Raw genomic sequence first — 288358 nt, 5'->3', positions numbered from 1 at the left:
AGTTATCTATATTGACAAGAACTGCTTTTAAAAAATCTGAGTTGACCTATGGTCCTTAATGAGTCAGTACAGCAAAGTATATATGTTCTACATGCAAGTGTAATGAAGGGGTGAGAACGGGGTCTTTACAACATTAGAGGGCAATTTCCATGTATAGTCACATGACATAAGGAAATAAATGTTTGACGTTATGTGCAGCCTCAGGAACAACTAAGTAACCCCAGACAAAGTGCTGTCTGTTTGTCTATAGCATTTCAGAGATAATGATCATTTTAAACTATTGCTAGCCATGTTTTTCATTTTCCATAGTTTAATTTTCATGAACAACTTTTCATGAATGATAAGGATTGAGAAACCTTGATTTTTATTCTTTATCACATTCACTATTGACTAGCTGATAGTATCACCTTAAAAATGTTTTATCATCTATTTACGCTTGTAACTGTCCTTTCATATTAAATATGATTTCAGGCTTGTGAGAATTTAAACTACCTTCCTGTAAAAAATTAGTTGTAATGAAAGTCAATTGTTCTGGAAGTGATATAAAATTAGAACAAAATGTCCTTTAATTATTTTACAAGAGAAGCTAAAGCTAAAGTCTCAATTGGAAATCTCTACCAGGGAATTGAAGACACATGGAGTAGGGTATCTGATTTTTCAACCAACTTTCCTCCTTCTGTAATAGAGGCTGTCTTTTGTGGGGACATCTTTCTGTATTTTGTGTGGTCCTAATGATGCTGTTTTTACCTGGGGAAGTGGAAGCAACATATAAGGATGGATAGACTCCCTACTCCTTGCAGTCTTTTTTTTTTTTTTTTTTTTTTTTTTTTTGCTGTGCCTAAAATCATGTGTGCCTGATTGTTAGTCCACTCCTGAAACGAATCCCTTAGTGTCATAGTATCTCTTCTCCTGAAGTGGGGTTTAGCTTCATCCTGATACAAAAAAAAAAAGTCTGTGAAACTAAAAGCAATTAACATAAATAATGCATAATTGTTCTAATAGAGTTTCAAAACTGAATGTAAAGTCAAACATCATGTAGTAGAAAATGAGATTTCAAAATAAATTAGTTTCCATCTGAATGTTTTGTCTAAAATACATCTACAGGAACAAACACAGAATGGTGTGAATGTCTGAGTAACAAATAAATTTAATAACTTAAATGACATAAGTATAGATAAGTTTTAAGAAAGCTTAATGTAAAGTTCTTTTTAGTTCCCAGTGCCTTTGCAATTACTATTATTATTCTCCATCTCAAGAAGATGAAAGTAATTTAAGTAATGTAAAATATATAATAAAATAATATAAAAATCATAACAAGTACAAATTAGACAAAATTAATTTCTGAAACTTATAATAAACTCACCTGGGGCTAGTGAGATGGCTCAATGGGTAAACACACTTGTGACCAAAGCTGATGATGAGTCCGATCTTTGGGACTTCTAAGGTAGAATGAGAGAATCGACTCAAAGACACTGTCCTCTGAACTCTACACACACATACACACAGTAAGCAAGTAAGTGTAATAAAAACTTAAACAATCAATTAAATACCCAAACTGATTAAACACATATACAGGTGCCAAACACATCCTGTTTATAAAAAGTGAGTTTTTTTTTTTAAAAAAAAAGAAGCAGAAAAATTCTAAAATAATAAGATAGTTAAAACCCAGACACAAAATATTCCAGAAGAAATTATAGGAAGGAAGAGCAGAAAAAAAGAAAGACCAATAATCAGGAGAAGCTAGACAAATTAAGTGATAGAAAAATCTAATGGCAGAATGAAATCAAGAGAAATGGCAAATATTAACAGCAAAATATTGACTCGTAAATGAGAACTAAATTAGAATGAGAATTTTATGAATGAAAATTTATTTCCAAGATGAATATATGAGGTTTATGTACAAAATGAGATGATTTACCCAATGTTTAAATGAGTAACGGGAAAAGTTCTAGAATAGTAGCTAGCATTAATCAGATGCAAATCATGAAATATTTAACAAGGCTTTCCTGTCAATACATCAAATAGGGAAACTACTAAGTAAATGTAATAAACTACCTCTATAAATTTGAACATTTTTTAAAATTTTCACGTTTACTGGATTTATTTTCATGCAATGTATTTTTATGTATTTTCTCCTATCCAAACTCCTACCAGATTCTTCCCATCTTGCTATGTATGCAACTTTATGTTCTTCCTTTTTCCTCTCTCAAATTAAAAAGAAAAGAATCAAAACAAGGAAAAACCAAAGAGATAAAGAGAGAGAACAACACACACACACAAAAGACATGGAGTCAGTCTATTTTGTCTTGGTGAACTACTCCTAGAGTGTAGTTGATATACTCGATGTTATTCTATTGTAGAAAACTGATTATCCCTCTGCTAGCAGGAGTGAATTGCAGAAAGCTTCTAAGTTAGGGGTAGGACTTTGAGTTTTTTTCCTCTTTTCTTCTCCATGCTTGGTTTTTTCTTTTCTATCTTCAACTTGGGAAGAACTTGTGCATCTGTCACAGTCTCTGTGAGTTCATATGGACAGTAGCCCCATGGTTTCCTTGGAGCCATCGAGCCCCTCTGATTAATTCTGGCTCTGCCTTCTGCAAAAGCACTTGAGCTCTGATGGAAAGGATTTAGTAAAAACACCTCCTTTAGTGATGGGTGTTTCAAAGTTTCTTACTCTCTGTACATTGTCCTCTCCTAAAAGAGGAATCTTATCTGGTGAGGGTTTAGTCCTGTACTGATGGGTATAGGTGTAACAGTATGTCATTATGAGTCATTTTATTGCTCTGTTACTTCAACAGAATAAGAGTAATAGATTTTCTTAGGGCCTATGGCATATCTTGTCTCAGGTTCTGGCCCACTTTTGCAGTGCAGGGATGGGGTTTTTCTGATAGAACAAGCTTTAAATCCAATCAAAAGTGGTTGATTACTATATAACATCTGTGCTGCTGTTGAACCAGTATATTTTACAGGAAGGTTGCATGAAAAACAGTGGTTGAAACTGGGAAGAGGGCTTGTGAGTGGAGTCAGGGAGTAAAAGTGCTTGTGGTGTAAGCTTTACAACCTGAATTCATACATTTTAACCCATAGTGGAAGGAGATAATGACTCCAGAAAAGATTGCTAGTGTAGATTGTAGGATACATAGATATGTGATATTGATTACTTTTCTCCTCTGGCAGTGTACAAAGTATTTACCAGTACCTCCTGCTTTAGTAAAGTTAGTATAGGAGAAGCTTCTAGTTATGAATTAGCTCAATTTTTGCACATTTAATGGTGTAAGTGGTATTTTCAGCAATAGGAACTTACCATCAGGTTTGGAAAGCAAGCTATATTTGAGGAATCCATGGTATCCCTTCAGCCAATGACTCAACAAGGTGTAACTCATTTCTGGTACTGGGTTTTACTTAGTATTTTATCTTGTGGAGGCAGTATTCCAATATTATTTGGTGACTTAATTTAAATTCCTTTCATATATGTATACATTTTAAGATTTTTTTTACAGTAGTAGGTTTCCATATGGTTTTTCAAAATGTTGTCAGCATTAGATAACTATCCTCCTTTAACCTTCCCTCCCAACTCACATCCCATTTAATCCTTTGGTTTAGTTTCCCCTTTATCTTTTTATAAAACTCTACTCTAGTTCTCCTCCCTTGGAAGATACCAACCTCTCTCCTGGTCGCTTACTAGCTACTTAAACTCTGTGGCTATTTAAATTGAAACACAAGCTAACATCTACATATCAAATGAAAACATGTCATTGCATGTTTCTTTTTCCTAACCTCAGATCCATTGTTTTTAGCTGTATCCAATTACCTGAGCATTTCATTTTTCTTAATAGTTTAACAATAAGTATACACTATTTTCAATTATCCATTCATCAGTTGATGGATATCTAAGCTGTATCCAATTTCTGTCTATTATGAATAGAGTAGCAGTTCACATGGGTAAGCATGTCTCTGTAGTAATCTACCATTCTTTGAACATATGACTAAGAGTAGTACACCAACTATATCCTGTTGTAGATCTATTTTCAGTATTTTGAGAAACTAGCACACTGATTTCCAAGTGTTTTTTTTTTCCAGTTTGCACACCCCTACCAATGAATAAGTCTTTGCCTTTTTCAGCAGCCTCACCAGCATCTGCTGTCAAATGCCGTCACAATCTTAGCAAATCTAACTTGGGTAAGATGAAATCTCAAAGAGGTTTTAATTTAAATATCCCTGGTGACTAAGGATGTTGAACAATTGAACAATTTTAAGTGTTTTTCAGCCATTGGAGTTTCATCTTTAGTGAATTCTCTATTTAGTTCTATGTTGTGGAATATTAGTTGAAAATGTGTTACATTAATTTTTGCTGTGGAACATGGGTTTAATGATGCCAAGATGAGTTGCATTCACTTGTGTTGCACTTGTTTAACTATTTGAAGCTGTGTTTCCTGTCTAAACCACCTAAATAGCCTAATAAAGGGCTGAGCAACCAATAGCCAGGCAAGAGATGAATAGGTGGGGCTGTCAGGCAGAGACTAACTAGAAGACGAAGAAAAAAGATCGAGGAGCAAGAAAAAAAAGAGGCCATCAGGGGCCAGCCACTCAGCTACACAGCCAGACATGGAATAAAAAGGAAAGAAAAGATATATAGACATAGATAAAGGTAAAAGCCCAGAAGCAATCTGTAGATGGGATATATATTTTAGTATTATTTTTATTCATTTTACATACCAACCACACAGTTCCCCAACTCTTGCCTCCTCCCCCTCCCCACTTCCACCTAATCCTTCCTCATCTACTCCCATGGGAAGTCAACAGAGCCTGGCACATTCAATTCAGGCAGAACTAAGACTCCCACTGCACCCCCAAACCCTGCATGAAGGATAATTTAAGAAATGCTGTCTAGAAGTAAGCCAAACTAAGGCTAGTCTAAATCTCCTTTTCAATTTTTATTTTTTGGGGGGAGCAAGAACAAAAAGTTTTGTTTTGTTTTAAACTACAATTCTATACTTTTTTTTTAATTTGGTGATTTGTTTTCTTGATGTTCAGTTTACTCAGTATTTTGCACAGGCTGTATGATTACCCTCTGTCACATAGATGATTGGTAAAGAATCCCTTCCTGTAGGCTGCTGCTTTGAATGAATGATGGTGTCCTTTTCTCTACAGAAGCCTTTCAACTTCATGAAGTAACATTTAATATTCCTGAAGTCAAATTTATCAACTTATTATATGCCTGTGCTATTAGTGAGCTGTTCTGAAAGCCCTTTCTGGTGCAAATGAGTTCAAGTGTATTCCTACTTTCCCTTCTATCAGGTTGAGGATGTCTGGTTTTAGGTTAAGATCATTGATCCATTTGGAGGTTAGTTTTGTGCTGGTTGATAATTGGGAATATATTTTCATTCTTTGGTTATAAGTCTTTCACTTGCTTGGTTAAAGTTATTCCAAGACATTTTTTTTTTGAGACTATTGTGAGATAGTTTCCCTACTTTCATTCCTAAACTGTTTTTTACTTGTATATAAAAAAGCTACTGATTTTTTTTATTTTTGTATTCAACTACTTTGCTAAAAATATTTATCAGCTGTGGAAGTTATCTGGTTGAGTCTTTAGGGTCATTTACATGTAATGTCATCAGAAAATAAAGATACTTTAGACTTCTTCCTTTCCTATTACCACATCCTTGATCAACTTCAGTTGTCTTATTGCTCTAGCTAAGACTTCAAGTTATGAATAGGTATAGAGAGAGTGGACAACCTAATCTTCTTCCTGGTTTTAGTAAATAGCTTTGAGTTTCTTTCCATGTACTTTCTTCTTGGCTATGGACTTGATTATTATGTTGAGATATGCTCTTGAGGACTTCTATCATAAAGAGATGTTGGACTTTTCAAAGGACTTTTCTGCCTCTAATGAGATCATTATGTAGTTTTGTCTTAGCCTGTTTCTGTGGTGGAGTGTGTCTATTGACTTACTTGTGTTGAACCATCCCTGCATCTCTGGGATGAACCCAACTTGACCATGATGAAAAAAATCATTTTATGCCTTCTTGGATTCTTTTTACAAGTATTTTATTGAAATATCTCGTCTTTATAAGGAATATTAATCTATAATTTCTTTTTTGAGTAATTGTATGGTTTATGTATCAGTGTAATAATGGCTTCATAAAAAGAATTTGAAATACCCATTCAGTCTTTATATTTTTAAGAGTAGTTTGTGAAGTATTGCACAAAGTTATTCTTTGAAAGTCTGTTATAATTCTGCACTGAAAACATCTGGTCTTAGACTTTACAAAATTTTTGATTGGGAGATTTTTAACCACTGCTTTTATTTCACTAAGAATTATGGATTTGTTTATATTATTTATTTCAGCTTGATTTAACTTTGTCAATGAAGAAATTCTTTCATTTCTTTTAGGCTTTCCAGTTTAGTGGATTACAGACTTTTAAAGTACATCCTTACAATACTCTGAATTTCCTTAAAATATGCTGAACTGTGTTCCTTTTCATGTCTAATTTGATTCATTTGGATTCTGCCTCTCCATCTTGTAGTTAACCTGGTTAAAATGCCTGTCAGTATTATTGATTCTCTCAAAAATAAAAAGACTTCTTTTTATCAGTTATTTGCATTTTTTCTATTTCATTAATTTCTTTTTTTCCTTTTTTTAAATTTAAATTTGAAACAAGGTTGTTTTACCTGTCAATCCCAGTTACCCCACCCTCCCATCCTCCCCATCACCCCCCCGCCCTGCACCAAACCACATCTCATCCCCTTTCACTCCCCAGGGAGGGTGAGGCCTTCCATGGATAATCTTCAAAGTCTGTCATATCATTTGGGGCAGGGCTTAGGCCCTCCCTCATGTGTCTAGGCTGAAAAAGTATCCCTCTATGTGGCATTGGCTCCCAAATTCCATTCATATACTATGGATAAATACTGATCCATTACTAGAGGCCCCATAGACTGCCCAGTCCTCCTAACTAACACCCACATTCAGGGGGGTCTGGTCCAGTCCTATGCTGGTATTCCTGCTATCAGACTGGAGTCCATGAGTTTCCCCTTGTTCAGGTCAGCTTTATCTGTGGGTTTCTCCAGCCTGCCCTTGACCCCTTTGCTCATCACTCCTCCCTCTCTGTAACTAGATTCTAGGAGTTTGACTCAGTGTTTAGCTGTGGGTGTCTGCTTTTGCTTTCATCAGCTACTGATGAAGGCTCTAGAAAGGCATATAAGGTGGTCGTTATATATGGAGATGCTAAAAGTAGCATCTCCACTATTGCTTAGATTGTCAGTTGGGTTCATCATTGTAGATCTCTGGGTATTTCCTTAGTGCTATATTTCTTCTCAAATCTATAATGGCTCCCTCCATTGTGGTATCTCTTTTCTGCTTCATTAATTTCAACCTTGAGTTCAATTAGTTCTTCTTGTCTACTCTTTGTGGATATTATTTCTTTTCATTTTTATAGAACTTTCAAGTGTGTTATACAATTTTAAGTTAATAAAATGTTGTTTCTCTTGTTTTTATTCTTTGTTGTATGCTCAGTTGGTGCTGTGAACTTGCCTCTTAACACTGGTTTTTTGTGTCCCAAAGACTTTGGCATTTTAAGTTTTCATTTTTATTCAATTCTAAATTTATTTTTATTATTTCATTCTTCATTTCTTTATTGACCCAATTTTCATTCAGTAGTGGGCTTCTATGGGTTTGTATGCTTTCTGCTGTTTCTATTGTTGATATCCAGCTTTAACCTGTGTGGTTACAGGTTAAATAATGGGTATTATTTAAGTTTTCCTATATCTGTTAAGACTTTCCCTAATTGTGCCATAATATGTGATATATCTTGGAGAAGGTTCCATGAATTACTGAGAAGAAAGTGTATTTTTTAGTTTATAAAATTTTATTAGGTCCAAATTGACTTATGAGTTATTTGACTCAGCATTTATATATTTACATTTGTGTGAATGATCTGCCTATTGCTGAGAGCCAGGTATTAAAGTCACCCACTATCACTATGGTAGCATCAATATGTGATTTTTGCTATAGTAGTTTTTCTTTGATAAAATTGGTGCCTTCATAATTCTTGCACAAATTTTTAGAATTGCAATATCCTCTTGTCCTGGGACTCGCTCTCTCTGACCTTGAAATCATAGAAATCTACCTGCCTCACCTCCTAAGTGCTGGGATTAAAGGAACTTAGAATATGTTTTTACCATCATTTTACCCTAATGTGATGTTTATCATTGATGCAGCAGAAATGTGAATCTTGTTTCCCTATCGAATCTGTCTGTCTCTTTGTGTCTTTTTGTTGGAGAACTGTGACACTATCATTGATGGTTATTATTGAACAACATGTATTCATTAATCCCTGTTATTTTGTTGTATTGGTGTGGTTTTTCACCCTCTTTTGATTTAAGTACTCTGGGATTATTTATTACTTGTGTCCTTTGGATATAGTTAACCACTTTATATTCAAGTTTTCTGTCTAGTGTCTTCTATATAGCTGAACTTGGCAACAAAACTCAAAAAACAAATATCAAGAAAAAAGGGAACTCAATAAAAAAACATGGGCTACACGTTTGAACAAAAAATGCTTGAAAGAAGAAATATAAATTACTGATAATAATTTGTAAAAGTATGCTAAGCGCCCTTAGCCATCAGAGAAAAGTACATTTATTTATTATTTTAAGACATGGTGGAGTTGTTTTGCCCAAGCTACTAGTAGAACATAGAAAAAAAATATGGGTTAATTTAAAATGTAAGAGCTAGTTAGTAACAAACCTAAACTATCTGCCAAGCATTTATAATTAATAATAAGTCTCTATGTGGATATTTGGGAGCTGGCTGGTGGGACAGAAAATTCTGTCTACAATAATTTCTCTCTTAATACACATTTTATTTCATTATACAGATGTACTGTTAATGGAAATAATTATGTATTTTATGCTTATTTTATTTAATTTTATATTACAATTACCTTTACTTTAAAATTAAATGTTAATTACATCATTTTTCTCTCTTCCTTTTCCTCCCTCAAATCCCCCCCAGACACCCTCCCCTTGCTCACTCTTTAATCCATGATTCTGTTTCTTTAGTAACTGTTATTACATGTATACATATATAAATGTATGTATATATGCAACATTTATATATAATATATGCACATCTAACATATGTGTATTTATACTTATTTTAATGCTAAATATTATTAATGCATAGCATTATTTAGTGTAAAGATAAATATTATAAACATTATAAAGCACAAGGAGAAAGTATTGGGTATGTTCTACCATACAGACTTAGGTAAACTTTCTTTTTGGAGACAAGATTTCTCTGTGTAGCAGCTTTGGCTGTCCTGGAACTCATTTTGTAGACCAAATTGGCCTGGAACTCACAGAGATCTGCCTGTTTCTGCCTCCCAATTACTGGGATTAAAGGTGTGTGCCACCACCATCTGGCACCCAAAAACTTTTAAACAAAACTCTAGGTGTGCAAACAATAAAACCAACAATTGATGAATGGGACCACATGAAGCTAAGACACTTCTGTACACTAAAAGAAGCCTCCATGTAGGGAAGAGACAGTTTAAAGAATGGAAGAAAAGATTTGGCAGCCATATATCTCATATATACGCTAAGTATATAAATGCAACCTTCTCAGTCTGTCTAGTGTTACATGTATGTACATAAGTTCAGCCAGGGCCACTTGATGTCGATAATAAGGAGATTCATCCCTTGTGAGGACTATTTCACATCATCATTAGGATTGTGGCTGAAAGTATTCCTCTTTGGAAGAAATGAATATTTGTCTTTCTCATCTATGATTTTCATAAACAGTATGAATTTCAATTTTGAGATAGAAAATTGTGACTTGTCAGGTGGACCCTGTAAATATACAAGAGCAGCTTTTGTAGTTAATGAAACAATTTATTTAGACAGATCATCATATTTATCTAGCCAGTTTTAAATAAATATAGACATGTGTGCATCACATAACATACCCTATTTAACCAATTAAACAGGTTTATTTTTTAAAGACTCAAAAACTTCACAAGACATTCTATTTTTCTTAGCATAAAAATTTCTCTTCCTTCTTAACTAAGCTAACAAACTTTGATATAAAATCCAAAACACTTAAAAGAAAGCTATTAAAAAGTCAAATGTTCAGTGTGTTTTACTAAAGTCAAATGTAAAGGAAAAGCATTATAGCAACTTGTGGGGGCATCTTAGTGAAATGAAATGTAAACATTCCTAGAAGAGCAAGTATAATTTCTCATTTGTCATCCAACATAGAGTTGCACCCTCACATTAGCAGGAGCCACATGACAGAGTATGGCTGGCAAGCTCATTTGTAAAGAATAGCTTTTCTAGCTAACTCAAACATTCCCTTAATAATTAGGGAAGAGGAAGGAAGCAAGCACAATAGGGATCCATTAATGAGAGAAGGAAGAAAGGGAGGAGGAGAAGAAGGAGGCAGGGAGACTGAAGGGAGGAAGGGAGAAAATGAGGAAGGGAGAGAGAGAGGGAGGGAGGAAGGAAGGAAAAGAGGGAAAGAGGGAAGGAGGGAATTGGAAACATGCTAAAGCAGATGTGGATCTATGCCCTCTGTCACCTGCTTAGTGACATACCACCATATGTTAGCCACTCTACTTAAGATGTTTGGTGCAAAGAATTCATTAGAGACAATGTTGACATTACAATTGTGGAAAATGGAAGCCAATTGAATACTGAGTTTTCATTCTCATTAATCCATTAAAATGTCCAGCTGCTACAGGATAAACTCAGCATAGTTATGGGAGAAATAGGTTTGTATTTTTTTTCTTATAGCTTAAGGAGGGAAATACCTATTCATAATATGATTTATACAATTTAATATGAAAGGTATGTTCATTCTGAATAGAATAAATTTTAATAGGTGACTGAACTTAAAATTAATTAGAGAATATACACATGAATATGTACACATTTGTAGGTATCCATTTACATTTGTGCCCATGATGACTAAGACCCTTTTACCTTACCTGTGCCATATTAATTATAATCTGGGAATAGAAGTTGAACCTTTCTGAACACTAATACTTGTAACTGCTGTGGGTGGAGTTACCATGGGGGACATTTCCACCTTTGTTTCTGAAAGAAAGGATTAATGATGCTTATCATCTGTACATCTATACTAAGTATTAATGCTGGTGGTTTTCACAGGCTGACTTTTACTAGGATTGTAGCCTTGTAGCCTAATGGCCTGATATATGAAGAAAACTAAATTCTAAAAATGCAAATCTGGAAACTAAATGCTTTTGCAATTTTGTGACCATCAGTCTTCTCTCAAAATAGTGTAGGTTTTATCAAGCATTTTTATTAAAAAACAAAACAATCACTATATGTCAAAAGACAATAACATCTCTTACAACAAAAGGGGGGCTTAAAATAGTGTTCTCTGGTGCAGAAAACCTTTCTGCATACTTGTGTTGGATTCTTCAATCTCCAAAGGAGGTCGTTCATATAAATTCAGTAAAGACAGTAATGTGTGAATCTGATAGTACCCTGACCCTATCCACCTTAGAAAGCAACTCTAACATCTCAAATAGTAAAACCTAGACCAAAAGTAACCTCTCCTGCTGCCAAACAGATAGATAGCCTATATCTGAACTCAATTTACAAAGCAGGGACATCACTGTATGTTAGCCACTTTAATAGATACAAGTTTATTTTCAGCATAGACATCCACCTGCAGCAGAAAGTAAAGCAATTCAAGACTAAGGGGGGAAAGTGCTGACAGGCCAATAAGACAAAGAGAAGGTGTCAATTAACCTACAGTGACAGACTATTGAAAAAAAAGAATAGTGAATCTATTTATTCATCTTCAAATATGGTTTCTCTGAGACTTTTTCCCTTCCTTCAAAAATTTCTAGATGTGGTAGACATATTCACACTGCATGTTGCAGAAAGCTGTCAGTAGCTCTGATATCATCACCCCAAGGTCTAATCCTATTATACTAGATAAAAAAAAATACAAGGATGCACACGAGACCAGACCTTCTTAAGAAATACATAAAGTATTTTAGGTGCTTGCCCCCTAAGTGTTGCTAGAACACTAACAGGCAGCAATCTATGAATCCAGAGATGGCAGTAAACAGGATTGCTTCCAGTTTATGAGCTGTTAAGCCTGTTTCGTAAAGCAGTTCATGGTGACTGACAGTTAAAACATTGGGTCACTCACTAGTTCCTGTATTATGTGCCGAGTAGCACAAGGCTATGAAAAATGATGGTACAGGGAGGAAAATCTAACAACAAATGGTCTTCTTTTGCAGCCACCTATAGGAGGGATGTACAAAAGGTGGAGAAATAGTTCAAAGCTATAAACATCTCCAAAACAGAAGACTCAGACTATAGCAGGCAAAAGAAATAGCTATATATAAAATAATTTCTAATGTCAACCCAACATTGTCAGTATTACAGTATAACCTAGGGCTGTGCAGATGGAGGTAGGATTAAAGACACCTTTATTCTAAATGGTTCACACTTAGAATCATGACAGTCTACACCAATCAACTAACTGGATAGTTGTGATGATCCATTCCAAATGTTGATAGGTTTGTACAAACTACATACTTTTTATAACCACAAGTATCTATGTGAAATGCATTACACCATGTGCAAATTGTTGACTTATCATATAGGACACAGCCTCTTTTTTCTCACACTCAAGGTTACTAAAAATAAAATAGAAGTGGATTGCTATAAAGGAAATGCATTTCAAGGTGGCAGAATCAGAGAATTGATTCACAGAGATAAAAGCTCAATTTGAATAGCTGTAAAACATCAGGTCTAGGCAGAGACAGACTGTAGTGTCCCAATGCAAATGCAGAATCCATAGCCCTAACAGATAGTGAAGCAGTAAAGGAGAGCAAGCAGTATCATACTTGACTGTGAGGAGAAAAGTACCTCCTGCAGAAACTAACATATGTATTTAGAAATCACTGAGCCTGAACTCATGATCTGCTCACAATACAAGTCCACTGAACAGAAAAATCATCCTGAAGTTGCAAAAAAGTGGTAATAAGCCACAATCAGAAAGGCCTCCATGTTTTAATATAATAACTTTTCATTTGTAGCTACTCTCTAAAATGTATAGAATAAAGGCTTTTTAAAACCTACTGGTATTGGAAAAGAATGTAATACTGACATGATAAAAACATCTGTGGTAGTTTGAAAGAAGATGGTCTCCAAAGGGAGTGGCACTTTTAGGAGGTGTGCCTTTTTTGAAGTGGGTGTGGCCTTGTTGGAAAAGTATGTCACTGTGGGAGTGGCCTTTGAGGTCCCTTCTTCTCAAGCTTCACTCATTGTGACACTCAGAGTACTTCATGTTGCCTGAAAGATGAAGGACTCTAGCTCCTTCTCCAGCTCCATGTCTGTCTACATGCCGCTATGTCCCATCATGATAACAGTGGACTGAACTTCTGAAAAAGCCACCCTAATCAAATGTTTTCTTTATAAGAGTTGCCATGGTCATGGTGTCTCTTCAAAGCAACAGATACCCTAATGAAACTCTAACAAAGACAACACCCATCCATGGAATTGAATAGAAAGAAGAAGTAGAATCACATATACTTGATATATACATCTCAAAGGCAATACAAAAGTTTGACTTATCTCCAAATGGCACTGAAATAAATATATGTTTCTAAATCTCAATCCAAACTGTACTACATCCATGCTTTAACTCAGTATAAGACCACAGAGTTTCTTAAAGAAATCATAAGAGTGTGTGTCTTACGTTGAGTGATGAATTTTCTGATACAAAACAATGACCTGTGAAAATAACAAGCAAATTAAACAAAATGAAAATTAAGAATATGTAGACTTAGGAATTCAGCTCAATAACATAGTACTCACCTATATGAGACTTCAGGTTCAACACACAGCACTGCACAAAGGGGAAAAAAACATGAGCTGGGTATTGGTGGTGTATACCTTTGATCCCAGCACTCAGGAGGCAGAGACAGGCAGATCTCTGTGAGTTCGAGGACAGCCTTGTCTACAGAGTGACTGCCAAGCTGCGAAGCAATACAGAGAAATCTTGCCTGGAAAAACAAAAATTAAAAAAAAAAAAAACAAAGAAAGAAAGAAAAAAAAAAAACATTAAACAAGGAAAAGGGAATTAACAAAGGAAAAGGTAGACTTTCCACAGATCCCCAGACACATCTAATAGTCCCCAGATACATCTTATAGAGTAATAGCAAAGACTATAGCCAAGAATCCAGGAGGTTCCCTTACCATTCAGCCCACACTGTTTCTCAGGTAATAAGACTTGGAGTACTGGGGTCCGATGAGCACTCCCTAGCTTACTCAGAGGAAGAATTTAGAGGGACCAGCAAGCCAAGACCACCAAGTGCCTTAGGTACAGAACACTGGTTACCCCTGGCTCCAATAAAAGCATGTCTGTGACAAAGTACTAACCAGTATCAGGTTTGGGGAAGGAAGGGTTTATTTAACTTAGAGATGGGAACAGTTCAAAACTTTGAGGGAAGCATAGTAATAGCAGGCTTCCAGAGCAGGAAGCTGAAAGATCACATCTTTAATCCCAAACACCAAGCATGAATTGGAAGTGGGATAGGGCTGTAAACTCTCAAAGCCTGCCCCCTTCCTCCAGTAAGACTGAACCATCTCTCCACACCCGGTTAACCAATGTCCATTGTTCAAATAAGTGACACCAAAAATCCCATGCTTCAGACACAAGGCAGTGTCTCAGGTACGTTTACTGGGAAGAAAGGCCAACAGTGAAAACAGAGGGTAGCAAACGAACATACTGTGTTTAGAATGCAGTGTGGAATAGCTCAAGCCTCTGAAAAGAAGTGACTGTTTTGTTAAACCACATATGATAGCAGCAAACTCAACCACAGTTTGAGTGAACTAAGGGTAGAAGCTATTAGAAGACAGAAGAAATGCAAAAAACTGACCTCACAAAGTAACCCTGAAAAGTAACCTGTACATACCCAAATGTTCATTCTCAATGATGTCACTGGTAAAATTAGTAGCAAAATCAACTGGTGATTGCTGGACAATAGCATATCAGTATAGTATCAGAAAAGCAACACCCAGCTAGGTGGTTAAATATTTTCTCAGAGTAAATTGTGCCTATGAAATGACATCAGAGATTTCATGATATAAAAGAATAGACTGGCCAGGATTCTAAACAAATAAACAACATTGGCTCAATGGTTGGCTCAGATATAGTGTCAATAGCAGCTACTATATATGACTTTAAAATGTCCTACTATCAGGAAAAAAATAGGACACACACCCAAAACATGTGGGAAATAGTTCATACTGAGTGAACAGAGTGGACAAATGGAAGTGCAAGGTAATCTTGAATTTGTGTTTAACAAATGAAGACCTGACTATTAACAAATATGTTAAAAGAACTAAGGGACACAAGTCTACATAGTTTATGTATGAGGACAACTCAGCCAACAAAGAACACCTGTGAAAAACAGAAATTCTTTTGAGTAGGGAAAGAAGTAGAAATTTTAGAAGTGAAACAGTCTCATTGAATGGAAAATTACATAAATTACATAAGGACACACAAAATATAAATGTGCTTAATGATATGTCAATAAATACTATGGGATCAGAAGGAAAGGGGGAAAAACTTAAAAATTGAGGCTGGGAAGAATTAGCTGAGTTATTGGCATGAGCTGGATTAACTGCCCTGCTAGTACCAAGAAGTACGGTGTGAATGCACAATGGAAGTTCAGCTGGAAACAAAATTCAACCCTAAAATTTGAAAGTAAACTGATAGAATTGGGAAATACTTTACTGAGTAAGATAACTCAAAAAACTCAAAATCATAAAGGCATTTTCCCTTTTGTTGAAAATAGATTAGAGCATGTGCTTTGGAGATTCTTTTTTTTTTTTTTTTTTTTTTTTTTTTTTTTGTTCTTTCATACATTACATCCTGACCACAGAGTTCCTCCCTTTGGTCCTTCCGGCTCCCTACCTCCCCCAGATCACTCCTCCTCAAGCCTTACAGGGCTACTTTTTTTTCACATAATTTATCCTGATTACTTTCCCCTCCCTCTATTCCTCCAAGTTCTTCCCCATCTCCCTCCTATCTGGATCCACTCCCTTTCTGTCTCTCACTAAAAAGCAAACAATTTTCTAAGGGATATAATATAATATAATATAATATAATATAATATAATATAATACAATACAATAAAATAATAGCAAACTTAAACATACTAAGGTAAAACAAAATTGTCACAAGACAAACAAAAGGAAAGGAGACAAACATTACATTTTCTCTCTTATATGTGGGTTCTAGCTCCAAGTATTTAGTAGAATACTTGAAGATAGCAGGAGAAAAAAAAAGTGAGCATGGGTGGGAGCTCTGAAGAAAGGAATGGCAAGACACTGGTGCCATGATGGGAAAAATGAATATGAAGGGGCAGACAAAGAATATTTAACTGGGAAGGAGATGGAAGGCAAGACAGAGGAAGAGAGAGAGGAAAAATAAGTAATAGTAGAATATTTTATATTGAATATATTCAAATATTTTAATATTATTGAATTATGTATATGTGCAAACATTCTAATATTATTTAATAGAGGAATGTATGCAAACATATATGTGTATGTATTTGCAAATATATATTATATATGAATATATATTCATATATATATATGTATATATATATATATATATATATATATATTGTTAGTTCTTAGTTAGAATGACTCTACATCACTTGGAAATATACTGTTTTCCCGTTTTCCCCTAAGAGCCATAGACTAACAAAAACCCAAGTGCCAGGCATAAAAAAAACTTCCCTAGAGCTGTTAGTTAGGAGATTCCAAGAGACTCCTGAAACAATATAGGGTGCTGCCATTGCCCTTAGCTGACTCCCAGAATATGGAGGTAAGTTCCTGGATCTGTAGATACCACCCATCTCAGACATGGTACTTGGATGAATCAAGCTGGAAATGACTTGGAAGTCTTCTCTTTGAAGGCTGTCTTCATAGGTATCATGCAAGCTGCCAGAAGAGAAAAGCAATGGATACAGTTATAAATTTTATTAACCACAACAATGACCCAGCATGGCACGACATCTGAAAGAATGCTGTAGTAGCACTTGTATTTCTGGGGAAAATAACACCCACCTAATTATACATAAGTCCTGCTCAATGGGTGGGAAATCATGTCTGGAACTCTAAATCTAGCCAACCATGTGTGCTTGGTGAGGTCACAGACCCTAGAGGAGAACTTAATACTGTTCCTTTTCTAAACCAGTATAATCTTGAACTGTTTCCTATATACTTATACCCACAGATCAGTGTAGCTCTCATTCTTTATCTAATGTTCTTTTTGTGGCAGACAAAAATCATTACAGAAAGCCACAACTGGTCCAAATCATAGATCAACTCTCTTGTGGTGCCTATCCCCAAAATAATACATCAATAGACAATGCCTATACCTAAGGCAAACTGCAGAGTATGGAACCAGAAAGACTGTTAGAGCCAGACGACCAGAATGTTAGAACTGTTAAATAGTGTCTTTTATATATTACAGGGAAGATGTACTTATGAAACCTCACAAATATGGTTTCCCAAGCAAGACCTGCACAATGACAATCCAGCTGATATGTAATTGTGAAAGGGGGGATTCTAACAAGTCCCACACTAGATAAAAAGCCACAGAAAATAAGTAGCCCCTGAAAGAAGGAGAATTGTTCTTCTCCAGGAACTCCAGGAATAAGTCCCATGTCTAACCCCATGCTGTAATCCTTTAACACATAAACACAAAAGCAGCTGGGTATATATATACATATATATATGTATATATACATGTGTGTATATGTATATATATATATACATACATGTGTGTATATGTGTGTGTATGTGTGTGTAAAACAATAACTAAAGAAGCACTAATGAAATTGAATTTGAGTGGGAAGAATTGAAGGGTCAGGGAGAGGTGGAAATTATGATGTAAAGACTATATTCACTTGTGGAATTCTCAAAAAAAATAAGTTAAAATGAAAAAGCTAAGTGTCAGATGGAATACTAGTAACACCAGCTCTACATAGGTGGCAACAGGAGAATCCCTGGAGTTCCCAGCCAGTCTAGAAAGATCTGTTGAGCTCTATGTTCAGAGAGACACCATGTCTCAAAAACTGAGGAGAGCACACGAGGAGGATACTGACCTGATCTTCTGGTTTGCATTCATGTATACATATGTATGCACACATATATATACATGTACATATACATGCACACCACACATATAGTAAATAAATGAATAACAAAATAATTAAGTCTGGAGATAATTATATATCAAAAACTGGACAAACACATGGCGAGACAAGAAAATATATGTCAACATTTCTTATGAACAAAAACATAGCATTATAATTATAAACCATGCTCATGTGAGAATCATTCCATCAATGAGATGAGTTTAAAATTTGAAAATCAACTCATGCAGTACATCATATCAATATAAGACAAATCATTATGATTGTCTTAATCAGTATGGGACAAACACTAAACACTAAAAAACCAATTCCTCCAAGATGAAGGCTCCAAGCAAATTAGCCTTAAAATATAGGTCAGAGTTGGACACTTGTATGGCAAGGAAAAGACTCTAAGTTTAATCTTACATGATAGAAACCACAGTGACAGCATGAATACAAATAAAATGGGAAAGAATTTAGTACAATAATTATCCAAGTGTCTACACCACAGTCTATAAAAGTGTTTCAATTAATTAAAGATTAAATTAATCAAGAGTCATTGTATGTTCTTCTAACAAAATCCTTAGTATGAGTATAGAAATAAAATATTACCCAATTATATCTACAGTTTCAATGTGACAAACCAATTTCTGTGCTTCCAAATAAATTCATAAATATATTAGGTGCTCAAAATAACTGAAATTACTTCCAGAAATGTCTCAAAATTGAATGAAATATATTTCTTGATTTCAAACTTGGAAAAAATATCCCATTGTTAAGACAGAATAATAAAGTTATAAAAACAAAGTAAAAGAGTGTAATGCAGTGTATGGGAGAACAATGGGCCCAAATGGGGAAACATTTACAATATATTGAATTCAAAAATAGTACCACGATATGCCAGTATCTCTCCACAATGTGATGGTGCAATAAGATATAAAATATAATCTGACCCTTGTCCCATTTAATACACAAAAGCAAAACATATCATATTTGTGAAAAGAACACCACAACCATACTATAGTTAATAGAAATAAAAAATCTTTATAAAGTTTATAACATTTGCTTGTTTCTTTTTCTGTTTCTGACCAGGAATTCATTCACTGAAAATGAATGGCTTAAGCCATTTTCTATCCTTACATCCTGACTTGGAGGAAATGTACTCATGAGCTTCCAGGCCTTCAAAGATTAGTTTTAGATGACACCAAAAGTATAAACAATCTCAATATTAAAATAATAACTTTAAATCAATCAAATATAAGTTTTGTTTGTTGTTTGCACAGACACTGTTAATAAAATGAAAACAGGGGTTGTAGAGATGGCTCAGTGGTTAAAGGATTGTGCCAGCAAGCCTGATGACCTGAGTTCAATTCCCAGAACCCACATGGTAGAAGGAAAGAAGAAACTCCACAAAAGTTATCTTCTAACTGATGTATGAATGACATGGAATGTGCATAGGCCCATGTACCCATAAACACACATACATATCACACACACACACACACACACACACACACACACACACACACACACACACCATGCATCAGAAAAAGGAAAAGAAAAGAACTCCAAGAATTCAAAAGTAAAAAGTGCAAATGACATGTGTCTGTTTTCTTTCAAAACAGACACTGATCTACATTTATCCAAGGAAGATTTACAAAGAGCCAATAAACTCCTATAAAAGGGTTTAAGAACCTTAGCCATCTAAAAAAATGCAAATCAATAACATAATGTTACCCAACGCTAAGAGGAATTAACTACTGATGTATCTTCAAGAATGGAGCAACCTAGAACACATTGTGTTAAGTGAAAGTCACTTGCAAAAGATAACATATTATATAGTTTATTATATTATATGATGTGTTCTGTAATGTTCATGACAGATAACTCTAAAGAAACAAAAAATTAAGCCATTTTACCACAGACCTAGACAGTTAAAAAACAAATTCCAGGTGACTTCTAAAATGTATGGTGTGTTTTTCTGGTACAATAATAAAGTTTTTGAAATGGATTACATGGGTGTTTTCAAAGGTGTAATTGTTTTTAGAGCACAATTTATAGGGAATTATGTCCAAATAAAATTTTATAACATCAAAACTATTTGAACAGATATCCTCCACTCTTGCCTTGACAAATGTGCTTTAAAAATGACTAGTACTTTTAAAAATCTACAAGCAATGTTTTCTTTTACCACTGCAGAAATCATGAAAGATGATCAAACAAACACAATGATGGACCTCCAACTTGCGTACCCTATAAATAGATCTGCACAAGAAAACACACAACTTGTAAATAGTTGTATGTATTTTATAACTATGTTTATTTCTTCTTTGTTTTCCCTTGACCTTAGATTTTAATTTCTACTCTTTTATGCTACATAGAATTGATCATACTTTTAATGTGTTTTTCCAATTGGAATGATGTAAATGTTTATAACACAAGTACAAGCATTAATGTCCCACTAAAAACTTGACCAAGGTCTAGAAAATATCGTTCAATACATATGTATCATGTAACATATTGGAGTCCTGCACTTCCAAAGAAACAAATATTTTATTGAGAAAATGAACAAAGTACTTAAACAGTTACTTTATTACAGACCCTTCTCAAATGGCCTTACATACAATTGATACGGCTTCATCAATCAGTAAAATTCAAATTAAATTCACAATAAAATGGCATTACACAGCCATGAAAGCAGTGGTTCTCTTTTCTGTCCTAGTAGTTTGTAGTCATTGTTCTGCCCTAGGGATGATGTGTAGAACAAGAACCACTGAGTGCTGGTGTGTGGTGTGCCATCTGGCACAGCTTCTTTGGGAATACCATGAAAATCCAAATGTAAGTGTGACTGTGCACTCTGCAACTGCAGGAAAATAGTGATTACTCTTGTTCCTCAGCCTAGGGAAACTTGTAGGCATTCCTGAGGGAAGTCAGTGCTGAATTTTCACTATTTCATTGATGATCTGAGACAAATCATCTGTCCATCATAGGAAAGTAGGTGAATAAGGAGACAGAGTTAGAAGTTGTTGATAAGGCACTGTAGCAAATTAGCATGTAAATACACACAAAATCATTCAAAATAAAAATAAGTAAATGAATTTCAGAAGCATCACAAACATATGATGTAATATACATTTTAAAACAGCCTTCATGTGATCATGTGTATTGCTTGAGGAGCTACCTGTCACACAACTTGATATGACATACACATCAGCTTAAGTATCAAGCCAGTAATTACCAACAGTGAGAAATTAAGATGGGCATTAGTTAGAGTCACAGGGTTTCACAGATGTTTTTCAAGGAAAAAACACCTAGAAAAAAAGAAAAAAAAAGTCAAAAGCAGTTTAGATCTGAATTATTCAAAAGTATTTATTTTATTTACCTTTGTGAACATCTGAAACATAATGATATTCAAACTAATTTTCAGTGTTAAAAATGAAGTGTACCCCAGGGGAGGAGAAAGGGGATGAGATTGGAGGGGATTGATAGGGGAGGGCATGGGAGGATGAGAGGGAGAGGGAACTGTGACTGGTGTGTAAAATAAGATAGTTTCTAATTTAAATAAATGTAACATATACCATATCTCCTCCTAATGTAGGACACATAATTGAGAAGAAAAACATACATGCTGGGTGTGTACTGAATTTTATTTAGTAAAAGTGAATTGAACCATTTCTTAATTTTCTGTTCAACTTCACTGTCATTCCAGAGACAGATGGTAAGATTTCATTAATATCTAAATATGCCATATAAAATTAGGTAGCTAAACAAATAAAACTGAACAAAAGCGGGCTTAATTTAAAAGGAAAAGTGAATTTGGGCATTATAAGGAAAGAATTATTTTGGCTAGACAGCACATTTAAAAAGAGCATTTTTAGCTACTTTTAAAGTTTTAGAAACAGCATTCCATTTAGGAAAGCAAAAGTCTAAGCTTTGGAGGAACAAAATTCTCCCTCATATTAAGTTCAGTCGTACTTTACCTCATATTTCTGATGAGAATCATTGTATAATTTAATAATGTTTTAAGCAATTTTTTGAAATTTACAGACCTTTCTATATTTGTTCTATAGATTTTTCTACTCGGATCAATACAATTATAAACTATTTTATCTTTTCCTTATGATATTTGTCTCATTCTTTGCCTACCAGTTGGGCAAATTAAATGACCTTTAAAAGTGAACCTAGCATTTATTTCCCTTCAAGTACCCATGGCATGCTCCAGGTTTCTAATGTCTACATTCACCTTATTGTAGTTCATACGATAAAAGCTTACCCAAGATGGTGTGTATTTTAGTTAGATATATACTTTATGGAGAAAATGACAAAGACAAATATTTTTCCCTCTTCATCAAGAAATTTGAATTTGGACTTGCAATGATCTTGGATCTTAGATTGGTCACTTCCCTTCTCCAGTCACCAGCACTGTGCCAACCATGCAGTAGGTGTACAAGGATTGTTGTCCATTCACCTCGTCATCCTTTTCCATCATTCTGTATACCTTAGTCCCCTTTCCACGGTTCTATCACAGGAAAGGGTTGTATGGGTGAATACAGAGACACTTTTATAACATTAATAATAAAATGTTAAATTTATGAATCAAATTTTTCCTTTTTTTACCTTGTCACTTTGGGCCACTTTGTACATCCACATGGTGCAGAATAATGAATGAAGCTCAGGCCCCAAAACCAAGCAATATTAGTGGAGTACACATCTGGAGAATTCCCCAAAGCACCTACTTCATTGCATAATTAGACTTATATCAAAAGGGAAAGATGATTGTTTATATACCCAGAAACCGCATGAAACCATTTCTGCTTGGAATTTCCCGGCTGTTAGTGAAGTAAGGATTTAATTTGATTGAGTTTTCTGGAATTAAGCCACAGCCATTTGCCATTTCAAATTCATGCAGAGATTGGTCCTTCCTATCTTTGCACATTTCTGGAGGGGTACATCCAGGTCCCTGTGACAGAAGTTGCTGAGGTGGCAGAAACCACGGGAGTTTCTGCAAAGTCATCAAGCACAAGCCATAGGAGTATGCTCTCCACAAGACATCAGGAGACACGACTTGAGCAATCAGTGCACACTTTCATATAGGCAGGAGCATGAACTGTTGTAAAACTTTGTCAGGCAAGTACTCTTGGGTCTCACGGCATTGTGCCGATCACAGCAAGATTCTGAATCAGCAACAATGTGAAAAAAAAGAGAACTCCCCTCCGCCTTAATTTGGGTTCTGGTGTCAAAACCTGAATGGTCCTTTAGGATTAGGACAGCGATTTCAGTGGCATATGTCTAAGCTAATTCTGAGCTTTCAAATACCACTTAAAGTTATGGGGCAATATCTGTAGAATCCTAACCTCTCAAGGACGTGTGCATAGGAAAGCAGATGGCTGGCAACAGACTGTTTAATCCCAAATCAAATATCAGAATCAGCACTTCAGGATGACTGCTTATATAGACACTTTTGTCAAATAATGTGGCCAAGAGCTATACTTCCAACACAGTAAGCCCCATAAAGGCTTTACAGTGTGTTGATTGATCAATGGCAAATTCTTTAAGCTGACATAGCAAATAATTACTGCTGATACCATAATAGTATCCATCCTTGACTAGCATGAGTCTATACTATGCGATCACGGAGCTTTAAGCTTTCGAATCTATACTCCTACTGTTAATTTTCACCCCTTCATATAGATTATAGGAAGTTTGATGATGAAGCTTGAAGATGGGAAGCATCTTAATTTAGCATAATTGAGGGAGGCTAGTATAGAGAGCAGCGAAGATGTTTCTATTCACTGATTGTTTCTATTCAAAGGATTGTGTGATTTAGCTCTTCTGAGTGGGAAAAATGAACAGCCATCCATGGCTTTTGTTGTGGTGTTTGGGATTTGCTGGGGACTTTTATTTTATTTATTTATTTATTTATTTATTTATTTATTTTACTTTAAGGCCACCTAAGCCTGCTTTCCACCACAAGGGAAATCTCTGAAATGTAAACAAGGAGTGATGAAAGCATAGAATAACTTTCATTAAAAAAATAAAAAGGTTGTTCACTGTATAATGAAAAAAAATATTGGATTTCATAGCCAAAGAAGTTTCATAAACAGTGTCTACAGAGTGCTGAAGGAGATTTATATTCCTACTGGGCTGCTGGAACTTGAAGAAGCTTGTGTGAATGTAACTGTCTAGGAAGGTAATACATGCACGGAATACTACATTATCCAAAGATTAAGCACAGAATTATCTGCACATGTATGAAATATACTATGATACTAATGATACTAAAGTTCCAAATGTACTTTTTGAAATGTTACAAATGATCTGTATCCTTCACATAGTAGTTTCTGTATTACTGTATGATCATTTTTAAGTTAAAGCATTTTCCACCCCCTCTCGGGCTAAGACATGCTCCAAGACACATAGACTTTGTAGAAGCTTAGTAGTTGAGATGGAAGAAGAAAGATATAGAGGCAAGAATGTGGAAGATTGCAATAGTTGAAGCAGAAATAAAAGAAAGTAGATTGAGGTCTTGGTGGTAGGAACCAAAAAAGAAGAAACTAGCTTTTCAAGCATTATAAAAGAAAGAAATGGCAGGACACAGAAAGGTCCTAGGCATAAGGTAGAAAGAGAGATAATCAAAGATGGACTCAAGGTTGTAACCCAGGGTGATAGGAGTCTTGTCATGCTGCTAGCAATAATGGAGACAAGAAGGAGAAAAATGAGAAGCTTGGCCTATTACTATGGTATTTTTAACTGTAGAGACACAGTGAGATAGACTTTTATATGTGAAGCAAAATGTAAAATCAAGTAGGACTCTATACAACCTAAAATGATTAAGCACTCTTCATTCAAGGGTGCACAAACTCTCTCAAAGAGGTTTTTATTTTTAGTAGATGCTTGTATAGCTAATTGTTTTGGTAAAGCTGCAGAAATATGTGTTGTTTTTTGGGGTTTTTTTCACTTTCAATATCATCCATTGATACTTATTTTTCACAGTAACAAAAAATACATATGTATACAATACTTATTAAATGCATAGATGCTTATAGTTTATATGTGCAAATATAATATAAAAATGTGTATGTGATCCACAAATGCCATTCATCCTAACCTTAAAAGCAAGAATAGGCTTGGGAGAAAAATCTGAAATTTTAACACTGTTAAGGATTTCTGATTCAATTTTCCAGGAGAATACAGATGAGAACCACAAATAAAAAGTCTTTATTTGCTTGAAGAGCCTCTGAGGTTTATCAGTGCCATTGAAATGCTGTCCTCAACTCAAGTACTTCTCATGTGTCAGAGAAGTGGCAGCTTTAACAAAGCCTGCATTAGCGTTTTCTATTTCTATTCTCAGTAACATTCTTCAGTGAGTAAACATGAGTATTCAATAATACAGAAACGGGAGACAATGGAAACTGTTCCCATCTCACAATGTAATGATAAATAAATCATTTTTAAAGAAAAAACATGTATTGTTGAACACTGAAAGGCTAGCCTAGACATCATAAAGAGATGATTTAAGTACCTTTGTTTATTTTCTAGGACAATTCAGAAAAAAAGAATGTTGGCACACATACATTTTATAAGCTGCAGATATTTTGTGTAAATAATGTAATAATCAAATACATATGACTATCATATTCAAACTGTTGCTACTGAAGCAATTTTTAATAATATCTAGAACAGTGAACCCTAAATAACAAAAGCAAATTAAAGTGGAATTATATACTTAAAAAATAATTTTTCAAGAATTTTGATGATTCCAATAAGGACAGGTGAAAATGGTATCTTTTAAAAAAAATCAGAATTGGAGTCTGTGGATTATTAAATTAAAATAAAAGAATGCATGCAATTGAGGTGGGAGCCAGCTGAGGATAGAAATGAGGAAACTTTAGGGGAGGACCTGGAGTGACTATGATCAAATACATTGTATGAAATTCTCAAATAATAAATAATGTATTCATTACAAATAAAGATAAAATACATTAACAAAATTGTGTCTGTCACACCTTTATAACCAAATTTGCCTGCGTGATTTGTAATTTAGCAAAATGCTTCAGAAGATCCACTTTGCATTACAACTTCTCTGAGGGTCTAATGAGTCTTTCACAGGGGTCCCATGTACCAGATATCCTGAGTATCAGATATTTACATTATAATTCATAACAAAATTACAGTTATAAAGTGGGAACAAAATAATTTTGTGCTTGGGGATCACCACAACATGAGGAACTGTATTAAAGGGTCACATCACTAGGAAGGTTGAGAACCAATGCTCTAGAACAGTGATTAGAAGTATGATTTCACAAGCACACAGGGTTCTCCATTCTTGCTGCACAGTATTAGGAGGGTGGATACGAGTGAAACCTAAGCCACACTGATTTCTCTCTTTGCACCTATGAAAAGAAGGGGTTTTGTTTTCTTTATTTTTAAGGAGGAGAGATAATGAGGCTGTAAGGAGTAAGGTTCCTCTATCCCCCTCACACCCGCTGCTGGTCTTGTCCCACCGCTGGTCTTGTCCGGCCGCCACGCCAGCCCCAAATAATGCACAGAGACTCTGTATTTGATATAATGCTGTTGGCCAGGTGCTAGTTTCTTATCAGCAAGGTCTGTCTTAATTATTAACCCATTTCTATTAATCTAAGTACTTCCATGTGGTCATATCTTACCAGAGAGAGAGGCCGCCGGTGTTCTGCTCTCTCCGTCTTCCATCTTGACTCCTCCCTACTACTTCCTCGAATCCTCCTTGTCTCCTAGTCCTGCCTGTCTTGCTTTCCTATTGAACAACAGTGCTTTATTCATTAACCAGTATGAGAAACATATTTACAGAATGATATCTCTCATCGTCTCCTCCTTACAGTCTAAGTAAAAAGAAGGGTTTTAACCTTAACATAGTAAAATATATCACACAACAGTTATCAAATAAGAATCACAGTTAACAATATTTAGTCCATTAACATTTAGTTAGATTTAAGAAAATATTTCATTATCTATCCTATCTTTGTGAGTCTAATGTCTTTTATGTAATTTATCTTTAATCCTAACTAAGGAAAATTATAACCATAACTATCTGTCTTCAACTCCTTCAAAGACCACAGGATAGTAATTAAACTCTAGAAATGACAGAGACAACTCACTGCCTGATCAGTCACCCAAAGTTCTTCTGTAATTTTTCATCTTTCGCCCATAGGCCATAGTGTGTCTGGCAGACTCCTCAGCAAAGCAGGAAACTTTAAGCTGTCTTCTTGTATTGGCAGTTTGATAGTCATTTTTCTCTGTGTCCTACAAACTGTCTGGCAGACGCTTCCATGAAGCAGGAACTCTGTAGCAATGTCCATCTTGAATCAGCAGCCACTTTTCTGTGGGTCCTGCATGTCCAGTTTATACAGCATAAAGTCAAACAGTCCAGACAAGAGCAGTTATCTTGTCCAAATGGCTAGTCTTGCCATATTGGAAGTAAACTCCATAACAAGTTTCTTCAATGTCCATCTTCCTTTCTGAAGCAGGTGGTGTTGCCAGGAGCAATTGTGCCTCATTGTCAAGAAAACCCCTAAACCATTTTAAATGGCATATTCTGTAGATCTTTGAAAGGTTTAAAGAATGCCCATCCATCTCAAATACATCTTGAAAACCTAACTAACAGACCTAGATCAAATGATCACCAGCCTATAATTCACATCACCAGACGAACTAGGATACAAGGTGTATTCTAAGAGATTCATATAAAGTCCCTCACAGAACTAGGAAGGGACAAGTCCCCCAGAGCTCAGGGGAAGTGGGGGGAGGACAGCGAATGGAGAGAGAAGTAGGAGAAAATGAGGGGGAGGAGAGGAAGGTATGTGCGACCAGGAGGATTGAGCCTGGTTAGGAATGGAAGATAGGAAAGAGAGAGAGACAGAGACAGAGACAGAGAGAGAGAACATAAAAGAGGGAGCCAATATTGGTTTGAAGATATAATTGAACACAAAGAAAGGTCGAGAGAACGACAAGACTGCTTCCAACTAACAATCTCAGCTTCCGTGGAAAGGCTATCATAAATGCCCTTCCCGGAGAGTGAGATCAACAACTAACTTCTCCATGGAGCCCTCAACTAATGCCTGTTGAAAATAGGAGCAAACACCCATACATAAACACTGAGTCGAACTAGAACCCAGAAGCAGATGGACAGGACAAGACCATGCAGCAGAAGCACATAGAGACAGCTTACCTGAACAAGGAGGAGCTAAGGGCCACTAGACTGATAGCTGGGAAGCCAGCATGGGACTGACTCAGGCCCCCCTGAATATAGGTCTCAGCCAGAAGGACTGAGCAGTCTAAGAGACCTCAGACAGTGGAGCCAGGATGTATCCCTGGTACACAAAAGGACTTTGCAAACATATCCCCCATGGAGGGATAACTGCCTTAATCTAGAGACATGAGAGAAGCCCTAATCCCTACTTCACATGACCTGTCAGATCTACATGACCCCAACTGGATGGCATTGCCCTACATATGGAATTGGGGTGGGCGGATGGGAGGGGAGGGTGGTTAGAGTGCATGTGAGAGGGCAGAGAGGGTAAAAGGGAGGGAAGGAGGGAGGGAGGGATGGAGTTAGGAAGGGAAGGAGGGAGAGAGAGGGAACTAGGATTGACATGTAAAATAATAAATTAAATTAAAAAAAATGCTTTGACTCCAAAATTTAAGTTGAAGGACAAGTTACTGGGGAAAAGGATTTCAATTTTTGTTTCCAGAAAATGAAAATATGTGGATTCCTTCCAGACTAATGTGGTTTGATCACGCCAGTGTGCCTGAAACAGAGTACAAGCTGATCCTACATTCAAAACAGCTACAAAACAGCCCTACAGACTACAGCCAGGATATCTGAATCTTCTTGGAATCCCCCAAGACAGCGCCCCTTACCAGCAGAAGTTGTTTGGAAAGAACAATGCCCAAATTCCCAAATGTTGTGTATAAATGTTTGTTTTCATTTAATTGGAAAAAAAACCAATAGCTTGGCTATTAATTAACCAAGCAGAGTCTGCCAGAAGTATTATTAAAGAATGCATATGAAATATGTAATAAAATGATGGCATTTCAAAATAAAATTTTACTTCGATGCTAAAAAAAAAAAAAAAAAAAAAGAAAACCTAACTAACTTAACTCTAAGTTTTAACTATCATAGGTAACTATCTATAATCTGTGTTAAATTATACATTACATTTTAAATGAGCTATATAAGCATAATACCTAAACAAGAGGAGAAATATACATATCACAAAATTGACCTTAAATTGTATCAATAAATGAAAATCCATTCCAAAACAAAGTATTCATATCTATATCATAATTCCCTTTTTACCTTTAAAAAGAATTGGTTATGATCATTAACCATTTATAACCAACCCCATTAAATGAAAACAAACATTTATAAATAATGTTTGGGAATTTGGGCATTGTTTTTTCCAAACTGCTTCCTGCTGGTAGGGGGCACTGTCATGGGGATCTGGCTATAGTCTGCAACTGTTTTGAATGTTGGATCACCTGGTACTCTGTTTCAGGGGGTCTGGCTTGATCAAAGCACATTAGTCTGGAAGGAATCCACAGCTTTTCATTTTCTGTGGAAACAAAATTAGAAATCCTTTATCCCAGTAACTTCTCCTTGAACTTAAATTTTGGAGTCAAAGCATTTTTAAAATATATAAATTGGATTGATCCAGCAGCATTTGTTTTATCAGTTGTTATTATTTCCTCAGCAGTCAAACAATACAAAGACAAAGAATACCATACAGTATCCAGATTCTCTCCATCGTGGCTTTTTTTATTATTCTTTTTATTTTACTTTTTCATTTTTTGAGACAGGGTTTCTCTGTGTAATTCTTATCTGTCCTGGAATTCACTCTGCATGCCAAATTTATTTTAAAATCATAGAGATCTGCTTGCCTCTGTATCCTGAGTGCTAGGATCAAAGGCATGTGCCACCATATCCGGCTCCTCGTTGTATTTTTAAAGCCATTTTATTCCTTTTCTCTCTCAAGCCTACATATATTTTAGAACACACTGTAAACCTTTAGTTATTTTTTTTTATGTGAATCTGTCTTTACTATAAATCTTTATCTTTTTCTGGCCACGAGTCTTTTATCTAGTAAACAACAACATTGCTAAAATGAAAGTCATAGTTGTTTCTGCTGTGGTTTATCAAAGATGGTGGCGGCTATTTTCCTGCCAGCAATGAGAGCTGTGGTCACTGCCTTGGTCTACGCTGCACCCAGCAACATGTTCCCATCTTGGAGATGTGGTCACTGCCATTGCCATCTCTCATACACACCAATTAATTGTTAGCAGAGTTTCTTAAAAGCAGTGCGGGTTTTTTGCCACTTATGCTGAGTCAGGAAACTTCCCTTAAAAGAGCCACACAAATACCTGCTTGTCTTTTGCAAATCAGAGTCCAACCAAGAAAAATGCTGCTACCAAGAAATGTTGCTTGTTTCTGTTTTTTTTTTGTTTGTTTGTTTGTTTGTTTGTAAAACCCTTTTTTAAGCTTTTGTTAAATTTTAAGTGGAAGTTCTTACTAGCCATGTGGGCGCCATATGTAAGGAGTAGGGTTTTCCGGCCACTGGTCTTGTCCCGCTGCCGCACCAGCCCCAAATAACACACAGAGACTCTGTATTTGATATAATGCTGTTGGCCAGTTACTTGTTTCCTATCAGCTAGCTCTGTCTTAATTATTAACCCATTTCTATTAATCTAAGTACTTCCACGTGGTCTTATCTTACCGGATAGAGAGGCCGCCGGCGTTCTGCTCTCTCTGTCTTCCATCTTGACTCCTCCCTACTACTTCCTCAAATTCTCCTTGTCTTTTAGTCCTGCCTGTCTTGTTTTCCTATTGGTCAACAGTGCTTTATTCGTTAACCACTATGAGAATATTTTTACAGAATGACATCTCCCATCATGAGACTATCTTAATAAATGCAAAAGTTGATTCCAGTGCATGTCTTGTCGTCTCACTTATAAAAATTAAATATTGTGTCATAATTATTACTATAATAATTTTAGAAAATATCTTCCTATAGTCAGCACTGTGTCCTCTGACCTGGTACCAAAATAGTTTCTCATGTCTGGTTAGGAATGGGAGTTATGATCTACTTCTCTGAAGGCAAGAATTTACTATACAAATTGTTTGAAATTCCTTTGCATAAGAAATTTGGCTATGGTACATCATTGGCAAGTTTGCTCAAACATTTATTGCATAAATATGGGTTCAACTAGTCGATATTTATTTTGTTCTTTCGGTTATAGGATATTGTGATAGTATCAATTGTCAACTTGATAGAACTTGGGATAAGCTGATATAGCCTATGGGCAGATCTATGAGGTCATTTCCTAGAACTAACCAAGAGGGAAGGACCATCCCCTAAAGTGGGTGTCACCTTTTAGCAATATCCCAGATATAAGTTGTACAGTGGAAAGCTTTTGATTTTTGTGTGTTCACTTTTGTTTTGTTCCTTCCTAATGAGTGCATCTACTCTGTTGCAGTCACTGCTGTTACCATGTAGTACTACTGTTGGAATCCAGCTTGCTTGGACTTCTAACATGGAATGAAGACTAGTACCTTTTCAGTAGTCTTCTAGTCCTTAAGCACTAGACTGGGGCTGCTGAGTCATTGAGTACTATAGTCTGTACTTATAGACTAACCCTGAAAAATATATCCATATAGATTCAGTGTAGAAAGTTGACCAGTTTTGGCCTTTGGGAGTGCTTTCAGGTGGTTTCTGTATTACCTGTGTGGATTGGGGCAGGGGTTAATTTTATTTAAGAGCTTAACATTTTGTTGCTTATGTTTTAATCACCTCCATGCTTTTTTTTTCAATACATTTTTTTTCTAGATTTAGCTTGCATAGATCACATTCCAGGCTCAGAATTGGTGATTGTATAAGATACCACAACTCCATACTAGGTATAATCTTATATATGCACATGTTATCAGCTAAAGTCCCTCTCAGATAGAGCAAGGGACTGATTATGTATTCCTGGAAGGTGGGACTCAGCTGTTTGCCACAGAGCTAGATGAAGGAGATTGGGAGCAACTAACATGTTATGAATTACAAGTGACTAACACGAATCCTAATTTATCATCAGAGACTTTCCTTAGAAGTTGCAATACTTTAACAGATTCTATACTTCAGTTATGTCAACAGAATCTACCAATGCAACGGTTATCTAGATGGGATTCCATGATTCATGGAACTTTCTACTCCCCAGTCCACCCATGATAAACCTCAATGTTTCTAGAGACTTTTGTCAGTCTTGGGTTTGTTTTTTATTTGTTTCCTTGTAATTTTCTAAATAGACAATTAAATCAGTTTCAAATAACAACAGAATAATGTCATCTGTTTCTTGTCTTATTGAATATTAATAATTAAAGAAGAAGAGGTTATAAATTTAAAGGAATTAGAATATCATGGTAAGACTTGTAGGGAAGTGTAGTAGTAGATATTATATAACTATATTACTGGTGTATTACACTCTCAAAATATAATTAATTTTGTTGGAGAATGGAAAAAAATGCCTTAAACAAGGAATCTATTTTTTTCTCACATGACTAAGTTATGTGCTAAATCTTGCTAATCCAATAATGCAATAAGTTGAATGGTGTCTTGAAAAATAAAGATTTCTAGGCCAATGCTGAATGGGAATAGTACAGCTTTTTATTTGTTTGTTTAGTGGTGGAGGAAATCACACTATATCTCACTAATGAGTATGATATGAGAAGTGAGTTTTTGATAGAAGTTTTTATTGAGTTCAAGAAATTCTTTTCTTACTTTGATGGGAGTTTTAATATAAATAGGAATTGCATTTTGCAAATCTGTTTTCTCAATCAATTAGCATGATTATATAGCCCCCCAACTAGGTTATTGATGTGGATTCCAAATTTATTGGATAGGTCTCCAAAAGTGAAATGAATTCAACATGGTACATGACTTTTGGCATACAATGTTATATTGGCTTTACTCAAATGTAATGAAAATTGTGTGTCTCTCTGTATGAGATATTTTTGTGCAGTTTTTCTTACTTCCAATATCTTTATCCAACTTTGGTATTAGAGTAATACTAAATTTCTCATACTTTTATTTTCTACAGAAGAGTATAAATAATTGAAATAGTTTATTTTAAAAATACATGCTAGAAATCCTATTGATATTTTATGGACATAGTGCTTCTCTTTCAGTAAAACTATTATGAAATGCTGATTTAATTTCTTTACTGTGCATTTGCTGATTTACAATATATATTAAAACTTGTATGTTGCTGGGAACTTTGTTCCTTATGGTCCATTTAATACATATATCAGTACAAGAAAAATAAAATTACTACACCCATTTTGTTATTAGCTTTTTATACACTTAGAATCCATAATAGTGACACTACTTTCATTGTATTCTTGGTAATTATGTGTACTTTGTTTTTGTCTCAATTAGCTATAGGCTTAGTTTTTAAAGACATGTTTTTAAAACCAAAACATTTTTGTTTCATGAACTGCTATTTTCCTGTTTTCAGTATCATTGATTGTTGTTATAGTTTTTATTATTTCTTTTGTCTGCTTGATTTAGGCTTCGATTATTCTACTTACCCTAGTTACATAAGGAAGAAATGTAACTTACTAATTTTAGAGGCTTTTTCTTTCCTAGGAAATAATTTGATATCACAGATTTTCTATAAACACAACATCTAAATCTGTAGTTTAACATTTTGTTCAAAATAACTACTTTCTCTTGTGGACTCTGTATTTCTTAGAATTTTACATTATACTATCATTTTGGAGGTATTTTCGTTTATGTTTGTATCCCTGAGTTTTAGTATAACTCCTTCAAGTTTTGAGAAATAATTTTGTATCCTTTCTATTCTTCCAATATTATCTAAATGTATGTATTCTATGACCTTGAATATAGTCTGTCATATTAACTTTTTAACTGAATTTCATAAGGATATACAACTTTATAACATCAGATAGGGTCTTTTAAACAGTTTAGTTCAAATCAACTGATTCTAATTTTCAGATCCTAATTTTTACCACAATCAATTTAATACTAAAGGACATCTCAACAATAGATTTATGTGTTTTCCTTTAGTTTATTAATTTTTGCTTCATCTATTATGATGATTTCCTCTAAGATAGATATGTATGAAAAGTTGCTAGTCTTTCTTTCAAAACTAACGCCTTTATTATCATGCACCTCCCCCATTTTCTATTAAGAGTGTTTTTGTTTAAAATCAATTGTTAAGAAGTTTTGTTTAAAATTAGCAACTTCTTTTTAATGTTGCTTGGTGACATGATAGTACATCTTCTCTATCCTTTTACTAACATTTTAAAGTCTTTAGGCTACTCCTAGACACCACAGGATTAGTTTTGTTTTATCCTTCATTTAGACACTCTCTTTTTGTCTCTCATTAGGAAAGAGTAGGCTTCTAAGAAATAACAATCAAACATGACAAAATAAAATATAAGGTGAAGCAAAAACTTTCATATCAAAGTACTACATGGCAGCCCAACAGGAAGAAACGAGTCCCAAGAGTAGGCACAAGAGCCAGAGACCCGCTAGTTCTCATAAACGGTTAGATTGTAGTTCAACAGAGACTGAAGAAAATAGGAGCCAGTGAGATCACTTAACACGTAGCTGGCTGCTGCACAAGCCTAACTTGATGACTAGAGTTTGATCACAAGATACCATTGATTAAAAATTCTGGATGTGGGAGTAAACATCTGTAATCCCAGGACTCATATGGTGACCGGACAACCACACAGAAGCTTACCGGCCTGCTGGCTCCAATAGGTAGACAGAAAAGAGCCAACTCACAGAAGGCACCCTCTCATCTGAGCTCCACAAACATGCCTAAATTTACACACACACACACACATACCACCACCACCATCAACAACAACAATAATAATAAATAGCAATAAGAAGTAATCAATAAACTTTTTGAAAAGAAAATAAGTAAAATGAAATATATTAGGACATTTATTTATTCATTTCTTCCACCTTTCTTTGCATGGATCTGAGTCTCTGATCAATATCATTTCAGTCTTCTTCAAAAACTTTCATCTTTCTTGCATGACAGTAGGGCTTGTGGTGAATTTTACTGAGTTTTTGTTGTTGTTTTTGAAAAATCTTCTATTTTCTTTGAAAGACTGATTTGGCTGGTTATAAAATTTCAGGGTCCATGGGTTTTCTATTTCAGAAAATATTTTAGTTTACTTTCTTATTGTATCATGGGTTTCTAATGAGTTCTCACTCAAATTATTGTATTTTTCCCTTATAAATAAGATGTTTTTTTATTGTTGTTTATTGTAAAGCTTTCTGTTTATACTTGGCTTCCTCTAGCTGTAAGAGTACATGCTTATGTATGTTTGAGGACTATTTATTCCTTGGTGATCTCAGCTTTCTGAATCTATACTTGAATACTTAACATTAATTTTGCAAAATTCTTGGCCATATCCCCCAAAATGTCTTCTGCTTTGTTCCTTTCTCTTCTTAGGGATATTAAAAATTTATGCATTTTAAAGACTGTCTTGTTACCCTTGAATATTCTATTTATTCTTTATTCATTTTTCTTTTTTGTACTGAAGTCTGACATTTTTCTGTTAGCTTACTTTTAATTTTAAAAGGTAGTAAAATGAAATGACAACTTTATTAATTGAAAAGAAAATTCAAAGCAGGTAAGCTGTAAATCTCAGCACTTGCCAAGGAATGGACAATAGAAAAGGAGGGGTAAACAAAAAAAAAAGCCATGGTTTTGAGTCATGCCAGCATACAAGTGAGCCATATTGGAGAGGTAGGTGTTAGAGAAATAGTAAGGAAATGCAAAGTCCAAGAGAAGGTATGATGAGAGGAGAGATAAAAAGAAGAAAACATTTTACTTTTCTGACAAATTCAGACTTTAAAAACTGCATGGCTGTGCCCTCACCCCATTCCCATCCCCCCATGACTAAGCTACTTCACTAAGAGATAGAAAGACTAGAAAGGAAAAGTACAATGTTTCATTAAAGAGGTAGTTGTTTGGCCTATCTCCTCCCCACAGCTAAGGTGAGTCTACTTTCTTAGGGGTAGTTTTGCCTTCTTGAGGGATGGTTACTTGATCAGGTCATTGACCCTGCCCAACTAGAACGTTAGGTCACTTCCTGACCAGAGATTTTATCCTCTTTACCAGAAGGAAACAGTTTCCCTTTAATGGGCCCTCACTACTGTCTTATCAACATCTCCTCATTTGTTAGACAAGCAAATACAATCACATGGATGCACTGGAAAAGTACTATAACAGGAAAAAACTTGAGGTAGAAAACTTAAAATATTTTCCTGAGGAATTCAATTAAATACAGGAGAGCTGAAGAATTTGTACTTAGGTTATAGAGATAACATCTCAGGAAATCTCTGAGAGGAATGATACTCAAATTCGAGTACAGCCTGACTGAGTTCAGTGAGAAAAGTGGAAGCAGACCTGATGAGCTAGACTGGTGGCCACACTTTACAATGCTGCAATCTCTGAGGGAGAGCAGAGTATTGCAGGACTTCAAGTAGTGGCGTGATACAGTCTCTTTATGGCAGGCTATGCTTACTGTGACATGAAAACCTTACAGTGAAGCAAACCAGAACTAAAGCCAGCAATTAGGAAACCATGGCATTAATCTTGACAGATGATGATGGTGGCTTAATCCAAATTCATGACAGACTATGAACCAAATAAATGGATCAACACAAGAACCATCTTTGCATATACTAATAAGACTTTCTACTATGTTGCCTATGAGCAAGATGTTTAATATGGCTTTAAGACTTGTATATTAATCAGCATCACAAGTTGTAATAACGGTTTCTGAAATAGTATATCTGTAGGAAGCTGTATTTTGGTGATATGAGGAAGAGAAATATAGTGAGTCACATTTGAGTATATTACCATAATTAATATATTCAATGTACCTGTTGACTATACTAATATTCATGTGTAAAAGAAAAAGGCAATTGGAATAGATAATTGTTATAGCTGACATCTTTAAACAACCTCTCTAACTGGAGAATATAGAGTAAGGAGAAAAATAAACCTTGATTCTAAGGAGAGCTGAGCCAGTTTAAGGTCAAGTGGTTTGAGGGTGAAAAAGTTGTGTCGTGTCGTTTTGTTTCCTTGATCTAAGTAATTCCTAGCTTAAAACCCATATATAACACTGTGTATAAGAATAAAGTCTCCATAGCAATTTGGAGGAAATATTATGTATTTTGATATTTCTTTAACTAGGAGAGTTAAGTAAGCAAAACCAACTGACTAATATTGGTCAAACTATAAGCATTGATCTGATGTCTTTGGAATCCCCCCCAAAAATGATAAGATACTTTTTGTTGTTTTTGTTTATAAAACCACAATCTTATCAAAATAAGAGTTTGCACCTGTGTGATATTGGTGACTGCCTTTCTCCTCTGGTAACATGTAGAGCTCCTTCCATCACCAAGAATGCTAGTCAGTAGGGTGAAGCTTCTAGCTGGACACCAGCTCTATTTCTCTGTATTCAACGACATAGTAAGAGTTGTCTTCAGCAAGAGGGACTTACTATCAAGTTGTGGAGAATAATCAATAGCCTTGGCAATAAATAGTATGTGATGTTTGGGTGATATAACTCAAATCAATTGTCACTGGATGTAACAACCATATTCTAGGACAGGTTCCATGCCTAGGAATGTATGCCCAACCCAAAACAAACTCCATGTTTGTTGGTGGTGGTTGTGATGGTGGTGGTAGTTGTGTGTATGTTTCATTTTATTTTGTTTTTGAATTGTTTTACCCTACTGGTCTTTTGTTTGTTTTCATGTTTATGTTTTTATTTTTGTCCATGTTTATTTTTTACTAAGAGGGTGAATGAACATTAAGGGTGAGTAGGAGAGGAGGATCTGGGAAGAGTTGAGGGAATAGAAAACATGATTAAAATATATTGTATAAAACCTTTAAATAATATGAAAACAGTAACAGATGTAAAAATAAAATGAAAGGTTACTTCAAAAAAAGGGGAAAGCATAGATGAAGGACAGGAGAGATTAGAAATCTATGGAGCTGATTAAGGTTATTTCAGCCAATGTCAAATCAAATAATTCAGTCTAGAATAAAGCATTCACATCTGAGTTCAATTATTGTCATTTTCAATTATCAGCTATGTAACAAGATACATAACACAAATTTCTGATGTTTTCAGGCTCATAAGGATAGTGCATATAAATGTGACCTTCTGTTGTAAGAGATTCCCTCTGAAAGAGATGCTGAGGTAGGTGCAAACTTGCCTTTGCAGATGCAAAATTAAGTGGAAAGTGATGATAGCTTCATTGCCAACTTATATAGAGACACAAACAAGTGACGAAAAACATGTCCATGAGAGCTTACCAACAAATCTATACAAAATCAGAAGCAATGATTTTTTTTTTAATGGATGCCTTTTACATACAGGTTTTAAACAAAGCATACACTGAATATGTACTTGAAAAAATGAGATAGTGATGTTCAGAGTTGTTTGTGAATGTGCTCACAGTGGAAGGAACAAGAAGTGTGTTCAGATTCATTGGTGGCTTCATAAGAATGGAAGTTCTCATTCTCTTGAATTGCTTAGATGTGACTCATCCTTCACTTTGCTGATATGCTGCTCATAGAAGCATTTGACAGTCCTGTGAAGTGTAGATGCTTAATATAATATCAGGAAAAAAATGTTTCAATGGGCAGCATATAAAAGGAGAGGTGCCTTTACCATTTTGTTGAGTAAATTAGTTTCTATTGTGTCCTTAAGTGTGCAATGGTTATTAACATATAAATCAGGTTGTACAGTGTAGTATAAAATTTTAAGAACTATAAACCTCTATGTTCATCCATAGTACAAGAAATGTTTGCTCCATTAATCACCCCAAGCTGGCCATACAATGCCCTCGAGTGTTTGTGTGTCTGCCAGGCCAGTGTTGATGATGCAGCTCATTCAGGAGGCCTCTTCTACCACATAATTTAGGTCACTGCAAATTGACCACATAGAAATATTTTAATGCATGGGTGTAAGCCTATGTTTATTTTCTTTAATGTAAGACAACTCATAAACTATTATGTGTTTGTTACCTCCAACTGTATACATGGGATTTAACATGTCTGAATTGTCTGAGATTGTAAGGATGTCCAGGATTTCAAAGCTCCTTTTACATACATCCCTCTAGAACTATAATTCTCTAAAGGACATGGAATCCACTGTTCTGCTTCTCTTTCCTATCTGTATAGGAAGAGATGAAAATGTTTCATCTGTGTATTAGATAAAAGAATCAAAGTGCCTCCTTTGGGTGAGCTGGCAGAGGTCTTATGAAGATTTTGGTGTCACTATCTATGATGTATCCATACTCCTTCATGATAGCTATCAGTGGGTCCTAGTAAAGGAAAAGTGGAGACTAGTCACAAACCACATATGTACATTTAAGGCACAATTGTGGAAAATGCTAGTTGTTGTTATTGTTGTTGTTGCTGCTGCTGCTGTTATTATTATTTACCTTGCAGAAGGAAGTAAGGCCAGCTACATTTAATAGCATAAATGAGACGAATTCATTTCTTCAAATTTGTTTGAATAGCTTTAGACATTGAAGTAGAATGATAACAAGAGACTAAAGAATGCTTTCTTAGAGCCTGATATATAAACGACATGTTAAAGACAAAATTCCTCCTACCCCATCAATTTATATGTGAAAGTCCTAGCTCCTGGGGATTCACAATGTGACTAAATTTGGAGACAACAGTAAGACGCTTTGGATGAGACTTTTAATACATGTTCTTATAAGGGGAAATCTGGTCACACAGGACACCACAGTGTATGAATGCATAGGAAAGACCTGTGATGACACAATGAGAATGAAGCCAACAACAAACAACACCTGAAAATAACTTGATATTGGACTTCCAGAGTCCACAACCATGAGCAGATGTTTTCCAGTGGTAGTCACTATTTACAACAGCCATATCAAACTAACACAACACTATTGTCCCTCAAAGGTATATAGTTAAAATATAAAATTTTGGAAACAAGTCAAATCACCATCTTAATTAATATCTTCAAGAACATTCTGATATCAATAAAAGTCTGAAAATGTTTGATATCAAGATGGCTTAATCAAATATACAAATCAAGGTGGGGAAAGGTTAGTGGGGTTTTTTCTTTTTCCTTAAAAAAAATTAAATGCATGTAATTCTAAGCAAAATGTGAAAATTAAGGACATGAAAAAATTAACTCTTTCTCTTCTATGTCACCTATCACTTGTGAGAGAATCATACTATTTTCTAATGACCCCTAGTCCTGCTTTTTATCTTACTTGGGGATACCTCCCAAGTGGTAGACAGAATTGGTCATCAAAAGACATTGGGTTTTTTCCCAACACTTGTTAACACCTAAAAAGCTCACCATGGCTTGCTCCTTAAAATAATCATATCTTTAGCCCAAAACATTCTAAAAGAAAAAACTTAAAATCAGGCAACATATACTAAAGATTTACAGATTTTAAATAATTTCAGTTCTTTGAAAAATCTTAGATCCAAATTTTGACCCATTACACATAGGTAGATTCCAATAATATTATAGTAGAAGTCTCTCAATGTGCTCAGTGAATAAAGCTGACTAAGCTTAACAAGATTTCTGAATACTGATTAAATGTAAAGTGTTTCCACCATGTTTCAAAAACAACAACAAAAAAATCCTGTGTTTGTATATGAAATAACTGTAAAAGAGGAGAAATGAGGTTAAACATTACACAAAGACATCAGGAAACATCAAAGAGTCTTTCCTTCTTTGGCTACTTTTTCCCAAGAGGAAACAGTTTTACTCTTCTGAGCTTATGACAATTGTTGTTTGAGTTGTCTTTCTGGTACTTCACCCTGCACTCCAACTTTATTATCAAAAGTAATGACTAACATAGTTCTCACCTAGTCATTTCTGTTCTGAAGACTTTCATTGCCCCTGTGTGCTGAGCATTTCGTAAGGCTCTTCAGCATTCATCTATCTCACTGTATAGATGGGACAAACCTTAAAAATAGTTTTGGTTCAATTCTTTGAGATTGTGCTATGGTTTCTGTGATCCACTGTCATTAATAAAAAAAGTTTCCTGGTTCCTTAAAACAAAGTCAGAATTTCCTTTTTTTTTAATTTATTTATTTTTATATAACCAAGTCCATTTAAATGAAAACAAACATTTATAGACAATATTTGGGAATTTGGGCATCGTTCTTTCCAAACTACTTCCTGCTGGTAAGGGGAGCTGTCATGGAGGATTCTAAAAAGATGCAGAAATCCTGGCTGTAGTCTGTAAGGCTGCTTTGTCCAGCTGTTTTGAATGTAGGATCACCTGGTACTCTGTTTCAGGTGGTCTGGCTTGATCAAACCACATTAGTCTGGAAGGAATCCACAGCTTTTAATTTTCTGTGGAAACAAAAATAGAAATCCTGTTCCCCAGTAACTTGTCCTTGAACTTAAATTATGGAGTCAAAGCATTTTTTTTTATTTAATTTATGATTTTACATGTTGATCCCAGTTCCCTCTCCCTCCTTCCCTTTTACTCTCTCTGCCCTCTCACATGCACCCTAACCACCCTCCCCTCCCCTCCCCCCACCCCAATTCCACATGTAGGGGAATGCCCATCCAGTTGGGTTCATGTAGATCTGACAGGTCATGTGAAGTAGGGATTAGGGCTTCTCTCCTATCTCTAGGTTAAGGCAGTTATCCCTCCATGGGGGATATGTTTGCAAAATACTTTTGTGCACCAGGGATACATCCTGGCTCCACTGTCTGAGGTCCCTTAGACTGCTCAATCTTTCTGGCTGAGACCCATATTCAGGGGCGCCTGAGTCAGTCCCATGCTGGCTTCCCAACTATCAGTCTTGTGGCTCGTTAGCTCCTCCTTGTTCAGGTAAACTATCTCTATGTGTTTCTGCAGCCTGGTCTTGTCCTCTCCATTTGCATCTGGGTTCTACTTTGAATCAGTGTTTATGTATGGGTGTTTGCTCCTGTTTCCAACAGGCATTAGTTGAGGGCTCCATGGATAAGTTAATTGTTGATCTCACTCTCCGGGAAGGGCATTTATGGTAGCCTTTCCACGGATGCTCAAATTGTTAGTTGGCGGCAGTCTTGTAGTTCTCTAGACCTTTCTTTATGTTCAACTTTATCTTCAAACCAATATTGGCTCCCTCTTTTATATGTTCTCTCTCTCTCTCTCTCTCTCTCTCTCTCTCTCTCTCTCTCTCTCTCTCTCTCTCCCTCTCTCTCTCTCTCTCCTGTCTTCTATTCCTAACCGGGCTCAATCTTCCTGGTCGCACATGGTTTCCTTTCCTCCCCCTTGTTTTCTCCTACTTCTCTCTCCATTCACTGCACCCCCACTTCCCCTGAGCTCTGGGGGACTTGCCCCTTCCCAGTTCTGTGAGGGACTTTATATGAATCTCTTAGAATACATCTTGTATCCTAGTTCCTCTGGTGGTGTGAATTATAGGCTGGTGATCCTTTGCTCTAGGTCTAAAATCCATATATGAGTGAGTACATACTATGTTCCTCTTTTTGTGACTGGATTACCTCATTCAGGATGGTTTCTTCAAGTGCCATCCACTTGCCTGCAAATTTCAAGATACCATTATTTTTTTCTGCAAAGTAGTATTCCATTGTGTAGATGTGCCACATCTTCACTATCCATTTTTTAATTGAGGGACATCTAGGTTGCTTCCAGGTTCTTGCTATTACAAATAGTGCTGCTATGAACATAGTTGAACAGATGTCTTTGTTGCATGGATGTGGGTCATTTGGGTATATGCTTAAGAGGAGGATTGCCGGGTCCTGTGGTAAACTAATTCCCATTTTTCTGAGGAACCGCCATACTGATCTCCAAAATGGCTGTATGAGCCATTTCCACCAGCAATGTAGGAGTGTTCCCATTTCTCCACATCCTATCCAACATGAGTCATCATTGTTGTTTCTAATTTTAGCCATTCTGGCAGGAGTAAGATGGTATCTCAAAGTTGTTTTGATTTGCAGTTCCCTGATAGCTAAGGATGTGGAGCACTTTCTTAAGTGTCTTTCAGCTTTTTGATTTCCTCTATTGAGATTTCTTTCTTCAGTTCTGTACCCCATTTTTAATAGGGTTATTTGGTGTTTTGTTGACTATCTTCTTGAGTTCTTTGTATATTTCGGAGATCAGCCCTTTGTCGGATATAGGATTGGTGAAAATCTTTTCCCAGTCTGTGGGCTGCCGTTTGGTCTTGTCCACCGTGTCCTTTGCCTTACAGAAGCTTCTAAGTTTGAAGAGGTCCTTTTCTTCTACTTTCTTTAAAGAATTTACCTGTACAGCATCATCCTATGTACTTGTGTATTTCTTGCATGGCATCATGCTTTAGTGATAGTATGAGATACAGAGTACAAATACTATGAACTCAAAGGCAGCTCATATTTGTCATCATGGACAAACAGCCTAACTTTTCTGTACCTGATTTCAAGCCTTAAAGTAGGAAGAGGAGTATGTAACTCTCATTTATTTTATTTGTGTATTTTACTGAGTTTTCTTTTTCAAAAAATACTTATTTATGATTATATGTTTGGGTGTTTTGCCTGCCTGTATATATATGTACCACTTGTAAACCTGTTATCTGAGGAGGTCAGAGAGGGAACCGGGCACTGTAGAAATGGAGTTGCAAATAGTTGTGAGGCACCATGTAAGTGTTGAGAATGGAAGCATGGTACCCTAGAAGAGGACCCAATGCTCTTATACTGAGACATTGCTCAACTCTTCAAATACAGACTTTAAGAATTATGGACTATGTGTCCTTTCTCTGCTGCTCATTCTTTTTATAAACTGTCTCATAATTTTTAGTTTAAGATCTTTTGATATTATTGTTTTTCCAGTATTTTCTTCAAATTTTGTACCTATGATGACTGTCTTTTTTCATTAAAATATGTTAATATCCATATTTACAAATAGAAAAAATAACAAATTCTAAAAAGACAGCACAAAATGTTCACCTGAAATCAACACAGCTTCCATTTCATGGCAGCTATATTACATGGTAGAGAGAAGCTAATTTGCTCATTCTAAAATGTTATGATCAAGTTGTTGTTCCAAACAACTAAAATAGAATAGGAAAGATCTCTCATTGTGCAGCCAACTAGAGAGACAGTTATTGAAGCATATATTACTCACTTGGTAGTAGTTTACTGTAACCTGATAATTAGTATTTTGAATTTTTCTTGTTCACTTTCTTTATGGTCAGTTTTGAATAAACCCATCTCTCAAAGCACATAAATAATAATGATGAAAGAATTGTAGGAGCTGGTTCATATCTAGCCTCTTTTATTCTAATCATGCTTTATTCATCGTACAATAAGGCAGGTTTTCTTATTTTCCTCTGAAAGAACAGTGACCATGAGAGCAGTAGTAACACTACCTTATTAAATCACTCTCACATATTTCTCTGTTGATGGTCTTCCTTACAAGCTACTAAATACAAAGTTATCAACAAGCTTTGTTCACTCACCAGGATATAAATGTATAACAATTTAAGAACTTTGCATCCTCTTTGCCAAACATGTGAAACTCTACTGTAGTGTAGTTTTCCTGTACTTTCTATATGCATCTGATGGTGTGACTCGATAGTCTTGATTTCTGTTGAAACTTTGTCTTTAGTATAGTAATTTAATATTTTGTTGATTTTTAAAATTAACTTTAAACTTGAAGGCTCTCCTTTAAATAATATTAATTGTTCCTTAAAAATGTGAGAAACATGGGAGAAAAAATAATTCATCCATTGGCCATGTATCAGAAAGGCTATTTTCATGGACATAAGTTGAAATGATGGTGAAAGTGTCCTGTGGTCAGAAGTGTTCAGCAGGGAGGGCATGGTTTTAGGATTTGTGGCCACTTGAAGTTTTTTCTATGAAAGCAGTATTTCTGGAAATATATATATTCTCAACTGGATTCTCTAAGCTGTAGCAGAATGAAATAGTTTTTAAAAATAGTTCCATCTTAATAGAACTAGCTTGGTGGCTTAAGGTATCAAAACAAGAAGTGAAATATAGAGTCCTTTGGCATTAGAGCAGTCACAAGCCTGTTTCATTGATTTTTATCACTTCATCATGCACAGCAAATCTATGTCAACACGAGAGGCAAATCTCAGAGGAAAAACGTACATGTCAAGGCCAGGAAGCAGAGGATCTACTTTTGAAACTGTCTATTGTGACTAGAGAGAGGAGGATTATTGTTTTTTCAGCACAGCACTCACAACAGACCACATCCAGAGACACACTCAAGATCATTCAGTTCAATTGAAGATCTGACTTTAGTTAATAAGAATGCAATTTTTAAAGAAAAGTAAATATAATACTGTTGCAGAATTGCTAATTGTGCATTCTAAATAAAGAATTAATTTTTCTATCATTGCACCAAGTTTATTGGTACAGTGAACACATCATTAGAAACTGAATGGGTTTTACAACCAATAAGCATGAGATCATAATTTGGGAGGCTGAGATTCTGAGGTCCAGTTTCTTTGTCTAAATTGTGTTTAAAAAAATCAATGACACAATCGTCTTGAATTACAGGCCCATTCTTCAGTACTATGATCACTTCTCTTTTTTTAATTTTTTTTTATTTTACATGTCGATCCCAGTTCCCTCTACCTCCCTTCCTTCCTCTTACCCTCTCTGCCCCCTCACATGCACCCTGACCACCCTCCCCACTTCTTAAATCACCACACCTAAAGTGGCACTATTTCCAAGCAAGGTAACATTGTGAGGTACTGAGGGCTTCAGCATATAAGTTTGGGAGAGCATACCTGAACACTTAACTCTCATGATTACTGATCATTTCCATTGTCCCTAAACAGTATGGATGATGTGGAAATTGTCCATCTTGTTATGTACCAGAAAGTAAGAATGTGAAAACATGGTCCTTATACTCAAGGAGCTTGTAATTGTGAAAGGGAAATACTCAGTAGATATGTAAAGAACTGTCTGATAATATAAGGGAAGGCATAGCATGGCCAAATAAATGCTTCCACACAGCAAATGTAAGAACACTCTCTGAAATTATTATAGCCATTATAGAAATGAATATGAATGTTCCTCAAAATAATGAAAAAGCATGCTGTAACTATAATACCCCTGAAACATAGAGAAAGAATCTAAGTCAGCATAATACAGAGTACCTACAGATCTGCATTTATTGCACATGATACACTATCGGGAATAGGATTCAGGAGAAGTGGGAGAGGGCACAAAAGAGAGAAATGTTGAAAATACTGGATAAAGCACATCCTAATGCAGCCTCTACTTTGTACAGTGGATATATCCTAATATATTTTTAATTTAGGAGCAGTTCAAAACTCTCAATGTGCCTGATGACATTTAAAAAAACAATATATGAGGCATTAAAATAATCCTAGAAGTCTTTACCAGAATGGTATAATTGAACACAAAGCAAATTTTACAGTGAGTGGAATTTAATGTGTAAAACTGAGGAAAGGTTAGATGCACACTTATACATAGGCACATCCAGATAATGACCGGGTCTAAAACTGAGGGAAAGTGACAGAACTCACTCTAGGAGATTTTTTAACTGCCATCTGTCAAGTATGCCATGTAAACAAGAGGAATACACAAAATTTTTTAAATATGTGCATAGCATTCTAGGGTGCAATTTTAAGGAAATTAAAACACTGTTGTAAATGATGAGTAAATAAAATCATAGAAATAAGTCACATAATTGAAACCCAGTAGAGGTTAAACCAAAGAATGGGTCCTCCACTCACTCGACACAAGTGAATTCCCCACATCTCTTCAGCAAGATTTCAGTTTGCCAGTGTGCCTCCTCCCTGACATTTCATCAATTATGAAGCAATTGAAGGCAGAGAAAGCCACAGAAGTGGACGCACTGCTATACCTGATTAGGGTGTGTTGGATCACTATGAAACAGAATGACACTAATTTGAAAGTCTGGGCCTCAAAGAACCAGTGAGATTTCCCATGTCTACCCAACACCTGCAGTCACAAGGTGAAAGATGAGTTTGTGTTTCTGAAACATTTTCTATTTTCTGAAGATGGTTGTGAGCAGATGCAAACTTGATTCGAAAAAAAAGGTCATTGTTATTCTTGGACTGCATATGCAAAACATTTTTAAAAATGTTTTGGAACAGAAGAAAAGAGTCCCCTCTATGAGATTCAGGAGAGACTGAAGTAAAACTCTGCATCCAGTTTGGGGATCTCATTATGAGAAAAAGGAGAGACATACTGCAGGAAGTTCAGAGGAAATCAACAGGAATAATTAAGGAACCACAGCATTTACTCTAGAGAAAATATTAAAAGAATAAATAATGCACATTCACTTGGCTAACCAAGGGAACATGAGAATTGTCTATGAGTGCCTAATGTGTGTAAACACTTGAAACTGAGTCAATATAAAGACTAGGGGAAGAAGGTAAAATTAAAAATTAGACAACTAAACCAAAAAAAATATTCTGGCAGATTAAAAAACAAAATAAACAAAGGAATAATGAAGCTTTAACTCATAGGTTGCCTTCTTTTTTCTAAAAGAAAAAATAATAAAAATTGGCATGTAATCAGTAAGAAATATAATATGAGAAAATTACTTCATACTTATCTAGAAAGTAAAAAACAATATAACATGTTCATCTATAATATTTAAAGATTTAAAGATCTATAATATTTATAGATTTTGGAAAATTTCATCTAATGTCCTTTTCTAGAAAAAGAGATTTTGTTCATAGATGAGGAAAACAAGCAGCACATCTGTATGTTTTCCTCATTGTCTTCAACTTCTCTAGTCGATCACTAGATCTCTAGTCGATCACTTCTGGGAGCCTGCAAAGCTGAGCAATAATCTCTGCTGGTACTGCTCACCAAGCCACAGAACAGTTTCTTGTGATTTGATGTTCCCTGCAAGTGTCTCTCAAGCAGAGAGACAGCCACCCAAGGAACTCTGTTTCCACCAGAAGCAGGATACCTTCGCTCAGCATCTCTAGCACCCAAGCACGAAGCAGGCGCAGGTCTCAGGAAGCAAGCCAAGTGAAAGTCTTGTGAGCCTCACTTTTCCCAGTAACAAAAGGAAGGATTCAGCTCCATATCGACTGACGTCCTGAAAATGACAAGTTGCTATTATGGTTTTATGTATTCTAATATAATTGTATCTTTTCATTTTCTTAATCATGACTTCCATTTCTTCACTAATAGAAGTATAAAGTTTCATTCAAAATTATTTTATGAAAAGCACCATTTCTGGCACTTAAAAAAAATCACAGTACAAGCCAGTTACATTGACATCACACTTCAAATAAGCTAGAATGTCTGGAAATTGGTCATGCATCCTAAGAATGAAATCCCCTATGAGAAATTTCCAGAGGATCCATTCCTTCTCATGACTTGAGGTCAAGATGTCTCGATTCACCTCAGCAGGTCAGTTTTATGAATACAAATACAAATGCCTTCAAACGACCAATGCAGAAGTTCACAGCATTTATTAATCACTATTGGATTGAAGAATTTATGTAAATGGATTTTCTGCCCCAACTGCCAACATACAAATAACCACAAGGAGACTTCTTAATGATTATGAAAGCTCAGCCTTAGCTTACACGTGTTTCTAACCTGTTCTATTAACAACCATTTCTATTAATCTATTTGTTGCCATGTGGCTTGTGCTGTTATCTCTCATCCTGCATGTCTTGCTTATTCTGTATCACTTAGCTTCTCCTCTTGTTCCCGAGAATCCTCTCTGCCCTGGAAATCCTTCTTAGCTATTGGCCATTCAGCTTTTTATTGAACCAACCCAAGTGACACATCTTCAGAGTATACAAAAAGATTATACCACAACAAACATAATTGAAGAAAAACTATCTCTCAGTTCCTCACCATTTTGTAAGGAATCTTGGCTTCATGATCTACATTTACTTTTGGTAAAATGTGAAAGACACTCTTGCTGTTACCATAAGATGGCATGTTATTATTTTGAAATAAGATCTTTACATCTAATAAAGTATTGTTTCAATGCTATCTGAATTTAACATTTTGTTCAGACACCTTAAATTTCAGTTCACTACATAAAACCAATGGATATACTTTCTAAACTTTTATATTTCAACCAATAAAAATAATTGCTTATTCTCCTACTGACACTAATGAAAAGCTAATTCTATTTAACAATTACCTATCACATTATGTATCCTTATAACTCAGTCTTTTATTGCCCTGTGTATCTCTTTCCATTTAAATTTTAAGAAAGCACTGAGGCGATCTGGTGAGCAGTAAATTGATCACAAGTCTATAACCAATGAATTTGAAGACATATGGTGCCACTTGGAGCTGGATAACGAATGTTCTTTTGGTCTAACACAGTTCATGAAATGAAGTGTAAAATAGGACACAAGTGGCTTGGGTACAGTCATTTAGCACCTGTTCCAGTCATGTTAATTCAGGTTGGACATCATATGAAGGCAGGAACATAATATGATGCAGAAATACTTTCAAATATAATTGCCAGTTTAATAGCTTGGCAAGAAATGAATGTTTAACCTCTGAGGCACAAAACTGTTTTTGCTTGAAAAGAAAGATTCACTATCATCCTGAAACCATGACAACATATCATGAAATAAAGATGACATTTACCATAACAGACAATGATATTTACTATCCTATCATTCATTCATTCATTCACTCATTCAAGTCTCAACTGAAATAGTCCCTCCTTGCAAGTACATTTTAAGGGATGTAGATTAAAAGTAGAGTTAATGTCAAATTAGAATGTGTGCCCAGAATAAATAATGGAGAAACTTAAAATAAGATTTAACATAAGATTAGAAATACACACAAAAGTGGAATAGAGACCAAGGACTCTGGAAATAGACTCAGGATGATTTAGCTTCAGTTCATGCTGAGCCATGTAGCTTTTGAAAGAGGCAATGCCCTACCCAAGTTCATGTTTTGAATCCTTGGTCCCCAGCTGGTGGTACTGTTTTGGACATATGGCTAACTTTAGGATGTGGGCATAGCTGAAAAAGTAGGTCACTGGACATTTTCCCCTGGACTTCCTTTCTTTCTTTCTTTCTTTTTTTTTTTTTTTCATTTTAAGATTAACTATTTAAGATTTAAAAAGTAAAAGAACATTTTATCTGTGTCTATGTGAATGGAAAACTGTATGCCTTTATGTATGCATACTTGTGTGTAGGTGCCAGCCGAGGCCAGAAGAGGGCACTGGGTCCCCTGGATCTGGAGTTAAGGTGATTATAAGCCACCCAACATGAGTCAGAGGAAGAGCAGCAAGCACTCTCCACCTAAAGTACAGAGTCATCTCTCTAGTGCCTTTTTCTTCCTCTGGTCTCTGCTGCCATGCTGCCTTGAGGAAGTTCTTACCACACACTCCTACCACCATATTGATTTCCCCAGGCCCTGAAGCTAGATTACTATAAACTGAATCCTTTAAACAGTGAGCCCAAGAAAGCCTTTCACCCTTTGATTGCTTCTATACAGTATATCATTAGTGATGGAAAAAGTCATTCGACAAACACATAAACAACAACAACAAAAGTAGTAGGAATGAAAATTGAACACATGATGCATCTTGATTAAGGATTTTAGGGGATCATGTATTTCAGCCAACATCTTTTTTATTGTATGATGGCAAATGTCATTCTGTAAACATGTTTATCTTATTGGCTATTGAATAGAGCACTGTTGGACTAGGAGATGGGGAGGATGCTGGGAAACCTAGCAAGGGGTCACAATGTGATCTCAGGAGGAGAGGATGTGTGAGTCTGACATTCTCAGTAAGATAAGACCATATATATATATATATATATATATATATATATATATATATATATATATTCAACAATGAAGTGTAAAATCCAATTAACATCTCCACAGAATAGAATGTCTATTCTAACTGTATAGAAGTTCATTGAGATGTATTAACTTTGGATCTAGCTAAATTTGGTGTGTGATTTTTTTCTTTATTTGCATGTTGTTTATACAATGAAATTTATTTTTAAATAAGTGAATTGTACTACATTGTCTCTATGATGTCTTCCATCTAAGAGATAGGTTTTGGATTATTCATCAGACATCATTAGCAAAACTGCACAATAGATTTACAACATCCCTATAGAAATGTCACTATTTAGTAAACTGCAGCGTGTCTTGAGCTATACATAACATTTGCTAATCTCCATTAACAGTAATGCTGTTTATTTCCAAGACAGTAAAGTGACAGACATCCTGAGGAGAGCAAACAGTCTCCCCTCTGGAATGCATTTTGGGAAATTACATTCAAAAATTTTATTGATTTATTTAGTCCTTCAGAAGCCATTTTACTGCATGCCTGTTGTATACTAAGAAATATGCTGGTTGTTGAAAAATAAGATAGCTACAAAAATGTGAATATGTTTTATATTTTTAATACAAAAGGGGTCATGAACTTTCCATATTTGGATTCTTCCTTGGTATTTTCAAAGCCTGTTCTTCACCCACAAATGTATAACTTTGTCAAAATTCCAATGGCACCATGGTGAGATTTAGCCTATGTAACATATCTGGCTTCCACATGGATGCCTTCAACCTTTGAAAATCATTTTGTCTGTGGTGTTTTTAGGGTAGTATTTGCAGTATTTAGACACCCAAAGACTTACATAGGAAAAAAAATGGAAGAGTATAAAACAGAATCCATGTGCCCACTGCTTTGGAACTAAGAACTCAGCAGTAATATTTTTTAAAGTACTGCATCTTTTTTAAAGAACAACTATAATTTATTTGTGCATTCATACCTATGAAAAAATATGTCAAGCTTTATCATTCATTATTTTAACTGTATTAAAATGGATATCAATATTACTGTAATCAAAATTAGTATAAAGAGTTTTAGTGATATCTATTGTAAAAAAAATAGTATAAAATGAAAGTGGACAAAATAACATACTTTATGGAATATTTAATATAAATTATATGTAGATATAAAATATCTAAATAAATATCTAACCATTGTTATTATTCATTATTGATTCACCCATGTCCATGGCTCTGCATTAGTCAGAATACTGCCACAGTTGGCTCAGTTCCTTCTCTCTATCACCCCTGTTTCCTCCAGCCATTCTTATTAAGGTATAGCGTATGAAAAGAGTACAGTAGAAGTTCATGTAAGTGTCTTTCATCAAAAAGGGACTTTAAACACTTAAAGATATTTGGAATATCTTACTCTTCCAAAATATTATGTTCAGTCTCTTCGGAAATCAATGATTCTTCTACCAACTAGTTTGAAATTTCCTAGAAAATAAAGCATCTTTATTTATGTCCTATTTTCTGTAATACACAATGATCAAATACACATTTTCTTATTATAATATGAAGCAATTAAGTATTTAAGTATTTTAAAGCAAAATATTGAAAGTATATTAAAGGTATGAGGATCATACCTGAGGATCATCGTCATGAATATAACATAGCAACTGTGTAACATGAAACAAAAATGGCAATTGTCTTGTGTTCCTGCCTTTAAACTTCAAAAAACACTAATAACCCGGTGAGTTCACACTGAGTTCTTTATTTCTTACATTCTTCCAATCCATTTGCATAATGGTTCTACTTTTTACATTTAAAGCGTAATGGACAAATAATTATTATCTCAAATTAAAAGATTGGAAAAGTTAAGAAATTGGTGCTATAATTCAAGAAATTTATCCATTTCTTTTAGATTTTCCAATTTGGTAGAGTACATATTTTTAAGGTATGTCCTTATGATTATCTGGATTTTCTCAGTGTCTGTTGCCATCTCTCCATTTTTATTTCTAACCTTATCAATTTGTGTATTATCTCTATGTCTTTAACTGCATAAGCTAAGGATTTATCAATCTTGCTGATTTTTCAAAAATCTTACTCTTAGTTCCATTGATTCTTTATATTGTTGTTTTGTTTTTGCTGCTGTTGTTGTTTCTGTGTTATTGATTTCAGCCCTGAGTTTGATTGTTTCTATTGCTGAAAACAACACCTACTTATCTCACTGAACATGGAGAAGTTGAGTTGGTACCTGCCTAGGGGTTTACCCCTACTGATTAGTGTTCATGGTACATTGTATGCTACCAAAGGAGAAACATAAATGCCAACCTAACTACAAATCCTGCAGGCTACAATGATGACCTACCTTCAAGATAAGCTTGTACAATGGTGGCACAAAAGTTGTGAGAATAACCACTCATCTGATTGGAGTTAAAACATAACCCATGAGGTGGAACACATCACCACCATTGTCCAGTGGCTAAGAACCTGCGACTAGATAGGCCATGGACTCAAGGGAAAACCAAATTCTACTGTTCTGCTCAATGAGCATAACAATAACATACTCTAACAACATTCCCTTAAATTCACATATCAATTTCTTACTCAGCCATCATCAGAGAAACTCCCTCCTGCAGGAGAAGGGAAGAAGTACAAAAACCTACAGCCAGACAATATGCAGAGAGTAGGAGACCTTGGAACACTAAATCAAAAATGAAATGTTTCCATCAAACTCCTCCCCGCAGGCTCAGAGAGCTCTGTAAATTATAAGATTATAAGAGCAAGTGGGACGGAAGACACAAATAAAACAAGGCCTTCGAGATGCAACATATGGAATCATAAAGACTGTGGCAGCATGTGGCAGACTGAACAGTTCTGGGCCAGCTGGAGTCCCAGAACAGAGAGATGAAGCAGACATAAGCCCCCATTCCTAACCCAGAAACTATTTACAATTGATAATTGTTCACAAAGGAAAACTGAGTTTCCTCCAGTGTAATCTCATAGAGTACACAAACTACACTTCAGGGAAGGCCCCAGGCCCAGCAATAGATGGCCAAGATGAAAAATTTCTTTTGTTTACCTGACAAACCCTTTGCTTGTACAGTATAGTTTCTGATTGTGTCTTTATGGGTTTTCTGTGTGTGATGTGTCTCTGCATCTGTATGTGTTTCTTGTGTTTGTTTTTACTCTGTTTGTTGTTTTGTTCTCATTTAATTTCATTATTGATACTATATTTTTAGATACCCATTTGAGAGGTAGGGAGGTGTGTGTGTGGGAGGGGTGTGTGTTTGAGTGAGTAGGGAAGTAGAGAGGATCTGGGAGGAGTCAAGGGAGAAAACTCCATAATCATAATATTTTGTATGAAAACAATTTGTCTTAAATTAAAGACATATTTTAAAAACTTGGACCTGACCTATTACTATGTACAAGAAACAACATGAAGCATCTTTACAAACCTCAGCACATCATCACCTCAGATCTCAGTGCCTTCCACTGAGGTAGGACATGCTTCCCAAGAAGACTAACATTAAAAAGAAGACAACACTGTGAAGTGCCACTGAATTTCATGTTGATTTGAAGGATTTCCTTCTTTATTTTGCACTGATCAGACAGGCCAAAGCACCACAGTGTGAGGGAGAACCTGACAATCCCTGACATGGAGAATTGAATTGTGACAGTTTTCCATAATCTTGGAAAGGTGCATATGAAAAAGGAACATATTTGTGGGATAGAACAGATCTAAATGGAAGAACAGTCTGTGGAGACTGCAAACAGACTTTCACTTCATGTAGCATGGCAAGGGTGCAGAACTAGTTTTCTTAAAAGTTCATTTCTGTGCTAACATGGAGTCCTACTGGAGAAGGAAGAAAGCAATACTCTAAAAGCCTGAACAGTAGTCAACCTGACAATTGGAATATAATAGCACACAGTTTAATATCATCCTTCAACTCTTTCTGTCAATGAGATAGCTGTACACCTTTTACAAAGTAGGAGAGCAAGGAAATTGGTTGGCACTCGTCCTCCAAATAAATAAATGCTTTCTATTTTTCCAATATTATCTATTGGAAAAATTCTTTAAATGATTAATATTTTAGTACACTCCAGACTAATTTTCTCTTTAATATCTATATGTCAGAGGTCCCTTAGACTGTCCAGGCCCATGTTCAGAGGGTCTGAGTCGGTCCTATGCTGGCTTCCCAGCTATCAGTCTAGGGGTCCATGAGCTCCCACTTGTTCAGGTCAGCTCTCTCTGTGGGTTTCTGTAGCCTGGTCTTATTCCCATTTTCTTATTACTCTTCCCTGGTGCACATTCCCCATGGAAGGATATTCCCCTAATCTAGAGGATAGAGGGTCTAGTCCCTACTCCAAATGACTTGACGGATTTTGTTGATCACTCCTGGAAGGCCTCACCCTCCCTGAGGAGCAGGGGGCAGGGGAGAATGGGAAAGTGGTCAGGGGGCATGGGAGGGAAGAGGAAGGGAGAGGGAACTGGGATCAATATGTAAAATAAAAAATATATAAACATAAAAAATATGTATATGTCTTGTCTGACCCTAAACATGAAGTATGATACTATTTTATATGTAAAAGTTAGTATTTCTATTAACACACATTTCAAAAGAATGACAAGAATTCAGCTGTTGGAGAAACTCACATATCCTTTCCTTTTCTTATAAGGAACACAGTATATGAAAATACAAAAGGACACATGTATTGTTGCTTTAGTTACCAAACATTCCCTGTCAAAGGTCTCCCCCCGTCCCGCCTGGCTGTTGTTTCCAGCATTCTCTGTCTCTCCATTATCTTTTGCTTGCTAGAGTAGCTTAGTACACAATAAAGGCCAGCTTGAGACTGCCATGAAAACTCGCATCCATATGAAGCATTTTTCCCTACTTTTGCTAAGCTTCTTACACACACACACACACACACACACACACACAAAAGAAAGAACTCACTCTCCCTCTGTCTCCACGCCCCCACACCTCATCTTTTTAAATGATGGTTCTAATTTTACTGACTTTCTTGCTAGGGTACAGCACTATAGTTCACTCACCATAGGAAAGTGAACCCCAAAGAGCCAGCTCACGACGATGACAAGCCATTCCCACTTCTTACATTAACATTTCATCTCGGAGGCCTCTTTTCTCTCTCTGACAGTTGCAAGGCTTCTCCTCTTTGTCTCTGCTGCAATTACTGTATGAAGGTGCTCCATTGATTACAGCAAAGAGAGCTTGAAAATGCCATCTAGAAGCTGGCACACAGATTTTAAATTTTTGTTAAAGTTGATGCCCCTGTGAGACTACTACTACCCTCAGCAGCAGTTTGTTCTTTCATGGATTTCCCTGCTGAGACGCTTCAAGTGGAATCAATATGCTACCTTCTCCCTTTGGTGAGCAGCGAAAGAGGGGTGATTTGGTGACACTCAATTTGTTACAATGCATGTTCCATTCCCTTTCCATCCTTTTCCATGGTTTTCTCTCCTCTACTCTGAGCACACTTGGTCTATCATAGCAGAACAAGGTCTCACATGCTAAAAGAGTTAGCCTTCTCAACAAGAGAAATTCCCTGCAATTGGAAATTCAAGCAAGGCTGTCCCCTTACAAAATTCCCTTCTCAAAGCAATAGTTTTTACTCAATAAAGTGACAAAGAGGTTTTAAAAAAGCATTTGGTGAGTGCCCTTCTTTAATTCAAATGCAAAGAAGGCAGAGGCAAGTGGATCTCTGTGAGTTAAAGGGGAGCATGTTCTACATAATGAGCTCTCAGCCAGCTCAATGAATTTAACAGGGCAGGCAAACAAATATTACTGGGAGGAAACATGTCAAAAATATTTAAAGTATTAAATATTAATACTATCAAAACTAATAATTTTATACTTTAGAATTCAATTATGGAAGATAATCATAAACATATTTTAGGTTTTATATACAAGGATAATCACTAAATCAAGAATTATTTTGAATGTTCAAAAGTAGTAGACAGAATAAATAACTATATCATATCATATAAAGAAATACTCTACTGTCCTAAGTATCACATTGTAGAATAATATGAATCCATGTAAAAAATTTTATAGTATATTGTTAGATGGCAAAAAAGCAAGCCATAAAACTATATAGGTATTCCTGGTCTTTTTCTTTTTAACATAGTAGAAAATAAAATCAAAAAGGAATGAGTCACTATTTTATCCTGGTTAGTGTTCACTATTGAGATATGGGTTAGTTTCCATTCCTGTAGTTTTTAGAGTCTAATAAACACAGAATCAAAACTGTCCCTTTCAATAATGCTGGTTTCAAACTTCTGTGACGTCCTTTTGTATTTTTCTCCAATTTCTGTGCCTTATTTTGAGATCCTCTAGTCCTTTTTTTTTTTTTTTAATCCTCAAATATACTAAATACAGTGTTCCACCCTAACCCATTGTAGGACTGAATCCTCCATACCTTCCTGCTCAACCTACCATGTCCACAAGAAATCCTGTTTTGGTCATCCAAACTGAACCCATCACCCTACCCCACAGTATTCCTTGTCTTGTCTTTACATTCTTCTCATTATCTAAAACTAGCTAGTATATATGTGTTTCTTTTCATCTCTTTCCTCTATCTACAGCATGTGGTCATTGGGAACTTGTCTGCCCTGTGTGTCTTGAATATCTCTGTAGGTAAGAATGGAAAACAATGTCAGACTGAACAAACCCATTGCACTATAATTTGAATGGAACACTGAAAGCATGGGATGTAGACTAGATCCAGAACTTCTTGCATCTTATCTAGAATATTCATTTTCAGTTGTCTTTAATTTTCTACACTCAAAATTTAATCTTAATTTTTGAGAACTCAATGTACACATGTCTACAGGATGCAGGACAAAAACTATGATGATTGCATGTGACAAGAAATCTACTCTATTGTAAAATTAGTATAGTAAGAGTAAAGTGTTGACATAAAGTAAGTTAAATAAGAAAGGCATTTTATAAGAGGTAACTCTGTTTTGTAATAGAGTATGAGGATATTTGATTGCAGTTTTCTGGAAGGGAAGTATGGGAAAGGACCCTCTTTACATGGAATAACATCATCCACTGCAATGAAGAAAGCACTCTACTCCAGTAAGATGGCACTTAATGTTTCTGTAAGAAGGACATAGGATTTGGATATAAAATGTCCCCGAAGTTTCTTGTTTTGAAGACTTGTTCTCCAATCAGGGGCACCCCTGAGGTATGATTGAATCATGAATATTATTGTCTCGCTGATGGATTAAGCCATCGGCAAATTCATAGTAGAATGATCTGAAAGGAGTCAGATCCCAGTTGGAGATAGTATGTCATTAGGCATGTGCCTTTGAAAGATAGGGTCCCTCTTCATGCCCTACTTTATGTTTCCTAACTGCAATACCATAAGCAGTTTCTTCCACCATTCCCTCCTGATAAAAAGTTTCTACTTTGTCACAGGCCTAAAAAGCAAACTAGCATGGATTGACATCTCTAAACTCTGAACAAAAATTGGCTTTTCTTTCTCAGGTTGATTTTCTCAGAAATTTTATGACAGCACTGTTGTGGAATATTAGCTTAAGTTGTGTTACATTTGTTTATTCTGTGGAATATTTGTTTAATGATGCAAAGATGTGTTGCATTCTTTTATGTTACATTTGTTTAACTTTGTAAAGCTGTGTTATTTTACGTGACTAAAACACCTGATTGGTCTAATAAAGAGCTGAACAGCCAATAGCTAGGTAGGAGAAAGAAATAATAGGTAGGGCTAGTGGGCAGAGAAAATAAATGGGAAGAAAAATTGAGGGAGGAGAGCAAAGAGTGTGAAAAAAGAGAAGGACAGAAAGACATCAAGGACCAGCCACCCAGCTATACAGCCAACCATGGAGTAAGAAGGAAAGAAAATCATGTAGAATAAATGATGGTAAAAAAGCCCAGAGGCAAAATTCAGTTAAAGAGAAATGGGAAATTTAAGTTAGAAAAGTTGGCTAGAAACAAACCAAGGTAAGGTCAGACAGCCACAAGTAAGAATAAGTCTATGTGCATTTATTTGGGAACAGGGTGGTGGCCTCCCAAAGAGAAAAGAAAAATTACACAGCACAATAACCACAAAAGGATGCTGACTAACAATGCATTTTTATTTAATATATTACATAAATTGAATAACAATAAACCTCAATTCTCAATTTTTTTCAATTCTCAATTAGTTCTATCACTAATAAGATAGAATTACAACCACAAAGTAAGATTTAACCACAAACAACTCTAACTTGGTATGGTATCATTCAGAAACAGAGAAAATAAATATAATGTATTGCCAGAGTCTGTCAGATGAAACAGAAGCCATCATTCTTCAGGGGCTTTGCATGTCTTTAGTGTTATTTCACAAATTTAGAATTTCTCCTGGGAAAAAAATTCTTCTTAAGGATGCATAAGTTGAAATTAATATAACATACACGACACCTACTTGTATCAAACTATGCATAAAAATGATGTTAATCAGAAGCCCTATTTTTTATATCTATAATGTGTTTTTCACTTATTTGTACACCCCCTTACTCAACAATGGTAATATCAGGTAGTTTAAAGAGAAATAAATAAGAAAAATTGTAACAAGATACCAATTAAATACAAGAACCTCTTTTCCTCATGTTGTTTATTTCAATAAAAGTGCAGACATTTTCTTGATGTGGTAAAATTTGGGGAGTTTGAATCTTCTGAGGAAGATAGTTTTTATGTTCATATCAAAGAGCCTTGGTTTTTCATGAAAATGCCACAATTACAACTCTAAAAAAATAACTCAATTTATTTTTGCTTTTTTCTTTGGAAAATGCAAAAGTTAAGGAACTCCTAGCTCAAAATATATGTATGAATTTAAAATATAACATAACAGAGCAAAGGACGTACAAAGTAAGATCAAGTTAGAGGGTTTGGTCCTTACAAGAATCTCTGAGGGAAAAGGATCAAGCAATATTATTGTCAATTTTTATCTAATGTTGTGGAATGTTTACTTTGGAAAAAAATTAAAGTAGATTAAAGAGTAATCAAATATTCAAACAATCCTAAATCCTATGTGCAGCAGCATAGCACTTAACTACAGGGATATCAAAGATACCAAGCAACCAAGAAGGATCTAACATAGATAGCACCGCTCTCATTGACAGTCAAGGTGCAAGGTGTATTCTGCATGAAGAAGGCACAGCACCAGGACTTTGCCCCTAGCTGTTTCATTAACCTAACCAGAGAAGAATCAAAACTTCTTTCATTTACTAACCTCTTTTGAACCTTCAAACATGGAAGTCAGGCCTACTGATCCCATGGTCTCAGCACAGCAAAGACCCATCTCTGCAGGTCATACAAACAATATTTAAGACAGTGCCTAGGTACTGTCAAAAATCTGTATGATAGGCATATTCACACCTTGTTTTACTTAGTCTTAATAATAATAGCTCTATTGGACAAGTAGCATCCATTCTATTTTTTCCAAAAGTAAGCGAGGAAAGATGTTAAATTGCTTGCTCGAGATTGATGAGTATTGGCCTCCAAGTGCAGTCCAATGGTCAAGGATGTGTTAGCATATGCGAGGGCCTGGGCTTGACTCCTAGCAGAGTAAACAATCAGAAAGATAACTTAATAGCTACTAAGGATCAGAACAGGGATATGAACCTAGGTAGTTCTTCTGAAGCCCAAGTTAAGACCCATCACAACACCTGTGCATAGAAAACACGTTGGAGCCAGGCAGTAGTGTGTGCATGCCTCTAATCCTAACACTTGTCAGACAGAGGCAAGCAGATCTTTGTGAGGTCAAGGCCAGCCTGAACTACAGAATGTGTTCCAGAATAGGCTCCAAAGCTACATGGAGAAACACAGTCTTTAAAAAAAATGAAAACATGCTGGAAATCCATCTCTGGAAGATGTTTTCTTATGCTTTAAGTCCTTAGCTAAAATCTGATTTGAATAACTGGGTGTGGGTAAAGGAATCAATATATATGCACTGATTTTTAAAATCAGTCCATTTGGTAATTTTAGAATACAAGTAATTACCACCTAATGCTAACATCACTTATGTCTAATTCCTTCCTTTTGTATATAGAATATCTGAAAATGTAAAATCTGAACATTAAAACAATGAATGATATAATAAAATAAAAACATATATAAACTACAAATCTATTGTTGAGAGCCATCTTTGATGTTATGTTTCCAACATCACATATATGTTCTATAATTATATATGTTTTGACTCTAATTTGCTTCCAAATGAGGCTGAATATTTATCCTTTGCAGCACTTAATTACTTAATTATTTCCTTAGCTTGTCTAATGAATACACAATTTATATTTTATGGTACATTCATTTCCTATCATACCAATTTTCCTTGTCTTATGGCCAAATGCTTTCTTAAAGATCAAATGACATGTTATGTTAAGCAAAATTCTTTTCTACAGCAAGGGCTCAATAAATAGCTGCCATTGTCTTGTTATTTTAATTGTTATAGCACTGTACTTTAGCTTACCAGGATCCACAGCACTAAGATTTACTCTTCATACGGTCCCATAACATTCAGATAAACATGCACCATCAATTGATTTGAGCCCAAATCACATACCAGGATGAGGATGCTAGCTAGCTATTTTAGCTTGATAACACTGTTCTTCTCCTATTGGTTAGAGTAACTAAAGCTTGCTCATAGTAAGAAAGAGAAATATGATGTCTGAGGAGATAGTTAGTTCAGTCAGGGAAGCGCTGGGCATAAAAATGTGCACCTGAATTCATTCTCCAGAACACACATAAAAATCTAGGTCTAAATAAAAGAATTTTAATCCAGACATACCAACATATAGTAACACCTGTAATTCCTGTTTCTGAGTAGAGACAGGGGGATCCTTGTTGCTTGATAGCTTACCAGCTTAACCTAATCATTGAACCCCAGGCAGCTTTACAAATAACAAGGTAGGCTAGAGAGATAACTTACTGTGTAAGATTACATACTGTGCAAACATGAGGACCTGAGTTAGAATCCCCAAAGCCATGTAAAAAAGCTGTGCATATTTGCACATGTCCATAATTTCAGCATGGCAGAGCAAGAATAGTAGATCCAGGAAGCTCTGTATTCAGCCACCCTAGCCACAACAGTTTCTAGTTCTGTGAGAGACCTTGTTTCCATGCAGTAAGACAGAAAGCAGTGGACCAAGATTCATGATGCCATTTTCTGGCCTCCACATGCATGTGCATGGGTATACATGTGTGTACACAACACAAACACACACACAGAGAAAGAGAGAGAGAGAGAGGGAGGGGGGTAGAGAACCAAGGTTGAAGGCACCTGAGGAATGATGAATGATACTGGAAATTGACCCTGTGCTTTGAAATGCACACACACACACACACACACACACACACACACACACACACACAAACACATGCCTGTGTACACATGAACAGTCATTCACAGAAACATGTAAATATACTTGTGCATACACACAGGGATAGAAGTGAGAATGAGGAGGGAGAGAGGAGAGAGGAATGAGAAACCTGTAACTTTTATAAAATGTTGTTCAAGTTACCTCTTCAATGCAAAATACTTTGTAAGTTCCATCAGGAAGGTGTTAAATTATATGCAACAGGTCAAGGATAAATTAGTGATTCGTTCAGATAAAACTTCAGTCCCCTGGATTATTTGACATTTCAAATTAATTTTACTTCTAAAACAATGGTCAACTTTAGTATATTAATGTTTTTCAGATTGTTGCTTTACACAAAATTCTTAATAGCAGCTGAAGTGAGAACCCTGTAAAGGAGACTGGAAGACAACTGGGCTCCATTTGGTGTGTCTAAGGAATAGAATAGTGAGTGACATCAGGATAATCTAGATAAATAAGAATAAAATCAAGTGAGCTGTAAAGGGAGAAATCACAAGCCACCATGTCAACTGGCAACAGTACCCCTGTAAATATTGTGAGAATGTGATTTTACCCTCTGCAGAAGAGAAATATTGTTATCATTATGCTAATCTTAAATTATAATAAAATGATCAGAAGAAGAGTGGGGATCATATACACAATATCCTTTTAGACCTCTACTAAGGAATGTGGAATGCTGCCTTGAGATAAGAAGAAGCAGGAAATTCAATCTAAATTTTTAAGTTGTCAATGTAATTGCAGTGCTGTCTCCTTTAGATTCCTAGAGGGTAGAAATAGGATCGATCTAGGTAGTAAGTGACTCACATTATAATGAGAGTATTTTGTTATCCATATTTTTCCAAGAGAAAAGAAATTGGGTTTTAAATTTGCAAATAAGAACTTTTCTACAGATAACCCAACACAAATTCAAAACAAATTGCCCAACCCTTACACAGGATTTTAGAAATTGAAAGAGATACAACTAGTTATTTCTTTGGTTGTCTTTGAGATGAATGAAAAGGCACAGCTTGAACATTTTGTCAGGCCTCAAGAGTCTTGGTAAATATTCTGTAAGCTGTGAACATTTAGTATTATCCCCAGCCACAATCATGCCAGATGTTATGCATCCAACTTTCATTCCCTGGCACATAGTAAAAATAAAAGGAAACGCATCCTTCTCTTTATGAAAATAAGGGCAAAGAAGGTAACTGCTCTGACAGACTATCATTTCAAAGATGGCAGGCTGAATAGTTTTCCAGAGGAGAAAAGTGCATTAAAATGGCAAATAATGGCAGTGTGAATTGATCATATTCTGATTTCCTCACACTCAGCTAAACTGGAATTCCACTTCATTCAAAATTTCAGGGGAAAACTGAGAGATGTAACCTCTGCCGTAGTTAGTGGCAACTTTCTCTGAGATTGGAAATGTATTCACTGTTAAAATATTGAGTCACTAAGCCTTTCAACTGCATTCCAAAAGTCTGCCAGGGACATTTCAATCAAGGTTGTGTGAATGGGACAGCCAGACCATTTCGGCTAAAAACCTTCTTAGAGAATTATGTTGGTAAGCATGGTGCCCTCCAAATGACCTCACATGTGATTAAGGCATGGGGAAACCTACTCATAGTTTATTCTTTTCCCGAAAACAACAGCAGAAGGAAGAAGAAAGAAAGAGGGGGGGCAGAAAGGAAGGAAGGAAGGAAGGAAGGAAGGAAGGAAGGAAGGAAGGAAGGAAGGAAGGAAGGATGAATCTTGAGTTCCCAGAAAAAAATGATAAATTACTCCACCTCCCATTGGAGTGCTTCCCTTTCGTTTCTGATATGAGTAATGCCTATTGACCCCCGTGGTGTTATCCTTCTTGCTGTTCATGCAGTGTTTTCTTTAATCTCTCAGATCAAAGATTGGTCAATAAAAATCATCTCTGCTTTGGAGGGAGCAAACAAACTATACTCTGTTCTATGGGAATTGTAGGTTTTCACAGCATTCTAGGTAAAAGTTTCCCCATGTCTTGTTATTAAATTGCCAATGAAAAAATAGAAAAACAAAACAAGTGTTTTCTATTTGGTGAACCTATTTAAAACATACTGAGCTTTCCAAGTTGAATATATATTCCTTTTCCTGTGCTGTTTTTGTTGTGTATTTTCCCCCTTCTTCCTAAAATTTTAAATGAATTTTGAATCAGTGAAAGATCTCTTACCAATGACCCTGAACACTGAAGTCCAATTTTTCTGCAGAAAAAAAATTACATGGAGGTGTCATTTTGAAAAAAGAACATCAATATAAATGACAGCCTCAATATGAACTGCCCTTTGCAATAAAGGAAACATGCCTCAATCCCAAACGAAAAGGACAACTTCTTGGTGAATGTGTAGACCAGTTGTTTTCTCTATTAAAGTTTGGTCCACTTTGCTAAACAGTAGCAAGTTTCACTATGAGATGGAATAACATCTACCCTTTGATAGGAAACAATTAGTTGTAACTAGATCCAGTTCCCTGATTTAATCCATAAAGCCTAAGAGCCACTCCTGGATAGTCATGTTTCTTCTGGGTTATAGCTAAGTTGGAATGTAATGATTTACTAGGACACTGTATGCCAATACGGAACTCATAATTTTTTCACATTTTTATTTAAGTTTCTTATAATAAAAACATTAACTTTTTCTACTGTTTCTTTAAAACATCTCTATATATTAAAAAATAAAAAAGAATTTACTCTTAGCGGAAGGAATTCTATGTGTATGGAGACTGGGAGATAATTCTTCAAGAAACACCACTCTGTTTTAAACAGCATATAGGAACTGGTCTAGTGAAGTAGGAACCCCAAAGCAACAGCTCCAAGGATATCTATGCTCGAAATCAGGAAAGGCAGAAGAGTTCTACTTCCTGTTCCCTGTTATCTCTTACTCTTGACAGGAAGCCACATCTGAGGCCCTGAGCAGAGACACCTGGACACTGTGTTTGGACACAAGCTCATTCCCTTTCCCTCTCCTCGTCCCAATGTCTGCCGTAGTCTGTTCAAAGTCCTCCAGACTAGTACCCCAATGCTGTGCAACCTGGACACTGCTCTGCTAGGCAGGAGCTCTACACCCTCTCCCTCTTGACACTATCATAAAGTTCTTTGTAAAACTCAGCTACTATGACCATTGAATTTTATTTTGAGACAAAATTTGAAAATCTACTAGTTCACAGCCACAATGGTGGATGTTAGGGCCCTGTGGTCCCTCACTTAACTCACCAAAAGCCAATAAAAGATTCATTGAACTCACACCCCAAAATGTCCTATATCAATTAGAAAAAAAATGATAAATTTTGGTGTTATGGCAGGAAAATACCAGTTATTTGTGATAGCTATCCTAAATACTTCTGACATTATACAGAATATCTCAGAAAAAAAAAAGAAATAATTGAAGCAATGAAATTCTAAGTCTATTAAATAGATACTTATAGGGATCAATTCTAAAATCGCAATATAATTTCTTTTTTTTAATTATTCTTATTTTACATACCAATCCTAGTTCCCTCTCCCTCCAGCCCTCCCATTTTCCCCACCATCTACCCATACCACCTCCCATCCACTCCTCAGGGAGAGTGAGGCCTCCCATGAGGATCATCAAAGTCTGTCACATCATTTAGGGCAGGACCTAAGCCCTCCCCCATATATCTAGACTGAATAATGGATAAAGAAAATATGGTACATTTACACAATGGAAGAAAAAAAACATATGACATCTTGAGAGACACTAGAAGAAACCATCCTGAGTGAGGTAACCCAGACACTGAAAGGTAAACATGGTATATATTCACTCATAAGTGGATATTAGACATAGAGCAAAGGAAAACCAGCCTACAATCCACAATTCAGAGAAGGTAGGAAACAAGGAGGACCAGAAGAAAAAGATGCATTGTCCCCAAGAGAAGGGGAAAGGGACAAGATCTCCTGAGCAAATTGAGAACACAGTGGAAGTGGGGAAAGAGGGAGGAGAAAAGGGAGGGAGGAAGAGACCCTAGAAGAGAACATGAGGGATCAGGAAGGCCAAGCTGGAGGAGGAATAGAGAAAGAGAGCAAGGAAAGAGATGCGTTAGTAGAGGGAGCCATCATGGACTCAATGAGAAAGAAATCTGGCACTAGGAAAATCTTCAGGGATCCACAAGGATGGCATAATGAAATTTCTATCCAGCTTTATATTCTTGTGTATTTAACTTTACATGAAAAGAGACATTACTTCTGATTTTCACTTCATAAACTCACTTTCAATAACATTTTAGTCTTAACCGGATAACTTTTACCTACCATTTTATAGAGCTATTATAAAGCCAAATGACAGCCTGGCAAGAAGCTTAGTGAGTTGATTGCTTGTCATACAAGCATGGAGACCTGAGTCTTCTACCTGGTGAGCATGAGCAGTGCACATCTGTTATCCCAGGGCTGAAGACACAAAATAGAACAGCCCATGGATGCTAACACCCTGGCCACTACAGCTCACCAGCAATATCCAGTGTCAGGGCAGACACACACACACACACACACACACACACACACACACACACACACACCACAAAGGTGACAAGTGATTGAGGAAAATGCCAGAGGTCAACCTCCACTTTCCACATGAACACAAGAATGTGTGCCTACACTTCCGAACACATAAATAATATACATGTACACACATTGTTTTTGAAAATGAAAATACACATTTAAAGTACCCAGAGGGATAAGACTCACTAACATCATTACTTACCTGCAATATGAGAAAATAATTTATTAAACTTTTTTATGAACCAGAAGCTATGATTTTTAACAGAAATGTAGTCAAGAGCAATGGCTTTGAACTTTGGGTGACTTGGGATAAAAATCTGAGGTTCATGACTTATCCTTACATACTTCTTATATTTGCTTAGTTTTGGTTTCTTTTTCTACAAATTTGGAACTTCAAAATATGTTTCCTTGGGAAATTTGATGAAATTAGTAGTATATGTGAAATTCCTGTAGCATTCTAGCCTTAAAGGAAGCTCACTAAATAATTTGCATTTAATAATCACTTACTATTGTCAGGCCCTTTGTGACTGCTTTTTCCATAGCTACTCTTTTGAATGTCAAACTAATCTATGAGGTAGACTTAAAACAGTCATATTTACCAAGAACCAGGAGAGAGCTTGAGTGGTCCAATCTAATAAGTATCAGAGGAAGGTTTTGAACACAGAATGTCAAGGGCTTAACCTCTTGAACATCATACAATACTGCCTCTTTAGTTAACAATGACATTCAGCTTATCATCTATTTGTGCTAATGTGTATAGTCTTGTTGAATAGAAAGTACTTGAGGTTTGCACTCTCTTAGCTAAGGGTCAAAGACTGGTTAGGCTTTCATTGTTGATAGGCACATGGGCAGGCCACTGAGTATCCTTTATTTTTTTTTCCTTTGCTGAAATATGAGCAACTATCTATAAATGATACAGAAAAAAAGCCACGTGAAGATAGAATTTTAGTAGGACATGCTGTACTGTGAGAAAGAAAATGTATTGTACTTTGGCCCAGTATTTCAGATTGTGAACACACATGATTTTCAGGCTGACTCCCAAACACAGAACCCTCCAGACACTTCTAAGGAGTTCAAAAGGCACTGAACTCCTTATCAAGTATCCAGAGCTCAGAGCTCATTATTGGTGCTAATTCTTCGTCCTATCACCAAGAATGAAATTTATGAAGAATCCAAAGTTAAAAAGCTCTTAATTCTATGGTCTCTATCTCTGGCTAAAGCTAAGCTACTTGATGAACATAATTGGTCCCATCAAATGCTAAAGATATTTGGAGATGTCTATTAATACCTATGTAACCTCATCTTTGGAATGATAGATAAACATACAGGTAAGGTTTTGCAAAATGCAGTTAAACAATTCCTCTACAAAATGTCAATATGTTGGATGGATGGCAATGTTGAAGACTGTTATAATTCACTAATTTGACTTGATTGCAGAGATACAAATTAATTACCACAAGAAATTGCTGTGAATGACAGCAACTCACAATGCATATTGCAGGTACTTCCTGAGAAGACACTGACAGAGAGAGAGAGAGAGAGAGAGAGAGAGAGAGAGAGAGAGAGAGAGAGAGAGAGAGAGAACCAGAGAGAGAGATACAGTACCATTGTTAAAGATTTCTATAAGGCCAAATAACTGGACCTCAAGACCAATGCTATAGACTAGAGCCAAATTATCTTGGTCTATTTTCAGTCCCTTTGAAAGCCACACATTGCTCCTGCCTGTGTCTGACCTAACATCTGTGTGACTATCAATACCTTACAATGTATTTTTAACAGGCCACTAGCTTTCATCAAACCAAAAGCTAAGAAGAATGCCATCAGACAGCCTTTGAAAGGTATAGGGGGTTTCCCCTGCCTTGTGCTGACCTGCCTATCTGTGGCCTCCAACAGTGTATTTGGGAATTACTTGGACTTATGACTTCCTTTATTCTGTTAGTAATAAAAATCATATGTAATCACTTCTACAGTGAAACATGATATTTGGGAAAACATGAATCTGTGTTTCAGAGTCATGAATGTTCATATTTGGCTCTAGGAAAAAAGATAAACTCTCTTATTCCCTTGTGAGGTGAAAACTGTGCTTCTGGGTCAACACAGTTTCCTCACCCAGCCAATGACATTTTCAAAACACTTGTGAACATTTATTGAATCCCTATGGCAACTCCTCTAGAAAAAATCATATTCATATATAATCAAATATAATCATATACAACAGTTCAGAGAATATTTTAACAAACTTTGGGACTTTTTAGCACTTTTTTATAGTTTCATTTAAATGTATGAACAAGAATCTATGAGTTATACATTAAAAATATTATTTTCTGATTATAAAGCTGACACATAATTTACTACAGGGAAAATTGGTTCATACAGAAAATGAAAAGAAGGCAAAAACAAATCTGGGTTGAACCCCAATTAGAATTTGGTGTAATTTTTTAAAACAATGTCTGCTTTACATTTTAAAAACTTACTGAAGTCATTCTATTTATTAAATATAGCTAACTAGTCATTCAAAATCTGAAAAAGAAAGAAACCTAAGGTTTGGGCACCACTGGAAAGTCTTTTCAAACTGAAGCAAGAAACTCTTGGTTCAGTTTATTTAATGTAAATTTAAACATATAAAACTTGAATATTCAAGGGATCAATTGATTATAAGATGGAATAAATGAATCATTTTATTATTTTATTTGAATTCTCTTTCAACTCTGCTCTTGATAAACAGGCAAAGAGCCTTTACACAGGGGAGTGCTGTACTAACTAAAAATTCTTTATCATGAGCTGAATAGAATAAGTGCCACAACTATTTTATTCTCCATAACCATTTCAGCATGTTCCTTTCCTAGTGCAACATTTGGGGAGATGGTCGTGGGGCATGCAGCAATCCTTTGCGAACTTTATGAGTACACAGATAACTTGGGTCTTGTTCCAATGCAAGTTCTGATTCGGAACATAGAGATGAAACTGAAATTTCAATCTCTTTCAAAATCCGCAGGCTATCAGGATGATACTGGTTCCAGGGTCTGGGACTGTCTACTTCCCACACAAGTCCATGCCACAGAGAGATGCTGGCTATTTTAATTATCTTTCTGTCGCTGTGATAGAAACGCCACAGCCAAGGTAACGTATAGAAGAGTTTATTTTGTCTTGCAGTTCTAGCAGTTTAGAGGTTCTGATGGCAGATTGAAGGCACACCAACAGAAACAGAAAACTGAGGGCTCACATCTTGAACAATAAGCAGGAATAAGAATAAATCTGGAATAGTGTGAGGCATTAAAACCTCAAAGTCCACTCTCAGTAATGTGCATTCTTCAACAATGCCACTTTTCCTAATCCTCCCCAAACAACATTGCCAACTGCAGGCCGATGCCTAAGGCTACCAAGAGCACTGCAGTTAAACCACCACACTGGGCTTTTGTTGGGTGTAGCCCCTAGGACCCTGTGTCAGGGACCACATTTTTGAAAATGTTTTATAGAAAGACATCAAGACTGATGTGAAAAGTATATACAAGTCTCCTATTGATCATGTGTTTCCATTTTCATTTTTTTTTTTTTTTTTTTGTATCATTGACATGGATTGAATCTGACATTACTGTTCCTCAATCCCCATGTACATACATTTAAATACCTGGTTCCCAGGCATGGCATTGTTTGGGGAAATTGTGAGGCCTTGCTGGTAGGAGTGCCATCGCACGAGCAGGAACAGGAGGGCGGCAGTATGATCCTAATTCTACATCTATCCAGAGCAATGGAGCTCTGCAACAGCACGTTGTCCAACAAAACAGCTTGACCATGCCTCCTTTACCATAATGAAGGGAAATTCCCTGAAACTCAGTGCCAGGAATAATTTTTCCCCTTAAGTTGCTTCTATAAGATATTTTGTTACATTGACAAGAAAATGAATTGGCCCAGAAAATTGATAACAGGGGATAAGGAGTGCTACTGCAATAATCCTGACCCTGTGGTTCATGGCCCTTTGCTTTATACAATGGATGTGGAAGAATTTGGGGCTGTAGGCTGAAGAAGCCTTAGAGTGCTGTTACCACATTTTAATGGGCTGGTCTGTCAGGAACTCAGAAGGCCAAACGCTAATGGGCATGTGCACAATAAACACTGAACTCTTGAGATTTCTAAGGGGAAGAAAGACTCTATAAAAAAATTTGTCTAGAAGCTATTCATGTCACATTTCAGAGAAGAATTTGGCTATTTTTTCCCCTGGGTCTTGAAAGTTGTAGTGGGGATGGATTCAAAGGTGATGGACTAATTTATCTGGTGGAGAAAATTTCAAGACAGCCTTGCAGACAGACTATGTTATGGTTATTAGTGGTTGCTGTGTTAAATCCAGGTTGACAGTGGAACTTTAGAACAAAAAGCAGAGCAAAAGGAAGTGAAGAACATGCAATTTAGCGAGGACATGACGGGGCTGTGCTAGATAGCTTTATGTCAAGCTGCAATGAACTAAAGTCATCTGAGAGGAAGAAACCTCAGTTGAGAAAAATTATTCCAAAACATCTGGCTGTGGGTACACCTGTAGGGCATTTTCTTAATTAGTGATTGATGAGGGAGGGTCCAGCACATTGTAGGTAGGGACCAATCCTAGGATGGTGGTTCTGGGTCCTATAAGAAAATAGGCTGAGAAAGCCACAAGGAGCAAGCCAATAAGCATTACTCCTCCATGGTCTTCTGCATCAGCTCCTGCCTCCGGGTTCCTGCCCTGCTTGAGTTCCTGTCCTGGCTTCATTTGAAGGTGAACTGTGTTGTGGTATTGCAACCCAAATAAACCCTTTCCTCCCCTCGCTGCTTTGGTCATGGTCTTTCATCACAGCAGTAATAACCCTGATGAATACAAGGGCAGAGGGCAGACAAGGAAGAAGGCACGGGTAAAGAACATGTAATTATTAAATAGTAGCTCTATTAAAGCAAAACCACATACTTGTCACAGAAACAACAACAAAAAAGGAGCCTTGATGACTAGACCTCACCCACCTCAGGCTACAGGGTACAAATCTGATCTTTTCATTTAAAAACAAAGTGTCTCTGGGCAAGGGTTTCTTCAGGTTCAGCTGCTCAAACATTCAGAGGAGTTGCAGCAATGGTCCAAGCATGTGTGGCTACATCTTGAGCTATCAGCAGAATGTTCTATCATCTAATATGGCACAAATTTGCAGTCATTCATAAGAATGCATAAGCTTATAACAGGTGGAAATTAATGAAACCTATCAATTTGTAGCAGAGTTAAGAATCTGCTACCGAGTCTGAAGAGTTCTAGAAGCCCAGGGCTTCCTGCCATATGGGTGAAGCCGAAACTGCAGTGGAGACTCCCAGATGCTGGTAATGCCAGGCTTGTGAATGTCTGTTGTGGGAAGCTACAGGAATTGAGTGGAACTGTCACAAGAGAGAGTCCATGTGTATTGAGACTGGCAAGACTATATGCGTTGAGTTTCTCAAGCGTCTTGGAGCTCACATCATTCCACTACATGCTGCAGGTGCTGGAGAAAGTACATAGTTTAATACTGGCCCTGATCAGTTTCAGTCGCTTTGGATTCTGTCTGATTTCTCCTCGACATTCACCTTTTCCTCCATTTTCAAACTGGAAAATTCACTCTGCCACTTAGGAGAAGAACTTTATAACATCATTTCAGATTGTTCAGAGGATCACAGCAAACAGTATGCTAAGACTCTGGGATTTTCACCAATGTTGGGACTGTTAAGATTATGGGGACTCTCGAAGTTGGACTGAAGAAATTCTACTTTATGAAATGTCTGTGAAAAATGGAGTCAATGCAGCAAGTGTTAGAGTCTGAATATGAAATGTCTTCCACAGACTAGTGTGTAAACACCTGTTCTATGGCTCTTGGCCATTTTTGAGGCTGTGGGGAGCAACTGACAAAGACAAGTAGAGCACCAAACTTGGTCTCTCAAGGCTGTAGCCTGTTTTATTTCCCATCGCATTCTTTAATTCCTGGTCCTCAGCCATGATGTGTACAAGCTTCAACCAAATCATCTACCACTGCAATGGTGCTCTCTACCTAGAATTGAATTCCCTTCAAACTGTGCACTTAAATACTTCCTTTCTCTGTTAAGTTGATTTTGCCATGTATTTGGACAATACAAAGAGAAGTAACAATGATGTTTTAATGAGAAGGTTGGTAGGGAGTTAGGAGAAGCAGCAACAAGGACAAATAACTCTTTATTGCTTAAACCAGAAATCGAAAATAGAACGCAACATAATCAGAGTTGTTTCAATGTTGACTATTACATAATTTGTAAATGAGGAGCTGCCAGATAAATTATAATGACTCCCAAGCTATATGAAAAGCTAACTTTTGACTGCTCTTTGATTTAATGCAAAGTTGTCAAATGATATTAGGAATCTATAACTGTGCTTCAAACAGGTGTGGAGACATTTCCTGGGAGAGTCCCTGCCTGGGGCCAGGCACAGATGGTTGTCAGTGATCCTGGTCAGTGTTAAAAACTCCTGCTGCATAAAAACCAAAGCAGAAGACAATTTACACAACATAGCACAAACAACAGCAAGCAGGAAGGAAATTTAGTTCCAGATATTTACTGACTAAAAATAGAAATTAAAACAAAAAACAAGAAAACAAAAACAAAAAACTCCCTAGCAGCCTAGATGAAGCTCCCCTGAGGGGGATGATTCCTTCTAAACATCACCAATTGGTTTCAGAGCTAGCTCTGCTCTCTAAGCCGAGATAATTACATATTGTCCTCCCTAGCATCAGAGGGGTTGGGTAAAATGCCCCCTTGAAGTCCCCATTATGCTAATTTAGAAGCTGGCTATTGACTCCTTTCAGTACTACCACAGAAGTGGTAATGCCTTGAGTGTCACTTGATACCAACAGGTGTAATCATTCTTGTACCCTTAGCCCAAGCCCCCAAAAGTTCTATGAGGTAGCTTCCAGTAGGTATTAAGACATTCTAGACCAGTGATTCTCAACCTTCATAATGCTGTGACCCTTTAATACCTCATGTTTGGGTAACCTTCCCAACCATAAAATTACTTTGTTGCTACGTCATAACTGTAATTTTGCTACTGTTATGAATCATAATATATCAGATATGTGACAACCAAAGGGGCCATAACCCACAGATTGAGAATCACTGCTCTAGAGCATATAAGAACCACTGTTATTGTATTGATTGGTAAACCGACACCAATTTTTATACTTATAAATGTTATGCAAGGTACACAGACTCAGAGACCTTAAATACCTCTATGGGTTGTTTTGCCTTAATAGTTCTCAACAAATCAAACTCTAATTTTGAACTGATCTCTAATCTCTAAAATGTCATCCAATACGTTTTATTTTGATAATACATGTTCTAAGGTTGGATAAACTATCCTGTATGTAGACAGTGACTATTAAAGAGTTACAATCCCTGATCCTAAACTCAATTTTTAATCATTGTTCAGCTTATTTGAAATGTGTGTCATGAAGTATGAAGGAGAGACTGGATGATTTTACCAAGCTATGAGGTACGGAAATAAAGCAAAGCAAGAAGAGCTAATAGGAATTCTAAAGGTCTTCATTCTTGCAAAGGAAAGATTCTTGGACATTAGAGATACTGAGTAGTTCTGGGTGCCTTGGACCAAGGAGTCAACTTCAGGTCAAAATCTGAAACACTTAATGCTACTATGGACCCTTTTACAGTCCCCTCAACTTTCCTGCCTATGATTTAACAGCTTCTGATTTTTCTTTGTGAATCAGTAGGTGAATTTTCTTGTTTCTTTCTCCAACTGATGATGTGATTACACATTGAGAGAAACCATTTGTTCATCTCTCATGAATCCACCACATTTTGAAATGTAATTCATTACACATAGCTAGATCTGGGTATAGTTATAGGGTATATTTTAAATGAATTTGTGCTTTATTTCTTTCATTACTGATCCTTTGAAAGACATTGAACACTGAGTAAATATTTTTAAGTAGAGTTCATATTAATTGTAGAAATTGTATATTTACCCATTAATACTTTTCAGCAAACTCTAGACTCTGTGGCACTAATTTCTCATTGTCATACTACTTTAAGCTAAACAAGTGAATTGGTCCCATGGTATGTATGGTGAGAGAAGAACAAAGATTCCAGACTAGTAAAATTAATATCCTAGATAAGCAGAATGAAAGCTAAATACATACTCAGGTACTTAAAATATTCTGTTACCTGTTCAACCACAAAAAGCAGCACCCTCCATTATTAACAGGGTTCACCATTAGCTCAACAATTATATTAATGGAAGCATGATTTAAGGTACATGAATGTCTAATGACTTATTTGTACTGATATATATATATATATATATATATATATATATATATATATATATCTCATATGTGAGGGCCAGCATATGCCATCAGTAAATGAAACCTACAACTTTTATTTTATATTTTATATTTTCCTGAAAGAAATAGAAGCAACTTAAGAGATGATATCAAGGTTTATTTTTTAAACAAAGCACTCAGATACTAAAAACCTGAATACTTCATAAAGAAAATAGGTTGTTCACTCCTAAAATTGCCTCTAATGTTAGCTGAATATTAATAAAATCCATAAACCATTAGTACATTATAGCTGCTTTGTTCTGAATTACATAGACCTTTTATGTTTATTCCTCAGTGAAAATGCATAAAAAAATGAAATCTACTCTAATTGTACTCTCTGAAGATAGCCGGTAAAATCATTTCTAGCAGCTATAAATCAATTGTAGTATTAAAATGACCTGCCAGGTGCATCTTCTGGGTATCAGACTAATTAAGGGAATGTATTAATTGCAACTATTCATCAACACCACCAACGTTGTTAGGTAACCCTTACGATGAATCTTCTTACTGTATTATCTAGTAATAAAACTGCAGTTTTGTAAAATGTAAAGAAAAAGGGAGAGGAAAGCTGGAAGAATGGCTTCTGCTTTTAATTCACAAAGCTCTTGCACAGAGGCAAGGCATCTTAGGGAAAATTCTAGAATTCTTCAACTCACCCTCATATTGATTCTAGTATATTGTTTTGTAAAATAGTTATAATATTTCCTAATAAATTCTAGACTTTCTAATATCTGGTTGTTTCATAGTTTTATGTTAACAATATATGTTAACAATATATGTATGTGTGTGTATGTGTGTGTATTTATATATATACATATATGTATGTATATATACATATGTATATATGTATATATGTATGTATGTATATATATGTATGTATATATATATATATATATATGTCCACAATACTCTGAGTATAAATGTATAAATGTATATATACATATATATGTCTTGTGTGTAAAACGCTGCACTGATTCTCTCTCTCTCTCTCTGTGTGTGTGTGTGTGTGTGTGTGTGTGTGTGTGTGTGTCCTTCCACAGATGAAAGTCAATTAAGCTGTAATGGTAATTAGTATCAAAAGAAAGTCGGAAATGTAGGTTTTGATCTTTAGTAAGGTGAGTAGGCTTTTGAAATTAATTTCAAATGATGGTCATATCATTGTTACATTTTCCATTCATCAATGGATAAATGAAATATAAAACTTGGAAATTGTTACAAAACATCAACTGTTTTCTACTTTCTTAGGGGGCAGTAGGAGGTTCATTCAGCCTAATTATTCATTCACTTCTTAATTCACTTTTGCCTTTTGGTAACATTGTTTTTAAGTTTGGCTCCCTTTAATGTTCTAAATAAGATGAATCATATGATGATATATTCTAAACCCAAGAAAATACTTTTTCCAGTCTTTGTATAAATCCTTGGGAGATTCCAAATGAACCCTGAATTTTTCTGTCCAACTCCTAGAGAGGTGGCTCCCTTCAGACAAGACTCTGACAAAACTTCCCTCCAGAAATGTACCCAATATTTGCATTATTCCAAGTGCATAAGATTGTGTTTCGATGGGATTTTTAAGGCAACCCTGGGAACCCCTAAGGCACCTGCCTTCCCTATACAGTGGATAGAGAGAATTAAGTCACTGGAATAATGGGAGTTGATAGTGGCAAAAGGCAATGGTCTGAACGACACTAAGAAAGAGGGACAGCCATTCACACACCATTGCCCAACAAGAATTGCATGTTTTCATTTGGTCCTGACTAGTCAGCCTGCAGCTAAACTTTTGTCTTCTCTTGAATGGTTAAGGTTTTGAAAGAATAGAAATTGTGTCATCTTTAACAGTCATTTTAAGTCTAAACAATTTTATTTTGTCCATAAAATAAGCACATGGAATATAAGAAATTAATAGTCTGTGTTTGGAAGTTTGGTTTGTGTAAGTAAACTCTTCACTGCAGGCATGGAAATGCAGAATTAGAATCCCACACTATCAACAGGAACTAAGAATTCATATCTGTTTTTCATTTCACCAGGAGCTAAGACAGAGATACAGGCATGAATGAAGGCTGGCCCTCACCATCTCACAGCCATTGGTCCACAAGCTCTGGCTAGAGTCTGCCATCCAGGCAATCCCTGCAACTGAAAGCATCTTCCTCTCAGCTGTAGTGCTTTCCCCAGGCAGCTCTGGGTACTTAAGCAGATGGGGTCATCTTTTAAAAGGCAGTTAACCACCTGAAGTTTGAAGAGTGGACAGGACACTGATTTGAGTTTGTTAAACAAAATATTTAAGCCTGTTGATGTCTCTAGTGGTATATAAACCTCTAGAGAAGAAACTAAATCTCCGGCCCAGAATCCTGGAATATTTCATTTGGATTGAAATCTCAAAGCTGACTCAAGAGCATGGATTACACGGTCCAACCTTAATAGTGAAGATCACCAATCAGTCAGTGTGCCATGCACCAAGTTCGGGACTTTGAAAATATATCCCATTTTGTTTCACCCTCATGACCACCTTAGATGAGGGAACTGATGATACTTCATAGAGAGAACTTCCACAAAATTCCAAAACTCTCAAGGAAACAAATTGGAATTGAAATCTGTTTGGTGACCAGTGTCCTTTACTACTTAGCCCTGAGTTCCAGATATCTCCCCAATGTCAGAAACTGACTTAGTATACCAGGAACAAATACACTCAGCTCAAGATTTTCTGTGTCTACTGTAGTGGTTTTGTTCTCTGTGCTCTGCCCACCATGAGATGGTTTCCATGTGTTCTGAATTTCCTTTATCTACGAATGCAGTATTGATATCAACAATTTAAAATGTTTATGCCTCTCCAAGGCACAACAAGGAAAACAGACATTCTTATTAAACAAAATTTAAAATCCTTTGCACATACCATGTGCTCAAACATTACTCAAAACAATGAATACAAACTTTCAGATCTTTGGTTACTAGCCTGGGTTTTATTTCTTGTTATTTTAAAAATAATGCATTTTCTTTCTATGAAAAAGAGGATTGGGAAGAAGATATTAACAACTACCATATGTTTGTTCTAAGAAAATCTTCACATAAGTTAGTGAGGCATCTTTCTCTTTTACAAAGTTCCTGTTAGGCTAATATTGCTTAATTAAAAATCAGGCTAGAATATATGAAGCCATCCCTATGGCCTCTATATACCATGGATACTTCAGTACAACAACCCTAACTGAGGTGACTGAAGAGAAGGCACTTCTTGAAGATACAACAATTGACCAATGTTTCCACATTCATATTAAAGAAACAATTGAGTGCATTGTTTAGCGATCCTCACAAACGTATCCTCAATTCACTTATTGGCACTAACTTTGGAGGATAGACCAGGGAACAACATAAGATCATTTCAAGGTGGGAAGTATATTTGAATGTGGCCTTTTTTATACAAGGTAGATTTTTAAATTTTCCTTTGCTTGATAAGCTAAAAATGAATTTAAAAAGAAATTTCATCTTCATTATCCATCGCATTTTTATAGACAATATTCCTCTGGACAGTATGTGAAAATGAAACACGCTCAGTTCCGAAAACACTTATAAACTATTCAGTTTTACAGTCTGCTCTATTTCTTGACATCTTAGAATTCTCTATGCTGGGAATAATTAAGTCACTCAAGCTGACATTTTGCATGGCTCTTCATCTCTCTGTGTACACATAAAAGACACAATTATCGCTGACAACATTGAGGCTTATAAATATATTTACCATGTCTCTTCTTTTACCTCTGACACAGTACCCATCATCCATTATTGTTTCCAAATCCATCTACAGGCAGGCCTATCATTCTTTTAGGTGATGTAAAAGGGTTTTGTTTTGATTTTTACAGATATATCTGTCTCTCCATATTTTACCTCATCCTATAGGTAAAGGAATTTCATTGCTAAGTACATTGATCCTTCAATTCAGTGAGAAGACTCTTGGGCCATAATCCTCTGAAATTCAGACCAATCCCAAAGGGAAGTGGCGTTTTTAAACCATGCTTTTCAGAGAAAGCTTTCCTGGGCTTATCAGGAAAAGTGAGCCTCTTGCTCCCTGCCACGACTATTGCACACGGCTCTATTTTACAATATGTTGTCATCCAAAGAGCATTAGTTCATTGTGTAATGCCTCATTAATTGTGAGCTCCCTGAGTGCAGGAAGGATGGTTTGTAAATCTTGTCAACCCAGCAGCTTCTACCTTGCTTGGCATAAAGTGGCACTAATTAAATGTTTGTTGAGTAAATGACCAATATCATGCATGACACTCCTTCATCCCTAGTCCTATCCAGGGAGTCCTATTCAAAGTCTCCACCAATTTAAACACTTTGGCTCTGGGTTAGGACCTTGCACTCCTTTTTTTTGTATGGAGTCTGACCCTTTAAAAGTGCTGCCCAATCCTAGTCTCATCTCTGTTTGAAGGGTCTCTAATCAAACTAATTTCATATATCACATCCAGTTCTAGTTGTGGATAATGATGATTGTGAGGATGAAAAAAGATCAGCAGAGGCTACATTACTAATATGTATGTTAACGTTTATTTATTTACTTACTTAGTGTTGTATTTTCCTGTTTGAGGACAACTTGCAGGAGTTGGTTCTCTCCTTCCACTGTATGGCTCCCACGGGTGGAACTGAGTTTTCTGGCCTTTGCAGAAAATGCCTCTCCCTGCTAAGCCATCCCACTAGGTATACAGCAATAATTTATTGGCACCTGCTATCACTTGGTCTTTACAGATGAAATAAGTGATGCTTGGCACAACAATAATCTTCATTGCTTCTACTCCCTAAATGCAAGCTTAATAAACGTCAACTATTTTTATCGCTGCCCAGAAAGCAGTGCTGTGTGGAAGTAGGTGCAGAGTATAGGGACTTCGGAGCCTGGTAGATCCCTTTTCAGCTTCTACCTTGGACATTCATAACATGCAGGACTTTACTTATGGAGTCTGGGTTTCAATTTTCTAATGTATAAATCAAATATGGAGTCTAAAAAGACAAATTTCCTTTCCACTCACCCCAGATATTATTTTCTACAGTCATCAATATGTACCTTTGATAAGGGGATGATTGTAACAGTGTGTCTGCCCTCTAGGATTTCTGTGCTCAGTACATTTTGTGTTTCTTCTGCACCAGATTCCTAAGTAGATTAAATCTCATATAAACACCACAACACTATAGCTTCTACTTAGTTTGCTTCTGAGCAATCACTCTATCAAGACTTTTTTAAGTTAATGAATGAATTGTTGGAAGTCAAAGTGTTGGGATTTATTATTTAATTGGAGTTACTACTAATACTTAAGAAATAAGCTTAGCTGGGGCTGGAGAGATGGTTCAGTAGTTAAGAATACTGGCTGCTTTTGAAAAGGACCTTGTTCAGTTCTCATCCTTAAATGGCAGTTCAGAACCATCTGTAACCACTGTTTCAGGATATTTAATGCCAACTTCTGCCTCTTCAGGCACCAAGCATGTGTCTGATGCACACACCATAAAATAAATTTTTTAATTGAATAAACTAAGAATAATAGAAGTGTGCTACACTGGATGAGAGACTTACCTGGCAAGCAAAACACATTCAGAAATCAAAGCACAGCCTCCATTTCCTGAGGGATGGTGTATGTGGCTTTACCAGGCTCGGGGCATTTAAAATAGTAGTTTTCTAATGGAACATTTTAGTATATACCTAGATGGTTGTTCTTCCTCTCATGGGTAGATTTGACAACTTCAATTTCTTAATGTAGCTGTTAAAAACCCTCATTCATCACACTCCTACCTCTATGTTTAGTTAAAGCCCTCCACAGCCTTAAAATGGGAACCAAATGTCTCCTGTCAAGAAGGAGTCTTAGCACATAGTAATATAACCAAATGTTACAATTTATCTTTTGACTGCCCTGGAATTTTCTTGTCAGGGTGCTTTTTCTAACTGGTTGGGTGACATTCCTTGGGTTTTGCCTCTGACAGTCCTAGAAATTATTGATCAGCTGTGGCCCTGCTGTGAGTGTCTGAATGACATTCAGTGACACCTCCTGGTAGGAAGGGACCAGGGGGACTCAAGTTGTCTCGAAATCCTCATCACACTGGGTTCCTTCAAGTACATTAATGTCTCAAAAGGAAATTTGTGCAACAGAAACACGATTGAAGGGGCTGGCTAGAAAAAAGAGGTATTTAAGAGTTATACTGAGAAGCTGTTTTGTGTTTACAGGCACCCTAGCCATCACCGCTAGTTTCCACAACACCCCCTCCTGCATCCCTTTAACTCTGCAGTCTTCTCAAAGGGCTAGTGAGCCATAAGCAACAACACAACAGGGAGTACTTATGTCAACCCCTGCACACATTTATGCCCACTGAAAAATGAGGTGTGGCAAAGTAGACCTCACTATTTCCAAGGTCTACATAATTCATCTTCACACTACCTAGAACTGTTCTCCTATTACAGCCCTGATTGGAGCTACAACAATAAATGAAAATATGCTGAAAGATGTGAGTTTAAAGTCATAATGGAAATTGCAGGCACATAAAATAACAGCAAGATGCGTAGATGGTCATTTGCCTTGGGGTTCAGATGTTCTGCCCAGAGGAGCCCAGCACTCAAGTCCTCCTCCTGTTATCCATAGAGCTTAAAGAAGAAACCAAGAAAACCTATCTTTTGCCTCTTTTTCATTTCTCTCTCTCTCTCTCTCTCTCTCTCTCTCTCTCTCTCTCTCTCTCTCTCTCTCTCATTTTAAAGACAAATCATGCTGTGGAGTCCAGGCTGACCTGGAACTCTAATCTTCTGCCTCAGTCTCCAGCACTGGGATGACAGGTGTGTACCACTACACACAACCCAAGCTAGAGAGCCCTTGCTATTTAGCTTCCTTGTGACACTATGGTACCTCTTTAACAGGGACACACAACATGCCTGTGGCACTGTCTACCATGATTAAAAGTCAGTGCTTCTTGAGGATTTGCCCCTGTCAGCATGGTGCAAAGAGTTGAATATCTCTCCTGTGACATCTACAACATCGAACTACATGGAGAGATTAGATTTGTTGAATTGCCTTCTGGTTTCAAATGGGTGGAAGTTAAGGTGAGGTCTGACCACCTGTGGAACACATCAGAAAAGGGATTTCTGGGGTATTCTTGAGCTCTGTTCTGAGATACATAAATGAAGACAGTGGGGTGTTATGGGAGTGGTGATTTTGTGGCCAATGTGTGGCAAATCTTGTGGATCTCAGAAAAAAAAAATTCTTGTCAGAACTTTATTTTTTTTTTAAGTTTTTTCCTTTTTTTTTAATTTAAATTTGAAACAAGCTTGTTTTACATGTCAATCCCAGTTCCCTCACCCTCCCCTCCTTCCCAGTCCCTGCCCAACCCCCATCCCATCCCCTTTCTGCTCCTCAGGGAAAGTGAGGCATTCCATTGGGAATCTTCAAAGTTGTCATATCATTTGAAGCAAGATCTAGGCCCTCACCCATATGACTAGGCTGAGAGAATATCCCTCTATGTAGAATAGGCTCCCAAAGTCCAATCATAGACTAGAGATAAATACTGATCCATTACCAGAGTCCCCATAGACTTCCCAGTCCTCCTAACATCCACATTCAGGGGGGTCTGGGTCAGTCCTATGCTGGTTTCCCAGCTATCATGAGCTTCTCCTTGTTCAGGTCAGCTGCTTCTGTGGGTTTCTCCAGCCTGGTCTTGACCCCTTTGCTCATCACTCCTCCCACTATGTAATTGGATTCCAGGAGTTTGGCTAGTGTTTAGCTTTGGGTGTCTGTTTCTGTTTCCATTAGTTACTGGATGAAGGCTCTAGGATGGCATGTAAGGTAATAATCAATCTCATGATCTGGGAAGGGTATTTAAGGTAGCCTCTCCACTATTGCTTAGATTGTTAGTTAGGGTCATCCTTGTAGATCTCTGGACATTTCCCTAGTGCTATATTTCTCTTTAAACCTATAATGCCTCCTTCTATTTTGGTATCTCTTTTCTTGCTCTCCTCTATTCTTCCCCTGGCTCTACCTTCCTGCTCCCTCACGTCCTCCTCTCCCCTCCTCTTCTCTCCGTTTTTTTTTTTTTTTTTCCAAACTCCCTCTTCCATCCCCCAGGCTCCCAATTTGCTTGGGAGATCTTCTCTCTTTCCCCTTCTCCAGGAAACCATGTATGTCATTGTGAAAAGACCCAACCTAAGAATAATAGATATAGAACTTTATTTTAATGTAACTCTATACATTAGAAATATATTCAGATTGGTTAATTGAATGCAATTATGTTCAACTTATCCTACACAATTTTGACCAAAATCTTGATATGTGGTTTACAATAAAAAACCAACATACAATCTGATTTATTTCTATTACAAATGTATAAAAGATCTTTCCTCAAATGATGTTAAAGTCAAGTCATGCTTTTTTCCCTCACGTTAACTTTCCCCCATTCATTTTAATTGCAGAACCAAATAGAAAGTCAAGTCAAACTGGGACTATACCAAATAATATTGAGAATCATCAGCTCAAGATCATCACCAGACTTTCCACAGGGTAGACTTTAGAGTTTGTAATCTATAGGGAATTTGAAAAATTCTCTTTAAAATGATACCAGTCCAGCTCAAACTATACACTATATTTTTTTTATTCTTGAACTTGTATGTCTTTGGGAACAATGAAATATTATTTTTAAATTTTATCTTTGTTTATAAGAGAGAGAGGTAGCTGAGACCATGTCAGCTTAAGTCACTGTGCAAATCTGTACTCCTAAATTCTGGCCAGTGTTCACCAGCAATACAATTGCTGCTTGAAAGTGTGGAGAAAAGCAAATGTTGTCCTCCATGGGAGAAATGTGATGGACAGTGGGTGAGACTGAGTTATCCTCATCTCCAAAGGCATTCACAGACTACAGTGCTTTGCTCTGCTTTGTTTGTTTGCTTTCCTAGCCAAGGACATCTAAGACTCTTAGTGACTTTTAGCACCAGTGGGTGAATTTTTAAAGCATTGAAGGGGTTGGGGTGTGGTTTGGTGGTTTAATAAAAACAGTGGCAAGGCCCTGGGTTCAAGCACAGGCACTGTAGAAATAAAACAAAAATAGCAAAGCGAAAGCCTTGATCCTTTTCCAACCTTAAACTAAACAAAAAGAAATTCCTCATTCTCTTTGTGTTCTTGTGCTTTTGACAGCCTTACCTTTGTCCTCTATCTCCTCCTTATCCTTTTCACCTTTCTCCTTCTTGCTTCCCTCTCTTGATCCAGGAGACAAAACCCAGCCCTCTCCTCTCTATACCTTAAAGTAATTTGGGACAGATGCCAAAGGCCCTGGAATCCTTGGTAATCCTCCTGAGATCCAGCCACTGAACACTGGTTAGGCTCCTATACAGCCAGCCGTCTTCTTGGGCAGCTACCTTAGAAATTGAAAACCTGTTAGAGTATCAGTGGGATAACGTGAGCCCTGGAACAAAAATCATACAAATAGAAAAGAAAATGTCCTTTCAGTGCTAAGTTAAGGTTGAAAAGGAGTCGGGCTCTAGGCGATCTCTATTGATGGGTCTCAAAGTGGCTGGTGCTTAGAAGACTGCTTATTTTGCCTGCATTGCTGGTGCCATTAGGCCTCTGCCCCAAAGGCCAAACAGCTTCCTCCACTACACACAGCTTCTTGTGTGAAAGTGAATAGCAAACCTGAGATAATGCATATTTGAGAGTTATTCTGGAAGCAAGTAGCCCTTGCACAAAACAGCCAGCCCGGCAAGGGTGCTTACTTACTGTGTGTGAGAGAGACTGCGCATGGGCATACCTGCTCCCCCTGCTCTGCTCTCTCTCCTCTCCTGACACAAATGTCCTTGGAAGAAAGGGAAGTGGTATGATCTTGCCCTTGTGCCTGTGTGACCTGACTCTCGCCGTTTCCTGATTGACTTTCTTTCCCAGTTCTTCCCCTGTTTTCAGTCTCCACCTTTCCCAAACTGCACCAAAGCAAACTGTTAGACAACAACAATTTAAAAAAAAATCTACAAATACGATGTGCCAAGTAAGTATTTCTACTGAGAAAGTTTACAATAATGTCTCATGTGTTGAGATCGCCTTGGAAATTATTCCAGTGGCTCAGTATTTTCACTGCTACCAGTGCATACAATATTTTAAGCAGAAATTGGTGGCTATTCTGTGCCAGCCTCCCAGTATCAAGAGTTTCAAACATGTGAACTGCTGTGCATCCTCAGAATTAAAGCCATACCACGACTGTCTCTCCTTGTGTCTTTGGTACATCTTTATCTTCTTTATTCATCAGAGTCTTACCCTTCACACCCTTTAATGGTCCTTCAGTTTCATGTCCACCCTCCCTACATTTCCATCCTTCTGAACTAAAATGCCCTCCTCTTTGTCTGAAGATCTCTTTCCTCCTAACTGGCACACCATCTTTCTGTTTCCATTTCCACCTTATTCTTCACCCAGACTCATCCTCTGGTCCCAGTACAACCAAGCTCTGCAAGACTGGGACACAGATCAGGAGCAGGAAGTTTAACAATGGCAGAGCTGTGACAAGTTAATTCAACTCCTGCTGTTAAATTAACCAGCGTTCCAGCCGAGTTAACGCGTCACCCAGTTTCAAAAGGTTAAGCTCCAAGCTTAATCTTATTCATCATTATGAACTCTTCAAATTGGCTGAAATATTTAAAATTCAGTGAAATGAAAGGACTGCAGGAAACATTTAAGAGCCAACTACCCAGTCTTCAAAAAATGGAGAAATAATCTACAAAGATTAGAAAAAGAAGGCTTCTGAATGGGTGAATGGAGCCACCCGAGAACCAGGTTATAGTGAACAATGAAGGACGCTGAGGACAAGGGCATCTTATCTGCCCACTATCGTGGAGAGATTTAATGGAGCATCCTGAAAACGTGGGTCCTATCTCATCATAAAGCAACAGACCAAACTTGAATGCTAATGACATGGACACGGACAGTAATATCCACTGCTCTTCCTTCATTTGGAACAATGACGGGAGGTTGGTCACCGGGGGGCTTCTCACTGACAAGGAGGGACATCAAAGTCTCTGGTGTTTCTGTACTTGGGCTTTGTGACCATAGAGGGCACACATGAGTCTTGAGAGAAATACCTGTGATTCAGCAAATATCACTAGAGGCAGTGAGCCTAATATTTCTTATTCTTCCATTTTATTTTATATGTTTCTGAAACAGGCTTTGTCACAACATCACTGGATGGCCTTGAACTACTGAGCCTCGTGCACTGCGTCAGCCTCCCATGACCTAAGATAACAGGTGTGAACCACTAAGTAGGATTTTATGTAGTAAGGATTTTATGTAGTACTGGGGATTTAACCCAGGGCTGTGTGCATGCTAAGAAAACATTTTATCATCTTAGCCACATCTGCAGTCCAGCCCAGCATTTCTTACTAAGCATGCTGTTTAGTACATAGTAGACTTCATGTAGGATGATTCTGCTATTGTCTCTCTAACAAAATTTCTTTGAGATTTGGAGTACAGGAAGAGACACTCTTCATGGAAATTCTGTCTCAGTCTCTCATCCCAACCTGGAGCACATTGGCCCATTTAAAACACTATCAGAATGTGCATGAGCTCTGACTTCCACACCTGCATTGGTCTTCTTATGAACGTAGTTTCATATCTGAGTCTCCTTGTTCCTCTGCTGGCAAATTCACATGTATTTTTCTAAACTCCATCTGCCACCATCCTTTCAGAAGCATGCTACAGTCAGGGCATCTTTAATCATATTTCAGATTCATTTTTGGAAATAAGTTGTTTTATGATATTGCTTTGTCAATTGTATATTTTGTATATTTTACTATGGGATAGGTATCTGTTGTAGGGCAAAGACTAAGCCTATTTTTATTATATACTCTGCATGCCTAGAAAAATATTGCTGTAATGTTGTACATGACTAGCAGTCCTAATAAATAAAAACAGGTCCATGAGCATCGGTATGCCTTCTATATTAATTCTGTGCCAGATTTACCAACCTCTCTCCCTCTCTCCTTCCCTCCCTGCTTCTCTCCTTCCATCCCTCCCTCATTCTGTTCCCCAATCTCTCTCTTTTCTCTTCTCTTAGCTTTTCCTCTGTGTCTTTGTCTTAGCCTCTCTCTGATCTCTCTCTCTCTGTCTTTCTCTGTATGAATTCATATATCATAGATACATAAGAAAACCCTTTCCAATTTATATACTATCACCTATTATTTGCCTTTCCTAAATATATTGGCAGAGATTCACAACCTGTAGATAAAAACCAATGGAGAGAATCTTGTCTTTACTCCAGCAGGTATGCCTTTCATGTCTACATAGTGAACAAAATGCTGAAATGACTCGCATTTTTAAAACTGATAGTCACAATACACCCTCCTATCCTGACTTCATTTACACAAAATGAAGTGGCTAGTTTCTCATGGAGAGGAACTTGGAGCCTGGCAGTTAACTCTTCATATACCCACATTGGCACACACCATGCTAAACTGGGACCAAGCTCTAAGAAGCTCAAACTTGACATAGTTGTAGTAGATATGTGTGGGTGTACTGGTAATGGTTCCCAGTGAGCCCAGCCTAGAGCCATCTCAGTACAGATGCCAAGCACATGAGAACAGAATCAGAATGATGTCCCCAACACATAGTTTCTGGCCACATCCCATTCCACTCCCCAGAGGAGGTCCAGAAATTAAGTGTCCAAGACAAGCTATCAATACAATCTGGTCAAAAATCATATGCCACAGTGCTGTGTGCATAAAAACAAACATATCAGTACTAGATCAGAAATATTAGAGTTTGACTACAAGGATAGACTTCTTAATGTCAAGTAAGTTTTATATTTATGGACCTATCTTAGTCACAATGTGTTGGTTTTAAACGCACTGTGGACTCTGCTGTTGTTTAACTTGGGATGTTTACATCCAGGACTGCCAGTGGCATGGGACTTCAGTTCGTTCTTTGTCTGATTTTGCCAGATTCACATATCAACATTGTACTCGTTTCATATGAAAACCTGGGCAGTGTTATGACTTTACTCTTCTTTTGTGATTTTTGGTGTACTAGGATTATCTTGTTTGAGGGAGGTCTAACCCTATGAGCTGGATGCTTTTCCCTGGGAGATTCACTGATTGTTTTATAGAATTCTTTTTATTTTAAAACTTTCAAATGCTATTGAAATAAAATTTGATAAATTATATCTCTATGGGAAGTTAACCACTAGGAATAATGTCTTCATTTTACACTGTGTCTTTTTAGTGGGACCGCCTGGAAAATCTCGTATTTCTGCCACTTGATGATACTTTACTCTTGATCCTGCTGTTGATTTGTTTTGAAGATAACAGTTTTTTTTTTAGTTCTATTGAGATGCTTTGTTGTTTTTCACTTAGTAAACCCTGACTCTCCTCATTCCCCCCTCCCCTCCAGTAAACCCTGACTCTCCTCATTCCCCCCTCCCCTCCAGTAAACCCTGACTCTCCTCTTTCCCCCCTCCCCTCCTTTTGAAGTTTTAAATTGATATGTCCCTTTATTTATTTGGTTTTTTTTTTTTTGAGAAAAATGTTTTTTCTTCAGTTTCATCTTTATTTAACACAATTGTTTCATTCTTCTCACTGTATTTCTGGCATCCCAAAGACTCTCATGTAATGCTTCCATTAGCTTCACTTTTGGATAATTTCCCAGTTTGATCCAAGAAGACTTCAACAATGAGTTTAGCAGATCTCCAGTTAACAAAGATGATTCATAAAAGTATGTAATTAGCTGCCTATTTTTGTGCATGGTTATTTTATTTAATCACAGATTTGTTCATATTTGTCTGCTTTATAAAACTTACTGAGGTTTGTGGAGTTTTGTTTTATTTATTTACTTGGGTTATGTAGTCATATTTGGTGTACAATTAAGGTTTACATGCACCTAAAAAGATAGTATTTTCTTAATTTTATGGTTCCTGACTTTGAAAATACTAAAAAAATTAAGTAGAATAATTTGTGCTATAAATTCTATACATTTATATTCATTTTATATGAAACTGGCTATATATTTCATATGGAAGGATTCACTCATGGCTAAGTGTGCTATTGGTCTGTAGTGACTGTAGTATTTGGCACCTAGTATATAACAGTATCTTCTGAGACTGAAAGATACCATACTGTAAGGAAGCTCCTCGAACAGAAAGATAAACAATTCAAAATAGTTTCAGGAAGTACCCGAAACTGACCAGATTTACTAGGCCCAACCCACCAAGAGTAAACAAGTGAAGCTGCTGACAGTCCCTCTCAGACATGCCAAACTTCAAAGAAGGATCTTATATCCAGCCAAAATGAAAAAGAAGACTCTGAGACCTGAGCAGCTGCCTGGAAGAAGCAGAAGTCACCTGAGCTAACTGAAAGGTCTGGACCAGCTGAGGCACCAGGAGGGACAGTCTCCAAACTGTTGAGCTGCCTGCAGACTGTATAGTGTACTACAGGTTCTGAGCTTTCCTAAACCATCATATATTGCATTCTAGAATGGGCCTTGGTGATGCAGCTGTCTTTGAGTCATTTATGCCCCTATAAGTACCCCACACCCATATTCCTGTAAGTAACCCCATTAAAACTCATTGGTTCAACAAGTTAGACTTTGGTCTGTTGTAGGCTACCTATCTGCCTATCTGCGATGAGTAGACTTTTCCTTTTCTACAGGAAAAGTTTTGCCATGCAACTCCTATATATTCAGAGCAGTTGCAATGTAAATTATTATCTCCAAGTTTAATTTAAAAAAAAAGAACAAACTTCTTTCAGTTCTTGTCTAATGCTTTAAATCTTGACAATAATCATCTTGATAGGATGATCTATTCTTTTTAATGTCTTCTAGTCTGGGGAACTAATATAAAGCATAATATCATAGTACCTGAAAATAATTTTCTACTAATATTTTTGACATATAATTCTTAGTTCATTTTTACTTAAGTTTCTACTATTTGGTTTTTCCATTGAAATAGCAGTTCAAAAGGAGAATGGCTGCTAGTCTCAGATGAGATTAGTATACATAGCAGTTTCTACTTCAGCAAGAATATGTAGTGAAGGCAGACCTTGACCTGGTTTTATGTTGGTATAAAAAATTCTGATGCCAATGTAGTTTCTTTTCCTCTTAACTGACTTTAAAAAAAAAGGTCTCAAAACCTGGAGATCATTTTCTTTATCTTTAATGTCTAATAATTTTACCACAATTGCAGTTTTAACAGTGCACAGACATTTCTTCATATATATATATATATATATTGGAATCTTCTCATGTTTATTTGCTGTTTTGAGACATGGTCTTATGAGCCTCAGGCTGGCCATGATATGACTGTATAGTTGAGGATGACATTGAACTTCTGATACATCTCCACTTCCCAAATGCTTGGATTATAGGGGTGCACCACCACGTTTAAGTGATGTGGGTACTGAACCCAGATCTTCATGCATTTTAAGCAAGCTCTCACCCAATTAAACTGAATATTCATCACTCACATCTTTGGAATATTTTGGTAGTTATTTTAAATCTTAATTCTGCTCCAAACCATTATTTTATTTATTCATAAATCCAAATAGTCCCAGCCTTGTCCTTTATTGTATTGGCTTGTTCACATTCACCTTTTTACTCATCAGATACACTTACTCACCTGAGAGCATCATGAAATTAGTGTTACTATCTGATGGTCCCTTTTTCTCAGTTCCCCCACATTAGTTTTGCCAACTTATTGGCACTTATTGTTTCACTTTTTGTTGTACATACCTTCTTTTAAAACTACGATTGTCTGTTATAATATTCTCAGTTGATGAAATTCATAGTTGAGTATTTTCTTGCTTGCATTAGTTTTCTATAAGCTACACAGAATTTGTTTTTGGTTCATTTTCTTGTGTTTCTTTTGGTTTTGTCTTTATAGATATCTCTCTAAGTAATATTGGTTTCTTCTGTGCAGAACTTATCCTAGCTGTAATAACTCAAGTTTACCTCAGTTTCTGGCCTTTATGTTTTCTCAGCACTTTATTTGATGGCCCTCGTTGTCTATTTTACTCAATGCCTTACCTCAGTAAAATAAAACTCCTCCAAAGTTAAATAAAGCCTGAGTGGTATAGTTTGAGTGATATCCACAATAGCCCGCCATGCCCCCCAATACACAAACATTAATCCTTTGTTCATTAAATCGTTAATGGTTTTCTACTTTCATGGAACTTCCTGATCTAGTTGCTTACTCTGAATGTCTTATAATGGAGTGTGAATAGTAGTTTTCTCTCCTCACCACTTCTATCCATGAAAATGAGTCATGCCTTCTACTCTCCTCTTATTGCATGGTCTTTGGAGGCCACGTGGAAAGAATTGAGTTTATTATTATCTTAGAAGAAAATGACATGCCAACTAAAACTATATGAACAGAACTAAACTATATGTCATTGAAATCATTTATTAGAAGACTTTATGTTGGAATATTAATGGCTTTGCATTTTGAATTACAACTAGTAAAAGACCTAATATTTTAGGTTGCTTTGGAAGAAGCTTAAACATCCAGCAAGAATGCAAGCATTTTTCTCTATCAAGCGATGGAAAATTGTAACTAAAAGTTCATCTAGCTTAGAAATAATACAAGTATTTAAGTTTAGTAAAATAGATTGAGTCAAAATGGTACATAATATAGCTCTTATATATTAGCATTTAGTTTCTACTGATGCAATTTCTCCAAGAGTGTGATGTCAGATTATAATTTCTTTGTGTAGAAATGTAAATAGTCTGTCAACCAGTGAACATATATATATATATATATATATATATATATATACATATATATATGTATATGTATAATGTATATATATATATATATATATACACATACATATTAGACAAGGCATCTACATACTGAATATGTAACATCTAAAATATAATTTTAAACAAAAGATATACCTTTTTTTTTTTCCTTTTCTTACTTTGGAAAGCAGAGGATAAGCTCTGGTGCACTGTTGATGCATCACACACTAAGTAGTGTCACTGAAGACTTACCACAGAGTGCCCACGCTGGGACCTCTCCTTTAGCATCTGTTAGCAACACTCATCTCTTTAATTTTCAAGATTCTGTATCTACAATTGCATTTTCCTTTCAATCTTGTTTCATTCTTATTTTCTCACCCCCTAATTTTTGCTATGTTAATATATTTTTTTCATATGATTTCCCATGCAAGTCACTGTGGTGGTCAAAAATCTCTTAAATACAAATACATGGCAGGCATTTAAAAAAATATTGTAAAGTAGAAATAGCCAGACCAAGCCTTTTGTACCCTGGCTGCTGCAACCTCTCCACATTGGAAACAGTGAACTCCAGCTCATATATATTATAATTACATTTAAATAACTGATCCTTATAATTAAAATTACTGGCAAGGAATTTATTGAAACAACAGACTCTGTAAAAAATATAGCTATGAAACCACACTGTGTGGAATATTTCTTTAATTACCATTTCCTGTGGGGGGGAAAATCAGTCATATACTTGAAAATGGGGCAAAGATAGTGGTTGTGGCTCTCAGTCTTGATATTATGAGGACACTAATGACTCTTAGCATCATTAAAAAGTTTGTTATCCACATTGTGTACAAAGCTGTCATTTATTCCAATCAGAACAATGCCCTGTAAACAAGCACCACTGTTTGTTGTTGTTGTTTATTCATTTTTTTGTTTGTGTTTTATCTTTGGTAAAACATTAGAGATCCACATTATAAAAGTACATTAAAATGGAAATGACCTTTTTAAGCAAGTTCCACATGGTGTTAAACTAACAAAGCAACAAATTATCAAGGACATGGGTGCATCAGACCCTAGAGGGGATTTTTAATTTATATCGTGATTTTTAAATATCATCTTGAAATAGCCAAAAAGCTCAACATTTCTCTTGTCCTCACTGCCCAGGCCATCACAGGTTCCTGGAAAGGAGGGTAATGGTACACAGAGAAACAGGATTCTTGGGTTCACTTCAAGAATGGACAGTATTTTTCGCAATGCTGATTATATGTGTTTAACTAGTTCCTGGAGATGTTACTGAAGCAGAACTTGATCAAACACTATCTGAGACCCCTTTGTCTGAGTCCTTCCTTCTGCACTTCCCTACCATCTGGCCCTAGAGGACTGTCTTCTAAGTCTTTATCTCCTGCCTGCAGTTTTCTGAGACTACAGGATCATATCAAGGCTTATGTTTGTGCAAGGAACTGCAGACCTTCTGGACACCAAAATTCACCCCAGAACTATAGTCAAAGGCTTTGTGGCTGAATGCTTCCCTGGTTACAGAAGATGGTGGGTTCAGGCTCCTAGTTCTCCCTTACTTGGAGTGGTTCCTAGGGTTACTCTCATGGATTGTACTGTTTCTATTGTACTGTTACCTTACCCCTAAAATGTTCCCTCCAATTCCAGTCATTTATCTCAATATTTTTCTCACCACCAACTTGTTCCCTCCTGTTCCCGAACTTTACCACCCCCAGTCCACTGGTAAAATCAATTCTATTTTCCCTTTCCAGAGAGATAGTGCACCCCCTTTAAGCCCTCCTTGATACTTAGCCTGTCTGGATCTGTAGATCAAGCATGATTGTTTTCTGGTTTGCAGCTTATACCTATAAGTACCCACTTATAGGTGAGTACATACCATTTTTGTTTTTCTGGATTGGACTTACCTCACCCAGGATGATATTTTTCAAGTTCCTGGTCTTAGAGTAGCAACTTATGGAAGCAGATGCAGAGTATCATAGCCAAACATTAGGGAGAAGTTTGGAGTCCTGTGAAGGAGGGTTCAGGGGAACCAGAGGGGTAAAGACATCACAGGAGCACAGGGCCCACAGAACCAATTCCCTGAGATTCATGGGGACTTGGAGAAATCAGGGATTTGCAGAGACCAAGGAAACTGTATAGGTCTGACCTAGGTCCTCCGCTATATGTTATGATTGAGTAGCTTATTGTTCTTCTGAGATTCCTAACACTGGGAGTAGGAGTAGTTGCTGACTCTTTTGCCTAACTACAGGACCCTTTTCCTCATACTGGGTTGCCTCATTGAGCCTGAATGTGCCAATTCATTTTTTAGCACTTGCTTAACTATCCCAATTTAGACAAAATCATGTGGATACCATAGGTATAACAGCCTGTTTTATAGCCATGGAATCAAAATGCTTGACTGTTATTATAGAAGTAATAAATAAAGACCTGATCATTAATAAGAAGCTTCTGTTCCTTTGGGGTTAATGGCATATTTTCCCAAAGGATAAAGCTAGACTTCTTAAGGACTGTTTCATTCTTTAAAGAGAGGAGTTTTTTCCCTAACAAAGTGACTCCTCATTGGTAACTAAATGCCAAGGCTTAGAAATGCTTCCAGTTACTGCAAGACAATTCTGTTGATGGTTAGGACACAGTTTGTTTCAGTTTTCTGAGAAGTAGTATAGGAGATACTAATAAGAAAGATGACCAACAATTCCTTCCTTAAGCCTGTCTTCTCAGTGAAGTGCCCCTACAGACACTAGCTTAAATATGGGTGGTTCTGGAATATTGGGATATACTGGAAATGTGCCTAGATCAGTTTCTAGTCCAAGGCCTTGGAAGACTGCATCTTTAGCTCTTTGTCTCTCAGATCACTTTCAGCTCTTAAGTCCTACTCTAACACCAGAATCCTAACATATAGGCAATATGTTCAAGATTCTAAGAAGGATCAAGCCAGCCAGCCACCTCTGCTTAAGCAAAGGATGTATTTGTAAAGTGATCTAGACTTCCCATCCATCCCATCTACCAGCTGAATCCTATCAAATTGTATCACTCTACATTATATAGAGAATTATAGTCAAGCCAAGCCCATACAAGATCCTGGGATATAGTAAATTACCTATGGCTTCAAGCTTCTGAGTTTTGGAATGATTTCTTTGGTAGCAAATAACCATGGTGGAGTTTGGCAAATGTTTATAATAGCAAAGATTCTAATCACTGCCACATTGCTACAGCATTGACAGGCAGAGCTGACAGAGACAAGGGTGAGTCCAAAAATGAATCCAGGAGACTCTGAGGCATTAAGGACATGAGGAACTATTAGAAGCAAATCGAATTATATAAAGAGACCAGCTAACAAAGCTATTGTCCATAGTGCTAAAGGAATAGAGAGCAACTGTGTGGTTTCTGAAATCTTAGGAAGAAGATTTCCAGGTATAAGCTCATCTATCTGCTGGTGACAAGAAAGAAAGGAAAAAGGAAATTAAGGAAGAAAGGAAAGAAGAAAGAAGAAAGGAAGAAAGGAAGAAAGAAAGAAAGAAAGCTAAAAAGACCAAATAAAGGGGAAAATTCTTCTGTTTTGAAGCATAATATAGAGAAAATAGGAAGAGCTCAGGACAGTCTTTCTTAACCAACAAAAACCACTACCTGTAAGAAATAGCCTCAGAGAAAAGATCAAATTCACGTCCTGCTCCATAACACATGAGTTGGAGGGAAAGATGAAGTAGAGGGTGAAAGTGTAAAACCCTTTTCACAACCTCAGAGAGACCAAAGTCAGTGCTTCATGGGTGCTTTCATCTGGACAAAATGACTAAGGACAAAAAGCTTTCTTAGACAAACTCTGTACTCTCTTTAAAAGTATTGGGCTTCTGAAATTTTAGTGCATTATTCTGGGTTCACAGAGTACCCAGGGTGAAGAAGAGTCATTTTGAAGATAGTGCTGGCTGCCTATAGGAGTAGATTATAAACTAATACACGTAAAGTCTACAGAGCTTTTAAAAGAACTAAACAACCAGGACTGAAAACGCTAATACTATGAGATGAGACAGATGCGTGTGTCTTTTGTGTATTACAAAAAAGAAAAAAAATAAGTTTGAGAAAATTGATTGAATCCAAAAATGGACTGGTTATTATAAAAAAAAAATGAAAGGTATGTTCAATATCAAAAACCAAGAGTTCAAAAGGAAAATCAAATAGGCATAGGGAATCACTTCCAGGCAATGATGCTGGACTCTCAATTGTTTAAGTGGTAGCCTATTTGACCTGGTTAGTTTTAACTGCCAACTTGACACAGTCTAGACACAGGAGAAGAAAGCCTCAATTGAGGAACTACTTAGATCATATTGGCCTATGAGCCTGTCTGTGGGGTGCCTTCTTGATTGCTTATTGATATGGAGCAGCCCAGCCCATTCTGGATGGCACCATTCCCTAGGCAGGTAGGGTAAACTACAGAAAGCAAGTTGAGCAAGAGAATATGTATGAGCCAGTTAGTCAATATCCTCTATGATTTCTGCTGTACTTCTTTGGCTGTTCAGTGAGTTTTTTGGTTGGAGGCTGTGTTGTTTGGACTAGGAAGCAGCAGGTCTGCCTTCAAGCTTTTATCTTGGATTCCTGCCTTGACTTCCTCCAATGAGAAACTTTGAATCATAAATTTCAACAAACCCATCCTTTGGTCAGAGTATTTAACATAGCAACAGAAAGAAACTAGAACAATGTGCTTGACTAGATTTCAGAAATTGTTTAGAGTCATCCAACACCTCAGGCTCTTCCAGTCTTTCCACCTCCTCTTCCATAGATCCCTGAGCCCAGAGGGATGGATTTGATAAAGACATCCCATTTAGGACTGAGTGTTCCATAGTCTCTCTGCATTTTGTCTGGTTGTTTGTCTTTGTATTAATTCCATCTGCTACAAGAAGACTCTCTGATGAGGGTGGAGCAATACAGTAGGATTGACAACACCATGAACTCACAGAGACAGGGACAACATGCACAAGACCAGCACAAGTACAAACGAGACAAAATGCAGGCACTGAGAAGTGGACACAAAGTCCTACCACAAACCAAGACCACATTTATAACTGATAGTTATTAGAAAAGGGAAAAATAGCTTCCACCAATGGAATGCCATGCCCAGGAATAATTAACCAATACAAAAGGAAGTCCACGGTGTTTTCATGAGCTTGTTTCATTCTGTTTTATTTTATACTGGCATGTTTTCTTTTATTGAAGTTGTTTGCTTTTTAATTTTTGATTTTGGAGTGTTTTATTTCAGAGAGCAACAGAAAGGAGAATGAGAACAGTAAGTTGGATGGGTATGAACATGGGGAGGATCTTGGAGGAGTTGAAGGGGGAAACATGATCAAAATATATTAAATGAAGTCTATGAGCTCCCCCTTGGACTCCAGTCTTACAGCTGGGAAACCAGCATAGGACCCATAGGACCGAACCAGACTCCCTGAATGTGTGTGTTAGCTAGGAGTGGGCAGTGTATGGAGCCTCTGGTAATGGATGAGTATTTATCCCTAGTGTACAAATGGACTTTGGGAGCCCATCCCACATAGATGGGGACTCCCTCAGCCTAGACACATGGGGGAAGGTCTTGGCCCTGCTCCAAATGGTATGACAGACTCTGAAGACTCCCCATGGAAGTCTGATCCCTGGGGAGCAGAAAGGGGGTGGGATGGGGGTTGGTGGGGAGAAACAGGGGAGAATGGGAGGGTGTTGGAACTGGGATTAACATGTAAAACAAGCTTTTTCAAATTGTAATAAAAAATCATTGCAAAAAAATATATTAAATAGAAAATAAACTAAAAGTAATTTTAAAATTTAAAAAGAAATTGTCACACCTTTCCTTTTTCTTTCTTTTTAAAAATCTGCACACTAATGGTATTTTAAATCTTCTTTGCCATTGTATATTGTAGGCAGGAACAGAGAAGGGTAACTCAGTCTCTAATCATAGGTTAAGTAAAACAACAAACATACATGAGGGAGCATAAATCACACCAAGACACACTGTAATTTGAGTGGCAACCCTGCTAGCGGGTAAGAGTCTGTGAAATTTAGTCATAATCACTAAGCTAGGGCAAGCTTCACTTGTTTCTTATGAGAACACATAAGACCACAAGGCAGACTATTATTGACTTTTCAGCCACCAAAGCCTGAATTCCTAAATCCCAACACTGTATGACACCTAAGGTACTATACTCTTATGACCAACAGTGTTTATGGTGATAGTCAAAGAGAAGAAACTGAGGAATAATGGTCCCTTGAGAGTCCATGGACTCTGTTCCTCCCATGTCCCCATTTCTAGATCAAATCCCAGAGGTGAGTTGAGAGAGATTTAAAGTTCAGATTAACTATGATGGGCTACATATGGCTGCATACTCTTGAAACTCCTTTCATTGAGTGGACCTGTCCATTTTCTCTTTATATCTATATTGCCTTAGCTGAAACAAATCAATTGGAGGGACATTAAGGCTGTTTTTGACTTGCTAAATTTTTGCAATTCAATAAAGAATGGCTACAAAAATCCTACAATAGGTATTGTCTCTACTCATGCAACATTAGACAATTTGCTTTTAAGACTGGGCACACTGCAACAATATTCATTTTATACTTCTATGCAACATATGAACATTTTAACTGCTATAATAATAAATAAATATTTGAAAATAATAAATTCTAATGTAATACTATTAAAAAAAACTGTCCAAGTATGTATGCAGTAGATCAGAACGGCATTAGAACCAACCAGGAAATATATAAACTTCCAAACATACAATATCAAAAATTCAGAACAATTACGTTCTTAGCAATTGTAGAACAATAAAAGTTGCAAATATCACCAAAAATGCTTTATTTGGGTGCATTCATGTAAAAACTCCACATACTGGGTAAAAGAATATAGAACATCCAAGTAAGCTTTTTCAAAAATGAAAAAGTAGAGCTGGAGAGATTTTTTTCAGTGGTTCAGAACATATATTGTTCTTACAGAGGGTATGAATTCAGTTGCTACCATTCATGTAGGATAGCTCATAACCATCTGAGATGGCAACTCCAGGGGGACCTGAACCCAAATGCACAGACACATACATAACTAAATGTAAAAATAAATCCTTTAAACAGGTCTCACACCTGCCACTAAAGCAATCTCCTGTTTTGAACTTATAAATTTAAAAACCAAAAGAAAAAAAGAAAAAGAAAAAGGCAATCAAAAATAGAGAGAGAGAGAAAAAAAAAAGGCCCAGCTTCTGGCGCCCTGCTCAGAGCCTCCTGAGGGCTGGGGACTGCATGCAGGGGAGCCCTTCCCTGCAGACCAGCATATCCAGAGTCAGACTACATCCTAATCCCACCTCCACCCACAGGAGGTGGTAACATTGGGCCTGTTTCCAGCCTGCCTTCTGGGCCATGCTCAGAGCCTCCTGAGGCCTGACACCTGCCCACAAAAGGGGGAGCCCATCCCAGCAACTGGCCTACCCAGAGTCTGCCAGCATCTGAGTCCCTCCTCCACCTACAGAAGGAGCCTAGCTCCTGGTGTCATGTTTGGAGCCTCCTGAGGCCTGGGGAACTGTCTACAACATAACCTGTCCCAGCAGACCAGCCCACCCAGAGTCTTCCTGTGCCCTAGTCCTGTCACTACCCACTAGAAGAGGAGGGACATCTGAGTATTGGACCTGCTTGCACCCACCAGAAGAGAACCTTGGTCCTGTACCCACCAGGAGAGGAAGAGACCCCACTGGTATGCACTAGAAGAAAGGAAGGATAGATTATAGTATAGGAACACACGCAACAACAGAAAGATCAATATGACTATGATGCCTCCAGAGTCTAGGAACTCCACACCAGCAAGACCCAAACATCCCAACACAGAATGAAGCAGAAGAGAATGACCCTGAAAACAACTTCATGAAGATGATAGAGAGCCTAAAGGAAGAAGTGAGAAAAATGTTTTAAAGAAATAAGACAAACCAAAAATTGCAAGAAACAATTCAAACAGTGCAAGGTTTCAAAGCTGAAATAGAGACATTAAAAAAAAAAAAAAAACCCACACAGTCTGAAAGTATGCTGGAAATAGAAAACATGAATAATCAATAACCAACAGAATACAAGAAAAGGAAGAAAGATAACCATAGGCATTGAAGATACATTAGAAGAAATAGATTCATTGACCAAAGAAAATCTTAAGTATGGCAAATCCCTAACACAATAGGTCCAGGAAATGTGGGACACCTTGAAAAGGTCAAACCTAAGAATAATAGGTACAGAAGAAGGTGAAGAAACTCAACTCACAGGTACAGAAAATATATTCAACAAAATCATAGGAGAAAACTTTCCCAACCTAAACAAAGACATGCCAATGAAAGTACAGGAAGCTTACAGAACACCAAATAGAGTGGACCACAAAAAAAGTCCCCTTGCCACATAATAATCAAAACACCAAACATACAGAATAAAGACAGCGTATTAAGAGCAGCAAAGGAAAAAGGCCAAGTAACATATAAAGGCAAATCTATCAGAATTGTATCTGACTTGTCCATGGATACTCTGAAGGCCAAAAGGTCCTGGATAGATATTCTACCAACACTAAGAGACCATGGATGCCAGCCCAGACTACTATACCCAGAAAAGCTTTCAATCACTATAGATAAAAAAAAACAAAAAACAAAAAAACAAGATATTCCATGACAAAACTAGATTTAAACAATACTTACCTACTAATCCAGAAATTTCTGGAGGGAAAACTCAAACCCAAGGAAGTCAACTACACCCACAAAATCATAGGCAAAAGATAATCCCACTTTAACAACAGCCAAAAGAAAAATGGGAGGAAATCCACACATAATATCACCAACAACAACAAATCCAAAACAAACAAAAATTAATAATCAATAATCGTTAATATCCCTCAATATTAATGGTCTTAACTGGTCTATAAAAAGACACAGGCTAACAGAATGGATATGAAGGCAGAATCCATCCTGCTGCACATACCTCAACTACAAACACAGATGTTACCTCAGAGTTACAGTTTGGGAAAAGATTTTCCAATCAAACAGATCCAAGAAACAAGTTGATGTAGCAATTCTAATATCTAACAAATTAGACTTTAAACTAAAATCAATCAAAAGAGATGAAGAAGGTAATTTCTTATTCATCACAAGAGAAATCCATCAAGATGAAGCTTAATTCAGAACACCTATGCTCCAAATACAAAGGCAACCACATTCATAAACGAAATATTACTAAAACTCAAATCATACACAAAACTTCACACACTTATAGTTGGAGATTTCAATACCCCACTCTCAACACAAGACATGTCCACCAGACAGAAATTTCAAAATGAAACAAAGGAACTAGCAGAAATTATGACATAATTGGGTTTAACAGACATTTATAGTACATTCTATTCAAACAGAAAAGAATATACCTTCTTCTCAGTGCCATATGGAACCTTCTCTAAAAATGACCACATTCTTGGGCAATATAGCAAATCTAATAAATACAGGAAAATTGGAATGACCCCCTGTATCTTATCAGACCACCATGCTTTAAAGTTAGAATTCAACAACACAAATTGTAGAAACTCTACAACCTCATATCTGACAGAAGGCTGATTTCCAAAATATGCAAAGAATTCAAGCAAAAGATCACTAGCCTACAATCCTCACTGCCAGAAAAGCTAGGACACAAGGAGGACCCCAAGAAAGCCATACATGGTTCTCCAAAGAAGGGGAAAGGTATAAGATCTTCCAAGAAAATTGGGAGCATGGGCTGGGTGGGAGTTAGGAGAAAGAGAAGGGTAGAAGAGGAAGGGAGAGGAGGACATGAGGGAGCAGGAAGATCGAGTCAGGGGAAGAATAGAGGAGGAAAAAAAAAAGAGATACCATATTTGAGGAAGCCATTATAGGTTTAAAGAGAATTCTGGTACTAGGGAAATGTCCAGAGATCTACAAGGATGACCCAACTAACAATATAAGGAATAGTGGAGAGGTGATTTTAAATGCCTTTCCCAGATATTGAGATTTACGACTACCTTATATCCCATCCTCCAGCTTTCATCTAGTAGCTGATGGAAGCAGAACCAGACACCCACAGCTAAACACTAGCCAAACTCCTGGAATACAATTGTAGAGAGGGAAGAGTGATGAGAAAAGGGATCAAGACCAGGCTTGAGAAACCCACAGAAACAGCTGAACTGAACAAGGGAGCTCATGGACCTCAGTGTGATAACTGGGAAACTAGCATAGGACTGACCCAGATCCCCTGAATTTGGTGTTAGTTAGGAAGACTGGGCAGTCTATGGGGCCTCTGGTAGTGGATCAGTATTTATCCCTAGTTTACACATGGACTTTGGCAACCCCTTCCACATAGGGGGATACTCTCTCAGCTAAATAAATGGGTGACGGCCTAGGCCCTACTCCAAATGGTTTGACAGACTTTAAAATCCCCCATGGAAAGCCTCACCCTCCCTGGGGAGCAGAATGGGAATGGAATGGGGGTGGGGGGGATAGACAGGGGAAGAGAGGAGGGTGAGGGAACTGGGATTGACATGTAAAACATACTTTTTCCACAGTTAAACAAAAAATATTAACAACTGTAGTGAAATATTCACTTTGCATCTGTGGCATTGACCACACCCATTGAGGGTGGAGCCAGGGGCAGAAGTGACCTGTGGAAGTATGTCTGAGGAGGAGCCCAGAACGCTCTCTTGCTGGCAGGACATAGAAAGGAGAACATCCGGTGGAACCTACTGGTGTTCATCTGTCTAGGTTGTAAGTTATTTCTCCCTGAATAAACATCCGTTTGGCCTATTTGTTTATCCCAATCCTTATTAAACCTGGTGTCATATCTGGTGTTATAAAGATTTACATGTATATATTTGTACATAGTTATATTGTTTAGGTATTTGTCCCTGCTTCACTCAGGGAAGTTTCAGTCAGTTTTTTAGCTAAGTTCCTGAGTATTACAGATTATCTTCACCCATGTTTCATATACCTATGAGATTAGTCAGACATATATGCTTAATCTTCAAACACTTCATACACCTGCAGAACATGGCATTTAAAAGTTTTAATGTTAGTACTCCGTTGACATGAAACACTATTGCTCTTGACAGACAGCACCGTTCACTTTCCCAAAAATATGTTGGACACTGTTGCTGCTCCTTCTGGAGTCCATCCTCACTTCGGCTAATGGCCTCTTGGGCAAAGAACTGACCTCACCTTGACCACTGATTTGGACGTACAGTCCTATGTGCTTGCAGGAGACAAACATAGAAGACTGCTGAACTTTGCCAAGTCAGGGTAAGACAGCCTTTCTACCTCCCAGCTTTTGTTGTAGTCTTTCAGATATTCTAGGCCTTAGCCAAAACTGGGTGTACCAACGTTGTTGTGAGACCTTGGGTGACTGTCCAGGTAGCTTGCTATTTCTCTCTTCACTGCACCTTTTGGAAATTGCCTATCTGCACTTCCTGCCTACCCTAGTATTGTTATTTTATTTCTCAGGTCTTGATGAGGTTGAAGATTAAACTATCATAACTATTATTCTTTCTTCCTAGTTAGATATATTAAGTACTATACTTATGCTTTCCAGCTTAAAACAACTCTATTATAAACTCTGTTATGCCTTCACCCTAGGACTAGATATATAGGTCTTAAGTTGCTTGTTCTCTATTTTCCTTTTCTTAGAGCACACTAGTTACTCGCTGTTTTGTATATAGTTTAGTATCAAGCCTAAATCTTTTCTTTAGACTAAAAGGGGAATTGTAGTGAGATATTCACTTGGTCTGTTTCTGTGTCACTGACAATGCCCATTGGTGGGTGGAGTCAGGGGAGGAAGTGACATGTTTTCAATCTGATCATGAGAACATTAGATTAATCCTAGGAAAGACACATTCCCCATGTCAGCTGAAAAGTGCTTCTCAACACTGTCGAGGTGATTGGCAAGCTCACTGACAAAAACACTGACTGAAGAACTGTCATTTATAGCTCAGTATTATGTGGTTTCTGGGAAGGGATCCTGCAGTAGAAAAGAATGACATAAAGAAACAGCTGAGGAATCCAAATAAATGTGTATTCAATAATAAAATTATGTCTTTAATGACAATATGCCAATTTTTTTTTACTAACTATGACAAAGGTCATATATTATTTTCTGAGACTAGGAGAAGAAAAACTGAGTCTACAGAAACTTCTGCATTGTGCTCTCAATAATTCTGAAATCTAAAATTTCTTGAAGTATAAAAGGTTATTTTTAAGAAAACAAGTTTAGAAAACTCACAGTGTGAGAATGTTAATGCAGTTATTAGCTATAATAGTTAAGACTGGCAGTTGTATGTTATGATGAACACACAGAAAAATAAAAGTACACTAATACTAACATGATCAATTTATATTAAGCAAAGCTAATAAGCAATTTCAAATATAAGAGATGTTTTCAACATATGGTGATGGAAATTTTGGATATGCATGTTGTTCATAAAATGAACCTTGGTCCTCACCTCACACTGAAGTTAACTCAAAGTATGGGATGGATAACCACAGTTGTTAACATGACACACCTGAGAAGACGGAAACTCAGTCTTACTTTGTGACTTGTTTCTCTCAAATTGGCCTTTGAACATGTTTTGGGGTAATTTTGATTTCTAATTGAGGTGGGAAGTCCCTGCTCAATATGAGCAGTGCCAGCCTGCCCTAGGTTGGTGGACCTGGGCTATGTAAGAAAGGCAGACAAACAAATCAGGAAGCAGCATTCTTTGCTTGAGTTAGTACCTCCAGGTTCCTGCTCTGGCTTCTCTGGATAATTGACTTTTAAGGTATAATATGAAATGAATCCTTGCCTCCCATCCTCAAGTTGCTTTTGTTTAGTGTTTCATCACAGCAATAGAGAGGCAAAATAGAACAAAGTGAATTGTAGTTCTAAATATATGAAATAAAACTATCACACCTCTAGGATAATACAAAAAAAAAAAAAGTAGATTGATGTTGGGCTGTGTAAATACCTTCACGTATATTTAGATGGGAAAAAAGGAGATCGCATGCGGGAAAAAAATAAAAAAGGTTAAAAATTGAAAACAGATGAGAAATTTAAGAGTATTGCCTTCATTATTCTTAAATTTTCTGTTAAGTATCAAATTTTCAAAATTTAAAATTTGGGGAGGTGAAAAGATGCTCTGAAAGTTGTGGAATAACCAAGTTTGACTGTGCTCATTATTCTGGCTATAGCAAGATAAACATTTTTGTTTCTTTTGAAACTGTAAACAGATGCACAAGAGATTTAGAGTAAGATAAAAATGGAACTAAGATTCATGAATTTAGCACCATAAGGGTCATTGGTGACTTAGATAAAAGTAGTTTCAAGCAATACGTGCAAAAATGAGGAAGGTTTAGACTATGATGGGAGGGTAGCAGATTATGCATCTGTTCATTTCTATTCTTTCAGTGGCGAGTTAAAGGTCTTTATATGAAGCTTAGTCCAGGGGAATTTGAATTTGCATAATGTCCACAGTTGTACACAAATTATTGTTATTATACAGCAGCTTCGCATTAAGTGCCTTTCTCCAAGAGAAATTAAAGCTGTGTTCACTCAAAGTGCTGCACAGAAATCACGGCCACAGATTTATTCTTAGTCACTTAAAACAACTCAAATATCTTTCAACTTGTCATGGAATGATCATGGCATGGTCCTCAGTTTCAAAGAAAGAAGTGAATCACTGATACCTTCAGCAGCAATGTGAACTCCCAAAGGCATTGTGAAGCTGGGAGTCAGAGGCAAACTGGTGGATAATATGTGAATCTACTCTGGAAGCTCCAAAATGCAGAGAGAGATGATGAAGAAAACAGGCCAGTAGTTTACTGGGGTACAGGGTTAACATGGGAATATTCTAAAGTCTATTTTGGGGGAATATCTTCAAACATATTCTGCCTCTTGATTGTGAGAGAGGCTACCCAATTCTCCATCTACAAAATCTCACAAATCTATATATCCATTAGGAAAGATTTGGCTATATACAAATTAAACTGATTTTTTTTAAGTAGTTGTAAACTAGTAAATATGGAGGCTTGGACTTCTGACTTAGCCTGAGGAAACCATGCAACTGTGTGAAGTGTTGTGAAAGTGGTCTTGACAGTCTCTCTAAGTAGACATTCCCAACTGTTCTGCCACATATAGGACAAAAGGGCATAGAGGTCCTCAAGCTTATTCAAGTCCAGAGCCAACCTGGCAGGCCCTGGCCCCCTGTACAGCTGAAGTAGGCATTTCAGCTGGAAGCAATCTTTGCAATTGGCCAGTGGGACCTGTATACATAGTGTTGTTGCTTGGGTTCACTATATTGTGAGAAAGAAATGGAGCACCCTCTTGGGAGAGCAGCTACCATAGAAGAGGGCACTGTAGTTCCTCTGACTCTATGGTCTGAGAACACCTGACCATGCGATGCTGTGGCAAGGAGGAGTATGCCCAGGCCTTTCTACTGTGAAATCTTGTCCAGACAGGTCTTATTACAGTGAACAAATAAAAGCATAAGACAGTGGTTCTCAACCTTCCTAATGCTGTGACCCTTTAGTACAGTTCTTCATGTTGTAGTAACCTCCAATGGTAAAATTATTACCATTGCTACCTCCTAAATGTAATCTTACTACTATTGTATATTTTAATCTAAATATCTGTAGTTTCCATTGGTCTTAAGCAATTCCTGTGAAAGGGACATTCGATCCCAACCCCCAAATGGGTCATGACCCATAGGTTGAGAATCTCTGGCATTATAGAAACCATGTGAGAGAACATGAAGTGTCCAATTCCAACTCTTGTAAGAAAGTATCAACAGCTCTGAAAGACCTTAATTACTAAATAAGGAAAAATAAAAGTCAAGTTAGCATTTTACTCAACAGCTTGGAGTGGGAGGAACAAATTGCAATTGAACATAAATGAAAGGAAGAAATAAATTAAAAGCAGACAGTAATATCTTTTTAAAGAAATTTATATTGAGGATTTTGCTTGCATAAAAATGATTATGTGATTAAGGCAAAATTTAAAATGAAAGCAAAACATTAACTAGAGTTACAACAAATAATACAAAATGTTCAATAACAGATATCTAAGATATTTTTTAATCACTAAAAAGGGAACTGAGACCTAGAAATTATAAACTATTACTCTACAAAGACACAGGAAAAGGGACCCACAACCGATCTGAATTTCCTGTTATCCTAAGCTTCCTTGTGAGAACACAGGCATCTGGTGAGAAAAGGTAATTTCCATCTTTTCTTCATTTCCCAAATATCGAAGCCAACTTCTTGCTCTTGAATTCAGAAGCAAAACACTGAATTTTACTCTGAAAAGTAGCAATCTCAACTAAAGGTCTGGTGCTATTACTAATGAATTCTGAACTTGGATTCTACAGTTCTTCTACCTCAACAAACCATAACAGCAGCAGAAGACTACAAAGTTGCCTTTGTTTTTCAAAACAATTTTGTGTCTACTCAATGGGTATATCTCACAGTCTGTTAAAAGAAGGATTCTTGCTTGGGAGTAGAGAAGACTGTAAAATAACCAAGACTCCAGAGGCTTGAGGATCATACGTGAACATGACCCTCAGGACTGTCAAAGGAATTTATTCCAAGAGCCTGTCTCCCCTTCCTCCCCAAACTGCTTAATTGGTCTCTGCAGAAGAGAACCTTCAGATGACAAGAAGTGTTGAAATACAAACTCCTTCTGAAATCCGGGTTGTATTTCTGCCAGATTTAAGTAGTTTTCACAACTCTGACAAAGCAAGAGGAAATTTATTTTTACTGTAAGCAACGAAAGTATAAAGGACAGATACTGCCACATTCACCCTACGCACATGCTGACAGACAAGGCCTTGGTTGTCATCAACGGCAGGGGGCACAGGACAAACAAGACAGGAACTACTTGTACAAAGTCTGTCTGGTGATATGAGGGAACACATGGGAGGTAAGAAGTCACTTTCCTAACAGAACAGGAAAGGGGGTAGGGGAAGGGGAGTATCATGAGAGACAAAAACAAAAAACAAAAAAATCAGTATCATTAGTGAATATCCTGTGTTATGTTTCCCTTTCTCCTCAAATAAATACATTAAAACTTAGAGTCAAATTCCAAAATTATCTAGAACATTTTCCATTAGAGACAGGCAGAATAAAATGTATGGATGTATGAAATCAGAATCATGAGAACATGGCAAAGCTAGAATGAGAGTGAATCTTCAGAAAGACTCCTCTAGCAATTACAAGTAATATGGGGCCCATTCTGAAGAATGATGTTTAGGGGCATGAGGGATTTCAGCACTGATTGCAACAATGTGAACTAGCTAAGTTTGTGGAAATATGATTATTTCCTGTGAAGGAAAATCATGCCACAAAGAATGCTGTCAATTCATGACCGCCCATTTCTCTGGTGTCTCTAAAATTGTGAAGTGTCAGGGCTGGAGCTAGAGGAATCAGTAAAGAAAATGTATCCTGATCATCAGACCATAATAGATAAACAGAATTGGACTTTCTAATGGAATTTGATTTTTATCACTTATGTACTTTCATACATGTGATGAGAATATATTGTAATTATAACAAAAGTCAATAAGAAGGTAGCCAGAAGACCATTTTAAAATGGGCTTTGACCATAAGTGAACATGTAAGTTCTTCATGAGATAGGTTTCTGCTATACTCTACTTAAGGACAATGTTAAGCAAGGGGATACAATTTTAACTATCATAGCATGAAATAATAGAATACAGAGATGCATCAAATACCAGATACAGATACCTAATTTTTAAATCAAGGGATAATATTGATAGAAACAATATCAGCTTCTAGGACATATACTGCAAGCACAACACAAACAAGGAAGCCACATTCTCATCCACAGATTTGACAGAAAGGCCAACAGAATTCATGCTTTAGGGAAAAGAAGAATTTTCTAAGGTAGGAAATAAAATATTAGAACTTCCTTTAGTGTTTTTATGTTTTAGGTAACAAAGCATTGAAACTATTCCAATATGTAATACACAGATTGTCAGGGTTGTCCTCACTGAGTCCAAATGTGAGCCCATCATGTGCTGTCTAGTTCATCATGACATCCCCATGCAACAGAGTTCAGTAAGACACGTGGCCTTTGCTCCTGTTGGAACTGTTGTAATTTAAGTGCAGCCGTTTAGCAGATTGAGAGCTTTAATGTAATTCACCCATCCTATGTGAAAAAGAAAATTCAAGACTTTTATAAAGAAGCCCACAAATGGAAAGCATTTCTCTGGACACAGGTGCAACTGAGTTGGTACTGGTGCTGTTTGTCCTTGAGTACCAGACACTTGGGAGTTAGAAGACAATGATGATTTTATCAGAGCTAGAATAATCACATTATTTTCACTTAAATATGACAGGCCATGATAGTGTTAATATTGTCTAAAGGATATGTATTAAAATCCAATGAAAAATAGTATTGCACTAAATGTATTCAACTCCTCATTCCATTTAAATTCCTATGACTGGCTAAGTTTCATAAAGTATCTATCATGGTCATAGTTGGTTACATTTGTATTTTAATACAAGCACATCATTTATACATAATGTAACATACATTAGGTTGTAAACTAATAAAACCATTTCACTTTATGACATGCACCATCAAAATTATTTGCAAGTCATTGATCTGCAGAGTATAAATTTTCTAAATAATTTTATGAAGTTAATATTAAGAATCAAGAATATGTTAAAAGATATTTTTGAACATTTGAAAAGAAATGTATGTGCAATAACAAGAATGCAATTGTCATCTGAAAACAGAGTTCTTTCCTGAAAAATAAGACACAACAGACAGAATTCAGTATCTTTTAAATGAATTTCTCACTTTTAGACCACAGAAAATATTATTCAATATTAAACAAAATGCTTAGAAAAAAAATATCAAAATATAAAAGTTGCAAATTTCAGGAGACACTTCAGATACCATCAGCCCAAAGTTCTTTGACTACTTTAAGAATGAAATCCACAGTCAGCTAATTCTCCCATCATTCACTGAGTCCCATATGGCCCATTCACTTCCTTCTTGATCTACTGGAAGTGTTCCATTGTCTCCATCATTATCTCACTCAGCTCTTGGCTTACTATCCTTTTCCTGGCTTCCATTACTAAACTTTCACCCTCTCCATTAAGTCTACGCTTAAATTTACAAACAATTTCAGGTGAACTACTCATAGCCACACTCTCTAGTGTCACATTGCACATATATGCAAGTTTTCCTTAATATCGCCCAAAACTGTATTCTATTTTATAGGTTGATTCACATTCGTTCTCCTTATCATATATTATTACAGAAATAATTTCTCTTTTATCTTTTCTATATTAAGTAAGGTAATTGAATTTATACCATCAAACTACCTGCATCTCTGCCCATAAGACTTATTTAATCATATGTCAATGTGGAGAACGTCAAACACACCTAAATGTGATCTGTCAAAAAATTAGGAAAGCATGAAAAGTTAGTTTATGAATTCCACAAGAGTCCTGAGTTGTACAAGAGAGTTCACTTGCCCTGGAGGTGATAGTAGCTAGAGTGTGTTCATTTCTCTGTGATGGCTCCATGAATGGTTAATTTATGTCAACTGGATGAAGCCATAGAGCCCTCAAATGTTTTCTGGACATGGTGTTTCTAAAAGAGATGAATATTGGTATCTAGGACTAACTGATGCCACTGTCCTTTCCCAGTGCAGGTTGGCTTCATGAACTCCGTTCAACACCTGATACAAGGATGAATTAGAAAGAATTCTTTTCCTCTGCTGAAGTTCCTTCCAGTATTTCGAGGACCAAGTGACATCAACGGATGTAGTAGTAGTAGGTTGCATTTCATGACAGGAATTTCGAATGTCAGGAACCTGAATATTTTATAATGGGAGGTAAAAGCAAACGTCCCTGACCTCCCCTCAGAGGGACACATTTTCTTTATTATACTGAGCAGTAAGCAAACCTGTCTTCTCTCTAAAGGGAGATAGATACTATCTAATATTGGATGCTCTCTGCTATACAAACATCCCTGAAAAATAGTTCAGTGCAAAAGGGCAATGAGTGGCGGCTCTCAGGACAAATAGAGATTCTAGAAATATATGGAGAATTGTCTCCTAAAATGGCTGACCCTTCTACCTACACATGCACCTTAGGACTCCCTACTCAAGACTCTGTACTAGGAATTTCTCCTTCTCTCACCTGAGTTTCTTGCATTCTTAACTGGCTCGTTCTTGTTTACACAAATTTTAGCATCTAAAATAAATAAAAACCTTCTTCTATATGTCACCGTCATCCCCACCTTCCTTTTTTCATAGAAAATTTCTTGAGGACAAAAACCATCTGTGTAAATTCACTGGCTCTCAAGCCTTCTTCTGCTACTCATTTCAGAACTCATTTTATATAGCCTCTGTTTCCCCATCGTTAGCAAACTCCATTTATCAACGACCACTGACAATGGAGGCTAAGGACCAGCTGTCCCTTTCCTGCTTTATCTAGTACTGTTGGCATGTGGTGTCCTCAAATAGTGAAAGCAGTGGGCGAGTCTTCTGTAGTCTTTCATAAAAGCACTAACATCATCTATAAAGGCTCTACTCTCAAGACCTAATGATCTTTTAAAAGGCTCAGTTTCCTGGGCCAGAGAGATCATTCAGTGGTTATGAGTGCTTGTTTCCCACAGTGAGGACTGGAGTTTAGACCCCAGCACCCATATTGGACAGTACATAGATACTTGTAACTCTAACTCCAAGGGATCTGGAGGATCTCCAAGGGATGCTCTTATATACCCTCGGCTGGTACCACATACATACATGTACATATACTCATACATTCACAACTACTTTGGATGTTAGGACTTATGAAAATATGAATTATGAGTGGACATAGATATTTAAACTATAGCAATCACTAACAACTTTTTAACATAATTTTTATTGATTCTTTGGAAATGTCACGTGATGCACACCAATCCTACTTATTTCCCAGTTCTTCCATGTCTATCCTCCACTACTCTTGCAGCCTTGCCATGAAGAAGAAAATTAAAACATAAATAAATACAATGAAAATAAATTTAAAAATGAAAGAAAAACAAAATACTTCACTCCTCCACCTTTCCCAGCTTTCCATCACATATTCATTTGTCATAGTGGCCTTGGGAACTATTATGTATCATGTAGTATACTCTTGTGAAAACAGCTTTACTTGCAAATGTTCATTACAATGGCTTCTGCTACACCACCAATAATGGATGCTTACCAAGACTGTTCTTGAGTGCCCTGCTATTACCCAAGTCATGGATATCCTGCATCTATAGTTTCATAGAAACAGCCCCTACACACACACACACACACACACACACACACACACACACACACACACACACCAGGTCTTTTAACTTTTCCTTCTTTGTCTTGGGTCTGCACAAAATAAGAGCAAAACTTTCCAGAACAAAACATTTTTTTTTAAATGCTGGAAATCTGGCAGCTATCTCAACCCTTTCTATGTTGCTCTCAGCCTTGGAGAGAAATGATGGATTCACATTAAAAAATGCCTCATCTTGGACAACCTTCCCTTCAGATAGCTAACAGATTCGGTAGAACTTCTTAAACAGGAGCAACTGTCCAGAGGGCAGGTCAGGTTGAGCAATATCACAGAATGCATTGTCTAGTAATAAGCTTTCCTTTAGCTCCAAGGAGCAAGATCAGGAACTACTCCTAACCAGCACTGAGGCAGGTGGCCCAGGAAATGATGGGAATTGCTCAGCAATCTAGGGCACCCTCACACATGATATTAAAGAAATCTTTTCCTGGTTGATGCATCCCAGGAAGTTCCCATTTAGAGTAACAGCTAATCCTCCTCATAGGCACTCTATCAATTTGCTTACTTTTGTATAGCTTTGACCAAAATCACATAGGATTTAAGGAAAGGATTTTATTTGGCTCATGGTTCCAGACAGTTGAGTCCATAATCATTTGTCCCCCTTGTATGGGAGCAGAATATTATAGTGATGAGACCATATGGTAGAGGACAATTGTTCACCACATGGAGGACTGGGAAGCAAAGAGCTGTAAGAATAGATTTGGGATCTACCCCTACAGTAACTTCCTCTAAGTAGTCTCCTCATCCCAAAGTTTCCAGAACCCCTTAAAATGACACTGTCACCTGGGGACTTAGTTTCCAAAATATAAGCCTATGGAGAACACCTGATTCAAAACATTTAAATCATCCATATAAGACATGTTACACATTTCAGCCCCATGATTCCAGGAGAACTGAGGAAGGAAGAAGTAAAGGCCTAGCAAGAATCTTCCCCAACACTAGAAAAGTGGCAGTCAGTGCCAGAATGAAGCTTTGCCATCCACAGTTGAAATGCTGTCAAACAAACATAATGCACTATGTGCACATGATATCTAGATATATTTGTGTGTTTTTATATTGATATATCAAGCTAGCAAAACATAGACAGCACATTTCCCTCTAAATTTTTGAGTAGCTTAACATGCTTCCCTACACAAAATATAACTGCATTTAAAACTGTCTGAGTTTAAAAGGTTTCTCAGATTTTCTACTAGCCACAGAAAATGGATAAGTCATACATGCAACACACATCTTAAGGAAGTAGGTTCTTCTCAATTTCATATGATTCCTGAAACATGGGATGTAGATGGTATGTGCCATGATTTTTTAAGTAAATGAAAGAAAGAAATCTAGATTAACAAAATAACATACATCTCTTGTTGTCTCAACAGTGTCCACAGAACGTCAGAAAGCAGTCACCCACTCATTGGACATTTTAATCAAACAAAGCATGATGAGCCAAGGTGCACTGTGGCTCAAGGGACACTGTGCCTTGGCTCATATGTGTCTCGCTGGTTTGTCTGGCCCCTTTCCTTTCTGGGTTTTCCCTGATATGTCTTTGGCACCTGTCCCCTCCCCCATCACTTCTCCCCTTCCCCATCTTCTTCCTTCCCCTCTCTTCTAATTAGATCAGCTCTTTCTTCCTTCCATTCTTGTTCTAAATAGACCAGCATAGTCTATTCGCTGCTATCGCCTCTCTTCCACGTAATCTTTTTTTAGGCACAATGCCAGCTCCATTTTTCTTGTGATTTGTGAAAGTCTTTCTTTCCTCTGTCCCTGCCCAGGCCTCCTACCCCCTGCCTAAGCTTTTCCTTTCTCCTCTATTATCTAGTATGCTCTCTGTTATATTTCTAGCCCTTAAAGTTCACAGGGCTCCTCAGAAAAGAAAACTACAGCTGTGGTGAAACAACAGTTTGCCCAAAAAACAGTCCTAGTTATTTGTTTGTAGTTTACCATGTTGCTCCTAGACAACAGCTCAGGAGCTCAGATGTCAGGTAAAGCTCTCTAAACATCAAGCAATATTCCTGGACAAAGCTCTTGTAATCTGTTTCTTCTTAAGTCTTGGGACCCTCCTCCAATTTCTAGCATCCTTTTGATAAAACAAGACATTTAGTTTTCAGCTTGCCTGCCAGGGAACTGGACATATGTGTCTCTTTTCAGCAAATAGCACTTAACTCACAGTACTAATACTGCTCCAAATGCATACCATCTCAACTTGCAAGTTGTAAGTATGAGAAAAAACTATTTAACTCAAAGGAGATGCTAATGGCCTTTTCCGGGCACTGGGAAAAGTATTCAAGTGCCTAATGTTTGAATTTAGTGATATTCAGGGAATATTACAAACAATATATTCCTAGAGGAAAGTTCTGGGGAGAGCCAGTTTGGATTTCAACATTTGACCCACTTCTTAGATTCGTGGTGATCTGAAAATCTTAATTCTTCCAGTCTTACTTGATGTTATGTGCTATGTTCTCCCATTACACCTTTTCTATTTATTTTTATGGACAGATTAGTTGCCCAGAAGCATATTCTTTACACTGTAAACACAAGATACCAGGTGAATGTACCTCAAAACTGATTAGCATTGTTGTTTTCATTGCACAGAAATAAAAAAATAGCGTTTGTACATTATTTGAAAGCAGCATGAATATATTTAAACCTTAATAGGGAAATTGATCATCCCAAACCTAATTGGTTCCCCCTCCCTATTCTGTATTCCAAATTCATCTGTTTATCTTCTGACCTTCAGAGGAAATAAATTTTTTTTGAATATACTGGAAATATTTTTAATCCCGCATTTGCAAACTCAAAATTACCTAAATAAATAAATAGCCCACAAAAACAAAAAAAAAAAAAAAATCAACAATACTGGGAGTGCCAAATTAAGCAGTTTGCTTACTCAAGCTAGTAGTCATCAGTACAGAGACTTAAGGAAAGAAAGGATAAAGAAAATATGTGAACTCAAATTAGAGCGCAGGGCAGCTAAAGATGAACAGAACAGACAATAAAGCAGACAAAACAGGCTGCAGCAGACCGGCTGTTTAGCAAGGAGGTGTAAGCACAGATATGGTGAAGGCCGAGATCCGTACTTCAAGAATCTGTTGAAGAGAAACATCGCCATGATGCTGAAGGGGTACGTGAACACTGGACAGCTTCTTCGGCACAGCTATATTTTGCCCTGTGAAGTTCCGTGAAAACTGCGCTATAACAGTAATATTTAATTGTAGCATAAAAATTCAAACACCATTTACTTGATATAGAGTAGGGATAGTATGTAAATTAAGTAAGTTTCTATTCACGTCTTCTTACTCACATCTGTTGGCAGTTTGAATAGTTTTAGTGTCATTAATTGTTATAAAACTGCAAGATTTGCTGTATGCTTGCCACTTAAGACCAAAGGCACAAAAGTCTAATTGAACTAAGTAATTAGTAATTTGTCATTTCCTATTGTCAGCAATTACTTTCCATTAGAAATCCTCACTGAAAATTCTAATTTGAAGTGAGGTTTGCATTTTATTGCTGTCCATCCAAATTAGTTTAAAATTGACAGCTACATTTTCATTTTTTTAAAAAAAAAATTGTAGAGATACTAAATATCAGCTCGAAGAAGCTGAGCACTGAAGTACATGTGCATATATGTGCACACACTGATGTGCACGTGTGCACATACATGTACATTCATGCACACACACACACACACACACACACACACACGCATACATAGAGAGCAAGAGCTACCACCAAAGAAGTGTCTTTTAGTTCCAAAGAAGGAAACAGCTGTAGCAATCTCCCATCCTCTGTGCCTCTGTAACACAACAGGTTTCTGACTTTAACATTTCCACACAGCCCCCTGCCGAGGTGCTCTCACCAGCGTGCAGATGGGCAAGGAAACAGCACACTATTAGGCTTCTTTCTGGGGTTCCAGCCTCCCTCTGGGATAGGGCTGTTGAATGGTTTTTCATTTGTTCTTTCTTCATGCTCCGCTGGCCAATCAACGCTCCCTTCCTTCAGTTCTGAGCACCGTGTACAGCTAAGGGGGGGACTCACACCAATCCTCGAAAGTACCACCGAGCTGGTGATTTATCATTAGTGTCTGCCCACTGACTCCCTTTCAACTAAGGGTGACTCAGTGAGCCAAGCTGATGGTAGGTTTCTTTGGAGAAGTTGAAGCCATGTGTGTTCTCCGGATAGTCTTCCTCTGCTAAAATAGACATCAATTTTCTTCAAGGCCCAGCTGTGTTTCTTGAATAAATAAATAAATTTCACATTCAGGTGTCAAAAAATGTGTAAAGTAGAAGTAGAACGCACACATTTCCCATTCATCCAATCGTTACAAATATTTAATTGAGAGGCTTGCATAAATATGCAAAGGACTACACACTTCCATAAAACAAATGGTAGTTATTTGAAGAAAATCATAGTCATGTATGTATTATAAAGTTGTCCATGTCCATATAGAACAGACCATATTTTTTTATCCTAGTGTTAGAATTACATTAAAGGGCAAAAGACAATGAAATTTCAGATATTCTTCTAATAACTCATTAATAGGAATAGTGTTGACTGTTTCTCTATATTAATTTAAATGATCTGGCTTGCTAATTTCTTTCTTTCTGAAATCACATAAATGTTAAAGATGGCTCATAAACGAGGAAACAGGAACATTACTCGTTGTTTTAGACTGGCATTATAGTTAGTAATACTAGTTCACATACCTTCTCAGAATAGCTCTTACACAGTGACTCCTTAGGTAATGAACTAGTTATATCACACATCTGTAACACTTAAGAAAACATTAATTAATGCTAATTTATAATCAAATCCAATGTAAAAGCAAATTATGCTTTCTTGAGCATTGAAAGCCTTTATCATGGCCATTATGTAGCAGAGTGTCAGTGCATCTTAATTATCTGCTTATAAATAATATTTTCCACAAATCTCCGTAATGCACAGAAATTGCTAGAAAGAAACAGAATACTAGTCTCATTATAATTTGGCATTACTTCTCAACCATCTAATGCATGTCCTGTTTACTTTTTTCATTTCCCTAAAAGTCAAGATCAAGTCTTCCCATGGGAGTTACTGAAATAAATTTAAATAATTCCACTATACTGCTGCAAGATTTTCTTATATAATCCAGGATTGGCCATAATATCTCTGTTTTACATGAGCCCAAATTATTCAAATTATAAAATTGTTGGCTCTGGAAGTCGCATGTCAACACACCCACATAGTTCTAAAGCAATAGGATTCATAGAAGAAAAATAAGCGGTAGACACAGACTCTAATTCAGCTTATTCTAAAATTGTATGTAATTGCCAATAAGGCACTGAAGAGAAGAGAGAATTAAATTAAAAGTTCAATAAACACTGATCAATATGCTTGTAAATACCAGGTCTATAAAATGATCTTCCCTTTAGATGCAGTTATACCACACATGAACATGTTCTGTATTTTGAAATTTGAGCTGAACATTTTGAAATCTAGTTAAATTCATTGGTAATAGGAATACGCCGGAAACCTAGGAAGACTGCCAGGGAGGACAGAAATGAGAGAAAGAGAGAGAGAGAGAGAGAAAGAGAGAGAGAGAGAGAGAGAGAGAGAGAGAGAGAGAGAGAGAGAGAGAGAGAGAGAGAGAGAGAGAGAGCAAACAGCAGCCTGGTTTGTCACACTGCCTCCTGCTCCAGCATTAGCTCACAATCAGCCGAATAAAGAACTCATCTGTGTCTGAGATGTAAATAAATCACAGGCCTCAGTTACTTTACCACTGGCTGTTTGTCATTCAGGAAAATAATGGTTAATCAATGTCTAATCAATGAAGATGTGTAACATATTAGTTTGCAGTCCTTCATCATCCTATTTTCTTCAATTGCCTGGGGGTTTGCGTTCAGTACTTACACAATCGATTACAATTGAGACTGATCGCTCAGCTCGTGTTGAGGGCTGTCAGCTGTGTGTGCTTTCAGAGAGGTAGCTTCGCTCTGGTGTTTAATATGAGATGCTAATATTTAGCTGCAGCTGACAAACCAGGTTCCATGGTGGAAGGTTTTATGAGAAGCGCTTAAGTAACTAATTGTATCACTACATGTCACTTGATGAAGCTAAACTTTTCCTGACTGCACAATAATCGTAAGCATTACTGGCTTGCTGTGGAAAATTAAGGAGAAATAGCTGCCTGCTTGAGTCTGATCATGCCTGCGGGGAAGGTCTACGAAAGGCAACTACAAATGACGCCTTTATAAATAACTATGCGGGGCTGGAGGAGAGGGACCAGATCCTTCAATTTTCATATAAAACAATATTTTTCAATGTAAGCATCCTTGGCAAGCATCTTTGAATGCTCCCTGGTCTCACTGCACCCTGTCTGCACACTGAGATGCCATCTTTTGTGAATGTGGGCTTAAGTTCAAACAAGCATATTAATTGCCGGATGCACCCATTTTCCTTATCACTTACAAAAAGGCAGCATCAAGCTGCACATGCACAGGAAGTATTAAAAGGTAGAGGAGGGGGAGAAACTAGATTATACCAACAAATTGTCAAGCTGTGGTGCATTAGCTTGAATTACTGTTTTCGGTGACTTGTTTTGGAAGTTGTGCTGATGACAATGAAAGAGACCAATGTCACAAACTAATAACAATATAGCGTTTCATTCGGAGCCTTTTTGAATCTTGATAGTACTGACTTAGAACAAGTGTAGCGGCCCGGTTGCTAGTATCAGTGCTAAGAGCGACCTCTAGTGCCCACAGTTTTACAACAACGTGGGAAGGTCGATGAGTCGTTTGTACATTCAAGCCCATTGACACTTGCTTTACAGGCAACATTAAGGAACTTTTTAAAAGTATATCTCACATTTCAAATGACCTAAATGCTCTCTTAAACTTAGAAATCTTTTAATATCATTCTGTGATCAACCATACCAGAGAATTGTTCAGTGATCTATGATTTTTTTAAGGTTATAATTGAACATTAATTTTATTATAGTATTTCTACAGTGGTATATTGTCAAATTTTATGGATATTTCGGGATTTATTTTCATTGTCTGAATTTCTGTAATACCTAGGAAAATCTTAACCAATGACAGCACATTAAGGAAGAAGGTCATTGCCCATTTGATTCCGTAATATATAAGGAGTGTGGAATTTACATTGTTTCCAGTAACAGTGGAAGAAAGAAACCTTTATCTCTACATCCAAATGTTTAATGAATCTGATATGATTTTGTAAAGAAAGAATTAACTGTAAAGGCAGCTAAAGGGCAGTTCATTACATGATGTTTTAATCAGTTTTTGTTTTCTCAACTGGAACCCTTCTTTTCACAAATGTAGAACCTAGTACACTTACTGCATTAGGACCCCAAGAAAAAAGAAAAAAAACATAAATAAAACACGTAATTCACAGTATCTAGTTGAATTTTGAAGTAGAATCTCACAGTGGAAAGCAGTAGGCACGGGGAAGAAATGTATTCCATTTTAACTGATGAATGTATCTTTCTGGGTTGGTGCACTAATTGTACAATGAAGGAATAAGAAACCACAAATTTACACTAAGACTTCGTACAACCATAAACTATATTAACAATTTAAAAGCTATTTTGATCAGTTGGTCTAAAAAGAAAGAAATAAAAGGAAGAAAATTCATCCTTCTAGTGAAGCAAAGCCGTCAGACTAAAAGTCTTGTGCTTAGAAGCATAAAAAGGAAATAATGACAAAATGGCTATAGATACCCAATCCAGGAGAAATATACTATCCACTTAAATGTTAGAATATCATCAAAATATATTTTTTTTCTGCTTTACATCCAAATTTCCTGAGGAAAAACTGTTCCTATATCTGCATCCTGAGGTGTTCTTGAAAGTTTACTAGATTATTTCTTATATAGCATTCTAGCAAAATTTAAAAGGTAACAAAACATTATGCATTTATAAATGGTCAGTCTCTAGGCAGGGCAAACAATTCTGCATTGTCTCACGCAAAATTAGATAAAAAGTTGAGAAATACTGGATTTCCTAGGCATTTCTTTTCTTTTTTCCCCCCCTACCACTCTCCTTTCTCAAAATGCAGACAGCACTATTAGCTGGGCGTCTGAGAAGTTAGGCACACATCTGTGAGCAAAAACTTACAGTCATCTTAAATGACATTTTTACCGTCAGTGGCTCTGAAATCAAGCACACACACTAAAAGAAAAGGCAAACCAACAAAGAGGTTTGTAAAAGATGTTCATCTACCTCCACACTGACGACACCAGGGGTAACGAGTTCGCCCCATGGATATCTGCACTTTGATACCCCAGCTGTGATAATGATGAAAAGTTAATGGATTCTTATCTACATCAACCTGATGATCATAGGCTTTGTTATTTTTATTATTTTTAAGGACTGGATTTGTGCGGCATGAATATGAAGGCATATATTCACAGAATTTCTTAGATGGAAGGGTACAGGCTCTACAAAGCCGCCTCCTCTCTGAGTACATGAAGTGAGTTCCATGCAGTTACCATGTAGGGGTCTTTCAAATGAGACCACAAAATGGCAAATCTTTCCCCTTCTGTGTGGACATTAAAGATCCCTGAGCCATTTCCAGAAGAGTAAGGGTTCGTCACCATGCCACTGTGCATGTGCCTGGGACCTACCTTCAAGTCCAGCAGCCAGCCTCTCTCCACAGGCTACTAGTGCTTCAGATATCCTGAAAGGTTCAATATATTTACTCAATTTATTAAAAAAAAATGTTCTCCTGGTGGTTCTGAAAGATCTTTTTTTTTATTATTTTTAAACAAAAAGCATCCAAAGGTCTCTTTAGGTAAAGTTACATGAAATCTAACTGGCTTCCAAAATATTTGATTAGTCCTTTTTGAACATAAATGCCTTGCAGTATTAATTTTATTTTGAAAAACAAAAACAAACCAATATGTAATAAAAAAATCTTATAATCCATGATTCATGCTTTCTGATACAGGTAATGTAAAATAAATGATATAATCTACAAAACAATGACAAATGAAAGACTTGGAAAAGGTTATGGTTTGACAAGGTAACATTTTTGAGATCTGGACACCAATCAAATTGATATAAGTATTGGTGATGCGACACTCCATGACAGTAAAGTCTTTACCAGTGTCTACAACATATAGGAGAGCCCATTGTGATTGCTTAACGTCAGCCTTTGTTCATAAGCTCTTTCATAACACTGAAACAAGGAAAATGATTTAAAGCAGTTCAATTTGTCTATTTACCTTAATCTTTAACTATTCCCATACGTCTGGCTACATGATGTATGACTCTTCATAAACCAATTTTTCAAAGATGTATACGACAGAAAAAAAGTCAGGCTCCTAACCTTTTATGTGTTGAACTTTATAGAGCTCTAGAAAACAAAATGCTTTCAGAAAGGGGGAGAAAGTGTGTTGGGAAGAGGAGAAAAAGGTTATTTTCTTTTTGCTTCTTTTAATTTTTTTTTTTTTTTTTTTTTTTTTTTTTTTTGGCAAACATTTATACTCAATGAAAGCAGAGAATTTCTAGGTGATTTCTGGTGTCCCACCCAAAAACCTTTCTTTTTGCATTTAAAAATAGTGATGGTTTTTGTTTCAAAATAAAGAATTATTTATAACTAATTAGTAATTTAAAGGTTTACTTTAAAATGAACATCTATAAATTAAAACCTTAAGTTTGCATGAGTCCCACTGCCAAGGTTGGAGTATTGTGCTAGGAATAAGACCAGCCTGCAAAGCATGTGTGGATTTGAGGTGATGCAGAATGGGGGCTCTTCATTCTAAGAAACCTAAATCTTTACTTCCTGTCTTAGAAAAAAAAAATAGCCAGAGAATTCATCCACTTTGTCAACTTTAAGTTGAATGCTCTGACCGTTTAAAAAATACCATAGCCAGACATAATGGTGCAAGGCTAACCTTTCAAAAAACTGAGGTAGAAGGGTAGCCTCCATCCTTCCCTAAGTAATTTAGCAAGACTGTCTCAAAACAAAGCCTTTGATAAGTATGAGGCTACGGCTAGAGCTACAGTGCACGCCTTGCCTGAGCAAGACCCTACATGGTGAGAAACAAACATGACAAAGCATTTAAATTAACGCCTAATTGACTAACATATTTGTAAAGATGGAAATACAGAAAAATACATCTCTTAATGCATTAATGCAGCACGTATTTACAGGGCACCTATTGTGTTCTTGGAGCTGGATAAGCAACTCTAAACAAGACAAAGTCACGCCCTCTCCTCTTGGAGCCTGTATAATTTTAACTGAAAATTCAGCTTTAGGACAATTACTACCAGGTTACAATTATGAGCTAGTCAACAAGTACATTTTTTTTCCTTGTACTTTTAGTCCTTAAACTCTCTTGAGCTCAGTCCTTATGCAAATTTTGTTCTGTACCTTGTGTTATTTTTAAGGTACACTCTAATTTCCCAGCTGGTTTGGTCAAATTAGAAAATGTAGTCTTCGTACATAAAAAGGCACAAAATATTAGAATCCTTGTGATGAATGTAAAATGCAGGATAGACTTAAACACTTTCACACATCTAATGAGATGCCTAGCCCAATTCCAGGCACTTTGCATGTGTCCAACACAGATGAGTTCGCTATATGCAAGCTTTATTGTGTTTGCAGCTAATAGCTACATTGTTCCTGAACTGATTAAAATCAGCTAAATTATTAGTTAACTCATGTTGTATCAGTATATATCCTACCACAGAAAGATAAACATCATTTCTCTTATGTAGATCTCATGAATAGGTCTTAAAAAATTTATATATTAATTACTAAGCCATGAGGCTTGATGTTACATCCCTAAGAAGTAGGTCCTATATAAAAATAAAAACTGTCAACCAATGTGGAAAATTTATCTTTTATTTTATTACTGTTCCCAGGCATTAGTGAAATCTAACATACAAAAATTGCACTTAAAAAGATCTTCAGATGTCTGTGGCTGAGTTGAATCTAGACCTTGTCTAAAAATTAATCAATTAAAATAAGTAAATAAAAATCTACAGGCTTCTATGTGTAAAGCATATCAGAAACTTTTATCCTCAGCATCATGGCAGAATGGTTCTATCATTTTTCCACATTATCAGACCAAATTATTGTAAATATCAAACTGATATCTTAGCATTGGCATCTCAAAAAGAGGAAATGTATGTCTTAATACATTCATGAAATGAAACATTGAATTACATCTTTCTATGTGCATTCGTGTCTATACAGGCATTATGCATATGTGTATACATTTACTATGGTTAATTTGATAGCATTTTATTCTTCAAATGAGATCATTTTACAAGACAGAAACCTAACATGCATAAAGTCAGTATCATGGTTCATCTGCTAGGTTGCCATTTTAAGATGTGTTTATAAGGTGTGAGACTGAGTTTAAAAGTCACAAGAAATGACCACTTCCCCAAACTCAGAATATTCTAACTTGTGTTGCTTTCTATTGATGGAAATTTTCTATTTTTTAGTCTTATTCCAACTGTAGGCTAACAAAGTTGTCATCTCCAATTGATTTGGAATAACGACATAAATGAAAGGGCCTAAGAGCTATGCAGTGTGAAATTGATGTGTTTTTTAACAAAAATAAGCTGGCAGTTCTCAAAACAAAATGGAAAGGAAATGCACATGACATTTGGTAAACTGCTATAGCTTGTTTACATAGAAATCATACTATTTGTCTTGTTCCTAATACACTGATAACTTTTTGAAAATCAGCATAATAGAAATTATATCACTAGCTACGTGCTGATATGTGCCTGTTTATTGCTTGATAATTAAAATTTAGGAAAGAATTAAAGATGTCTTTCAATCTATATTTATGCAAATATCAATATTAGTTAACTCCAATTTCAAATTATTTACTCCTTTTACAGATTTTATAAAATTATTTTGAAAATAAGGCAATTTTAGATACAATTCACCTATAATAAGTATATTTTGCTGTGTAGCTCATTTGAAGTAATGCAATTAAAATTACTTTAAAGAAAAGGCTAGTTGGAAATATATTCTTAAAACTTAAACATTTTTAAATCATTCTTTTTTAAACTTCTCATACAGTGAGAAGCTGACTGTGGATCCTGACTACAATGTAGGGTCAATGCTGTATTGAATTTCCAGACCATTTTCAGACTACCTTCTGGCAATAGAAGCATTTTGACCACTGACACTCCCTATGGGTATATCTGACTATCCTGGTACAATGCACCATTCCCATTATTGAATCTACAACAAACTGCTGTAGGTTATTCATTGATTGAGTGTTTAAGTATATTCTTTAGGAGCAAATAGAGAACTAATTTGTAAGCAATCACATAAAATAAAAAAAATCAGCAGAATTCTGACTTCAAAGATGCTACAGCACTTAATTATGTTCATTCTTTGATTAGACTGTGTCACAGTGAATGAGCATACACAGAGGCCTGTGTCTATATCACAGTAGATTCTTCTCAGCGCTTCTTTGTGTCTTGCAAAGAAACTAGGAAAGCACCTGCCAATCATGATATGCAAGTTAAGCCAGGGTTAGCATCTTTTAGGATCACATTTGTTGGCCTGCATCAGTTACAATATTTGACAGAATGTTTATTTAACCAGTAAAGATGGAGAGTGTCCTTCCTATTTCTCTAATACACAGGAAACTAAGTATGAAGTGAACTGTTTCCAGCCTGAAAACACGCACGCCTGCCAGCCCATGAGTCTATATATAAGAAGGAGCTCAAAAACCTCTTGCAGGGTCTTCTTAACAATGCAGAACCAGAGTGTGTATGTGATGGCTTGTGGGAAGGCATACAGCTCTATATCCCTTCACACAGTCCTCCCATCACATGTATTTAGGGCAGCTTTCCATTATGAAACCAGCGGGCTACAGTGTGGATGGCAGAGGGTTCTGAGAGCCAGGACAAGGCAGAATACTTTGACTCCTTAAGTGCATCTCCTCTCCCTCTTGCTTGAAAACCAGAATGACTATTCTGACTTCTAGAAACAAAATGATTTCTTTGAGGATATCTCTATCATAACAGGATGGTTTCTTTTACTTTGAATCAAATTAATAGTGTTTGAGATATTTTAACAAAATAAGCATTGAGAAATATGTAAGAATGAAGTGTTTTAAAGGGTCTTTACCTTTAATAAAAATGCAACATAGAGTGATAGATGGATCACAAACACACGTTCTTTCAAAAGCAATTTGGGAGAAATATGCATAGATCACTTATTTGGTTTTTGTTTGTTTCTTTGCAAAGCATCCAATGAGTAGGGAGGTCTTATTTGTTTGCTCCTGTCCTCTGCGATGAAGTCATTATGAGATCCCTGCTCTGTCTGCATCAAAGAGAATAGAAGCTACAATTGTTACTAATAATCAACATTTAAAGATCACAATTTCTCTATATTTTTCTGAAATGCGATCACCGCACTGTTACTTGTTGGTGCTTTTTACTTAATTATTTTCATGTTAATATCTGCATAGAAGGCATCTGGAGGAAGAGGGTCTTCATGTACCTGCCGCCTTCCCAGTGCAAGAATCAATAAATTCTAATGGTTATTCCAATAGTGAGATGCTTTTGTATTTTGAGAGATCGCTGAATGTGGAAGTAGTTTTTGCCTAACACAACATTCCAGTATCATTGCTGTTCAAGGGGGTAAATAACTAAGGGATAGAAAACAAATTGTAAAATATAAGAAAAACAACAACCAAAAAGAAAATGTCACAGGGGGGAAAAAAAGAAAATGTCACGGTCAATGCCATACCACTGTTTTTAGAGTTCTTCCAGTATGTTAATTAATGAGCTAAGTCAGTTTGTCGGTATGATTACTCTGTGGAAATCTGTATGGTACCCGTTCACAAATGGCACTGTACTATTAGACTCAAATTTAGAAATGAAACCAAGTTGTTTATAAAACAATAGAAAAAGCATGCTAGTTGAAAAACAAAGCATGCAGCTGGCATGTGGTTAAGACTGATAGTATTTTGACTAATTCTGAAAAGTTCTTAAAATGAAAACAAGGAGGGAGATGCCATGCTGACACTTTTACATTCTTTTTACAATTATCATAGAATATTATTTTATTCTTTTATAAATTGTACTCTTGGTTGTGCAGATTTTGCAAGGCTATGAACAGTACTGTCCAACTTAAAATGAGGCTATTACTGCTGTGGTGTGTGTGTGTGTGTGTGTGTGTGTGTGAGCGCACGCGTGCACATAATATTTTTATTGTATGGAATTTATTAACTACATATCTTATTTTCTTTAAAATGAATATATTTAATCAATCTACTCACTGAGAAGGGCAGGGAAGAATTCTAATAATTTTAATGGGATACTTTTGATTCTGCAAGGAGATTTCTTCCTTCAATTTAAGAAAAAGTCCAGCTAAGCTAAAGGTTAACACATACGTAGAAATGTCTACATCAAAGTTTTACCAATTCAAGCCACTGCCAAAACCCAACTACCTTTATTAAATTAGAGTGTTTTCTTTTATACATTCATATGTATGCATAAGTATGGTTCTTACTAAACTATGGCTGTTTTAAAGACTTGAGTTTTGCACTCCAAACCAAATGCAGACAGAAAGAAACTGCAAACTTGCAGTCAATATTTGTAGAAGGAGATGAGGATGGAGAGTTGTGAGGTACATTAAATTAAAGAAATAAAGAAGAAAGGAAATGTATAGACTGTATGGTGGTTAAATGACCTCAGCCATCAGAGAGAGAATAACATTAATCTGCAGTTGAGTAACACAGGTATAAATAAGTGCCCAGAATGACAATTTATTCAGTATTGGGAATATCAACCTGGATAGATTGAGGCCTTGCCTGGTATGTGCAAACCCCTAGGTTCAATCTCCAGGATCACAAAAATATTCACCATGGAGTTCTATGAAGTCACCTTGTTCTATTACTTCTCAAAGACACTGTATTCTAATTGTCACTGCCTAGTTTCTAAACTATATTATCAGAGCAGACTTGTAAGAACAATGAAGAACCACAGAGTAGGATGTATTGGATATAGTAGCACCCAGTAGGATAGCTAAACTCAGAGTCCTTCCACACAGGCTGTAAGCACACCTAATGGAAAAAGCAGAAACACCGCCAATGCCTACTAAAAGTCAATCTTTACATGTACTTGCCGTTGGATTGATGTCTCCTTGACCACTTCAGAGAATACTATCATTTTTTTTTTCATTTTCACTTTTGAAATGCTAAAAATGTCATGGTCTTTGTGAACTCCTCTGGAACTCTGGGCACTCTTAAATTTCATCCAGTTAAACACTGAAGTCCTATATGCTATATTTTGTAACAATAAGCAACATATTTTCTTCTCAAAGCTAATCTAAACTCAACTCTACCACAGAACCCATGAGTTAAATTAGAGCCTACAGCAGCCATCTTTTTTTGGTTTAGTTATGAACACATTGCTAAATATTACATGATGCATAACACTTAATTTCAAAAAAAGTTCAATAAATACCCATTTACTGATATACGGTTGGTGTGTTACTATATTTAAAATGTAAAGATACTACAAATACAGAAAGCTGGCTCAGACCATAAATTTACAATAACTCTCTAAGCCAAAATAAGGAAGAAAAGAAACCCAACATAATTACATCTATGAAAAGATGAGCAAAAGAGAACTTGACTCTGAAAAGAAAAAATGTATTTAACTTGTTTTGTGTCTTCCTAATTTTATTAATTTTTAGGCAATTTAGATAATTTCTAATATCTAATCATTCATTTATATCTACTATTTATGTAGGTTAACTATATCAAGCTTGACAGAAGTAGGCCCTGTTCTTCAGTTTAAGGCTAAATGTTATGCATATACAATATATCTGATGATCTTACATTTGTATCACATGAGGCTTTGTGCAACTTTTGTCTAGCTTGCAGACAATGGTAATGCAAGCTAAAAATAGTGAACATGATTTTGAGAATTTGTTTGTGGAAAGGAGAGAGTGGTTGAAAGAAAATCATTAACCAGATAAGCTTGAAGCTTAGCAGAGAGAAGCTTGCTAGAAGGTTTCATGGGGGTTTATTTGGTATTGACATATACATGTATTTCCCTCTCAGCTGGAAGGACTCCAAAAGGGTTGTCATGGTTGGTTGAGTAAATAATACATGCTTTAAAAAAACAATTATAAATCTGTATTCACCTGATGGACTTTGTATTCATTCCAGTCAATTGGGCATATAATACTCGTTTAAAAAATAAGTACATATAATGCATTAAAAACTGCTTAAACGCCCATTTAACCGGAGGGGCCAAAACAGCTCTAAAATGGAGCATGTGATTAACACTAATGGAACTTATGCATATGTAATGAAAGGAGAACCCCAAACCCTTTTAAACAGGGCTGTGACAGGAGAATGACAGCTGGGAAATACTAAGGTTTAGGCTCCCATTGTTTGTAAAGGCGCCTCTGACCTCACAGTAACCAATAATTCCCAGAGTGGTGAATCTTGGGGTCCAAGGCAGTAAGTGCCCTGATACTGGAGGTAAAACAGTGCTAAAAAGAGGGCAGTAACAGCCTGATGATAGGTAATGTTGGGCTCTAATTGGATTGCTTTCCTACTCAAACAGCTATCGTCTTATGGTAGGTCCCACTTTACTTGAAGGTTTTACTCAAATTTCCTTTTTTTTTTTATTTTCCCTGGGTATGTGGTGTGGATACATGTATGCATTTCTGCATGCATGTTTGCATTTGTAGGGGAGCTTGTGTGTGTAGGTATACACACATTTGAATGCGGAGGAGTGAGGTGGACAGCAATTGTCTTCCTCAGTCTTGCTCCACTTTACCTATTGAGACAGAGACTCCCACTGTACCCAGAGCTCACCAATTCCAAGTAGTTGTCTATCTGGCCAGCTTGCCCTGAGGATCTTCTGTGTCTGGCTCCTGGATGCTGGGATTACAGACAACTGCCTACATGCCTTTAGTTGCAGAGGATCTGAGCTGCAGTCTGAATATTTCCACGGTGAATGCTTTATCCAATGAATCATTCTCTTAGGTCTTAAGATTTCTTTTAGTGATATCAAGCACAAGAGAATCCTATATAGTACTTTTTTTATGGGCATAGTTTTTAATGGGCATAGTTTGGAAATAATCTTGAAATATTTCAGATTTGGGATACTTTCTCTTTAAATACAATCAATGATATAAGCAAACAGCATAAAAATAGACATGATTTGACTTATGTGTCTTTGGTTGGAGTTTCATTGTATGTCTTAATGGCATTGTAGTTGATAGGATTTAAGAAATATTTTTAAAATTTTTGTGGTGATAATATGAACAAAGGAGTCAAAACCACAGTGGGGAAACTCACAGAATCAGCTGACCTGAGCTAGCAAGAGATCACTGACTCAGGCCTGACAAATGGGGAACCTGCATAAAACTGAACTAAAATCCCTTAATATAGGTGACAATGTGACTAGGACAATGTATGACGCCAGTGGCCGTGGGTCTCATATATAACACTAATGTACAAACTGACTTACTGGAGTCCATTCTATATAGAGAGATACCTTGTCCAGCTAGACACAGGGGTGTGTGAGGTGGAGAGGTAAGTTGTTCCTGCCTCAATGAGATGATGGGACAGACATAGTAGACTTCCTTGGGGGGGAGGGGCTTGCCCTCTCTGAGGAGCAGATGGGAGTTGGGGGTAGAGCAAGAGGAGAGCAGGGAGGCGGACTGGTATTGGAATGTAAATATATAAATTAATAAAAATTAAAAAGAAAAAAAAACAAATCTTCATGGTGACCAAAGGACTAAGAATTTCTCCATTAGCCTGAAACATTAGGGCTGAAGTTATCAATAGAGGTGATTTGCACTGGGGTTGGTTAGGATGATGGGAACCCACTGTTAAAAGCAAGCACATTATGTGGACATCATTACATTCACTCTTCCTTCTTATGATCACTCCCCAGAGTATCTATTAGTGAGCCACGGGGACCAGAGGTCCTCTAGAAAGATGGGATGCAGGAGAGAGCTCTGATGGGAGCCAAAGCAGAGGCTATCAGTGCACTGTCAGATGATGAGAGAAAGAAGACTACACACAATCAACAGGCAAAAGGGGAGCCTTGGACTCCCAAGGAACCCTCAAGACAATACTTCCATACACTGCTATGGACAATTTTCACTCAAATAGATGTTCTGAATAAGTAAACACTTATTCAGAGGGGAAATAGAAAATGCAAACTAATCAAGCTTGTTGGCTGGAAGAACAAATTGGAAAAGGCAAAAACAGACAAGAACTTTGATACCTTGGAGTGTCATTAAGAGAATACAAAAATGTACATCCATAAAAGTCCCTTTAGACATCTTTAAAGGTTGATCTTGCCTCAGCAAAGCTGGCATGCTGTGTGTACTGCTTTTATATTCCCATGAGACAATCGCTGCCTCTCTAACTGCCAGGTTTAGCCTTAACAATAAATTCCTATAAATTGAGCCCGGCAAACTCAAGGTCCCAATCTGCTGAGAGAATAAAATATGGACCCCCAGAAAAAAGGCAGAATGATTTCCTTTCAAACTTCATGTTGCCTTTCTTATCTGGGGACAGTGCCTTGCTGCAGTGTACCACCAACTTATGCCTCCCACTCTATGTTATCTAAATCTTGTCTTAGACATGTGAATTAGCCTGAGATGTTTGGAAAGATGGTGCCACTTGATTCTCCTTTAATTCTTGTCCCTGTGTATCATTGAAGTAAAGTTCTAAACAAGGACAAAAAAAATAGACAAAGATTGAAGAATGTCTGGTGACAGTATAAACAAGAGTAGCCAGCCAGTAAGTTCTGTTGTTTCACAGATGTCTGTCAAACTCACCGCTTACCGTCATTATCCTCATCTTTCATGTGTGCAAACTGAGACTAACTTGAAAAAGTGTGTAACTTTCCCAAAACACATATTGAGCATACTTCAGGCTTTTGCACTGCAAGTCCAAGGTTCAACCAGAAGCATATAATCCTTACCATTCTGGAATGCACTGAATGGAAGTTCTGAAAATGCAGGAGTGAGATTATGTCATGAGAGCTACAGGTGCTTGGGTATTAGAGAAGGCTGGAAGAGGAACTGGAAGCAGCAAAGCAAAGAGCCAGCAAGGACAGTTCTTGCACAGAAAACAACACTCACAAAGGACCAGAAGACAAGCAAAATTGCACAACTAATAACTGCAGAGAGAGAGAGAGATAAAAGCTCAATAGAGAACCCCTCAAACAGGAATTTGGACCTTACCTTAGGTTTGGAAAATCACTAAATACAGTTAACAAGGTCAAAACATAAATTTATTTGTATCATTCAAAGATATGTCTGATGTCAATATGTAGGAGTTTTTTAAAAAGGGAAATAATTTAGATTATACTAAAAGATCAATCAGTATGTTTATCTTTATCTGAACTAATTGTCAGTCATGCATGCCTCTGCCTCAGGATTGTACAGATGTTGTTTACACTAAAGCATGGGGAGAGGGTGCTGTCAATGCCTTTTCAGTGATATATAAGAAACAATACCTAAAAGAGAGAAGGGGCGAGCTCAACAGGGTCCCTCCTGATAAGTTAACAAAAGGAAAAATTTGATAGAGGGCAATGTCGACATTATGCTCAGGGAAAACTCTAAAGAAACATGGAGAAAAACATGAAGAAATGGGAAGATCAGAAAATGTCACTTTGTTCAAGAAGTTACCACAGGAAGCAAAGAAAAAAATGCTCTAAAATAAGAATTTTGACTTAAGAAAATGAAAGTATTTTTTTAAAAAATGGTTTTATTCACACATCTAACACCTCTCATATTTAAAAACAGGAAACAAGCTAAATCATGAATTCCTCTTTTCTGTACTGTGTATCTCCCCCTCCACTCATAAAATACAAGCTTTTATTTTTGTCTAGAGTCATAATCCATCCTTCTCCAGATTTCCAATGCCCAAGAAATTGCTCCAAGACTATAGATTAACCTGTATAGGGTGTACTTGACATGAATTTTTAAGAGATATAGTGTCCTCAAATAAATGATCCCAACACAAACTTAAGATTCAATCAGCATTAATGATGGTATTAGCAATGATAACTTCAATTATAACTATAATGCATTTCCCTTTCAGAGATTAATTTATGTAGAGTAGGTACTTGGAGTTTGCCCTGCCAGAGCCCACTTCAAATCTGCTCATGATCAAAGAGAAGCATTCGGGCTGAGTTTTATTTCAGAAAAAGAGAAATACCCTTTAATTGTATGAAAGTAATTTGTCAAAAATATAATTTCTTTAGTCATTAGATAAAGGTGAGGTAAGTTGAAATTAAAGCAAATAAAATTAATAAAAGAAACATGTGTCCCATCTGCATTTTATATTCTATTCAATCTACAGATTCAGATAGCTATATTTAAAAAAAACACTGTGTTGTATAATAATAAAAACAAAAACTTCCATTTGCCTCCCATATCATTTTTCATCATTTAACTCTCTAAAACAAAAATTCTTTGAGGAGATATATTGCTAAAATGGTAAAAATAATTTAGGGAAATTGACAGCTATTTTTAAAACAGAGGCCATGAGATCTCTCTTGGAAATAAAAACAAATATATACATACATATACATATATATGTATATGTGTATATATATATATATATATATATATATATATCTGTAGCATTAAAATCATCTAAGCTGGAAGCTCAGAAGAATTGTCTTCTCTAAGTAATTTGCAGAAATAAAATTACATTTTACTGTGGACCTTGACAAAGTGGAGTAGAAAGATGCACATTCTTAAAGCATCCTTTCAAATATGTAGGTTGTTATCCATATATAACCTGTAAATTATAATGGGTTAAATGATAAATAATTTTCTTTCAACTCTGAGATTCTACCATAGTAGTAAGATTGTTTCTATGCCACACAAAATATACCAGACCTCTTAAGTCCCTTGGCATAGCTAAAATGACTAGACCCACTTCCTGTATGAATAAATAAAACTTAGGATCCATTCTTCATCTAAATTTTCCAAGTTATTAGCATGGCAAATTAGACCCTGATGTCCAGGGGCATGCCTCTCAGCATGAGCTTTAGTCTAGCATGCTATCTTTTGCTGCTCCAATACTTCTTGGCCCCTTGGGAATGGTTTTAGTATACATTGCTACTCCATGAGAATCTAATGTCTGTGCGTTTATATTGAATGAGTACTTATTGGAAATACTTTAACAATGGAGAAAGGGTATCAAGTACTGCACTGGCTTGACCACTGAGGTCATGCCAAGTGCATTGCTTATTCATTTAGTTTTCTGTCTGACTAACAGCTTTGGACTAAACATATGTACTTTTCTTTTTTAAAAGTTTTATTTATTTATTTTTCTTATTTTATATATCGATCCTAGTTCCTTCTCCTTCTTTCCTCACTCCCTCTCTCCCTCTTCCTTGCCCCCCGACCTCCCTCCCATCAGATCACACACACACACACACACACACACACACACACACACACACTCCACAGGAAGGATGATGCCTTCCAGGAGGGATCAACAACATCTGTCAAGTTATTTGTAGTAGGGACTAAGCCCTTCCTCCTGCCTCTAGGTTAAGAGAGTATCCCTCCAGGGGGGAATGTGCTCCCAAAGTCCTTTTGTGTACCAGGGATACATCCTGGTCCCAGTCAGAGGTCTCTTAGACTTCCCAGGCCTTCTAGCTGAGACCCATGTTCAGAGGGGGTCTGAGACGGTTCAATGCTGGTTTCCCAGCTATCAGTCTGAGGGTCTATAGCTCCTCCTTGTTCAGGTCATCTGGCTCATTGGGTTTCTGTAGCCTGGTCTTGTCCCCATTTTCTTATCACTCCTTCCTCTCTGCATCTGGATTCTAGTTTGGCTCAGTCTTTAGCTGTGGGTGTCTGCATCTGTTTCCATCATTTACTAAATGAGGGCTCTATGATGGTGGATAAGTTAGTCTTCAATCTCATTATCAGGGAAGGGCATTTATGGTAGCCTTTCCACTATTACTCAAATTGTTAGTTAAGGTCAGCCTACTTTGCTACATTAGCAGCATGTCTGGTAGTGATATCTATTATTACATAGATCATCATATAATCCTTCATAAAACCTTGTTCTCCAATGGTTGAATATCATAAACATAAAGTGGTTCAACATATACTTGTTATAAAGTCAAAACCCCTTAGTAGAAAGAATTAAGAAAACAAAAGTCAAAGATGGTCTACGATGACAATGAAACAACCATCTTCTTGGTAAAGTTTTAAAATCACTAAAATATTAAGCAGTGTACAAACCAATACAAAATCACTCACTTAATGAGAGATTGTGGAATAAAGCCATAAACAATTTGTGTGGCTACAAAAGACTGGAAGGGTGCCATGTACAACATTAATAAAGCAGTAAGGGGAAAGGGAGTAGATGAACTTGTTATATAAGAGTGAGGAACTGAGTTCAAATTGCCAAAACACATGAAAAAAAAAAAAAAAAAAACCAGAAACATAGCATAAGCATCTATAATCCTATCACCCCTTCAGGGAGATGGAGGCAAAAACGGGAAGATCCCTGGAAGCTCCTGAGCATGCTAGTCATGTGTATACATCAGAAGAACAATAAAGAGATCCTCAAACAAGGTAGACAATAAGAACTAACAACCAGTGTGGTCCTCTGATCACACATAACGTGGCATGTGTGTGCCCTCATTCACATTCACTGTGCTCACATGGGTATGCACTCAAGCTCATGCACACGTGTGCGTGCCCTCCCACACACACATTAAAATTAGTATTGGACTATTGGAGAGGACACAAGAGCTGGAAAGTTGGTCTAAGGCAATTTACAGATTACCTTTAAGATCAAACAACACAGATTTAAATGAAATAAAGTAAAACCTGTTTTGATTTGGTTCCTAACTTGCTTTCATAAGTTGAAACAAAAAATTCTAATATTGCACACCTGTTTAAAAGTCTTCCTCAAGTACTGACCTGTGAGTTTCATTCTAAGTATATACAGTAAAAAAAAGTAAACTCTAATATGTGTGTGTGTGTGTGTGTGTGTTATATACACACATAGGGATGTAGATTATATAAATACATAGGGATTCATTTAATTTTACATTTATACCAAATTACATACAATACATACAAGTATATGTGTATAAATATAAAGAATGTATGCATACATATTGTTTAAATGAAATTGTGCCACACAATTTCTCTGTGTAGCCTTTGATGTCCTGGAACTTGTTTTCTAGGCCAGGCTCACCTCCAACTCACAGACAACCACCTGCCTCTGCCTCCCAAATTCTGGAATTAAAGTAAAATTTTTTTTTGTTTTTTGAGACAGGGTTTCTCTTCATAACAGTTCTGGTTATACTGAAACTTGCTTTGTAGGCTTCACTGACCAAAAGGGAAGCCCTATGGTTTTTGTTTTGTTTTGTTGGGTTTTTTTTTGTTTATTTGTTTGTTTTTGTTTTGTGTTTTTGGTTTTTTGACACAGGGTTTCAATGTGTAGCTTTGGCGCCTGTCCTGGAACTAGCTCTGTAGACCAGGCTGGCCTCAAACTCACAGATGATTCTAATTTAAGTTGAAAGTTTCCTAAACAAAAGATTTAAAACTAGAAATACATATGCATAAATACACACATATGTATGCTCATGCATCTTTAGATTTTTAAAGTATAAAATATAAATGTTCCCTCACTCATTTTAATGTCATGTACTGGCAGTTGGGTCTTGTATTAAAATTTAATCTTCCTTGTGCAACAGCTTTCATTGTTTTCTGCAAAACGTAACAGTTCAATCTGAAGCAAAAGAAAGAAAAAAAGCTTTGATGACTCTTGAAGGGTTTGCGATTAATGCAGGAAGAAATTACCTTGGTTAGCCATGCCTGCTCTCATTAGTATCTTGAAGCTTGCCTTTGCTGAAGAATTGGTGGGAATTTTATGGAAAGTCAAACTCAGTGTAGTGTGTTGTACAGCTTGGGCTTTTAATTACTGGATTGAAGGAGATGCTAGAATTGCCTTCCAAGTGATTATATTGTCCCTGCAGTTGAATAGCAGCAAACAAGGTAAGATATTAATGAATGCATGAGTCACAGAAATGAAAATCATCATTCCTATTTAAATGCTGTCAACAAGACAAGTAAACACTGTGTGCTGCAGAAACAGTAGAAATGAATTTTTAGTGGAAGCCCACATGGGCATGGCATGAGTGCTTTCCTAAGAGGAGAATGTTGTGGACAGCTACTCAGCGTCAACTCTATGTGGAGAGAAGTTGTGATTCTTCTCAAAGAATATGCTGTGAATGCTTTGGTGTTTAATCAATTAAACATGCAGCTGCCATTATGCAAGGCCTGTACAAGGTGAGCTGTGCCCCATAGTTCTCAAGAGCTATGACAGAGAACACGTACAAAACATCAAAGAAGGCTTACCTCAAAACCTACTTCTTCAAATCAAAACTGGGGAAGGTTGGCTGAAAACCAGAACTACAAATGCTCACACATTGACAGAGACCCACATTACCTAGTATCTACCTTATTTACTATCTAATAAAATATCGCTCACATTTTTATCAATGGCTAAAAATATATAATTAGTCGTTGAGAAATATTATTGTGGTGGTCTTCAACTAGAGCCGTTTTCTCCACAGAAACTCTGAGGTTGTCAAAACATAGGGTGGTGGGGACATGGTAGGGCTATTGTAATGTAAGAAATACATGCCAGGAACAATGCTGAAAACCTTAGTGAACTTGGCAGCCCCAAACAAAGAGGTATCCAATTCAATATTGAATGTGTGCAAATTGAGAAACCCAACCCTATTGACATCTTCACTTAACATATGAGAAACTCAAGGCTTAAAGGGTAAGCATCCCATAGAACCTCTCCCTAGGAACAAATGACTGAGCTGGGACTCAAACACAGCACTGTACAATTACAAAACCCTAAGCCTAAACTATTGGACTTGCTGTTTGGCACCTCTCTATTCGCTCATTTCCTCCCTATTTTATCACTTCATTAAGCAACAGTCCTAAAACTTAGACTCAGAATTATTCTGTTTAAGTTGCTCCTGACTTCGGCCTCATTATCTCCATGAGTCACTCAGATTATCACCAGTGAGTATCTTTCAAATGTCCATGATTCAAACACTACCTGATGGTCCCCTCAACCCTCTTCTCGGGGTTAGATTATGCCTCACTAAGACATTCTGTTTTCATTATTCGACAAGCAACAGAGAATTCCCAGGAACCCCCCCCCCACCAACCCCAATGGCTTTCCTGCCTTCTCTATAGAATGGAACTCTAGTGCCCCAAGTAACTCCCAAGAAACTTTAGGACTTGACACTCACTGTTCCTTCTCTGAAAGTATCTATGGGATACCAGACATTCCAGAGGGAAGCCTCTAAAAGTTAACTTTCTCACTCTACAAAAATGAAGATTCCAAGGGAAGGAGATCCACAACCTAACTTTCTAACACAATAGCTCTGGGCCCAATGCACGTTGCCTAGTTACCTACATGTACCCCAGGGACCAATCTAAAACAGCCTAACAAAGCTAGCAATCAGCATGATGCAATATTCTCCACGCTCTGTGTTACTTAATTTTTATACCTGATATAGAATTAATACACATATCTCCAAACTGGCTGCCATAGAAACTGTATCTAGAATGTATCTGTGACTTGAAAATAGAGACGTATAATATTCCTCTTGTGTATCACTTTGAAATATTTCTGGGGAAGTTGGAATGGGAAAGAAAGTATAATAAGGAACAAGGTTATTACCTAAGTGAAATCAAACTCAATAAAGTGGATTTTGTCAACAACATTAGAAGATTTCTGGTTCTTGGCATCCGTCTACATGATCATAGGCATTGGATCCTTCCAACCTTGGTGAAGTGCATCACTGACACACAGTTACAACTATAAACAGTGAAACACAAAATGTTGACTAATAATAATAACCAGGCTTTCGAAACTTCAGGATCAAAACTAACAAATAATTTTTTAACCACCCTACATCATTTATTCAGATTGCCACAGATCAGAATTACCCACTGTTGAGTACAGGTCCTTCATCTCCAAAAATCCAGTTACTTCTTGGTGATGTCTAATGATTAAATTCCGAGTAGCAGAATGAAAGAGAAATGGGAATCCTGCAGCATCCAGAAACTTCAAATTTCCTATGGTTAGAGAAAAGAACACTATCTTAGTTTCCCATACCATGGTATCAATCATCCTTACCTGCTTTTACTTCCACCATCTCACACACCTGTTTGCAGGCTTGTCATATTACCTGATTTAATTCCCACCCTCCCCTCAGGGAAGCAAAGGAGTGATCATTGAAAAGACCAGAATAGTTCAGAAATTCAGGCATACCTGCCATCATAAAGGCTATCAAGGAAAAGATGATTAGAGCCTATCTAGGATACCACTAGAAGCAGCTGAGTACCTTGAATCCCAAAGGTGAGCGAGTGAGTGAGATATTGAGTACTGTACCACCAGCTTCCTGATAGCTTCCCCAGTGTCTGCCAACCAATCAAATACCTTTGGAATAAATCACAGTATTTTTCAAAGTGGAATCAGCTCCTTCTAAGGGAGCCTCATGCCTATTTGCCTTAAAATCATCCATTTTTATTTTCTGTTAACACCACCCAGCATCTTAGCTAAATAAGAACAACAACACACGCGCGTGCACACACACACACACACACGAAATCACCAATCATGAGCATAGGGACACATTGGTTATTCAGCATATTTCTTAGATGAAATAAAAGAAAACTGTTAAAGCAGGCTAGAGCTCCAGCAGCTGAAGCATTCTGGAAGCTTCTCTTCCAATACAGAAGTCTGCCACATTCCCATAACCATGTAGGACTCACTTGTTTATTTCTCTTGTCACTTGAGAACAGGGATTGGTGTGCAGGGTGGCTGTAGAATGCAGACAGAGGCCTTCACGTCCAGGGGAATATATCTGGGGCCCCTCTGTCCACCCCCAAAACCCTGTTCAGTTGTCGTGAGTCCTCAAAGGCTTGGGCACAGGTCTCCAGAGGTTACAGAAGCATAGATTAGCTCACTGCACTGCTTTGCCCACATTATAGTATAATATTAATTAGTCACCTTCATGATTATTCAGTCAAAATATGCTAGACTGAAATAAATTACATTCTTAGCACATATTTCACACCCCTGGATCAAGTCTTGCAAGGGTTTTCTTTTATTATTTATAAGATCATGTGCTGTCTTCCTGCGGAAAATGAGATGGTCTGCACGAGGAAAAAGGTAAAAGAAATGCAGAGAAATGAAACAATCAGATATTCCCTAATGATATTTAAAAATAGAAAACTTGCTACTGTTACATGCAGCATGTTCCATCTTTTGAGATTTAATGGCTCTCTTGTGGTTTAATGGAGAATTACTTTCAGTAATTGATTATTAAAATTTAAAATTGCTAACCATCTTCATTATTAGATGAGCGAACATGTTATCCTTGTAATTAAAAAAAGCCCGAGACTCCCTTTCATCCTGTTGACAGAGCGGGCAGACTGTCTCCACTCTCAGACTTGATGGTTTCAGGCTTCTAGTTTGACAAAAATAGCCAGCCAGTCATTTGATGATGACAATGCAGAACATCCACAGAGACTGGGCAGAAAATATAATGAACAAAAAAAAAATAAAATGATAAAAAGCCCTACAAGCTAATTAAAGTTTTCAGTCCCGACTCATTAAATGCCATGCATCACTTATGTGATATTTCAATGTGCTCCACTCAGGTTACATGGAGCACTGACACAGACTCCCTCAGTGTGCCCCCCAGATGGCAGTCCAGCCATGCTCCTCCATGAGCAATAATGTATGACCTTTGACATTTTACCTCAGATGTTTACCTTTACAAAACAGTCATTTCTGGAGGCAAATCTATGAAAAGGACACAGGAAAACTCCATTGGCATGTTTCGTTGTATTGCGTGCACACAGGGCATCTTGCATGCAGAGCTGCCAAGGCTTAAGCCCCCCTCTGAAAAACAGAAAGAGGGACACCCCCTGCTCAGTCCTCAAGGAAGGTCTCATCCAGAGTTACAAAGACTGACAACCAGCTTTCCACACTTTGGGAGTGGGGAATCTGTCTGCACAGAATCCTTCATTTCCGTGCAAGTTCTTGTCATGTTAGAATGTCCATTCCGTTCTGGCAGCACTCAGTGATTTCCAAACAGAGATTTTATGACTGTCAATGGAGAAGCCTATCCAAAAAGACACTGTCACCACTCAGCTCTTAGACAGATGTCAGCCGTCAGGAAAGGAAAACCCAGCAGACTTGAGGCGTAGAAACATGACTGAAGCACAAATTTGTTCATGAAGATTAATGCTGGAAATCAAGGAATGACACCGGAGCATCGCCATCTTTGTACATTCACGGCCATTTAGCTCAGGAAATCACTGCTTTTGAGTGTCGATACCAATGAATTGCCTGTGGTTTTCCTGAGTCAGTGTTGCAAGGCTGTCCTCCCTAATTCAGACACAATTCAGTGTCTTACCCTTGGTTCAAACTCTCGAGACTGCAGTTTGAACAGGTAATGTTTGATCTAGATATGGAACTGTGTGCACTCGTCCTTGTGTTTGGCCTCCAGATTAGATTACAGCACCCACAACACTCGGAGCAATTGCTTTGATTTCTTTTGCTATGTTCACTTGACTACAGCCTCCCACCCTAAGGTTGAGCTCAGCTGACAGCGGGCTCCACCATCACCATCTTATTTGCTTACAGGGTTAAGAATGGAGGTTTGACAAGAAACTGAGCCTACTTGAATATAACCTTGAACTTGGATTCCGTACACACAGAATCTTGAAATGAGGACCTGTACTGACTGAGCAGAATTTTCCAACCAAGGAATTATTTTCCCAGTGCTCCTAAGCAAGGAAAACAGCAAGTTTCTTCTCCATACACATAAGATAAAGAAATGCATTGCATTAAAGAGTATCAGGGATTAATTCTCCAGTTTTTCACAAAGGCTGTTCTCGATTGTTCTTTCAGATCACTTGCAACAATTTCACAAAGTCATTAACAAATAAGAAGGTGCCTTCCACCTTCCACAGCCTTCCTGGCTTTGATGATATGGCCGTTTATCCTAGAATGTAAAATGCCAACCTGCTTTTTAAGGCTAGCGCATGTTACCCCTCCATAATCACTTTCCTATGCCCAAACATCATGGTACTCCATCTACCATAATGAATCACACTTCAGGTGCCACTATTAAATTATATGTGTGCTAATAGCATAATTCCCATTTGATCATTTTCCTACCTTCTGCAGCACCTAGCAAAGTGCTTTTAATGTATAAGAGGTTAGAGTATATATTACCTGAATGTTAAATGAACTGGAGAAAATGGCCTCACCCTGGACTTTTATCTGCTTCTCCATTACTTTTCTTAAATTCTAGTGTGAATGAGAGGAATTAGTCAATACAAGTACACTGTTATCTAAAAGTTTTAAAAATACTTTCTTTGTTATGTAGAATCAGAAATCCTCTCTTAGATAAATGCCTCATCTTCCCATCACAGTCAATGATAACACAACAGTATAGTTTCAGTTTATCAAACTACAATACCTCTCCCTCTCTCTCCTTCCCTCCCTTTCTCCCTCTCTTCCTCTCCTCCTCTCTCCTACCCTGTTTCTCTCTCCTTAGCCAGTTTAAACTATGTCTATAGACTGCCTCATGTCTGTCACCTTGTTCCAAGGCATCACTTGCTACCTGCCTTGTTCTAATTGTCTCTAAACAGCTCTCCACACTCACCATTAGACATGACTTACTGCTCCAAGTCTTTCCTCTGTGTAAATCTCCCAGTGTCCCCCACTCCATGCAACCACCTATGAAGTCCTGCAAAGGCTGCCTGTACTTCTTCATCTTCAGCATTCATCTCCGCCCCTTCTGCCCCACCCCTATCTTCCAATCCTGTGCTGACCTCAGAGGTACCCCCAGCCCCTTGCTGTTTCTAACAGTGTTCTACTAGACAAAAAGTGCTTCAAGGTACTTCCTCATTCCTCAGCCCTGATGCTGGTCTCCAATATACTAGGAGAAAGAAAGTCACCTTATCACTAAGATCTTAGGAGATATACTATATAAACCTGTTTGTTCTCCCACTGCTAGTTGATTCATTTCATTTGTGAAGGCCCTTTTTAAATGGAGGAATGAGTAAAGCTTTCAAATTCTTTGCTTAAAGAACACCTTGACAGAGGAAAACCTGGGGGTTTATATAATTTGGGTACAAACTATGGGCACATAATTTGGAAACACTATAGCTTCGGAGGAAAATGAAAAATACATTATAGTTTATTTCTGTTTCATCTCTTCCATCATCCACAAAAAATGAGGGATCAGAGACGGGTTCTTGTGAAGTTGCTAGCAACTGATACAGTCTGCCATTATAAATTAGCATCCGTAATTGTTTGATTTTTCTCTATTTTGCTGAAAGGAATCAGGGTAGGAAGGATGGGAAGAAGACAGGGAGGCATAGAGGGAGGAAAAGGAGAGAAAAAGACAGCCAGTGAGGAAAGGGGGGGAGGGAATTAAAAGAAAGGAAAACTTTTATTTACTTGTAATTATGCAAATCAGAACAAATGAAAATATCATTAATAGCAAATGTTTTCCCTCAGCTTTTACCTTTATTTACATCCTGGTTTTCTTCTAGCTTGAATATGCGTTATAATACCCTGTCAGCAGTACAACTGACAGCAGGCTGCTGACAAGGAAAAGCATTTCTGAGAAATCCTTCAATGTCCCCAGTTCTTTACAACCTATGATATTATGGGGATTAAACTAAAGATTTTTTTTGTCATCATTGAAAGAAATAGTTACTTGTAGAAAAATTCCAAATGAGACATGTCAGATATATTAAAAGTCCACAAATTTCTGAACATTGGAATGGATTTGCCAACTTGCCTTCATTTTATACATGAACTCTCAAAGACCCCATGGAATGAAAGACTTGTTCAAAGCACGTGGTCTGTTATCAGCAGGGCTGGCAATAAAATCTGTACTCCTTGGCTCCCAGGTCATTCTCCCTTCCTCCCCATACATGTACTTCATTCCTGACTGCCGTTTTTGTAGTAACAGGAAAATCCCACTGCTATCATTCCTACTTCCCAGGTAGATGTAATCTAAAACCTGAATTCAAACAATAGCATGAAAATAATTATAGGCATAATTAGTACAAAATGCACCCTCCAACCTCTAATTTACAAACTTTATTTTCATATCTGCCACCTTATTCTATCCTCAGAAGAGTACTCTGCAAATTGCATAATAGAAAACATGACATAAATATTAATAGTAGCATTTAAATAATCCAGCATTTCCCTGGGGTTGATCAAGATGAAAAGTCACTGAGGTTTTTTTTTTTTTTTTTTCCTTGTAACTGATATAGTCTCTTACCACCTTTGCTGGATACCAACACCTTTACCTGTGTGTGGTGGCTCACCTTTACCTATGTATGCATTTATATTCATATATGTAATTTTATATATCTAATGTTTCCTCTTTGTTCTTCTATTTATATTTGTAATCCACAAATGCTCTTTGCTATATTCCATGTGTCAGCATAGACAAAAGCCATCTCAAGGCTCTGGAAGTGGCAGAGAGTGAATAATTAAGATCAGGCATCAAGACATTGACATGTCACTCACTGGTAACACAGAGGGACGGGATGCCAATAGTAGTTTCTAAATATGCCACCAAGGGAGGGATTTCCGAGATCCTTAATAAAATTGGGCCCCATACATAATGGATACTACCAGTCAGTACCTGCTTGCTACTGCACAGCTTGTGTCAAAATTATGAAGGGAAAAGAGTAGAAAGGGATACTGTCCATTTGCTTATGGAGTAGACAACTGTCTATTCTATGAAATTTGAATGGAATCAAGCAGGGCCTCTGTCCAAAAGCACACCTCTCTATACCTGTCACATTGCCTGAAATCATCCTATTACTGACTCAGTCCTTTGAGTCATTTTTCAGGCCTTAGTCAAGCCTATTAAAATGCATATACCCTTAGAAGAACCACAGTCTTCTCAAGGGTCAGACCCTTAATAATTGGTCTCCAAAATGACCCAGGGCTGTGGAAAGTAAACAGAGGGATGTTTTAATGATAATATAACATAAGCAAATATATTTCTGTACATAAAAGTTTTCCATATGTCCATCATACATATCAGAATGTTAAGCAGGACTTTTCCCATTGTTTCCAAATGAGCAGGGTCTACATTTGAAAATAACTGACAAAAAGTGCCAAATTCCAAAGAACGTCACCAGCACACCGGGTCCACAGAACAGTTCAGGACTGTAAGAGCATGGCAACCTTAACAAATTACTAGAAAGGGTAAAGAACAGATTCATCATTAAAATGTTGAGCTGGTCTACCCTTTTAGATGTAAGGAAGGCCCAACATTTTTTAACCGATCTGAGTCCCTATTTTGAATTCCTATATATCTACCTATAAGCTTCAAATGCCAATTATCTAATTATATGTATCATTTTTTCTCATGAAAGTGAAATGTTTTTGTGTCTGAGTAAATTTTCAATGTGTATATGCTACTTTTTATTTATCCATTCTTCTTTTGATGATTATTCTATCTCATAGTCTTTGAGGGCAGGTAGGGATCTAATGTTTTGATCAGCTCATTGTCTTAGTTAGGGTTTCGTTTGCTGTAAAGAGACACCATGACCACAGAAACTCTTACAAAGGAAAATATTTCATTGTGTTGGCTCGCTTGCAGCTCAGAGGTTTAGCCCATTATTATCATGGCAGGAAGCAATGCAGTATACAGGCAGACATGATGCTTGAAAAGGAGCTGAGAGACAGGCAACAAGAAGTGGTCTGTCTCACAGGATGTGGCTTGAGCATATAAGAGACCTCAAAGCCTGGCTCCACAGTGACATCTTTCCTCCAACAAGAACACACCTACTCCAACATGGCCAACTCTCCTAATAGTGCCACTCCTTTTCGGGGCCATTTTCTTTCAAAACACCATAGTCATCAACTAGGAAGACCTAACTCTAGTCAAACAAATATACTGAAAGCTTAGATTCCTAAAATTGATTAAATTGAACTAACATGTGGGTACAAGGGAAGTCAAGCCACTTACTGTGAAATTAAGATAGAAACACAGACAAGGAAGCATTAGGAAAGAATTGTTGAGGTGGAGAAAACATAGTGTCACAGTGCTGTGAAGGGCTGTAACCACTGACACCTTACACTGCCCACCATCTCCTTTTCATTTACTTATTTTTAATTGAAAATTTCTTTTAGTTCAATATATATTGAGCTTGCGTTTCCCCTCTCCCAACTCCTTCCTGATCTTCCCTAACTTCCCACCCAACTTCACACCCCTCCTCCTTTTCTTTTTAGAAACAACAAGCAAAACAAAAATTAAAATAAAAAGCAAGAAACACACACCAAAAAACATACAAAAACACAAAACAGACACATACATATACAAACAAAAGACCAATATCAACCAACTATTCCTAGGCATGAAGCCTAAACTGAAGCGTAGTTAATATACCCAGTGAGATTTCTCTGAAGAAAACTCATTTTCCCTTTGTCAATGGTATCAATTGTGGATAGCTTCTTGGTTGGAATGGGAGACCAAATCCACTTCCTTTTCTCAGAGCTTCTGCCTTCATGCATTATCCAGGCTCCACACCTGGGATCTAAAGGATAGTTCAAGGAACCTACAGAGGACGAAAGAATTAGATCAGCCATTGCTACAAACCATCAGAAAACCAAGAATAGTTGTGCCTTATTACACAGGAATATTTGACCACTGGTAAGTAGGGAGAGGAGGTGTTACCCCAAAACCTCAGTGAGAAATTCTTAGGATTAGAGAAAATATTGGCTGGTTTAAACCAACTTAGAACATTGCAGAGAAAACAAAAGGTGGTAAAAATCCAAAATACAATAGAGCCTAGCATATACTCTTTCTGGAAAAACCTCTTCAGTCACAGAAAAGTGTGATGGCTTTCAGAAAACAGTGTCTTCTTTACAGAGAAGACATCCTACAGCCCCCAAGGGGATAATGTTGTGACCAGGAAGAGACTCCACAAACCTAATCAGGCAAGGGTGGGGAAAGGCTCTATTCACTCAAGGAAAAATTCTAGCACCTCCATAAATGTCAATAAACACTGGTCTAGGGGCCGTATGATGTTCCAATATATTTTCGTGTAAAACTTGTAACCAGAAGGGTCTTAAAATAAAAGTACTAGAATGAAATGTACAAGTCTAGTGGGGAAGGCTAGGCAATTCTGAAGCATGTATGTAACAGCCACGGGAACTCCTGTTCCCCTGAGCCAATTGAATAATCTGTTTCATTGACACAATTATTAAATCATTGATTAGTGTGCTGAGTGGCCCTGTATCCATTGTCTTTATTGCAGGTGAATTGTAGCCATCGCCAGCTGTTTCTGTGGCAAGTTCTTCAGCTGCAGAGGAGCTGGCATTATGCCCAGATGCAGCCTTGGTGCCCCACACCTTCGGAGTATTTTCTCTTCCCCCAGTGAGTGTTTCTCTCTGTCATTATATGGTTTCCCTGTGCACTTATCACTACAACAATAAAATCCATGAAACTGAACTCAGAGACAAAGAGATAACTTATTGGCAACTAATGAAATGCAAAAAAATTGTTCACGTGGTGTAAATGAAAAAGGGCTTTGAACCAGTTTAAAGGATCTACTCATGTTCCATAGCCCCATTGTCAACATGGTTTAAAATAAATAAATAAAATAAAAGTGCCCAAGCCTCATAAAAAGAAAAAAAAAAAGCACTAGCTTTGTTGACTCCAGATCTTATGCTCAGTTTTAACCACTGGTTTGAATTCTGCCCCGTTGTGTACATCAACTAAAGCTGGCTCATTCTCCCAGTTTCTCTGAGAAATATTCCTTCAAGTAATGCAGGGTCAACTAAGCTGTCCTTCCTTTTCATATCTCTAATAATTCTAGTGCATGCCAACAGCTCAACCTGCACCTTCTAGGACAAGTGTGGAAATACTGAAAACCCATGCTAGTCCACAAATGTTAGAGGCACTTCCTCTCATGCCAGAGGAACTCTGGGAAAGACACTCGATGATTTGTATGGACAAACAGGCTGCTGCCATCTCTGGTGGAACAGAAGTGGTGCAGGTGTTGGTTATCAGATGATTCACCAGAATTCGAATCCTGATAATAAGCATTTTAGGTAGGATCTGTATTTGTTGTTCTTTTGTTATTTCACTTTGGGGATATGTGGTACACACGTGTGGTGCATGTATGTGTATATGAAGGTACGAGTGCCTATGGGCATGCTTGTGGATGACAGAGAAGTACAGTGGGCTTCTTCCTCCAAGGCTCCACAGCTTATTGCCTTGATACAGGGTCCCTCACTTAGTCAGAGGTTTGCTGTTTCTAAGAGGCTGGCTAGTCAGTGAGCTCTTAGGATATGCCTGTCTTCACCTTCCAGTGTTACAGGCACAGCCCATGTCCCTTCAAGCCAGATTAGAACACCAGCACCCAAAACACTAATTAAAAACCCAGATTAATACTAATTTCTTCAGTCGAAGCTCCATGCTCATTTCCTGTCTTGAAATAAAGCTTGTGACTCAATAATATAGAACTTCAAATTTTCCAAGTAAAGTTCTCTTTGTTTCTTTTTCACACAAACTAGATAGAAAATCTTCAGTGACTACGAAATAGATTGAATAATCACAGAATCATGGAATTTTCAGCATAAAGGGGACCTAGGAGATCACTGACTTTGCGAACCCCTCATTTTTAAAGATGAGGGGATGGATGTCAGTGGAGGGGTAGAGCCTCAGGGGTAAACCAGAGTTCATTAGCTCAGCACAGACAGGGCCTGTTTTTGTTGTTAGAATAAGCAATTAAATGATTCCAATTCGTGCCATCTCCTTTATTCAGAAAGTTTACCATTCGCCTTCTCCTTTTGTCTGTGTAACCATGACAATTGCTGGGAATAATATAGTTATCAGTATAAAAATAGCCTCATTAGAATCAACAAGGAGCTCACCAATCAGCTTAGACCTATTAAAGGGCTGATAACCACTTTCCAGCCTTCTAGTTTGCAACACACACTCTCTCTGGACTCCTCCCTTAGGCTAGCTCTTTCCTTGTCCAAGCTGTCTCTGTCAGTCACTTTGACAGCTGGGATTTACAAGAAGAATCCTGCCCGAGAAAGCCCTGCTCTCAAGCAGGCTCAACTGGATCTTGCCCTGGGATTTGTGACCTGCTTCTGCATTCGAGAACCCCTGATGTCATGTCTGAGGCAAAAGTGAACATTTCCCTCTGTGTATCTAGCAAAGGACAGAGAAAAACTGGGCATAATTTGAAAATTGACATACTTATTAGCAAGATTCCTTCTGAGAGGATTGATTGATGTTTGCTTTCTTTCCTGGCAGCTTTCCACACCACTCTCTCTCTCTCTATGATGATGGTGTACACTGGTCTGCCTAGGTTAGCATACTGTAGAGAACAGCACACAGGAGGATTTTCTTGATGTAGCCACTGTCCTCTCAAAATTAGTACAAACCAGAGACAAGTGAAATCAGAAATGTGGAAAAGGTACAAAGAGACTTTGAGGTGGTCATAATCACAGAATTATGATTCTGTGTTAAAACTTTACTTTGTTCAAGTTTTAAAAAGAATGTTTACCGAACTCTCTGGTTGAGCTATATGGAGAGATGGGGGATGGTGGAATGGAATGGAGCTCAACAAATTGTCCTTAAATTAAATTGTTTTCGTTACACCCTGCCTTAAAAATAGACATATCCAATAACAAAGCAGATCAGAGAGAAGTCCAGAAATAAATCTTCACATAAATGGTAAGTAGATTTGGGGGGGGGGCAGATGCAAAAAAAAAAAAAAAAAAAAACTCAGAAGAAAAAAAAATAGAATTTTCCAAGCATAGTGCTAGTATAATTGAATATTCCTAATCAAAACAGATCATAAATCTACACATCAAATGAAAATCTATAAGACACCCCCCATACCAAAAAAAAAGAAACATAGGATAAAATTTATGATAGAGTTAGGGGAAGATTCATGAAAGATAAAATTGATAAATTGAACCTTATCCAAGTTCAGAATGCCTGTTCCAAAGATACCATGAAGAGAATAAAAACACAGACACAGTTGGGGTGAAAATATTTACAAATCTCATTTCTGATAAAAGATTTTTAGCCCAAATGTATGAATAAATCTCAGATACTCTCTTCTAGTAATACAATTTCAGTAATACACAAAGTCAGCAATAGTAAAATATATTAAATAATAGTAAGACAAACATTCCAAATTAAAAAGGAGGCACTAAACATTTACATAGTCTGTCCATCAAGCAGGATGTGTAGAATGATACAGAAAAGGGGCATGGTCAGATTTAGGGAAATTAAAAAGGGAAAGAAGATACTGTTTCAGAACATTCTTAATATAGCTGAAACCAAACACCTGGGAGCTCCTGGTGTTATTGAGTATGACGACTAGCCAGAATTCTCATGCACTGCGAGGAAATGACAATCTGAAAGAGGTCTTTGAAAGACAATTTCACAATTTAACAGAAAATCCAAAAGTCTATCAGTTAGACAATTGATACTTCAGCAAAAAAATCGCGATTTTTTTTAATATAGTAACTACTACCCAGCAAGAAACAGGAATAAATTATTAGTATGCACAACAAAATTACTTGCTGGATTCAAAATATTTCCCTTAAAACCACATTTCAAATGATTGCAGGAAGAGGAACAAAGTTATGAAGCCAACAATAAGTGAAATCGTGCACATGTGTGACTTCCTCTATACCAAACAGAAAGCAGATTCCTGGTTGCCTGGGAATGGAGTAATAGAAATGGGGCCAGGGAAGAAAAGAGGACTAAAGAAAGGTACAAGGGAGCCTTTCAAGGTGATAGGTAAGACCCTAATTTGATTGTGGTGAAAGGTTTTGGGATACAAATACGTGTTAAATACATCAGATTTTACAGCTCTTAAAAATGGGGAGAGAAACCAAAATGAACATACACTGGTTTCTTGACAGACATTGTGCTTGTACCAGGTGATCCTACATTCAAAACAACTGGACAAAGCAGCCTTACAGACTACAGCCAGGATTTCTGAATCTTCTTCGAATCCCCCATGACAGCGCCCCTTACCAGCAGGAAGTAGTTTGAAAAGAACAACGCCCAAATTCCCAAGTATTGTCTATAAATGATTGTTTTCATTTAAATGGACTTTGTTATATAAAATAAATTAAAAAATAACAACTAAATAACAAAAAAAGAACACAACACTTTTGAGGTTCTAGGTTGAGGAAGCGTAACGTGTGCAGGAAGTCTCTACGCTTCTTTAATTTATTCTCATCTTTTCAGACACTGCCTACTCCTGAGCATTTACTCTGTGCCTGTCGTTATGTCAAGACCTTCACAAGCATTTTCTCGTTTAATCTTCCCAAGTGTCCCCATGCCCATTTTACAGGTGGGGAAAGTAGGGGTGTGAAAAATGAAATAGGACACCTGCAGTCATAACTAGTATGTGTCAGGTGAAACCAGACTCCAGAGTAGGTCATGACACAGAAATCTGTGGTCCCCAGTGAGCAGTTTTGACTGGCTTTTTCCAAAGATGGGAGCAACCTGTGTAAAGATGGCATGAAGTTGTTTGAAATTTTGAATCTACCACCTGAAGGGCTGCACTGCAAAAACATTGGGCCTCCAAGTGTTCCTGTCTCAACAAAATGTACTCCAGGACCCTTACAGAATTTCCTTCTTCACAAGGTGGAAGCTGACTGAGAAAAATTGCTTCTCCCTGGTAATGTAATTTAAGCATGTGTGAAAGTATGAATGAAAACACAAGGAGGTGAGCAAATACTGAGGACTGAGGGAGAGAAGTGAGACAAAGAGCCACCGCAGGCCGTTGACTTGCTTGTGTAACTATGTGGTGTTCTCAAGGCACAGAGGATGCTGGCTGTGGGGACAAATGGGTGTTTGTGCTCTAAATCTAGACATCAATCCCAAACGAGGGTCCCCGCCTAAGGAAGGCTTCCCCCAAACAGGGCAGGACACTCTAAAACTCTGCACGAAAGTGACACAGATTGAGGATTGGCCATGGGCAAATGACTTCCTTTCTTCTCATCTCTTGTTCGTTCACTGTTATTCAACATCCTTGCCTGTCCTTCGCACCCTGGGTTTTGTATTATTCATGCTAAACAATCTGCTAAATAACATGGTTTTGAGGTACAATCTGCACCAAAATAACTCACATATGAAAAAAAATGTCATGATAAATGAAATAAATTTTCTTTAAAAAAAAAAAAAAACAGAAAGAAAGAAATTTTATGGTATTTAATTAATCTACCAGTTTTCCGAAGTTGCTTTCTAGTGAAATGGCTCCTTACCAGTGCCTTTTCAAAAGGTTAGAAGTGAATTCCCTGAGCTACAATCATTAGCATATAGATGTCTCTAAGTGTTAATTTCTGTTTTCACTGAATGAATGTAATTTAAAATGAGGCCCTTTCAAATCAGTTAACTTCGGCCATTTGAGGAAGATAAGAAAAATGGACTCAAGCATGAACCCCTAGCCGAACCTGCTTCTTCCGGATAAGTGTGATCTGCCACAGCCACGCACTACTTTGGGAAATTACAGTTCTGTTCAAAAAGAGAAATTGGGTTTGAGGTGAGCAGGTTAAAAGGACCCTAAACATTTGATTTTGATTTAGCTAATCATGAAAAGGAAATTGAAAATGAATGAAGAAATCAATTTTGAAAAATATGGCTTTTGCATCCCTATAGAAAACCCAGGAACATTGTTGATAAAATCCAACAGCTCCAACTTGAGCTCTGACACAATAGTGTTTGGCACACACTATTACTGGGCATGCTTTGGCAGAAACTTGCCATATAAAGGGAAAGTGGCATCTACTAGCAATCACAAAGGTGGTTAAAACTTCATGAGGTCTAATAAAGGTCAGAGGTCTGTTTCTTAGTTTGGGGGGCTGGGAAATAAGACATTACCAAGTTCATTGTCTTCTTCACACACTGTAAATATCCTACAGCCAAAGAGCAAGCAGAGGTCTATGTTATCTTCCTCCTGCCAACTCTCAGCATTTGTCCGTCTATGAGGACAGTCTCAAAAGGTCCTTACCTCTTAAGACCATCAATAAATAAATTACATTTTCAGACTAGAGAATGGCCTCTTCTCATTAATTTTAGTAATCCTTTAACAACATAAACAAGATGTTCTCAATCGTATTTTTTTTATTTTATTGTGAATATGCACAGTATGTGAATGGGTAAGCATATGGGGTGGGGAAAGGTCAGAGAACAACTTTGCAACAATTCTTTCCTTCCATCTTTACCTGAGTTGTGATTTTCTAACTCAGATTGTCAGGACTGCATGCCAAGTGCCTTTCTGTGATGACTCATCTCACCAGCCCTTTGTTTTGAATTTCATTTAAGGACTTGTCAGTGTTCCTCTTCAAGTGTTCCTTGTTCTTTCCTATACACAACCCGTAGCACTAGCTGGCCCTGCTTCTCTAACCTCCTCTCCCTCCTGTCCCCAGCATTCTACAGCACAATGGCTTTGTAGCTCTTAGACTCATAGCTCTGTCCTAGCTTGAGCTTTCCCTTCAACCTTGTATCCAAGGGTGGACATTTCCCACAGCTCATGTGCATACTTCACGCTTTAGATCCTGTGCCACCTTCCTCCAAGAAGCCACTCCTTATCTGCCTAACTAAAAGGGATTCCCAGACTAGTGCCTCCATCTCTCAACTTTCCACACACTGACTTTATCCTTTGGCATTGTCTGTCTTTTCAGGGACGTAATACGATAGTGAGAGCATATACACCCTGTCTCCTTCCCACTTTGTCCTCTGCCTAGCAGAGGTGGGCTGATTCTTGACTCTTTGGAGGAAATCAGACTTAATGAGTAAATAGTAGAAGTAGACCGACTCCCTAGTTTCAAGTAAGATTTTGGTAATAACATCTAGACTTCAGGATACTTAAAGCCCATTGCTTGTAGAGAACAAACTAAACAAGAGACTATGAAATCACAGACTTCCCAATTAATTCAAAAAACCCAGGTAGCATCTATGGCCCTGCACCATACTTACTGCATACAGTAGCAAAACAAGAGTTAAAACAGGGTACAGGTCAGTCCTCCACACTCATTTATACTTACCTGTTTACAAGACTACTATCACGCCTAAATTACAAGATTTACTAGAAAGATGTCACATCATGCTCAAATCTGGATCCCCCAGAGTCCCTTACACATAACAAAAGCACATTAAATATTCAATTAGTCCTCACCTTCAGCAGAACTCAGACACACTGTCATTTGCAGCCCTTCTCTAAATTGGCTTCACACTCACCATTAACTGAGCCATTAATGGATGACCCTCATAAACACACAAAGCTATTGGCTTGGGGCTCCAATCCAAGTGACTGATTCTCCTAATAGAACTCCATGAGAGCAGCATCAGTTCATCCATTCTTTTCATCTGTCAGATGCTGCGGACCACTTACACACACTGAATGTTCTAGGTAGAAAGGTAAGTGCTAGCTACACAGGGGTATCAGAAGAAGGCAATGTCCTTCTTACACCCCGAAGTCTAAACTAAAAGAAAGACCACTAACAGTACCAACTTGATTTCTCCATGCCCTGCATCCAGAGCTTCTTCAGCAATTAGGTCTTACAGCAAAGTTTTTGTGGACAACCAAGAGCAATGGCAATAACCCACATTACTGGGGAGTCTCCAGAACACTGCTGACCAATAGGTCAAGGAGGGTCTCCCACATCTGGCAACCTTTGGCTTCTAAGAGAAGCAATAACACCTGTGTATAGAACTTTAATTAAATGCTTTTGTAAATACATTCCAGTATGTGTGTATACATCTATATAGTAGGTTTCCATGTAGATTTTACAACCATCTTTAGTGTTAGTTATCTATCCTTCCACCCATCTCTATTCTCCATCCCTCTCCCTGTTTAAGCCTCCCTCTTTCACAGTCCTCCCCTTTTCCTCTTCTTATCTCCTATGTTTACTATAAACCCTCTCTCTTTTTACTAATTAATTAATTTTCCAGCCCTGTCACAGTTTTCCCTCCCCGCTGCTTCTCCCATTCCTACCCTCCAAACCCTTACAACCACTCCTCCTCTTTCTTTTCAGAATACTGCAGTCCTCCCATGTACAAGAGCCAGCCACAGCATAGCAAGTTACAATAAGTCCAGGCACCTCCTCTCCTATTAAGGCTGAACAAAGCAACCCAGCAGGAGGGAAGGGTCCCAAAAGCAGGCAGCAGAGTCAGAGACAGATCCTGCTCCCACTGTTAGGAGTCCCACAAGAGGATCAAGCTACACACTGTAGAGTGTGTTCTGAGGACGTAGGTCAGTCCCCTGCAAGCTCTCTGGTTGACATAAATGCTAAGACCTTTCTTCCCTCCCCCCCCACTACTGGAATTATTATTATAATATTCACCTACAAATTAATTCAAAGGTGTGGGGAGATGGTTCAGTCAGTAAAGTACATGCCAAATAACCATTAGGACTGCAGTTCAAATCCTCATCCCCCACATAGAAGCCAGGAATGCAGCATTCATCTGTGACCCCCAGCTTGGGGATACATGAGACAGGAACACAGAGATTATCAGCCAGCAAGCCCAGCTGAATCAATGAGCTCCAGGTTCAGTGAGAGGACCTTGTCTCACAAAATACTCAGACCGTTAAATGGATTGCAAAGGAGGTAGAGCCTGGATCTTGGAGAAACTTGCAGGTCACAGTTGGACTCACGGTGTAATAAAACTAAATGGATAGTGAAGAAATGTTAGAGCAAGACATACTCATTTTCAGAGGCTCTCCTGGCTGAGATGCAGAGAGTGCTTGATGATGGAGATTTGTAGGTGTCCTTCAGCAACTCACTTATATTATGTTGTACCTCAGCAAACTTTTCCTTATGAGTGGCATCTCCCCCCCCCCACACACACACACACACATCTCTTGGGAAACTCCACTGGGAGTTCCTCACTTGTCTTAGAGTTTGGTCACCTAATCCTTCACATTCATCACCACTTCTAAGTGCAGAGTCACATCCATGCTGGGGTCACTGGCGAATCCCTCCTGCTCTGACACTGTACATAAACTGAACACCATGGAGTTTTTCATCCTTTGGAGAAGTCATTTCTGTTTTGTTTTGTTTTGTTTTGTTTTCCTTCGACTTCACACTGATTTTTTATTTGTTTAGATTTCTAACTGTAAGGTCATATGTTTAAAGGCTGAAACTTTCAGACACTGTTGCCTACCTCCCTCTGTAGAGCTTAGACTGCTCTCCCAATTTTTATTGACAAAGATGGCATGAGGCCACACTTGTGCACACACAGACATAGTCCATACACACACGGGACAGTGATGAAGGAAACCAAGAGTTTTGTAGTTTTGTTTTCCTTTTTGAAGGGCAAACTAGAATGAAACCTTGAAGGTCACACAGAAACCCTATGGCTCAGAACACTCATCTACAATAGCTACTTCCATCTGCTTGGAGAGCTATTTAAAGGACTCAATTCTCTCGATGTCCATCCCTCCTTCAGGTCAGAAAACACCACTACAAAAAAATTTACTTCCTGTGCTCTAAATAATATCTTTGGCATCTTGCTTTAATGTGTCAGCTAAGATGACAAAGGCATGTACAGGAGGACCCTACGCTCCACAACAACACGGTTAAAGAAGGCTTACTTCTCTTCAATGAATGCTAAAGTTTCAAAGCTCATGAAACAAATGTGTCAGTAGCTTAACAATTTACAGTACCATCTGGCTTATCTCTCTTCCTTCGTATCCCATCCATATTGTGTAATGAATATATATCTACCACTTGGTCAGCACTAAACTTAAAGGATACAAATAATAATTTTATGGCAGCTAATTTCTGTCTAGCAATGTACTAAATGTTTCTAAAATGACATGATGATAAAGCAACTATAATTATCTCCATTTTACAGATAAGACAAACTGAGCTGTGAGAGGTGAAGTAATTTGTCAAGGTTATATTTTAAATATGTATGAGAGATGAGGTTTTATATGCAGGTCTGTCTAATCACAAGTAAAAAAAATCTGAATTCTATATAGTATTCCTGTTGCCCTTAAGAATCTTATGGGTGATGGGGAGTACATAAAATGTAATCTATTAATATTCACCATAGGACAGGGTATGTACAGTAACATGGTACATGCTCAAGAAAGATGTAGCTGCTAACCCTGTGCTGTCAACACACAGATCATAGTGTTTAATGGGCATCCATCTGGGATTTAATTCAGCCTTGTTATCTCAGAAAATTTACTTACTATCCTATCTTTTTTTTTTTTTTTTTTTTTTTTTTTTTTGCCACAAACTAAACAGGAATGGTCAAATGTACTTTACCAGGTCAGCATGAGGACTTTATGAGTAGAGTCTTGTTATGTGACCAGTGCATGGCATGCAATAAACATGTAATAAATGTCACTGGTTCTTTTCTTTCTTTCTTCTTTTTGTCGCTTGTTTGTTTTAATCTTTTGCTTTTTGAGACAGGATTTCTCTGAGTAACCCCAGCTGTTTGGAAACTCTGTAGGTAAGGCTGGCCTTAAACTCACAGAGATCCACCTGCCTCTGCCTCCCAAGTGCTGGGATGAAAGGTGGGCACCACCACTGCCCAGATGTTGTTCTTATTTTTAAACCAAGAAAATGTAGGGAGGGGGGAAATGGCATTCTAAACTGAAGAAGCACTTACAAACACCCATAAGAGAAAGAGTGTGACAAAGAAGAGAATCTTGAAAGATCAGAGTCATAGTAATCATAGGTATTTCACATGGTAAGACAGAAGGTATTGTTCCAGGATGACCGTGACATCAAAATTATCTCATAGGTAAGTTTCAAATTAAAAGAGAATTTGTACTTGGCGGTGTCCTTGGCACAATGGCAATATATGACAAGATGATATTGCCCCTCTTTGCAACTCTCATAATTATCAAGATCTGTAACTCCTGTACTCTGCTGGAAAGTGTCACTGCAAGATTTTCTTGAGTCTTTTTAATCCAGCCATCCACTTGCAGCTTTATTATAGAACTCTTCATTAGTTAATGTAAATAGCTGGCTTAACATTTCAAGTCATCAAGTTCATATGTCCCTTGGAAGATAACCTTGAAATTGTGAGTCTCCCTCTCCTTACTTTATTTTGATCAAATTTCTATTCAATAAGTTTTTTCTCTTCACAATACTGTTAGTTTTGTTATAGCATAGTGTATAAACAAAGTCTGTAAGTAAAACATAACTATCCTTCAGAAGTAATAGTAAAGAGGGACATTTTGGAAATAAAATACCAATGTCAGTTAATGCCAAATAGAGATGTTTATCTAACAAACATGCAAAATGTGCTTGACATTTTCCGTAGTGTCAATTTATTTTTATTTTTATTTAGTTTTTTTTTTTCACTATGGCTGCACAAGTGCATTTAAATAGCAAATTTGCTCTATACCTAAAACATTCATACTCAATCTAAATTCATATATATCTTGTTTTAATTCCATGCTGACACATTTATTAGAAATAGATCAAATTGCCTATATCCATTCAAAGAGTTGCTCTTAGGGAAATCATTTCTTTCCAGAAGGTCCAATCTCTGCAAACATAGGAATTGCCATTGTGCTGTAGATAGCACATTATGTTATTTATAAAGTGCCGCAGTGGAACAGAACAATGCCATCCATCAGTATCCAATCAGCAGTGAAGTTGGCAGAGGAAAGTGGGGTGTACAAGAATGCATTGGCACAGACCATTTAAACAGGCAGATTCTAGAGCCTGAACTTGGCAATGGCTTTAGAAACTAATTTATTTGTTATTTGCGGGAAAAGGTTGCCATTTTGAAACACACTCAAAAGTTTCCAATTTCAGAGCACTGCCGTCAAACAATACAACTAGCATTCTCTCTCCTGTGATGTCTCCCTAACACTCCCTCCCGCCATCCACCTACCTGATAAAATTTCATTTCATTCTCTGCCATAGTTTTGATTTTTTTTTTTTTTGCTCATTCTCTGTTTCTGTTTTTAAAATTGAATCCTCTCCAAATCCTTTCCCATTTTTAAACACCACCTGCTCTTCTTGCTAACATACCTCCAGCACAGGTTCACATTTCTTCAGAGTCCCAATAGATTTGAAAGTGATATATACATGCTATTTGTTGCTTAGCATTAAAGGCGCTGGTTCTTTTGTCAAATACACTAATGGAATGTGGACAACTGAAGATGCCATGGGCATCTGTGAACTCAGTACAACTGGAATAAAAAGCACAATGGGGGTTTCCATATAGTGACGAATGAGTTCTTTTTAAATTATTTATTTATATGCATATGGATATTATACTTGTGTGTTTGTCTGAACTCATGTGCAAGTAGTGCATGTGGGGAACAGAAGACAGCATCAGATCCCTTGAGACTAGAGCTACAGAGAATTGTGCGCAGCTGTATGTGTTCTGGGAGTCTAACCTGGAGTTCCCTGGAAAAGCAACCAGTGCTCTTAATCACTGCAGCTCCCAGTATTCTGATAGACTGATTCTCAATTCCATAGAAGAGGGCCAAGTTTCAAAACAAGCTAATTCTGGAAGGAGAGAAAGCAACATACAGATCTTGCTTCTCCAGAAAAAAAATTTTAAATATAAAGTCCTGGTATTTAATGCTAAGTGCTTATAGAGTACAAAAGACAACTTGAATCATGGACACAAGTGAGAATCTGGAAACAGAAATAGAGATGTAAAGTGGTAATGGAAGCACTTAAATGTGTCATAAGTGATCTCAGAATGGCCTCGGAGAAGGGTGTGGTGGCACATGCCTGTGTTCCTAGTGCTGGGGATCAATCTTCAATGAATCTGGCAGGAGAGCAAATGACACTGGGGTTGTCTGCCAAGGCCAAGGTCTGGGTGCTACCAAGTGGCTCAGGAGGTTTCCAGGGAGGGCAGTGACTATAAAGGCCAAAGAGAGGAGAGAAAGCACGAAAAAGAGCAGAGTATTAAATTCTTCCTGAAAGCATGCATTAAGAAAACGAACATTTGACTATCAGGCAGAAATTAGGGGAATGAATAACTTCAGTGTGGTTGTTAGTGTAGAACTTGAGTGGAAATGTGCAGGGTGTACCAACCCCAAAATGGCTCATGAATTACCAGAACTTTTCTTCTCAAACAATTCCATTCAAGGCTGCAATCAGCAAGCAGGTGCCAGGCCTTTCCTGATTTCTTGTGCTTGAAAGGAAACACAAAAATCAAATAAAGGTAATTCCTTCCCACTCTTTCACTTCTTTATTGGATTCAGTATAAGAAATGAAAATTTGTTCAAATTTTGGAGATACTTTACACAGATTTAAAAAAAATCTTTTAAGAGGATTATATATTGTTTATCTTCATTGATGCCTGGGTTTGTGCAATTATATATCTAAAATTAATCTCATTCAGATGAGCCTTCTTACAAAAATCATTAATCCCTGTCTTCTGTAATTGATTTGATTTTCTCCTGGCCCAGATAAACTATAGTCATCTGTGCTGGCAGTTTCCTATGTGAAGTTTCATGCCAGTTATTTTTAAATCAAAGGCAATTTCATGCCAACATGTATACGTGTTCTGCAACAAGCAAATCCAACCAAGCACATCTGTTTCTTTATCTTATGTCAAAGGAAGAATTTTAAAGTTGTTGGTAATTGTAAAACTAGTATAACCTGTTCTCAAGAGTACTCACCTGCTGACTTTAACCGTATTAGGCTCAGCTCAGGAACTAGAATGAGTGTTTACTGAATTCTGCATTCAAAAACAAACTCTTTAGATTAAGGAATCCTGCATTGCTATTCATGACTATGATCCAAAACACTGTCATTATGGTAGTAAGACCCGCAAACTTCAGGAGGCCACTGTGGTCAGCTAGATCTTAAACTTTGATAGCAGAATAATACATCTCTTTAGATTTTTTTTTGTTTTTGTTTTTTTTTTTTTTTTTTTTTTTGTTTCATGCAGTTCATGTAGACTTACTGAATTTTTCAGACATGTCTTGGTGGAAAACCAGAAGTACCTCTTCTTCTTTCTCCCTTTTTGACAGAGATAGAAAACAAAGCCAGGAAGCATACTTTCTTCTAGTACAGAAGTAATTTTGCTTAGCTGACCTTCATTATTTTACGTGGCTAAGTGTCCACAGCTCTCGAATTTATTGGTACAGCCATCTACACGTATCTTCGGTTTGATAATAATGTTGCAGCTTAACGAGGTCTCTTAGAACTATTTATTATTAAGTTTCATTACTTCCTGCAAATGATCATGCTGATTAAGACCACCCTTTCAGGTTCTACCACACCTAGACTAATCACATCATGACAATGAAACTTGAGCTGACTTGCTTTCCCAGCTCCTATCTCATCAAATCTTTAAGTATAATTTAATGAAATGTCTGTTGATATAACTATAAAAGTGGAAAAACTCATTTATAGAATCAGTCAACCATATCTGAAGTGCATTTGCAATCTTTGACAAGTCAAGGATCATGTAAACATTTTGAATTGTCTTTGTGTTCAAGAGGGAGCCATATACTCTGCCCCTTGTAATCTGTAAGAAACATGGTCCATTTCTTCTGGGAAACATGATTCCCAAGACTGAGATATTTCAAAATATATTTCAAAAAGTATCAAATGTCATGTATATATAAAATGCTGAAGTCTGTGTGGGTATTCACAGACATTGTCCATATTATTATTTTAAAAAACAAGTGTATGGCAAAGAAATTTTTATGAATATTGTCATATGTTAAATATAGAAGATAATTTTATGCATAGAAAGGAGGCTTATGTATATAATACATAATTACAAAAATATATATTTGTTTGTATATAAATATATTAAAATTTTTATCATTAAATATGAAAGTTAAGATTTTATGAACTTAAGTGGTAGGAAACAATAATAGTGAAGACAGAATATTTAGAACATTGACATTAAAATACAAGATAAGAAAATGTTATTTTGAAAATAAAACAGCTAAGGCAAGGTGAAGTTACCCATTTATAGTCATTGTATGTGTGATCTCGTTCTCTATCTCTATAGAATATTTTCATAATTACCTGTTCATAGCTTTACCTCTTTTTTTTGTGAATTCTCTGAGGACAAAGACCTTGTCTTTTTTGTAATTTAGTTCCTTAGCATGCATGAAAGTTCCTGGGACATAAGAAGTGATCACTAAATGTTAAATAGATAGGTATTTTAGAGGCAGACTAAAAAGCATAGTCAAAACAACTTCAGTAACTACCTTATACACAAATCTAAGATTATTTTCATATATGTGGGAAATGCTAGCAAAAGAAAGAAGAAATATTAAAAGTTATTTCTTAATTGTATTTATGTTTATTTTATGTGTGTGTGTTTCCTGAGTATGGGCATCCCATGCACGCCAAGTGTAGAGAACAAAGAGGGTACCAGATCCTCTAAAACTATATTCATGGACAGTTGTTAGACACTGTATAGGTGCTGGAAATTAAAACTGGATCCTATGCAAGCACAACCAATACTCTTAACCACCAATCCATCTCTCCAGCCATCAAAATTATTTTTAAATGGTGAAGAAGAATTATGTTCTAATTTTGTATTTTTTTAAGGGAGATACATCTATTATTCAAACCAGACCATATTTGCCTGCCTGCCTGCCTGCCTTGGCAGACAGCATGGAGAGGCCTAACAACGGAATATGAAGTGCATCCCCTATCCTTACAGGCTCTTCCAAACCCATACTAATTTGACAAAGTACATTTGAATGTCTTCTTAGAAATGTAAACGTCTGAGAGAACAGTTTGCTGTATAAATCTAACTTTGTTTTTCTTGGGTGATCTCAATGAAAGAGAGCATTTTATGCTGCTCACTGAAGTATAGTCAGACTATCAATAGCAAAAGAGACCCTCAGAGAGATAAAGGGGGCAGAGGAACCTACCCAGAACAAACACAGCAACCAGCAAAAGTAAAGCCCAGAGTGTTCCAGAGAGCTCGGGCTATTTGTTCGTGTATTTTTTTTTAGTGTAGTATTGGTACTGAATATGAACCAAAGCACATGCATGCAAGGCAAGTGCTCTTTTACTACAGTACCTTAAAAATAATTAGAATACATGACACTGAAAAACATAATAACGGATATGATCATTCTTACTTGGCTTTAAAAGCCACGCGGTTACAGTAGTTGTCATTTAGCCTCTCAACCAAAAATTATGTAATGACTGTTATATTCATAAAGAGAAAGAGAATGACATAGAAAATAAAATTTATTAAAGGATTTTATTCTACACCTTAGGCCTTCTGCTTTGTGTAAAATATCTGGAGTCATATGACAATACATTTTGTAAAAGGAAACTGAAGTGCAGAAAATTTATTCATCTCAGGCTCAGCTCCTCAGTCTTTCTGGTGCTGAGATGTATGGTTTTATTATCCTTCTCCCCAGTAAAGACTGACACCCACAAATCCTATCCCACTAAAGTATCCTGTGGCAAGATTGCCCTACTGAAAGATTTTGTAGACCAGGTTTTAAAAGAAAAGATAAATAAAGATAACCACCATCAGACCATTGAACATCAGCACATTTAAACAACTACAAAATACATAGCTTTATAAAAAAAAACCTTCAATATACAAATAAACCCTAAATTATTAAAGAATAGAAGACAAATTAAGCTACCAACACATTTTTGGTAAATAAAAAATTTTAGTTACTAAGATTGAAAATCATTTAAGCACCCATAGTGCTTTACCACAAATCAAATTATATTGTGTGATTAGAATATGCAGTTACTAACAACCTAACAAAGCCTTTAGTTATGAAAGCAGTTGTCTTTCCTTGATGTTCACTGCAGCTGCCCATTTCTTTCTATGCAGAAGTGGGGTTAATATGCAACTGTTTACGAGTTATATCCATGGGTTAGCATGAGGAGAGTTGGTCAGCCCTAGAGTTCAGGCTAGCCTGGAGGTAATTAAATCATACCTACTTGTTGTTATTGTTTTTTCCATCTTAAATTTGAGAACATTTTCTTTTGTCTTCTAATTGTGCTGAAAGGCACATGAATGCTCCACATGGCCCTGACTCCACAGTGTCTCAAGTGTAGGTTACTAGATTTAATGCTATGGATCAGCACAGATAGGGCCCACTTCAAAGGGCTCTGGAAGAGGCTTGACAGATACTTTCTGTCCAGTAATATCAAACTTGGGCATCAATGGTGCTCACATTGAGCCATGCACTTCCAGCCCTTAGTAAATGTACTACCCATGGAGTGTATTCAGTGCAATGTCTGGGCCTTAGAAACATGGCAGCAGCATTATGTACTGAACGGACCCTCTTTGAAATCTAAGGTTACTGAATCAGACACCCCATGAGTTGAAAATAAGCTTCAGTCTTTATATTTTCTTCTCTGTGGTATCACAATAGCACAACTACCCTTATAGGATTTTTTTTCAATGAGACTTACCCAATCAAAGAACCCATGATGGGACTAAACATGTAGCAGAGAAACCCATTACTAGCTATCCCTACCCTTATTTAATTCGCACAGTAACACAGTAAAGGGAAGCAAGCACCAGAAGATTCAATAGCTTGTCTGCTAATGACAGTGACAAGGTCTGGGATGAATCTTAACTCTTGCCTACAGTGGAAAAGCAGCCATGACCTGGAGATACAAACGTTCTGACACCTAAAAGCTGATGATCAGAGTTGCTTAGAGAAATAGCTCAACTCAACTAAAATAAAGCTGCATTGTAAGCCAGAGGCTTGAGTCTCAACAATGGTCTCGTGTGATGGGGACATCTGTTTCTTGCAGTTGACAGCAAAACTGAATTTCAAGCTAAAAAATTCACAACAGTCATTGAGGTTTTTAATTGAATTAAAAATATATCATTTACAAAATCTATTTAATTGACCCTCAGATCATTAATATAGTGAACATGAAATTTCCATAACCATTGTGTCATTCTACAATATAGAATTTAAGAAATAATTCTTAAAATTGCTATATCTACCTTGCACAGTATATGTGTCCTAACAATATTCTTATTTCTTGACATTTATCCTCATTCTCTCAAAAGCCTCACTTTTTCTTACACACTTTAAAGCCTTTTTTTATTAATTAGACAAATCATTAGTATTAAGAGACAATATAATAGTTTCAAAAAAGTAACTTCACAGACTAGCTGCATATTTAATCAACTGCTTCTAAATTTTTAATCATTTGAGTCCAGGTTCTTGTCTTGAAGCTTAACTTGATAACAAACCTACCAACTGGTAGAACTAATTGGCACAGAGTCAGTCAATAATTTATAAGGGAAGGGAAAAACATATTGGATGTTATGAGGTACAAGACCACCAGCCAGTTAATCCTGAGAGGTACTAGGGAAAACACTTGGTTCCACAAATCCGTGGCGCACTGGTGACACCCACTGGCTGTCCACTAGCATTGCCTGGATTGTTTGGCTGTACTATAAAGATTGTAAAAGAGAATTTGTAGCCTTTGCTTGTTATGTTTACCTCTTTCCTTTATGTCGTTCCACCTATATATCAATTGCATTTAGTGCATCAAATGCATGATTTAAAACTCCTGAAATTCAGTCCTAGGTGACAACTGTCTGCATAAAATAGATCGAATTAAATTTCTTACTGTACTGAGTCTGAAATAAGAAAAACCAAGTGAGCAGAGAAAGCATTTTCAGTGTTTCACAATGAACATCAAGATGGTCATCGCACAGCGCTGTGAGTTTGGTGAATTCCCTTGCTACTGTAACTTAGATAAGATCAATGGGCCAGGATACATCAGATAAGTCAAAATTCATAAAGTTTAGAACTGAGTCAAAAGTTTAGTTTGAGTCTCAAATAAAGCAGAATGATCTGGAAGGCTTATCGACACTACAAATTTGGTGGTACCATTGAAGACTTATAGCAGGAACTTGAAAAGAATTTCCTATGTATTTAGTTCCCAAATCACAGCTCAAGGAACCCTGTCTTAGTGTTGACACTTTTGTCCCAAGTGCTCCAATGTCAGCATTTCATATGTGCATAGGACAGATTCAACTTCGTCAGGATGAACAAATTCTTCAGAATTATATATTTACACTGTTTAGTTTCCTAAAACCTCACCACCATATCAGTCAAAACTTATTAAAGGGGTTGGGGGAATGGCATGGTAGATAAAGTGTTTGCTGCAGAAGCATGGAGACCTGAGCCCCAATCCCTAGCACCCACGTAAAAAGCCAGTGTCACGGCATGTTTCAATAAGCCAGCACTACAAGAGTGGAGGGAAGATGAGGGAAGAGACAGGCAGCTTCTGGAAGCCCAATAACCAGCGAATCTAGCCAAATCAGTAAACTCCAAGTTCAGTGGCAGTCCTTGTCTACACATGAGGTGGACAGCTATTGAGGGAGATAACCTAAAATTTTTTCTGGCTTCCATATGCATGAACACACACACACACACACACACACACACACACACACACACACACACACATACACATAAAACACATGAGCCATACACACATATGCATAATCTACAACTATTTCACAAAACTTTTTTCAGGCAGTGCATAAAGCACATATATGATACTAATCACTGTTGACCACTAGCAAAAGCAAGCCAAGCACCCAAGATGAATGTATCTTAGCTAGATGAGGGGTAACTGGCATGAAATGGTGAGGCATGGTGTACAGGGCACTCACTATAAACACCAGTATTTTCAGTATAGTGTCATCTGCAAGTCATAAACCTCCAGATGATTAGATTTTGCTAATGTTAACTAATTTCTCACTCATGAAGACAGTTCCTTTTGTGTGAATTGTCTTACGCACACCTCTTATAGCTCCTGGGGACAGGTGGCTGTGGGGGAGGACTTGGTGGCACATTCGACAATCTTGGTAATAGTTGGCTAATGAGTGGCAGCTGCATTCTTTCTCTAAATCCAGGAACTAAGCCCCTAGAGCTTCTGGAGATGTGCAGATGATTCCAACTAAGGCATGGGGTTCTGCAACTTACATGAAATCACCAATTTAATAAATTTAAGTTCATAATTGTGGCATGGAGGAAAGGACAATTTTGAAAGGTACCAAGAAGATAAGACACACAAGCACACAAGGGCAAGAAAGTCCAAAGGCTAAGCTATTTTCTATGAGAAACCAGGGAAAGGTATTAGAGAAACAGGGCTGTGAGATGGGGAGAGGAGACCACATCTAGAACTTACAGAAACAGTTTTTTTTTTTCTTTTCTTTTTATTTTCTGAAAGAACTGAAAATTAGCCCCGTAGATTATAATTCCAGGTAAGTTATTTTCCTTTAGTGTGATTAAACCATTGTATACTGTGATGTTCATCAATGATACATCAATATCCTTTGAGAAGATGCCTTCAAACAGCCTGCAGACTCTCTGAACCTCAGTCCCATGTGCTCAGGATGCTACAGCTCATAGGGGCCTGGGAAGCTTCCTGTTGAAGCACTCTGTAATCTGTACCAGTCTTCCAAAATGAAAGGCTGAGAGCTAACCTGGCCTTGGAAGTTAAAAAGTTGGTACTTTTAATGAAAATTCCCTGGCTCCTCTCAGTTACAGAAACCACAGCCTCAGGAGAGAAGGTAATTCCCAACTTCTTTCCTTCCTTAAAGGAACATTTGGTCATCTCCTCTTGCCTGCTCCCCACCTGTGACCCGTGAAGCATCAAGAAGGGCCCTATCCTGACCTAGCTCTTATCTTGGTTATTTCAAATCCATAACCTTACCATTTCCCTCAGAATGAAGCCCAAACCACATCCCATGCTCTACAAGAATCTATGTTGTCTGCTGTTCACCTGAAGCTTCACCTGCCTTTCTTGTTGTTCCTTCCTCGAGTGCAATGACAATGACACTGGCCTTCATTTATTCCTTAAATACATTTTGTTTTAGCCAGGGATCTTTCCACACATGTTTAGAAAACCCCACCTTAGGTCTTCACCCACAGAATTCTGCTGCCTCAACAGCCACCTTTCTCCTTGGGTGCAACAGTCCCACCATTGGACCCCCACCCCACCCCTTTTTTCCTAACTACCTCTCTTCTTTACTTTTATGCTCTAACTCTGATCTTCCAGTGGGAAACGAATTCTCTGTGTGTTATGACTCCCATAAACATCTGCTCTAAGACTTCACCTTCCTGTGTGAAGAGGTCTACATGAAACCATTTTTTGCTTTAAGAATTCTTATTCCATCTGTTAAAATTATTTATTTTTCATCACACCACCATTTATTTTCCTAGTATCCTTAGCTCTTTTTTTCTCCCCCATCCCTCTCTTCCAATCTTTTGCTATGCCATCCGTACAACTCTATTTTCATGCCATGGCTCTTAAGCAGCCTCTTCTGATTATTAGTGTCATAAAGTATATTGTAAAGGCTTCTTTCTCCCGTCAACCCTCTCAATTCTCTTCTCCAGCTTTACTTACCTTACCAAGAACTCTCTTTCTAACTCTGGCCTATTCAGCCATTTTTAAGGCAGATTTTTGTCCATTCACTTAATTTTAGAGATGCAAAGATAAATAAAGGAATAAATCCTACTTACAATGCCTAATGGTTAAAAAAAAAATGGAGTGAAAAACAGAACCACCCAACTGTGGTCTCACTTAACGAAGGCAAAACCTGCTTTGTCTCACAGTGAAATGATCTAATGCAGAAGGAGCTGTCTTTCAAGTCCTATTTTCCACAACTCTTCTGTCTGTTGTCATAGCCTGTACACTTCAGTTACAATGACGTTATTATCTTGTGCTGAAAAACTCTCAACTTCTATCCATAGCATTTCTATGCTGCCTGGCACTGTTCTCCAGTCCTCCGATGACACTGTAGTTCTTTGCCAGATGCTTTGCATACCTACTTCCTACTGGCCTTCCAGGACAAAACTTCACTTTGTCTACCTTTCTTCAAGCATTATTAATGTCCCCCTGTTGTCTAGAGTGCAGCACTTAATCTGTCTTCTAGGGCAGATGCTATAGCTCAAAACTCAACTTGGCATGTCTAAAAGTGGCTGTCACATAACAGGCACTCAATACATCCTGGAGTGAATGTAACAAGCACATAAGGTAATAACGGCATCTTCTGCTCTTAATTGCAAGAGCTTGTGAAGGTTGGCAAGTGCCATTCTGAGTATAGAACCAGGCTAGGAAGGGCACTTGTATACAGTTTCCTACTTTCTCAATGTTGAAAAAAAATCACATAGAAAGAGTTCTTTCCATTTCTTCACCTAGCCTGGCATTCCCTCATTTTCCACACTATCCACACAGTATCTCCAAAATGAGTTTTCTCCTTCTGTGTTTCCCATTCTATCAGTCACTGTGACTTGGAAGGAGGATTCAACAATTGAGAATGACAAATCCATCTTCATTGTCCTATGTAGCAGGTGAAAGCAGTAAGGGACTTTGGTAGGATATGGTACAAACAGAGTCTGGCCATTCTCACTGGCCCTACAGAAGTTAGGGGCAGGACCAGCAGCAGGGTTCATGGCTATTTCCAAATTCAGCCTTGGAGAGAGGCCAAAACCAAATGTAGAAGTACACCTTACAAAGTGCAATGTATTGCTTCCGGCATGAAGAGAAAAAGACGGGTAGCAAAACAATTGTCACTATACAAAAAGATGTCACTGGGACTCAGTGGATCTAATAATGCAATACAATAGTCAATAATGCAATACAAATTTTTTGTTGAGATTCTAGGCGAGGTCCTAAGCATTTTTTATGAGTGATTTTTGTTTGTCTCTTTGCTTTTCAAGACAGGATTTTCTGTATAGTCCTGACTGACCTGGAACTAGCTCTGTAGACCAAATGGCTTCAAACTCACAGAGATCTACCTGCCTCTGCCTCCCAAGTGTGCCACTACTGCCCCACATGAGTGGTTTTAATTAACAGTCAAGACAATTTAAGAGGTGATGGTAATGATAAGGATGATAGTGATGTAGCAATAGTGGCATACTTTACAGAGTTGAAAAAAAATTTATCTAGGGCTACATAGCTACTGGAATTCAAACCCACATAATGTAAAACCTGAACTTTCATCTTAACTCTGGTTCCTACTGTCTGAGTATTGAGTGAGGTTAAATTAGAAAGTTGGGAATTTTGTAACCTTAGTAAGGAAACTGGCATGATGAAGAGCTGTTCACGTGGTGTTACAGCTACACAACAAATGTGTGTTTATACGGAGAGAAGCATACTTGAACATTTTCGGCAGTATATTTTAAGGTGATTATTTTTTTTTACATGCTGAGCCAAGAGTTTGGCCTTTCTTTTATGCAAATATCAAACGTATACCCCAAAGAATATTCGCTTGGAGACATTACTAGTAGTGCCCCAGTTACGTATGTTCCTAAACATCACAGATGGACAAAGTGGGAGCCAAGATTGGCAAAGATGATATATCCCAGAGTAGGGATGGAGCTCTTGATAAATGTTCAGCAAATGTTATAAAGACCTTGCATTCAAAGAAAATTCTTTTGCCCTACTGACACCGTAAGTAGAAGTGTGAATCACCCACTGAGCTTCCAGAGAACACAAGATAGAAACCTACAGGATTAACATGAAAAATAGAAAACACTGTTCCAGAAGTAGACACAGCAAGAAACTACATCAGGGTTCACAATGAGGTCATCTACATGAAGAAGTATACAGAACTATGTATCTACATAATTAGCTTAAAGTCTATCTATTGTACACATTTCAAAGAATTCTATGAAAGGTGCCCACAAGCTTCACCTAGCCACTGGATGAATCCAGAACACCTTGGAGCTTATAAATGTCTGGCAATAGAAAGGACAGCTTTTTAAATAGCAAAGCCACCTCTGAGGACTCCCTGAAACATTTCTAATGAAAATCCTTTCTCTTCATGAAAACTATAATCTGAGGACTAAATATACAAATACAATGTCTAGTTATCATTGTTGGTCTTCAAAAGTTTTCAAAACTCAGAGGCCATAGAGGACTCTGATTAACTAACTAATGGTAGGCACTCTGAAAAAAGTGAAACCCAAACCCCACTTGCCCAGGCACAAACAAATAATTTTAAAGAAAACACTCCTAATATTATACCTTCTTTTCTTGGATATTTAAATATCAGGGGATACAAAAGGAGAGAGAAAAGGTAGTCCCACCCCGTCCCCTCTGAGGGAGTGGGACAGACAACAAAGCAACTGATTCATACCCACCCTTATCCAAAACTGTGCAAATCAAATGAACAGAGCTAAATCAAAGTGGAAACTATCTGTAGGTAATTCATGTTTTCTAGGGAATACATTGAAATTCTCTATCCACTGGATGTGTCTGACATCATGATTTAATATGACATGAAACACACACACACACACACACACACACACACACACACACACACACACACATTTTTCAGAAGGAATAAAAACAAATGATTTCCCTTTATCAACCTTCCCACCAACTTTCCCTCAATAATTTTCTTTGACTTATAATATCTGTAGGTTATGAATACAGTCAGAGACATAAATAGCAAAGATAAACACAAATTGGTCAGTTGATTAGGATTTAGTATGTGAACCGCATAGTTTATGATTTTATTATTTGGACTGTGTACAAAATGATAAAATGTATTCTAACTCAAAACACAAAGTGTTTTATATAAATTGGAAATAAATATGGTCTACTCAGACCTGTTCTGGAAGGTAAAGAGGGGCTGATACTTCTAAAGACACTGCATCTTTAAGGTTTCAGAGAGACCAGACCAGGATTTGATAACAGACAAGTGGCCTATGATTGAGGACTTCAGGAGTTAAGTATGCAATGTAGAAGTAAGTTAAACAATAATTATATCTCAGTGATGACTGATTTTATTAGTATCATGGGAATGTTTACCATGGTCTGATACCAAAATATATCACTGCTATTTAAGATTAAATTATGCACTTCTGAAACAATTTTTTTAAATCTTTAACTTTCCCACAATGTTGTTACAAAGGTCAGTTAAAAAAAAGCAAAAAGCATATATTAATGCTTGTTCATGTTTTGTTGCTAGTCATTTTTGTTGTTGTTGTTGTTGTTGTTGCTAGTCATTTTTAAGAACAACTATTATCATCCCCCAAAAGGGAACAAGAGTCATAGAAACAGAAAGAAATGAAGGAGGGGAGGATGGAAAGGAGGAGGAGAAGAAGGAAGGGGTAGGAGGCGGTAATTTCTTTCCAGAAGGTCTCCAAGAAGATGAGGAAGTAGAGTGTCTCAGTGTTGTGTTTCAAGTTTGCTAAATGATTAGCTACCACTCTGAGGAACTAAAAAGGAAAACACACAAAAGAAAATGGATTTAGCTGTTTGCTTATTTAGATTTGAAACCTTTAATTTCATCTGCTCTGACTGGGAAATGATCTACTGGTGAAAGGACCTACAGCATGGCGTAAACCAGGAAATTAGATAAATGTGAAATATTGAGGCTACCAATCACACAATCATAGATCATATGTCTTGAAGCACATGTTAATTATGCCAGCTTTTTCTATGTTTTGATTATTTCCTTAAAGATAAATCTCTCTACCTAAGCCAAAAAAAAAAAAAAAGTATGAAAAGATTTCAGTAATATGCAGCTAGCTAAGGTTACATTACTGGAAGGAATTGTATAACTAGTAATCTAACAACATTATGAATTATCACAAAAATCAATTTTTCCTAAAAAATAATTTAGCTACCACTTAATATGGGGTTTGAAGTATATGTAGTTCAAAATAGTTTATAATTATATCAACAAATTATAGTTTGATTTCATCGATAACTCAAGCTTTTATCATACTAATGTTTTAAGGTAGCATAGCTGATCCAGTGTGTAAAGAATCATTCAGACCCAGTTTTTGGTTTTCACTATGGACTGTGCTAAGGATCAAACAAAGGACTTCAAGCAATGGCAGAACCACTTGGCCACATCCAAAGCCTTGTGACAATTATGTCTTTGCCTCATCAGTGCTGAGTGTAAGTATGTGTCCCCAAGCCCTTTGTACCAACCCCCAATTTCATATTTCATGATGAAAATTCTGATGCTACAAAAGTAAATAAAGAAATTTGTTCTTTAAAGTTGCACATTCAACAAAATGCCATAGGCGTGTATAATAACACAAGAACACAAACAAGTCATATTTTTTACTAAGGTTTAATTTTAACTAATAAATTTTAAGTAATGAGTGTAATACCAATCAGAGTCTTTGCTAATTTTCAATGCATGACCATTTTTTAACTCAAAGGTGAAATTTTTTTCACTGTGGTTTACTTTCAGCCTATTTGTTATCTTCTTAAACATTCTTCTTTGCTTCCTTCCTCTTCCACTTTTTTAGTGAATCACATACAGTTTGGCTAAAGAGCCATCCTAGTACAGTAATGTTTCAACTTGCAGGGAAGGACACCCTTGTTGAGCTGGTAGAACTCCACAAGCTGGATGAGATCTGTGAATCTTGTGTGGCCATCATCCAGGGTGTGGAACATCTCACCATCATCTTCCACCTTCAAGAGGACAAGCAACAAGCCAGTGAAAGAAAAAAAAAAATGAACAAGCAAAGCAAATATTTTAAAACAAAAGCCAGAACAACAAATAAAGTTCTCTGCATACTGTGTTTTCATAAGCTGAAATCAACAAAGTATATAAAACTAAAGACTATGAAAACAGCCCCATAGCTACTTTTCCTGGTAACATCCCTTGTCTTTAAATCTATTCTTAGATTAACCAATCTGGTTCTTTCTCTCCTAATTCTACCAATGTTCTGTATATTTAGGATAGCACAATGGTTGCCTATCAACACTGAGGAATCTGTATTCTTTACTAAGCAAAAAAAGTCAATGTTTTCACTTAGAATTTCCTTTTTTTTTTTTTTTTTTTTTTTTTTTTTTTGTCATGCTTTTGGACATGAATCAGTTCATATTTGCTGGTGGTTGTTGGTCACATAATAATAAAGCAGTCAAAGAAGCAGGGAAGACACTTCAGACAGCTTTTGAAAAAATCCAGAAAGTGGCAACTTCAGAGGAATCACCTGCATTTTACCAATCTTACCAAAAATATCTTCCTAAAGACAGTTTACACCTCTGCTACTCTGGGCTTCCAGTATGCACATCATACACATGTACACATATAGACATACAAGAGAAACAACAAAGCAGGCTATGACAAACATATTTCTTAATGTTCTAAGAATAATTTAGTTACACAACACCTTTGATTTCATGGTGGTTAAAAAGTAGCTAATGGGAAACATCAACAAAAGCATATATTTTTAGAGGAAGGAGGCAAAGATGGCTTCCAAGTGCTCCTTTGTAAAAATCTGTTAGTGACATTCAGAAGAAGGACTTTTTAGTGGCCTTTAACAATAGGTGGCATGAGGTCTAAACAGTATTACTAAATCATATTTTGTGGAAAAAGGGGAAATTTAATTTTTACAATTCCTGTATTTCTTATATTAATTCAGGCTTATAAAACCATTTCTGCCAAACTTAACTCTAGTCAAAGTACAAGCTCCTAAATTATATTTAATAAAAGGAATAAAAGTAAACCAATATTTCCCAAAGCATATGCATTAAGAACATCTCCAATACATGAACTTGAAGTCACAATTACGTACCGGTATGATTTGAAAGTGTTTTATCTTTTGTCCATGACTCATTGACAGTACAAAAGTTCTGGGGTTACTCTGACTGTCCCGTACCAAGAAAACTCTAAAGAGAGAAAAGTAATTCCATTGTGTCTTTCTTCATACTCAGATTTCATAGAAATATATTGTGTATAAATGCAGGAATGCATACATATAAATGGTACATCCAGAGCCTCCTTTATTTGGGTGATCAATGGGTAAGACTACCCAACTTGGAAAAGAACAGGTAATATACTGGAAAACTGTCATTATACTAATGGAATATAATAGGGTAAATACACAACCCTTTGGTCAGGTTGTATGATCACAACTGCCAATATAATGTTAAAGTGGCATCAATAATTACTTCATGTCCTTTTGTCACTGAGAAACTGGATATTCACACATAACTATCCATTGGAAGGAATAGACATTGCTATTTTAACTGACAGGTCATGTCAGGCCCCTGATAGGAGGTAATTATTTGTAATGAAATAATTTTTGTTGGTGGTAGTGTTTTTTTTAACACTTCTTCTGCAGTGTGTCCTCTTGATTCTACCACTACAGACACAAGTAGCAAGAAATGGATCTAGTCTAACAAATTATTCTCAAAATTGTTTGTGAAATGTTTAGGTGAAGACGTTTTAAGTAAAAGAAACACCCAAATAGCATGCACTTTAACCTTGAAGAGGCCAGCATAAAACCTTTATAATGTCAAGCTAGACAAGCAGGATGTGGCCTAATGGCCTAAGGACAAAAGACTACCAGGCAGGGATTCTTATTTACTGGCAGTGCTATGCAAAATCAGTTTTGTATTAATTATTGGGAAGCACACTGTGCAAATGTCCCTATGCTGACTCCAATACGAATCTCACTGTGCCTGGGCGAAGAGGCAGTCTATGTCTAAGGAAAGCATTTCTAGTGTGCTGTGTGAGACTCAGAAATGACATCACTGGGGACTGAACAAAAGTGGTAAAAACTGTGATTCTCTTTCCTTCCCAAGAAGCTCAGCACTACCACCTAGTGGGCTACTTGACACCATTATGTCTTTCCACATAAAAGAAAGAAAGTTTAAAGAAACATATCCAAATATCATTCTTTATTCAATTGTTTCATTTAATTTACAAATAATGGTCTCTAAAATTAGTAGATTTGTAACCTTCTAAAACACTTAGGTAAGTGGTTATTTTTTCTCTTGATCACTTCTCCGTAACTCTGCAGCTCAACAAATTTGTAATCCCAAGGATGCTTCACATAGAGAAACAGTCACATCTGCTCTTAGAGTCTAATGAAATATGTAGACGTGCATCTTTATCTAAAGGCAAGTATCAAAAAGTTCAATGTTGTCAACATTTTAAGCCAACCTTTGCAGATAAAAAATCCATTCACCACTTGTTTAAATGGCTGCTGCTTTCTTTCCTCTTCAAATACCAACAACACAACCCCCACCCTCATTTGCTCTATATTTGAGAAAGAAATCTGGCTAGAATTATACCCAGTGAATGAGGTATACCAAGTGAAATGGAAAATCCTTCTGATTATAAATGGTTGACAGTTCATTTTATCTTCCTCTTTTTAGTCATTAAAAACAGTTAGAGATCACCAAAAAAGAAATTTTACCTGTATGTACTATGTTAGGGAATTGGCAACAAAGTAATAAAAAGAAAAATAAATGGGGAAAGAATTCAAAATACAAAAGACAAAATTTTCAATTAATATATTTTTTAACATATCCAAGAAATCCAATTTAGGACAACATCATGCTATAAAATATATTTGGGATTCTATCTATTATATATGCAAACCAAAATGTTGACACCTCAAAGAGATTTGGATGGCACCACTCATCCATTAGCATCTGAGATGATAGCATTCACACAAATAAAATGAAAATTAATGCTAATTGGTCAAGAATAAAGTATCCTGTTATTTGGTTATTTACACACAAAAAGTAAATGTCACTACAATACAGTGACAACCATGCTTATAGAACAAAAGTACCTCTGCTTTGTGATAAGCCAAAATTACAATTTTTTTAGTATGTGCTAAGTTATCCTCATCCATGGGAGGGGAGGGGTTGGCTGAAGCATTATCACTTAAACTGCAAACATCAGACTCACCCATCCACAGGCCCCTGCTGGCTAATCAGCTGCTGAGCCTCATCTCTAGAAATTTTGTGATGAAACCATGGCTGGGATCGGTGGATAGCTGAAGGAAGACAAAGGTTTTTCTGACATGATCATGACTTCTTTCCATGCACCTCCCATCCTATCCCATGTAACTGAAGGAACATCAATCTGGTTTTCCCTCAACTGGTTGACAAACACTGAGTGTAGACATACCCATGTTCACAGCAGAGCTCTGAGAGGGGGCAGTGGGGCTACTGTGATTCCCCAGGCGTAAACATCCTTTCTTCTGAACAAAAACAAACAAACAAAAGGAACAAAAATAAAATCTCAACTTCTTGGCTAAAATAACACAAACTACGAACATTACAGAAAAATGAAGCTGTTGGTACCCTCCAAGCGAGTCCTTCCTCAACAGCCACTGAAAGGGCTTCCGTGGGGTTGTCTATAACTCTGCTCTTCTGGCCTGAGAAGTCCATTGCTACCAGGGAATTCTCTGATATGCTTCTCTGCAAAATTCAAACAATATAACATACATATTTGGATATTTATATATATATATATATATATATATATATATATATATATACTAATGTTCAATGTTTTTCTGTTCATATGTGTCCATTTTGGACAGGGATTCTGTCACGGACCCTGCGAAGGTCACAACCAGAAGGGAAAAAGTCCTGCAAGGTGCAATTCTGCACCACTTTAGCAGGCACTAGGTCATAACTTCCAGGGTCTGACCTCCCAATTTATTTCTCTTACACACTGAAGCACACTAAAACTTTGAAAAGAGGTATCCACATGACAGTTATCACAATGAAGCTTTAGATATAGCTACACTGAAACTCCCTTGCCAATTAGCAAAGCATCAATGGTCTTTATGATAAGAACCAGTTCTATTGACAGATGGACAGTGCTCAGGGTAAGGGCTTAAGAGGAAAGGATTTAATAAGCATAGGGATAGATAGAATCTGTTGGTAGAGGACATACAGTACATAGGACTTGTCTCATAAGGATGGGTTCTATTTACTGAGAGCCTAAGCTCAGGATGAGATACTAAACAATGCTTAGGATATTGGAGTGATTCAGGAAGGCTGGCTCCATATGATAGCAAAGGATTACCAGGCTGCCAGACAACAACCACTCCAGCCTTCTGGGTGACCAAGCATCAGTCATTTCCTGCCTTTGAAGAAAAAAGGCCTGTGTGTGTAACAATTCTTGTTTCTCCAAGGCTTTCTCTAAACTATGCCTCCTACAGGATTCCAAATGAGGCTAATCAGAAATTAAAATATAACTATGTATAAAAAGTAAAATAGTAGTCTAACTTTCAATAGTCCAGTGAGTTACATGATTATCTGTCAAGATAACTAAGTAAATGCAAAATGCATGGATTTAGTAAAACTTTGAAATAAACCTAGCTCTTCATATTTTCTAGGAAGATGGCAAAATGTCTATTAAGCAAGGCATAGCTCTTCATGTTAAAATGATCCGTGTTCATCCTTCTAAGCATTTTTGTCAATTATCAATCAAGTGTCAAGTTCAACTACTTATGAAATACCCTTTTGTTTTATGTGTTTTTTCTGCATATATATCTAGGCAACACATGTATGTAGTGCCCAGGGAGGCCAAAAGAGGAGATGGAATTCCCCAGAACTGGAGTTTCGAAGGATTTGTGAGCCACCATGTGGGTGCTGGGAATCAAACCCAGGACCTATGGACAAGCAAACAGTGTCCTTAACATCTGAGCCATCTCTCTAGCCTGGAATAGCTCTTTATGAAAGTCACCTCTATAAAAAGTATACTTTAAGTCTGCAATCATCTACTTCAAATTAGTATCATATTTTATTATTAATTTTTAATGTACATATTCTTTAAACATGAAGTTTAGCTATCCAAATATAATAGTGTTGGGGTTGTTAAAAAGTACCCTTAAAATAAACATAATGTTGAAGTTTCTGAGCATTCTTCAGAATAGTGATTTATTTTCCCCAAAGCCCAAAGAATACCATGTCAGGAATTTGAAAGTACTGAAAATTTTTCTTTTTTTCACTGTATTTTATAATTCTAAAATTATCATTATTGTTGAATGAAAGTACTTTGTTTTATGGTGGAACAAACTTGAACATCTATTTTTGAAGATTTCTTGCTTAGAAAGTAAAATTTAGTGAGATAATTCAGACATTTCCATATTATTAAAATGTCTGTGTTCAATGCATCACCCATTTTCCTCTTTGGGGGAGACCTGTGGAAAAATAGGAACTATGAACAAGAGCCTGAACCACAGACAGTGCCACCGAATGAAAACCACCTTATATATACTAAAAGGTCATCGACTTTGTTTTGTTTTGTTGCTAATTCTTTCCTTTGTATTCTTTGAAATTAAAACAACCAATGCCTGGACCTTAGTTTCATTTTGACGGGAGTTTTATTTTACACCCCTCCACATCAAGAATGCAGAAAAGAGAAAAGTTTCAAACTCTTTAGTCAAGAGTCTAGCTGTTTTCATAAATCAGGGAAATAACATAACTTTCCCAAATAAAATAGCACAAAGGGGAAATACTTAAGTTATTCTCCACTAAGTAATAAAAGAGTGAACCCCAAAATAGGGTGATGGTGATAAAAGCAAGCCATGCTGCCTGTGGGGACATTTGGACAGTGCCTCTTCATACCACTCTGAGAATTCAGCCAACCAACTATGGTCACAAGAGATTTCACACAAAATTTTTATCCACGAGAAAGAATTTAGGGTTCCTTTATCACTGCATCACAGGCCCCTACTTATTAGCATCTGCTATCTCCTCTTCAAAACATGTGAGAGAAGCTGCAGTCTTATTACCACTCACTGCTCTTCCTGAGACCTGCATGCAATCCCCTGTCTGTGGCGGGGAGTCTTGATTATTGACAGCTGCTCTTTCCAGGCAGATGCTGTCTCTGTAATCTCTATTTGCTGCCTCACTTCAGTTTGCCCTTCTCACCCCGTGATCTTCTGTGCTGGGCTGTGGACCAGTCGGATATGCCTTTGCTTTGCCGACCTTAATGAAAATCATCCACCTGCCCCAACACAGAGTAACTGGCCTCGATCCTAATGATAGCTTGATCCTTATAATATCTCTACCTCCACATGCCAAGATGGGTTCTGCACTCTCAAGTTCCTGATAACATAATAATGGTGTTAGAAAAGGGACACAAACTCAATCAGTTGTCTTGTGTTTTTCTTTTTCTTTCTTTCTTTCTTTCTTTTCTTTTTTTTTTTTTTTTTTTTTTTTTTTTTTTTTTTTTTTTTTTTTCTTTTTTCGTTTCTTCCACACAGATGTGGCAGGCAAAAATGTAAAACAGGATCCCATATTCATAATTTCCTGGCCCCAAAAAAAAAAAATGCCAGAAGATGCAAGACAAGCAAAGAACATTTCTATTTGCTATGGTAACTACACCATGGGAAAAGAGTAATACAGCAAATGTTTTTTACTGAATGGCAGGTAGTGGATGAAAAATTAATAGTTTACCTTTAGTGGACAAAAGAAATAGAAGCGAAGCGGAGTTTGACAGCCTGGAAAGGTCATTTTCAGCTCGATTTCCTTCACATAGGAAAGCAATGCTGATAACATTCAGAACTGGTTGAATTTCTCAATTATTTGCCGCCTTTTCTCACCCATTCTTCTTAGGGGATGAATGAATGAGACATTCCTGAGAAACAGTCCATGATTGTAATAGCCTTGCCTTCTTCCCAAACAAGAAGGGCCCTGGGACTAGCTTGGGTTTTCCAACCCATTCATTGAAATCTGATCCACCCACTATTAGGGCGGTTTGCATAACATCTCTCTTTAAGAGTTTAGCTACATGTACAGCACACCATCACATTTGAAGGAGCTGGATAAATTTGCAGCCTCTCATTACAAAAAGGGCACAGAATTTCTCCTATATTGTCATCTCATCTCATTCCTACAGAGCCACAGGACAGTAGAGATATGCTATTCCTCAAAGACTATACAGTAATCCCTTTATCTTGCACAGTAGGAAACCAGTGACCAGCCAAAGTCATGCAGACAGCCTATGGTAAAAGGGGTAACTGGCATGCTGTGTCTTGTCTAGGGTTCTTTTATTGGTGCAGGGAGGCTCAGGCAAGAACTTTAGTTTATAATATATAGGTTAGGGTCAAAACTGGAGAACAGAGAGAACTCCAGTCGATTTCCCCTGTCTGCTCATTCCGACTACAGCCCTATCAGCAGTCCCTACCTTCACATGAATCCTTACTTTGCCCTGTGAGGAACCAGGTATATTTGGCCTCCTGAAATGGCTGCTGCTGAGTCTCATCTCAAATCCAATGAGCAGTAGCTATATGCAGTTTTATAGCTATGGTGTTCATTACTGTGTATCAAGTCTTTTCATCATTTCTTAAAATGTATAGGTGAAAAAAATTATAGAATATGCCTTTAAATGTGTAACTGGGTATCCTGTCTTTCATATGTGACTTTTTATTAAGTGGTCCCTGAATGAAAAGTAGCTAAAGTAGGTGACAGGGCTTGGCATCTATTAAGCCTCTAATTCTTCCATAATAAAGTAGAAAAGTGGGTTCCTCCACAGACACCAAAATAAGCAAAGTACCTCCCATAGCTTCCAAGTCTCCATCACAGAAATTATAAACCACATAGATTAAAAACCCCTACCCCATGGTCAGGTCTTTCCTACACATGCCCCTGACCTTCTTTACCTCTTCAGTTCCCATAGCCAACAAGAGTCACTCATGGAGTTTGTGGTCCTATACACAGCGATCAAGTAACAGTGTAACTTAAAAATCTCTCACACATCTTGACTGCCAGCAGTCCCCATGTCACACAGTTTCAACAGACAAAGGTAGCAGTAACCCCCATGCTTGAATGCTAATGACAGTAATGAGAATGGAAAGGAGTTTGATTATAACATTTTCCTATGATTAAAAGGATGTTAAACAATAATTGCCTCCAAATGCTTGGTTGCTGTTAATAAAATTCATCCTAATAACTTTAGACTCTAAAAGAAATTTGGAGAGATTTAGAAGATTAAGATAATAAAATTCAATATGCTTTTTATATACGAGTGGATTGAAAGATAAAAGTAAGATGACAAATTATAAGGACACCCACCTTAGAGAGATTGCTTTTAGAAAATTCATTATATTCCTTACTTTATTATTTTAAGGCTTGTAAGAGTATGTTTCAAAAAGTGAAAAGCTATTTTTTTTTATCACTTAAAGGAACATAACTACAAAATTTGGAAAATGTTTTCTCTGTGGTTCTATCAGGCTCCATAGTCAGCATCATTTCATGCCTCATTCCTAGAGATGGGCATTTCATCTGCTACCTGATATGTGAGATGCATGTACCTTCCTTGGTCACAGCCATGAAGAATATATTTTAACCTCAATGGAAACACAGATTTCAAAAATGCACATTAACTAATTTGTAATGCAAGCACATACATCTGAATTTTGAATGCACTCAATATCAAGGAGTACAGTAAAAAGAGCAGGACATAAACTTTATGTTCAGAAATAAATTTTTTGTGTTAATGTACAGGAAAGTAAAATTAAGTTCTAGAGAAAGCACAGGATGTGAGTCTGTGTGTCCCTATAAATGAACATCCAAGGTGCAACTGGGGAAGCAATTCTGTACAAAGGTCATGCATGACCTAGATTTGGGGTAGATTCCAGTTTTGTGGTTTCCTGGGAAGCAACTGACTTTCTAAGGGCCTAGAACTTAAGAAATATTATTATTAAAATATCAAAAGCACAGGAACCTAGATATTCATAATGTACCTTCAATTTTTAAATAAAGGTATATTACTTGGCTGTAAGAATGCTAAGTTAATATTAAAAGACTATGACTCTACAACTCAAACCAATGGTCATTAGTGCATAATCCACAAGGCCAAGAAAAATATTCTGCAAGCAATCTTACCAGGATCTAATCTTCAAATGTCATAATGACTCTGAATGGTTCACATAGTCCTTTCAATTCTCTTTACTTTAACACATAAAATTGTTGACTTTCATTGAACGCTTCATATATGTTTTTGTGCTTTTTTTAATTACAGAGACTAAGCATACATAAAATACAAAACCAAAATTTTTATGACATTATATGAAAATGTTACAAAAGAATTACTTTATTTGAGACCAAACATCAAAGTGTAAAGACATTATATGTTTAGTGTAATATAGAAGTAGATAGATAGTATAATTGTCCTCTAAATTTGAAACCTTGGTCCTTACCATGGGTGATATGCTCTGAGAACTGCAGCCACTTCGACCTTGGTATGGGTGCATATAATTCTGGTACAGCTGCATGCCATACTGAAGAACAGACATTGACACACACAAAAAAAAAAAAAAAACAAAAACAAAAACAAAAACAAAACATGTTCTTAGTATATGAACTCACTAAATGTCTACACTTCCATAGTTATACATTATCAATACAAAAAGGAATTATAGCATTTTCTTTTTGCAATTTTTATTGTTCTATCAACCAATACATCTCAACTGCAGTTTCATGTCCCTCTACTCCTCCCAATTCCCTGCCACCTCCCATCTTCTCTAGATCCAATCCTCTTCCATTTCCCTTCTGTGTGTGAGAAAGAGAGAGAGAGAGAGAGAGAGAGAGAGAGAGAGAGAGACAGACAGACAGACAGACAGACAGACAGACAGAAGGCCTATCAACTAAACATGGCTTAAGGCTTAAGATTAGGCACAACCCCCTGCATTATCCTAGCAGAAGAAAAATTCCCAAGAGCAGGCAATAGAGTCCCACTGTCAGGAGTCTCCCCAAAACACCAAGCCAACAACCATACCATATATAGAGAGGACCTAGCACAGATCCATGCAGGCTCTGTGATTAACACTTCAGTCTCTGTAAGCCCCATGAGCCCTAATTCTTCAGGCTATGTTCTCCCTGTACCCTCTACTACTCTCTCTCTCCCACAATTCCTTCTCCCCTCTCTTCTGCAGAATTCACTCCTCCATTGCTGGTGAGAGTATGAACTTGTTCAGTCACTATGCAAATCAATATGGTGGTTCCTCAGAAAACTGGGAATCAATTTATCTACCTCAAGACCCAGCTACAGCACTCTTGGGCATATATACATCGGACACTCCATCCTACCACAAGGACACTTGCTCGGGTATTCCCGAAGGGGCTTTATTCACAACAGCCAGAAACTGGAAACAACCTTAATGTCCTTCAGCTGAAGACAGGATAAAGAAAATGTGGTGTATTTATACAATGGAGTATGATTCAGTTGTTTAAAAAAAAATCAACATCATAAAATTTGCAGGCAAATGGATGGAACTATATAAAAGTCATCCAGAGTTAGATAATCCAGACTCAGAAAGACAGACCTTGTATGCACTCACTTATAAGTGGGTATTAGCTGTTAAGTAAAGAATAATCAAGCTATAATCCACAGACCTAGAGAGGGTAAATAATGAGGAGGGCTCTAGGGTGAAAAAAATGAATAACATTTTCTTAAAACAAGTAAGCAACCAAATTTTTGAAATATTAACTTCTGAGTCTTAAAAGGATACATTTAAAAAGGAAATGTTTTTACTTAGACCCAAAGCTTTTAGTGTAACTCAATAGAACAAAGCTCTAAAATTCACATTTCTCCTTGAAGCCAAACTGCTTCAGTGAGTGGTACACTGCCTAGTGATAAAGTTGACTTAGAAAATATCATATTCTTTAGGGGACAATGATATTTTTAAAAACTTACATATCCCAAGCATCACTGAGAAAGAAATTCAGCCCCTCTGATGAGTTTTTCTGAGATTTGCTTCATTGATTAAATAAATTATAGATTTGGATCTATGTGGATAACATATTTAGCAATATGTTTTCCTTCCATGAATATTTGTCTGCATGTGTATGTGGCCTATGCCTGACCCCTCACCCAGGTGTGTGTGTGTGTGTGTGTGTGTGTGTGTGTGTGTGTGTGTGTAGTCCAGAGATCAACCTTAGATGTAATTCCTCAGCTAGACTACCTCTTCCTCCCTCCTCCTTCTCCTCCTTTTTTAGAAAAAAAAAGCCACATTATGTCCAAGAATTTTCCAAATCAGCAAAACTGGCTGACCAGCAAGTCGCAAGCCTTACTCTGCCCTCCCAGTGTTGGGATTACAAATGCATGTCCTCAAACCAGCCTTCTTTTCACCTGGATCCTGGATCCTGACTCTAGTGACTCAAGTCCCCCCACTTATGAAATCACTTCATCAGCAGAAGTATTACCCAGCCCATTTTTCCTTTAGGTATTCTTATGGCATTTATTTTTTTCCTTCTTGAATCAAAGACAAGGGAAATGATTGGATGTCAGAGTTTCAGTTTCACGAAGGTAAATGATGGTAATGTCTTTCCTTTCAGGAGACAATATCATGGAGAATTAACTAGAAGGCTACTGTGGGAAAGTAAGCCAAGATCATATACTCAACAAACAAGCATGCAAACTGCTATGAGCAAACCCATTCTGGAGATGTCCACATAGGAATCCAGATGCTTTCCCCTTGAGTTTGTCACTTAGTTAAAGAAAAGAAAGGAGAGAGAGAGCCAGTTTTACTGATATAATTATTCTGGAACACTATTGAAACATGACCAGTGCATGGTGTTTTAGTAAAGCTGATTTCTAACATAGGCCTCCACCTTCCTCCTGACACCAACTTTTGTCACAACAATCACTACCTACAAACAACTCTTGCAGCATCTGAGCCAGCAGTGCTGTGCAGCAGAGGGAATCTAGACAAGAAAGTGTAGTCAGGCATAGCATGTAAGGACAACAGCTTTGGGCTGCAAAGTACACCATCAACTGTAGGTTGAAGAGAAGAATGACCACCACACAATTACCTCTGAGAGCGGTACAATCATAAGACATGGGATACCTACCTCTTTAGTTTGGGAAGCCTTGACCAGCCTCAACCTCACATCCTAGGGCCAGAGAATCTTGGGTCTACCTACCTGTCTTGGAGTCTTTCTTAAAATCTAGCTGCAGATCTTTTGGTGGGTTTCCCAGCTTAGGCCACCTTCTTTCACTCCGCCAGCCTATCTTGGCCAGCCCCCTGTGCCGTGTGCTGCCTTCCAGAGGCAAGTGTGGGTTTTATGTCTGCCTGCACAATACTAAGAAACCTCTACCTTGAATGTCACATACATTAAATTGTTTTCTGAACTAAGAAAAATGAGAGGTTAGGGGTCATGTCCACTAGGGAGACTGAATGAAGGAATCAAATCTTTACCATAGGACAAATTTCAGAACAGTTATTTTTCTACTAAAATATTTTTCCTTAAAGTAATTCCCACAAAGTGAATATATTTGGTAATTAGGAACAAATGCCAGAGAGGAGAATTACTATTCCCAAGTTTTTTATTTTAACATGAATCTAAACTCTCATTTAAAATCCTCCATGCTGACTCCTTTATCCAATTATTTCTCAACTTCTAAAAATTTTTTTAATTTAAAGTTTGATTGATATTAATAGGAGCTAATGAAATTTAACTCCAAGCCAACAAAACTTCACAAAGAAAAGTAGAGTAGCTTAATTCCTAGACACATTCATTTTAGAGAACAGATAGTGACCTCAAACCAACACTTTCACAAGAAACATGCTGCTTGGCCACCTTTTATTTATCAGCATTGAAAAGCCAGCTACCTACTAATAAGACAGTTTTCTTCAAAGATGTATTGTCCCTGATCCTGGCAGTGCCTCTGTGCTGTTGGGGGTCTTTAGAAATCCTTTAACTCTGGCCGAGGGGTAGGGCATGGGTCACCTCAATACTTGCCTGTCCCATGGAGGGGCAGATAGGCACCAAACTAGGCTAGAGTGGAGCTGGCTGGGTTCTAATTGATGGGAACGGAAAGAGCTGACACTTAGCCAGGATACAGCACAATACGGAGCCTCTCTTCTCAGCCTCGGATTTTCTATAATTCTTTATGTAACTAGAGAATTTTCCATAGAGAAAAAGAATGTCTCCTATGCTGTGTGTGTGTGTGTGTGTGTGTGGTTCTGTATGTAGATGAGTGTACACATGTGGGCATACATTTGTTTGGAAGCCAGGGGTTCATGTCTTATGTCTTCCTCAATTGTTTTCCATTTTAGTTTTTGAGACATCTCACTTTGGCTGGAAAGCTCTTAGACTAGCTAGACCAGCCAGCCAGTATGTCCCAGAGACTCTGGTGTCTGACTGACTCTCCAGGGTTAGGATGACAAACACACCACTGCTCAAAATATAGAAACAACTCAAATGTCCATCAGTGGCTAAACAAATGTCAACATGGAAGGGCACACATATCACTTCCTTCCCAGAACAGATTAATTCATAAAGACAGCTCAGTTCAGTGGCTACCACAGCCTGGGAGAAACTACTAATTGAGAATATTATCCTCTTTTGAACCTAAATGAAAGTTATGGTTGCACAAAATGCTAAATGTGTTAAACATAAATTTTTCATATTAAGATAATAACGATTTTTAACTCAATAAAAACATTTAAAACTGAAAACTCAAGCTTTCCCCTTCACCTAGCATGACACCTAATCCAGTTCTCTGTGTTCTGTCTTCATTCTGATCTCACTCCCACTCAGGGTGCCAGGAAGATGTTAACACACTACAATGATAGTATAAACAGAATGGCAAAGACAGGAAGGAAAGCAGCGACCTAGAACATACATTAACTGTAAACCAAGAGAGAAGGTTACTTTCTCCTCTGCCTCAGTGGAAAGAAAATGGAGGAGGGGTGGTGAATATGATCAAAAGAAGTACGAAATTATCAAAGAACACACACAAACACACAGAACATAAAATAATTCTAATTAGCAGTATCCAGGGGGAAATTTTTTTAATTTTAATTCCCTGTGGGTTTGGGGTCATTTTATAAACACAGACTGAGTTGTATACAGAAGGCATGTCATTCAGCTACACAGGATACACACACACACACACACAAACACACACACACACACACACACACAACTCACAAGAGTAAAGACTAGTCATTTCTAGAAACAGAATACTTATTTCACACACGAATCAGTGCTATGCTCTATTCTGTATGATGGTCTCTTGAACTAAAGAGAGTGAGCATATTCGGTGGTGGTTATTTTTCTTCTTTCTCATACAGCCACACAGATTAGCACAGCACCTTCACATTTGGAAACAGAGGTGTCTTTAAACATATAGGAATCTCAGAGCATCTATTAGGCAGGCACCCACACATCCTGAGAGATTACCTTAAGCAGTCTAATGGCAGTCACCCAGCACATCCTGCTCTGTTCTTGGTCGGCACAGAGCATCCTCAGGTCCCGGGGCCCTCCTGCTTTGTTAGGCTAGAAGGCCACAGCACATTGTTTATTGTTAATGCAAATCTTGAAGGTAACACCTGTTGAAATAAAAGCCACTAAAATTCTCCTATATGTAAGAGAACTCTATCTCTTTTCAAAAGCAATTGAGTGAAACCCAAGCTTACCTAAAAGACTGAGGCTTGCTTTACACACCTATCAAAACATTAAGCCTGTACCTTAAAGCAGAATCCATAGGCAGTTGGTGCTCCATGTTTTTTTTTGCCTGCCAGTGACATGTAAACATTACTAGTGCTGAATTCGCTGAAAAACTGTAAATGCCGTGGTTCCTTTAAAAAACATACATGTAAATGTTGAAACAGATGCATGGTTTCACAGTATCTTTTGCATTTTTCATATCACACAATTTATAACTTGGACAAAGCAAAATCTACCTCAAGCCCTATTCCAGTACAATGTCACAAAAACAAAAGGAAGGGGGTGGTCACTTCCCTAAATAACCAGAAACCAGGAATTTCATTTAAATCGACAAGTGGCAATTTGTTTATGATCTTACTTTTAGTAACAAATTCCTATTTTAAGTTTCCTATTCTCATTAACCATCATGTCAGACTAAAATAGAAAAGAGAAAGCCTCAAGTGAAGGTTTTTAGAAGTGTTTCCTTCATCTCAATCCCAAGTTCAGGTTCTAGAAGAGGAGAAAGTTTGGCTTCTCAAGAAGAAAATGGAGAAAGTCTCTGCTTCTTGCAGACTCAAACATCCCTCACATTCATGCCCTGCCTGTCAGCAGGCTGTGTGGCCATCTTGTTTCACAAAAGGAGAGGAGCCTGCACAGATGAGTTCAGGGAAATTACCTGGGAAGGAATGTGTCTGATTGTCATGGTAAAGGGAAATCATGAGCGGCTATTTCTTCTCTGGAAAATCCAAGAGATTTGCAGCTGGCCATGGGAAATCACTAGGTCACATCATTCTGTGATAGGTTAATAACTTGGAGAAGTGCTTAATTCTGAGGTTGACTATATAATCAAAACTGGCCAAAATGCATTTGTTCTCCAAAACCTTGCTACTAGCAGTGTGGTCATTGAACCTCAGGACCTGCCTCACCTGAGAGCTTGTTAGAAATGCAAAACTTCAGGGCCATGTGGGGCCCACTGAGTCAATATCTGCATTTTAACAAGATCCCAGGTGGTCTTCTATGCACAGTGTTGAGGAGTAGTACACACACACACACACACACACATACACACACACACCAGATACATTCATCAGTACGAACAACCTTGTCGTTTAACAGTAAGCTATTCCAACTCAAAAGATGTCATTTCATATCACTATTCCTTACTATTTTAATCTAAGAAGTGTACTCCTTTGGAGAATAAAGCAGAAATTATTTATTTATTTATTTATTTATTGTGGGTTTTTTTGAGAGAAGGTCTCTCTATATAGTCCTGGCTATCTTGGAACTCAATATGTAGACCAGCTGGCCAAGAACTCACCAAGATCCTCCTGACTCTACCTCAAAGTTCTGGGATTAAAGGTGTGTGGCACTATGCATGGACTGAAAATCATTTTTAAACAAAAACTTTGTTGTGGAACAAACTTTTTATAGACTGTGTAGATGTGTCACTCAAATTGGTTTAATAAAAAGCTGAATGGCCAATAGTTAGGCAGGATTTCCAGGCACAGAGGACTCTTGGACTGGTTGTATAAACAGCCAAAAAAGTAAAAAAAAAAAAAAAAAAAAAAAAAAAAAAAGAAGAAGAAGTGTAGGGGCTGGAGATATGATTCAGCAGTTAAGAGTACTTGCTGCTCTTGTAGAGGACCTGGCTTCAGTACCCAGCTTCTCAGTAGTGGCAAACACCTGCCTATAACTCCAGTTCCAGGAGACCGGACTTTGAGAGCCCTATAGGGTCCTGTAAAATATGTGGTGCACAGGCATACACTCAGGCACACAGCACAATACACACATAAATGTGTTTTGTTTTGTTTTTAAAGAAAAACTGTAAATCCTAATAGGCTTCAAAATCTGAAGCCTCATATGAGAAAGAGAGCCAGAAAATAGATTAGTAATGGGAGGAAATGATGCCTTTGATTTAGGAATTAGAGCATCCAGGATCCATGAATGTTACAGAGTCGATAAATCAGTGTGGAGTACAAAGACATTTAAAAAATATTTTGGCACATAACTAGCAATCAGACAAATTTCCAACTCTTGACATCAGATAAGAAAGAAATCACCATAACAAAGTTGAATGTGATCTGATAGAGCTAGTGGATAGTTAATAACATACCCCAGATGCCCTGGCTTACCTTTGATGTGCCTTTAGTAGAAAAATATAAACCAGATCTTCTCAGGAAAAAGTAAACTTTTTTCCAAGACTTCTTTCCCTGTTCTTTTGCATGTAAGAAGCCATGGATTTCAGGATAGGTGCTTGAGCTTAAAAACATCTGGAAGACATATTGGATGCATTCATAATATTATGGAAACAATGATGCCAATAGTCTTTTACTATTGTCAGACATGAATACACAAAACCAAAGCATATCAATGGAGTTTTTACTGTACAAAAGTTACAATGGATGCTTGATAGAACTCTACCAAAAACCTAGCACACATTCCAAATCAAGGCTCTTCAGAAATTACATACTCAAAGTAATCAATAAATGGATAAAAACCAAATCATAAGTTATTTGAATATCTACTTGAAAGTGGGCATTATATAGATAATTATGTCCTGATATTTTTCATCTTTCTTATAGGTTCCCAAGCATGTCATTTCCCTTTAAAGAATATTATGTGATGCAGTACACTGTAGGACCACTATCCTGACATCAACCATTCCACAGACAGTGGAGTTAAATTCACCTCCTTAGTGAGGATAAAGCATGCAATCTCTCTTTGTCTCCTGTGATTTTAGTTTTAGGTGTGAATGGCAGGGTTGTGTCCTAAAGAGAATTTTAGCAGTATCTCCCATCCCACATTCTCTTCAACAGATGGATCTTGGCATTGAGCCATGAAGAGGTAGTATATGTTTCTCATGCCCAAATCTTCATTAATCTGTCACCCTTAGAATTTGTTTGGAGTAACACTGCTGGTTCTAGGTGTAGTCTTAGCTTGATGGTTTCTATGAATTGATTCATAAAATCCAGCTGTCAGGTTAAAAAAATGATAATAAAGTGATTACCTGAGGCCACCATGGGCAAGAAGCCTAATGAAAGTGGGAAAGCCCTGGAGGATGAGAGATAGAGTAAAAAAAAGCCAGTTCTGAAGAAGATGCTCAGCCTCCAGCCACTGAGCCAAACAGCACCAGAACTCAGCCAGCCAGCAAACTGTTACTCAGCTCTTACCCCCCAAAATCACTGAAAAAAAATGTAAGCAGGTACTTTATACCATTCAGATTAGATTTGGACAACTTTGTTACAAAGCAAGTATTAGTTGAGACAATAGGGATGTATTACTGGGGAAAAGAAAAAGGACAGCCATAAGTGCCTATGCTTCGACCTTAATAAGAGAGTGAAAATGCATTAGTGATTCCTAAAACAGAAATCCCTATGAGTACACAGACGCAAAAATAGAAAAATTCAAAGTAGCAGAAATCATTAACTAAAACAGGATAATATATCCTAAAGGCTTGTAATACATTCAGGGAAATGCTGATAGGAGATATTTACATTTTTAAGTAAATCACTAAAAAAAAAAAAAAAAAAAATGAGCCATGCAATGAGCCATTAATTAATTGATATGCAAAACAGGCAAGAAGGTTTTTTAGTTTGAGTGCTTTCCAAGTTATTAAACCAAACCAATTAAATTTTTAAAGAAGAGTCATAGGGGTCACACTAGAAAGAGAAGAAACCTTTTAAAAAGTAGAAACATTGCCTCAGTGGAGAGGAGAGGTCAGGGCGTGCACTGGACTATCTGATTCTAAAGCCTGTGATTTTCCTTTTTATTATAATTTAACATTAAAGCAAGAGAATCATGGGAGAAGACAATTTAGGAAATGGAGTAGAAGAAAAACTCCTTCCCACCACCATGTTGCACAAATCAGTGAAGAATCCACAGGCAAAGCTTTGAGGTTCTACTCTCCTTCTCCAAGGGTGCCTCTGTGAGGCCTGGCAGCATGGACAATGCTTATAGAAAAAGAAATTCTCTTGAAACTAACAATATTTATCAAATGTTCTGAAGGGTAAAAATAAAGCACACCCTATTTAAAACTCCACAAGAAAGTCTGTGCTAAACAAAAGACAGGCTATAAATACTGGACCAAAGAACATTGAATTTGTTAACACCCAGGTTTAGCTTAAAAAGCACTAATAAACCTATGAAAAACAACTGAGGATGCCAGATCTCTTAATCTATTGAAAATAAAATTACCCAAATAGTTGACTGGCTATAAAGGCAATGTCTTAGTAGCGTGATAGAAATGTGCCACTAGTCATGAGTTTAACCTTATTGAAATATTAAGGATGTATTAGGATTGCATATATGAGTTTCCCTCACACTACTGCAAGTGCTGGCTTATGGAATGAATGCATTGAATAGCCGTTCTATTCATTCAGCTGCTATGTATTTTCTCTCAAATAGTATTGAGGCTATTTATTACAAAAGCTATACTAAGTATCTACTGGTGAAATACCTGCAGTTTACTGGCAAGTGGATCTTTTTCAAAAGATGTGCATTTTTTAGTACAAATAACATGAACATTTTCTTTCATAAAAAATCACTTTGAAAATTCTTTACAATCAGGAGGAAATATTAATTTATTATTAGTAAATTTTTTATTCAGGTTGGTTTTCCTTTTTTTCTTCAGGAGAAAAAAATGAATTATGGAGGCCACAACATTTCATAATCTGGAAAAAGTTCAAGAAGTTAAGTAAACAAAGTTTCCATTTTGGTGTTCTTACATATTTAATGAAAACATTTTACCTGCAGGATTTGTGTAGGGGATCTGTCACCATTGGTCTCAGCTGCAAAAGACACCATGTTCTCTGGAAAGAAATACTGACCAAAGACACAAGTTAAATCAGTCCCAAACCTCTGCCAAGAAAGATTCCACCTGACCATTATAGTTACTTAAAGTAAAATGTCTTTAAACCAGCATGTCTACCTTTCTTACAAAATCATTTGAAAAAATGCCATTCCTGAACCTAAACTAAATGGCCTCTTAGTGAACACAGTTGGTGGTGGATCCCCAGATCAGCAGATACCCCAGTCATACTCATGGAAAAATCCTAGTGCTTGAGTTTATAGTGAGTTTGCTCTAATCTCTCCTTTCAGTCCCACAGCCAGCATACCAGGTACTGGAAGAGCCCTGACCCATTTCACAAAGTCAAGACTCATAGAAGTAAGGGGCAAAGGCTGTGTCAAAAAGTCATAGGCCAGAACACAAAATAGCCAGGACTGAGCTGGGTAGCTAAAAGGCCACTCATTTCTACCTACTGTTTCTCCAAACTTGTTTAATCATAAAATTCACCCTGGGAAGTTGTTTAAAATAGAAATTCCCAGGCTTCAATCTTGACTTTTCTGATTCAGTAGGTTTGGACAGGTCTTGAAGTCTGTGTTTTTAATAAGTCCTGGGGCTCCCCAAGGTAAATTTCATGATAAGAAAAGTTTGGAAACATATATTCTACTTTATTTCCTCGAAGAGAAGGTTTGTCAACAGCCATCTACTAACACTGTGGTGGGAGATGCCTGCATTGTTGGGGCTGACCTGTGTGTTAGAGATGTTTAACGCCTAACTGTCTAAGCTCCCCCAACATTGCTCTCCCACTTATCTGTGGGGAAAAAACAAAACAAAAATCAAAAACACAGATTGTCACATCACCCCTAAATCAAGAATACTACTCAGATCCTCAAAAATGAATGTCAACCTTTGTTTAAATAAAAATAAAATAAGATGAAAAATGTACACTAAGCCATATTCCTTTAAATATAACCTTTAAAGAATGCCTTAATAAAGACTCCCAACGAGAAAATACTTTTCCTTCGAATCTAATTCTATTTCATCATTATTAGAACTCTCATTTTCTTTGTCAAAGATCAACCCATTATGTTTCTATTAATAAGTTACAATAAAAGAGAACATAAGAGGTCTTCCAGGGTTTGAAAATATTCTATTATGGTGTGTATCATATATTTTTCATAAAGTATCGTTTCAATCCAATTATCCAAAACTTAGTATAAAAATACACCACAGCTGCAGAGACAAAAACAATTTAAAATAATGAGCCCAGAGGCGATTCCGACTTCTCCGAATCCGCAGACTTCATTAGGATGACATGTGTTTACTTTCTTTTAAAGAGAACTGTAATGAACATAGTGTTTACTAGGTAATGTAATGTTATTTGCTTCATTTCTACTTAGTTCAGAAGTTACTACACTGAAAATAAAGTAATTTAAAGAAAGCTACATATCAGTCTTAACTGTATGGCAAAGCTACAATGGTCATAATAATTACCAATTTACTTTAGAGAACTCCTTCCTTTCCTTAATTCTATGAAATGCACTAAACTGTAATGTTCTGTAAGATACTTGGGGATGTGTAACAATTCATTTTCTAAAGCACATACTGAATTTCTTTGACTTTGTTTCTTAAAAGGCAGGAGAGAGAAACAATAGTAAGAATCTCCAAATTGGCTTTCTCAATAGTTCTAAATTAAATAACCAAATTTACTCTGGTTTGTTCAGATTTACCAAAAATATTACAGTGTCTTGTCTGTGAATGTAAACTAGCATGCATCACATTAGCTCACCATTTTAAAAGTAAGAAATCAGAGCACAAATCCAAAGCAACTAGCTCTATCTTATTTACAAAAAAAAAAAAAAAAAAAAAAAAAAAAAAAAATGCTTCTCTGCACATAAAAGTTAACTGACTCACTTAATTCCATAACTGTAAATGGAGAGTCCACTCACCATTGGGTTCTTAAAAAATTCATATTTGGCATAATTTTTCCTAAGATAGAGCTTATTTTCTTCTTCCATCCCCCAGTGAGACAGCACTTCAATCACCAGCTCATGGTCTTCTATTGTTCTTTCTGTGAGAATGTTTCAATGAATATGTTGACACACACATAAATAGTTCAACAGACAAACGTGAAAATACACACAAATACATCAGCATACAAACATATAGAGTAAATTATGCAGCATTCACAATGCATTATTAAACAGCAAGTTTCATCTCAATTCTTAAATACCTACACTGGCAAGATTTCTTTTCAATTCTGAATTATTATATCGACTTTTATGCCAACACAGTCATCTAAAAGGAAAGTTACATAAAATATCACAAATGCTATTTTTGCTAATTCTCAGTCTCTTTTTATTGCTATGTAAATTACAGTATAAGTTTGATAACAAATCTGTATTAGGACGTGAGAGCTATTCTTTATTTAACTCATCATGGTGCCAAAATTAAAATATTTGCTCCAGGTTTGAACAATTCACCTCATTAAGAGATGAAGAATTTTGACAGGTTCACTATGCATTTTAAGACACATAATCTGGGTAGCTGAAAAAATTAAAACAAATGCTTTAAAAGGGGAAATTTCCACTCAAGTGGATACAGTTTTTATGAAGCTCAATTCCTCATGGCTCTTTAGACTTTCGAAACTAATTCAAGGAAAATAGACTCTGTATTAACAAAGAAGATAATTAAGTAAGGTAGGAAGGTACTTTGTAGAAAAGACATTAAATGAACCAAGCAGTGGTAACTTTAAAAAAGTCAAACATAACCAGCATAGAAGCTATTTTAATGCAAACTGCGATGGTGTTTGTGATTGTATTATTCATAATAGCCCCAAACTGGAGACTACCCTTGACATGAAAATTATTTTTGTAAGAGCACACAAAGCATATACTCTATAATAACCCCAAACAGAAATCTTGTAAGTGAAAGGAGATGTATATTGCATGAGTCCTCTCACACCAGGTTCAGAGGGAGGAAAATTCATCTGTGTGGCTAGGAATAATAAAGATAGATGGTGAGTGGGGAATGTGTGAAGCAACTGGGTGAGGTCACAATTCTGCTTATTCCTGTAGATGTTACTCAGGAACATGTGGTGTCTGAAAGTCACCAAGCTGCCCCCAATGGGATGGACTCGCCTTTCTCAGTACATCTCATTCTTCAACAAAAAGTCAGGAAATTTTAATTATGAAATTGCCGTAGAGTAGAGAAAGCCTAGAATAGCTTAAATAGGGTATGAACGCCTCTGTTCTTTTCATGTTTTTAGGGCCTTTTTGAAAAGAATCAGCAGCATCTCAGAAGTTCAACACTCAGACATGATCTGTGCCACACGGCAGGGAACTCTTGTAAGTAATGACAGGTAAACCTAAGTGTGTTATTCTGAAAGGAATTCATCTGGCTGAATGTGGATGAGTTGCAGCGACTGCTCATGGGCAAGCAGAATTCTGGCCTTAGAAGGATCAGATACCATTGTTTCTGTCTCAGCACCCAGTTCCCTTCACTGCTTCCCTTTCCAAAAGCTCAGTTTTCAGCTTTACTCTTTCATCTCTAAATGAAGTCACTCTTTTCGACACATCCATCGAGTTCCCTGAAGTGAAATCTCTGCCTAAAATTTCTCTCCCTGGCGCTGAGATTCTCCACCTCCTCAAGTACACTTTGTTGGACACCAAGTGCTACACCCTATGTTTTAAAACAGTAAACACAGTGCCACTCCTAATTTCACATCTGGCTCTAAGTAACAAAGAAATGAAAGCTAAGATACTAGAAGATATTTGTGCCTAAAGGCAGAAACAATACCATGTCCATGGGGTGGGGGTGGGGGATGAATAGACACAAAAGATAGAAAATCAACCTTAAAAGAAACAAAGGGTATGATGTAAGCTAAACATGAAAAATCTCAAAGACTGCAAAGACTGAATTAGGTGAAATCGGATAGGCACAAAAGACAAACACTATATGACCCCATGAAGGTATCAAGAACACCTCAGTGCAAATAACAAAAAAATTGAATGGTAGTTTCCAGGGCTGGCAGTGAGCAGAAATAAAGTATTGCTACTTAACTAGTAAAAGAGTTTCAGTGTGGGAAGAGAGAGTATTCTGTAGACAAGTGTCGATTCTACAGGGCTTATGTGGCATATAAGCCCACTGAACTGCACAGATACACTGGATTAGATGGTAAATTTTATTTATGCTATTCTACCATAATTTAATAGTATGCCTCACTACCTTTACACCTATCTTCCTCCCAAATCTAGAAGTTCTACTTAAAATCGTATTTTTGTGACTGTTAATATCATTTTGGCGCCATATTCTCTCAAAGAAATGGAAAATAAAAGTCCCTTCTGCATGTCTTCCTACTTCTCACTCTGTATCCTTTACTCTTGGTATTCCCAATTGTCAGTTGTGCTCTCTCTACATCCCACTCAGGAACAACAAACTACCCAAGCCCATTCCTAATGTCACCACTCCAATGGACCCCCATATTTTCTCACAGAACCTCTTTACTACTCCCTAAAGCTTGAGCTCCTCTTTGTACTCTCCCTCCAGCATAGGTGCTGATGTCATAGCACACAACCTAAACCATCCGTGCCCATGGGAATCCTGCCCAGAATACATATCAATTTCTATGTCTCATGAAATAAAATTAGAAGGCCTGGCAATGGCACCTTATCCATCCATCTATTCAAATAGACACCGAGGCCTGTATGGGTCAGATGCTCCTCACAGATCTGTGAGCTTTGAAATGAACAGAGCCAGGAAAAGTGATTCTGCTTGTGAAGCCCCTCATAGCAAAACACAGATAATAAATAAAATGTGAGTCCTTTAAAGATGGCAATAAATTCGACAGGAAAACATGGAGCAGGGAAGACAGCATGTGCTGAGATCAAGGGAAGAGGGTTCTTTCCCAGTGGCTTTACAGAGAAGTGCCTGTGTAGAGGGTGATCTTCCCGCAGAGATGCCAAGGAAAAGGCCACAGCCAAGCACACACTGCAAAGTAAGAAGGCAGCGCCCAGGGTGAGGACAAGGCTGGGATGTTTGATGAAGAGCATGGCAATTAGCATAAGCAATGTTGAATGAGTGACAGGGCAGCACCAGGAGAAAAGATTCCAGAGGCAGTTGAAGCCCCACCCTCCATAGTAAAGACTTACAGAAGCAGTACAATAAACAGAAGAATGAAATTAAGTAACAGGTTTGAACTGTTTTAACTTTATCCCACTTGCTCTTGAGTGTAGAACTGATTTTTAAGCTATAAGGACTGAAAACACAAAGCTTGATTAGGAAGTTGATTAGAGTTAATCAGGGCAGGTTAGAGTAGACGATACAGATTAGATTTATGTAATTTGATTTATGTAACTATGGGTTTTATAAAAGGTGGGCAGAATCCGGGTGCACATTGAAGGTCTAAGCAGTGGTATGGGAGGAATACTAGAAATGTGTGAAAAAGGACAAGTCGTGGAAGACACTGAGGTTCTTGTTCTAGGCTTAAAAGGATTGTATTAGTAAGGAGAAACTAGGGAGACTGAGACCAAGCTAGTGAGGTCCACACATCAATGAACTACATTACAGAGCTGCATTTCAGCAGTCTCTGGATACTGCTGAATTCTGTTTATTATCCCCACAAATCTAGCTCATGCTTCTAAGCTAAAATGAGTACCCATGCTGCACATGGAGTGATGGGGAATGTGTGTGTGTGTGTGTGTGTGTGTGTGTGTGTGTGTGTGTGTGTATATATATATATATATATATATATATATATATATATAGTTCTCTTATTGGTTGATGAGTGAGACACTGATTGGCCCGTAGTCAGGAAGTATAGGTGGGGCTATCAGATAAGGAAAATACTGGGGAGAGGAGGCAGAGAGAAGCCATGAGGAGACACCATGTAGCCAAGGAAGGAGTAATATGTCCAGACCCTCCTCCAGCAAGATAAGACCACGTGAAAAGACTTAGATTAATAGAACTGGGTTAATAATCAAGAGAGACTTAGCTAACAAGAAGCATGAGACATTAGCCAAATAGTTTCTAATTAATAATGTAAGTCTCTGCAGGACCAGGAAGGACAGAAACTTCATCTACAATGGAGTGTGTACCTATACTCTCTGCAACTGCCAAGAGGAGAAATTCAGTGTGATAATAATGACACTTGTTTGCTGGCTTCAGCAACTTGTGTATCTTTGTACAATTGCCTGTCTATAACAATAAGGAAGGAATTTATGCTCTACTCTGAATGTATACCAACACAGAGACAAAAAAAGCAACGGACAGGCATTTTCTTGATGGTAAACTGCAAGGTAAGTTTAATAGTCTTTGTCAGATATAATTGCTTGGGAAGAATCATATCCAGCATGATCCCCTGCTGCCTCAGATCAGGATCTATGCTTTCGTGGAAAGGGCGTTACAGGCAAGCAGATAGTGAAGGAGAGAGAGAGTCAAGTCAGACCCTGGACTATGTAGAAACCAATGACTCTATCTGTGCTCCCACCCACCCCACCCCCCGCCAGGAACGGAAGAGCCGAGAGTGTCAGGCTCCCAGCAAGCTGAAATTTTCTGAGTGGAGACCATAGACTCACTAAGTTTTTTTTTTTAATCGTCAAGAAGCCATGTATCAAACAGAAGCAAGAGCTGAGGGCAATGCCAAATCACAGCCTCCCAGGATGGTGAAAGAGTAGGGGAGTGTTAAATTCACAGAAAGGAGATGGGAGAGCTAAAAAATAAAGACACCGTAAGCTTGAAAGCCCGTATGCTTCTCAGAAAGGAAGTGTGAGACAAGCAGGAGCTTCCAGAACATGAAGAAAATAGTGGCACAAGAATAAGACAAACACCTTGGTGGAGAATAATGTGTCCCACCAGGATGCTGGAAAGGTAAAAGGCGTCTCAACTGTTGATTATAAACATTTCAAACCAAAGGCAACTCACCAGCAGAACTTGGATTATTGACCCCAATAGAACAATCTGGACTGAAAACAAATACTGTTTTTTTGGTGACAGGAGAAGCAGAGTCCAAAATTCATTCTAATAACAGGAAGAGTTTGCAGCACTGTATGTCTCAATCTGTGGACATGTCACTGTTACATTTCATTTTTTGTCATATCAGGGCCTAGCTCCTAGAACCCGTACATGTTATCCTACATGGGAAGGCCTTTACAGATGTCTAATGACAAACATATGGAGTTGAGAAATAAAGAGGCTCTCAGTCTGCCTATAAGCATCGATGAAAATACAGACAGAAGAGGGTTTGATATAGACAACATAGGGAACTGAAATGCAAACGGAGATTGAGTGATAAAACTACAAGCCAAGGAACATCAGCAGCACCCAGCACCTAGAAGGGTAAACAGTCAGGTTCCCTAGAGCCATACAAAGGAGTGTGACACTCCAGAGTTGTGGAGACACAGTGCTCCAGCTGAAAGCTCATGAAGTTTGTAGTAATCTGTTAGGGTATCCTTATGACAATATTATAATAACCTAGTGAGCAAGTTCTGTTTCTGGTTGAAGATAGCCAGCTTACTCAGGTTGACTGAGTCCTTGTGCCTTTCTCCTGAAGGGCACTGCTTCATCCCACATGGAAGTTCCCCCGACAGCTGCTGGCACTGCCACCTCAGCACGTCCTAATTCTATAACTAGGAAAAGTAAAAGTCACTCCCCCATTTCCTATCATTTAATTATCTGTTCTTTTTATTTTGGAGTCCAGTAAGTATTTGCTAATCTACTGAAGATAAACAATTATGTTCTAAAAGTAAGGTGAATAAGAGTTGGATTTCAAATTATCCAATCTTAACCTTCCATAAAAGTAATTTAAATCATTTGAGTTGGGATTTGGGATGCATTCAAAATTAAATTTAAAAAAATGGTTTGGAAAAAAATCAAGCTGTATTTGAATAGCCACAGTGAATAAGAAACTTAAGAAAAAAAAATACCATGGCATGTGAGGTCACCAAGTAGAATGTAGTCCGGTGTTTTGTTGCCATCATATACACAGATACAGACACAAAGACACAGACATAAACACACACAAACACATATGCAGACACACATACACACACACACACATGCAGAGGCACACACGAACACAAATACACACATAAACACAGACAGACAGACAGACAGACAGACAGACAGACACACACACACACACACACACACACACACACACACCTCTCAAAGCCAGAATATAAATCTAGAAAGTAAAGATAAGCAATGAAATACTTCTGGAAATTTCACAGATATATAGTACTGAATGTTTGAATAATGCAAACAATAAAGTTAGAAAAATATCCTCACAATATTAAGAAGAAACCTGCTTTCAGAAAGCTATCAAAACTTACTGTGCTTAAGAAAGCAAAATACATCTGCTCTACTCATTTAAAGCAATGTTCTGGGTCTACCCTTTGGATAATTCTGGTAATATTAGACAAAGCCAGGGAAAGCCCACATGGCTGAATGCACCTATGTTTTCTACCTCATTACTAAGTCTGACAACGAAGATAAAGTTTTCTTACTGTGGAATTTGGCTTTAAAAATTATATCATATTTGATATTCTTTATGCACCCACAAATCATCATCTCAAGTTGGATGCATCATCTTCCAGCTGATTTTATCCTTTGAAGACCCACAGCTGCAAAGATTGAAGGCCCACAGCTACAGAGATCTAAATAACCCTGGCAGGGACCACCGACAACCAACGAGCCACATCTTACTATGTTTTATGCTCTTTTAGTGGGATAGCTCACTAAATATAGGCATAATGTTCAACAGGAAGATACAGGATGCTGAGGCAGACTCCTCTGAGAGGAAGACAGCTAATGTGTAGAGGGAGTGAAAAGCTGCCGAACACCACTGTGAAAGCCCAGGCACTACCATAAACCATGTTACCAAGACCTGCCAGTGGGAAGAGAGAAACAGAGCAGCTCTCATCAGTTTTGAGCTTGGCACCTAATAAATTTTTCTCATGACTGTCCTCCTTTAACTACACTTTAAAAACAAGCAAATTTTAGCCAACTAGGTAACCCTTCTAAGTACCCTATTTTCTTAATAGGAAAAAAAAAAAAACAATTCTCCAAAACATGGCCCTTTGATACTATGTTCAAAGGGAGAATGAACTCCAGCCTTTGAACTGCCACTCAAGAAAGAGTCATAGGTACAATTCATATAAATCCATCTCTAAAATTATACCATTTAACTTCATAAAATCAACATAAATACTCTGTTAAAATGCTACTAAAACTTTACAGTTGCAAACTTGGTTTGAATTATGAAAATATCCCCACTGGTTCGCCGGTTGAACACTTGATCTTCCAGCTAGTGAGGTTATTCTGGAAGAGTTTGGAAGTGTTAGCAAGTGGGACACAGCTGGAGGAAACAGGTCCCTGGAAACAAGTCCTTGGGGTCATCTTGCCTCTGCTCCCTTTGTTAGCCACATGCTCTGTGACCATGATGGTATGTTCACTACAGCACAGAAACTTGGGAGAAAGGGACCATGAACAGACTCCTCCAGAACTGTGAACCAAAATAAAGACTTCCTGCTTAAAGTAGTTCAGCTGGGCACTTGGTCAAAGTCACGAAAAAGCAATCATCAACAAGAACACGTTTTTTAAAAAATCATGTATTTCCCAAAGGCCATACCTTTAAATGACTAACACATAACTGGTTAAGCCTATTTCAAACATACTTCCTGGAGTTATTTTTCAGACATCAGAAAGTGAATTGCAATCATCAAACATCACGCATACCTAAGCGAAGAATAATAGGAAGCCTCTATAAATTACTTCAAAACAGACAGTAAGAAAGTGAAAGCAGGAGAAAACCTTCAAGGAGTTTTAAATGGTGCTTACAACAGCAAGAGAAAATGAGAACTGCATATTGTTTTAAATTTAATTTTTCTCTCTAAGATATTTTCAGGGCCTTGCTGTTTGATGAAAAAAAAAAGATGTTATCAAATAGTTCTGTTTTCTGTTTAATTTTCAAGAACTTTTTCTTTAAGGGAAAGCGAAGAAAAAAGTTTCCTCAGAAAGTGTTGATTTAAGTTCAAAGTCTTTTAAGACACTTCAATCCGCCAAGAATGGGAGTGCTCACCTGTGACCCTCTGCCTGGATTTGTTCCCTGAATCCACTAAAAGCACTGCATTGGGCTCAAATAGAAGGCAAACCCCTGCTCTTCTCATCACTTGATAAGAGGAGAAACAAAGTGGCTTTTACTTCCAATGCACCCAGGAAACACTTCTTCCAATACCATTGTTACAGGAAGCTCCAGGCAACAAATAAATGTCCCTTGTATTTCCCAGAGCCAGGTTGAAACCACCTATATTTTGTCAACCTTATTTCCAGACCAAAATGAACAGTCTCTCACCAAGCAAAACGAAACCTGAGCATTAGAAGCAAAGAATACGTCAGAGCTCAATTTCCAAAGGGTCCCTTAGTCTGAGAATGTTATTTAACATCACCAAGAGGGCCCAGACAACCCCCAACCAGATTAATTCCTAAAGGAAAGTCACATGGAAGTGACGGCACTTTACAATGAAGGCTTACAGGACTTTACATTTTTCAGCAAATCAAAATAATCTATGCATTAACTCAGATCCACAATGGCAACTTATACTCACAGAAAGACTTCTTTTCCTACGAAGGCTTGCATCTATGCTCTCTCCTGCCCACTGGGAAAGCATACAGAGCTGGGATGCATCCATAAACTGCTCCTCACCAGGTGCATCCTTGAGAGGTGGACTAAATATCCACCTGAACATGTGAATTCTATAGTGTGCTTTCCAAGCCTCTTCTCTGGAGTTCACAAGATATAAATACCTTACAATTCAATACAGCTGAATTCAAAACACACGTTATTTGTCTTGAGCCTGGGATACAAAGATGTATGCATAGCCAGAGTCCCTTATCTCACAGAGGTACAATCTAATTTTAACAAGGTCATTAGTAAGATGGTTTCAAGAAATGTTACAGCAGCTAAGAAGATGGGTATTTGGCCAGGTGTCTGTGCTACTCCAGGGGTCTATGATACTCCAGGGGTCTGTACTACTGCATGTGTGTGTGCTACTCCAGGTGTCTGTGCTACTCCAGGTGTCTGTGATACTCCAGGTGCCAGTGATACCCCAGCGGTATATGATACTCCACAGGTCTGTGATACTCCAGTGATCCATACTACTCCAGGGGTCTTTGATACTCCAGGTGTCTGTGACACTTCAAGGGTCTGTGGCAGTCCAGGGCTCCGTGATACTCCAGGGCTCTGTGATATTCCAGGGGTCTGTGCTAAGTCTTTAGGGAAGATGGCACACACTATTGGTCACCACAATCCATCTCTGGCTCTGCTGACCAGGGATAATCAGAAAGCATTCCTCCCTTGCTTTTCCCCCAAGTCTACATGAGAGCATTTATGTAACCATTTCTCATAAAATTTAAGAAATATTATGTTTGTGCATGTTTTCTTCAACTATCATTATAATCTTATATTTGTCAAAATCAGTCATTTTAAGATTTATTTTTTTATTATGTGTGTGACACACACACACATAAGGAGGAGGGAAGGGTGGGAGGGTGACAGGGAGAGTGAGTGTTCCCATGGAGACCAGAAGAGGGATGTATCCCGCTGGGCATATGGAAAATGCAGTTGTGACAACCTGCCTGCTCTCAGACACAGAGGACAACTGCACCACACAAGACTGAGTGTACCGTGGCAACTCCCTCCCTTGACTTGCTTTCCCTCCTAGATCGTGTCACTAGGACAGGTGCCATCATCCTGGTCCACTGCTAAAGAAAGTGCCAACATTCACCTTGGTGAATGCAAGAAAACACTAAGGGAAGTAAAATAACAGCCTAGGTACCTGAGAATCCCAGCAACACAACAAGGAAACAAAGTGTCAACTAGTCAGGGTGCCCATGATTCCATATGTAGAGGAGTGAGGGGTGAGACACAGCACATGGGGGTTAGGCAGGCACTCTGGGTCCCACAAATGACTGTGAGCAAAACTACAAGTCTCAGGCCCCCACCCAGATGGGGAGTGGACCAACGGGGAGGCTACCATAATACCTGAGGGGGAAAACAGTGGGGTGCCAGGCAGCCCTGGGAACATGTCAAAGAACCAGGAGGCGGTTTACTTACAGACACTGCCTACTCTTTGCTGATAAAATATCGTCTGGTTTGAGGACCACTAAGGTGTCTGAGAGCAAAGGAGGTCAGGACATGCGATTCTCCGCACAGAACATGTCCTCATGGCTCTACTGAGGTTTCTGATGTTGACAAGGGTAGTCACAACTCCGAAAACTGCTCAGTTATAAACAGCACAGACAGTGTAACTGAACATTGGCTCCAGACAACAGGAGAAATGCTGAACCTCTTTTGTTTGGCACAAAAAGGGGGGAAAAAAAAACAGCTGCAGCTTCGGAGCAAGCTCCCCACACCGCATAACTCCTCCTGCCTCTAAGAGATGGTGTAAACATGGCTGCACATGTTAAAACAGTATCATTAAAAGCCTCCGGCCATTCATTCTGCTTATTAAAGCCACTCCACAGCAGAATTCACAATGGAAATCTCAGCTGCTGTAGCAATGATACTAAAACACAATTAATCCCTCTTCCTGAAGAGTGTGTAGGTATGTGCTCGAGGTATAGTGTTAATTGCCACTGTCTTGTACCACGGCTTCAATTAGGAATCCAAATGGGAGCAAGACAAACACGGATCCCATTAAGTTCCAGAGGAGTTGAAACTGAAGCCACACCCAGCATGCACATGCACGCACGCACACACACACACACACACACACACACACACACACACACACACCAGATCCACAGATTGTCACAGCAGAGGGCTCCATCTGGGGAACTATAGTGACACCCAGTGGCTGTCAAGGAAACTACAGAGCCGAGTGTATGGGCATGTGTTGCCACAGAGATGTTTTAACCTTAGTGTCTGTAAAACTGCATTATCAGAACCCTGTCGTACTATATTCTGCCACTGGGCAATTCAAAGGCCTAAAACCGAGCGAGGACATTTACCTCTCTCAATGATTCAGCCAATTAAAATTCCCACCAGTATATATTTTGGGAAGGGGCCATTGAGGCCACGAGTCCTCAGGTGGGCAAAGAACTCCCAGCCACAGGCAGTCTCTCTCTCTCTCTCTCTCTCTCTCTCTCTCTCTCTCTCTCTCTCTCTCTCTCTCTCTCTCTCTTTGTGGTGTGGCTCTTCTGTTGCCAGCATAAGTTTCAGTCCCTCCTGAGCACAGCCCTTTTCCCTGCATGCAGTGGGTGTCTCTGTACCTGCTACCTGCCAAGAGGAGTAACAGCAAGACCACCCAGTCTCATCCCAGCCAATCAGCAACTGCAGAAACAGAGCCTCCTCCTGCCCCAGAACAGTGCACAGACAACGGTAAATGACAGAGAAAGGGGTGGAGGATGAAGTGGTGGGCCACCCCAAGTCCGGATAAAAGCACAAACCCCTTTAGACTCAGTGGTCTGCAGCACTGTCTTTTCATTCTTTTAGCTGACGAAAAAAGATCCGACCTGTGAGCTGGCACCAGAAGGAAGCACAAATATTGCGCTCAAAGATGCCTTGCCAGGCACAGAACTATCTATGAATAGCTGCTGGAGAGTTTGGAAGAGGCAACCATTGCAGCAGAGATTTCCTGATTTATAAGAGAGAGGAAAAACCTAAAGATCCCACAAACGCATTCAGGCGAACTAATATAAAGCAGTTACGCAAACCAATACAAATAACAACTGTGCTAAAATAGCAGGCTTAACTTAGGTGTGGAAGCAGACACCTGTAATCCCAGGCCTTGGAGGCACTGAGGTAGAATGATGGCAAACTCAAGGCTAGCCTAGGTTAATTAGTGAAAACGGTGGGGTGGAGGAAGAAAATATCCGAACTCCTAATTGCTAATAGAAGTCATCTCAATGTTGTAAAATTATTTATGTTTAAATCAGGATCTTTTTATTTCTCAAGTACGTACATGGGGCCAATTATTCTTGTGTTTGGAAATATTTTTCTGGATGGAGAGTGCATGTTCTTGATACAGTACTTCCCTAGAGGGAACTAGGCCTAGTTTCTGCAATAGAACCACGGAATATCTTTTATATCACGACAGATAGTACCTGCTTCCTTTTACAACCTATTGGAGGAACAAACACAAACATGTTGCTCCAGCTGTTGTGAGATGCATGGAATAGCAATAATGGTCTCCAAAGCAAACATAGCCAAGATACCCCTGCCTGTATTTGATGCCAAGGAAGAGCATAGACCACAGCCCTTTAAGTGGCAGCCTCCTCACCTATGGCTCAGGCATTTAATACCCAGGTAAAAATGGTGTTTGTGACTACTTTGCTTGGACATGTAACCTGGATAAAAGGCCAAAAGAAAATCAACACAGTGGAGGTCCAAGATGAAATGTCTTTTCCATAACCTCCTGTCTATGACTGGTGAATCTGGAAAACGATGTTCCAGGCTTTTGACTTCATTTCAGCAACATCTAGGAAACACATGAAGCCACAAAGAACACATTTATAACAATGTCTTAAAAATTTAAACTCAGTGTGGAACTCACAACTATTTCAAAGGCTTCATTTAAAAGTTTTGCATTTAAAAGTGTATTTCATTCCCTCGTACAAACACTTGGTAGCTTGTTGTGAGCATTTGTTTACAGAATAGATTTTCATTTCTAAATTTTGAAGCTGTTAATCGGGAATAAATTGTGGTGACTATAACACAAAATGTTTCCAAAGTTCCAAATATGGGAATAAAATAAGATAAAAGTATAAAATGTGACACTTATATTTGTATTAATTAATAACTGAATAGGTAATGAAACTCTCTGGAATATGACAACAATCTACTGAAAGTTAACATCAGGCTTCGTGGGAGTTATCAGGAGTAGAAGTTAAACTCAACATAAGTGTCAATGGCCAATGCATAGGCTTCCCTATCTGTGGAGGCAGGAGATGCCACAGGCCAGTCTAGCCCACCTTCAGAATTTAGATATCCTGAGAAGATTCTACCTGTTCCATGCTCAGTTGTCATAAGCAGTGAACCATGATGCAAGAAAGCAGCTGATTATCCACAAGGTGGCTTCAGGCATACTCTTCCCCTTTCTTTGAATTTTAGATATCCCACAAATATCTTCACTGAGAGGAAGTCAACCAATTCTTTCTTTCTTTCTTCTTCTTTTTTTTTTTTTTTTTTTTTTTTTTTTTTTTTTTTGGTATTATTTTTTTTTTAATTTCATTTTACATTCCAACCACAGTTCTCCCTCCCACACCTCCTTCTGCCCCATCTGGCCTCACACCCCCTTCAATGCCTCCCCTCAACTCACCTCTCCTCAAAGATAAGGGCTCCCATGAGGAGTCACCATAGTCTGGCACAATAGGTTGGAGCAGGGCCAAGCTATTCTCTCATGCATTAAGGCTGAACATGGTGTCCCACCATAGAGAATGGGCTCCAACAATCTAGTTCATGCACTTGATTTGTATCCTCATCCTACTGCCAGGGGCTCTTCAGCTAGTCCCAAGCTTCACAACTGTCTCCAACATACAGAGGGCCTAGTTCACTCCCTTGGAGTCTCCACGGTTGTAGGTCTAGAGTTCGTGAGTTTCCACAAGCTTGGTTCAGTTGCCTCTGTAGGTTTCTCTATTATGATTTTGACCTCCTTTGCTCATATGTTCCTTCCTCCCTTTCTTTGACTGAATTCCCAGGACTCAGCCTAGTTCTGGGTTGTGGATATCTGAGTCTGGTTCCATCAATTACTGAATGAAGACTCTATGATGATATTTGGAGTACTCACCAATCTCATTACAGGGGTAGTCCAGTTTGGTATACTCTCAACTATTGCTAGAAGTCTTAGCTGTAGTCATCCTTGTGGGTTCTTGGGAGTTACCCTAGCACCAGGTTTCTCCCTAAGCCCATAGTGGTTCTCTCTATTAAGATATCTCTTCCATTGCTCTTCCACTGCATCTTCCCTGCCTCAACCACCCATTCCCTCGTGTTCTCATAATCCCCTTCCCTTACCACCACACCCCATCCCCATTTTACTCAGTAGATCTCATCTAATTTCCCTTCCCAGGGCAATCCATGTGTCCCTGTTAGGGTTCCTGTTGTTACTTAGTTTCTCTGGGGCTATAGAATGTAGTCTGGTTAGCCTTTGCTTTAGATATAATATACACTTATGAGTGAGTACATGCCATGTTTGTCTTTCTGTGGCTGGGTTACCTCACTCAGGATGGTGTTTTCTGGTTCCATCCATTTGCCTGAAAATTTCATGAGGTCATCATTTTACAGCTGAATATTCCGTTGTGTAAAGTACCACATTTTTCTTATCCATTCTTTGATTGAGGGGCATCTAGGTTGATTCCAGTTTGTCTATTATGAATAATGCTGCTATGAACCTTGTTGAGCAAATGCCCTTGAGTTTGATTGAGCTTCCTTTGGGTAAATGTTCTACAGCGGTATCACTGGATCTTGAAGTAGACTGATTCCCATTTTCCTGAGAAACCATCATACTGATTTCCAAAGTGACTGTACAAGTTTGTACTCTCACCAGCAGTGGAAGAGTGTTCCCCTGACCCCATATCCTCTCCAGCATAAGCTGTCCTCAGAATTTTTTATCTTAGCCATTCAAGCAGGTATAAGATGGTATCTCGGAGTCAGTTTGATTTGCATTTCCCTGGTGATTAAGACTGTTGAGCACTTCCTTAAGTGTCTTTTGGCCATTTGAGATTCTTGTGGTAAGAATTCTCTGTTTAGATCTGTACCCCATTTTTCAATTGGGTTATTTTGTATTTTGATGTCTAGTTTCTTAAGTTCTTTATATATTATATATATCAGCCCTCTGTCAGATGTGGGGTTGGTGAAGATCTTTTCCCATTCTGTAGGCTGTCATTTTGTCTTGTTGACTGTGTCCTTTGCCTTACAGAAGTTTTTCAGTTTCTGGAGGTCCCATTTATTGACTGTTGCTTTTAGTGTCTATACAACTCTACCAACACTTTCTAAGCAAGTAAACAATAGAAAAATCACTTTCAGAAGTGTGTGTATGCATGCATGTATGTATCTGTCTATCTGCCTGCCTGCCTGCCTGCCTGCCTGTGTCAAGGTGTTGTATATCCCCTCATGGAGAGAGGACCTGGGGACTTTGGAGGTAAACAACTCACAGGATGCAGAAGACCCCTCCCCAAGGTGGGGGAAGCAATAAACAACCGAGGGGAGACAGCACCTGGGATGACAGGAGGACAATTACCAGCTGAGCTGCCTGGCCCAGACTCTCTGATCTTGTCAAGTTGCTTGCAAGTCAAAGAAAGAGTGCAATATTTGGCAGCTTTTTGGTTATGCATCTGTCCATGACTTATTCATACTTCTGCTCCTGCAAGTAACCCCTAGCCATACTACAGTAAGTAATCACAATTCTTTGGACCTCCCAGTGCAACTTTGGTGAAACAGTTACTTTGTCTGTGCCCAGTTCCCTTTCTGGGACAAGGAGATATCTGTGTATGTCTCCCCAGGAAAAGTCATAACACACAATAGTGTGTTATGTAAGCTTACATGTGAAGTCAAGAGGTCAGAATTTGTCCACCTTTATTTTTCTAAGATTATCTCTTATTGGTACCTAAAGCTGGCAGGATAAACTAGACCTGTTGGCCAGTAAGCTTCAAGGATCTGCTGTCTCCACCTAGCCAGCACTGGGGTTACAAGTGCAAACAACCACATCTGGTTTTCGAAGTGGGTGCTTGAATCAAAGTCAGGTCCTCATGCTTGTACTCCAAGCACTCTACTGAGCTATCTCCCCAGCTCCATAATCTTTTTAAAGCAAATCTACTACCAAATAACTCTGCAGCAGCATAATATTTTTCAGTTTCATCTTCTGAGAGAAAAGGCAAAGCTCTTTTCAGAACTGGACCTGACTTTGGAATACTGCTTTGGGACCTAAACCCCAGAACAAATGAAACAAAGGTAAAAATGTATACCTCGGTAACTATGTCAAAAAGTGAACAACAGTCATGATGAGTAGAAAAATCCTCCACAGTTCTCTAAATAAATTGCTGGAAGCAATTTGGCTGTCAATAACAAGCTATAAGAAATCATTTTGATGACTGCTTAGTAAAAAGAGACGCAGCTTGTGGCACATTGAACACCTGCCCTCAGAAGATGAGCATAAGACTGCAGGTGTGATTAAGTAAAGCATCTGAAGTGATAGTGCTGCTGTAGATGATATGGGAGGCTCTAAACACTGATGGGACAGCAGAGACTTAATTGAGACGGAAGAGGACTGGGCTATCAGACCAAGGAGGCTCATCAGAGTGATGTGTCTTCAAGCCAAGGAATGATAGCAGCCATGGGAAACTGGAAAGTAGAAGAAGGGAAAAAAAGGAGAAAATTCTATCCTAGAGACTCCAAAGGAATCACCAAACCTTGATTTCAACCTCACACCTCCAGAAGTGTGAGATGATAACATTGTTACAAGCAGGCAAGTTCAGGGAAACTTGTTACAGCAACCATGTGAAAGCAATACAAAGCTGAATCAATGAAATAACTTGCCATACCTCACCCCTTCCTTTCCCATCTACTTAAAGACAAAAGTATGCTTTCTTACCTAAATACCTACAAGAATAAGAAAGTAGAGAATAAAATTATTGCCAAACCTTATTTCTCACTATAGAGGGCAATAAATTGTGTATATTTAACTAAAAGAAGTCTTTAAAACTCTCTCCACAATTCACAACCCAGAGATGTATCCCACTAAATAGTTGAGAAAAGATCACTATTTTTAAGTTTACTATTTTTAAGTCATCAAGAAAATTCTAGAGTGTATACTCCTAAACAACTTACAAGCAGACCAAACAAAATCTTTTCATACTAACTTCTTGAGAGGTTTGCCTGTTGTATGAGATTTAACTATGAAATTTAACGTCATGTTTTGGTTCCAAAACTGATGTATGAGGGCCATGCTTTAACTAGGGAGGGTGACAAATTTGCAACATTTCTACATTTGTTTCTGTTCTGTGCTTTCTTTGTCCACCATCAATAGGTCCCAATGAAAAAGGAGAAAGGACCACTCCACACATAATTTATCTGTTTTTGTGCACAGGAAGAAAATCTTTGCCATCTGGTGGCTGTGTGTCCAGAAGGGAAACTATTAGACAGTGATCCTGTGTCCTTACCTACACCTGTGTGAGACAGGTGCTCAAAAAGGGTCCAGCTGTTGTCATCCACATAGTGGTTCTTCAGGATCAAGAGCTGGCAAACATCTCGGGCGGTGATGTCACTGGGTACTTCTAACGCCCTGCTGGTCTCATCCTCACTGTAGACTTTAATCACCTGTGTTTGCGAGAAACAAGAGAACGAGCTCATAGAACCATACTTATTATCTTGGTTACTCTTCTGTGACAAAACACCTGAGAAAAGAAATGGAAAAAAATATGGCTTTATTTTTGGTCCATAGTTACAAGGAATTTGTGCCAATGTGGTGTGGGTCATCATGGCTACAGGAGCTTGAAGGAGCTGATCACACTGAATCTGCAATCAGGAAGCAGAGAGAGATGATTGTTCACGTTCAGCTCACTTCCTGTTATGTACGAATCCAGGGTCCAGCCCAGGAAATGGTGCCACTCACGTTTACATGAATCTTCCCATGCCAATTATTACAACCTTAGCAATTCTCCAAACATACCAAAGCTTTTGTTTCCATGGCGATCCTTTACATCTGAGGTATTCAGTATGAAATTATGAGGTGGGCATAACTAATAAAATGGTTACCACAGAAGCAAACTAATGTGGCCATCATTCCCCAGTTGTCCACACTCTTCTTACAAGGGAGCTGAGATTGCCTGCTCTGCCACACTCGACATGACACCAGTATATAGTGCACATGTTAGAATTTACAGCTGAAGACCTTCTCTTCCCAGGTCTGCTGATTTGCATATTTGAGCTGTACCTCCCCACCCTTGCACCCAGTGCCAACTGCCTTGTCTTGTATTGCTCTCGACTTGACATTTTTTCTTCAATGCTTTGACACATAAGTGATATTATGGGATAGTCTCCTTCTGTCTGATATTTCACTTAAAAGAATGTCCTCCAGGTTAAGACATGAAGCAACTAGGATTATTTTTCCTTTTGACAAAAGACCTTACTATACAGCCTGGGCTGGCCTCAAACTTACTATTTAACCCAGGCTAGCCTGAAATTTGTAGCATTCCTCCTGTCTCAGCCTTTCAAATGCTGAGGTTACAAGCAAAAGCAACTGCACCCAACTCATAATCTCCCCCTTTTAAAAGGCCTGTTATGGTTATATATAGGCATAAATACCACAGCTTCTTTATACATTTAACCCTTAGGGGACACATGCAGTTTCCATATTGTGGTATCATGATAACTTCACAAGAGCATGAAACTGCAAATCTCTGTAAGAGGTAGTGACTTCAGTTCCCTTGAGTGTCTGCCCACTGGGTCACATGGTGGTTCTATGTTTAATTTCCTTAGAAACGTCTGTGCCATTTTTCATAATGCTGACTAATATGCACATCTTCCTTCATCCAAATGGAAGCCTTTCTCCCTTCTGCTACATCATCTCCAGAGCAACGTCTTCTGGTCTCTGGAAGATGGCACCTTGTAGTGTTTCTGATTTATATCTCTCAATGCTCAGCGACTTCTCACATACCTGTCAGCTGACCATTAGTATTTAGAGAAATGGTGTAGCTCATTTCTCACTCTGATTGCTTTCTGTTATTGAGGTATAACATAGCAGTGTAACCAGATAAATGACTTTCAAATATATAGGCAGTCCCATGCTATTATTCAGACCTTCATTAAAATATCCAATTCAAACAAGTGTCATTCTTGTAAGTCATCAAATTTGTCGATTGAGCATAAATTCCCTTTAAAATCCCTTGTGCATTTCATCTTACATGCATCCACACCTAGATACCAAATCACTTTATTCAACAACTTTTATCTTTCTTCATTATATAAATTAAACTTCATTTGATGACCAATCTGTCATTTCATTACTACTCAAGTCTATTAAAAGCTATGAGCTTCTTATCAATATTCTACATTTCCTTTCATTTCCATATTAAATTTTGTAAACAATCCAAGAAATTTGGGTGTTCTCCATTGAGACACAGTCATGAATCCCAGACTATCTACGTATCCACATGTCTTTAACATTTTTCTTTCTTGTAATCTGTATGGCCATGGAATTGAGTTTTAGTCAGCAGAACACAAGCCAGTGGAACAGTAAGCCTCCAGATCTGTCCCATGAAATTCTACCACATGCCCCGATTGTCTTTCACCACCCTCCCACAGAATGAAAACAACTGCACAGGCCTTGAGGAGAGTAAGGTCATGGGCAGAAGGAATTCTTGTCCCTAAATGACTTCAAGGGCAATTCCCGACTCAGAGTGTCCTTGTGAATAAGAAGCAAATTTATACTCTGTTAACACTGTGAATTAGGAGTGAACTAGTAGAGCATCCATCGTCCAACTAAAATGACATAGAACTAGAAATTTCTATGAAGGAGCCACTCAGCATTTGCCAAGGTATACTCTGTACTAGAATTTCCAGTATCAATTATTATCTGCATGAAGTTAGTAAGATAAGCATACACATGGTGATGGTGTAGCTGTGCACACATACCAAAGTGAAAACCAAGAAAGTTCAATACAGAAAACACACCTATCACAGGAATGCCAGCATTTACACACGGCCAGTAATTCAAACACATGCCCTAGAGAACAATGTACCAATCCAGTCTTACTATTTTTAAGGCACACTTTATTATATCACAATGATATTAGTAAATTAGTAAAAAAATTGTTCTGTGCATTAATGGGAGGACAGTTATTGAAACTATTAAAAGGTCCATTCCTTTGACCCAGTAATTTCACTTCAGCAAAATAACTCAAAAGACATTTTTAATAACTTCAGAAAGTGACTTTTAGGAATTCACACAGCCAACAAAGCTTTATTCATAATTCTAATTAGATATAAGTTTTAACAATAAAAAAAGGAATAATACCCCCCATAGAATAAACTGGAGGACCTTGCAAACATTACCCAAAGAAATTATATAAGAATATTTAGAGCCAGGTCTCCTGGTAGCACATGGCTGTAATCCCTGCATGAGAAATAGAGACAGGTTAATCCAGAATCCAAGGCCAGCCTTGGCTACAAAGTGAGTTTGAAGCCATCCAGAGGGTGTGGGGTTTAAAACACTTACAGGATACAGCACAAGCTTCCTTGGCCTTGGCTCCCAGCCTCACATCCCTCTTTTCTGACTGTCATTTATTTCTGAAGCACTCTCCTTCCCCATCACCATCACCAGCTATCTTTCCAATTGTGGCCACTCATCCTCCAGCTCAGTGATACTGTGCTGGAGTTCTGAGACTGGCTTTGATGGAACCCTAGACTGGGAAAGCCAAACATCTTGAAATCAACCATGACAGTAGTTACTCTTGGAGGCCCGTATTGCAAGAGCCAGAAGAACTCATACAGATCTGTTCAGCAATTCTTTTCTTCAGAGCTGTGGAGATGTGGACCAGAGCTGCACTGGTCACAAACACAGTGGTCATGGGCACATGCAACCCATATGGAGAAAGCCACATGGCAATATGCCATATCTTTTTGCCCAACACAAGTCACCTAATTCCAGAGTGATGGGATGACCTGTGCTATAGCCTTTGTTGGGGGAAGGGGTGATCAGACAAGGGTTGAGGCTCTCCTGAATGCAATTAGAAATTTATGAAATGAGTCACTCTATGGTCCTGGGGGTGGAAGGATATAACATACACCTACAAGATGTTTTTTCCTATCACATGTGAAGCTCCCCCTGAAACTCACATCTGTGCTATACCTCCCCCACCCCAATGTTTATTTTGAAAAATCCCAACTTACATTTCACCTGAATTCAAATGAATTCCTCTTCAGAAGACTATCTCGTATGTTCAGGGTTTCATAATGTGCCCTCACCTCCTGAGCTAGCAAGCCCCCACCCTCAGGAAAGTTTCTACTTTTTCACTATTTACATTTTTACCACAGTGGCCTACCTTAAGTCACCTAGGCTTAATCAAGTCCTACCAAGCAGAGGCAGTTACCATCCACTGCAAAGTCTACCAGAATTTTGTATATAGTAAATATTCGATATATCTTCTTGACATTCAATTTGAAACTATTTTCCACCATGGTAAATATAATTACTCAAAAATATCTTTGTCCAGGAAATTTGTTTGTACATACAACTTCTTAGTGAGAAAAAAACAATAATTCCAAGTAAGAACTGGTGCGATATGGCAGACCTGAGTTACAAAGTCATTGAGTCGGCCATGGAGCACCATGATTGTCACCAAATTTTCCTTCCTGTCACCTGTCTCTTAGTAGCTCCCTATATAGTGACTTGTGTGGAGCTTCCCTGTGCTATATTGCCATCTTGGTAGGCTGTTGCTCATGATTTATGCCTCCTACATCTGGGTCTGCGTTTAACCAGGGCTGAATTTCTAACCAGGGCTGACTTCCACTTTTCCCATGATGCTGTCTGTGCTCACAGTGACTTTGACCAAACTCGAGAAAGTGCTCCTGACAACATCCATATGGGCATAACCAATGGGTGAGCTCAGGAGCACTGGACTCAGTGTAGCAATGGTGTGTCCTGGAGCCAAAGACTAGGAGGGCAACTGGAGAAGGATAGGTGAGATTTTGCTTAGGTTAGTATTCATCTGCAGCCCATCCCCGGGGTCTCTGGAATCCACTCAATAGAACATTTTTCTTGCTACTATTGCAGGCATAGAATATTCTGTCCTGTGTGTGTGTCCTTTAAGTATGTGAAGACAGAAAGATAACTAAGACTCAGCTCTTGAGTGCAGTTAGTGTCTCGCAGAAAGCATCATCACATGAAAACCTTCCTATCTAAGGAAAGAATTGAGTTCCACACATAAGCAAAGGACTGCTGTGTGTAAAACCAGCTTGGACTGTTCAGGATTGTGGGAAAACAAACAGTACACTGTTCTTCAGATCGCTTAGAACATATTAATATCCTCTTTCCTCTACAGCTGAAATCTAAAAAGGGCTTATTAATCACGCCATTTAATAAAGGACTATTATACATTTCTAATTAAGTGCCCCAAACTTCCAAATTGGTTTATAGTGTGAAGAAAATAAGATGAAAAGACTAATGTCATTTGAAATTGTACACCAAAGGTGTGTGTGTGTGTGTGTGAGAGAGAGAGAGAGAGAGAGAGAGAGAGAGAGAGAGAGAGAGCGAAAGAGAGAGAGAGAGAGAGATTCTACTTGGATCCAAAGAATAGGAACCAACTGGCTTCAGCAATGTTGGAAAGCTGAGTAACAAGTGACTCACCCCTTGAGTGGTCTGTTTATAGCATCTCTCTAGCATAAACAGACTGCCCTAGGGAAGCCAAGGTGTATGCAGTGGCTCTGATGAGAAGTACTTCAGTGAAAGCTGAACCCGTGAAGCCTTCAGAGGAGGTTACAGCTTCAAAATCCACTCCAGACGCACACGCCTGAGCATGAGAAATCACCACATGGCACAGCCCTTGCAAGGACACAGTCTGGAGTGGGAGTGAGTGCATTGTTTACAGGTGTATCCTAGAACATGTTTAAACCTTTGATCCATCAACTCCTAATCTCCCATGTAAAATAAGCAGAGAAAAGAGATTTCAAAACCCACCTATTCCAACAACCAAAAAATTAAAAAAAAAAAAACTTAAAAAAAAAAAAAAAAAGTGGTTCACTACAGAACAATGTTTGAAGGCCCAAGACTTAAAGAGACAAAATACTTCAAATAAAAGTTGAAGGTTGTGTCTAAAGTAAATTTAAATAAATAAATAAATAGATAAAGACAGAGAGGCTGTGAGTGAGGGCAATATGCACTGCCTTGCTCTCCGAGCACTCTGTGGATTCCTGTGAAATTGCCTGGAATTTGATTCTCAGAATAGAGTATAAGGAGAAGCCCTTGAAAAACAGAGCAGACACTAAGTGAAGTCCTTCCCTGTCCCTGATGCTAACCACAGCAGTGCATACCAAGGGGATTCCCTGTTCCTTTCAAGCTGGACACACTCAAGAGCAGTGGGAATGGGTCAGGATTGTTGATTGGACTGAGTATTTTAGAAGGGCTTCCAAAACTGCCATCATGGGAAACAGATAAATGCCCCAGAGTTCGGCTCTCATTGTCTTTTGCTTCTTCAGAGGTTGGTGCAGGGCTTGTCATTCGGGGGTGGGGGGGGAGCCTGAGGGGGGGGGGAATTAACCAGTAAAAACAAAAATCAATAGAATGGAATAAGAGAAAGAAAAAAATGTCAAACATGGAGGAATGATGTCCGGGGCATGACTATACCTGGCTTTCTCTTGTGTTGAAGTTCCTATTTTAGGAAAGTTGAGCTCAGATATTTACTAATATTAAATTTAAAATAATTTGATAAACATATTTTAAATGGATATTACAACTAAAATTTAAAAATGTTTAAGAATAAAGTTTCACTATTTTATCCTATGTATTAATTACATCTATCATTAGCATGTAATTACTAGAAAATTAAAGTAAGGAGGAAAATTCCACAGAAGAGTTCCCTGAACTGTACTCCAAAGAACTAACTTACTTTGTTTCTACAATTCTTCCAAAGTTTATCCCCAACTGCAGTTAGATTATAAAATATCTTCTAATGGTTCAAGATTTCTTGTTGTTTTTTTAACAGATAGGAAATGAATGTGTTTAAATGTATTTTTATAGCAAGGTCAGAACAGCCTCGAATCTTCACATTCTTCTAAATAAGGAATGCTGTGGCCCAAGATAAGAGGAGACAGTGGGGGGCATTTTGAATTTAACAGTCTGTGTGTTTGCTTATGAGAATGGAAATAATGAATTCATTGGTTCTTATTCCATATCTACTCTTCAAACACTGGATCTCTAAAAACAGCTCCTCCGCTCCAAAAGTCCTCGATATTCAAGAAACACTGTTGCTTTCTTGTGTCTCTACTGTACTCTTCTCTTAGATGTGAGACACTGACAGCAGAGGAGAACAGAGGAGGACATAGCTCAGAGACACCACATGATAAAGTCTTAAACTTGAGAGAAATATTCAACAAGCATTATACCTAAGCATAAACTGTGATTTTAATTAGAATAATTCAAAACAGGTAAATGTCACTAATATTAACTTTCAGGAATTGACATAACATGGTCCATATCCACTTCCATTTCAGCTCCTTCCTCCCTGGCTCCAACCACCCTTTATCTCCCTCCATTTCCTCAAGAGCGAAGCTTTTTCCAGAACACAGGACCTTTGCATAATGTACATACTACTATGCACATACCACTGTCCCTAAAATTGCAAACATACCATTATTTCTATGATGGGAACTTCAATGACCTTTCCACTTTAGAGCCAGAGAGTTTATTCCATGTCTAGCAAACCTATGCCATCAACATCCAAGGCACTTGCTACTCAGAATGCCATATGACATCAGAGTTATAGCTGCCTCCCATGAGCTCTCCAGCAGCTAGTGGAGCACACAACAGACAGTTGACACAGTTATCCCATAGTGAATGCAGTCATTGTCTGTGAGACATTAGGGATTCCACAGCAGCTGTATCAAGCCCTCAAGTTTAAACCACACATGCAGACCAAGGGGAAAATATTAGCAAGTTTTCGTGGCATTTCTCAGCCAAACAAAGTCCAACCAGGGCATTGTGGTGGTGTGTTATCATATTTGAGGTTGTGTGAAAAGTTAAAACGCATAGGGGAAAACCTGGGTAAATATTATGAGAAAAAAATAATGAGAAAGAAAAAAAGCAAATATACAATAATAATAACTTCAGGAAACAATCCAAAGTACAGAGACTAGGGCTGCCTTTACAGGACTAGTGAAGCTTCACCCTTGCCAGCAGACTACAGAGGGGAAGGTGACCTCAACCAGACCTGATGAGCAACTGCTTGACTTGATACCACCACAATGGAGGACCATGTCTACAACACCCAAATTACATGACAACTCTCAAAACTAGCTGGTAATATAACAATAAGGCTTCAAAAACAAGTTTTGCATGGCTCTGCTCAGTAGTGGAAAGACAAATGACTGTTGAATAGCCCCATGGTGCTAAAAAAAAAGATCTGCCCTGAACATTTTACTCGCATTTGGAAGATCCCTCAAGGGCCTACTGACCTGGGTTCTTTAAGTTCATCCCTAATCTTCTAACCTTTTTCCTCTTAAGACCACCCCAGGATGGATGGACACAGAGTTTTCTGTGTGGGAGCCCTGGCTCAGCAATCATTTGTTGGCTGTTCTGCTTCATTTGGTCAGTTAGATGGGGTGCCTGGTCAAAGACAATAGACTCAAGACTTATGAACCCACAAAACCAGGGATCTTGTCCTACAAATAGACCCAGACTGCACTAGGAGAAGATTTAGAATGTAGCAAATTAGTTCACCTTCCTGCATTGGGTGAAATCTAGAAAGAGATGCCAAATTGCCACATATGAGACCTGATTCACACCTAGGCTTCCAACTTAAGTTCCTCCCACATACGTATGCACACATGCACACACTCATACACACTACATTTCTGTGCATTTGAGTCTAATGTGATTTGAGTCTAATGTGTGTTAGAGAGTTAAGTCCCAAATCCCATGCTAAGTTCCCAATGACTTCATCCAAGATATGTGTCTGAACAGTCAGTGTTTTTCTTAACATTTTTTAAATTAATTTCTTTTTTTACATTCCAATCCCAGTTCTTCCTCCCTCCTCTCCTCCCACGACCCCCACTCCTCCCCCTCACCTCATATCTGCTCCTCAGAGAGGGCAAGGACTCCTTTAAGAAATCTACTAAGTGTCTATCATCATCTCGTTGAGGCAGGACCAAGGCACCTCTCCACCCCCACAATCCGTGTCTAGGCTGGGAGTGGTATCTCTCCATATAGAATGGTCCCCACTAAGTCAGTTTGTGCATTGCTGTTAGATATTGGACCCACTGCCAGTGTCCTCATATGTTGTCCCAGTCACACCATTGTCACCTATATTAAGGGAGTCTAGTTCGGTCTTATGCACATTCCCCATTTGTCAGACAGGAGTCAGTGATCTCTCACTAGCTCGGATCAGCTGATGCTGTGGGTTTCCCCATTGAATAGTCAGTGTTTTAAACACATGTAATTCATCTAGGACTAAGGTACAAATCTTCACAGGTGCTAACACTTAATCATACTTAAAATAGAACACACTGGTCAAGCTTACACTGGGCATAATATTATCTGGCTATCTCCTTTGGGTTTTTAAGTAACTATGTATTCCCAGAATAACCACTAAGTGTCTAAGTGAAAAAGTTCAAAGTCAGTTCACACAGTGAGAAAGAAGGACAAATGGAGAAGAGTGGAGAGGAAATGATTTAGAGAGAGAAAAAGACTACAAGGAATATACAGACATGACACATTTGACTATTACATTTATTGAGACACAGGGTGTCAACCCATGCACTGGTAGGAATTATTTGTCTTCATTGATTTTTAAAATATTTTTATAATTTAATGTCTCAGAAACTCACATGAAGCTTACCATACAAGGTCTATAGCGTTTTTACTGGAGATACATAAAATAACATTTTTATGTAATATATAGTGCCAACTAGTCAATGACAAGTCACACAGTCTTTCTGTGATATTTACGTATTACTCCATAGACTTAAAATAACACCAAAAAAAAAAAATCAGTTTGCAGATCCTAACATTGCCATGCTGTGACAAATCTAGGGACAAACTGATTTATATCCATGCTGTTATTCTGGCTTTTGTTAAACTTTTAAACATTTCTCCTGTAATCAGTATGAAATGCAAAGTGCGCATATTCCTGTTTAGAAAACAGAATCAATGTTGTCAGACTAATAAGATAATAAAGTTAGAATTCAGGCTGAATAACTAACAAGATCCCCTAGTTGTAGAAAAGAAGAAGCCAGGGCTGCAGCTCGAGCTCAGAACCTGCTCCCTGCCCGAGCCAGGGAACCTGTGTAGGCTGTATTCATCTCCCACAAGTCATTTAGTGCCTTTTTAAATGGCTACTGCTCTGTGAAATGTGGTGTAAAAGTGTTAGCTAGCTAGTTACACACTACACTAAAATATAAAAATATAAAAGCACCTAGCTTTTGAAATGCCAAAGAGTTGTTTGCTTTTTTTTTTTTTTTTTTTTTTTTTTTTGTCAGAATATGCAAACATAGAAAGAGCCAGCAGAGGGAGTCTTTATTCTGAGTTGGTACAACTATAGACACACTGCCCAGGCTCCCCAACCCCCATAGGTTTCTCTCTGGGGAGATGGCTCAGTTTGCTGGCAAGTTTGCACATATAAATAAAATCCTTAGGACCCATGGGGTGGAAGAAGACTGACTGCCACAAGTTATTCTCTGAAGTCCTCAAGCGTGCCCAACTTCATCACACACACACACAGAGCACATACACAGAGCACACACACACAGAACACACACACAGAGCACACACACACACACACACACACACAGAGTAAATAAATAAATAATAAAGGAAATACATATCTTAAAGATGGGAGGGAAGGATGGAGGGAGAGAGGATATTTATTGAGCTCTTGTGATTTAAAATATAGGGATGACTCTACAATCACTTTCTGACGATGAGATTATTGCCAACACAATTCTTTAAATTTCTCTTTTGGAACTGTCTGAAGACTGAGGACTGAGCAATTTTAATAGCCTGCAAGGAAATCTTTATATTTTTGGCAGGAAGTAGTATCTGAAATGACCACAAGTCCTACTTATTTTCTTGCCAACGAGAGATTATTATTTTTAAATTCTGGCTCAGGGGACTGGGGCACAGCCAAGAGAGCCAGGCCTTCAGACTGTCCAAGCAGGAGTCTGAGACTGTCCATCACCCAGGCTATTTTTAATCAGGATTCTGTGCCAGGCATGGACCAGGCATTGTAGTTTACAAAATAACGTGAAGCTCAGTGCCTGTTCCCATGGAGTTACAGCCCAGGTGTCTACAGTGCTGGGAATACTGGAATATGATCAAGATCAAACTGGCAACTATCAAGTGGTCACCTTCTACATCTTCAACTCCTCATACCTTAAAACGTACAAAGAGCTAACAGCACTCAGCTCAGCGTTATGTGTTGTGTATTAGCAGTAGTGTTATAGAGCTTAAAGCAAAGCAAGTGCATTGTGATTAAGTCTCAAGAAACCTTTATAGCCCTAAGTGTATTCTCGGACATTCTGACATGTTAGCTTCCTCCCTGGCTTGGAAGTAACACTGAAGACACAGCAAGGAGCAGTAATCAGAGGACCAAAGCACATTGGCAAAAGAGGTGAGAATTGTCCCATGCACCCAGTACAGGTAAGAGGAGAGGCCGTTCTGTGGAGCAGGGGCATGCAGTGTGTGTCCAGGCCATTCTGTGAAAGCAGGGGCCATACACTATGTGTACTTAGGATGTTATGCAGATCAGGGATGTACAATGTGCTTGCACAGGCTCTTTTGCAGAGCAGAGCCATGCAGTATGCATTCCTCAGCTGTTACATGCATCTTGAGTGTGCAGCATGTGTGCCCAAGTTGTTCTGTGACAGCTTTCTGTCTGGGAAGAAAGGCCTAGCCTATAGTCCTGTTCCCTGTCATTTATTAGTGGGAGCTTTGGTGATGACCTTTCTCCAAACCAATCTTCTTCACCCAGAACAGGTTTGGCTACCAATCTTGTGAGATTCTTATGAAGACTAAAGAGAATGTGACTCTGCTAAGTACATCACAGTTGCTTTGGGGTCGACCAGTCTATGGGGAAAGCAGAGAATCTTATAACTTGCCAAAAGCAACAAGTTGGAGCCAGATAAAGATAATGAATAGGGCCGGGACTGTAGCTTTCCACCCTAAGGGATAAAATTGTAAGAATAAAGAGAAACAACAATTTGAGAAATCCCAATAGTAGGTCAGAATCTTGTTTTCACAAAAACCCGATTTACACAAATAATGGTAATTGTCCTCTGAGTAGCAGTTGTTTGAAATGCTTGAATGGGAAGGGCATCAGGTTTTTTTTTTTTTTTTTTTTTTTTTCATGTTGTGCATATACATTTGTGCATACACAATAAGCTATCCTAAAGTAAGAACCCCCTGTAAACACATTATTTTTTGCTTTAAATTTAGGAGTATGTCACATTTGAGATTTTCAAACTAAGAATAACACTGTACCCATGCTGTCCATGTCATGATCAAAGGTGACACAGCCCCACTGTCACACAACTAACCTGCAAACATTGCCAACTCTTTGGCCTTCATACAGCTTGTCTTGCACAAATGCACAGTCTGTACAGCCCTTACTAACTACCCCTGAAGGGAATAATAGTCTACCTTCATATCTTGCTGCATTTCATCTATGCTCCCAGAAAACATAGATGAGAGATAGATAGATGTGAATTCTGTCTATTGGCTATTCATTTTTTTTAAGTTCCATAGCAGTCATAAATGCAGTTACAGAAAGTAATCAGTGGAAACAGAATCTGCAAAGTGTGTCATCCTTCTGACCCTGGTGGCATGGTATAAAGGACAATAAGTTTTTTCAATTAAATTCATTTGCTACAACAACAATAACAACAAAAATTAGGTATCCACATTAGCAGGAAAATATAAATTCCTGACAATAGTAAAATTTTTATTTAATGCTTTTTCTCATACAATACAATTTAAACTGCTTATGAAGCTAACAAAGCATGGAATTTTGAAGCCAAGCACAGTGATGCCTATCTGTACTCCCAGCTCTTGGGAGGATGTAGGAGATAATGTAGTGGTTGAAGTTATTCTGGATTATATATGGGAACTATCTGTCAGCAAATACACACTTCACCAATGACAGCAGATTAAAAACCAATCTAACAAGTGAATAAAAAACACAGCACATGCCTTTTCTTAGGCCAGGGAAGTAATTTACATTTGCTGGGTTTCTACTTGTGCTAATGCTTTTAAGTATTTGTCTGTTTCATTCTCATCATCGGTCCACATAAATCCAGTATGGTGAGGAACATAGAGAAACTGGCTCTTGTGTAAGAGAGAATATGCCCAAGGTTGCTCCATAGGTTAAGGAGAGTACTGAGCTCAGGTGCCAGACTTTCTACCTCTAAAACACACAATGTCCACCAAGGCATGTTTACTGAAACCTTATTTCTCAAGGAAGGGAACACTGTGTAAATATACCCAAACGGTGCTCTGAGTGATACCCTTGCGAGTTAAGGACAAAGTTAAGTTACCCTAATAAAAATGACATGAGCAGGAAGAAAATAAAGGTTTTGCAGAAATGAGATTTAAAAAGTAGTAGTAATTACCACTGCACCCACCAAGCAAGGCTCTATTTAAATCAAAGTACCACCTGCAGACATCCATGGCCCTGCTCCACTCAAAGAAGCAACTATCTCCCCAATTAGCTCACTTGCCACCCCCACATAACATAGAATGCATTGCCTCCAAAGACACCATCAAACTTGGTATATGACATCATAACAATATTATATTTACAAATAGTTACTGAATGCCAAGGACAATAGAGGCACTTGTGGTAGTGACTGCCAGCTCAGCCTGAAGGCCATCCTTCACTTATTCCTTTCCAGAGATTCCTAATGTCTTAATTGTTAAGAAAATGGAGTCCTATTCAGAAACTCCTTTCCTACCCCTATGCCTTACATGTCAGTGTCTATGCTTTCATCTAGAAGTTCATTATTTGGGGTTTCATATCAACATTCGGAGTTAATTTTTGTGCTAGGCAACAGCTATGGGTCTAATTTCATTCTTCTACATGTTGACACTCAATTTTCCCAGCACTATTCATCAGATGTAAGTTACACATACACATGCTTGGGTCTTCTCTTGTTCCATTAATCTCATGTCTGTTTCTATGCCGATGTAAGACTGCTTTTATTATTACAGCTCTGTAACACATCTTGAAATATGAAATAGCCATTCCTCCCAGCATTGTTCTTTTTGTGCAGGGTTGCTTTGGAGTCCTTTTGATTACATATGAACTTTAAGATGGCTTTGCATTTCTGTGAAGAATGTTACAGGTATTTTGATAGCATTGCATTGAATCTGCAAATTGCTTTGGGTGGTGCACAATCCCAACTGATAATCTGCAACACAACTCCTAGATTTAAGGCCCAGGAATATCACAAAAGAGAGAGCAAGAGCCCAAGAACAAGGACATCTGCTGTGAAATGGAGAATATATATATATTTCACCCACAAAATCTCAGCTATATAATATCCTAAACAAGACCACAATAATAGCATGTACAGTTAACAAGCCAACACGGGGAAATCTCATGTGTCCCCATCTGTAGATAAAGGGCTACAGACAAGTAATGACTGCTAGAAGAAAGAGGGATGAAGTCCCACATGATTATCCAATACCAAGTGGTCAGCCCTGTACATATAAGCAGCGCAAAATGGCTCCACAGATTATTTGTGTGTGTGTGTGTGTGTGTGTGTGTGTGTGTGTGTGTGTGTGACAATAATAGTGAAGAAAAAGAGACTATGAATTTGAGAGGGAACAGAGGAGGGGTGATATATAAGTGGCTGGAGGAGGGGAGGAAGGAAAAACAATGTAAATACAGTACATATGTATGAAATTATCAAAATAAATTTACTTTTAATAGAATCCTGATGCTGGGGAAGAGAGCAGCATATTGCACTCCAGGCCTGCTTTCCCAGTGTGCTTTGTGCTCAGTTACCCAACAGGGTCCAGGCACAGCCTATAAGAATCAGCTCCAGTTCGTTCTTGAGTGTCACTTTAACATGAACTAGCACTAGCCAGCTAGGGGGCCCGCCTGCCTGCCTTGTGTATTTATCCTCAGTGCCAAGACTGTGAGAAGGATGCCTGGGGATTCACATTTATCACTCCATAAAAGGGAAGGGGACCCACACCAGGGAGCATATACTAAGCAAGAGAGAATTCAGTTGCCTGAGGATATTGTGGCACTGCTGGATGATCTGTGGATTGATCTTTACTGCAAAGAGTAAGAAAACCAATCCCTTCCCTGTTCATTCCATGTCTTTGGTCTTTTCTGGTTATATAAAGTTAAATTCTGTGAATGAGAAACAAACTGTTAAATTAGAATTGCAAAATGAAATGTCAAACTTGAATAGGCAAAAAGAAAGAAAGAAAGAAAAAGAAAGAATTCTGAAAAACAAATACAACAAAACACACAAAGAATAAAAAGCCAAATCTAAGAAGTTCAGGAGCCTTGGATAAATATATATGATGGCTACTAAGATTAGAAAAGGCAACAGCAAAATGATGTCACGGGATGTGGTTGCTGAATAACAAAGGCATGTCCGTTCATTCAGAATTAAGACACAGAAGAAAAAAGCAAAAAGAGGCTTTTAGAGGACCAGAGTAATTCTACAGATTGGGCAGAGACTTAGACCATAGCATTTGGGGAAGAAAGCAGGTGCCAACCCTGGGAACAGAGCCCTTGAGGTTAAAGTCATCTCAAGTGGAAGGAGGAAGTGACTCCCTTGCAGGCTCCTGTGAAACTGGGCAGCTCCATGGCCAGCCAGACCCAGAGCACGTGCTCATTGAGCAGCTATGAATCTGCTCAAAACTTTCTGGGGAAAACAGAGATATGATGGCTTGAAATTACAGCAATGACTGGGTATAGGAAAAAAAATATGGTTAGAACATAAGATAATATCTTGTGTCCAAACATAATTTCCACATACAAATGGCCTTGGGTCTTTAAGAAAAAATATATTGTAGAATTTGGGGTTTCCCTACCTCTTTCATTTCTGAAACTACTTTAGGATGCTGTGTGCTTATTGTGAATTTCTCCCACAAAGATTGGCTGCATAAAGAATGCAAAATAATTTGCAAGCATAATCTGAAAAGCAGTATTAATCAAATACTGTAACCTGCAGAATTAAAATATGGTATCAGCTCTTCTGATCTTGCAGACATTTTATATTTCATTTATTTGTATGTATTAAAATGCTCGACTGTTAATTCTGTGACCTTAAAATGTTATCTTTCTTGATGCAATTAATATGCCGACCTAAAGTTTCATTTCAGTTATATCCTGTCTCTCTCTCTCTCTCTCTCTCTCTCTCTCTCTCTGTGTGTGTGTGTGTGTGTGTGTGTGTGTGTGTGTGTGTGTGTGTGTGTGCCTGTCTGTCTGTCCCTCTGTCTTTCCTCTCTCACTATGAGAGAAGAGAGAGAAAGATGGGGGAGGGGCATAACAACTCCATTTTACATAAATGTGTTCTGAAGTAAAACATATGGGAGTTGGTAAAGATGCAGAGGATTGTAAGGCTTTGCCTTCACTAAACACAGAATTGAGGTTGATGGTAACTTCACACACCATAAAGCAATTTCATTTGCAGATTGGTTTCAGGACATAACAACATCTATGAAAAACACCATGGAAATCACAAAGCCTATATGCTATTTCTAGCTTTGTCATTGACCTTCTGGGTGACCATGTATATGGTATTCAACATCCAAGAGACCCAGTCTTCTCATTTTGGAAAAGAGACAGGAAAAGGTAGGAGAAAATGAGGGAGGAGAAGCTAGGAAGAGGGAGAAGCAACCCCCTAGTACTTAATATTAAAAAAAAATGCTGAGTTGAAAGTCAAAAGTCTGATGAAACTTTTTTCTTCATTAAAATTTTGATTTGCTGAAATCAATGAGCTCAAATCCTTATAGAATTGAAAGATGTCAAAATTTTCTCTTCAAACTACTAGTCAGAATTTACCAGACTGCTCTCAGCAATAAATGAGCCCTGTGCTGAATAAAGGATTATGTTTCAAATTCAGGTTCTAATCACTCCAAGAGAATCCCAGGGCCACATCAGAAGGACACACTGGCTGATAAGAGCCCCTCCTCAAGGGCTTTTGAGCATTTTCAGAAATGTTCCTGGCCTTCCAAATGATAGAGATCCCAGCTGCTCAATTGTCTGGCAAGGACTACACAGCCAGGGTGAGCAGCTCTATGGAAAATGTGTGCGTAGAGCCTTCTGGGAAGAGGAGAAATTGCACTCCCTGGCAATATTCTAAAGTGCTTATGTTTATTTGTAAGATCTGTTGGGGAGGTAGTGTAAGGACCAAACTGAAACACATGCTAAGTGCAAAATCATCTTAAATTTCAGGTCCTATGAAAAAATGACAAAGATAGGAGATTTTCATATCTTCAAAGACAAAGAAAACCTTAGTAACTATGTGACCACATCTTTTAGTCTGAAAAAGAAGCATTTTCTAAAAGTAAAAAGAAAATCAAAAACCCTGAGGTTTTCAAACCAACAGAGTAGACAAGTAGATACTTTGGGAGTCAAATGACAAATGTCCTAAGGATATCCAGAAAACCAGGGTGTGCCAACTTATGGCAGTGTATGCCCACAGAGCTGGCCGCTGGGAGGTTTGATGTGCACAGTCATTACAGTGACAATCTGAAATTTCTTAGTCAAAAGGCAGAAGAAATCACAGCTTTCCCAGAGCAACCTCACTCTTTTTCTCAACTGACTGTGCTAGAAGCTGCTTTCCAGCCAAGTTTAGCCCTTACTAATTCCACCTCTGCTGGTAGCTCAAGGTCCTTGAAAACGATGGCACCCTTTTTAATTGTTTCATACAGCACAGCAAAAATATAGACAACTTAGAGTTTTAACCAGAATCAAGGCAACAAGTTATGTTAGGATCACAGGACAACAGCCTGCTGCAGATGCCACTTATCTACACCTCAGCTGTCCCCACACAGGTCAGAATGTGAACTGATGTGATATGCCAACATAGCCCAGCTAGGAAGGGAGTCCAGACAATTGACAACCAACCCAATTTATGGGCCATATAATAAGGCACATGGTGGAGTCTGGGTGAAGCTACATAGCAATGTTAACTGGGTAAAAAAAACTCAAACAGAACACGAATTGTATACACTTTAATGTACTTTTCCTACATGCATATCCCTCAGAGAACCCACATTGCAATTAAATCTAAGCCAAAATAAAGATTCAAGCTCAAAACAAAATGTTTTAATTAAATTTACTTAAAGTGAAAGAAAGGCATGAAGAAAAATGAAGTGCACACATTGGCAAAACTGCAATGTAGCTATGCCAAGGCCAAATGGACTTAGTAACTAAGAGTTGACTCACTGGGAAAAAAAAATAAGCTGAAAGCTAAAAATTAAAAGCAATAAGAGAAACAGTTTTTTAAATTTTTTGTTGTTGTTGTTATTCAATCTGTCCTGTTTCAAGTGAGTTAAAACATGACCTTTGGATTAATGGAATGTACCAATAGTTAACAGTTAACTTTGAAAGGCTGAGTAGAAAAAGCAAAGTTATACTTTCTTACACCTCTAGAATCATTCAGAAATGGGTATTTTTGTGATAATGTGTCCCTTGCCTTCCTTCTTTACACTAAGACTATGATTCTGTCAATTTAGAGGATCCTGGTGTACAGGCAAGAGAAGCCTACCATGAGATCGTTACATGGGACAGATACAGTCTTACAAAAATGAAATGCCCCAAGTAAGAAATGAAAGGAATAAAAAACAAAACTAATATTTTCATACATGAACTTAACTGAATTAATAATTAATAAGCAGCCCTTTCCTAAGAGAATTTAATGGAAATATTTTTCTTGAGCAAACAGAAACTCCATAGAAATGGGTAGACACAAGAAGATAATCAGTTAAATGCCTACATAGTTCTCCCCACAATGAAGAGGTAGATGCATGATGAATTACAGGCAAACAAAGAAGCTGTCCCTTCACAAACACAGATCACAACAGCTAGCAGATTTCCTGCTGAACTAAAGGCAGAGATGCCTGAAGTTACAGAAGAAAAGAATAAAAGAGAAAAGCTCACTGCATGTAATCTCTAAATCACAACAGCAGTAACTGAGACTAGCGGCTTTTGTATTGAGGTATTTTTACCCCAGGGATGTCCTGGCAGCATTTCCCCCTGGGTTTAATTCCAATAATATGTCTTTTTAAGTACCCGTAGCTTCAGTGTATTCTAGTCTTCTCTCGCGGTTATGTAAGGCTCAAAGTAGTTAGTAAATACACGGTGACAAGAAAATAAAGGCACAAAGAAAAATTACAAGGCTGGAGAAAGCAAAATAAGCCACCTACCCTCTTTTGTAGAACTATTGGTGTGATTGCAGGCAGAGTGACTCTTCTTGCACTCAAACTCATGCTTGCCCTTCTAGGGTGATCCCCTCTTAGAGATCATAGACGAAATGAAAGGAGTCCTTGATGGTTACTCCTTGGGAATCTCAAGGCTCAGTGCAAAGAAACTCTAGGGAAGTAATAAATGTCACCCTGCTCCTGTGATCCCAGGCTACCCAAAGCCAATTAAGGATGGCTGCGGACAGGACAGGGCAGCAGCCAATCACAGCTCCCAGAACCCTGCCTTTGTCCTTGGAGACTGATTCGGATACTTTTGTTTATGATATTTAAAGAACCAGATTAAGAGGCATCTAGTTCCCTTCACTTTTTTTTTTTTTCCAAAACAGTGCAATTCAATGCCATCTTTCTTTGTTGACCAAACAGCTGTTTCACTAAAGAATTTCACTGCAAGGCAGATAAGAAGTTCTTTACATTATCAACATACATTACATTAGCTATAAACACTGAGGTACATAACTATGTACGTGAACCAAATTTACTTATGTTACTCACAAAATTAATAAACTTCAACTGCAGCATCAGCTATGAGGCACAAAAAGAAAACCTTCCTTAAAACTACCATGAATTTTAATTTATGCTGAAGATCCAGTTGAGTATTACCTTTTAAACACAAGTCTAGCAATCAATATAAATAATATTAAGTGGAAAAGGAGAATTCATAATATCTGGTCTGATCTTCACACATGTTTATAAAAAGCAGAGGTTTGCATAATATACTTCAGCATATTTTTAAAAACTTAAAAAACAGCTGCTGCTCAAAGCTATCTTAAACCTTGTAAACCTCTTTGCATTTTTCTTAAGATAACTACAATTTTTATTCTACTAGTTTAGGGTTTGGAGAAAGTTCACAAGTAAAACAAAAGAATAAGGCTGAAAAAAAAGTTCCCAATAAAGAATGAAAGAAACACTGAAAAGTGCCCTAAGCTTTTGCAAGTAAAAATGAATCAGAGTTGTCACACCTGTGAAATCTGTCTGGACTGTCACACTGGCAAAGCCTGCTGAACCATAGTGCTTCTTAGCGCTGACCCACAGACTGAGCACTGCCCTCAGCCATGAAGGCACGCTGTCTTCTAGAGTGACAGAACTGTTGCATCAACAGGGCAGGCTGGAGCAGTGTAAGATACCCAGACACACACCTTCCATTTCACTATGCAAACTGCTTCTACCCGAGGAGTACCTCCTGCTCCACCAAGGTCTGATTTCATCTTCATTTCATTTGAGCTCATCTCCCTCAAATGAAAGCAACACTGCATCTCCAGACTCCCTGCTCTGAATTCCAAAGCCCATTGTCCCTTGACCTTAATATCTGGGAGAAACGCCATGAGGCATACTTAATGTAAGTAATCTCATACATGTCTAGGTGGGGACATTAGTTTGATCCTTGTCTAGTTTGGTTACCATGACAAAAGTTACCAGCATATATTAATTATGCAAAGCAATGGTTTCACAATAATATTTACATTCAGTTATACCACATACATTGACCATTTTCACCTCTTTATTCTGTCTTCCACTCTCTTTCATGCTAGACTCTTCTTCCTCTTAAACATCCCTTCTAATGTTATGACATTTATTTACTGGGCATATGTGCACATGTTTGATCACACACATGCTGCTACATATGTGTAGAGGTCAGAGGACAACTTGTAGAAGTCAGTTGTCTTCTGCAATTGATTGGATGGGTCGAGGAATTGAACTCAGAATAACAAGACTGGCAGGAAGCACCATTACCACTGAACCATCTAGCTGACCCCCACTCAAACCTTCATGATGTGCACATGTGGGTGTGCGCATGTATGGGCGGGCTTCTTAAAGAAAATTGCTAACAAAATTACTACAGAGATAGAAGCTACAATCTGTGAAATAAAAGGCAAATAAAATTCTGGTATAATCTTGAGACAATGTCGACAAGCCTTCCTTCAGTACCTACAAAATTTCAAAAATATTATCCATATTATTTTACTTTGCTGAATCCTCAATTTCAGTGTATATTACATAAAAAGTATTAATTTTGTCTTAAATATCTTACTAGTATTTCACCACAACCAAAATCATTTATTTCACTATATCATTTAAGAAAATAACCCACTGTGTGCCCACATTGTTAGATATTAGGTGTATTATTAAATAAGATATATCACTGACTCAAAATGAAATAGCAGCCATCACCTTTAAATTAAAACATCACACTCTCTAATTGGCAAGACTGATAGCTATTAAATGTTCAGTACCGGGGTGGGTGCACCAAGGGAGAAGAAACTGCACACTGGGATAAAGCAGACTCCAAGAAGGAAGCCACATTTGTCTTCAGAAATTATTAAGACAAAAGAGCACAGAGCTTTATAACTGATGTGGTTCTAGGAAAATGTCTCAAGCTTACTCTTAGGTTTGAAGTCTGGATGACTTTGAAACCAGCTTTGCTTTGTATCCTGCCCTAGAGCCCGCTAAGCAATAAAACAACTGCATTGTATCAAGACAGAATCCAGGCCGTGAGTTTACCAACATACAGCACATCGACCCTCTATGGGTTTTAAAAATCACTTGATAGCTAATTGCTCAAATGTAACTATTACAGTGCACAAACTGTCTACACAGAAGGGGACAGGTATACAGAGGGAAAATGTTTTTTCTTTACCAAGTCCTACATGTACCTCTTAGCCAACCAAGTTCTTGTCTTACCCCAAACAGATTTTCCTGTCCCTTCATCTATCCTTATACACTGTGCTATTGTGCTACTCACCTGAGGGAAATTATTGTGTATCCAGGTATACCATCTCTCTCAAAGACCAAGGTCAAAGTTCACTCCACCAGGAAGTCATCTTTCCATCTAAGTCATAGCAGTTATTGCTTTGTGCATTTTATATATCCACTTGTTGTGCTGAGCTTAATATTGCTTTGACTTGCTAACTTATAAATTCTTTCATAACTTGTGATCAGTTTTGCCTAAAGAGACTAAAATACTTAGCTGTGGGACTTAGGCTCTAATTTTCCCTACTCTTCCCAGAAGGCCTAACAGAGTACCCTCTGTGTACAGTAGACATTACTTATTTTCATGTACAGTTGATGGAGAAAGACAAGTCACTCTGGTCACAAAAAAAAAAAAAAAACCAAGCCTCTCTTTTTATTTTAACTCATGGCTAATTCTGAATAAAAATATCTGTTTACATGTCATTGGGTCTTTCTTTGTTGTTTGTTTGCTTGCTTGTTGAAGACTTCTCTGGCTGGTCTGAAACTCACTATGTGGATCAGGCTGGCCTCAGACTCACAGAGATCCCCCACCTCTGCCCCCTGATGCTGGGATTGAAGGTGTGTGCCACCACACCAGCAATATACCTTTGTTTAGTGACATTCTTTGCCTGGTCACTGGTGGGAATGCTAAATTTGCATAGTTTTCTGCAAACACAAGTTTCAAAAACAGTTTATTATGGCAGCCAGCATGCATTGACTCTACCTTTACATGAAAAGTCACAACCTCTCGTTCTACCTTCTTCCATCATTCTTCTAAGGCCTGCTACTTCTCAGGCATATGACATGATGTCCCTTCACACAAATGAGCCCATTGTTTCCCACAGTGCTTTCCGCTCTTCACTCAAACAGGTATTTCCTTGCTTTGAGAATGCCTAGAGTGTCTCACCAGTTTTACCACTCACAGGAAATGTCTTCTTAAAAGAAACTGCTGAGTGACTTACACATAGTCCCTAGTGACAAGGGGACTCACAGTACATCAGTATATACTTCATTCAATTATCCGAAAATGCCCCTATGTCCCTGCTTGTTCTACCAAAAGTTGTTCCTAGATCCATTATCCCAGACTCTCAAGGTGGATACGTGGGGACATTAAAAAAAAAAAAAACAATATATAAAGCTCTGTAACTGATTGTAAAATAAAGTATAGAAACCCTACAAGCCTACAAGGGAGAGATAGCATAGTAAAAGATAAGGTGAGTCCCACAAATGGCATAGTATTCAAGAATGAAGGCAAATCCTAGTGAAAAACTACACAGTTATTCCAAGAAAGTCTGGGAAAATGGGGGCAAGACAGAAGAGAATAGTCACTCTGCTATGCCCTTGAAGAGTATGGCTCTCATCTGAAGTGTAAAGATTAAGGACATAAAGCATCTAAAATTGCCAGATTAGGAAGAAGGCAAACTTTGGGAAACACTAGGGAAGCAGAGGCAGCTGAAGGAAGCAGTCCCACAGAGACGTAGCCAACAGCCACACTTTTTTCTGCACAGGCCTAAATTGTTGGCCAGAAAGATGTAAATATCTTGACTAGACACTGTCAACTGTAATGTCCTATAAGGCTCTTCTTAAGAACAGTAGACTGAGCATGAGAAGCAAGTATGCACCTTTCTTCCCATCCCTCAAAACTTCAGATGATCTGAACAGAATGGAATGAAGAAGGGGCAAGGGAGGGGAGGGAATAGTGTCCTTGCTGAGAAAGAAGACATTTCATCCTTCTGTACTGGGATGGGGTAAAATAATACTCTATGGAGAAGGAAATGAAAACAATGTCTAAACCGAGAAGATCCCATTAAAAATGCAACCATTTTTAAAACATACAATTAGAGCCATCACTTTCAAATGAGAAGTGACAGGACATGTCCAGAACCTTGTCAGAGACTGAAAGCACTTGAGGAAAACAAAGGCAGAGAGCTGAAAAGAGGCAGTCTTTCCTTTACCCTCTTGACCCCAGAGTAAAAATCCTGGAACCGCACTTCAAAAACAATCCCAGGGCCTGAAGTAAGGATTTAACATACATAACAGGAATGCAGCAGAGGCAACTCATAGCCTCCAACAAAGGCCCTCTTCAAAGATTTCTAAGTGCCAGAACATTGGAAAAACAGTAGTAAGAAATATGGAATTTGCACAAACAGAACATGAAGATCCAATTTCAGTACATTAAATTACCTAAGAAAAATTGCAATTACAGGCAAAGAGGTGACTGAGATAAAAATCAGCCAAAAGGAGAAGAAAAATTATCTACTTATTTATTTAAAAAAAAAAAAAAAAAGCTTTCTAAATGTAAGAACTGACTGACAAGATGGCTCAGTGACTCAGTGAATAAAGGTGCTTGCCTCCAAGACTGGCACCAAGTTTGAAACCAGGACAAATTACAAACTGCCCACTGACTTTCAAATGCACACCATGGCACATGTTCACCTCCAAAACTGAAAGATTTTAAAGATAAATCTTCACAGAAGAAAATACAATGGTAAAGACATAAAAGATAAGCAATTTTTGATAATATAATTGTAGCACAATTTGGGCACTTGGTCAGGGACAGGACGCTCCTGGGGGTCCACCAAATAATTTAGGCATCACTACTGCTGTGAGTTACACACCAAAACTATATGAGAAAAAAGAAAGAAAACAAAGTACTTCTGGAAAAAAAAAACAAAAAACATATAGAAGAGGATATAGAGAAATCAGGCTGTGACTGAGAAGTGTTTTGTCTGCTGGATAACCTTCATAGCACCAGAAGGAGTTGTGCAAGCTGCTGGGAGAAAATTGTCTTGAACAGTCTTACTCAGCTACCAACTTAGGGCACAACACTACAAAGTAGTCAGGAACGATGTGCCCTTGAGAGCAATAGTGGCAAGTATGCAAAGGGGGTAACCAAACACTTTCCATTAGATTTGACACCAGTTTAACAAGGAGGAATTCATGTACTGTACTGTAAATCCAATCAAAACTTCAAGGTTGGAGAAGTCATATGACATAATGGGGCAGCTGTTGTTGTTTTGATAAATGACAGTAATATCTCTGTCAAATTGTCTTTCAAATTACTGATTTAGCCTGCACATTAGCATGCCTTTTGTCACAGTGGTTAGCAGTTCCTGCAAGACTAATAATTGGTCAAAGGGCTCAAAATAAATGACTGCTGATTGATCATCCATGAATGGGACATCTATGTCAGTCCCTTCAATGTTGAGGAAATATCAGAGAAGAGGCAAAAGTACTGTTGCAAGAAGAAGAGATAAGTATGTTGTAAAGTGCTGACTTCTAAGCATGACATGGCTATTGCATCCTTGAACTTACAACATCCTTTCAAGGAAGCAAAGGGGACTCAGGGGTCCCTACCCCTCACTAAGGATGTATACCCAGTTAATGGTTTATGTGTTTGGTGGTATAGCCATTGTTAAAGTGCCCATGGTCCTATAAATGAACTCTCACCCATGCTCCCAGCAACTCTAATTAAATTTATATAGTTACAAAACAAAGTAATAAAGACAGAGAAGATGAAGGCAAACTTCCAGAAACACTGGGGAAGCATTTGCCTTTCATCTGAAAGTAGAATGGGGTTAGGTGAGAAGACGGAGGAGATCAGTGGGAGTGGGAGTAGGACTAGAGGGTGGTAAGAGGGTAAAAATGATCAAAACATATTATACGCAGATATAGTAAATATATGTTAATTTAAAAACCATTGAGAAAAAAACCCATGCGGTTTCCCGGGGGGGGGGGAGACTTCATGCTATAACACTTCCTAGAAAAGTTAAGCTCTTTGGACAACAAGCAAGAAAGTTCTGATAGGTACTAAGGGGATGAAAAAAATCCATCCTTTCCCTATTTTTGTGTATTCTACTTGCTAACCTTGAAAGAGTATGCTGGGCATTGGTGGCACACACCTTTAATCCCAGCATTCAGGAGGCAGAGGCAGCTGGATGGTTTGTAAGTTCAAGTCTAGCCTGGTCTACGGAGCTAGTTCCAGGACAGGCTCAAAAGAAATACAGAGAAACCCTGTCTCAAAAAAAAAAAAAAAAAAAAAAAAAAAACAAAACAAAAAAAAAAAAAACTTTGAAAGAGTAATTCTCATGAAACAGTTGAAGAAATTAAATAGAAACAGAAAGAAAGTTCATTAATAATAAATGTAGCAATGTTCAGAAATTTACAAAATGTAAAGCCTTATTCTCTTGGGATCTTCTTGAGTTTTCAAAAGGATAAAATGCAGCAATCAAGACATGGGTGGAATACATATGAGAAAACAGGAATGAAAAGTGAAATTAGCTACAGTACTAAGGTTCTATCAAGTATGTGATTGTGTTGTCATAATAAGATGCAAATAATATAGACCATAGCAGTATGGAAATGATAAGCTTTCCTAAAAAATCATTAAATTATAAGAAGGACATGGTATGGAACACAGAGCTGACTCCCTTGGTAACCAAGATCAAAGCAATATAAAATGGTAATTCACAGGGGAATTTTAAATTTATTTCACAATTCTAAAATTAACTGACAGAAAAGGGAGGTGTAAAAAGAAAAAATATTATTGATCTTTGGAGAAGAATGATAAAGGTTATTTAAGAATTTCTCTCTAATTATTTTATAATTGCTAGCATAAATGTAATGCAAATACAAAATTGTCTAATAGAAAGTAAACACAAAGTTCAGAAAAATATCTTATTTTTTTTAGTCTATAAATTGTAAAACAATAGAAAATGACAGTAATAATACGACCATACTTCCAGATTGTCTCAAAAATATTACACAGATAAACTTAACCTATCGAAAGGAAACACATTTGCAGTTTAATCACAAAAGTCATTGCATTTCATTCTTAGGGAAAGAGAAACCCTTATAAACTGACTGACAGAGTCAAAAAAAAAAAAAAAGAAATGAATAGGAAGGACTTACAGGACAAGGAAGAGAAGAAAAAAGGAAGGAGGAGAAGGAAACAGACATAAATGTCAGGTGACAATGAACTCGGGGTGAAAGGCATTCAACAAGAAAGAAGAAAATACTACAGTGCTGGACGGTACAACCCGCAATGAAGAGAAAGTAGGATGAATATGTAGCACACATTTGTAAAGCAAATGCAGACACTAAGAGAATCAGATTGCAATAACATATTATTAATAGTCTCTTATCCAGCCCTTTCAAAGTGTGAATCAAAGGGGATTTAAAAACAGTTATAAATAAAAACAGACATCAACAGGCTAACATAATAAAGTAGATTGAATTGCTCTATATTAACCTTAAAGGTAAAAATTATTTTTAAAAATATATATGTATGTATATACATATATGCCTTCACATATAAATCTTCATATGTATATCTTCTTTTCAATAAACTGATTCAAGAAAAAAATTTCTCATGGGGCATCAAGAATGAAACCCTGGTAATTCTGACAGTAGAAAAAAAAAATCTACCTAACTCTCTGAAAACACAAAACTAAAAAAGTGAAACTCACTAGCAAAACCTAGCTGTAGCATTAGCTCCTGGCATCTGAAAAGTCTGACTGTTTTGATAGCATAATGAAAATAAAATATATTACACCATGTATCATATATTGACAACACTGTTCTAAGACTCTAATTCATAGTAGTAAACCGTCTCAAACAAGAAAGAGAATAGCCACATACCAATCTGGTACAGTCCACTCAGCTTACAGAATGTTAAGCAACGATGAAGAGAATAAGGGTCAATCCAACAAAGAGGAGTGGCAAAGGGTAGTGTTAAATCAAAAGGAACAAGTTAATTAATTAGCTAATTAAAAGGAGTTTTTTAGTGTGACCCCATTTGCATAAAACAAAACAAAGCGACAGATACATTGAACAGATAAATATAAATAAGCCAAGGGAATAAGACCATGCCAATTTTTAGAAACAATTTTATTTTCTAGGGAAAAGAGTAAGATTGTAGTTATGTAAAATCATGACAAGGCTATATCTTTATTGGCATATAATATAAAAAGTAATAGGGTTCATATAACATTTCCCCATGTAGCTGTCTAATTTTTTTTATTTATTGTTTGTTTGTCTGTAGGTTTATGTCATGGGTAGGACTCCCTAAGCTGAGGGGCAAGTACTCAATAAAAACAGACAGCCATGAGCTCTGACTGCTCAAAAACCAGCAAAGGCTTATTCTTCCTTTCTTCCTTTTTATTTTTTCTTTTATTTTTGTTATTCTGTTGAGTTGGTCTTCTTATGAAGCCCTGGCTGGCCTGGAACTCTCAGAAATCCACCTGCCTCTCCCTCCTGAGTACTTCAATTAAAGGAATAGTACCATGTCTAGCTTAGCAACGGCTTCTTCAACAGCCACACTGCACAGCATTTGCTCTTGAACAGCTGTCTCTGGTGATTGCATGCCATGCATTCTGTGACCCCAGTACCCGTTCCTTTAATATGAATTCTACTTAGGAAAGAAACATCACATCATTAACACATTTCAGAGCTGTTTATGATGTCATCTCATTTAACTTAGGGCTTTTCATGTCAACATGTCACTTAATGGCAGAAAAGCATCACCCAGTGATGGGAATCTCTGTGTCCCTCTTCCACAGGGATCTTGGCTCACCACTGTGCTTATTAGGACAACTCCTCCCTGAGCCTCTTCTATAAATGGACTTCTTAATTGGTCTAAGTAATAAGAGCCTGGAGTCTGATATACAGGGAAATGCTGAGAGAACAGAAAGAAGAAGGAACAAACCACAGTCACTCCTTACCTCCTCTGCATCTCAACAGACAAGAGTGAGTACCTGTTTCTACCTGCTTATATCATCTCTCCACCCAGCCACCTCAATCTCTGTTTCCATCCAGCCATCTCACTTCCTGTCTGTCTGTACAGACATCTAGACCTCTATGATTAGTTAGTGGCAAGCTCCATTCTCTGACCTTCAGACAGGCTTTATTTGTACAAGCCAGATAGTACCACATTCTTCTTCCAAGCAAATGAAACAGACCCCACCTTAAAGAACAGGGGATGCATTTTCCTCCCTCCAGATAAAAATCACCTTGATGCTATGTACCATAAGAAATACACAAGTAACCTGTGGGCTCTGGCACACAAACAGAAGCAGAAGAAGGAGTTACAGAAACTGGCAAAAAGCTTTGTGGGGGAAGAAGCTTTGGAACCAGATGATAAGAGAGCAATCTCCTAGGAATAAGTGGGAGTTGGAAATCTCAGAGACAGATTAACACTGTGGGTTACATCCAGGAAACAAAGTAATACATTGGGTTTGACTAGAGGGCTCTATAGAGAAACTGATAGCATTTATTCTTCAAATGAGATCATTTTACATTTCACTAAAACCAATCTTCTGAACAGCTTGAAGACTAAGTTGAGATGGCCTGCTAGCATTATCAGCAATGAGGATCTAATGAAGACACCAAGAAAGAATAGAACATGACCACAGCTATGCCTCTGAAAACATTAGATGAAGCTACGTGAAAATATTATAGGATCCCCTATTTACTTTATGGATATCTATCTGCAAGCTCTGACAAGGATAACCTCGTCAGTCAGTATTCTTCTCCCATTTGCACACACACGTTGATCCTTTTCTTGGAGTTGACCTCTGTATTTGCCATATAACTCACTAGCCATACTATTCAAAGGGCTTTCACAAATGAGTAAGTGCTACCTTCAAGACCCAAGTCATGTTCAATAACCTTCATGCTAAAAACAGCCTAGACATCACTGTAGGAGTTTGAGGTCTATATTTAGATTTGAGTCCCTTAATAAAAAGGATAGGCTCAGAGTTACACAGCATCTGAAATGGGAGAAAGGGTGACTTATTGAGCCTTGGCCCACTCCCCCGAGGATTATAATTTCCACTTTATAATAATGCAACTGACGAACAAAGATGTTACAGGTTAGTGCTCTCAAAACCACAAGACTGACTTGCACAATGCTTGGCAAAGTTTGGACCCAGAAGGGGGAAATACAAAAAAGAAAACATAACAAAACACATCGTGCTCTCTGAACTGAATAAGACTGTAGGTTTGAGTTTAAATGAGTTTACCAAGGACAAAGCAAGAATCAGTTTGGATTCTCCTAAAAAATAAAAATAATTTTTAGCATATTGAAGGAAAATATCATAATCCCAACAAGTGAAAACCACAAGGTTGTCATAGAAAAGTTTAAGTACCAGTAAATAAATCAAAACAAAAAAATATTACCAATAAATAGAACTCATATTGCAAGTTTTTTTAATCTGTAAAATTGAGTATCACATGACAACAGATTCATAACTTCCAAGCTCTAGGAGTAAAATTATTTTGAACTTGTAATTTTACACTAAGCCAAACTATGAAATAAAATAAATGATCAAGCAAAGGCATCCTTTAGAAAAAGCACCTCACTGATGAATACTCATTCTGTTTCAAGCACTATCTTAAGTAGTCGTTATTTTGGAGGGTAACTTCTCAAGTCAGTTTCTCTTTCCCCACATAAGAGAAGTGTCTTTTAGCAAATCACAGTAGTAATAAATTAGTTTATTGGGATACTATATTACCCAATGTATTTTTTATCTTTAATATAAAAATTGGCATAGTGATATATTTTTGGCTCCATAGGCAACCTCTCCTAACTCTCTTACGATAAACTAATAAATTGCACCATTACCAATGAAAAGGAATAGGGAAATGAGAGTCTGCTAGTGTCTGTTAATTAATTCTCCATTAATTTTCATTCAAAAGAACAGAAAGATGCTTAGGTTTCCTTCCCATAGAAAATGTTTATTCTAGGTGCCAGAATCAACTGGGGAGAAAAACAGATCAGATATAAAATGTTTCTCACAGAAGCAAGGATACCTCCATGGGTTTAGAGGATAAAGAATCTCTGATAGCAGAAGGTAAAGAACACCAACAGGGACTTCCCAGGGATAGTGCCTGTCATGGCAGTGTCTGAAGTGAATGTCCAGTCCCAAAGAAAACCTTGCATTCTTCTGGACTCATTCTATCCTACCCTTCCACAACATAGGTGTGGTGGTTCTATTGGCTATTTTCTTCCATTGCTATGGGAAGTATCTGATTAAAAACAACTTAAAGAAGGAGGGTTTCTTTTGCCTCCTAGAGAAGTAAGTATAGCAGCTGAGATGACACAGTCCACTGCAAACAGAGCATGAAGTAGACATCTCAACACAGCTCAGTCTGCCAGGAATCAGAGAGTCCTAGAACCAGGAATTCGTTAGAACCATCAAGGCTTATCCTAGTGGTCTGAGAGCTGTGATTGGCAGCTAAACCCTTCTCAGGAATTCCACAACCTCCACAGACAGTGCCACCAGCTGGGGATCAAGTGTCCAAACTCATTAGCCTATAAGTGACATTTCTCAAACCTTAACACTAAAACTGAAAATTAAACCAAATGTGGGTGTTGATTTACTCTCATCAACATTAGTTAAAGGATAAATCTGTTTCTAAAACTCTCTATGAATTATGGGCTTTATACCTACAGCCACCTCTCTGAAATAGTATGCCATGTGGAAAAATTATTTTTTTCTTTTTTCTCAAATGATTCATATAATGGCCTTACTAAGGTAAGGAAATTAAAATCAATGCCCAGCCAAAGGTGGTTAGAAAATGCATAAATGTTGCCAGAGTACCTTGTCTTTCCAGCAGCATCCTTTTGTTATCTCATTAGATGTTCCTAGGGAGACTGAGGTGAACTCCTGAATTAAAACAAGGGCCAAGGAATGACTCTCTTCAGACCAGCAGACCATCTGGTCTACTAGGCTGCTTCTGCCAGCGGTCCACAAAAACTATTGTGGACATCATTATAGAGCTGTATGAAGGTATAGAGGGAAAAAATTGTGTTCTCAATGGTAATTGTGGGAGACTAGGCAATATTTTGACTTCAAGTTCAAATATTGATGAAGTATGACTTTTAGATAATGATGCTGATTTAGCAAAATGCCAGAAGGTCTAAATGGCAGTAAATGAGTGAATTTCTTCAAAAAGTGATTGTCTCAGATATTACTCAGGTTTTATCAAGCAAAGCTTCACACAAGGTTGTTTAAAATATACCTATATTTTTATTTTCAGACATCCTTTTCTATTTAACAGATTAATAACATAGTAAAGGTTATGATTTTATGCTATAAATGAGGAAGAATTGTAAACTATTTTCAGTAAAAAGGCTCTGAAATCAACACAATAATTTTTGAATGCTCAGCTTGCTGCAAGGAAGGCTATTTTAAGAAAACCTTGCCTTCTCTTTAAATATCCAAGACTCTTTTGTTAGAATTCCTTACAAAGAAAAACTACTCCAGAGAATTCTCTCAGATAACATTCAGTTGGTTGTGGTTATGACTCTCAATCCAGCATATCAATTACCATTGGGAACTTGAAGACTGATAGAGATTTACAGTTTCTGTATGTTCAATAGATGCATCCCAGTACACAGAGCCTTCCCACCATCCAGGCATAAATTCACAAAGTTAAAATGTAAGATTACTATTCAATTGCCATTCATAGAGGTATATGATTATTAAATTTTTACTTGCCAGAAACCATTCTTCTGAGAAGTGTTGAGTTCAAACCACAACTATACTAGTGCCTGGAAGAAATCCTATTCTAGAGAAAGAGACACACAGAGAAGATATTGCAGGGTCTGTATTCTTATTCTAACCAAGTGCTTATCTTAATCAATTTGCATTGAAATCACATACTGGACAGCTGATAAACAGCAAAAATATTTTTCTCATGGTTCTGGGGCAAAGCTCCAAACTGAAGGTGCTGCCATTGCCAGATTCCACAAGTGTGTATCTTTTTCCTGAGTCTTCACTCAGCTAGCTCCATTCATGAGGATTCTAACCTCCCACACTCTGACCTAATGATCTCCCATAGCCTTCACTTCCTAACTACATCACATTGGGAGTACAGATTTTAACACAGGAGGTTGGGAGATACCACATGTTTAGCCCTTGGTGTTCCTCTGCAGAGGTATGCTAATGTTCCTTTTTGCAAAGCCTGAGCTCTGCAAGGTCTCAAGAAGAAGGACTTCAGAGTCTCAACACCTTCTCTCCTCGTAGACTCCTCATCTCTTTGCCCAGAATTGGCTCTCCACAACTGTGTACATTTTCTCTAAAACAGATACTCTTCAGACATCCACATCAATCTTCAATGAGAAGTTTGAAAGTTGGTTACCAATCTCTAAAATTTGATTAGCTATTCCAGAATTACTGGATAGTAACACTATCACTAGAACCAAAGCCCATTCCCAGTGATTAACTCAAATGGGACTGTCATTATACAATTATGCCTTTTCTGACATTAAAAAAAAAACAAATTCATAAACCACCAATTTTAAGCCCCATTAACATAAAATAATTCCAACAGTTTGGAGAGGAGAAAAGCAACCAGATCATAAAACTGCACAAATTGAAATTCACTTACCTCTGGAGAAAGCACAGAGCAAGCTGTCAACACTGGATGAACCCTATAGAACCAGCTTCTTCTAATCTACTACGATTTCGCTTGTGTGGCCTTGATAGCAGTACTTGGTTCTGCAACCATGATCCAAACACATTTGCATAAATATTTTGTTTAGTGTTCTAAGTATACAACTGGATCAATCTCATTTTCTAATCTATATTTACAAACCTTCTCTTGATTTATTTCAAAAATAGCTACACTTCATGTGGAGTAGCACTCAGTTCATGGCTGTAATCCATATCAATTACATAGTCTGTTAACACAGCTAGATTACTTATCCTAATGAATGTGTATCAACACTATGAAATTGCTTTCAGTGCTAATATAAAGCTCATTGAAGATAATAATGCACAAGAATCGTTTTCTTTATATTCAATTGAGTGTTTCTACCAACCCCAGCAGTAAGATTCTCAGGCAATTACAAATTCCCTTCTACCACCAAATGTCTAAGAACGATTAGGATGGAGGAAGCACACAACAGGCAAGTACACCTGCAGTTTACCTCTCTTGCCATCATAGCATATGGTATTCCACTCCCATTCTAAAACACCACACCGAATTATCCACTAAGTGGAAAACGCCTTCCAAAGCTGAAGGACCCCAGAGAACGATTTCTCTTCCCCTTTGAATCCTCCAACAAAGAACATCGCCTCATTCGGTGTTTCAGGCCCAGAGTGCCTCAACTATCTTTATTTTGCCAAGAAAAGAAGTGTCCCATGAGCTAGAGAGATGGCTCAGTAGTCAAGGGCACTCACTGGCTGTTCTTCCACAGCGCCCTGACTTTGATGCTCAGCACTCAAAGGGCAGCTCCCAACCATTTGTAACTCCAGTTCCAAAAGGTCTATCACCCTCTTCTGGCCTCCAAGAGCACCAGGAATGCACATGGTACCTAGGCATACATATAGGCAAAGCACCCATACACATGAAACAAAATAAAATCAGCATGAGTGGCCAGCCATGCACTCCTTTAATCCCAGCACTTGGCACTCAGAGTCCCAGGACAATCAGGGTTAAATAGGGAGACTGAGACTGTAAAACCAGGAGTAGCTGGAGGACACAGCAAAGCCCTGTCTCACGATCAAACAGCAGAAGCCAAAGGTCCTTCCAGGTTCAACAACATCACCAGTTGTTTTGTAATTCTTGGAGAACCGACAGAGAGAAAACCAGCCGGGACCTGCAAAGGTCCTGGGCAAGTAAGGTGTCAATCCTTGGGAATTCTGTACCAATTTCTGGAGCCCACAGCCTTGTCTAGTACTGTGTCCACTTTCTGGGAGTCCTGGAAGACATGCTTGGTGGACTTTCTGATAAACTCCAACTCAGCTTCATAGTGGCTCATTTTCAAATTCTGTTGTGCAGTGAAGTAAAAGAGCTGACTCTACTGGAGTGGAGGTCTCTCAAAAAGAACTCAGGCTGCGGCAGAGATCAGTCTGCTCTAGGACTCGGGCCTACTCCTGTTGCTCTGGTAAAGGATACTGGCACCCAAACTGAGCAAACCGGTCATTGCGCTATGGCCTCATTTCAAAATAAGAATGGGTAGTCATGTTTCTGGTATCTCCATCCAAGAAGTAAAAGACCACAGCAACTGACAAAAACAACGAAACCAATAAATGGGACAGAGTAACTTCAAAGACACCATGATTATCTCCTGAGGGAGTTAGCAGAAATAATACAAGGGATTGTATAGAGGGCACTACTTAGAAATTTTTTAAAAAGTTATTTTCGTAGATATTGGAGTCATAATTGCTGAAAACAAAAACTTTATCCCAAAGTGGAAATGTGAACCAATACCTACAAAACAGGGGAGGGGGGAGATTAAGAGGGAAAAAACAAACTGTTAGATTAAGTCAAGAGGCCCAATCTGATCTACACAGTTTCAAAATTGAGAAGGAAAGAAACAAAGCAGAGGGTAAAAATATACTGCAGAAAAACACGAGAAAAAACAGAAAGACAAACTCTAGATTAAAAAGGTCATAATGCTCCCAATACAATGAATTCTTGAAAGAGCCTCACTCTAAGCCACCAAATATCACTGATAAGCAGATGACCCTAAGAGGAAATTCCTAGTCCCAAAGACAGAGCTCATAACAACCTGTGGAAAAAAAAAAAAAAAAAAAAAAAAGAAAGAAAGAAAAAAGAAAGAAATACCCCCAGTGGGGTGAACATGACTATAGGTCTAAACTTAGGTAAAACTATTACTGACTTCAAAACTGATAAACAATGCAAAAAATAAAATAAAATAAATTACTTCTCAGTCTCCTCTCAGCAAGATACTCCAACACAAAGAGAGAAAAGGGAAGAAACTCTGAGACTCAAAATGAGGAATCTAACCCTGAAAGAAGAAAGGGGGTTCTTAGAAGAAGCACAAAGCCTACAGTGAGCAGTGCCGGAGAGGGCAGAGCAGGAGGAGAGGAGTGGGCATTAGGAGAGAGATTCTGGCGTGAAGAAGGAACTGACTGACGGCGCCCTTTGCAAGGTTATGTTGAGTTTAAGCAGCTTCCTTGGAAGGACTTGGTGATCATCAGACAGAAAAAAAGAAGAATAAACCTTAGGAAAACAGAAAGTTGTCTTAGTAAAAGCAATGCAATCATAATGTGCTATTCAGTATCGAATGCTATGTGGAGACCTATATGAATGGAATTACAGGAAGGAAAGTGGTGTGAACACCCCACACACTGCGGTGAGACCGTCAAAGAAGTAAGACCCCCTGGGACGCCACAGTGGGAATCTCATGCCAGGGTTATAAAGACAGACTTGGGGAAGGACTGTTCCTGTATCTATTCTTCTTAATGTAGCCACATTAAATAAATCTGTCTCTGTTTTTCACTATTATGTATCTCTTTCCTTGGCTGATTGAGGGCAGGGGTCAGGCACAGCTGGTTATAGTGCTAGGACCCAGGCTCAACCTCTAACAAGTCCAGGGACTTTGTAACACACAACCCAACATTAGATATATAGTAGATGTATATATTGGCTGAAACATTCCCAGTCAGGTGTGATGTGAATACCTATAATCCAAGACTCTGGGAAGCTGGAGAGAGCAGACTGAGAGGTTAAAGTCAAGCTAGGATATGCACGGAGACAGAAGAAGGAGGATGAGGAAATTCCTAAAAAGTAGGAAAGAGACTAAGTCATTTGGCAGCATTTTCCTATGAAGTAAGAAGATTAAGTCACTTTTTATAAGACTTTATTTCTGGGCTTTGGGATCATGGAATATTTTGATATAAAAAGATTTCATGTGTACACAGAACTATATCCCATTCAATTTTCCTGGTACAGCGGGAGACAAGTGGACTCAGGGTCATCTGCAGACCATTGCTGCAAAAGCACAGATGTGTCTGCTGGCTTTCAAAATGAAGTCCAGCTACTGAGCATCAGAGTCACATGAGAAGCTAGCTGTCTTGATCTTGTTTCTCAGATGCACCTTTCCAGTGTGTTTTTCCCTTTAAGGCATAAGTGTTGCATGACACCGTTTACCCACAAACATTAACTAATGTTTGTTATGTACCTCAGAAGACCAGACAACTCTGGGCTCATATGTATTCTGACTACCTCCAGGATGTGAACTGAAGTAGACATAATCAAAGACAGAAAGAAGCAATCGATTTCTTCATAAGTGATTGTAGAGCTGTGTTTTTCTGCTGTGGATATGGTATACATGCTTTAACTTACCCACTGGAAACCTTCCTTGACACTTCTGAGACAGAGAGAAATTTATAAAAATTAAAAATAGGAAATGCATGGTCAGACTTCATATTAAACACCCAAATTGGTTCCTGCCAGGCCTCGGGTAATGGATCTCCATGAAAATAATTTTATTCCTCTGCCACCACATTAGAATGTCAGGCACTTTAATAGGTCCCTGTCAGTTCCATTCACCATAGCTCAGCTCAGTGTCTGTATAAGAAAACAAAGCATCCTTTGGATAGGTCAGTAAAAAAAGAGAGAGAAAGAGAGAGAGAGAGAGGGAGAGAGAGAGACATGAACAGATATCTCCAGGACCCAAGAAGGAGTTTAAAATAACTCAGTGTTTGTGGAGTCAGACAGATATTGTGGTTTTTAGTTTGGAAAGCCCACTCTTATTCAATTGACTATTTTAGTCCTAGAGACCAGTGCTCTGGATGACTAAGATATAGTTCCATTCTTACTTTGATGAACTGCCGATTCAGAGGAGCAGGCTCATAGATTTTAAGGGCACAGATATTATAGACACTCTGAAAACAAATTTAATGGATGCCACAGAAAATGTTATCTATTTTCCTTAAGTCTATCAAAACATGCTCTTTAGGAAGGCTAATAATCCATTCTGAGATGGAAAGCTATGTATGAAAAGGCAAGACAGATATGGCTAAAATAAGATAGCATTCAGGAGTAGGCTGTTATAAATCAAATCACAGAGGCATGGCAAGCAATAAAAACCTTGAATTCCACTGAATAGGCCATGAGGTTGTTTCAAGTGTTTGTTTTGTTTTTGTTTTTGTTTTGTTTTGTTTTGTGTCAACTTGATACAACTTTAGATATATCTAGAAAAATGGAACCTCAACTGAGAAAAATGCCTCCATCAGATTGCTTGTAGGCTATAGAGAGCAGTGCCATACATGGACTGGTGATTCTGGGGTTATGAAAGCAAACTGAGCAAATCAAGAGGAACAATCCAGAAAACAGCATTCTTTTATGGCTATGCACTAATTTCTGCCTCCAAGTTCCTGACTTAAGTTCTCCCCATGATGAATCAATGCACCTGAAAGTATAAAATTAAATAAACCCTTTCCCCAAACAAGTTGCTTTTGGCCATGGTCATTATCACAGCAAAAGGATGCCAAGACACCAAAAATCCCCACAGATGATGGTACCCTAAGAATTAAGTATTTAGAGAGAATACGGGCATGGCATCCTAGGAAAGAAGAGATGAACAGGGCCTAAGAGCATTTGAGCAGTACCTATTACCAGAGACTATAACAACGATGTAGAAAACTCTTGAGTCTTATTGGGATGTGTCTGGACTTTGGTAGCCATGGGTTGCATTCTCCATATCTAAATATGAACTTCCGACTTCCAGTGTCCTATATTTGACTCTATGTACAAATGCAAACTAGCTTTTTCTCAAAGCCAAGAGATTCTGTCAAGTCACAAAGAACATAAGCTTCAGCTTATATGGGTAACAAATATATGCCATGGTATAATAGAGTAATTTCATATTTTTAAATACTTACCTCCTTAATAATTTTTGCTATAATAAAAATGTGATCCCCTAACTCAAATAATATATGAAAAAGTAATGAATACCCCTTCTGTCATTGAAATGCAAATCTTCTTTAAAATGGGAGCAGGGGAAACAAAACTAAAATCTTTGACACATATTTTCTTATGTATTCTAAATGTCTCCTAAAATTAGTATGTAGGATTTTATCATAGCTGCAATTCCCTTCTCAGTGACTTGAGGAATTATTTGAAATATATTTAGTCTAAGAAGATAAAAATAGCAAATACTTTAGAATGGCTAGAACAAAATCCCTGATAACTGCAAAGACAGATAACACTTTGTAGAGTGATTTATTCTCCACTTGGGACTCTTCGGAATCTTATTTTTACACTTTAATCAGGCTCAAGGCAACACAAAATTCAAAACTTACCTTGAACTTTTCCAACAATCATTATCTTACCCTTGGCAAGAACCTGGAACTGTCGCATTATTCTGCTTGAGGAAAGAAGTATGGGTTGTCATTTCAAAGACACAGTCAGAAGGAGAGGCCCCTGTGTGGAGTCCTTAATCCCAGAATCACATGTAAAATCTCCCTTTACTCCTTATCCTGATGAGTGATTAGTGTCTGGCTTTCCCTTGACATTACTTGAGCCAACCACCAACCTATAGTGATTCACAGCTCCAGGGTCTAAGGATGTCCCAACAAGAGAACTAAGTAGCATCCTCCAACATAGGCGAGTGAAAAGGGAAGCAAAAGGGAACACTAATTGCAAAGTAAGCTTGCATGCTACTGCTGCATATAGCAACCAGGCTAGAAACATGCCAGCCTGCAAGTCCAGTCCAATGCATTCACCCTTTCATATCACACATATATAGTTGCTGCAGGAATCATAGCACTAATCTTTGCTCACTTAACTACTCAATGTTGCTAAGTGTTGGTGATTATAATGACAAACTAATTGTAGTCCCTCATCTTTTAAGTTTGCAATCTAGAAGAAATACCTAAAATTTGTTTTTAAAACACAGGGCTGGAGGTACAGGCCAGTAGAAGAATGTTTGTTTAGCATGAGAAAGATCCTATGTTCCATCCTCAATAAGAAACACACACACATACACACATGCACACAGACACACACACAATTTGTTTTTTGCCTTAGTTCTTAAATTATTTATCTTATTTGTCATAAGCAGTAAAAAATACATAGTGATATCCCTCACATTCCCTAAACCTAAAAGTAAATTGAGGAATCTAATTCACTGTATCCGCCGATTCCCAAGGCATAAAAGAAACGGGATTGTTTTTAAGAGAAAAAAAATGAGTGAGGAGGAAGGAAGAGAAGAAAGGAAGGTGGGAAGAAAGAAGTAAAAGGGGAAGATGAGAGGAGAAGATGGGGAAGGGGAAATGAGAGAGAAAAGAAGAAAAATGGGAGAAGAGATAAAGAAAAGCAAACAAACAAAAGTTTCCCTGTAAAAATAAAAAGAGCAACACAAGGACCAGATAGGCTTCATTCTGTTACTCTGGGGTGGAAGGTGAGAGAAAGCAGAAAGAACAAACACAAGACAAAGAGTCCTTACAACAGTCTGGAAACAAAGAGGAGGAGAGGTATGCCAGGGTCTTCTTATTGAGGCAATGAAACTAACCCAAGTAAGATCTGAACAGCCATGTGAAGTTACAGTTTCCCCTCGCCATGAAGCAGAGCACACATCTCCACACAGTGTCAAGAACCTTCCTTCCTGCTGCTGGACAACATGTTTGGATACTGAGATGTAATGCAGAAGGCATCCTCCTCCTCCGGAGAATTGATAAAAATGGTGATGTTTCTAGTGTTGTATTTTAAGTATCTGACAGGCTAAATTCAATTCCGAATCAATTCTTCTACGGAAAAGTGCATGCAAAGTTTCCAAAGGGATGTCTAGAATGTAAATGATACAAACATCAGCAATTGCCTACATATAAGCACATATACCACCACGAGCATACCTTATTTGTGTGCCTTGCTCTTGTTTAGCTTTCTGCAGCTGAATGTTGAACAAAGCAAACACTGGAAGGTATCATTCCACAATAGCTTATAAGAAACACAAAACAATTGGGCTAGTTATGTCTATGATAAATTCTGCTTGGCAGCCTGTCTAAGATTGGCAAAGTTCTTCCTGATGTGGCAATCACTCTAATCTGTAGGTGCCCTTAAGCCATATTTCTGTACTCCGAGCTCTCCAGCTACAACAGGCAAAGTTAATGATCTTATGAACTCTCCAGCATATAGTGCATGATGCAGCCAGGGCTCAGAAAAGGCAGCTCAGAGTTCATGAGAGTGCTCCAATGAGCAGGAAAGGAACCCATCACCCCTCAAAGCTTCACAGCAGAAACTCACACTGGTACTTCCTCCAGGTTACACTGAGACCTCCTAGATTCTAGTGTGGATTAAGGCTCCTCCTCTTACTGGGAGGTTTAAGAAAGAGTTCTTGAACATCTTTAGTGAGACAGCCTGCATCTAGGTGTTGGCACCAACACTAACATTTGTCACTCTGTCCAATGTTTCACAGGAGCTGCAGAGACTATAAATGAATATGAAGCAGCCCCTTCTTCATCCAAAACACTGTGAACCAAAAGGTTCACAGTTTGAAAGGAGAATGACTTTTAAAAAGGCATTCATTTTACAGTCAACTTTGCTCAAGGCTTTTTATTCCATTATAATTAACAGAGAATTGATTTTTTAAAATTATTTGTGGAATGATGTCATATAAAAGAGAACACTAAGTTATTAATAAAATATCTGCATATGCAGTGAGTCTAGAAGAAAGGATAATGCTGACATGATACAAACTGATATATATGTCAATTCACAGCAAAACACTATAAAATTCTCCTTCAAATAATCTGTAGGAGAAATCTGCCAATTACAGTTCCATAGTCAACTAGGCCTTTATCAGATCAAAATTTTAACTCATGATTAAAACACGCAGAAAGCAAGAGAGAGAGAGAAAGAGAGAGAGCCTTAAACAGATGCTATCTGGGTCCAGTGCTCATAATATAATGTGGAATCGTGACATGAATCAGAATTACTTAAATGTACATTTTTAAAACTTTCTTCAAATAATTAACCTTACAAGAACTTCACATAATGCATTATCCAACAGACCATTTGTTTTAACAAATTATATTGCACTAATAATACTAATACTGCAAACAAATTGAATTAATAAGGCATTCCAGAAAATTTCATACTGAAAAATAAAATAAAAGCAGGCAGTAGCCTCCCAGTGTCATTTAAAGCATGCCCTCTCTGCTGTGTGTCTGGAACTACCTAGGCCAAAGCATATTCACACAGCGCCCCCTGGGAGCTCAGCAGCTACTCAGCAGGCATGGATCAAAGACATCCCCCATCTGCCGTACAAGTTCCTTATTCCACAGCAAATACACCTTCATTTCAAAGGTGACCTCGTTTAAAATGCAAGCAAAAGCTAATCAGTTTAAGATGAAGTAGAGAAATTTAGACATGAGTTGTCCGTAGAAAACTTAAAGACGCCAGAGCATATAACAAATAAGAAATACATCCCCTGTGAGGATGGCAGACTGCCCAAAGCTTCCTGGAAGGGGAAGTGCTATTCTTCCAAACCTTCAGTGTAACTGCAGCAAGATCTCTTCAAAAGCGGCCAACAGACAAGCTGCATTAGTAATAGAGGATTCTTCCAACAGGTACTTGTTCAAACCCAGTACCTCAGCCTAGAGACACAGGCTCTCCAGGGTGGTGTGTGAGGAACCTGTACTTAACAATCTAGGCCAGTGATTGCTACTGCCAACCATGAAACATCACAAATAACCTGTAGAAGACTGAATTGATAAGTAAAGGACTGTCACATTCTTCTCTAAAGATTTCAGTTCACACTCTAAGTACCTGGATGACTTCCTAATTTTAGAAACAGTACTGTCCTCAGTCATACTTCCAGACCAGCATTTATTCAGATGATGATGTGTGTGACTTGGTAGTAACTACCATAGATTAATAAGACAGGTTCATTGCCAGATTGTCACTGTCTGCAGGAGCCCTTGGCCCTGTCCAAGGACCTCTGTCTTCTCTACTTCACCTGTTTTGTGCAGTCATTCTCTATGGCACTGAGTAGGTTTTTTGTTGTTGTTTTGTTTTGTTTTTTTTTTTTCCTAACATAAATCTCAGTTAAATAAGACTATGATCTGTCAATGAAAACTAATATTCCAGAGCATAGCTACACATGCAATAGGAATATATCCTGGTCTTAAGATGATGTACTTTCTCTTCTGGTCTCTGAAAAAAAAAATTGTTCAAAATCATACACAGTACAAAGTAATGGTAAAGGTTTCTAACATTTCTTGAAATTAAAACAGCAACAAAAAAGAATTTTTCATATTTCTTAAAAACAATATACCTACTCCATGGGAAACTTAACAGGAAGACAGAGTAGGGAGTTAACCCAGTACATAAAATGCTTGCCAGCATGCATAAAATCCAGCATTTTTATTCCTGAAGTCCAAAAATCAAACAAACAAACAAAACAAAACAAAAAGTGAAGAGTGAGATGCTTGCTTGTAATCCTAGCGATGGGATCATGGGTGGAGGTTCACAGGCCAGCATGCCTACCTGAGTCAGAGAGCCGAAGATCCCAGTGAGAATCACTGTCTTAAAAAACAAGGTGTTGACATCTATGGATCTTCAGAAACAACATCTGAGGCTGTCTTCTGTCCAGTTCATACATCCATACATCCATACATACGTGCACATGAAATACATACATACATACATACATACATACATATATTCTTCTATCAGATATCTTGGAACAAATCCCACTCACAATTGAGTTTTTGAACCGTCAACAACAAATATTTGCAGAGTGTGTCCAGGTACAATGTTACAGTCCAGAAATATACTAATGTCAAAGCCAGACTTGGGAAAGCTTCCCAGCATGGAACATTGGTAAGTAAACAGATTGATGGAGCCATGTAGCTGCACAGGTAGATGACCTCCAGACAGGGCAGCTCATAACTGTCTATCAGGGAAAGAGAAAATTCTCTGAACTAACATTCAGAGATGCACTTCAAACTCACTTTTTAGAAATCAAGGACAGACAGACATAGGAAGATTAAGCATTGGCTTCATGTGAAGCCTCGACCCTAGTCCTATGTGTCCAGATGTGGCTGAATTTCATTATTTTTAATCAGAAAAGTTGTGCTGTAGGAAACTAAAGATGCCCAGTGGGGTCAATGCATGCAATATAAATAAGAATGGATTAGAAACAATTAGACAGTTAGCCCAGCCCAGGCACCTCAATGACCTCACTAAAATCAGTACATGAACAGAGACAAGGGATTCATGAAATGATTTTAAGAAATGAATGTTACCAGTCTACATCAAGATCCAGCAGTTCCACTCTTAGGCATATACCTGAAGGATGCACATTCATACAACAAAGACATCTGTTCAGCTAGGTTATTGCAGCATTATTTGTAATAGACAGATCCTGGAAGCATTCTAGAGATCCCTTTACCAAAGAATGGATACAGAAAATGTGGTACATTTACACAATGGAGTACTACTCAGCAAAAAAAAAAAAAAAAAAAAAAAAAAAAAAAAACCAATGGAATCTTGAAATTCGCAGGCAAATGGATGAAACTAGAATAAGCCATCCTAAGTGAGGTAACCTAGTCACAGAAAGACAAACATGTTATGTACTCACTCATATATGGATATTAGACATAGCGCAAACATTAACCAGACTACAATCCACACCTCCAGAGAAGCTAGGAAACAAGGAGAACTGTAAGAGAAACATAAACGGTCCCCCTGCAAAGGAGAAAAGGACAAGAGCCCCTGAATAAATTGGAAGCATGAGGGGAGGGGAAAGAAGGGAGAATGAAGAGGATTGGGGAAGAGGAGGAGAGAAGAGGAGGGGAACATGAGAGATCAAGAAGATTGAATGGGGAGATGAATAGAGGAGAGCAAGAAAAGAGATACATCAATAGAGGGAGCCATCCTAGGTTTAAAGAGAAATCTGCCACTAGGGAACTGTACACAGGTCCACAAGGATGACCCCAACTAACAATCTAAGCAACAGTGGAGAAGCTACCTTAAATGCCTTTCCCTTATAATGAGATCGATGACTACCTTAGATGCCATCCTAGAGCCTTCATTCAGTAGTTGATGGAAGCAGAAACAGACATCCACAGCTAAACACTGAGCTGAACTCCTGGAATCCAGTTTCAGGGAGGGAGGGAACAAAGGGGTCAAGACCAAGCTGGGAAAACTCACAGAAAAAGCTGAACTGAGCAAGTGGGAACTCATGAACCCCAGTCTGACAGCTGGGAAACCAACATAGGACCAAACCAGGCCCCCTGAATGTAGGTGTCAGCTAGGAAGACTGGACAGTCTATGGGGCCTTTGGCAGTGGAACCAGGATGTATCCTGGGAGCTCATTTCCCATGGAGGGATACTCCCTTAGCCTAGAGGCACAGAGGAGGGCCCTACCCCAAATGACCTGACAGATTTTGATGATCCCTCATGGGAGGACTCACCCTCACTGGGGAGAAGAAAATGGATAGGATGGGGGGTTTGGTGGGGGGCATGGGAGCATGGGAGGGAGAGGGAACTAGGATTGGTATGCAAAATAAGATTGTTTCTAATTTAAATAAATTTTATTAATAAAATGTTATGATTGGAGTTGACTTCAAAACTATTATTTCCATAAGGAAAAGTGGTCATGATGAAGAAAAGTTTCCAAAGCTCTGGAAAGAGACAGGAGGTAATTAATATATCGTGAGAGCATGAGAGGGTATTCTTCTGAAAAAAAAAATAATAATAAGAGTTAAATAATGATGCCTTAAAGGCCCTTGCATACTAACTCAAATGCTAAAATGAAAATACATTTATGATATAGAAATGGAATTTTTCTCAAATGTGAATATAAGTATAATTGACTAAAACAAATATATTCTGTATCATGAGAGACACTGTAAGCAATTTTTAGGCAAGTCACAATTACTGAGAAAATGTAATTGCAATGTTTACAACTATCAAGAGTGCATTACTAAAGTGCTATAAGTGACACTTACAAATCATATGGAGGAGAGAAAATGACAATAGAAGAAACATAGATAAGTCACAAAGATGAGAAATAATAAGAAGCTGGTGAAAACTTCAGGAACAATAAATGGGATGCAAATTAACACAGTGGATACATTTCAATGAATGTACCAGATTGACAAACTCTTACAACTGTGAAATTGTAAGGCTGTTGAACAGCAGGTATGGAAACAGGGACATGTATAGTGCTGGTGAGTGCAACAACTCAGGAGGGCAATTTGGCAGAATCTAGCAGGACTGAACAATGCACTGGCCTCACTGTCCAGTTCCATTTCTGAGAAGAGAAAGGAGAGCACCCTTGCACATTTTGTGATAGAGATTTTCTAAGGTGCAGAGACAATAAATGATGATGTGTGCACTGTAAATAAACCAGTGATACAATCATTGGTATGGATTAATGAAAAAATGTCTAATGGAAACAGATAATTGAGTGTGTGTGTGTGTGTGTATGCAATTATTTTTCTTTTAAAAATATCGAATTCATTTATTTGTTACAGTGGACTACATGTGGGAGATGTACACACACACACACACACACACATACACACATACACAAGCATGCATAAAGAGATGAGAAAACAACTAGTGGAAGTCAATTCTCTCCTTCCATCATATGGATCCTAGAGATGAACCCGGTTTGTCAGACTTGGTAGTGAGTACCTTTACCCACCAAGCCATCTTGCCAGCCCCACTGTAATTTTGCATAAATTGAAGCAACAGTTGTAGTGCTCTTTGTGGTTAAGGTATAAAATAACGGAAGAAAAGGATGATGCTCACCATCCTTGAACAGCATTTCCCTCCACGTAGGAAGAAAGGAGCCAATAGGATAGAGAATGAAGAAATGAGCAGGAACGAGTAGAGTAATGATCTCTTCATTCTTAAAAAAGAGAAACTAATTACATCTCTACAGACTGAAAATTATTTCAGGAGGGGAAGCTTTTTATTATACTACAATATGAATAAACAAAAACAGGCTGACTGTAGGAAAGAGACTCAAAGTGTCACAGAGGGTAGATGTCCATTTTTATGAAATGTTGAACATTTGAAAGGCATCTATGTGAAACACAGATTAATGCCTGTCAGTGACTGAGAGGGAGGATGAGATGGACTGACAATTTAATGGGAAGAGTACTTCTTTTCAATGATGAAAATGTTTGGAAATTACATGAATATGATGGTGGCATTGTGAATGCATTAAATGCCAGTAAATCCATCACTGTAAAACAGCCCAAGTATAAGTGGTGCATGCCTTTAGTCCCAGCACTTGGGAGACAGAGGCAGGCAGATCTCTGTGAGTTCTAGGCAAGGACAGGCTCCAAAGAGAATGTCTGTCTCAAAAAACAAAAAACTAAAAAAAAAAAAAAAAAAAAAAAAAAAAAAGACATACCAAAAAAAAAGCTATTGTATTGCATGAACCTGACTTCAGTAACAACATCAACAACAAAAATTAAGCAAATTGTATTTCCAAGTGCAGATCAAGACAGAAAAACTATCAGAAGGGTCTCTAGATGCTTATGAGAAAGATTGTTTGACATGAACTACCATAGTGAAAGACAGGTTTCAAACAAATGAATAACCCAAGGCTTGTCTTCTCAATGGACTTAGTAAACAGCCAGGTGGTAAACATATCTAGGAACAGAAAGTTGAAGATAAGCGGAGATCTGCAACTAGCTAATGTGAGTGGGAAGTCTTCAATTTCCAATGAAGGGCAATAGAGAAGAGTGATGGGAGATGTCCTTGTGTATATATGTTTCTCTTATTGATTGATGAACAAAATACTGTTTGGCCAATAGACAGTAGAGGCAGGAAGACTGCAGGGCTAGAAGAGGAGGAGAATTCTGGGAAAGGTAGACAGGGAGAGCCCACTAGAAGGAGACGCCACGTGGACCACAAAGAGTCCAGGCATTTTCCAGTAAGCCAAGACTATGTGGAGATACATAGATTAACAGGTATGGGTTAATAATGAAGACAGAGCTATCCAATAAGAAGCCCTAGCCATTGGCCAACAGTTTAATAATATAGTGTCTCTGTTCATTTGGGGCTGAAATGTCAGGACCTGGTGGGACAAGAAAAACTACAGCAACAAAGGAGCAAGCCCCAACAGGAAACCAGTGCTTTTGTTTGGAATATGCTGAGTTTGAGCAATTTCCAAGCTGCATCCATCAATACATGGAGCAAATATCCTGGGATAAAGTTCTAGCTTCAACTTAACATACTGCCATTGCAACCATGGAAGCTGATGAGATCACCCTGGCCCTAGGACGAAAACAAATTTAAAGATAAAACCCTAAAGAGCACAGATATTGAAATCCTACAAGCTCTGCAAGGGGAAGGAAAGGTGAAGAAAGCTCTTGAGCCATCCAAATAAGGGCAGAAAAGCTGGCCTTTGGAAATTAGTTCAGACATATTACTGAAAACCATTTACGGTCAACATGAAGCAAAGCTGGTCTTCAAATGCTGCAAAACCTAATCACCCCAATACTAACAACACAGATGCTAAAAAATAAAAAATAAAAATAATTGGAGGAAGAACTTTGGCCATCAAAGAAATGAGGAGATAGAAAGTTGTCATGGGAGATGTCATTCTGTAAATATGCTTCTCTTATTGGTTAATAAATAAAGCCTTGTTGGCCTAAAGGAAAACAAGGTAGGCAGACGAGGATTCTGGGAGATGTAGTAGAGAGGAGTCCAAATGTAGGATGTAAGAGGAGTAGAACATCCAGACCCTCTCTCCTCTCCAGTAAGATAAGACCATATGGAAATATTTAGATTGATAGAAATGAGTTAATATTTAAGTCAGAGCTAGCTAATAGGAAACGCTAGTAATAAGTCAACAGATTTATGACAGAGTCTCTGTGTATTATTTTGGGGCTGACGAAGCTGTGGGACCAGGCTGGCAGGAAACTGGTCATAACAAAATGTGGGTACTAAGAATTTCCATTAAAACTTGATAAAAGCTTAAAAGAGGATTTTAGAAACAAAAGAACAAAGATAACCAAGGCTTTTTGGTAGCAGCATTTTTCTCAGTTGGACTCTGTTTTGCTAGAGACAAGCAGAGACTTGAGAGGGTCCTTTAAGGGAGGTTTTCTGACTAGGTATAAACAGAAAAAACTGCAGGGCTCTTCTAAGAGGCCCTGCTAACAATTGAATGGTAGGTACGAGCAGTTGAAAGTGGCAGTGACCACATCTCCAAGCCAGCAGCATGGTGCTTGATAGCATAGACCAAGGCGGTGAGCATAGCTCTCACTGCTGGAGGTAAACGTACCCCCACAATATTGGAGAGCAATGTTGTTGTTCAGCAGATAAAAGACTCGTGGCCAGAAAAAGATAAAGATTTACAGTAAAGACAGATTCACATAAAGAACAGCCTGTAAAGGTTTACAATGTGTTTTAAAATATTACATAGCCTTGGGAGAAAAAAAGTGTTTTGATAGGATAAAGTGTTGAAAGTTTGAAAGGATAAAGTGTTTTGAAAGAGAGAGAGCAAGAAAGAAAGAGAGTAGCTGGGTGTGGTGGCACAGGCCTTTAATCCCAGCACTCCGGAGGCAGAGGCAAGCAGATCTGTGTGATTTCAAGGGCAGCCTGGTGTACAGAGTTCAAGGGCAGCCAGCATTACACAGAGAAACCCTGTCTTAAAAAAAGAAAAAACAAAAGTAGAGTAATAAAAGAGCCATGCATAGATGGAAAATACACACAGTCTGAATAATGTATGTTATTGTGTTGTCTTTGAATTATTTGACTGCTGAGGAAATAGCAACAACTACAAAAAAAATGCTGCTGGATTAATCAAATTTATATTTTTTAAAAATGCCTTGACTTCAAATTTTAAGTCTAAGCACAGGTTACTGGGGAAAAGAATTTCTATTTTGTTTCCACAGAAAATGAAAAGCTGTGGATTCCTTCCAGAATAACATGGTTTGATCAAGCAAGATTCCCCTGAAACAATGTCCCAGATGATCCAACATTCAAACAGCTGGGACAAGGCAGCCCTGAAAACCACTATAGGCAAGATTTCTATGTCTTCTTAGGATTCCCATGGTATTACAGAGTCCCCAACCAGCAGGAAGCAGTTTGGAAAGAACTACACCCAAATTCCCAAATATTGTCTATAAATGTGTGTTTTCATTTAAATGGGGTTGGTTGTAAATGTTTAATGATCACAACCAATCTCTTTTTAAAGGTAAAAAGGGGATTTTGGAATAGAAATTAGATTTTCGTTTATTAATACAAATTTAAGGTCAAATTTGTGATATGTATATTTCCCCTTGTTTAAGTATTGTGTTTATATAGCTATTTAACAATGTAATGTATAATTTAGTACATATTATGTGTAGTTACCTATAATAGTTAAAACTTATAGTTATGTTAGTTAGGATTTCTAGATATACAGGGATACATTTAAGACAGATAAATATTCTTCAAACCTTTCAAAGACCTACAGAATATGGCATTTAAAATGGGTTAGGGTTCTTCTTGACAGTGAGACATAACTGCTCCTGGCAACACCACCTGCGTCAGAAAGGAAGATGGACCAAAAAAAAAAAAAAAAAAAAAAAAACTCGTTATGGAATTTGCTTCCAATATGGCAAGACTAGCCATTTGGGCAGGATACTGCTCTTGTCTGGACTGTTTGACTTTATGCTGTATAAACTGGACATGCAGGATCCACTGGAAAGTGACTGCTGATACAAGATGGATAGTACTGCAGAGTTTCTGCTTCATGGAAGAGTCTGCCACACATTCTGCAGGACACAGAGAAAAGTGACTAACAAACTGTGGACAGGTGGACAGTTTAAACTTTCCTGCTTTGCTGAGGAGTCTGCCAGACACACTATGGTCTATAGGCTGAAGATGGAACATTACCGAAGAACTTTGGATGACTGTCCAGGTAGCAGATAGTTTATATACTATCCTTCTATGGTCTTTGATGGAGTTGAAGACAGATAGTTATGGTTATAGTTTTCCTTAGGATTAAAGATAAGTTACATATAGGACTTTAGACTCACAAAGATAGTATAGATTATAGAATATTTTCTTTAATTCCTGATGCTAATGGACTAAATATTTTTAACTATAGTTCTTATTTGATAACTGTTTTGTCATATGTAATTTTACTATGTTAATAGTAAAGTCCTTTTTATTTTAGGCTGTAAATATGTTTCTCTTATTGGTTAATGAATAAAGTCCTATTGGTCTATAGGAAAGTTAGGTAGGTGATAGGACAATATGACAAGGAAGATTCTGGGAGATGTAGTATAGAGGAGTCAAGATGTAAGACATGAGAGAAGTAAGATGTCCAGACCCTTTCTCTGGTAAGATAAAATCATGTGGAAACACTTAGATTGATAGAAATTGGCTAATATTTAAGACAGAGCTAACCAATAAGTAATGCTAGTAACAGGCCTTATAACTAATAGAGCCACTGTGTGTTATTTTGGGGCTGATGAAGCTGTGGGACCAGGCTGGCGGGAAACTCCTCATAACAAGGTTGCAAACTTGCTCTTCTCACAGAATGGGAAACACAGAAATTTGCAACTGTCTCCACCAGGTCCACCCAACTTGGAGGAGAGATTAGATGCACAGCCCTTATTGTCTCAGAGAAAGCGATATTACAGAGCTAAATTTGTGCTTGAAAAATCCATGTTAGCTGTCCTTTTTCTCAAACATGTCCCTAAATATAAATCTCTTCTTCATATTTTCAATTAAAATCAATTTTATAATTCAGAGTGGGTGTGGCAAGTGCATGACTTTGATCCCAGCACTTGGGACAAAGGGGCAGGCAGATCTCTCTAAATTCAGGCCAGTCAGGGCTAGTAAGTCCTTGTCTCCAAAATTCATCATCATCATTAAAGGTTCTCCATGTTCACCATGCAACTTTTTCTCATGTGATGATCCTACCACAAGCCTCTCACATACCACACATACACATAACCATCAGGGGTCCCACTGTATGGCAGATATTCACTCAATAGTGTGCCTTGCCCTGGAAATCTTTTCAGACTGATACAACATAAGAGCCATAAATGGCTGACAGTACCATAAACATTACTTTCCTTTATTTTTCTTTAAACCACATCTTTCAGACCCGAGGAGACAGTTCAGTTAGTAAAATGTCTGACAAGAAAGGTTAGGACCTGAATTTGACTCTCCAGAACCCACATAAAAAGTTATGGCCAGCAGAAGCACATACCTCAAAGCCAAACACTGGCAAAAGGGGGATCCCGGGGGAGTGGTGGCCACCTAACCTGATTTAATCAGAGAAATATGGGTTCAGTGAGAGATCCTATCTCAAACACAGTAAGATAGGAGGAATTGAGGAAGACACCCAGAAATGACCTCTGACCTTTACACATAAATGCACACACACTTAAAGTGAAACAAACCAATCTCTATATAAGTCTCTGAGAGCACTGGACTTGACTAAGTTCATGTTGAAGGGACTTTCTGCCTCCTCTTCATCTTTCTCAACTAAGTTAGCATCATACTTGATGTAGATCCAAAGACCTTCCACCGTCAAGTCATCTTTCTCTGAACCTCTCCCATATCTTTCCCAAGGTTAAAGCATGGTTTTGTAAAAGAGCCTTTATGCTTTGGGGACAAAGGCATGTTCAGCCTAAATGAGGTCATCAAGTTCCCTAAGAGTCCAAGCCAATGGCCAACAGAGTGTTCCAGCTGATCTTAATTTCCTTGGCATAGCACAGGCACAGTACTGTAATATAATGCAAAATGGCTCTAAAGAGAAACCAGACACTGACCAGAGTCTTGCCAAAACACAGTTAAATAATCCCAAAGTGGCCCTTTCATCTGAATGCAGAACCTTTCCAGACTGTGTCTCCTAAGAATGAAAGTAATCCTCCACGCTGAATGCGGGTTGGCCAAAAAAACACACCAGCCTCAGCTCCATAAAGAAGATGTGCTTTTTAATTGGCACATGTGTGCTGGGAAGAGTGAATATGCTGACAAGGAGACCAAGAGACAAAGAACAGGCCTTACTCTGAGCAAGGGGGATCCAAATTTAGAACATGCTCATAGTACAAAAGCAATGCTCAAATGTTCATCCTGCCTGAGATTTCTTCCAGCCTCTTATAATAGCAGAACCTGCTCCAACAAAGAAGTAGACTTAACATTTCTAAGTTTATCTTATAAATTAAATCTCATTTATATTAAATTACCAGTATGGTCTCAGATAGACTCTGACCCATCCTAAGGAAGTGACACTTCCCTGTTTCTTCTCCGTTTGTTCATGAATTCATTATTTTTTATTTATTAAGCAAAAGTTCCTTGAGAGCCTACTAAGTACCAAGCATTGTTTTTAACCCCCTAGAAAAATGAGTATAGGGAACATAACACAAGGGGCATGACTTTATAACAGGACTGTTCCTAGCTTCCACAAATTGCATATAATTTCACAATTGCATATAATTCCAATTCCAGGGTATCCAACATCCCCTCCTGTACTCTCCTGGGTACCTGCCCTCCATACACACATAATTAAAAGTCAAATAAAATTTAAAATATTAACACAACATATTAATGTTAATAAAATATTAATAAGTATTTTATTATATTGTAAGCATTGTATTTGTTGTAATATTAATATTAACAAATATTGAATTTATTATATTATAAATATATTATAAATACTGTTTTATTGTAATATATAAGTATTGCATTAATTTAAAAACAACAGTTCTATCTTCACAGAACTTCCGTTCTAGTGAGTAAAGGCAATGAGTAAACATATATGTGTGAACAGTGAGTACTGGGTGATAGCAAGCACTAGGGAGAAAGATTAAGCCAGGTAAACACAAAAGTTTGGATTGTGAAAGTCTCCCAAAGGCCTGGGGATGAAAAGCTTAGTCTTCAACACATGGCATCATTGGAAAGTGGCAGAACCTTGAGACCTGAGGAGGGAGCAAGTGCAGTGCTTTAAAATGCAGCCTGGCCCACGGACCTTTCACTTTTCTGTGCAGCCTCAGGGTCACCAGGAGGTGGATGGCTTTGCTCCACCACGCACTCTCCACCAACATGTGCAACTCCAATTCAAGGCTATGATGCTCAAAGAAACTTCCTGACTGTGATCCAACATGCTTTTCATTCTGACGTTGATTATCTGGCTATTTTGTTACAGTAATAAGATGTAAGTGATGGCAAAGAAGAGAGTGTTGAAGTCATTAAAGACAAGGTTAGCCGTTAAGTCCATCTGAGGCAAAACCATCTTTGTCCATCAATCAGTCAACTGCAAACTAGTTAGGGCCTCCTAAATCTATACTGATTAGATATAAAAAGATTCATTCATTTTCTAGTTTCTAGATGTTTCGTTAACACTGCTTTACCAGTAGTGACTTGTACACTTTTGCATAAATATAATTTTTTCAAAATAATATACAAAGAAAATTTTGGAAGGAAATGGATAATTTCATCACAACTTGGCCAAACCAATGCATTCATAAGGTTCTTGCATGATTTTTTTCCAGTTTTTACTTTCATAAAATGCTTTTTGTTCTTTGTTTTAAGTATATTTTCTTCAAAAACTTAAGGCTTAAGATTCAGTGTGTTCAATTTGGGGAAAATGTTTACCACATGGAATAGAGGTACATACCTATATTCATAACAATCAGGTTAAGTTACAAAGATCAGAACTTTGAAGCTAGCCCAGCCACACAGTAGAATTCTACTGAGAGAGAAGGGGATGAGGAGAAAGAAGAGCAAGAGGAGGAGGAAAGGAGAAAGAACTAGAGTACCCAACCATATACTCAGAAGTTTGATGGGAGATATCATTCTGTATATGTTTCTCATGCTGGTTTAATGAATAAAGCACTGTTGGCCAATAAGAAAGCAAGATAGGTGGGACTAGGAGACAAGGAGGATTGGAGGAAGTAGTAAGGAGAGTCAAGATGGAGAGACTGGGGAGACGAGACGCTGGCCCCTTTCCCCGGTAAGAAGACTACGTGGAAATATTAGATTAACAGAAATGGGTTAATACTTAAGACAGAGCTAGCCAATAAGAAACAAGTAGCGGGCCAACAGAATTATATCAAATACAGAGTCTCAGTGTGTTAATTGGGGCTGGCGAGGCAGCGGGACCAGACCAGCGGCGGGAGGAAAAACCTTACCCCTTACAGAAGTTAATCCCCTCTCAGAGAAGATAATCTACCAGATAAAATTCAACTTTACTGTTCTTTTATATGGAGATATCAATATCATTCTGAAGTAAAACATTAAAACACAAGGAAAAAATAAATTGTGGGTTAGACTGAATAATAGAAATACCTAAAAAAAATTCAAAATTTAAAATAACACAAGATACCCAGACATGGTGGTTCATGCTTGTATATCCAGCACTTAGGAGATGCAGTTAACACAGTCATGAGTTCAAGAACAACCTTGATTATATATGAGGTCTGGCACTGCACCCCCACACAAACACACATACACACACGAAACAAGAACCTGTCTCATCCTTCACTCAAAACAGTAATAATAATAAAGATGAAGTACTAAGACTTCTGCACATTATGTTGAAATCCTAGGTAGTACACAGTCTTGCTTTGGGACTTTGTGGGCATACATTTCACCTCTGGGTTGCAACTTTGGGAGTAATTAAATAAAAATCAAGCATAAAATTAAGAATGTATCAATTAAATGTTGTAATAAGTTTTTCTTATGTTTTTGATGAAAGCAAATGATGTATTCTGCAAAATCAACCCAGCCACTAGAATGGGACTGTTTTAGGAAATAGAACAAGTTTAAATATTTTGTGATGAAATAAGATAGGAACTGAGCAGAGCTGAAATAAATAGTTCACAATACAATAAATTAACATGTAGTTAACTACAATGGTGAAATGCACACAAATATGAAATAAATTGTGAATAATTTTTTTGTTGGTGGTGTTTGTTCAAGACAGGGTTTCTTTGTGGCTTCAGGAAGCTGTCCTGGAACCAGCTCTTACAGACCAGGCTGGCCTCGAACTCAGAGAGATCTGCCTGCCTCCCGAGTGCTAGTATTAAAGGTATGTGCCATCAACACCCGGCTATCATGAATAAATTTTCTTTGACCTTTATCCAATTCATCCTAAAAACCTAGTAGTTGCAGAAAAAAAAAAAAAAGCTTTATTTAGAAGAATCAATCACTATATGGCATGCTGGCAACCACCCAAACCCCACTCTATTCAAGATCGAAGTGCTCATTTTCCCAGCAGCCAGTAAGAATTGGTGGCTAAGACTTCCATCCCTACCATTGCACTCTGTCTGCTAAAAGCTACTATGTCCAAAGCCAGGCATTCCCTAAGCAGTCCAGCTGCTGTGCCTCAATTCTCAACAATTATTTAGGCCCCACCCGGCTCTAGGGTATCTAACAAATGGGTTGTGGGCTTTGTTGCAACTGCACTATAGCCCGACTTCTCTCCAGTACCCATTCCCACTGGTACTGTCCTAGTTTGCTTTCAATTGCTGAGATGAAGCACTAACCAAAAGCAAGTTGGCAAAAGAAGAGTTTATTTTAGCTTGTGAGTTATGGTCAGTTATCCAGGAAAGCCTGAAATAGAAACCACAGGCAAAGATTGCTTCCTGGCTTATTCTGCCTGATTTCTTCAGTTTGCAATTCTTGTAATGTTTTGCTACGCACAGACCACCTATCCAGGGGAGGAACCGCTTACACTGGCTTGGGCCCTTCCACGGCAATCTACAATCAAGAAAATATCCCACAAGCATGCCTAAAATAAATCTGATGGAGGCAGTTCTTCAGACGAGGTTCCCTCTTCCCAACTTGTATCAAGTTAACCAAAAATGACCAGTGTAAGTGCTGTTTTTAAGTGTGCTCAGCAAAAAAGCTTCCAGCAATCAAGCATTTGCTTGGGAACCCTTACCTCAGCAACAGCCTACATCCCACCAGATATTTTTAGGCATGTTTTCTCTCAAGTGTCAATACATCCTAAAAGTATATAGTTAAAAGTATATAGTTAGTGCATGCATTGACATCCACGACAAAGGTCTCCTAAGTTTTTCTCACAGATGAGCCCTTCACACTTTCCCTCACAGCGTTATCTTCTGCTAACAGTCTAGACACAAAACAGTTGAAGCCAAAAAATTGAAAATAAGCAAATGGAAAATGAATAGTGTCACTTGTCCTTTCATACCCCCCATATATCTCATTAATCTGGCCTGAATCCTTTCTGACCATAATGTGCCCTCAACAGATGGGTTTACTTACAGGCCAAGACAACTGAGGCCTGTAAATCCAGCACCGCAGAATCTGAGGCAAAAGAATTGGGTCAGGGCAGTCATGAACAGCACAGTGACACCCCATGTCACAAAGAAAATAAAAACGGCTTGTGATGCCCTACAACAGTGGTTTTCAACCTTCCTAATTCTGTGACCCTTTAATACAGTTCCTCATGTTGTTGTGACCCCCAACCATAAAATTATTTCATTCCTACCTCATAACTGTAATTTGTTACTGCTGAGTCATAATGTAAATATCTGATATGTGGCCCCAAAGGGCCTACAAGTTGAGAACCACTACCCTAGAAGATTTTCTGCCCAAAGCTATTGTGATCATGGTAAGCTCTTAGGGAGTTAAGGTTTACATAGAAGATGAAGACCTGCCTGGAAACTGATTCCCTCAGATCTCTGGGTCCCCACCCCCACCCCTAGGAAGGTGTTGGCATGTATCTAAGGGGTTTGGGTCTTTTTAGTGTCATGTGATAAACCCTATCCTAAATAAGTCACTAGCAACACTAATACTTAGTAATCAATTACTCAGGAGGCAAAAGCAAGCAGATATCTGAAAGCCAGAGTTCTGCCTGGTCTAATAAAATAAATTCTAGGCTAACTGCAACTATCCAGTGAGACCCTCTCTCAGAAATAAGTGATAAACAAACAAACAAAGCATTTGCTAGTGTCTTTTTCTTGGGCTGAGGGAATTACAGACAAATGATAGTTTCATGTAAGTTTTCCTGTGCAGATTTTTGTGAATACAGAATAAGCTGGAAGGGAAGTCTTGGAGAATAATGTGTAAAATTAGAAATATCTCCACTACTGCATCACAGATGACAAAATCCTAAGAACTAACATAAAATATTATATTTTCAAAGTCCTAATATGTAAGTCTGTTTTCATAAATAGAATATTGTAATAGAACTGCAGTTACTTTTCAGTTTTAATGAAGCTAAATGATTGATTATGGTTGGACTATGACAAGACACAATTTGATAAAATTGGGTTTCTATTATGTATTACCCTTCAATAATCCATTTATCCACTCATTTAAAGCAAAAGATCCTAGGAAGAATAAACCCATGATTATCCATTGGATACAAAAACAGATAAAAAGACAAATCGGATCATGGAGTCATTAGTTCAGTCATAAACTGAGAAATGTGACAGGGTAGAAAAAAAAAGTAAAATAAAGGAATGAAGGCTATGTTGTTTACACTGCTGCAAGGAGACCACAATGGCAGGATCTTATGCCAAAACCTAAATAAGAAGGATCAGCTTATAAAGAGCCAGGGAAGGGTCTCCAAGCACAGAGGGCAGTCACACCAAGGACTTTGAGGCAGGAGAAAGAAGCTTATCCAGTTCACCAGAGACAGGACTCTGCTTACAGTTTAATGAGCAAAGTATAGAATGCAGAAGAGCAGCTGCTAGACAGGATCAACTGTGTACAGTACCATAGGCGGAAGGAAGAGATGCTATCTTGATTTTAAGTGATCAAAACATTTTTATCCAGCGAAAGAAACATGGGCTGTACTGTTTGGTTTTTTTTTTTTTTTTCCATACAGGTTTTCTGAGTTTACTTAAGCTCCTAGGCTTGGTTTCCATGTGTCAATAACCTGCCTTGATCCATGTCTTTTTGTAGTACCCTGCTCTGTACTGTTTAAAGTACCTAGTAACAAATGCAAAGAAAAATGGATAAGGAAAGGCTAATGTAGAACCAGGGCCATTTATGGTCTCTGCTGGTAGCTTAAAATAGGATGTGAGTGCCAGAGACAAAGGGAGTTGTATTGAGTCTAGTCTGCTTGGTTCAAGGGGATAGCCAGTAGTAATTAAGAACAGAAAGTAGTCTCCTTAGATTTTGTGTTTAGCAATTAAATGAAGGGTTTGAAGGTGGAACAGAAGGAATTTGAAGAACTTAGGCTATAGCCAATCCTCACTCAGGCAGCCAATCAGAGCTAAGTGTAGATCAGGCTTATGACAACCTCAAATGTTCACACCTGATCTCATATCCTAAGCTCTCAGTTTAAGTACATGGTTAAGCACCATACCCCTCTGCCTCCCAGATGTGATGACCCCGATTCTCTTTTAGAAAGATGCCTTGACTTGTTGTACCATATTTACTTTAACCAGACCTTCCTTTTCTAGTTCTATCCATGTATAAAGATGTATTCTTTATCATGTGACCATAATAAAGCTCAGAGAGGATACAGAGGGAGCATCTTCTGTCTACTACACACAAGGCACAAGTGACCAAAAAAAAAAAAAAAAAAGGCCATATAACTCACTTGCTCTAGGACCAAAACTGGAATTATAACATAGGCTTGTTGCTCCCTACTCTAACATCTTCCAATCACAACACACTGACTCCTGTCATCCCATATATACAATGCTGAGCATAGTACGCAGGATGTTGTAAGTCCACTATGCTCTCAAAGTATAGGGATTCCAAAAATAAAATGCACAGCATTTCATCTATGGAATAAAGTATGTGGATAACCCTTGAATGGAACAGAGACATTTGTAAGCAGATTAAGGAACTCAAGTCTTCTGTTTTAATTTATTCCCTGTGGTTTTGAAAATTATTCAACATGAGACTTTAAGAAAGCATAAATGGCAAGGGGGGGTCTCTTCATGTGTTTATTCTCATTTCACTTCTAAATTACCCTAGAATCCTTCTTTCTATTCCTTTGCCAGGGCCAAGGCCTCTGGTCAATTCTTAGGTTCTTGCTTGATCTACCCTTTAAGACTCATAAAGATAATTACTTAGTTTATTAATCTCTACTTAGATATAAGAGTATGTATTCACAAAATGAATTTATTGTTGTTCTATATAAATAAGCATTTTCTCCAAAGCATTGCATGAAAGTCTGAGGAATTATTATAATAAGATACACATTTATACTGAATAGAGAATTACTCCAATTTTCCCTCCTCTGATAGAACATAGTCTATACCCTGAGGCAAAAATCAAAACAGAAGCCAAGTTTTTAAAATGTGAAAAATAAAAATGGACTGAAAATGTGCCCTCAAAATGAACCAAATGTGAGGGTAATCTTCCAACTAGAATGTTCTGAAGTAGGTGATGGGCTAGGGAAACTGTAGTGTAATGAGATATCTGTCTTTTGCTGTAAGTGAAGGTACCTTATACAAGATGGAGATGACCCTGAGTTGATAGTCCCATCATTAGAGGTCAAGATGCTTCATAAAGGTCAAGATAATGGTCACTGGCAGCTGATCATCTCAGAAGAGTGGCATCAACTGAAACCACTACTTAGGAAATGGGCTTCGTGTGAAATACAAGAATTAAAGCAAACAAATGGACACTTAGGACCACACACAAAGTCAGACTGCTGATTAACAGTCACCGCCTGTCACACATACCTGCTAGGAGTTACTTTTGGTGTACCCACAACCACACACTCTGGAGCAGCTCTTTTTGCACCTGAGGTTTTATCTCTGCCTCTCTCTATGCCACAACTGCTGAACCTCTCCTTCCTGGAAGAACCTCCCACACCCTAGCTGAGCAGGCAGTGGCTAGATCCTTCTTTCCCCTTGAGCACAACAGTTTCAAAGCCGGATGCACTGGGACAGTATCTCTACAGATGCAGACTTTTGTCGGTTAGCACATACTGAACCACTACTAAGAGAACGGAGGGGCAGCCATTGGTGAACAAGAATACAGAACCTAAACCGACACAGTGAAGTTACAAGAAGCTCAGGCCAGGTGATGTGACTGTGACAATAGAGAGAGAAAGCCCTGGTGTTTGCTGACTTTCTACTTTGCAGTTCCAGCCTCTCATGCAACCAGTGAACTTTTGTGCTTTGATACTAAAACATAACTTTCCAGGCCAGTCCAAAGAATCAATACATGGCTAAGATACTAACCAAAGTCCATTTGCAATATCCCTGCCTTCTCTCAACTAAAGAGATTTCTCCACAGCTTTCCAAAGTCATATTGGCAAGCTCTAAAAGTGGCAGGGAAGAAAATAGATGATTTTGTGTACACAGCAAAGAATGCTCACAAGGAGTCCATGTCTGCTGTTCTTCTTGGGGACGTTATTCTTCAAGGGTTTCCGCACTTCTCCACAGAAGGTGGTTTTGTGAGGACTCATTAAGAAACCTTGGCTCTTACAGCCTTCTTTAACAGTGCTGCAAAGATCAGTCTTCTATTCTCCAATATAACGATGACATTCATCAAGTAGCAGTATTAAAAAGTAAGAAATGGCTGTTATGGAGATAGATTTGTTTGACACTCTAATAGAAACAAGTATTGTTTCTAATATTCTTCATATATATATATATATATATATATATATATATATATATATATATGCCTTTCATTTCACATTAAACATTAAACAGACATTTGTAGAATAGCTTGGAGGGCCTAAATAAAATGTATGATGTTGTTTTCATCTGAAGATGAATTCAGACTTCCAAATGACTAGTTTTCAGACATTTGAAACATAATCAATATATAATATGAGGGTTTTGTGTGTCCTCCCAACTGAGAAAATTTGATTATGAGTGGTTTCAGATGATATCACGGAATTGTTTGTGTTAAAAAACAATACTATTTGGGTTATAGTTCTTCAATGTACTTTTCAGGGCCCACATATAAAATCTAGGTAGGGTAACAATGATAGAATGCCTGACATTTACTCCAAAATATCTCTACAAAAATCATATTTTTTAAAGTCATAGATGAAGGAAACTAAGCAAACTTTTGATTATCATCGAGCTGGAAACTAAGAGCATCTGGGTATACTTTCCTTCCCTGTTTCTATGTATATTAGAGAAGTAAATATAGGACAGTATAAATAAATCCTTTGGGCCACTCATACAGATTTGGGATACTTATTGGTATCAGAATGGCATAAGGACTTTTAATTGGGAGTCAGAGATCTAGTTATATTTTGAACATCATCAACACATTAGAAGAAATTTCCTCAGTAAATCCAAAGCAAAAGACATGGAAAACTAATGTCTCAATTATTTAGAAGACACTTTTGTTTTTCATAAGATGCATTTTAAAAGGCTACAGGGGTCCAGGGTTATGGTATACAGCATTACTCCCAGCATTCAGGACTCAGGGGCAAGTGGATCTCTGTGAGTTCAATCCCAGCCTCTTCTACATAGTGAGAGTCAGGTCATCCATGGCTACATAGAGATTCTGCCTCAAGAAAAAGAGAGATGGAGGGAGGGAAGGGAGGGAAGGGAGGGAAGGAGTAAAAGAAGAAAAAACAGACTAGAAACAGTATAATTAGCCACAAAATACATAAAGATATTATATTCTATTTGATATACTATGCATACCTGGTCTTTAACTCAAAACACTCTGACTGGGCCTCCTAAGTACTAGATTGACAAGGCAGGCTAGTATGGCCAAATACATTCTAACATTTCCCTGGGATATTTACTGAGGACCATAAACTGCATATGAAAGTTGGTTACTAGAAATACTAACAAATATGATTTAATTTAACTAATTCCTTGATAGGAATCTCACTTCTATTTTAGGGGACCAAAGCCATAGAGAAAATCATAGAGTTGAATTTCAGAAAAGGTAGAAAAGGAAAGAAAAATTCTACATCCTTAGATGAATATTAACAAACAGTATTAGTTGAGCCTGAAATCTTATATTATAGGTGAGGCTGTAGCTATAAATGTTTCTAAGAGTTTATTACCCACACTGGTTATATGGTCCTTGCTGTCATTGGAAATTGCACCTTCCTAGGAAAAAATACTATTGTCAAGTCCTTATAAATCAAAATGCCAAGTCCTAGTTACATCACTTTTAAGCACTTAGTATCACTTAGATACAATTTACAGATCAGTGAAACTAGGGCAGTAGATGATGTCAAGCATCCCTCCCAACCCCAGCATTCATGACACAGTTTTTCATTGGGATGAATCTTGAAAATGTCTAGGCACCTTATTCTGCACTAGCTATACTATACAGTCCTGGGAGGCAATCAACAAGAACCCCAACACAAATTGTGTCCAAGCTCAAAAACTACCTAAGGACTAAAAATAAGCACAAGAAATGATTCTGCTGTGAGTACCAGAATCACTAACTTTTTTCCTATTTTCAAGTAATGGGTATTTAGCATCCATCAGTAAAGGATAATTTCCTAACAAATTTCTCTCAGAAATTAGAAAAGACATTTCTTTACATAATGAAAATAATTTTTAATATAAGTAATTTTCCTAGATCACATATGTTCAAGGAAGGAATACTTTAAATAGCTATTACTGTCAAACACAAAGAAATAGGCTCATGATTTCACGTGATTAACATTAAAAAAGGGGAGATGGAAAGTAAAGAAGTGATTTCCATCCTAGCTCTCATGTTAAAATAATACTGAAATCACATAGCACTATATACTTTGGCACATCTTACTTGCAAGAGAAATAAAGCCCATCCTATTTGTGGCTCCAGTGCAATATACCAATCACACTCATGGAAGCACCTCAAAACGTCCTTTTTAGAAGCATACTTGTGGCCTGGAAAGTGATTTTGACTGTGGCTTTGAAAGGTCAAATGAAATTTACCATTTCTAGTCTGGATTCTCTCAAACTTTCTGGACATTCATTTGTAAAAAGCAAGTAACAATCCTTTGCTTTTCCTGAGGAGAGGAAAGAATTGTCTTCTAAGATGTGTGGAACGATTTCACAAAAGAGACTACAAAGAAAGGTGTCATGTTCCTATGTTTCAACCAGAAGTCATATTGGGAGGGGTAATGTAACTACCCATGGTCATACACATGATCTCAACCAAAGGCTACAGGTACTGGGGCCACAAGTACTATCATATAACAAGGGGGTGGGGTATGCCAGTACATGACAAAGGGGCTGAGCCTGGGGAAATTACTGATATAGAAAGACATGACTAATGAAAGCACCACATCCCAACCACCCGAGGTTGTAACAAGTAGCTAAAATAGATCAATTCTCAATGCAACGCCTCGGTGAGGTAATAAGAGAAAGAAGAAAGAAAGGGGAAAGGGATCTTCTTCAATTGTGGGGATACCCTCTCTACATGAAGTCATCAGTCCTGGGCCCAATCAGAGACTGACCAAAGTGTCTTTGGGAGGTGGGGCACCCTTCAGGAATTGGCCCAGTAAGTCAGCCAGCACTAGCTCATAAGTTGGCTCAGCCTCCTGTGTGTGTGTGTGTGTGTGTGTGTGTGTGTGCAGTGTCCTCTGTCAGGTTTGACACAGGCAGCAAGGGCAGAGAAGAAACCTGTTGGAGTGAGCAACGAGTCACCTTTCCCCTTATTTTCCACCTTCCTAACTTGAAAAACCAAGGCCCTCCTCTGCAACGCCTCCACCTGGTCTGAAGGCACTTCCTGCCTGGATCTGAGACCTAGCCCACCCTCTTTCTCTTCTAATCTTAGCTTCTTTCCCTTTGCTGTGATAAAATGCTATGACGAAAGCCACTTAAGAAGGAAAAGGTTTACTTCAGCTCACAGTTCAAGATTATAGTCCACCATTGCCAGGGAAGTCACAACAGCAAGGCTTGCAGTGGTTAGTCACATTGCGTCCACAGGAAGGAGAGATCAATGCACGCTTGCTCAGCTCACTCATTTTCTCCATCTTACACAAGCTGGGGATCTCTGCCCAGAGAATGGTCCCACCCCCAGTAAGCAATCTTCCCACTTCAAATTAGACCAAATCAAGACAATCCCTGCAGGCATGTCCAGAGGCCTATCTCCCAGGCAAAGCTAGATTATTGTCAAGTTGAAAATTAACATGAACCCCACTGCCCCAGCAGCATGAACACACAAATACCTATTCTCCCTCTATTCTGAACTCAGCCTGCTCTGTCAGTAGTTCTTTTAGACAGAAGCATCCTGTGTTTATTCATAAAGCTAAAGAGAACGCCTTGCCAGACCTCTCTTTCAACTGTTCTTCCTCTCTCCAGGTCCTATCCTAGCCACACCACAGCCCTCCTATGCCAATCACTAAACTCCTCCAAATGAATATTATGCCAACGTCATTCATATTCTTTCTTGTCCCAGATGAAACAACCCATCAAAGCACACATTTCAATCTGTCATCCCTAACTCTGCACCCAAACTCTCAATGTGCTTGGCTAGTTCAGTAAAGCTATGTGCAGCCTTGCAGTCACACTTTAAATCTCACTCTGAGGAAAATGCTTTTGAGAATGGACACTCTTAGTCTCTCCCAACCCCCATCAGGTCCCAACCCTATCCCCCCACAAAGTGTATATATTGAACAGCCGCCAAAAATACATTTCCGAAAGTTGAACTTGATGGTGTACAACTATACAGTTGGAGACAGTTAGTTCCCTGGAGCTCACAGGCTAGGCAGTCCAGCAAAATCGGTGAGTTCCATGTTCAGTGAGAGACACTGTGTTAAAGTATAAGTTTATGTGTGTATGTGCAAGGGGTACAAGATGGCTCAATGGATAAAAGTACTTGCTGCCAAGCCTGATGACCTAAGTTTGATCTCTGGGACCCACATAATAGGAGCAGATAGATGGAAATCCTGAAAGCTATCCTCTGACTTCCACATCAAAATGAACACACACACACACACACACACACACACACACACACACACACACACACCACTACCACCAAATAAATAAATAAATGTAAAAACAAGGGGTGAAGTGTTTGAGAAAAAGACTAGACATTGACTTTTGGCCTCTACATCTGCATATCACACAGTGCTTGCACAAGAAACCCCTGCACCCACATTTCCTATTATGCCCATTACTGCTGTATTGTAATAAAAATATGTCTACTTCCCAGAGTATTCCCCTAAGAAAAACTAAATCACTGAATCTATCAGAGTTGGGTTTTTTGTTTTGTTTTGGTTTTGTTTTGCTTTGTTTTGTTTTTTTGTACAGAAAAAGGAAAGAAAATAGAAGGGAACCCTGCTACCTGTCCCTCCTCTCCCTTCCCCACGGCTGTCTGAGTGTTGAATTTTATTGTTCCTCCCCTGTAAAAAAAATCAGGTGGATTTTGTCAAATGAAGCTGTTCTTTATTTTGTTGGTTCAAAACTGGAACAAGTCCATGGGAAGAGATGAATAATTCTAGGATGTGTTGCCTTTTCTCTCTCAAAATGTATAATCATGAGGCATTGTCTCTTGGTTGCTTGGACATTGCAATCTGATTTGTATAAGTCAGATTCAAACAAGAAAGAAAATATAAAACTAAAATCCATTTTCTGATCCTCACTTCCAAGTCAAATAGATGTCTTCTGCAACTGGAGCTTCCAAAATGTGGAACTTACTGGAAAGTATTTTGAACCCCTGAACTCCAATTACCTTATGCAGAATCCTTTTTAAAAGGTGGTCTTTGTGTATGTGTGTGTGTGTGTGTGTGTGTGTGTGTGTGTGTGTGTGTGTGTGTGTGGTGTTCATCCACATGTAATTGCCAGGGAACCCATCAAGAAGTATGAGAAAAACCTTCTGGGACTCAGTTATCTCTTCCTGCCATATGGGTACCAGGAATCAAACTCAGGTCCTCAGGCTGGGCAGCAAGTGGCTTCTCCTAATGAGCCATCTCACCATCCTTGCCAGATTGTTTACAGTCTCTCCTTTGGTAAATGAGCTTAGTGTTGGATGCAACGTGTATAAGGAAAGACACTGTGAAAAGCAAACAGTCAACTACATGCTCACCCACTACTACTGCCCCATCCCTTCCAATTAAGATTGAAATTTGAAACTGATAACCTGTTATCATATAGAACTGCCCCATCTATCCGGTGAGTGACAGTAGCCGACAAGCACAAGTGAACTTCCCACTTGTTCTTCTCCAAAATTCCAAGAGGGAACTTTTGAGCATTCCCATTATATAGCTGGGGAAACTGAGGCCCCAAAGGGAAGGTCATCTCAAGAGACTTCTTCAGAGAAGGGTAACGCAGCATGCGCCAAGCGAATTCTCTGTTGATGCTTTGTTGCAAAAATCTACAGCTCTATAGAGATAAGCTTCTAAAGACACTAGAATTTCTCCAACTGAGAAGTGCATACCTGTTTCTTCCTTGAGTTTGCTCTGGGAAACAAGCCCGCTGACAGCACAGATGTAAGCGGGGAACAGCAGAGCTCAGGAAAGGGGTTGGGAATAGATGGTGTTTCCAGAACATCCAGATCTTTCTTTTTTCTCCTACACCAAGAGAACATAGGACGTCATTTACATAAAACAGAATATAAAACATAATTGCTTTCAGGGAAAGAGCTTTGTCAAGGCTAGTGTGCATGGCTCTGTGACAACACTAACACTATACAAATGTACAGAAAGGGGTTATGATGTACTATCGGTGGGTCAAAATAAAATAGGCCAATTAACATAAATAATTCTATAGCAACCCATCCCCCATATCCCCCCACCCAAAAAAAAAACCTCACTAGGCATAGTCACTCCATTTCCTGCACTTAGGATTTTCCTGAACACCAATACAGGCTACATCATGATTTATGCAAACATTACCCCAAGGAATGAGCTATTGCCTGGTGCCTATTAAATTGACAAAATCTGTAAGTTACATCCAATGAACTCATCCCCAGGAATTTTTACTCATCACTGCTGGAAGTTATGATTTATTAAATATAGATGTGGTTCATCTCACTTCAAATTTCATTCACAATGTTGCCCACACACAGTCTGTTAATTTTTCAAGTGCTTATAGATACTGAACATCAAAGGCAGTCCTTCTGGGAAGGTAAGTCAATAGAACGTGTCCACATGAGTGTACGATAGCCCACCAGCCAGTGAGTGGCTATTTTAACTTAACAGAAGTCAAAGCACTTTGCAACCCTGACAAAGAAGCAAGCGTGGCATTTACATGTGTGACTGCAAAGGGCCACAGGGTTTCATACTGTTGTCGCCTTTTTCTTCCCTAAAGTATGACAACTCCGAAGGCACTTACTGCTGATTTCTGTGGAGATGGGAAACCTCTGCTCTTTCCTGTGGAACATAAAGACTGCTCAAATGTCAATCCCTGCTTTGCATCTCTGGGGTCCTTGGAAGACTCTACGTGGGAGGTGACTGCATTCACACTTCGGTTTTTGAAGCCTATAGTGTAGTATGAAAAGGGCCACCCAGCAACTGAGTGTGGTCAGTCTGGAGGGTGGCCTCCTGGTTCAAACTGAAGGGCAGAGGTGACACAGACGGCTCTCCACCAACCCGCGATGCTATTTATAGCCGGTCACCTGGAGATCCTGAGACCCTGCTGACCCCGCGGGGACTGGCTCCATGGGAATTGTCTTTAGACACTTTCAAAACTTGGTCGGGCTCTGGGTACACACTCACCCTTGGGCCGCCTCCTCACCCCAGAAGGCTGCGAACCCGGACGTCCCCCCAGCCTCCCCCCTCCCACACACACACACACGCTGCCTACCTGTCTGTGGCACCGCAGCGGGTCTCGTCGGAGGCCGGCGACAGCGCGTGCTGTCCAGGGACCCGCACCGGGTCCTGGGCGTCGCCCCTGCCCTGGGCAACGCGGCACACCTGCATGGCCAGGGGCGAGTCCTGGGCGGCCGCCCGGCCCGCTGCTCTCTGCCCACCTTGCAGGGACGTGGTCATGGTCGTCGGCCAGGGGTCTGGGGAGTCATCAACCGCGCGGCGACAGTGGGGAAGGGCTGGGTGCGAGCAGTGGAGAACGGGTGCAGGCAGCGAGCGCCCTGCAGGTGCGGTGACAGGGCCGCCTGCGCTCACGGCCGGGGCGGCTGGGACGTGGTGGGGCGGGGAGCGGGGGAGGGGCGGGGGCGGGGGCGGAGGAGGAGGGTGGGAACGTGGAGGGTGGGGACCGGGAGGAGCGGTGCGGGGGGCGGGGAGGATGGCGCACCAGCCTGGCAGGCCCTGCGCGTGGCCCGGGCACTCGGGGGCGCTGGAGTCACTTCCCAGCTGTGCGGGGACCTCGGCCTCTGGCTCCTGAGGCCCCATGGCTGTCTTCTCAGGTGGGCAACTGAGCACAAGACTCAATCCGGGAGTCCAACAGCTAGGACAGATGGCCAACCTGCATGGGTCAGGGCAGAACTGATCCTTACACCCTTCCGTGCCTGTAGGGCCACGGGAGATCACCTAATCTATGGTTGGAGCCTTAGGACAAAGCCCGCACTACCGGGATGCTGGGGGGGAGGGGGTCATAGGACTAGCTTTACCCCAGGCTAAGGAACAGGGTTGCTGTCTTAGAAAAACTCCTTTGAACTGGTGAGAATTCTCAGTAAAGCCTGTATGAACCTGAAGGTGTCTAAGATTATTATAAGTTTTTTTTTTTTTTGGGGGGGGGTGCATTTTTCTGAGTCTGCCTTATTCTCCCAAAAGCTCCATGAGTCTAGTACTTGCCTCATTTTATTCATAAGAATATTGGATCCCCAAGTTATTCAATGCCTTACACTGCTTAGCTCTTAGTAACTGGTACAGTTAAGATCACAAACCATAAATTTCTGTCTCAGAATCCTGAACAGTGACATAATAACCACACTGTGCTCGTGCGAGATGCAGCAACCACACACTGAAATCCAGACCTCCGTTCCTGCTTTCCATGAAGTGTCTCACAGCCCTGTGCACTGTGGAAGTCTCTGATACTTTCCATGCTCTTTGTTCTTTGACCAAATTTGGTATCATCTGTCCTTGGCACCTGTTTCAGTAAGTCAACCTCCACGACCTATGCCCATGACAAAATAAACATTCCTCCTGAAAAAGTGAGCAGTCCCTGTTGTCCAGCCATGACATCCTCCCGGATCAGGACACCAGCCGCAAACACTGCTGACAATTAGAGGTCATTAGTTCATGGTCAAAGCCTGAGGACTCCAAGAACTGAGAACACCTGAGTCAAAAAATTGAAAATATCCAACTTCTTCATTTTTCTAAAGTCAAAATAAAGAATTAAAAAAGGACATGAATGGACATAACTGTGGAAGCTGTAGTTTCTAGGAGGTCTTGTGAAAGGCTGTAGCCAACCCAGGACAAATCAGCAGCTTTCCTGGCAGAAAAAAAGGAATACTAATTGTCATAGCCAAAACTTTTCAACCATGTGTGCTAAGCAGACTCCTTGCTCACATCTGTCTTAATTGTAGTCCTGACTATACATATGAGTTTTCAGTACTCTTGATGGCAAAGCACTTTCGCATATTGAAGCTGTTCCGGCTTCAATATATGTTCAGCTAAAGAAAGAAAAATAAACTTGGCCATTATCCCTAGCTAAATTTTACCCAAAATGCTTTGCAGCTGTTCCTACTCTAAAAAATAATAATAGGGTGTGAACATTCTCACAGCAGAGTTAATCAATGACTAAAATTTCCCCCTCCCAATATATACAAACACACAGAGAGAGGGGGGGGGGGGAAGGGAGGGAGGGAGAGAAATCTGTCTCTGTCTCCCTCTCTTTCTACCAGTAAGAGTTCACTGTACTTTTATCTTATAGAGGAAAGACTATGGAGAAGCCGCATATATGTCTTAAATCACTGGAATACTATCATCCAACAGTGAACTTTATTCAGTTTCCCAGAACACCTTTTTGATGCAAAGGAGGAGCCTTTGCTATACAAATGAGTCTAAATGTGTCTTTCTTCTATAAGTATCATTATACTCACTGAAAACCAAGGAAGGATCCACTTCCAGACTCTAGTCCTTCAATCCATGGATACAAATCATAAGGCCTCTACAAGGCATTAAAATGAGAAAGAGAAAAAGGAATAAATCTCTAAGAATGAGATTCTAAATAGTTTGTCTTTTATTAAATTAACTATCACTAACACCTTAAGTACTACATTTGAGGAAAAATAAAGTTTTCATTTAAAAGAGGTTTGCAAGAAATTATTGTAAACAAGGGACACTGCCAGAACCAAAGAGACTTTTCTACAAAATGGAAGAAGAGGCAGGGTTTGTTATACTTTTATTTTTTCCCTTCTTATAACTGACAAAGGTTTCTGGGACAATACAGCAGATATATTCGTACCAAAGAGCAGGATGACTGATTTGGGTGGGTTTTTTGGCCTTTGGACTTGAGCCTGTCAGCTTGCAGAGGCAGCAATCTACCAGCACCCGCCCCCTCCAACCCCCAGAGCCAAAAAACAAAAAATCACTGGAGGCCTTTTCTTCCTTTCTGTACTCCCTGCCCTGCCTCCTGTACCTGCTACCCTGAGGAACCCCAGCCAGCCTCCACCTTGAGGAAAATAAATCCTCCTCCTCCTCACTCTCCCATTCCCTTCTGCTTATCTATTCTTTATATAAGAAAAGACAATAACCTCCCCCAAAAGAAATATGCCAAAGGCTGCATCCCTCTTCCTGGCAAGATTTTCATGGTAACGAGTCCTGAGTTTTAACTATCTAACTATCCACCCCAAAACATGATCAATTAGGTTGTTTGCTTTTGACCTGTATACATACAGAATCATTCAGATGTTTTGCCTTTGATTCCATTCCTTAACATTGTCTTTGTGATGTTTTTCCATGTTTGCATGTAACAGACGGCATGTACTTCTTTGCTATGAAAATAGCACAATATATGTCCCTATGGTAATGCAGATACACATCTAAGCTCTCTGTTGTTTGGACAGCAATCACTACTCCAGAGTTCGTGGTGTAGCCTGGAAGGTGTACATGTAGCAGTGGGTCAGCTTTTATCAATACTGCTGGTGTCCAGATTCACTGCAACAGTGGTCTTCCATATCATAAGTTTCTTTGGGTCTTCACAGCCTTGGTATAGAACATACTACCAGAATTTTTACAACAAACATTCTCATGAATCCAGTAGCAATACTGTGGAGTAGGATTATACTTAAAAAAATAACTACTGAAGTCATGTAAAGTTTTTTGTTCTTATTTATCATTTGGAGTCAATTTTTTATCATTGGTTATTTGTTTTTTAATTAACAGATTATTTATTTTATGTGTACAGTGTTTTGTCTGTATTTACATACAGCATGCTCATGCCTAGTGCCCTTGGAAGTCAGAAGAAGTCATCAGATTCCCTGCAACTGGATTTACAGATGGTTGTGAGCTGACATGTGGGAATTGCGAACTGGACCTTGGTTCTCTAAAGAACAGCCCACTCTGCTCACTGAGCTACTCTCTGGCCCAAGTTACTTATCTCTTTAAAAATTTAATTATGCATCTCTTGGTATTTCAGTTTGCTAGATCTTTGCTGATTCCAAGATTTAAAAACCTCTTCTTTCACTGTAGTCCTAACATCTTAGACCAGTGGTTCTCAACCTTTCTAATGCTGGGACCATTTAATATAGTTCCTCATGCTGTGGTGACTTCCCCCACACCTAAAATTATTTCCATTGCTACTTCATCACTGTAATTTTGCTACTGTTATAAATCATAATGTAAATATCTGATATGCAGGATATCTGTTATATGACCCCTGTGAAGGGGTGATTTGACCCACAAACTCTCTTAGTTTGTCTAGGTAATCTTCCCAAAGTAAACAGCAGTTTTAGAATATAGCAATATTGGTCTTTGTCATGATTATATTTTTAATATCGTTCATAGAGAGTTTACCCATGCAGTTCAGAAATGTATTGTTAAGCTTTGGCATTTAAATATGATACACTCATGTTGAATTTTTTGTTTCATTTTCATTTTGGTGTAAGGATGAGAAGATGTGGCAAGGTTTTTTTTCCTTTTTTCCTTTTCTTTTTACTTTTTTTCTTTCCAGTACAAACAGCCACATTTACTGAAAGAATAGTCTTCCCTTTCAAATTTAAATGTTTATCTATGGACAGATCTCTTTTTGTATTTGCTTGGTTATCAATATTTATATTACTATCATATTGTCCTGATTGCTATGTTTTGAAAACAAGTCTTAATTGTCATTAAAGAAAAATGTTTCATCCTGTTCTTTCTCAAAGATTGCCTTAATTTTAGATGAAATTAACTTCTAGAATTCTGTACAGACCATTTGGGATTTTCATTGGATTGCATTTGATCCATATGTCAATTTGGTTAGAAATCAAATTTTAAAATGAACTCTAGCTTAATTCAGGTTTCTGCTGCTATAAAAACAACCATGACCAAAAGCAACTTGGAGAGGAAAGAGTATATTTCACCCTACAGCTTTCCTGAAAGAAGTCAAGACTGGAACTCAAGTCAGGAATAGAAATATAGACCACAAATGCTGCTTATTGGCTTGTTTCTATGGCTTTCTCAGCCTGCTTTCTGGTATCACCCAGGATGACCTGCCCAGGGATGGGCACTGTCCACACTGAAATCAAGAAAATGCCCCACAGACTTGCCTACAGGCAACCTGATGGAGGTATTTTCTCAATCAAAGTTCTGCTTTCTAGATATCTCTAGCTTGTGTCAAGGTGACAAAAAACTAACCAGGACAAGCTCCTACATAAATAATCATCCTGTCTTTCATTTGATTTATGTCTTTAATTTGTTGCAGTGATTTCCAGGGCTTCTGAATAGATAGGAAGATTTATTGTCAAACATCCTTCTAGCAATTGTTGGCTTGCTTTGGTGGTACTGGGTTTTAACCCCAAGGCTTTATGAATGTTAAGTAAGCATTCACCCACAGAAACACACTCCATCTCCATTTTTTCATTATTGATTAAGCTTGTTCTTTGACAATTTCACACATGTATAGTGGTGTAGTGAATTCTGTTTACTCACATGTCCAACACTCTCCTATCTCCCACCCAGCCCTGTTATTCCCTACCTCTTCCCCGCAGATCTCTCCCATTCGTGTCTTTTTTATTTTGTTTTGGGATCTTTGGGTTTTAACCTGGACCTTAGGTGTGGTCAAAGGTTTGGAGCCTGGTTGGCTCACTTTTTGACATCTAACTTAGGACAATGGTGATCCTTCCCCCAGAATCCACCAGTTACTGAAAGTTCGACAGGGAAGGGTAGGGCCCTATGAGCCCCTCCCTGACCCAACTCACTCTTCAATTTTTGTTTTCAAGCACAGTATCAAGTTTGTCAACATGGCTTGGAATGATTCTGTAGCCCCATGAGTGGTGTCCTCCTGCCTCAACTTCCTGAGTAGCTAAAATTACATTCCTGTGCTACCACACACCCACAAGTAAGGGCAGTTAATATTATTCCACTATCTTGAATAACTTCTTTAAATTTTTAGTTGCTATCATTTTTATAATTAGAAAAAAAATCAAATGGGAGGATGGGAGAGGAAACTGGGATCAATATGTAAAATAAGAAAAAATAATAATAATTAAAACAATTTTAAAAATCAAATTGGGCATTGGAGTTTTTCTGTCAGCTTAGCAGCTATAAATAAATCTACTGATATTTTAAATACCATCTGTGCCCCCATGGCCCTATAGCCCGCAGTCAAAGCCCAGCCAGTCACTTCGGCCAAGGCCTGGAGGACCTTCCAGTCCCACAGCCAGGCTCTGCCACCTCCACAATATATAGGTTTAAACTAAGTCTCTATCTTTCTTTTTACCAACAAAGACTTGGAAGTCAGATGTGATGGTAAAAAACTTCCTAGATCAGAGAAGCAGAGGCCACCAACTGACCTTGTTTTTGGCTAGAGACCCAGCAAGAGGTGCATCTCTTCCTTGTCCTGGAAAAGAAAAGAAAACAAAAACAAAACCGAACAAAAAAAAAAAAAGCCGAAAAACCAAACCAAAACAAAACCTCTGCCAACTGTAGTCCCACCCTTTCCTCCTTTATGTCTTATCTATTCAAATATCTGGCTTCTCTAGGGCTAATTCAGGATGGCTAGTCACTGGCTCTGCCCCCTCATTCAAGGCTTAACTTATTGGTTGTCTCAGGAGTGTCAAAGTGAAATCAAAATATTCCACAACAGGGCATGTTGATATTTATCTACATAATTATCTTCACATTTAGATTCTGAAAATTTACCTGTAAATGTTTAAAGGGTTTCCCTTTACAAACTCCTGTCAGAATACTTGAAGTTTTGCCTTTCTAAGTTTCCATGGCAACTTTTACATCTTTTTTCTCTAATCTTTCTATCCACAGGCTAGGAATTTAGTAAATTGCAGAAGGTCAATAGATCATCATTGTATTCCTGATGTTAAAAAAAACTACACATTAAATATGATAGTTCCATGCATTTGTCATAGGTAGGCCTGATCAGATAAAGGAAGGGGATTCCTCACTTTTCCTGTTTGTTTCCCTTTATAGAAAATGGGTATTAAATATTGCAAAAGCACTTTTCCGATGACCAATTTCATTATATGGTTCCCTTCTTCATCCCATTCAGGTAATAAATCATGTTGACTTTTTTAATGGTAACTTACATTTAAACTTCTAAATAAACACTACTCATTCTTTTTTATATAGTTTGATGTTTTCTGATATTTTGTTTGAGAGATTTGATCTCTGCTATAAGTGATATCAGCCTTGAATTCTCCTATCTCCATGTTATCCTGAGAGGATAAGATAGTACAATGAGAGACCATAAAAATGGGGACTGCTCCCTTGTCTTCTTTTACTGCCTTATTGATTGTTGATGGGAATGTATGTATGAATCTATTTGATTTATTTTCTCTGTGGGTAACTTTTAATGAACATCACAATACATTTAGTAGCTGTGCATTTTGAGTCTTGTGCCAACCAATGGTATTTTCTAAGAATGTATCGCTTTCATCTACATTTTTAATGTTTTCACAGAAGTTTTATGGTGTGTGTGTGTGTGTGTGTGTGTGTGTGTGTGTGTGTGTGTGTGTGTGTGTGTGAATGCTATGTCTGGATTGGTCCCTGCAGAGGCCAGAAGAAGGTGAGAGATCCCTTGGAACTGAAGGGACAGGTAGTGGTTGTGAATGGCCCAATGTGGGTGATAAGAACTGAATTTGGGTCCTCTGGAAGAGTATCATGCAGTCTTAACCTCTGGACCTTCTCTCCAGCATCCCCTCTCCAAGTTACTTTTAGTATCTGAAGCTTTTAGTGTACTACCTCATTTCTAAATCCTACCAGTTTATATTGGTGCTTTCTATCTTGTTTTCCTGACTACATTCAAAATAATGATCAATTTGTAAGACTTTTAGGGGTGACACCATTATACGTTCTGTTCTGTTGCTGCCCTAGTTGCTTCCTCCTACTTCCATTGGTTTAGTCCCTTCATCCCTACCCCTCTCCTTTCCTCCTTTTCACCCCTCTTTCCCTTCATTGCTAGAGGTAAAAACACCAGGACCTATGGAAGTTAAACACTCTGCCACTGACGGGTATACTTAGTCTAATTACCTATTCTTTCTTTCTTTCTTTCTTCTTTTTCTTTTTGGTAGAATATTGGTGTCACTTTTTTTTTCTAATATTTGTATTTAAAGATCTACCTATCTCTCCAGAAATGACTGAAATTTTTAAAGCTTTAATTTATTTTATTTCCATTATTATTCAGTCCAAAATAATTTACAGTTTCCATTGTTACTAAAATTTTACTACATTGTTGTGACATAATATATGCTAAATGATTGTGTACTTTTGAAATGTATTGGAAGTTTACTTATGGTCCAGCTATTGCTCATTTTTATACCATCTGTGTACCCGAGAAGGAGTTTTCTGACCTTGGTTGATTTATTGTTTTAAGTATTCATCAATAAGACTAAATGCACTATCTGCACCTAAATTTTCTAAACGCTTACTTTAATTTCCTGAGAGATGTTAGATTAAAAGTTTCCCTGTGACTATGGTTTTGTTTATTTTTGTTGTTGTTGTTTTGTTGGTTTTTGGTTTTTTGGTTTTTTGTTGGTTTTTGTTGTTGTTGTTGTTGTTTATTTTCTGTATTTCTCCGGCTTTTGCTTTATGTACTTTGAAGTTTGTTTTTAGGAGCTAAATTTTAATAAACTTTGCTAAAATTAGAATACTATGTATTCTTGGAAATTTTAATATTTTGAAGTGTTCTTCACTATCTCTACTAATTTTTTTGTCTTTGTCTGATATTAGCATGGATCAACTGAAGTTCTATAATACAACTTTTCTACACTTTCAATTTTTAATATTTCTATATTTCTTCCTTTATCTTGAATGTTAAAGAATTTTATTTATTTATTGAGAAAAAGTCTTATGTTACCTAGCCTGTCCTTGAAATCCCTATGTAGCAGATGATAAACAATGAACTTTAATCTTCCTGTATGTACCTCCAGAATGCTGAATAGAAGTCAGGGATTCATGTATGAGATTTCTACCAACTGAGCCACAGCCTTAGCCTTGTATCTCAACATAATTTGTTTATTCGTTTTGCATCCATTCAGATTATTGTTTTCAATGAAAACTTTTTAAATA

The 288358-nt window shown here is 37.9% G+C and overlaps 1 protein-coding gene across 2 annotated transcripts; it reads right to left on the bottom strand.

Moving 5' to 3' along the window:
- Nucleotides 1-172443: 172443 nt before the first annotated feature.
- Nucleotides 172444-279882, bottom strand: Grb14 (growth factor receptor bound protein 14). Of its 2 annotated transcripts, XM_051184567.1 has the most exons (14): nt 279540-279882; nt 278173-278305; nt 211475-211631; nt 194272-194393; nt 192286-192360; nt 189672-189809; nt 187581-187691; nt 187294-187389; nt 182304-182384; nt 176446-176562; nt 176270-176342; nt 176048-176135; nt 173919-174012; nt 172444-172809 (listed from the first exon to the last, which is right to left on the bottom strand). In XM_051184567.1, the coding sequence occupies exons 1-14, from the start codon at nt 279722-279724 to the stop codon at nt 172663-172665; spliced, it is 1617 nt and encodes a 538-aa protein (XP_051040524.1). In that variant the 5' UTR covers nt 279725-279882; the 3' UTR covers nt 172444-172662. The 2 variants fall into 2 exon arrangements, with proteins under 2 accessions (XP_051040524.1, XP_051040525.1); XM_051184568.1 differs by lacking the exons at nt 278173-278305; nt 279540-279882 and adding an exon at nt 230416-230631.
- Between the last annotated feature and the right edge of the window lie 8476 nt (nt 279883-288358).

This window comes from Phodopus roborovskii, unplaced genomic scaffold (assembly GCF_943737965.1).
Source record: "Phodopus roborovskii unplaced genomic scaffold, PHOROB, whole genome shotgun sequence".
NCBI lineage: Eukaryota > Metazoa > Chordata > Mammalia > Rodentia > Cricetidae > Phodopus > Phodopus roborovskii.
This window is presented reverse-complemented; position numbering and strand designations above follow the sequence as displayed.

Bases quoted from the DNA above. Each gene is read 5' to 3' on its own strand.
- Grb14 (XM_051184567.1), bottom strand. From the start codon at position 279,724: ATGACCACGTCCCTGCAAGGTGGGCAGAGAGCAGCGGGCCGGGCGGCC. The intron at 194,394-211,474 runs GTAAGGACACAG...ACATTCTCACAG, and splicing joins CCTGTCTCACACAGGTGTAG to AAAGAACAATAGAAGACCAT. The intron at 172,810-173,918 runs GTACGTAATTGT...GTCCTCTTGAAG, and splicing joins AACACTTTCAAATCATACCG to GTGGAAGATGATGGTGAGAT.